Raw genomic sequence first — 288358 nt, 5'->3', positions numbered from 1 at the left:
GGTGATAGGCTGTTGAGATTAGGTCTGGATACTCAGGAAGCAGAGAAATTCTTGTCAGAAGTGGGAAATAAACTGGGATCCTCAGTCAGACACCATGAGGATGTGTGAACACCCGGAGGTAAAATGTACTGATGAAAGATGTTGCTCACAAACAGGTAGGCTATCTCCTGAGTACAGAGAAGTGCACAACTTGAAACAAAATTTGCCATCTTGTTTAAGTGGTCAACAACCATTAGAATAGTAGTGTGGCCTTGGGAAGGTGGCAATTCCACAATAAAATCCATCAAAATGATGGCCCAATGTCAAGGTGGCATAGGCAAGGACTGGAGGATATCCAGCAGTCTTGACCAAGCACCAAGGACACAGGACTCTACATAGGATGCAACACCACTGGGTTGCCAAAAGTTCTTGGGAACCATGTCTCAGGTTTTGGAATGGCCTAAGTGACCTGAAGGCAGAGTTGTAGGATTCTAAATCAAGTAGCCCATTCAGGCACATAGATACATCCCTTGTGATACAGGATCCCCTCCTGGAATGTGAAGCCTGTGAAAGTCTGATCCTGGTTGTGGTCCAAGGCTTGACAATTTGGATTGTAACTGAGAGCAGATGGAGGATAACAGGTCAGAGGCTATGGTGCCAGAAAGGAAGTTAGAGGGTTTGAGAATCTTGGATGTAGTCTTCTCACCAGGTTTGCAGTACTCATCCTTCTATGACAAGGCATCCTACTGCTGGTTCAGGTGCCTATCCGTTTTTCAGTATTGCACCTTTTTATGGTCTGTTGGGCTTTAGAACCTAGCACCTTTCAGAACATGGCACCATTTTTCAATGACTGCCTTGGTGCGCAGCAGCTCTTTGTCCAGGATGTCATAGTTTATCTCAGTAGGAGGGAGTTTTCATACATAAAAGGCACATGGGTGAAGCCAATCATTGGGAGCAGCCATTTGGGAAGAAGCTGCCCTGGTGCAAAGTTTGAAGCATCCACTCTACAGTAAATGGTCTAGCAGGGTCTAGATCAGTGTTTCCCAACCAGGGTTCCACAGACCATCGTCAGGAGTTCTGCGAGAAATTGTGACATAAATAAATAAAAATGTTGAAATACCGCAAACAATTCCAAATATCCCTCGAAATATTGTGGGAATTTTTGTTCAGCAATTGGCAATACTGGAGTAATCTTCATACGTTACCAACTACCTCTTTGTTTTGTTTTGGTAAGTTCATATCTAAGGTTATATTTAGTTGTATTGTGCCTGCCCTTCTGCTTCCCAGAATTCTCCGCATTTCTAGTCTTTTCTAGTGCATGTTACAGTTGTTCACTATTTTGTAGATTTGTAGTCTTTGTGCAGTTTTGTAACTAACGTTTTTACCGAAACTGGTTGTTTTCATGTATCTAAAATCTCACCTATGTAACAGTATTTTCATACGGCTGTCGAAAATAAAAAAAATTTGGAAGTATATGAAAAGAAGGTGTGTCAGTGAAGGAGAGGACAGTGAAAATGAATCAAAATGATCAGAGCCAAGTACGAGTGAAACAGGAAGAGAAGTGACTGATATTAAAAAAAATTCACCTTTACACTGACAGTTACTTGGCCATGGGTTTTACATGGACTGGAGACGACATATATATAACAGCTCTTTACAAATAAATTTTCTTGACAATAATTTAGCAGTAATTGAATTGAGCTCCCCTCTGTCAACTATTTGGTTCCTTGGGATATGAAAAATTATTTTAGGGATTCCTCCTTGGGAAAAAGGTTGGGAATCACTGGTCTAGATAGATAGAGATGGGAGCAGTAGTGTATTTCTGTTTCTAATTATCAAAGGCAGCCTATGCATCTAGAAACCATGAACACTGGGCTCTTTCTTAGCAAGGCAGTAAGAGGGCTGACCAAAGTAAAAAATCTCGGGATAAAATTGTCTATATAAATTAGCAAAACCCAAGAAGCATTGGATTCAGTGCCTCCCAATTTGTGATGGCTGCCACCTTGTGAGGGTCCCTTTCAAGTCCTTGGAGTGATATAGCCAAGAAATTCAAGGGTGTCACATTTCCCTGGCTTGGCATGTAAGGGATTCTGGCACATGCTGGTCATGAAGAGTGGGGTCTTTGGAGAAAATCAGAACATGATCAAGGTAGACAATGACGAAGTGGTCCAGCATGTCTCACAATACATTGCTCATCAAATTTTGACAGATGGCTCGATCATTGCATAAACTGAATGGCATGGTTAGATAGGCAGAGCAGCTGCATGGGTACTCAAGACGGTTTCCACTCATCTCCATCAAGCACACACACCAAGTCATAGCTCCCATGCTGCACTAACTTTGTGAAAATACAGGAGTTTGTTGATAAGGGAGCCTCTTTTAGGAGTTTGTTGATAAGGGAGCCATGATGAAGGCCCAATAGACAATGCATGGCTGCAAAGAGCCATTTTTCTTCTTGACAAAAACGTTTCAAGAGCCCACTGGGGGTGTTCATGGGCAGTTGAAACCCTTCTAAAGGTTGTCCTGCAATACAGGTGGAGAGCTCAAAGTCTGGGTTTGGAAAGGACATATATAAGATTGAATGGGATCTCAGCTCTAGGCTGGAGGCCAAATGGGCATTCATAAGCCCAATGTGGGAACAGGATGTTTGCCTTTCCCTTGTAAAAAATGTCAGCAAACTCATAGTATTTTGAGGGAACTTGGACCCAGCTGCCAGTGCTGCAAGGAGGACTTGGGGTTCTAATATTCTTGCTGTCAGGGGATTGGGATCTTCCAGCAGATGAAAACCCCAGAGTTCACGCGTCTGTTTCTCAGATCCTGGGAGACATGCTCACCAGCAATGATGGGAGTTAAAGCGTAGGTCCCCTTCCACCAATGAATGTGGGGGTCGTGGGTGGTAAGGCAGGACATACCTAAAAAAACAGGAGCATGAGCAGACTGGATTCATCCAAGGTGTAGGGTTTCCTGTTGCCCCCAATTGCTGATGATCCCTAGGTCTGCATCTCTCACATCTGACCTGAGCAGTGCAAAAGAATGAAATACTCAACAGACAGACATGCTCAGGGCTCAAAGCTTCTCTCAATGCAGAAGTTGTTCTGGCTTTCACTAAAGTTGGGATGATAAACTGAATTCGTTGAATCGTTACTGGCATGATCTGGCAAATTACAGGTCCTGAGGAGAGAAGGGACCCATCAATAGTCTTGAGCAGCTCTGAAAGGTCCTTGTGAATGATGGAAACCACATAGGTTGTAGCAAATTTTAAGTCCATAAAGTTACCCAACGCATCCAAGCTGACTAGAGTCTCTAGACGGAATTCAGAGCTGACCAGTGGTTGAATTAATAGAGGTACTAAGAGTTGTGTTGAAAACTGACTATGCTGACGGTAGCCCATGGGAACGATGGGGAAAAATGCCAGCTCTGCCTATATCCCCTCCTAAGGGCTAGGGACCTGGCATTTCCCGGCCCCAGTTCCACCCAAGTCTTTGCTAAAGACATCGAGGCAAAATGGCCAGACATAAGCCTAAAACCCAGTGTTGGTGCGTCTCTGAGTCAGAGACATGTTGGTGAATCTGGCTGGCTGCATGTCTAGGGTGTCAGGACGCGGAGCTCGGGGAATGGGAGCTTCCAGAAAATCAAGGTATACTCATAGTGCCATTCTATGACGTAATTGTTGATTCTGATGCATAATTCAACCAGATTGTCCAAACCACGTAGAGGCTCCACCTATGCCTGCAGACTCATTCTTAAATTTCCAATTTAGCCCACATTGAAAACAGTGGTTCTGTGCCGACTCACTGCACCCAGTATCAGAAGCCAAATAGGGAAGTTCAGCACATACTTGGTTATGAGCTGGCCTCCAGGAGGCCTGAAAGGTTGCCTTGGCAGTCTGCACATGGTTGAGGTGACCAAAGATGATGGACATAAGTTGAATTAATTTCTCTAATTGTTCCATGAAAGGGCTGGACCGTTCCAGGAGCAGGGAAGCCCAGGACAAGCCCTCCCTGGTCAACAAACTTAAGATGACCCTCCTTCCCCATGGCCTTGGGCTATGGGGAACAATCAAGTATGTAGGAGGAACAGAAGCCCACATTGTTTCAGGAACCCACAAAACTTGCCCCAATCTCCATCAAATTCATCAGGCAGAAGGATCTTTGGCTCCAGGAGAGGCAAAGTAGGAGGAGCCAGCAAAGCAACCTGCACCTGCAGGGCTGCATTCTGCAATTGCAGGGTGGTCACTTGCACCTGCAGCTTCTGGGTGGCATCTGCCAGTACTGGTGGTGCCTTAGTAGGGTCAATGCTGGCACCAAGAGCCCTTGGCCCCAATTTAAAGGCTTTCTCAATCTGTCAGCAGACCAGGATGGGACAGTCTACCCTACTGGCTGGAACAAGCACAGGCCTAGTGGGGGGCAGGCCCAGTGATCAGCGTCAGTATCAGACAAGGAAGGCTGAAGGCAGGGGCAGGGGAGAGGAAGGACTGGGTGCAAAGCAGGAACAACAGAAATGAGGTCATACAGGGGTAGGCACAGTGCCCAGTATGAGCCTTGAAAACCAGAGAGCTGCTGCTGATAGTTTAAGAGCCAGCCTGCTGCCTCTGCAGCCAATCAGTTACATGCTTAGTCAGGCAACCTGCTGCAGGCCAGCTACGTTGACGAGGCTGCCTGGAGGCTAGATCTGACACGATTCTTGACACAACCCCAAACTACTGAAAATGTGGGCAGTTTAGGGCTTGAACATGGAAGCCACGCCGGACGAATTTTGTGGACGCGGGCATGTGAACCTTTCACTGCATGTTAAAGCTAGACTGTCTCTGAACAAACAAGAATTTAGGGTCTTGCACTTTGGTGTGACAATGAAATGTGTCACAGCCCCTCACAAAGAGCTTCTCCAGCTTTTATTAGGCTGTGAATCACAGTACAAGAGAAAGATCCTCTCCCCAACATCGTAATGCTCTTTTGTTCTCAAAATGATTCATTTGGCCAACCACCTGGAAGATCTCTCTGATCTGCTGGTGCTGCATAGATCATAGTTTAAGAACCAGGGTGAACTTAATGAGACTCATGGATTCCATTTTCAGTCTTGATTTTGCAAACAGCCCTAAAACCCTCTAGAAACCTAAATAAACATAGGGGTTTACTGAAACCCATGCAGCCTGAAATGGATAAATTTCATGCAACTTTATTCTCAATGCAAATCCCTAACAATAGCACCTGAGATGGCTGCTTTATTTCTATGTTGTTTTTTAAAGGACAAAAGCAAAAGGCCATGTCCTACAGTCCTGAAATAGATGTGTCTGAGGGAGAAACCTGACAGGCCCTGATTGATAACCATGCTGGAGGGGGCTGCTACCGAATGCAGCAGCACCATAAGCCCGCTGCAGCTGAAAGGGTGCATGTGGTTTCTAGAGCAGTAGAAGGACAGGGCTAATTGACTGGGAAAGTTTAAGAGAGGTGGAATTAATGCAAAGAGCACAGAGCTCAGGTGTGCGATTCTATTACCAAGGGAAAGAACCATTCAGTTGGAATTGCAATCCATTTTCAGGTCAGAGCCTTTCCCAAAGTCACCGTGGCAGCCCAATGCATGTCCCTCCCCCTCTCACAGGCAGGACAGAGGAAGCTATCCACCCGTGCCAACTGCCCCTTCGTTTCATAGCAGAGATAACCCAGAGAAATTCACAAGAATTTGCTGATCAGCCTTCAACTTTGTGTAGTGGTTGCTTAGCAATGGGTAACCTTGAAGACATATCAGGAGACAGAAGAGCCAAAAAGTGTATTTTGTGGATAAGCTGGTTATGAAAACAAGACCAGTAAGTAAATAATGAGGGGGAGGGGGAAATCTATTTTCAGATCCACTCAGTGGAACAAATAGAGTCCTAGACCAGTTGCATTTGCAAGTTAACAAGACAAATTAAGAGCACAGAGAACACATTTCTTCTCGTCCACTAATTTTACACTGGTGTAACACTAATAATGTCAGTGGAGTTACTCTATATTTACACCAGCACTTGTGACAAGAATCAGGCCCATAAGCTTTGTTCTTGGCTTTTCTTTTCCTTTAAACTTAACTGTGCTGCAAAGGATGATAAGAAGGAGACAGAGTCAGTCATGAGCAATCTGACAAGGGTGATCTTATGCAGTGCTGTGAGGCCAATATTTTGAAACAAGGCACCCAAAAATATGTTCCTTTTAGCTGGAAGATAGATTTTGTGGCCCAGGCATGTTTTTGCCTACAGACTGAGAGTAGTAGGGCCTGGGAATCTATTCATTTGTTCCTCAATTTAATCAAATATGCTCCCTTTTAACCACAACCAAGGGAGTCAAGCAATATCACTGGGTAGACAGCTTAGTTTTAAATGGGCTTGCTGGGCATGTTTACATTTTGTTCCTAAAAAATATTTTGTGTTACATTCTGTTCTTATGCTAGTCTTTGATAGCTCTATCCTAGACTTTCATCCATTCAAGTCAAAGCAGAATCTGACCGACCAAACATATATATATTATCCCAGTGTTCAGTGTGTGCATTTTGAAATGTGGAGGCAAAGTGGGCCTGGATGCTTTCATTTTCAGGGAGGTTGTTTTTTTAAAAAAATGTGATATTTGGTGTGATCTGGTTCATTACAAAGGCAAAATATTTTCACCTCAGAAGCATCTGCCAAAGCATCATGGACACATTCTCTCTAGCATGGATATCTAGAGATAGCAATAAGCTCCACCACTGGCAGAATAGCCTTAACCCTTCATTTAACTGAAGCCCCTGCCAGCAAATCATTGGCCTACTACTAAAAACACAGCACTGGAAGGAAAAAAAATGTAGTTGCTAAACTCTTGGCTCTGCCATTGATTCACTATGTGACCTTGGGTAAGACACTTAATTTTCATGTGTCAGTTTCCCCATCTGTAGCATGGAGAAAATAATACCTCCCTGCCTCAGAAAGGAGTTGTGACATTTACTTCACAAAGGTTTGCGAAATGCTTTCTGATTCTGGGAGGGAAGTGTCAAATATTAATGTTCCATGTGACACACACTCTCACTAATCCCTTTTGTACCATACTGCCTGCAATACTCACTGTAGGATATGCACAGAGAAAAATTCAGCTGAGAAAACCTTAGTATAGCTGCTACCAGTTCAGTCTGAAGAAATCTCCCTTCGCTGTGCTAGTCCCAGTGGACACAGGGAGTCATATTAAAGAGACACAATAACTTACATATGTTCATATATAGAGAATAAACTCTGTTTAAAAATACCCCATTTTAGCAATGCCTCATTTAAACAGCTTGTCCTACATGGGAGCTACAAGCAATCAATACCTCTGAGAACAAAACAATACTGAAAACAAGGGTTTAAATGGCTTGTCCAAATCATCCAGAAGCAGAACTCAGGGACTCTTGCTTCCGGACTCATGCTCTAGACCAGGGGTGGTCAAATACCAGCCTGTGGACTGGATCTGTTCCGCCAGGGTTAGCTACTGGCGAGCCCTCACTACTATATTTACCTGCACCTCCACAGGTATGGGTAATCACAGCTCCTGTTAGCCATGGATCACTGTTCCCAGCCAATGGGAGCTGCAGAAAATAGGGTCCTGGTTCGCACCACTTCCTGCTGCTCCCATTGGCCAGGCACAGCAATCTGCCACAGCCAACAGGAGCAGTGATCAATGGTACCTGTGGAGATAAAGGTAAATATAGCGGTGACAGTCTACCCAGAACTAACCCTGATGAACTGTCACCATTTTATTGCCCACCCCTGCTCTAAACACTGAAGTTGCCTCATTGTGTACATTTAAGAAAAAACATAAAGTGAATCTTGCACTGTGATAAGGATCCAGCTGCAATATTGAAATCTTCTCCCACAACAAACAGTAACAAATCTTAGGTAACCCACCCTCCTGTTCCAGAATCCATTAAACCCTCCTCCTCACTCTGTCTGAGAGACCTGAAATAATCATTTTGTTTGGGGAAATAATTCAGGAAGACCATGTAAGCAAGCAGAGCCACAAACAACAAATAAGGGAGATATACATCCAGATAAAATATTTAAATCGTTAAAGGGTTGCTGCTCCCTGAAGGTTGGAAAAAAATGAAGAGAGTTAATTAAAAGCAATCTCCGCACAGTGCTGGGCCAGCCTGCCCAGATAAATCAACGACTAGGACAGCATCTGTAGAGGCCAAAGTAGTAAGGAAGCTGGGAACAGGAGGTAAGAAAGGTGAAAGAAGCAAAAACAGTTTAACTCAAACTACCAACAAAAATAAACTAGAGTGAATTACACAATGTCCGAGCTATTTCCCTTCAGAGAGAGAGGGGGTTTGAGTCTAATTTCATTAACACCTATTTCACAATGACACCCCAGTGACCTCAAAGAAGTTACTCCACATCAGTAGGAGACCAGAGAGATAAAGAGATGAGATCTCATTCTAAGGGTACGTCTAGACTACCGTGTTTTGTCGACGGAAGTTTTGTCGACAGATACTGTCGACAAAACTTCCGTCGACAAAGAGCGTCCAGACACATTGAGTTCTGTCGACAAAGCAAGCTGCTTTGTCGACAGAACTCCATAGTCTGGACGCAATGTTACAGGCAATAACACCTTCTGTCGACAGAGTTCTGTCGACAGAAGGCGTTATGCCTCGTAAAATGAGGTATACCAGTGTCGACAAAACTGCTGAGTTCTGTCGACGTTATGTCGACAGAACTCAGCAGTAGTGTAGACGCTGGTATAGTTTTGTCGACAAAAGTCCACTTTTGTCGACAAAACTAGGTAGTCTAGACACACCCTAACTGAGGTGTGGTATCTCCTTTATCAACACGATAGCCAAACACTATACAGAATTGTCAAGTTCCCCAGGTTGGCACATCCCAGGTAACCAAGAAATGAAAGGTGGAAGAGGGGTTGTTTGTCACCAGATATCAGGAAGCCACTGCAGAAATATCCCAGTAATGCCCAAAAGGCAGTCAAACCATTCCAGAACAGGGGGAGCTCATTCTGAAGTATCACCACCCTCATCTCACTCCTGACAGGTCTCACAAACTGGGCAGGCCCAAATATAAGAGGCACTGACCTGCTTATTTAAACTATGTTATTGATTTGTTGATGTTAAATATTAAACAAGTATATGTTAAGAAAATGACAAGTAAAAAGAAAACAGTAAGAAGCCCATGAAACTCAAGCCAGGAGTTTTCTAAACACCCTGGCTATGTCTAAACTAGCATGATTTTCTGCAAATGCTTTTAACGGAAAAGTTTTCCGTTAAAAGCATTTGTGGAAAAGAGCGTCTAGATTGGCACGGATGCTTTTCCGCAAAAGCACTTTTTGCGGAAAAGCGTCCATGCCAATCTAGACACACTTTTCCGCAAAAAAGCCCTGATCACCATTTTCGCAATTGGGGCTTTTTTGCACAAAACACATCTGAGCTGTCTACACTGGCCCTTTTGCGCAAAAGGGACTTTTGCCCGAACGGGTATAGCATAGTATTTCCGCAAGAAGCACTGATTTCAGACAGTAGGAAGTCAGTGTTCTTGCGGAAATTCAAGCAGCCAGTGTAGACGGCTGGCAAGTTTTTCCGCAAAAGCAGCTGCTTTTGTGGAAAAACTTGCCAGTCTAGACACAGCCCCTTGGTTTTAAGAAAACAAGCCATATGCAGTAAAGTTAAACATGTAGCTAAAATGGGCATACATTATTGCTGCCAATATTGCACACTGGTATATAATGTTGAACCAGTTATAATTTATTTGAAAACTACATAGTAAATCAGCTACAGATATTATTTGTTTTATTCACAGTCAAGAACAAAGGTGTTAAACAACAATGCAGCTTATGAGCCACTCATATTTCAAATCTCCCTTTTTAAGCGTTAGAAATCAAAAAGAGAGAACATAATCATAATAATAAAACAGACTTTATTCCTATCACTTACTAACCACTATTAGAAAGTAGTATTGAGGACAAAACAATTAAGCACAACAAATTCAGTTCTCCGTATCCTGGATTTCTTTCTTTGGGTCTGAGTTGTTCTCATAGGAAATGGACGTGATTATTTTGTTCTCCCAATTTGCATCTCCATATAGCTTTCCTGACAGCATGGTCCCATGAATACGTGACCAGAGTGGGATGCACAACACCTGGATCTAGTGTACCTGATCTACAGTGTGACCCTGGGCAAGCTGCCTTATTTTTCTGTGCTTCTGTTTCCCCTTCTAGCCCTTGTCTCTTATCCGTTTAGAATGCATTCTCTTCCGGGCAGGGCCTATCTTGTTATGGGTTTCAGTTCCTAGAACATTAGGGTCCCTATCTTGGTGAGACTTTTAGGTGACATTTAAATAATGATTTGATCATAGCTCCAATCAGCCTGGCCTTTTTAAAATATGGAAAAAAGACAAATTAGGCTTCCCCAGGCAGAAAGAAGTAGGGATGTTAAGTAGTCGACTGGCAGCAAGGGGCAGGAAGAGGAGGGGTACTTCAAAGTGGCAGCACCCCATGAAGCCTGGGGTCAGCTGGACACTCCAGCTGACCCCAGGCTCTGTGCGGTGCTACCCCTTTGAAATGCCATTGTGGCATTTCAAAGGGGCAGTGCCGCATGGAGCCCAGGATCAGCTGTGCAGCGCTGCTGCTTTGAAATGCTGAAATGGCGTTTCAAAGCAGCAGTGCCACGTGAAGCCTGGGGTCAACTGGGAAGTCCTAAAATGTAAAAATGCATTAACTATTCGATTAGAGAATTACACATTACTTAACATCCTTAGAAAGAAGCTGTAAATTAGCTGGGATTCACTTAACATAGTTAGATTTAACTTTTGTCAAGTATCATCATTTTTACATCCATTTATAAAGATAAACTGCATGAGAACAAGAAATCTGTATAAAATGGATGAGATAACTGAGTGTTGTTATATGTCTCCACTGCTGCATAGGCTACATCTACACTACTACTTATGTTGGTATAACATGTTGCTCAAGGGTGTGAATAAAACACTTCCCTGAACAAGATAAGATACACCAACATAAGCGTGAGTGTAGATGTGATGTCAGCACTATGTCAGCAGGAGAGCTTCTTCCATTTTAGCTACTGCTGCACATTGCGGGAGTGGATTAACTTTGTCAAGGAGAGCTCTCTCCCATCAGTATAGACTGGCTACACTAGAGATTTTACAGATGTGCCACTGTAAATTCACTAGTGTTGACATAGCCTTAGGGTGGGAATGTAGATATAATCTTGACAGCTTGTCTACCCAGAGAGTTATTTCATAATAATCATTCCAGATTAACTCCATGGGTGGATGCTTTTCTTTCAGAATAAGATTATCCACCAATGGAGATATACAGGCATAGTTAATCCATGTTGTATTTACACCCTCACTTATTCTGGATTAATTTTCATATGTAGATAAACTAATTTGTGCTGGATCAGTTTCCTCCAGGTATCTTCTTTCACAGGGTCTTGCAAACCATTTGGCCACACCATAAGAATATATGGTGTTAAACCCAGGCTTTGCACCTGGGGGTAAGGGGAGGGTGGGAAATGGACTTTCTATAGCTACTGCCCAGCAGAAAGAAAAATCAATGACTTGGGATTTGGCGGGTACACCCTGCTGATCACAGCTATCCAGTACAGAGGCATCAGTATCTCCTCCCTGAGGTGCTGTTGGTGTTCCAATCACTCCCTAAAAAAGCCTCCTCCAGACAGTGTTCCTGTGCCAGTAAAAGCTTCCATTTGGCTGCAACTCACTGACCACACCTGGTTCAGGCAGGTGGAGTGAAAATTGACCTCCTCCTGTTATCCTCTGACACAATGTTTTCCTCCACTATGAGGATATCTCCCAGCAGGCCTCAAGACACATTTTTCTTCCTTGAAGCATATGCTGGGAATCTGTGCTTAAAACACATTTCATCAGGAAATAAACCATTTTTTCTTAATCTACCTCTGATTGTAACAATTTTAGATTACTAAAGCTAAATGAGAAGTTGTTTGTATGCTTATTACATGTCACTCAGCTGAGACAGTGAAATTAGACTGATCTGTTTCCCTTTGTTAGTAGAATGACTTTCTGGTTCTTAATAGGTGGGTGCTCTTGGGTTTGGTTCACAAACTGCAAGGAAAAGTTTAAATCTGAGGAAGGAGAGGGAGAAGATCACTGGAAAGTTTTGTAAAAAGGAAGTTGCCTTATATTTTTTTCATATTCTTTTTGTAATATCCTAAATGTATAAAAAAATAAAACCTAAGTGTAGAGTATAAAGCAGTGGTCTCCAACCTTTTAAAGTATGAGATCACTTTCTGAATTTAAGTGCAATCCAGGATCTACCTCAAACCCAAATACCTTTGCCCCACCTTCTTCGTGCCCCTTCTCCAAGGCCCCACCCCTGCTCATTCCATCCTCCGTCCCTCCCCCATCCTTCCTCCCTTTCATCAGGCAGGGGCAGAGGGTTGGGGCGCAGTCTTTGGTCTTGGGCTAAGGGATTTAGAGTGTGAGAAGGGCTCTGAGCTGAGCCTGTGGCAGGAGTTGGGCTGTAGGAGAGGGAGTTCAGGCTCTGTAAGTGAGTTTGGATCTAGGGGGGCGCAGGGCTAGGGCAGGGACTTGGGGTGCAGGAGAGGGTATATGACTGGAACAGGGATTCAGGATTTAGGCTCCCGCTGAACACTGCTTACCATAGGTGGCTCCTGTGTGGTGGTGCAGTGGGGCTAAGGCAGGCTCACCCCTGCCCTGGCCCTGCATCACTCTCAAAAGCAGCCAGCAAATTCCATCCCAAGTCCTGTTGTACCCCCCCACCCCCATTCTGTGGAGATAGAATACAAGGTGGGAAAGGGTAGGAGATGCACAGCAGTGGAGAGAGGGGCAGCTGAAGTGTTGCACTTGATACCTTCTTGGCCAAACCAGTCAAGATCACCTGTCAGAGGCTCCAAGATCTACTGGTTGGTGATCACTGGTATAAAGTAAGTTGCCAGTGGTAAAACTGAAAGCCTGCATGTACATACAGGGCAAAATTCACCTCTGTATAACAGGCTAAAACATCACTAAAGTCCTATTTAAGTCTTCAAAATAACCCTTGAGGGTTGTATAGGCCTTGTGCTGATTCTCTGCACGCTGGCTAGTTTCACTCAGACAAGTCTTTTCAGATCAGAGGTTTCTCTCAGAAAGACCCTCCAAGCCCAAGGCAACTGCACATTCCGATATTCAGACACCACAATGATGAGCATGGAATAAGGATCAAATAGATTTATTAGGCAAATAGTCTTGAATGTCAGAACTGAACTAAAAAACCATGTCCCAGCAAATGGTGTGAGAAGGGGCAATCCGAAGGCAGTTTATTACCTGCTGAGAAAAGCCTGGGGCTATATCATTTCTGCCTTCCCTTGGGACAGCCAATTGTCATTAATTGCAGAGGGCAGATTTGCAAGATGGACAAAACGTTAATTTGAAAGCAGCCTCAGAATACAATGCTCACAGGATTTTAAGGCTGGGGGAGGGCCATACATTTTCAACACCACACATGAGGGATTAGATACAGTACTCTTGTGGCTAACTAGCGTTCAGAGTGAAGACAGAATGTCATTCTCCTTAGTCTCCTGGATCATCGTACAGGCCCTATTAAACTTTCATCTTTTAAGCCCATTTAACAGTTGTTGTGAATCTACTCCATTAAGCGCACCCTGAAAATGAACCCCTAACTGACATTCTCTCATGCCCAACAATGCAGGGCATTCACTCCTCTTAACAACTCTACCTGCCATATCACCCATTGTTTTCAAATGCAGGAACACCCAAAGTAACAGGCTTTAAAAACCCTTTTTCAGTGATGATTTCATGATGCCAGCTCCATCCATCCATCCAACCTGACAGACTGTGAAAGACTGGAAAGCCAGCAAAACAAATTACAAAAGCACTACAACAAGTAATCATGCACAAGTCACTCCTGCAACCAAATAAAATGCTGTAACTATATCATTTATCAGCTCTCCCACATTAACCCAGCATATCCTTGGGTTTTCATATCATGGTTGTTTTTTTTGTTTTTTTTGTTTATTCTCTAACCCACTTTGGTTTTATTCCCATGTTTCCTCATATACATTATAGCTACATTCATCTACCATTTTATCAGAAGGCCAGAGCTGTGGTATGGTAGAAAAGGTTTCAGTGATAACAGTTTTGGCCTGAAACACATCACACATAGGTTTGTTTCTGTTTTTAACTGACTTCAAGCACACTATGAAAGTCACACAAGACACTTAAAAGATTTTGATCGAGTGATTTTATGAACACAACCACCTTGTTAGCAAAATGCAGTTCTGCCTTCCTCCCTCAGTCCCATCCAAATCAACTTCACATCACATGTAAAAACAGAAACAGAAACTTACCATCCAACACTTGGATGGAAGGAGCCCTGTGTACTATACTGTCCATTTTAATATTTAAACCAACAACCAGATGGCTATGCAACAACATGCAAGAAACTGGTCCTCATCAGCACTGACTCATAATTTTGGGTTGATCCAAGGAATGACAATGGGATACCGAGCCCTTCAGTTCTCAGTCACCAGGGGTACATCTACACAGCAACATTATTTCAAAATAACTAGCGTTATTCCGAAATAACTTAGTCCACATCTACACAGCAGGCAGCTATTTCAAAATAATGTTGAAATGCTGTCAAGCTGGAGGACTTCTTGCTCTGACTACTGTAACTCTCATTGCACAAGGAGTAAGGAAAGTCAGAGAAAGAGTGCTCTATTTTGAAATAAGTGCTGTGTAGATGCTCCCTATTTTTAAATAAGCTACTTCGAAATAAGATACGCAATTGATGTAGCTCAGTGTGTGTCGCTTATTTTGAGTTAAGGCTTGCAGGGTAGATGCACCTTAGCTGAATTCAAACCAGAGTCCTAAGTGACCATATCTCTCTGTCATCCAAGAGCTGGTCTGTGGCCTATATGAAATACGTTTGAGATTCCAGATCAGTTCCTCAACAACAAGTCTTCCTATCATAAAATCCACTAAAACAATACCCTCAGCAAGTGAATGAATTATCCCCAATAATGGAAAATGTATAATCCTACTGGTGGGTTCTCTAGGTCTGGAGCAGGGTAGTAGAAGGGAAAGTTTGCACTGGCACTGCTATTCTGAGTCCATGCTATCTAAGGGTACGTCTACACAGCAGCATTATTTCGAAATAACTGATGTTATTCCGAAATAACACAGTGCGTGTCTACACTACAAGCCTTTACTTCAAAATAATGTTGAGCCGGAGGACTTCTTACTCTGATTCCTGGTAACCCTCATTTCACAAGGAGTAATGGAAGTTGAAGGAAGAGGAATGTTCTTCCTTCTTCTTCCTGCTATGTAGACAGCACCAAAAGCCGAATTAAGCTATTTCAACTTAAGCTACACAATTGACATAGCTCAAGTTGTGTAGCTTATTTGGGCTTTAGCACTGCTGTGTAAACTTACCCATATAGGAAATCATTTCTCTTTGGGAGATACAGTTTGAGAATTATAGTATGAGCAAATCCCAAGCAAAAAAGGCAGCAGCTCAGTTAACATATGCCCCAGTTAGTGTGTTCAACTGATAATTTAAAATAACAGTCAGCTGTTGGAGTAAAGATAGTAGAGAGAAAAAAATCGGCTGTTTCTGGATAAGATTTTTTCATTACAAGATGTTAATTACATTAAATACGTTATGGCACCATATGTACATCAAAATATGGAAAGAACACAAAGAAATTGAAGTTAAGTTTCCTGAGCTCTAACATGGACTTGCCATGTGAACTTGGGAAGATTCTCAAGCATTCTGTGCCTCGGTTTACCCATCTGTACAATGGAGATAATTGTTCACAGAGGTGTTGTGAGTTTGTTAATGTTTGTAAAGTACATTGAGATAGCTGGATGATATATTTAAGTGATTCAAAGTGTTATTCTGTGATATTTCTGCCTTCTGCACATCCACGTACCTCATATCTATTAAATTAAGAGATGTGGATTAAAAACAGAGAACAAGCTAGGAAAAGGGGGAAGGGGAATGTAGATAAAGACACACAACAGAAGGCTGCTTTTAAAAACCCAGAATTTAAAAACACATCACTATCCACTGATGGTTTCTGAATAGGACTGTTTTGTTGAGCCAGGACAATGTGTTTATCCAGACACCTGCTGCCTTCCTTTTATGATCTGATGAACTCAGACCTGCAATATTTCTGCTTGTAGCATCATGTTGGCAAACAACAAGGTGTTAAATAGCAGAAACAATGGGCAGTCATGTCAGGTTGATTGGCTCACAGAAGCAAGTAGGGGGCTGAGGAAGACAGAAGAGATGGGAGCATGTGAAGTGATCAAGCAAAGGAAAAAGGAGACCTAGACAGAGAAAGAGGCAATGGTAATGTAAAGAGGCACTGGTCATTAATAAGGGACCCACCCCTGAGCTATGCAATGTAATGTGTTTACACAAGATACTCAGGCGCACTGGAAAAATATTATTCCAGGAGAACTAGAATAGTATACACAGAGCAGCATATGTGTCTATGTAATTGAGCTAAAAGAATATTATACATACATAAATAAATAAAAATACATGGGGCAGTTCACAATACCTGAGCTAGTATTTCAATCTACAGTAGCTACATTGTCCCCCATCTCAGAGCAAAATCTTTGTGTGGCCAGTTTCTGTAGGGGGCGTCTGTCTTTTTTTTTTTTTTTTTTTTTAAGAGACACAATCAAAACGCAGACAGAGGAAATGCAAATGTCATTCAGCTCCCTTTCATTGTCAGGAAGGACACATGAGGATAAAACACTGTGCAAAGCATCCTTTCCCCCCTATTACGTGTCTTAATGCTTTTGCTTCTAATTTATCCTTTGCATAATTTATTTACATGTGTATTGTTTCCTGATCAGCAACTTGTAACAATAAATGGAAATTATAGAATGTTTTATTAAACAAGTTGTTCAAAAAAAAAAAGACAGATGGTGTCAGACAGCCAGTGACAGTCCTGTTTCCCCTACCCAGCAGTGGTACTTAAAAAGGCGCACAGAGAAAAGCAAACCCTGCACTTGAGGTCTATTGTTTCCTCTCTTCTCACCCCAGGGGGAGGGGGAGGAAAAGGGGGCTAATTATAACAGACCTGCTCCTGCTCCCATTGACTTCAGTAGGAACAGGGCCGAGCTTCAAAAGAATGTAACTACCCGTCCAAACTAGGCAGGATTTAGTACGTAAGGGAGAAGTAAATCACAGGTGTGAGTGTGTCATGTTCCACAATTAGAGAACGTACAAAGCTAACACAAAACAGAACAGTGTCGTTCGGTAAGGGACAGCCCACGCTGAAATCTCCTCCCGCCCCCGTCACTCCATGTGGAGTGACTCCTCATTTGCACCCGTGTCAGCCAGCGCAGAACCAGGTTTCCCTTCGCGCTCCACGCACCCGCCCCGCGCCCCGCCACGTGAGACTCCTCGGCTGCTTTTTAGGAAGCTCGCCTCCCACAACAAATGAATGATTCTGCCGAAAGAAAACCAGCCCCGACCTCCATTGTTAGGAATCCTAGTGCCGTCGTCACATCCAGACACAGGGCATGTCGCTCCACACCAAACGGACCCCTAGGACAATGCATTCCCTCACCAACCGAAGTTGGTCCAGTTAAAGATACCCTCGCTCGCTGTGTTATATGTGTAGAGAGACAAAGTATACCGGAGAGTTACTTACGGTGCTTTCAGGAAGTTACTCTGGCAATGATCTAACTCAGATTTATTTTTTAATTGAAACATTAAACTGATTTAAGCTGCAGAATGCGGGGGGAGGCGCGTTAAGAAGTTGTTCTCACTGGGACAACTATAACATATGGAATCTGATTGGTGGCACATTGTATACTCCACACATATTCACCGGGTTTTGTCTTTCTCCCCAAAAGACAGCTACTACTCCTATGCTAGCCCTGTTCTAAGGGCACTTCCCCCTTCTCGACCGATTTTTACCATTTGCTAAATGAAAGGCTATTTAATGGCAGACAAACGTTTGATGCCAAAATGGAGAAGGAGCGATGCAAATCTGACAGCTGTGCGTGTACCCCCTCCCGGCGTACAGCTCCCCTTCCTCCAGATTGCTGCACAGCACAGAGACAACCCCGCTGGAATCCCCGGGAAAAACCTCCAAGTGGTTTCCCAACTCCAATCGGAAAGTTTAATTGAAAAGACACAGCTCAGAGTCGGAATTACATCTCTACGACCTCAAACGGATAAAATACCCACGCAGTGTGACTGGGAAGTCCAAATGAAGTGTCTCCCCCAGGTACGCCGCTTTCTTGCATTGTGAGCGTCTTGTGTTATTAGCAAGCGCTGCCCCCTAGCACAGAAGTCATTTTTAAAAGGTTGAGACAGCCCCTTTTCTCCCCCACAGACGGTGCCAAATCCCCCTCTCCCTAATGCCTAGAGGGATTAACGGTGTGTGCTGCAGGCCACAAGGAAATGAGGGACCTGATCCAGAGAAAAATGCCTAGCTCCTGTGTGCCTCTCTTAAATCCGCCTTAATACAAGATCGGAGAACCCAGCATATTTCTAGAGCAGAGGCACCTGTCCCAATACTCTGCGCCTGTATCTCTCAGCAAACAGCTGGCCAGATTCGGCTTCTCATTTACATCCGGGCAGATTTCGGCGATCAGTGTGTCCAGCCCAAGATGGAAACACAATCAACTCTCGTTGCCACTTTCAAAAGAGAAAACCTCCCCTAGGCAACGAGCTCTCTAGACTTCCTGCCTAAAAAGCACCCAGCAGTGACCCCGAGTCATTCATTCCGCGCAAGTCCGGCTCTCCAGTCCTCGCACACAGACCGAAGTGTAATTGCAATGCCCCTGCTGCCCTGCTAGGAAACGAGCGGTGCAGCCCCTTCTGCTCCCGAGCCAGCAAACGCTGTGGCTGATTCTTTCCTCCTTTTCAACTCATCCCAACTCCTAGAAGCTTTGCAAAAGAAAACTCCGAACTGCTGTCGGAGCGCTGCAACACAGACAGTTCTGCTCCCGGCTTCCAGGACCGATCCCTCTCCCGTGGACACGGAGTTGGTGGCGGGGGGAGACAGCCCGGACAACAGGCTCAGGACTCTGTCAAGTGCAAGCCCCTCCTCAGGGGTCCTGCAGGACCTAGCCGTTTCCGAGATCCCCGCAGCCCCGAGAGCTGCCAGAAGCCCCGCTGCCATCCTCCCCTTCAGAGCTCCACTCTCCCTCCCTCTCGGCCAGCCAATTAATCACAATCCAAATGTAACAATTTCTTTTTGTTAATTTCAGTGCAAGACGCCCGTGTGTGTTGCACAAAAAGAGAGGAGCTCAGAAAGGCAAGAGGGAGGGAGGAGAGATCAGCTGGGAGGCTGGAGGCACCGGGCTCAGGCTGGCAGCAGCATCGGAAAGGCGCCTTTTTTCATATTTAAACCACGCGGAATATGTACATTTTTGATTCCTACTTACGCTTTCAGGGGGTTGTGAATGACAGTCGCCATTTTGCTACAATGTAACAGAATATTGTGTCTCAGAGTTCTAAAGGTTCGCTTAGGGGAAGCGGACAGCCAATCAGAAGACGGGATACCGGCCTGCCGCCCAATCCGGCGCTGGGGGCGGAGCCAGGGCTGTGCTAGTTATTAGGGGAGCTGTCAAAGCCCAGAGGTCACTCCCTTTCTGTGGAACTGGAAGAGAGCAGGTCTTAAAGGGGCAGTTACACTAGGGACTGTCACTACACCGAACTAGAGTGAGGGGGGCTAGGATGTGGAACAGAAGACTCTTTGGAGTTATCTGACTCTTTAATGTCAAGAAATCTAGAGAAAGGAATGAGGGTGAATACCTTGTCTTTGTGGATTGCTGTGCCTGCCTTTCATTTCCCAAATGGCATGTCCCCTTATTCATGTGCAAGGGTTGGATGCATGCCATTTCATCAGGAAAATAAACTACAGGTGTACTGACATTTGGTGCAGTAGATTCTTGAGCTTTATTATTCCCAATGTGTTTTCCTTTACCTGAAGCCACTTTCCCCTTTAGGCTTCTTGGAACTGCTAGTGCTTACAGTGACTCCAGGGCAGCACCCTCTCCCCCTCCCCTAGGAATTTCTCAATGTCAGTCATCCAGCTTCTGCAGCCAGTGCACTGGTTACATAATGCACAGTGGCCAAACTGCCTGCCTGCCTGTTCTCTGTTTTTCCCACAAAGCAACTTCTGAAGTGATTGTCCTGTCTAACATGTTGAGACCTGGGCCTCTGATCTTTCAACATGGAGAGAGGGAGGGGGGAGGATTTTAATCTACATTTCATATGACACTTACTTTCATGGTAGCAGAGTGACTTGGAGTCAAGAATCCTGGAACAGATACAGCTGTTAAATGCCCATTTCTGGGAGAGGCACTAACTCCAGGAAGTCAGAGTTTATCTTCGACTAATTAAAAAAGAGTATGCAAATGAATTAGCCTGCATGAGCTAAGACACTCAAGAAGTGGCTAATTCTGCTCTCATACCACTGTAAATCAGAAGGAACCTCACCACAATCAGTGAAGTTACACCAGTGTTGATCTAGCAGAAGGTAGATCACACTCAGATTTAAGCAGTTTCTTCTTGTCAGACATCAATGTAGGTTTTGCCTTACAACATTTCTGTACCTCTCAAAGGTCCCCCTTCTGTTTTCTTGCAGCTCCCGCCAAGGGGGCCTGAGGGTGTTAAGATGAGGGCAGGGGTGGCATGATTTGGCAATGGGTAGGAAGCCTATAGCTTGACCTACTAAGGCAAGATTAGGCACTCAATGTAGCCGAGAACTGTTTCCCCTTTGCACTGGCAGTCTCATTCCACTTTGCCCACATTAAATGAACAAGGCATCCCGAACTTTCTGTAATGCTTTTGAGGCACAATGTCCCTATATTATAGACAGGGAAACTGAGACACGGACTATTCAATAAATTGCCAGAAGTCATACAGAAAGTCATCAGCAGAGCTGGGTACAGATAAAAGCAAACTGCAATAGTCCTACCTTCTCTCCTCCAGCTCACAATACACAGTATCTCCTACATTTCAAGGCTGCAATAAAAGACACAGTTCAGCTCTTAGTGCCAGACATGCTTATGGCATAGACTCTTGGGCAGTGACCCATTCATTAAGCATATACAGCAAGAGGGCTTAACATCCAGGATCTGTTCTCAACTCTGACCATTTCAATTGTTTGGTACCTTTCCCTTTTCTGTTTTAATAACTAGAATGAAGAATCCCTTCAACAGAGGCTCCAAGTTGGTATGGAAACACTCCACCCCCAGAGTTTGAAAGTGACACCAGCAATACATGAAGGAGCAAGATCCAGTCTTTCTCCAGGAACACCCTCAGAGAGGCCTTTTAGGTGCCACCAGCTTTGACCCTGGCTGGGACCACCAGAGCAGCCTGCCTGCCACCCTCTACATGCCTCCGGCTCTGGCCCCATCCGGGGCCGATGGAAAGCTTCTGCCCTCCACATGGCCACAGCCCCAACCCCTAGCAGCAGGAACCCACCCACCTGCAGTCCCAACTCCCAGCAGGAGCAACCTTCCTGCTACGTGGTCCCCAGTGGTAGCCAGCCCCCAATGCAGCCCTGCCCTCCAGAGCATCTGCCCCCCCAATGCGACTCCGGGCGCAGGCCTGTCCCCTCCCCACCTGCCACACCGCCCCATGCCAGCCACCTTCCAGGTGCAATAGAAAGGTGAGTGTTGCAGCACAGCTCTGCAAAGGAGGTGGGCAGGCTTACAATTTTTTGTGCGCAGCCATTCACCTTAGAGGGAACACTGATCATGGTCCATTGCTTTCACTCATTCAGAACTTGGTAAGTTGGAAGTATGAATGTTTTGTGATATGTCTGGGTTTCAAAGGAGGTTTGAGACAGCAGCACTTCTGGAACAGAGGGCTGAATTAAGAATGGGGTCAAAGAGTCCAAAGCCCATTATAATAATGTTTAATATAATATTGGCCCAGAAGGCAATGGATATGACTTAGGAACCTCATGTCTGCCACTTCCCTCTTGGCCATAGAGAAAGTCAGCTGCTAACTGCAAATTGTTGGTAAATGCATATGTGACATAGTCCTTCAGAGAAATTAACAGGATAGTATGTTCAGGTACCTATGGCTTATGCTAGATAGCATCAGAATTGCTTAACTCTGTCATTGTCAGCAAGATAAAACCTTTCTCCTTTAGCTCAAAGTATAGGAGAAAATTGGTTCTATCTCCATTGTCACAGATTCTTACTGGCCATGAACTGTCACATAGAAAAGTCATAATCATCCCTAGGGGGCCATAGATTTGTTTATATAACATTTATATTTACATACTGATGGGTACCACATGCATGAAGGTGATAAACATGTGAGAAACTGCAGCATAATGATACATTTTATAACCATGGGATAAATTGCAAAACTATGTGAGTAAAGAACTTAGTGTCCCTTTCACTGCCTTGGTTGTACTGTGCTTCCTAGTCCACCTCTATGGAATTTATTGTAACATTCTCAGCCCCTGAGCAACTTCAGACAGCTCTTATTTGAATTAAAATGTCTCTCAACCTTTCCACCTTATTGTACCCTTTTCAGGAGTCTGATTTGTCCGCATATCCCCAAGTTTCACCTCAGTTAAAAACTATTTGCTTATAAAATCATACATAAAAATACAAAAAAGTCTTACAGCACTCTTTGACTGAAAAATTGCTGACTTTCTCTTTTTACCATATAATTATAAAATAAATCAATTGGGATATAAATATTGTACTTAAATTAGAGTGTATAGAGCACTATAAACAAGTCATTGTTGGTATGAAATTTTAGTTTGTATTGAGTTTGTTAGTACTTTTTACATAGCCTGTTGTAAAACTAGGCAAATATATAGCTGAATGAATGTATCCCCTGAAAGACCTTTGTCTGCGTACCCCTGAAAATCAATGAGGTATGCATAGCCCTGGCTGAAAAACAACAAGTTAAACAAAGCTACTCCAGAAATGTTTTGTCTTTCTCTTCCCAAAGGCTATGTCTAGACTGCAAGCCTCTTTCGAAAGAGGCTTTTTCGAAAGTATTTCGTATTACAATACGCAGATCGGAAAATCGATCCGCTTTTTCGAAAAAGAGCATCCTGACTGCTGGACGCTCTTTCGAAATTAAAAGCCACCTGGAACCGCTTCTGCCAGGGCATGGGGGCAGCATTTCCTTCCGGGTGCTGCTGCCTGCCCTTTGCAGAGACGCGTGGTTAAAGGGACGCCCCTGAACACCCGTTGCTCTGCTTCTGCAGCTGCCTTTGCTGTCCCTCTAGGAGGTAAGCAAGGCATTGCAGTGCTGGTTTGGAGTGCTCAGCTTCCTGGGACACCCCAGCAGGTTTTTTGTTTGGAGGTTTTTCTGTTTTAGACCCGTTTTTTTGGCATGGAGCCAGAGCTGCCCCTGGGCAGGCGATGGCCCCACGCCATCATACTACAAGTGTTGCTGCATCTGCATGACACAGTCATGAGGCTACTTCCCCATCTGGACCCAGACCAGAGGTACGAAGGGATTGTCCGTCATGTAGCCCCACTGCCCTTGCCTCCAAACTTCTTTGTGGACAGGCATTTTTGGAGGCTTGACACCAGCTCTGACTGGTGGGACCGGCTCGTTATACAGCTCTGGGATGACCAAGAGTGGCTACGCAACTTCCGGATGAGAAAGACCACTTTCCAAGAGCTGTGTACCTGGCTCGCCCCTGCTATGCAACGGCAAGACACCCACCTGCGGCCCGCTATCCCCGTGGAAAAGAGGGTCGCCATTGCCCTCTGGAAGCTGGCAACCCCTGACAGCTACCGCTCCGTGGGACACCAATTTGGAGTGGGCAGGTCTACTGTTGGATCCATCCTGATGGAGGTAAGTCATTGTCTGGGGACAGTCACAGTTTGGGGTGGGGGGAAGGGAGACTGTCAGGAAGGGCAAAGTGGAGTGTGAGGGAGCTCCTCCACTCACCCTGAATTGTTGGGAGGGGAGTTCTGAGGAGGGGATTCCCGGGGTGTTTGAGAGGGAAGGTGGGTGGTGGGTTCTCCTCCTAAGAGATAAGGCACCCCTTCTAACATTTTGTTGTCTGTCTCTTTCTGCAGGTGGTGAGGGCCATCAATTCGGAGCTGCTGAACAGGCTCGTCTATCTACCAGATCTGGACAGCGTCATGGCTGGCTTTGCTGCCCTTGGCTTCCCGAATTGTAGAGGAGCGCTCGATGGGACACACATTCCAATCCGTGCACCACCCCATCGAGCAGCCCAATTCATTAACAGAAAGGGCTACTTTTCTATGGTCCTCCAGGCCCTGGTCGACCATCGTGGCCAGTTTTCTGACATTTGTGGTGGGTGGTCAGGGCAGGCACATGATGCCCGCATCTTCAGGAACTTGTACCTCTACCGGAGGCTTCAGGCAGGAACATTTTTCCCGCATCACAACTTTGCGGTTGGGGATGTGCACATGCCGGTGTGCATAGTGGCTGATGCCGCCTACCCCCTGATGCCGTGGCTGATGAAGCCCTACACTGGCCACCTGGATGCGAGCAAGGAGCAGTTTAATGCTCACCTTAACCGGGCTCGCAACCAGGTGGAATGTGCGTTCGGACGTTTAAAAGGCAGATTCCGGTGCTTGCTCACACACCTAGACATGGAGGAGAGCAACATCCCTGAGGTGGTGGCCGCATGTTGCGTTCTCCATAACCTGGTGGAGAGGAAAGGGGAGGCCTTCCTACCAGGGTGGGGTACAGGTGCTGATGGTCAGGAGAGGCACTTTGCCCAGCCCCGGACAGCTGCCATCTGCCAGGCTCACTGGTCTGCTGTTTGCATACGGGAGGCCCTACGGGAGCAATTCTCAATTGGAGGTCACTGACTCTACTGAGGGGCTTCTGCCTGGGGACTGGGCTCTGGCCCAATAGAAGCTTCCCTCCACAACCCATCTCCTGACCCTGTTTGGAGAAATAATAAACACCGGGGTTTGTCTCAAAATAATAAGTTCTGTTTTATTTTTTTTTAAATATCAGTCACTGGAAAATAGTATAACTGTTGCAAACATAAAAAAGCTTTTGTTCATTTTTGATGTAGAAAATATACTTTCATGCCAAACTATGTACAATAAACATTTTGTTTAACACATTCCTTGTCATTTAACTGGGGTGATGGGGGTGCTTGAAACCTGGAGGGGGAAAGGGAATCAGGTTGCACGGTGCTTGCCTGATCTCAGTCTCCTGCTTGGGCCTCGTGTTCGGGGTCCACCATGGCCACGGGATCGGGTGGTGCACCTGTCGGTTGGCTGGATAACAGCAGGTAGGTGCTCTTGGGACTGGGAGGCCTGGGGGAGAGGAGGGCCAGGGGGAGAGAGGGGCTGGGGAACTGGGGGGGCTGGAGGAGAGGGAGGTCCAAGGGGGGAAAGGGATGCTGCTGTGGAAAGGGGGTTTGGTGGGGCGGGGTCATGGGGTGCTGGAGGAGCAGGACCAGGGACAGGAGCAGGCAAGCCGCAGACCTCCCTGAGAGTGGCACTCAGGGACGTGCGCTGCTGGACCAGCTCCTCCATCAGCCGGTCATGCCACCGATCTTCTGCTTCCACCCTCTCTCGCAGGATGGCGTTGAGCTCCTGCACGGCCTCCACATGCTGCCTCAGGATGTCCGCATACACACGCCTGTGTCTGCGGCTCCCATATCCCTGAGATGGAGGTGGGGCTGGGATGCTGCAGCCCTCTTGCACAGCTGGTCCGGCTGTGGAGGAAAAGAGGAAGACACAATCAGTCATAAAAAACTGGACTATGTAGTACTTAAAATACTAACAAGATGGTTTATTAGGGGATGAGCTTTCGTGGGCCAGACCCACTTCCTCAGATCAGAGTAACATGGCTATATTTCTATCACAATCAGTCATGTGTGCAACAGCTGTCCAAAAGGGCATGCCCTCTCCTTGAGACAGGGGAATCAGACATTCTGAAGGTAACACCATGTGTGACCTGGGCATCAGCCTGAGCATTACAGGTTTCCCTTGTGCATCACCCACTGTGCACCCACCTACCCCCCTCCCCTGGGTGTTATACAACCTCACTGCACTCACCTGCTGCTTCATCTCCAGCATCAGATGACACCTGGGAGGCCTCTGGGGTCTGTGTGACTGGCTCCAGGGTGAGGGTCGCCGTCTCCTCACTGTCCTCCTCTGGCACCATGTCCCCGTCTCCAGACTGCTCTGGGTCCTGCTCTGGCGCGTCCACCACAGGGTCTGCCAAGCCTGACTGAACGAGATGCCGTGGTGTGCGTGCTTCACCACCACCCAGGATCTGGTCCAGCTCAGTATAATAGAGGCAGGAGTGGGGGGCTGCCCCAGAACGGGAGCTATTCTCCCTGGCCTTCACATACCCTTGGCGCAGCTTCTTAACTTTGGAGCGCACCTGGTCCTGGATGCAGGGGTAGTGTCCTTTCTGGGCCAGGGCCTCTTCCATGAGGCCATAAATGTCCGCATTTCGCCACCTGCTTTTTAGGGCTTGTAAGGCCTCCTCCTCTCCCCAGAGCTCGAGAAGGGTCTTGAGCTCTGGCCCAGACCATGACGGTGCCCGGCGTTTGGAGCCCCTGGTTGGGTCCTCAGAAGGCTCTCTAGAAGGGCCAGGAGGGTCTTGGGGCTGGGACATGCTGCACTTAACCAGCCGTGTGCACTGGCTGCTTTGCTGCCACAAGTGGCTGTGAGGGTGCCTGTCCCTTTAACAAATGACTGCAGACAGAAACCAGAGACATGAAAAGCATGTCCCACATTGTCCACCAGGGCTTCTTCCTGGAGGCCATTATTTTTGAAAAAATGGCCTCCCCGCATCCACACTCACTTATTTTCGACGGATCTCCGTCGAAAAAGGCGTTCTTCCTCGTGCAATGAGGTTTACCGCCGTCGAAAGAAAAAGGCTACTTTTTTCGAAAAAACCCAGAGTCTGGACACAGCCAAAATGTAGAATTTCCTCCCACAAAGTCCTGCAAAGTTACAACTTTGTTTTCAGACCTATAGTGCATCCATCCCACAGATATGAGGACTGTATTGATCTATTTTGATCCTTCTTCTTCTGTGCACCACAAATTAAGTTTTAACCAAGCTGTGTTATATTTAATGTATTGGCCTGAGGAACAGGATAGGCAGCAGACAGTATTTCTCTATATAAAAGAAAATAAGCCCATTATCTCCTAGCCCTACTCTGCTAGAAGTTGGAGATTTAGGCCACTGGGGAGGGGAAAACCCAACACTTGCTCGAAGCAGCGGTGAGTCCTATGAGAATGTACTGTAAATGACTACATTTTTGAAGTATACGAAAGCTGGTTTAGGTCATCTTTAGAAGTTTAATGAGTCCCTGTGGACCCTAAACAAGTGGACTCATGAGTGCATTCCTGCGCTGCAGGCAATAAGCTCTTGGTGAAGCTTGGTAGGGAAGAAGTTAAAAATTTTTAAGGTATCTAGGCATTCCGCTGATCCTTAGGCCACTCAGGTACTAAGCCAATCCCAGCTTTTAATTTATACTAGCTGCGTTCAATCACAAAGGACCATTATAGCAACCAACCATCATCTGGGTATAAGTGAAAACCCATGATGCACCTTCTTTTCCCCTACCACGCCCCATATGCCAGAGGTAGCCAAATTGCTGCTGCACTATGGGGGCACTCGAGGTTTCTGCCCTGTGTAGCAGGGATCTCAGGGCTTCAACTCCACAGGAGATACCTCCTGGGGCTCAGGACTTCCCCAGAATGGGACTGAAGCCCTAGCAGGCACACCCTAAGGGGATGAAGCCCCAAGACCTCCCTTCCCACAGAGCTGGAGCCCTGAGTCTTAGCAGACACACCCTGCAGGGCTGACAACCTGAGCCCCACCTCCCTGCAGGGCAAATGCCCCTCATTCCACCAATCCACTGCAGGGCTGAAGCCCTGAACCCCAGCAAGTGCACCCCAGCTCACAAACTTCTGAAATTTAGAGGGTCAGTAAGTTTGGCCACCCCTGGTCAGAAGCAATGGCAATAGTCAGAAGCGTGGCATAGTGTAGGAGTAACTACAATAGCGTTACCACACCCAAGGATCTCTGTATGCAACTTGAAGGCAGTTTTACAGTACTGGAAAACTGGAGATTCTGGTTCATGGTAACTAAGGGTATGTCTACACTACAGCGCTAATTCAAACTAACTTAGTTCGAATTAGTTAATTCGAACTAAGCTAATTCGAACTAGCGCAGCTAGACTTAAAAACTAGTTCGAATTAGCGTTTTGCTAATTCGAACTAGCGCGTCCACACTGATTGGATGCAGGGGCGCATTTAAGAGCAACTGAAAGCGGTTCTGGCAAGGCATCAGGTCAGTAGTTGCTTTGTGTGGCTGCTGTCTGAGGCTATCTGAGGCTTGTGCTTAAAGGGACCCCCCTGGACAGCTGGTTCTCAGCTTTTCCTGCTTGCTTGCCAACCTCGCCGAGGGACAGCAAAGCGTTGATCTCTGCGCCCGTGTATGTCAGTGCTTCCCTTCGGGGATGCTGCCACAGGTGGCAACATGGAGCCAGAGCTCCCCCTGCACTTTCTGGTGCAGTTTCTGGACTTGCTGCTGCAAGCCTGCCAGCTATGGGTAGAGGCTGCCGTGCACCACCTGGTGCACGTTAGCTCCCTGCATCTCCGCCTGGCCACTCTGGGGCCATGGTGCAGATGCGGCGGCGCCCGGGCGCTGGCGTGCCCCGCCGCATCTGGTGTCTGGATACCAGCAGCGACTGACCGCATCGTCCTGGAGAGCTGGGGAGACCGACAGTGGACCCAGACCTTCAGAATGAAGAGGAACACCTTCCTGGAGCTCTGCGAGTGGCTCGCCCCTGCTCTGCACGGAAGGGACACTCGCATGAGGCCCGCCATCCCCCTCCAGAAGCGGGTGGCCATCGCCCTCTGGAAGCTCTCCATGCCGGACAGCTACCGACATTTGCAAATGGATTCCTTAATTATTTGCTTCATTAGCTTTCCAGAAATTAAACTGACTGGTCTGTAATTCCCCAGGTTGTCCTTATTTCTCTTTTTATAGATGGGCACTATATTTGCCCTTTTCCAGTCCTCTGGAATTTCTCCCATCTTCCATGACTTTTCAAAGATCATCATGAATGATTCAGATATCTCTTCAGTTAGCGCCTTCAATATTCTAGGATGCATTTCATTTGGTCCTGGTGACTTGAAGCCATCTAATTTGTCTAAGTAACGTTTAACTTGTTCTTTTCCTATTTTAGACTCTCATCCTACCTCATTTTCACTGACTTTCACTATATTAGACATCTAATCACCACCATCCTTGTTGATGAAAACTGAAACAAAGAAGTCATTAAGCACCTCTGCCATTTCCATTTTCCCCCTCTCATTGAGTAATGGCTCCACTCCAGGAGTGAGCAATCTTTGCCCTGAAGGCCATGTGAAAGGCCCTTGAGATATTTTGTTTACCTTTGCCTACGCTCTGGGGTCACCAGATTATGCTGGTTTCCATCCACATAGGGTTTTTTTCCTACTGGTATTACTGAAATGACACACAGTTAAAGTAAGGGCACATGAAGTCAGGTGTGTGCTGAATACACACAACTTTGAGAGCTGTGCATTCCCTCTGCATCCAAAGTGCTGCTACAGTTCAATCAGCACACCTCACAAATTCTAGGTATGCAAACACAGGTAGAAAAACTACCCTGAGAGGTATCTTGGTTATGACAATCTTATAGCCCACTGAGATAGAGGGCCACTTATGCAGCCCACTCACTAACGTGATTGCCCCTCATTACTTTGTCCTGGGTCTTTCTCTTGCTTGTAACATATTTGTAGAATTATTTTCTTGTTACCGTTGAAGTCTCTAGGTAGTTTGATCTCGTTTTGTGCCTTGGCCTTTCTAGTTGAGTCCCTTCATACTTGTGTTATTTGTTTATATTCATCCTTTCTAATTTCACCTACTTTCTATTTTTTAGGACTCTTATTTTTAGATCATTCAAGATCTCCTGATTAAGCCAGGGTGGCCTCTTGCCCTACTTCTTATCTTTCCTATGCAGTGGGATAGTTTGCTTTTTTGCCTGTAATAATGTATCTGAAAAACTGCCAACTCTCTTGAACTCTTTTACCTCTTAGACTGGCTTCTCAGATTACCTTACCTACCAACTCCCTGAGTTTGCTAAAGTTTGCTTTCTTGAAATTAATGGTCTTTATTTTGTTGTTTTCCCTCCTGCCATTCCTTAGAATCACTAATTCTATCATTTCATGATCACTTTCACCCAACCTGTCTTCCACATTCAAATTGTCAACCAGTTCCTCCAACTTTGTCAAAAATCAAACCCACAACAGCATCTCCCCTAGCAGCTTTCTCCACTTCTGAAATAAAAAATTGTCTCCAATACATTCTAAGAATGTGTTGGATAAGCTATGCTCTGTTGTGTTATTTCCCCAACAGATGCCTGGATAATTGAAGTCCCCCACTATTGCCAAGTCCTGTGCTTTGCATAATTTTGTTAGTTGTTTTTAAAAAGCCTCATCTACCTCTTCTTGCTGATTAGGTGGCCTGTAGTAGACTCCTAGCATGACATGCCCCTTGTTTTTTTACCCCTTTTATCCTTACCCAGAGATTTTAACAAGTCTGTCTCCTATGTCCATCTCAACCTCACTCCAAATGTATACATTTTTAATATGTAAGGCAACAGCTCCTCCTTTTTTCCATAGTCTGTCTTTCCTGAGCAAGCTGTAATCTTCTATACCAATATTCCAGTAATGTACATTTTCCCACCAAGTCTCTGTGATGCCACCTATTTCACAGTTATATTTATTTACTAGCATTTTGAGTTCCTCCTGCTTATTCTCCATACTTCTCGCACTAGTATACAGACAACTAAGATACTGATTTGATTTTACACACACACCCTGCAGTTCTGTCCTCTCTCTTTTATCTCTGCAATTATAGCCCATACTTCCTCCCATTTCTGACTCATCTAGGTCTCCATGTTTTTTACTTACCTGTGGGTTTTGGTCATCTGTCCCCTTTGAACCTAGTTTAAAGACAGTCTTTACCCAACTATGCTGATCACCTTCCTCGATAGGTGAACCCCATCTCTGCTTAACAGTCCTTCTTCCTGGAACAGTATCCCATGATCAAGAAAGCCAAAGCCCTCTGTGGACGAGTGGTGGGGTGCGATCACCACCTACCAGGTGGGCAGGGAGGCTCAGCGAACCCCTTCGTCCTCTAATCCCGGCCAAGATTCCCGGTTGTGCATCCCATACGTTGGGTGCAATCACCCCCTCCCTGCAGGGCAGGAGAGGGGGGTTCAGCGGACCCCATGTTTATACCCCGGTTTAGCGGGGGGGGGGCTTATGCCCCAAGTCTGGCCCCTCAGAGGGGCAATGACCTGGCCGGCCCTGTCGTCCGGCCACCGCACTCGCACATTTGCGTGCGTTCTGATTCTGGAGGGGGTTGGGTGCTCAAGGGGAATTGGGAGGGGGACCCAGGCCCGCCCTCTCTCCGGGTCCCAGCCCGGGGCCCTAAGAGCAGGGGCTCGCTATCGCCCCTGCACGGCAGATGGGGGGGTTTCCTCCCGTAACACATCTGCCCATGGTCGCCACATGGCCCCCACCCCAGGCTGCTTCTTCCCTTCCTCTGGCCCTCAGAGCACCCCTGACAGCCCCCAGCGCCTACCAGGAGTCTGCAGTCCAGGTCCGGGGTTGTTCCACAGGAGTCCCGTCGGCCCCGCCGTTCCCTCGGGTCTTGTCCCAGCCGGGTCGCTCTCTCCGCGGGCGGTGGGGTTTGTCCTGCTCGTTCTCTGCCCCTGGACTGGCTGTCCGCTAGCCGCGGGGGCCGTCCCAGGAGCCCCTGGGATGGGGACGGGCCGCCTGCCAGTTTTGGGCATGCACCCGGTCCATCCTGGGCCCTGGTCTTCTTCTACCTCCCTGGGAGGAGGTTGCCCCTTTCCTCTCTGCCAGCGGGCCTTTTTGAAATGACCCGCAGGTCCGGACGCGATCCGGAGGTCCCGCCCCTCTGGTGACATGGTGGCTTCCCCAGCCACATCTCAACTGTCACTCCCCGCAACAGCCTCTCCCCGAGACCTCCCGTGGAAGGGGCCGGCGGCCTCCCGCTGACGCAGGCGCAGCGGCAGGTTCTGGCCCCGCCGCCATTCTCTGGCGACCCCGCTTCTCTCCCGGCGGCCCTGGCCGTCCGGCGTGCGGGCCGTTGGTGGCCCATCACACCCTTCTGGTGACACCATCTTCACAACCAGGCATTCACCTCCACGATTCCTCCATCTCTGCCTGGGCCCTACCCTTGACCAGAGGGACAAGAAACACCACCTGCACTCCAAACTCTTTCATCATTAGCTGATCACATGTGAATGAAATTTTGGGGACCTAGTTACCTCTCACTAACATTGGTTTTATACCAGTGTGATTCCACTGATCAATTGTTATTTCTGATTTGTACTAGTGTCAGTGGAGAATCAAGATCAAAACACATTTTCTCATTTATTAACCCAAATTCAGTGCTCTATAATTCCCACTTAGAGTGAATGATGCTCCAGAATAGATGGGGGGCCACATCAAGATTTTAGTAAGTGGTCAAAGGCCACATTTTTTTAGGGAGGAGGTGTGGGGGTCTGGGACAGAGATTAGATGCAGAAGGGAGCTCAGGATAGGAGGTATGGGTCGGAGAGGGAGTTTGGGTGAGGGAGGGGATTGTGACCTAGGGCAGAAGATTGGGGTGCAGGGTCAAGGAGGCAGTATGGGTGCAGGAGTGGATTCTGGCCTGTAGTAAGGGTGTTGGATGGTGTGCAGAATGTGGAGGGAGTTGTGACCTGGAGGTGGGGAGTGCAGAGGGTTTGGGTGGTGACCTGGAGCAGGGATTTGGGGTGCAAGAGAGGATGGGGTGCCAGATGCAGGCTCTGTCCGGTAGGCACTTACATAGGTGGCTCCCAGCCAGAAGCCCAGTGGGACCCTCATGGAGCTGCGATAACTGGGCTGGGGGCAGGGGTAACATGCAAAGTCTCCCCTCTAAGGGGCCCAAGCTGCCTAGAGGCACCTGACCCCAGCAACTGGCTACTTTGAGATTTGGACTGCAGCAGGCAGGGAACCTGCCTGAGAGTCCTGACAGGGCAGGCCATGGGCCAGGTCCAAAAGCTTGTTCGGTCAGATGCATGCGGTAGGCCCTATCTTGCCTGTCCCTGCATTACTCAGAACCACCTAAATCAGCAGGGAGACTGTTTGAAAATGGAAATACTTTAAAAATATTTAGCATTATTAAGTAGGTAGGTAAGTAGGTGGTACTGGGAACATACAAATAAAAACTTACACTAACTGCATTAAAAGTTAAAAACGTGAAAAATAATGAACTCTAGGGTAAAACTCACATATAATGCATAAGACCCTCAGTAAACTTAGTGGCGATGGCAGGGTATGGGAAGCAGGTTGCTTTTTGTTTGTTTTTTATAAACTCTAGCTCTACCTATTACAAAGCCTAAGCACTCAGGTTCTATGAGGACAGCCTATGAAGGGCATGAAGTGGTGAAACCTGTCCTTTCCAATCAAGGCTAACGAGCAACATGTCCCCAAGCCCCCAGCAGAAACGCAGCTGTAGTTTCTCCATACCAGTTGCATGGGTGAGAGAGACGTTGCAGCCACTGGACTGATGACTCCTGTAACTACTCTTCTGACCCACAATTCAGACTTCTCAGCACTGATCTGAATGAGGCCAGTGCAGTGCTCCTTTTCGTGTAGTGTAAGGGATGCATGGACACCTGGACACCCTGTGTAGCCTGAATTCAAGACCTATACTTTTTGGTGGGTACTGTTCATTGTGGGTAACTTTCACCCTACAGGAATAGATTCATTATTGCCCCCCATTTTGAAGTTTTTAAGTTTTAATGCAGTTTGTTGAGGTTTTCACTTATACACTCCCCAGCAAAGTTGGGAACATAAACACAACCACTGAAAAGTAGAAACTGAAGTCAACTAGAAACTAAAGTGAAACTCACCTGCCAATTTAATTTTCCAGGCTGGAGAAAATGCAAAAGGCAAACTTTAAGATAAAAATGGCAACCAAGTTACTCAAACTAAAACATTACTTCAGCAGTAACATTCTAAGGAGTGATCAGCAGTACACAACTATATTTGTAAGATATGGATTTGATATGGATCATGCTTTGTATGGATGTAAGCTTGTAAACATGCTCCATGTATGGCATTTCTCAACGTTAGGTTCAGGTCTGTGTTTGCAAAAGCAGGGCCTCATGTCTACAGATATTCTGTAACTGATTTAGGATCTTAACCTCTTTTTATTTATTTAAAGCTCCACAGACATCTCATATGCACTGTTCCTTGTCAGTCCTCCTCCCCATTTTCTTTGATCTCCCCCAGTAGTTCAGTTCTCAAAGTAAAGAGAGAAAGATAGCAGAGTGTCAAAGTTCCAGACTCAACACTCTCTACAAACACATCACCCGGAATCTTATATAGTCAGCAAAATATGGGTAGCTGCAGAGTTGCACGGAAGAAGTATTATCATCACCAATGATTCATTCTATACAACTTTGAGTGACGTTCTCAAAAAGTGACCTGCAATCTTTTTGTTAAAAAGCAAAATACCCTTCACTGTAGCAACATGCATTACATGCCAGTAAGCTAGCAAGATTAATTCAACACGAGGGCTGATTGTAGTCTCACATAGTTGTATGCCATTATTACTCCACTGGTTCTCCAACTGAATTTCTCCTGATTTACACCCACCTTAGGAGCCTCAGACTCAGGTCCTCTTAGTTTAAAAATAGGTTGCTCCCATAAGAAAGTGCTGCAAAGTTCAGATCTGAATTCAGACCTGTCTGAAGTTTCCCAAAGTCTGGAGAGAGGAGGGATGTCTCAGATCTTTTGTTCTGATTCAAATCTACCTCCAATTTAATAATGTATTGAATGCCCCTCTTAGCCTGCCCACTGGTATATTCGGCACCCCCACTATAGTTTGAATGTTATGAATGATCAGTAGGAACATGTTTACAAATAAGACATGGAGAGAGTCACACTGGGGGAAATAAATTATTCTGAACTGCATTAAGAACACAGAAGCTTTCCAGTAGTAAATGCAGGGGTGTAGTACCACCAGATTATAATACTTCGTGCTTCCCATCTTCAGCATTAACTAATAAATGTTCATATCATCCCTCTGAGATAGGTAAACAAGACCCTATTTACAGCACATTTATATCCAAATCTGGGGACCACATTTGTTCTCTGACTGAGATATAAACATGATCAGAGTTGTAGTATAGATGGGGATTAACTGTGTCTCCATCCCCAGGAAAAAGATTTACACTGTCCAGGATCACCATTAGGTTCTGTCTTCCCTATAATTTGTAATTAGAGTGTAACAAAGTCATGGGATAAACATGAAGCAACCAGGTTTCCTGCCACCATTGCAGCTGGAAGGATTATATTTTTATCAGTAAATGTTGGTAAACACTGACAAAACTATTTCCACTGATAGTAATCAAAATTTACAGATAGGCAAAGTAAGAAAAATGCTTGTATTATTGTTCAATTTAAGGATACGTTCTTCGATATTTTGACATATGCTGTTGACAATTTCTATGTCAACAGTTACAAAGCTTTAACTTTTTGAATCTCACCACATACTGTCATTAAATAATTATCATCTTACCCTCTCCATGTCTGACCCCCCTAAATTCCCACAATTGTGAAAATGTAAATCAATGAAAATAAAAAAAATGCTTAGAAATAATCAATTATACAAATTAAGTCTCATTATAACTGTGATGGAGGTGGAGCTTGAGACACTGCCTATGTGGAGCTGTAACTCCTCCTAAATATGGTGGTGGCCCAAGAGTATTATAACATGACTTGTGTGTGCCTGTATCAACAGAAAAATACATTTCAGAACCATTTCAACTGTATGTTAACCCTGGTAGAGAGACAGGGAGGATGAGCTAATATATTTTATTGAACCAAATTCTATTGGTGAGAGAGACAAGCTTTCAAGCAACACCAAGCTCTTCTTCAGGTCAGGGAAAGAGCCATCCCATCCATAAGACAGTTTGCAGCCCCGCTATTTGGGGGGCCCTACATTGGCCACCTCAACCATCCTATGGATGGGCCTGATGTTGGACAGCAGCAGGTGTCGTACCCTGCTCCTCCCTCCCACCCACCACCCACACACACTCTTCATGGCAGAAGAAGCCAGAGTGGCCTGGCAGCCTGCTCTATTTCACCCCACCACCCTCCCCGGCCCACTGTGCACAGCTTCTCCGCAGCAGCAGGAAGCAGAATGCCCTAGCTCCAGGGTGTTCCACTTCATACCGCTGTAGAGAAGCAAGGTGCAGTGGGCTGGGAGGGCAGGGCAGAGCAAGCTGTTGGGCTACTTCGGGTCCCATTGCTGTAGTGAGTAGATGGGGAAGGAGCAACCACTGCTCCCACCCAGCCCCTAGTAACCCAGCTCCATGTCTTATGTTGCAGGGAGAAGGGGGAAGGGGCAGAGCAGCGATGGGAAGGGATGGAGTGGGGGGTAGGGGCGAGGTCTGGGGGGGCGTGCCCCACAAACTGGGGCATTGCAGGAAGTGTCCCAGACCTCTCTCCTGCCAAAGGACAGCCCTACGTTCAGTGTCACAGCAACATGCAAGGTGGGACAGACTATTTAGCATAAATAGAGAGCACTTCCTGCAAGAGACCTTTCAAGGGAGAGTGACCCCTTAACACCTCTGCAGTCATAGGACCCTAGGAAATATATTGGCCTCCTCTGTGGAGCACTTTGAGCTTTACTGCTGAAAAGCTCATAGCTGGGTATTATTCATTATTATTATTATTATTATTAAATTTTTAAATAAGTTCTTTAGCCCTTAGGTTTGTGAAGATAATTCTGAAACCTGGCCTACACTAAAACTTAGGTCAACATAGGCTTTCCCAGGGTGGAAAACCCACAGCCCTGAGTGCCGCAGTTATACCAACCTAACCCCCAGTGTAAACACAATTAGGTAAATATAAGACTGTGTCCATAAACCTATCACTACTCAGGGAGGTGGCTTCTCTGTTGTGCTAGAAAAAAAAAACTCTGTTACTGCAGCCTCCATCTGCAGAGTTATGATAGTGTAGCTACAGCACCACATGTAGCAATAATCCACCTAGCATAGACATGGTCTGAACATGCAAGCAGGTTTAAAAACAGCTCTCAGAAGTAAAAACGGACCCTTTTGTCTCAATGGGGTGTTCACTCTGAAATGAAATAAGCATCAACATCACTAACTCTGACACTGCTGATCACAGGATGTACGAAAGGAGAGTAATGATGAAGATGTTATGAAGACATGCTAAATCTGCTGAGGAGGATAATTCATTTAGCATCCATGAGTGGGAGGAAATAAGGGTGGTTGAAGCTTTGGGTCGTGGGCAGAGCTTGAGAAAGTACTTCTGCCTTTTTTTTTCCAGTCTGCTCTTTGTTTATCATCTTTTTTCTGTTAACACAAGCAAGGAAAAAAGCCATATTTTATCGTGTAGTATGTATAGGCCTGAAATATTACTCACCTCACTTTATGGTAGAGCTAGTCTAAATTTTTCCAAAAAACTGCTGAATCCCAAAACATGAACATTTATCAAAAACAAATGAAAAATGAAAAAGTGAGGGGAGGGATGGAGGACATCTGGACATTATTCATTTCTGTATTGCATTTTATTAGCAAGAAGGGGAGGAAGAGGGATTAGAACTTTATTTCCCAAAAAAATATATTCTGGAACATTTTAGGGTGAAGGGAGAAGAGTTTTGTCTCACATCCTGCAAAACTGAATCAACTTCTAGTCATTTTCTCAAACTTATTTTTTTTTATTATTTTTCAACCAGCTGTAAACAATTTAAATGTAAACATGGCCTGAGTTTGAGCCTGTCTAACATTAAGGAAATTTGCAGTGGTGTTGTTATCCCATTGCAAGCCCCTACTACAGACATGCTAGACTGGTGCAACATAGAATTTATCCTGGTAATTTATCAGGATAAGGCCACAGCTACATGACGGATTATAGTGGCCTACCTAGCTCCATAGCTACATCTGCATAAGCCCATTACGTAGTTGCAGCCTACTTCAATTGAAGGGGTTTTGGGCATGATCAGGACATTGCTGGAGGAACTCCACCTTCCTGAGCGATGATAGCTGATTTGACGGAAGCATTTTTCTGTCAACCTAATGGAATCTACACACCAGGGGTGAGGTTGGCATAGCCATGGTGCGCAGCAACAGAGCTATGTTGACCTAAGTTTTAAGTGCAGACCAGATATAAATTATATCAGTTTAAGTCACAGTTCTACAAAGCTTGATTTACGCCACAGGGGCTTGTACTTGTGGCTACCTTGCATAAATTTCCCTAACGAGACTGACAGTGTTAAAAGGAGTATAGGAACTCAGGTATTCCCAGCTGCCGGTTATTGCTTCACTTGGTTATACCAGGCTGCTTCAGTAGAAAAGAGCTGAAAAATATCTGTCAAAGATTATTACGAAACTCTGAGTGCAGAAGGTGGCTGATGGGACACTGCTTGCTGCAGGGCACAGTACTATTTCTGCTACTAACCATGTAGCTTGTGAGACTATGTGTACGACTCTACTGTAGAATCCTTGTGTGACTCCATGTAAAGGCTGCCAGGCAAGGGACCTAGTAGGCATTCAGACAGGGCTCTAGTCTCCTCTCACACTGCTTTTACATCAGCAAAATGTTGCCAACTTTAGCAGAGATACCAGTGCTCCTGATTTACACCAGCATCAATGAGAGGAGAATCAGGTGCTTATAATCCCAATACACAGATAGTAGCTGGGGTCTTATGAGACGAGACAGGCCCCAGTGGCTTGGGTCAAGATATTTACTGTACTGGTATGACTAAGAATCACATGTTCTTTCCTCTAGGACATTACATCATAAGAATCAGTAGTATCAATATCAAGTGTGAAACCCAAGTCCCAAAGAACTTACTCAAGCAAGACAGAAAGGACTTGTTATTAAACAATAGTTCAGGGTAAAGTGACGGTCCAAACTTGACCAAGATGGTGACACCATCTTCCCAACATTGCCACACACAAAAAGTACACCCTCTCCATCTTCTTAGGCCTTCAATGGCTGCTTTCTTCCTTTCCCATTTTGCTGAAGGACAGTGACAGCACAGGGGCAATTCAGCTACTATATTTGAAAGGGTGCATCAGCCAACTTCAAAATCAGAGAAAACACCACTAAATATTTCTGATTATATCTAGGAACTCCCAGGCTCTAAGTTCAGGGCCGTCAAAAGTTTTGGGTTCTTTGAGTGTAGGGAGTGTCAGGGGGCAAAATCTTGCCATTTGAAGGGGTGGGACCAGGGACTGGTCAAGTGCTAACCACTCTCTTGTAATAATCAAAGGTGGTAAAATAGGGTCAGAGAAGGGCAAAGGCATGCCCTGCCCATGCACAAAAGACCCTCTTCTCCCATCTGGTGGATAACAATAGCACTTAGGCACTGGGACTCACATGCATTAGAACACTTTAGATGTAAATAAAAAGATTTATGAAAACAATACTGTGACTGCTTCTGTGTAAGCTGGAGTGCTCCAAAAATAGTATATTTTATTACGTCATTTTCCTGAGGCAGATTCTCCCCTCCTTAAGGGTTTTATCATCCTCTCTGCAAAAGACCAACACTTGGAACCCAATGCTGCAGCTGCGATGTGTGCCATGCTTCTGGGAATTCTATGCACACTCTTCGAACATTTAGAAATGACAGCAACAAATCAAACTAAGCTGCATGCTTTGCTTCTCTTACTGGGCCTACAGTAGCTTCCCACTATCTCCTAAACTTCAGGTCATTCTTCTTGAAAACTTTTTTATTAATAGCCTTTTCCCTATGTAATATTAATCCCTTCAGGCAACCATGATCTCCCCTGGTTGCTCTCCCAGACAGAGGCATTGATCAAGTCCATTTTGAGAAGAGGGGGGAAGGATAACAAGAATCAGAAATACAGCCTGGGATTTGCTATACTTACATTGGCTGCAGGTGAAAGGCACTTGCTAATTAAGTCTGCACTAGAGTCAGACAAACAGCAGACACTCTAGTTCTATTTATACACTTGGAATAATTCAACAGCTAGCGCTTTTCCCGGGTAAATAAATGCCCAATGCCTGAAATGGATTCCAACTTCTGGGGCACTGAAGTTACACACCAACGGTCAGTATGTAAATTGCTATGCAAGAGCCATGCAGCTGTTTCCCTCAGTCACTCCTTCCTTACTTTTATAGGGCACGAGAATTCCACTGGTATTCCACATTCAAATGTAACCATGTTATATTCCAATGGATGCTGGCAGTATTCCGAACTGTGGTACTGGGGACACCCCCACCTGGCTTTTCACAGCTAGTACAGCATTCAGAATGCTAGTGCAATACAGGCAGTCCCCGGGTTACGTACAAGATAGGGACTGTAGGTTTGTTCTTAAGTTGAATCTGTATGTAAGTCGGAACTGGCATCCAGATTCAGCCGCTGAATCTGGACACCAGTTCTGACTTACATACAGATTCAACTTAAGAACCCCAGGCGTCCCCAAGTCAGCTGCTGCTGAAACTGATCAGCAGCTGATTCCAGGAAGCCTGGGGCAGAGCAACTCTGCCTCGGGCTTCCTGTAGTCAGCCGCTGGTCAGTTTCAGCAGCGGCTAACTTGGGGACGCCTGGGATAGAGCAGCTCGGGTGCTGCTGGGTTGGTCCAGTAGCGCGGCCGCTCCTTGGCGCTACTGGACCAACCCAGCAGCACCCCAGCTGCTCTGCCTCAGGCATTCTGATTCAGCCACTGCTGAAACTGATCAGCAGCGGCTGAATCAGGACTCCTGGGGCTGAGCAGCTGGGGTGCTGCCGGGTTGGTCCAGTAGTGCCAAGGAGCGGTGCTGCGGGACCAACCGGCAGCGCCCCACCTGCTCTACCACAGGCCCCGGGCTTTGCTCCACATCTCCCTGGTCTGCTGGGGGAGGCACTAGCTGCGTCCCCCCCCAGAAGACCAGGGAGACGCGGAGCAAAGCGGCGGAGGACCCGGGCCGGACCGTGGCGCTTCCAGATCAGCGCCGCGGTCCGGCCCGGGTCCTCCGCCGCTTTGCTCAGCGTCTCCCTGGTTTGCAGACCAGGGAGACGCTGAGCAAAGCAGCGGAGGACCCGGGGCAGACCCGCGGCGCTTCCAGATCAGCTTCCAGATCAGGTCGGGCCGGGTCCTGCGCGGCTTTGCTCCCTGTCTCCCTGGTCTGCTGGCTCCCACAACAGACCAGGGAGACGGGGAGCAGCTTTTCTCGCCCCGGAGGAGGCGGGCGGCGGGACCAGGCGTCCCGCCACTCGAGTCCTCCGGGGCGAGAAAATCCCTGTTCGTAACTGCAGATCCGACATAAGTCGGATCCGCGTAACTCGGGGACTACCTGTAGATGAGTATTGTGTGGAATCCTAAAACTGTACGAACTTTTCTATTGCACATGTACATTAATTCTGACCTGCACATCTGCACAAGCAGCAAAGTGTTGTTTTCATGCTCTGCAAGATCATAGAATCATAGAATAATAGGACTGGAAGGGACCTCAAGAGGTCATCGAGTCCAGCCCCCCGCCCTCAAGGCAGGACCAAGCTCCGTCTACACCATCCCTGACAGATGTCTATCCAACCTGTTCTTAAATATCTCCAGAGAGGGAGATTCCACCACCTCCTTTGGCAATTTATTCCAATATTTGACCACCCTGACAGTTAGGAATTTTTTCCTAATGTCCAATCTAAACCTCCCCTGCTGCACTTTAAGCCCATTACTCCTTGTCCTGTCCTCAGAAACCAAGAGGAACAAATTTTCTCCTTCCTCCTTGTGACACTCTTTTAGATATTTGAAAACCGCTATCATGATGGTGAAAAGCAAAAAAGTGACAGACTAATGGCCTAATAAGGAAACCACCATATTTGTAAATGATTTTCCTAAGGTCTTAATTTTACTTATAGATATTTCTAAGGCAAGTGGGAGGAACACAGGAATGACATTGTTTTCAAAAATAGAGTAGTCGGCAGGGCTATTCACTTGCTTAAAGTCGGGGACTTAAATGAGAAGAGGGGTGTTGAGCACCAGGCAAGGATAAGGCGAGACAGGACAGGAGAACGTTGCAGGAAGTGGTGGTATGCCCAGACAGCAGAACAGCTGGGATAGAGCATACTATAGCAGAGTTCGTTCTTCCATTCCATCCCTGAAAAAGGGTTATGATTTTAATAAAAAAATTCCACCGATGCAGTAAAATAAGATAGGAACCCATGACTAGGAGGAGACCTTCAAATATGGTCAATGTATATGTTTGATTGCTACAGATGGTTACTCACCATAAACTTAAGAGCCATGGCATCTCTCTGGGTCCACAGTGCCACCCCTAACTTTTCAAGTCATGCCGTTAAAGACCCCAAAGGAAGAGAGTCAGGCAAGTATGTGATTCTGATGAATACCGTTCATGGCACGAACTAAGGAGGAACATTTTTGTAAGGGAAGAGAGCAAAAATTGGTTAACTCAGGCTCCATGGGGATTCCATCCATAAAAAGCCTTCAAATACAAAATGGAACTACTTCATTCCATACAGAGATTTGTATTTCTTGCTTTTTAAAAGTCTTTGTTAACTCTTACTCTAAACATATTACTGGGAGCAGTTTTCAAACACACAAGGAAAAATATTTAAACTAAAGATGGGTCCAAGCCACAAAGTTTGGCTCTACATAAAGACCCAAAGGTTGGAAGTGTTTAGATCAGGGTTTGGGGTCAGTCCATTGGAGACATGGGAATCTACATGAAAGATCACATCTGAATCCTAATTTTTGTCTTCAGAATTTGTGGTGCTCAGATCTGTGTTTTAGTTCAGATCTATTCCCAATTTATCTTTAAACAGATAGTTGTTTCAAAACAGTAAAGAATTACGTATTACCAGACTGGTTTGTACATTTCAGTGATAATTTTGCAATATCACTGAGTATCATCTCTATTAGTATGCGAGTTTACAGAGATTGGGACTATCAGAGCTGAAGATAAAAGCCAAGATTTTCAAATTTAGAAGCTTCAAATTTGGCTTCTAATATTACTTAAGCAGCTAAATACTTTTGACCTCAGTGGAACCATGGGTGTTCAGCAAATTTAAGTGCCTAAATATGGATTTAAATAGCTAGTGTTAGGCTCCTAAACTTGAAAATTTAAGCTATAACAATTAAAAGAACAAAATTTTTGCAGACCAGATTCTGATACCAAGTAAACCTAGAAAAAGGGCTCAGTCCTGCAAGATGGTGATTTCTGGATTCAGTGGCAGGTTAGGGTGCTTAGCACCTCCCAGGATCAAACCTTAACTTGCACTGAACGCAACAGAGATATCTGCATTACAATGGTATTCATGTAGATGAATTTTTTTTTAAAACGCACTACTGGAGTGGAGTTTTCTATTTCAAGGCAGCTATCCATATGTATATTCCAAATTCACTCCTAGAGAAGGGGGCATGATGTACAGCCAATACTGAGAGCTAGGAAATCCTGATTTCAGGGGAATTACTGCAGATCTACATCAGTGCTCCTGAACACAGGACTTGGCCTATATATGATATTTCTACTGAAAAAACAAACTGATTAAACAAAGGCAGGACTTGCATGCATGAAGTTTTTCTGGGTCATTTTGTATATGAATTGGTTAATTTATTTGTTAGCTTCTCTGGATACACATATAATACATTGGTGTGTGGAGTTAGAAGTTAACATGGATTATAACCAGCAAATATCTGTGTCAGAATCTCTAATGCCATAGACACCCCAGTTTAATTTCATCTCTTGTCTTTACTGTTCCACATTACCAAATATCATCTCAGATCAATTATAACTTTCGTTTTAATTTCCTTGTCCTGATGTTAGCAAAGTGAAGAGGCAATAGTAACAACAGATTAAACAATCCTGGAACTGCACTCAGCAGATTAATCACGGCCTAACCTGATGCTTTATCTCCCCCTAGCGGTTCTTGAAAGGCATTTTGAGCAATGTAAAAATTGGAAATGGAAGAAATTTGTTTTTACCAGAAAACACCCCATGACTGAACAATGAAGTTTCTGACTACATCAGCCCTCACAAGCCTTCTGTGAAATGGAGGTGCTACAGTTTATGATACATGTCTGTCAGTCCACTTGACTAGATTCACTTATCCTTGGCATGTGTGAACAGCTCTTGTGGATAGTACTTTTCTCCACAGAGTAAGAAGTGAGTGTTAAGGGGGCAATGTGCCATCTTTTACAGGAGACTTTATTCAAAAGTGTTGACAGTCTAAATTCCCCCCCTGCAATTTCAATTAGCTACAGTATTCTTCACTTCCTCTAACTCATTGTGTAAACCGGAGCTGCTACACTCTAGCTCATGAAAGATAGAAGTGGAAGAAGTGATTCCAGTATTCATTTTTTTTTAATATGTAAGAAACAAACATACACAGGGATTATAGGTGGCACAGGCAGAGCTGCCTATAGTTTAAATTCCTTGACACCTATACAATCCTACTTTCCTTTGCTTAGAGCTTTGTCAAACTTAAGCCATTCTGGCTACCGTTCATTTCTCATGCAAGATGTATGCCTGAGGTTGATTTTTTTTTTAAGTTTCAGCAAAAATAGTTCAGTCATTTCCAATAACAAGACAGAGAAAAATCAGTTGGTTTCCCTCATAAAATACATTTTACAACCATTTTGTTGAGAAGCTCCAACTCCTTCATACTTTGCAGTTAGGGCTTGAAATTTAACAGAGGGGTTGCCCTGGGGTGAGAGGCAATACTTTTAATATTCTTGCTCTAAAAAACCTAATTTGGCTAAAATATAAGCCTTTGAAAAAGTGTCAGTTTGCATATGCTGAGTAGAGACTTGGTAGAGTCTGGCAGCTAACTCCTCCAAGAGGCCATGTGTAGTAGATATGGTCCTAGGGACTATGGGCTGAGCAAGACAATTTGTCCTCTCTCTTTTCCCAACAGTTAAAGGAACCAGAACTGAGAGCAGAGTGACTGTCTCTCCTGGACTCTTAGGCTTGGTCTACACTACAGCAGAAGGTCACATTAAGACATGAAACTCCAGATACGTTAATTACATAGCACGAGTTGATGTATCTTAAATTGAGTTTCTGTGCCGTCCACACAGCAACTCCTCAAGGGCAGCAGTAGTACTGGTGCCGACGGGGATGCTCTCTGAGCTCCATGTAGTGAGTTTTCACCAGACCCACTAAATCGAACCCGAGAAGCTTGACCGCAGCAGCGTTGACCTTCCACATAGTGAAGATGTGGCATTAGTGTTTACCCTGCTATCATCCAGGCAATGTGAAAGAGAGGAAAATACCACCTAGCTTTTATATGGCACTTTTCATATGTGATCATGTAATCAAAGACTATCAAAACAGCTGCACAAAAGGTTAGAATTAAGATAGCACAGAGAACCGTAACTTCTGAGTGCAAACTAAATGTTTTATCTTTCTTTTCTTAAAATATAATACTAGAAGAATTATCCAGTGTTGCAGCATCTCCTAACCCAATTAATTTTTGTTTTTTTTCATTTAAATCATTGCTTTGGGGTGGGGCTTGGGTGAGGGGTTCCCTATGCAGGCTGTCCCAGCCCACTCTCACCACAGCAGCATGGGGTCAGGTGAGAAGTGCCTTTCTCTGGCCACTGCAGCTCCAGTGGGCACAGCTGGGGAAGGTGCATGTCCCCTGTCTGGGGAAGGTCCATAATCATTTGCCCCCTGCACTCTCTAGTCAGAGTGAGGAATGCAGAAAACTGTGCACTTTCCGCTCTCTCCCTGATGAAGGGGGGCAGCCAGCAATGTTACCATGTGAACGGGGAGAAGCTTTGTCCCTCTGCCCTCCCTAAAGGGAAGAACACCCTCAGCCATCCCTTTTCACCTGCCTGGTGATTCTGTCGCTTTTATTTATGGTTTTATGAGAAGCAATCCCATTCTGGACACATCCCATTTTCCTGGTACAACCAAATTTTACCTTGCTTTAAGTTATGATAAGAAAAAGCTGCATATGGAATTTGGTGGCCCTAGCTCTTACTATTTAGGAGTTCTTGAACAGACAGACACATGGGCACATTGACAGACTCATGCACAGACAAACTCTGTCAAATACATAGCAGAAGATATATTGTACATATACACAGAATGTCATTTCATCACTGAAGTCAGGTTAGTAACCTGGGGACTACCTAAGCACTGTATCTAGAAGCATCCGCAGTTCTACTGCTAGGATACAAAACATTAAAAAGGCAGCTGATACCTATTTTGAAAAACATTCCGAACCAATTTTAGATTAACATTGCCTCTAGTTTTTGTTGAACATGGATTTCTTAAATTTCAAAAAATCCACCTTGAAGTATTTAAACACTCTTCAAAAGTTTAAACATCCCACTTCCCAAAAGGAGTAAGAAAGTGCAATTTGCCTCCCTATCCTTAGGCCATTATCATTGCTTCAGTCAAAGGAGACAAGTTTTAAACTCCCTCTTGAGACTTAAAGCTTGATGCAAATCTTAGTGAAGTCAACAGGTGGTGTCTTTCCAGTCTTTTCAGACCCTTCATTAATGTATCCCCGTGATGCCTTTGCCTCCTCACATCTCTGGCCAGCCTTGTCCCTGTTCTATCCAGCCTGGCAAAATGAGGGGAAGGGAGGGCTTGTACTGTTGTGACCCCCTTCCATACACCAAGCAGACTTTCTGACACTAGGAGCTGTGTTGTACCAGCTGGCAAAGTGGACTGAATTATTCAAAACAAATCTGAAACAGGCAAATGATATTTATTGTAGATCCTACACTTACAAAACTTTACACTGGCAACATTTGTGATTTTTTTTGAACCACTTGTGCCCTACTACTTTGTTAATTTGTTTGAAGTATATGGATCTATTCTACAGCATTCGATTTCCAAAAGAAACACCTGAATGAATTAGACTGACACTCTCATTGCAAGTTCCCAGTGGACAAGTTTTCAGCAAAACAGAATCCACTGTCCCACTGATTCTATTACATTCTTCAAGGATGCTGTAAGAGAGGCCCCAAGGTCTGGATAGACATTGGTGATTGAACTGTCACCTCATCCTTAAAAATGGCCTCCCTCGTTCCGAGTTGAGCCGTGTGGGAAGAACGAATGTTTGCAGGAGCTTGCGTGGCTTTACACACTCTGTGGTGATGCGATACGATGTGATTAAGGTGATAAGAACTTGAACTGAATGGAAATCTGGGCCAAAGCCTGTTCACCCATTTACATCAAAGTGACTTCTTGGGTAAGTAAGGAGGACGAGATATGTCCTCAAGTGGATACAGAAAGGGATGCATTGAATTTTTTTATTATTTAAATTATGGTTTTTTTTAAATAAACCAAGTTTAGTTTTAAACAAGTTTAATACAAAATATGGCAAGGCCTAAAATTATAATCTCTTAAAACATTTAAATGAAATAAATAAGCTGAATCCATGAGCTTCTATCAAAATCAAGTTAAAGACTGTTTTCCATAAAGAAAGAATCAGAGGGGGAAAACAACTAATTTGTGAGATCAAGCTTCATAAATACAGCTCAATAAGTCATGTACAGTATTAAGAATTTGTTTTGTTTAATAAAAATAATTTGAAGTTGTTATGTGTGTTTAAGTAAATTACAGTTATCATCCTAATGCACCTCGACATAAATGAGCAAAAAGTTAATTATCTACTAAGTAAGCAATATAATACACAAAATGTACAATTAATAAGACTCTGATTATACTAAGTTATATAATTGCTTAAATACATGTATATGTTTATAGCATTCCCATTCTAGGTAGCAAAAACATGTACCAAATCTAGTGTGAAGGCTCTATTTACTTGTAAATCAACATGTTTTTATGGTTATATCAATCAATAAGCGCATACTTCCCTTTAGAAAATAAAAGTACAAATGGAAAAATTTATTAAAATCTATTATTTAAAACAAGGTTTTCCACTTGATTTAATTTATGATCCATCCTGGGTAGATAGACTTGAACTATATGGCCAACCTGGGATTTGTGTACACCATCACAAGCCAATACCTTGAAACAAATCTACCTAGAACAAGCAATACTAAAATTAATCAAATGTAAAACATGAAAAACAAACCTTACAGCAAGCAGAGCTTTTACACCAAGAATGGAGAAATGCAAGAGACTCCATGAAGTCCTCTCTGCTCTTGATTTTATATAAAAGGTATTCAGATATTGTGCTTGACATTGTAATTTAACACTGGATATGTCTACACTGCCAAAAAAAACACACCAAAATCTGAGGTCCGACAGAAGCAGAAACATTCACACTGTTATTTTTAGCCACATTATAGAAACCCCAGCCAGTTGACAAGGTTCTGAGAATCACTTGACTTTTTGGGGACTTTTTGTGCACACTAGACCCAGCGTTACACCAAGCTCTACTATTGGTTTCAGGGGAGGCAGTATTAACTGTTGTATGTGTCACTACAAGGATGTATAGTCATGTTTAGGGTTACCAGATGATTTCAACAAAAATACCAGACACACTTGACATTACATCACAATCTACATTACATCTTATTTAGAAAATACCGCACATTTATATTTTCTCAATTTGTTTCCTGAACAGAAAGCTCAAATGCTGGACTGTCCGGTTCAAAACCGGACACCTGGCAACCCTACACATGTTGCCTAAAGGCTGGCCCCAAAGAGAGTAAGAGCTTGCTACTTACTGCGGACTATGTTTAGCTCAAGAGATAGAAGCCTCTGCTTTCTATTCTGAAGAGCATGGGTTCCCTCTCTGCTGCTGACCTGTCAGGAATTATGAAAGATCCACAGCATGGTACAACAGAAATGCAACTCTTTGCTAATGCTTGCTGAATGAATAGGTACAACAACCCTAAGTACAATACAGGGAAACATAAGAGATAAAAGGATGCTGTCAGCTTTGCCAGCCCTGAACAGACACCTTCTTTAAAAGTCGTAGACTACAAAGATCCAAGAGCAGGGCTTACTGAGCTGCTGTGAGCAGTCAGCCCCACTCTGCTATATCTGCAATAGGTGCCAGGCTTGGAAGAAGTGGTTACCACAGGAAAGTCCAGCATAGATGCATGCTGGCTGAGTGGGAGCACCAACCTCAAGCTCTCACTTCCGCAGAAAAGTCTGGCTGGAGTCAAGAATGACTAGAGAGACTGCTTCCTGCCATGGCCTCCCTCAGGAAAGGGAGGCTTGATGGTGGATAATTGTGTCAATTTGCTTTCTTGTTGCTGAGAAAGACTACTGCAGGTAGGGTCCTCCTTGAGTGGGGAAACAGCCAGATAAAAACCTTTGTCCTCTGCACCCACCCAAACAGGGACCATAAGCCCAGCAGCTATCCTATTAAAGATTAGTTTGAGTTTGCCCCCTACAAATTATTAGGGACAAATGTGTACTCTTGGTGCTCTCGTTTCAGGCTGTCTCTTCTCAAGTCTGGCTCATGTTAAAGCTTTCCTTCACAACCCAAAGGACTAAAACCTTAAGTTGCACAACAAAGAGAGAGAGCTTAAATTTTTTAACATTCAGTACCAGCCTCCAGAAAAAAAAACTACCTGCTCACCAAGCCATCATGCACTCACCCAATTCAATCCCCATTCTTGGGAAGATCCACTGATTTCAAGAGAGGTTTTTTTTTTTAACTGGTGAGCTCATTGCTGCCCTGATAGCCATATTTCCATAGTATTCTTCTATCCATGTCTTTTAACTGCTTCTCTTACTAAAGAGCACACACAGAATCATAGAACCCTAGGATTTGAAAGGATCACAAAGGTCATCTAGTCTAACCCCATTGCTAAAATGCAGGATTTGTTGTGTCTAAACATCCAAAACATGTTTAACATTAACTCTTAACCTAGCCCTGCATCCAGGTTAGAAGTACTTACATATATTGGTATGGACATGCTCCCATAAAAAGGCATTATTAATATAGAGAAGAATATCCTCTTTACGTGTAAAGCTGAGCTTCTGACTATGAAGGTTATTTTATTTTAAAGTCCTCTTTTCAGTCACAGATTAGTTAGGCTAAACTTTCTCATACTTGGTGCCAAGCCAAAAGGGCAGTGGTGCATGCAAGATTCTGAATAACACCAATTCAGAAGCTTCAATTTCACACATGCTGTCCTGAGGATAGTCCCACTATGGTCCACACCAGCACAGTGTCCACACCAGCAGAGTGTTCCACACTTTGGAGCAGTTTAGCAACTGCCCTACAAACAGCACTTCCAGATTTTAAACTGTACCCAGTCCATGCTGAAGAGGACATAGAGTTTAATCAGTGATGCATGATACTAATACAGTGCAAATATGGCCAATGAAGTCTAAAGTCTCAGTTCTTTAAGTTTAAGAGCTCTAGAAATGCAAAAAACACAAAAGCAAAAAAAACCTCCAAAACTTATTTTTAGTCAAAAATATATGTTCTCTTAGTGAATTTTAAAACACATTTGGGCTACTCGTTGGTTGTGAAGCTTCAGCATGTACAATATCTGATCTTAACCACATTTCTTCACTTATGAAATTAACTTAATTTGCTTTCAAAGAGAAAGCTGCTGCAAACTTTACTATAGAATGGCTAGCTACTGTGCATGATGTATGATGGGACATGCACTTCCCTTTTAACTGGAAAACAGTTATCTGATTAGTCTCATCTGCCAGGGATTCTGCATGACTTTACAGAAGATCTTTCAGAACTGCAGATCATGTTAGCTAGCTCAGTGTTTCTCAACCAGTGGCACGAGTACCTTTAGGGGTACCCGAGAGAAGTCTGAGAGGTATGTCAACACAACTGAAATTTGGAGAAAACTGAATTTTTGTTTTACGTTTTACAGCACTTTATTATTTTTGTACCTTTTATACCCACAAATTTCATTGCCCGCCCAGCTACGATTAGGTTGTTTAAACAAATGTGTTGCAATGGTAGAAAAAAAAATTGTGTCTGAAAACTGTAGGTACTGGGAGTACTTATAATTTTTTAAAGGGGGTACTTTATAAAAAAAAAGGTTGAGAAACACTGAGCTAGCTTACAGATTGCAGAAACACTGAGCTAGCTTACAGACTGCCCCCTGCACCCATTGAAAAGTTTTCTTTTAACTGTAGGTGAATAGCGACACTGTTCAACGCTATAGCCCTCTAACATCCTTGTCACCTAACCAGTAGTGTGAACATTTTTAAATTAATGGCATACCAAACAACAAGAGTGAGAAGAATACACCTGAAATATCAGAATCCACTTATACAACATGGACATCACAAAGCAGTCTCAATTAAAATACCAATAACTAAGTGCCTGAAGGCACGGCTGCACAGAGGTTTCTGGGAGTCTGGGCAAAATCTGAAACTGAGGCTATACCACTGGCAGACCAGGTGCAAGCTCATATCAAGACTCCTAGGTCTCAACTGAACATTAACAACTACATAGCTAGAGCCAGTTTGTCTCACTTGAGTATTAGTATTAAATAAATGGTAAATAGTATTACTATTATTAAAATTGGTATAATTAGAAAATGTGTTTAGACGTAATACAGGCAGTCCCCGACTTACGTCGGATCCGCAGTTACGAACGGGGCTGCCCCAGAGTACACGGACTGCGGGACCTCGCGGTCCTGCCGCCCGTGTACTCTGGGGCTTTCTCTGCGTCTCCCTGGTCTGCAGACCAGGAAGACGCAGAGCAAAGCCGTGGAGGGGCTCGGGCAGCCCAGGGGTGCCTGGGCTGCCCGAGCCCCCCCCCCCCCCGCCGTCCCCCTCCGCGGCTTTGCAAAGCCGTGGGGAAGCCGGCAGCGGAGCAGTCCAGGCGCGCCTGGGCTGCCTCTCTGCCCGAGCCCCCCCGCAGCTTTGCAAAGTCGCAGGGGGGCTCGGGCAGCGAGGCAGCCCAGGCGAGCCTGGACTGCTCCGCTGCCGGCTTCCCCGAGGCTTTGCAAAGCCGAGGGGGGGGCTCGGGCAGCGGGGCAGCCCAGGCGCGCCTGGACTGCTCCGCTGCCGGCTTCCCCGCGGCTTTGCAAAGCCGAGGGGGGGGCTCGGGCAGCGGGGCAGCCCAGGCGCGCCTGGGCTGCTCCGCTGCCGGCTTCCCCGAGGCTTTGCAAAGCCACGGGGGAAGCCGGCAGCGGGACAGCCCAGACACCCCGCGGCTGTCCCGCTGCCGGCGTCCTCAGAGGCTTTGCTCCCCAGGGAGACAGGGAGCAAAGCCACGGAGGACCCAGGTGGCGGGACCGCGGTGCGTTTCGGTCCGCCGCCCGTGTCTTCCTGGTCTGCTGGGGTGGGGGGGCGCAGCTAGTACCCCCTCCCCCCCAGCAGACTAGGCTTTTCTCCGGACGCCTGTGGCAGAGCAGCTGGGGTGCTGCCAGTTGGTCCCGCAGCGCTGCTCTGGGCGCTACTGGTCCAACCCAGCAGCACCCCAGCTGCTCTGGTCCTGATTCAGCCGCTGCTGGTCAGTTTCAGCAGCGGCTGAATCAGGACGCCTGGGGCAGAGCAGATGGGGTGCTGCTGGGTTGGTCCAGTAGTGCCGAGGAGCGGCGCTACTGGAGCAACCCAGCAGCACCCCAGCTGCTCTGCCCCAGGCGTCCTGATTTAGCCGCTGCTGAAACTGACCAGCGCTGACTACAGGAAGCCCGAGGCAGAGTTGCTCTGCCCCGGGCTTCCTGGAATCAGCTGCTGATCAGTTTCAGCAGCAGCTGACTTGGGGACGCTTGGGGTTCTTAAGTTGATTCTGTATGTAAGTCAGAACTGGCGGTCAGTTTCAGCAGCGGCTGAATCTGGACGCCAGTTCCGACTTACATACAGATTCAACTTAAGAACAAACCTACAGTCCCTATCTTGTACGTAACCCATGGACTGCCTGTACATGCTATTTGCACATGGTAGAGGCTTTAAAATAAAAAAAGGAATCAGAGCTAATTTGCTAAAAGATCACTCTTCTCTGGAAACCAAAATCAGCATAGAAATGAAAATCCTTAGAGTAATGTATATCTGTGGGAAAATATTCTGCAGTCCTTGTCAGTAAGTCTTGTTTAACAACTTAAATGAAATCACTTTTCCAAATAGTCACTCTCTCAGCTTGTTTAAAAGAGGGAATTTCCTTCAAACAGAATCATTTTCCATTAAATCTATTGGGTAGCATTTTGTTAGTTCAAACTTTTGAGATACTGCACCTGGCATTATTTGTTGTCAGGATCCAAAAAAGTAAAGACATGCTTTCAGATCTTCTTTCAATTTTATGTATAAGCAAATCTACAACAATGTAAAAAATATCAAGTTTGAACTTAATTTCTTATTTTTCTTGGCCACATAAAGTGGTCCTCTCTTTGGAATGTTTTCCTCTTTCCTTTTTTAAATCTGTTCAAGGCCTGGACCAGCTACTTCAAGTTTTGACTTGTCAAAAATCAAAAGCCAAGATTCTCAAAGGCCCTCCTTCCATGCACTAAGAAGTGATTTCATCAGCCTTGATTCTTCATCAAGTATAAGCTCAGAGTTTTGAAGTAAACTTCTTTTGTCTATTGTCTGTAGTATTTTAAAACAGAAACTGGCTAGTAAAATGTTAACTGTTTAGGTGACCAGCCCATTTTGTTGCATAAGTCTGCAGGCAAGCTGAGTTCTTCTTTCAATTTCACCATAGTTTGTAGAATTTCCTTGGCCTTTTCACTAGTAGTTTTACTGCTTTGATTCTTACACCCCACCACATCTGGAGCACCTGGAATGGAGCAGTCCTCTGACAGTCTGATTAGAGAGACAAATAAATTTGTATTTTTGCTTATTTCTACCAAAATATAAAGCCTTTAGTCTTATTCCCTCTGTGTGACACAGAACTGATGCAGCATAAAATGGACTTGTTTCTCATATTGTACTGGACTCACTTAATAAAACTCAGTATTAGTTTTATATAAGCTGGAGGGAGGGCTTTTGGTGGTGCAGCAAGACCTTCCATGCTTATGTGGAGTCTGTCACAATATTATATGTTTTTCCCCCCATTTTCATTGTTATAGTGTCTTTTGAATTCATATATATGTATATTTGGGTTGTACACAGTAGATGTGTTTCATCCAATTATCATATAGTTCTATGTGTTTGCTCTTTTGCCCACTGCCTGGGCAGCATTTGTGTGAAGGTACAGGGGAAAACTGGTTTAACTGTACTTGGGCTCATTCATTTAATTTTAAAAAGACTGGCAGAACTGGACCTGGCCACTAGCTGACAAATACTGCAGAGGGGGGAACAATCTTGTGAAAAGAGTGTGTTTTGTACTCTAGGCTTTTGCTTACAAGCCTAAGATAAGACTATAAAACTTACTGACAAACAAAGCAGATTCTTCTCCACACCACACCAATAATACCTCTGCACCTTTGGATGAAGGAGTTTAATTTCTTGCTAGACTGGCTTCCTCACAAATAAAGATTAATCCTTCACTTGATGTTTACTCACTGGAGCAGCTTTCTGAATTATGGGACCTGCAACAGCACATTCAAATAAATATTCAGATGCCATTAGTGAAATAACCATATAAGGTCACTAATATAAGTCACCATAGAGCAGGGTCTCAAATTCAGGTCCTGTAGGCTATTCCTGGCCAGAGTAGCATCACAATCTGGCACAGGAGTATCAGCAGCTCGCGGGAGTGGAGGGGGAGGATCTGATCCCATTCCCCAAGCCTCATCCCAGTAGTTATTAATGGTTCTCAATTCTGCTGGAAAGGTATAACAAGTGGGGTTCTGCAGGGGTCTGTTTTGGGACCGGCTCTGTTCAATATCTTCATCAATGATTTAGATATTGGCATAGAAAGTACACTTATTGGCTACGTCTACACTGGCCCCTTTTCCGGAAGGGGCATGTAAATTTCACCTATCGTAGTAGGGAAATCCGCGGGGGATTTAAATATCCCCCGCGGCATTTAAATAAAAATGTCCGCCGCTTTTTTCCGGCTTTTAAAAAAGCCGGAAAAGAGCGTCTACACTGGCCCCGATCCTCCGGAAAAAGCGCCCTTTTCCGGAGGCTCTTATTCCTACTTCAGTAGGAATAAGAGCCTCCGGAAAAGGGCGCTTTTTCCGGAGGATCGGGGCCAGTGTAGACGCTCTTTTCCGGCTTTTTTAAAAGCCGGAAAAAAGCGGCGGACATTTTTATTTAAATGCCGCGGGGGATATTTAAATCCCCCGCGGATTTCCCTACTACGACTCATGAAATTTACATGCCCCTTCCGGAAAAGGGGCCAGTGTAGACGAGCCCATTAAGTTTGCAGATGATACCAAGCTGGGAGGGGTTGCGACTGCTTTGGAGGATAGGGTCATAATTCAAAATGATCTGGAAAAATTGGAGAAATGATCTCAGGTAAACAGGATGAAGTTTAATAAAGACAAATGCAAAGTGCTCCATTTAGGAAGGAACAATCAATTTCACACATACAGAATGGGATGCTACTGTCTAGGAAGGAGTACGGCAGAATGGGATCTAGGGATTATAGTGGATCACAAGCTAAATATGAGTCAACAGTGTGATGCTGTTGCAAAAAAAGCAAACCTGATTCTGGGATGCATTAACAGGTGTGTTGTAAGCAAGACACGAGAAGTCATTCTTCTGCTCAACTCTGCACTGGTTAGGCCTTAGTTGGAGCATTGTGTCCAGTTCTGGGCACCGCATTCAAGAAAGATGTGGAGAAATTGGAGAGGGTCCAGAGAAGAGCAACAAGAACGATTAAAGGTCTACAGAATATGACCTATGAAGGAAGGCTGAAGGAATTGGGTTTGTTTAGTTTAGAAAAGAGAAGATTGAGGGGGGACATGATAGCAGTTTTCAGGTATCTAAAAGGGTGTCAGGAGGAGGAGGGAGAAAACTTGTTCTTCCTGGCCACTGAGGATAGAACAAGAAGCAATGGGCTTAAACTACAGCAAGGGAGATTTAGGTTGGACATTAGGAAAAAAGTTCCTAACTGTCAGGGTGGTCAAACACTGGAATAAATTGCCCAAGGAGGTTGTGGAATCTCCATCTGTAGAGATATTTAAGAGTAGGTTAGATAAATGTCTATCAGGGATGGTTTAGACAGTACTTGGTCCTGCCATGAGGACAGGGGACTGGACTCGATGACCTCTCGAGGTCCCATCCAGTCCTAGTATTCTATGATTCTATGATTCTTTCTGCCACCATTCTGCCTCTTCCCTCCATGGCATTCCATGCCCCAAGGGACAAAGCCTCAAAGATTAGTGGGGAGCCTGGTGCGGAGATTAGGGGACCCCTCATTCCTCACAGTGGTGGGAGCTTTAGAGAAATGGAATAAGTGTGCACATCAAGTGCACTGCACTTCCCCATGATGCCTGCCACCACAGGAGGGAGAGCAACTGCTTCTGCCATCTTACACTAGGCTCCTCCAGTAATCCCCAAGGCCATGTCCCACGGTGCCATGGCACGGAGAGAGCAGGGCTTGGGCAATGGAATTTTAAAACTGCTCTGGCTGGGGATGGATGGACTGCAGGCCATGCGTTTGAGATCCCTGTCATAGAAGAACAAACAATGGCCCACCTAGCTTGGCAGCTTGTCTCGTATAGTAAGCAAATCCAGGGGCTTCAGAAGAAAGCAAAAAAACCCTGAATTGTCATTATTGTATCACAGTGGAGACATTTCTTCCTGACTTCAACTAATGATCTGCTTTTGCTATGAAGGAGTGATAACCATACATATTTCATTCCTGATAGCACAACTGTAGAGGTAATTGCTATCCAGATACAAATAGCTAAATCTGGGGGCTAAGGCCCTGATCCATCAAAGAATTTAAGAATGAAATAACATTAAGAGACCAGAGTGGCTGCACTGAAATAAGTGGGATTACTCACATCATTACAATTATGCATCGATAGTGCTCCATGATAATAGAGCACCAAAAGATCTGTTGGAGTTTCCTTTCAACTCATTTATCATCATGGAAGGCAAATAAAAGGAGTTTCTATCCGGGGAAAGAGGGGGCTGGCTGAGTTGCTTGTTGAATGATTTCAGGGTTGCTAGGTTTTCATTATATTGTTATATTTCTGTGTAATTAATAATGGTGTTAGGGAGCCCAGAGCCTCAGCTAAGTCCTCTTTTTAATCATTATAAATCCAAATAAGCTTCCTCTGACCACATCTTTTTTATTTTCTTTCCTGGCTTCCCTTAGAATTTTATGCACACTGCTCAGTCTTCAGCATACCTCTGACCTCAGTGCCCCAGTCTTCAGCATACCTCTGACTCCCACACAAGCTTCTACTCCCCATTTTCCAGACTTCCCTCTGTCCTTTTTGCCCCTTGTGTTTTTCAGATCATATACTGAGAGCGAATTAATCTTTCATAGGGAAACAAAAACCAAAATAGAACAAGAGTAAAGTCCCCATAAGATAAACCAGTCCATTTCTCCTGTTCTATGCTGCATCAGTTCTGAGTCATAAAATGGCAACTGCCCAGACAAATAATTAGAAATTTAAAGGAGCAGTACAGAGAAACAAGTTTAACAATTAAGAAGCTCCTTCTGCTCCTGACTTTGTGTTTCCTTTCATGGTATCCTCATGCACTGGACAGTTTCCCAATGAATACTCAAATGCCCATTCTTCACATTCAGAAACCTGTTCTGTGAATCACATTGACCAATCTGTGTGGGTGCTGAGTTCTATTCTGGGTGAGAATATTTCAAAACAAAAAAATCCAAGAGAGATCAAATGTTGATTACTTTTGAAAATTCAAAATTAAATCTCTTTTAGGGACATTGTGTTGTGGGGAGGAAGGGGAGAACCACGCACAGGTTGCAAAACAGGTCAAAGGAAATTATGAAAAACATACTAAGTCACTTCTTCATTCGTGCACACTTTTAGAAATGTGGTTGCCATGCCTCATGAGAATTTAGTTACCGGGGTCCTTATTCTTCTCTATGGGCCATGCTCCCCAGACCTGCTGTCTCTCTTGATGCACAGAATGGAAGCATTGAACTATCTGGACTGCAACTCCCATGAAACCCCACTGTAGAATTTCACATTTTGGCTGAAGGATCTTTTTTTTCCCAATTTGTTTGGTTGATTTGGTTTTAGCTTTGTTTGTTTGTTTTCAGATTCCCACCAAAAAAAATAAATCTAAAGTTTTTAAAAAAATAAGCCAGCTCTACTTATCATTTTATAGGATTGATCCGCCCTGGTCCTGCATGGACACAATGGCTGCGTCTAGATTGGCATGATTTTCCGGAAATGCTTTTAATGGAAAAGTTTTCCGTTAAAAGCATTTTTGGAACAGAGCGTCTAGATTGGCACGGATGCTTTTCCGCAAAAGCACTTTTTGTGGAAAAGCGTCCGAGCCAATCTAGACGCGCTTTTCCGCAAAATAGCCCCGATTGCCATTTTCGCGATCGGGGCTTTTTTGCGGAAAACAAATCTGAGCTGTCTACACTGGCCCTTTTGCGCAAAAGCTTTGCACAAAAGGGACTTTTGCCTGAATGGGAGCAGAATAGTATTTCCACAAGAAGCACTGATTTCTTACAGTAGGAAGTCAGTGCTTTTGCGGAAATTCAAGCAGCCAGTGTAGACAGCTGGAAAGTTTTTCCAGAAAAGCGGCTGATTTTCTGGAAAAACTGGCCAGTCTAGACACAGCACATGAGACTCCAGACAGGCATAATGATTTGCCCGCATAGATCCACTTACAGAATGAGGGTCTTAAATGGTCAGCTCTTCAGGTCAGGAACACAACAGTCCTTTGTTTGAAACAGAGCATCTAGAGTGCTGCAGCACATAAATAATATCAGCCATTTGCCATCTCCGTTTTGTTGAACCTCTTTTCTCTTTTGTGATGGGAACTATTTATATATCAAGTATTCTAATATGATCTCTTATCCCCAAATAAAATACTACTCTTTTTTAAATTTCTCCTCATATGAACGTTCTCTTTGCACCCTAACCACACACATGCACAGTATATTGCACTGAATCTCTTGTTTTCTTTATCTCATGTGTCCTTTTGACCAGGGATGATAAAACCTTAATTCAGTATTCAAGGTGAGGATGCTCGACCAGTTGATATAATTGAACTATACCTTCCCCCCTCCCTGCTCTTATTCAGTTCCTTTATAAAATCAGGTATGTTTTGTAGAGAAAGCCAGTACATGGCTATTAGTCAATTTACACTCAGTTGTTACCTAGAAAGAAAAAATCAATTACAACTTGTCAGGTAATTAATACAGTTTATACCCCATGGTCTGGTAGCCTCTGGAAGCTCTTAGCCATTTCATAAGGCATACTCCATCTGTCATCCTCCGGATCCTCCACAAGGTCATAGCACACAGTATGCAATTTAGATCCTATAGTTATCTTAGCAATTCTTCTTTCCTGGGGACTTGGATATATTTTCAGTTCCTAATTAAAAATACTTTCTTGTGGGAAATGATAACCAACTCTAAGCCATTTTTAATAGCACTTACCTACTCTTAATTTCCATCCAATCAAATCCAAAGCCAAAAGATTTCTGGAACCTATATACCAGTAAGTTATGCAGCTACCAGTATTTTAAATATGAAAGATTGGGACTGTCTCAGAGTATGTCTACACTACAGCGTTATTTCAAAATATCTTATTTTGAAATAGTTAATTCAAAATAAGTTATTTCAAAGTAACACGTCTACACACAAAATGCATTTCAAAATAAGTATTTTGCTAGTTCGAAATAGCCTGTCCACACTGAGTGGACACTGATTCGGATTTAAGGCCGTCCGGAACCAAGTCAAGCAGGGCATCTGGTCAGGAGTGTCTGTGTGTGGCTGTTGCCTGAGGCTATCTGAGGCCTGTGCTTAAAGGGACACCCCACCCCCCAGGGCAGCCGGTTCTCAGGTGTCCCTGCTTGCTTGCCTGCCTCGATGAGGGACAGCAAAGCATTTGTGTCTTGGAGTGCACTGGTTGCCCTCACTCAGGACACCATAGCACTCTGCAACATGGAGCCAGAACTGCCCCTGGGCACTCTGGTGCGTCTCATGGACACGTTGCTATCAGCCTGACTGCACCTGCTGCAGGCTGCCATCCGGGAGGTCCATTGGGGGGCTGTCAGTATCCAGGAGGCCCTGCAGGAGAGCGTCCATGCTGAGGAACACTCAGAGCCTCCCTGGTCTGCCCCACTGGGGGCTTGTGCCTCATTCCTCCCTCACATCCTTTCACGTACCCCTCTCTAGCTCCCTTCCTAATGTCAAATAAAATACACATATTTTCAAAAATATAAGCTTTATTTAACAAAATGGGGTGGGGAATGAAACTACGGGGAGACTGGGGAAAGGAGGCGGGAGAGGGGAAGAGAGGGGTGGAAGATGGGAGGGGAAAAACTGGGAGGAGGGAGCTGGAAGGGGGAAGCAAGGGGAAGAAGGGGGAGGGGAAGCTCAGGGCTCAGGGGTGGGGGTCTAGCGGGCCAACTGTCTCCCAGCACAGCGGGTGCGGGGGATAGGGAGGAGGGTGTGTAGGTTGAGGAGGGAGAGGCGAGAGGGGCAGAAGGAGGGGGGGAGGAGCGGGAACTGGGGAGGCAGCAGGCACTGGAGCAGCACGAGGCAGCATGCTCTGCACCAGGGTCTGCAGGTGTTCATAGATGGCACAACCCTGGGTAAGCAGCTCCCGCCGGAACTCCCGGTCGTCCTGCACCCTGTGCTCCAAGGTGAGGTACAGGGCTCGCAGGGCCCCCAGGTGCTGCTGTCGGTACCCCTGCAGAGTTCAGGTGGACCTGCTGAGCCCTTGGGTGCGGGAGGATGTCCCGGGAGGGACAGTGCACCCTGCACACGCACCTGGTGCAGCTGTGGAGAAACAAGAGAAGTGGTCAGTACTCCCTGGGGTGAAGCCCAGCCCCCGTCTGCGAGCTGAGGATGACTGTGCCCTGCACCATCAGAGCCGATGTGCTTGCACAGAGGCCATGGTTGGAATGTCCAGCTATCCCCGGGAATGGGAGCTGCCCCGAGACCACACCCATACTCCTGTGCTATGTATAACGCGGCCGAAGTGGGGGGAGAGATGTCCCTTGCCTCTGTGTAGAGGGGGCTTGTGGAGGGAGGGCATCCTGCTGTGTCCCACCCCAGGATCAGGAGCATGTCATGTCTCTTCACACACAAATGTGGCTATCAGGCCACAGCCCACACGAGCACAGGTTGCTATGTGATCCGTGCTAAGCAAGGCCCACGTGCGCGGTACCTGGCTTCCTTCCCACACCCCCAGAAAGGGGACAGTGATGGCACTCACCAGGTGTGGCCTCCCCAGACAACCCTGGTGACTCCACTGCTGGGACTGCTCGGGGGTCCGGTCGTTGTGGCACCCTCCGTGGTGGCTCCTGCGGCTCCTCCTCCTCCGCGTCCTGGTCAGAGCCCTCCGCTCCCGGATCGGTGACCCCCCCTGGGTGGCACGGACCGTCTCGCCCCCTATGATGCGGTCCAGGACATCAAAATAGGGACAGGTGTCTGCCCCTGTTGGGGAGCTGCCCTGAGAAATTGAGCAGTCTATAGAGGCAACTCCCCACTCATGTTCCTCATGCCACACTAGATTTAAGCAACTGAGCAGCTGTTGTTTGGACTAGAAGCAGTCAGTGGATAACTTTTTTAAGGGTTTTGTTTTTAATAACCTCATCTATAAAAACATTCATTCATTGCTGGAGCACCTCCACGTGTCCAGATATGGCATAGAGGTTGTTTCCATCTATGGCATCCTCTGCCAATAGTCATTACATTACTGCAGTGGTCTCTCTTCCTGCAACTTGGCCTTCTAATGAGGCCTTCCTGGACAGGCTTGCGACCAGGAGCAGCTAACAGGGAGTTTGGAGAGGGAGTTCTCCAGGTAAAAGAGGAGTAAATACGGGACCCTTGTGGTAAGTGGCTGTCTGTCGTGTGTGTTTGTGTGTGGGGAGGTTATTTGCTGTGTGCTGAGCTTGTGTTTGTCTGTTTGGTTGGTTTGTTTGAAGGCGCTCCTAATAGGTTTGAAATCTAGATGCCTCTGTTAATTGGCTGAGCCTCAGTCAGAGGGAAGGGCTACCAGAGCTTCATAAGCCTGTGAGTCAGCGACGAGGGAGCTTGCAACAAGGAGCAGCTATCAGGGAGTTTGGAGAGGGAGTTTAGAGGGCACCAGTGACTTCTGACCTTCTTTAAACATAGCTTTTATAACCTATATTCTAGACATTTAATAAGAAGCCCAGTTTAGACTTAAACTTATTCATAAGAAAAATGGAGACAGAAGCCCAGCAGCAGAGTGGGGGCTATCCTGTTTATTGTGTCGAGTGTAACATGTATGATTACCTGCCCTATGGGCAGGTGGCGTATGTGTGCACCCGTTGAAAAAAGCTCCTGACTCTCAGAGACCGAGTTCGGGCTTTGGAGGCCAGGGTGGCTGAACTGGAGGAGCTAAGGGAGGTAGAGAGATACCCGGATGAGACTTTCCGGGACACTGTAGTACTGTCTCACCTCCAGTCTGAGAGCCCCAGTGCTCTTAAAGAGGATGAAAGTCTCAAGGGAACAGAGCATTCAATGGGAACAGAGGGAAACCATCCCGAAGTTGGGACCCTCCTTCCAGAGCATGTTGCAGTATCCTCTCGCTCTGAGGATACCTCTGAGGGGGAGGAAATGCCAGTTGTTAGGAAGAGGCAGGTGTTAGTAGTGGGTGATTCGATCATTAGAAACATAGCTAGTTGGGTTTGTGATGACCGGGAGAACCGTATGGTAACTTACCTGCCTGGTGCAAAGGTTGCAGATTTCTCGAGGCATTTAGATAGACTTATGTGTAGTGCTGGGGAGAAGCCGGTGGTCGTGGTACATGTAGGTACCAATGACGTAGGGAAGAGTAGGAGAGATGTCCTGGAGGCCATATTTAGGTTGCTAGGAAAGAGACTGAAATCCAGGACCTCTATGGTGGCGTTCTTGGAAATGCTTACAGTTCCATGCGCAGGGCCAGGTAGGCAGGCAGAGCTTCAGCGTCTCAATGTGTGGATGAGACGATGGTGTAGGGAAGAGGGGTTTGGCTTTATTATGAACTGAGGACTCTTTTGGGAGAGGGGAAGCCTATTAATGAAGGATGGGCTCCACCTGAACCAGGGTGGAACCAGACTGCTGGCACTAAACATTAAAAAGGCCATAGAGCAGTTTTTAAACTAAGAGATGGGGCAAAGCTGATTGGTGCGGAGATGCACATAAATCGGATGGAGACTTCTCTTAGAGAAGAATCCATTGATAGAGATTCTCTAAGCTGTAGTCAGAAAGGCTATGTCTAGACTGCAGGCTTCTTTCGAAAGATGCTCTTTCGAAAGCATCTTTCGAAAGATCGTGTCTAGACTGCACGCGGATCTTTCGAAAGAAAAATCCGCTTTTTCGAAAGAGAGCACCCAGCGAGTCTGGATGCTCTCTTTCGAAGACGGCCTCTTTACATTGAAGAACGCCTTCCTTCGAAAGAGGAACTTTCGAAGGAAGGCGTTCTTCCTCGTGAAACGAGGTTTACCGCCATCGAAAGAAAAGCCGCGTTCTTTCGAAATAATTTCGAAAGAACGCGGCTTGAGTCTGGACGCAGGGGAAGTTTTTTCGGGAAAAGGCTACTTTTCCCGAAAAAACCCCTGAGTCTGGACACGGCCAAAGAGAGGAGGGGAGAGGACAAACCATGGGCCAGAACAGACAAACAACCACATATAAAGGAATCCAATGCATCAGGGAAGGGCAGACAAATAAGCAGTGGCAAATTTTTAAAGTGCTTCTACACAAATGTAGAGTCTGACTAATAAGATGGGGGAACTAGAGTACCTCGTATTAAAGGAGGAGATTGACATAATAGGCATCACTGAAACCTGGTGGAATGAGGGAAATCTGTGGGACACAATCATACTGGGATATAAAATATATTGGAAGGATAGAGCAGGCCGGGTGGGTGGCGGAGTGACACTGTATGTGAAAGATAATGTAGAATCAAATGAAATAAAAATATTAAATGAATGAACATGTTCAATAGAATCGCTATGGATAGTAATTCCATACTCAAATAATAAGAAATTAGCAGTAGGGATATATTACCGACCACCTGACCAGGACAGCGATACTGACATTGAAATGCTGAGGGAGATTAGAGAGGCTACCAAAATAAAGAATGCTATAATAACAGGGGACTTTAATTATCCCCATATTGACTGGATACATGTCACCTCAGGAAGAGAAGCAGAGGTAAAATTTCTCAATGGCTTAAAGGACTGCTTCTTGGAGCAGCTGGTACAGGAACCCACAAGGGGAGAGGCAATTCTCGATTTAGTCCTGAGTGGAGTGCAGGATCAGGTCCAGGAGATAACTGTTACAGGACTGCTTGGGAATAGTGACCATAATATAATAATATTTAACATTCTTGTGGTGGGAAAAACACCAGCAGTCCAGCACTCTGGCATTTAATTTCAAAAAGGGGAATTACGCAAAAATGAGGAGGTTAGTTAACGGAAATTAAAAGGCACAATGACTAGAGCGAAATCCCTGCAAGCTGCATGGAAACTTTTTAAAGACACCATAACAGAGGCCCAACTTAAATGTATACCCCAAATTAAAAAACATAGCAAGAGACCTAAAAAAGTCACCGTGGCTTAACCACCATGTAAAGAAGCAGTGAGGGACAAAAAGGCATCTTTTAAGAAGTGGAAGTCAAATCCTAGTGAGATAAATAGAAAGGAACATAAACACTGTCAAATCAAGTGTAAAAATGTAATAAGAAAAGCCAAAAAAAATTTTGAGGAACAGCTAGCCAACAACTCAAAAAGAAATAAATGCTTTTTAAGTACATTAGAAGCAGGAAGCCTGCTAAAAAACCTGTGGGTCCCCTAGACGATTGAGATATAAAAGGAGCAATCAAGGACAATAAAGCCATTGCGGATAAACTAAATGATTTCATTGCTTCAGTCTTCACGGCTGAGGACGTTAGGGAGATTCCCAAATCTGCTCTGTCCTTTGTGGGTGACGAATCTGAGGAACTGTCCCAGATTGAAGTGTCATTAGAGGAGGTTTTGGAACAAATAGAAAAACTTAATGTTAGCAAATCTCCAGGACCGGATGGCATTCATCTAAGGGTTTTAAAAGAACTCAAATGGGAAATTGCTGAACTATTATCTGTGGTTTGTAACCACCTATCCTTTAAATCGGCTTCCGTACCTAATGACTGGAAGGCAGCCAACGTGACACCAATATTTAAAAAGGGCTCTAGAGGCGATCCTGGCAATTACAGACCGGTAAGTCTAACTTCACTACCGGGCAAATTAGTTGAAACAATAATAAAGAATAAAATTGTAAGGCATGTAGAAGAACATAATTTGTTGGACAAAAGTCAACATGGTTTCTGTAAAGGGAAATCCTTTCTTACTAATCTATTAGAGTTCTTTGAAGGGGTTAACAAACATGCGGACAAGGGGGATCCAGTAGATATAGTATACTTAGATTTTCAGAAAGCCTTTGACAAGGTCCCTCACCAAAGGCTCTTGTGTAAATTACATGGCCATGGGATAAGAGGGAAGGTCCTTTCTTGGATTGAGAACTGGTTAAAAGACAGGAAACAAAGGGTAGGAATAAATGGTAAATTTTCAGAATGGAGAGAGGTAACTAGTGGTGTCCCCCAAGGGTCAGTCCTGGGACCAATCCTTTTCAACTTATTCATAAATGATCTGGAGAAAGGGGTAAACAGTGAGGTGGTAAAGTTTGCAGATGATACCAAACTGTTTAGGATAGTCAAGACAGAAGCAGACTGTGAGGGACTCCAAAAAGATCTCACCAAACTGAGCGATTTGGCAACAAAATAGCAAATGAAATTTAATGTGGAAAAGTGTAAAGTAATGGGAAAAATAACCCCAACTATACGTACAGTATGATGGGGGCTAATTTGGCTATGACAAATCAGGAAAGAGATCTTGGAGTTATCGTTGATAGTTCTCTGAAAACTTCCACACAGTGGGCAGCGGCGGTCAAAAAGGCAAATAGGATGCTAGGAATTATTAAGAAAGGGATAGAAAATAAGACACAGAATATCTTACTGCCCCTGTATAAAACTATGGTTTGCCCACATCTTGAATACTGTGTACAGATGTGGTGGTCTCACCTCAAAAAAGATATTTTGGCCTTGGAAAGAGTTCAGAAAAGGGTAACTAAAATGATGAGGGGTTTGGAATGGGTCCCATATGAAGAGAGGTTAAAGCAACTGGGACTTTTCAGTTTAGAAAAGAGGAGACTGAAGGGGGATATGATCGAGGTACATAAAATCATGAGTGGTGTGGAGAGGGCAGATAAAGAAAAGTTCTTTATTAGTTCCCATAATAGAAGAACTAGAGGACACCAAATGAAATTAATGGGTAGCAGGTTTAAAATTAATAAAAGAAAGTTCTTCTTCACACAGCGTGTAGTCAACCTGTGGAACTCCTTGCCAGAGGAGGCTGTGAAGGCTAGGACTATAACAGAGTTTAAAGAGAAGCTAGATAATTTCATGGAGGTTAGGTTCATAAAAGGCTATTAGCCAGGGGATAGAAATGGTGTCCCTGGCCTCTGTTTGTCAGAGACTGGAGAAGAATGGCAGGAGACAAATTGCTTGATCATTGTCTTCGGTCCACCCTCTCTGGGGCACCTGGTATTGGCCACTGTCGGCAGACAGGCTACTGGGTTAGATGGACCTTTGGTCTGACCCAGTACGGCTGTTCTTATGTACAACAGAGAGCCCAAACTAGCTCCAATACAATGACTTTGCTCTTCCCTCTCTCTCTCTCTCTCTGGGATCTGTAGTCCTTTTTATCCAGGAGGCTTTACGCCACCTGCCTCAGTAGTTGGTAGGAGAAGTCAGGATCTACTTCTACTCTGGGTTCCATCCCAGAGACATTATAAGTAGGAGCTATGGTCTACTTCTTCTGACTCCTTACTGACTCCATAGGCCACTTCTTACTTCTTCCGTCTCATAGGGTATGTCTACACTAGCCACCCTAGTTCGAACTAGGGTGGCTAATGTAGTCATTCGAACTTGCAAATGAAGCCCGGGATTAAAATATCCAGGGCTTTATTTGCATGTTCCCAGGCGCTGCCATTTTTAAATGCCCGGTAGTTCGAACTAAAGCCCCTAATTCGGACTACTGTTACTCCTCATTACAGGAGTAGTAACGGTAGTCCGAATTAGGGGCTTTAGTTCAAACTACCTAGCCCGTGCCACGTGTAGCCATGGGCAGGGAGTCCGAACTACTGGGCATTTAAAAATGGTGGCGCCCGGGAACATGCAAATAAAGCCCGGGATATTTTAATCCCGGGCTTCATTTGCAAGTTCGAATGACTACATTAGCCACCCTAGTACAAACTAGGGTGGCTACTGTAGACATACCCATAGAGGGTAACTCTAGACTCCCTTTTGGCAGCCAACTTCCAGACTCTGTAACAAGGGCAGCAGGTTTTGTAGGCAAAGCAAGCCTCTGCATTCCCAAACAGCCTGACGTAACCCCACCCACCCTCCACACCTAGGACTCCTCCTGCGAGGCTGGGTCAAGGAGGTTGGGGGTCATGGTGCACACAAGACCCTCACACTATGTCCACAACATGCCTCCCATTCTCCCCATACTGGGAAGTGAGTCACTGTGGGTGTACTATGGGCTCTGAAAAGTAACAGAAAGGGCAGGACATCACAGGTGGAGGAGGCTGGGGACTTAGACTCCTCTAAGGCTCTATAACCCCTCAGCTCCACAGCAAGGCTTACCAGTTAAAACTGGCTGTCTGTCTCTCCCATAGGTGGTGCCAGGTATGTAATTTGATGTCTCAGGTCCACATTAATTCCTTTAGGGGAAGAGTTACGAAAGTAGGGGAGGGGAGAAAATGTGACATTCAATTACATGTAATTACATTTACATTTCAAAGTGGGTTTTCCTTGAATCTGCTTTTTTGTACCTACTGCTCTCATGTGTTTTAGACAAGGCATTTCAGAAGGCATAGAAGCCCTGAAAGTCTGCATAGCTTTCAGATCTCTGCTTTCTGCTCAGAGTCAATTCCTTTGTAAAAAAGGATTGCTTTTTTTTTTTTTTTTTAAATAGACTCAATAATTAGCCTTATAGGTTCTAGAGGAGCACGTGAATTTTTAGGCTCTATAGAAACATTCTGTCACTCCCAAATTTCTCAGTAGAAGCTGGGCTTCAGTGAGAAAATTTGCATTTCTTTCCCTCTACTTACCTGTTTCTCACAAAACTTTCATCAATTCCATCAGAGAACACTAATCTCATTTCAGATGTATTTATGTTACTGGAATCCACTGGAGTGCTTCAGGGAACAATATTCTGCATTTCTATCCAAGAATTTCTAGGTGCTTTACAAACATAGTTGAATGTAACCTCACAAAACCCTGATGATAGTATATTATCCCCATTTCACAGAGGTGGTGACTGAGTGAGAGGATACATGCACACAGCAGCATTATTTTGGAATAACTGCATTATACCAAAATAAAGTGTGCGTCTACACAGCAAGCCTTTATTTCAAAATAATGTCAAGCTGGAGGACTTCTTACTCCGACTCCTGTAACTCTCATTTCATGAAGAGTAAGTGAAGTCGAAGGGTGTTCTTCTTTAAATTTCCTGCTGAATAGACAGCGCCTAAAGTTGAGTTAAGCTATTTCAACTTAAGCTACACAATTCATGTAGCTGAAGTTGCGTAGCTTAATTCGACTTTAGGTCTGTTGTGTGGAAGTACCCTGAATGACTAGCGCAAGATAACATAACAAGACAGAAGAGCAGAGAATAGATCTTAATTCTCCCCCAAAAGCCTCAATTTATATTACTCATGCAATTAAATAAACTCCCAAGCGAGAAGGAATAAGACACACATACCTCACTTACACTGAAAGACTAAAATAACCTTTAGCATTAATAAACTGTATACAGTGTACAGATTTTGAGGGAATCCTTGCAGAACAAATTGTAACTTGAGACTGTAGGAGCTGATGTCTCCAGTAGGGATGTAATAATATAGTCAATTAACTGATTAACCGATAAGGAAAAGCTTATAGGTCAAGGCTATAGACTACACATATTTCTCTCCCTGCCAATAACCTTTTTAGCAGGCTGGCCAGCAGCTTGGCTCAGTCCTGGCTTACGATGGGTCCCAGACCTACCCCTGCTGCAGCTCTGCATTTAAAGTGTATTGGGAGCTGGGCAGGCAGACAGCCCAGCTCAGTCCTGGCTCATGCTGGGTCCAGAACCTACCCCGTTTCAGCTCTGCATTTCAAGTATATTGAGAGCCAGGCAGACAGGCGACCCAGCGCAGTTCTGGCTCGCACTGGGTCTGGGAGCTCAGAGCTCCCCCCGAGTCCCCTGACAGGAACTGCTGCCACACCACACTGCTGCCACCTCTTTCTCAGAAGTAGCAGCATAGGGCAACAGGCAGCCAGTCCGTGAGGGGAGCCAGTTTTTAAACTGGCTCCCCTCATGGACCAGCTCCCATCTGACATCCCACACTGCTGCCTCTGATACAGAGGCTGCTGGCCCTGCCCTCAGGGACTATAGAATAGTCCAGTGTTTCTCAACCAGTGGAGAAACAAATGTGTTACAATGATAGGAAAAAAATTGTGTCTGAAAACTATAGGTACTGGGGGTACTTATAATTTTTTTTTTAAAGGAGGTACTTTATAAATAAAGGTTGAGAAATACTGCAATAGTCCAATAAAATAACCAATAACATTTAATGAGGTTATTTGATTATTCAATTAACCGATATTTCACATCCCTAGTCTCCAGGGCCTAAGAACAATGTAGTATACTGCTATTATACCTGGCCTATACATGTGGGGGGAGGGGGTGAAGGGTGTAAACACACAAACCATGACCCCCCCCAAGTAAGCATGCTCCAGCCAACCATGGGAAGGCAGGAGCAGTGCACTGTCCAGTTCCCCACCCCTAGCCTTCCCCCAACTAGCCAAAGCATGTGGGAGGGAGGCTCAGGCGCCGCTCCTGCCTTCCCCTGATCAGCCAAAGCACACTTACTTGGGGGAAAATGGGGGAGCGCGTTTGCACCTTTGCAGTCCACATTTACCCCCCCCCCCGCAAAAAAAGCATTCCCCCCACAGAAATTCCTGTGTACAAGCCTGATAACAGACACACTGTTGGTCTTTAGCAGCAAGATTAACTGCTACTGAACAAGACAATCCAACAGGGATGACGGCATGTGCATGACAACTGGGTAGTTTTTGCCAATGTATATGTATATAGCTCATATAAGCTCTTAATACTTAGTTGCTAGGTCTTCTGATACACTCTGAGCTGCTCTCTTTCTTTATAAAGCAGGCAAACTATATCAATAGTGAGGCACTGTTTATTACATAGCACACTACTTATAAAGTTTAACATGCATTTAGTGTTTTTATACATATTATACTGTTCATAAATATTTACTATTGTGGCTCGCAGTCCCAGAAACATGAATATTCAGCACAAAAAAGTTAAACCATAGAAGTGAACTTGTTCAAATTGAGTTTTTCTTTTTTAATCGGGGTGGGGAAACTAAGGCGGGGGGGGGGGTGGAGTTCCCCACTTGCCTGAATCAGACCCCTGAGGCACTGCCCCAGCATCTGGGAGCCTGGGTTGGCACTCCAGCCCTGCCCCCACATCCTGCATAGACCCCTCGGGCAGACCTCTCACCCCCAGTCTGCTTCTACACCCACTATCCTGCCCAGACCACACATCCCCACTCTACCACCCTCCCAGACCCACCAACTCCCAATCCACTCCTGCACCCTCCCACCCAAACACTACATCCCAAACCTGCTTCCTTAGCAGCCCCGTCCCACCCACTAAACCCCTCATTTTTTGTCCCATCCCAGAGCTTTTAGGGGCCCACAAAATCTACTAGCCAACCCTCCCAAAGACACTGGTGTGCAAGGGGAACGTAGGAAGCGTCTTTTTGCTTCTGGTCAGGGGCCACAGTGGTGAGGTGTTGTGGGGCTTCTTAATTTTATTTTGCTTCTCCCCTGAGCGCAGCCGGGTCTGACCTGTCTCAGGATCAGCAGCCCTTGACGCAAAAAAGGTTTCCCGCCTATTTTAAATTAACCTTGCAACCTACTAAACACTCTGCTGTGCGTGCGCGAACAGGCGCTCAGTCAGGCTCGTAACAAGCTCGCATCCAAAGCCTGATCCTGACCCTTCTGGAAAGTCATTTTCCGGAGGCAGCCAGAGCGCAGACTCCTGGCGGCCTCGGCGACAAGCTGCCCCCGTGCGCTGTAACAGCTTCCCTGCGGCAGCGGCTCCAGGGTCCGTGTCGCGCCCACAGCTCCACTGTCCGGGCACCTCTGCCCGCAGCGCCCCGCAACCCTCAGGCCGTCACGTGACATGACCCCGCCTCCGCAAGCAATCACCTGAGGCCTGACCCTTCGCCCCCTCGGCTGCGTAAACTGTACGTCATGCGATAGACACCGTTAAGAACCAATCAGAAGCCTACAACTCGGGCCAGTTGAACCAGTGAGCGGGGTGGGGGCGGGCGCCGAGCTGAGGGCAGGAGGCGGGGCTATTTTCACGTGTGGCGACCGGGAGCGTCAGGCCCAGAGAGGTGGGTTTCTGACCGGGGAGGGCGGGAGTTAGCCCCGGGGTTAGCCCCTCCCTGTGCGAGCCTCGCTCCCGCAGGCCCTTGTCGGGCAGTAACCCCCGGGCAGGGGCAGGGCGTCGCCCCCTGGGGCTGTGGGGTGGAGAGTCTCATTTAAGCAGAAAGCAGGGACCTGGTCTTCAGCGGTCCCGCTGCGCACCGCATGATCGTGCAGAAGGGAGATTCTCAGGGGAAGGCTGATGACGTGCAGGGGTTTAAAAAGCTCTTCCAGGGGACTCTGCTCGGGCAGTCAACAGTGTATCCGGACTCGAGGCCATAGGGGAAGAGTGGGTAGTGATAACATCCTGGAGTGACCATGCTTAGAGCTCTGCAAATCCCCGGCTGCCTGCTTTGTATCCATGGGATCTGCATTCGCGGGTATGGATCCCCAGATCATTTTTACAGCTGTGGATGCCAATTTTGTATCCAGTGATAGAAATGTAGCCGTGTTAGTCTGGGGTAGTTGAAGCAAAATGCAGGACAATGTAGCACTTTAAAGACTAACAAGATGGTTTATTAGATGATGAGCTTTCGTGGGCCAGACCCACTTCCTCAGATCAAATAGTGGAAGAAAGTAGTCACAACCATATATACCAAAGGATACAATTAAAAAAAAAAATTTGTATCCATGCAGAGTTCTTGTCATCTTATAAGTGTTCATGCATCACGCAGCACAATGAGACACCGCTCCTGATTTGAACTTCTGGGTGTTATGTGTGTTGTTACTGTGATGTAAATGTTTGTAAACTATCCTTTAGTCTCTGTCATGCTGAGCAAAATACTAAAAAACAAAATTAATGTAGGTAACCAGAATTTATCATTAAAATACTTTGCCTATCCCAGGCATCCACAGATTGGTCAGGCAACAGCTAACTAAAACTCAGGCAATTAAGACTTGTTTTTAAAACTGGTATTTCTCCTTCCATTACTCTGATATTCTTTTAATTCCTCGCAGAAAGAGACCCAACACCAAAAAAGCACATGGTGTTATCTTAAGCAGTGCACCTGACTGACTGCAGTTTTTAGTTTCAGGGGAAAATATTACTGCTGCCATCATTCTGTCTCCATAGAGCCAAATTTAGCCCTGGTGAATGGTAGTAAGTGTATTTCCATTGATGTACAGTTGTTTACATCGGGCTTGAATTTGGCCCATAGGTATTCTAGATACCTGTGTATTCACACACAAATATACATAGAAAAAAGAGGGAAACATATATTAAGTCATTGTATCACTCTCCGGTGGCCAAATAAGGATTATTGCATACTATATAGTCCCCAGTATTTTTAGCCCAATCTCATTTTAAATGATTCAAGCTGTTGTTCTTTCTGTGTTCATCCTAAAATAAGTTTCTTCCTTCACTTTCTTCTCTTTAATTTTGATTGGTAGTGGATTAAGACAAATTTAAAATATGAGGAAAATTATGTATTAGGAGAATACCCTGTTTGTCGAACTCTTCCACACAATTGGATCTGAAATTGTGGTTGTGTATATATCTGTGTGCGTTAGTGACAGGAATGAAGAGGAACAATTGGAGAAGTAAAGAAAAGGAGACGTGGAGCAATCACAGACAAACCTATCATCCCAACCACCACAGAAGACGCAACCACTGTAGCTTTACTGAAAGGCAAGTGAACATATCTTAATACTTTATCTGTAGACTTGAAGGCAGTTGACAAAGGTAGTTTGGGGAAAGGACGGTTTTGAGGGTATTTTTGGAATGCCCTAATTTGATTTGTTTTGTTACTGTTTACTATAAAATAGGTAATTATTATTTCCCATGTTTTGCAGATTGAGATCTAGCCCATTTTTAGACTAAAAAGCAGTTTATATATTATACCTACCTTTGAGAGTCTTTCTGATAATTTTCTGTGGCCTTAATTTTTTTCTCCCATGATGATGAGAGGGAGTCAAATAAATAACAGAAGAAATTGACTAGGACTCTAATTCTGCAAACATTGTGGACTATTGATTTTTATTGGGCCTACTCACATGGAAAGGTATAAGCATGTTTAAATGTTCACAGGATTGAACCCTCACACTAACTATCTGGGGGAAACAGGTTAAAAAAGGGTTTCAGATTGAAGTGATTTTTTTTGTGTGTATTGATTGTTGTCCACTAAGTATCTAGCTCAATCCCACAGTAGAGACTGTGTGTTTTCTCCTGTTATTCCTGTTGGTCTTTTCCATAACATCATGAGGGCAGGGAGAGAGCAAATCACAAAAACTTACAAGAAAACTTGGGGTAGTTTTATTTTTAAAAAAACATTAAAAGTAGTTTCAGGTAAATTGACTAAATATTAAGATGATGGTGACATTTTAATGTTTATATAATACCTTGAAGATGAAAATGGAGAATTACTATTTTCACATTGTATGTTCATTCTGTGTACATATCCTGTTATATATAATGTGCTTAAAAGCTTTGCAACATTCTGCTTACCTAGGGAAAATGTTTTTAACAAAGCAAAATAGCTTTTTCATTAGAATAGTCTTCATGTGAACGGTGTGTGAGGAGACCTTGCATGCGGGCTAATAAATGTTCAAGACAGTTTTTCAAGCTGGATGTAACAGTGCAATATTATTGTTAGGTATGAACAAGGAGAACCATGGAACTCACTGAATGCAGGCACCAGCAACAGCAGATCCTCCTCCAATATATGTCATAGCTCTCCAGTGCCTGGTAAGGGACCATTGTATTCAGGGTCTAAATCAGCACCTAAACATTGCATGAAGCTGGAAGGTACTGTTGTAGTTTACTTTGCCTTGCTAATATCCATAGCCATCTGTGGCAGAGATCTTCTAAAAGTTATGTTATTGAAAAAGTTTAAGTAGACAAGGAAAATTTAACAATACAACATGCTCCTTGAATTGAAAGATCCTAGAGCTTTGGCTTCAGCCTGAGCCCAGAAATCTAGACAGCAATGAAACCGCCCTATAGCTGGAGCCTCACAAGCCCAGGTCATCTGGCACTGGCCAGCTGCAGGTTTTTCTTCACTATGTACGTGTACCCTCAGTGAGCCCAGCCCAGTCCACAATTGAAATGTGTCATGGATTATAGGTATTGAGGTATCTAAGCCTTAGATTTGGGAAATGTTATTAGAAAGGGATGTATGGGGAAAGGGATTCCTGGTTTTATATTTGGTCAGTCTTCGGTCGTCAGTTCTTGGGACATCCTAAAAAAAATTTTTGTCAGCCATGTGCCTTTTGTGACTCATTTATGTTAAAAAAAGAATGGACACATCTTTGTTCTGGAGCACTTTTTCCTTTGTTTCACCACTTCTGTTTCCTGAATGTAATCGCCATCACTTCTGGTTTCCCTCTCCATATCCTTGTAATGACATTTCCTCTGCAGACAGTAGGAGCATGGTCTGGCTTTTGCTGAGTTGGCCATGAAATCAATACCTCTCCCTATTTGAGACCTGCCAGTCTGGAAACAGAAATATCCAGTGTCCTTTTAAACTTAAATTCCCCAAGATGCCTGTCTCTTGGCTGCTCCTGTGAAATTGGATGAGGTCAAAGAGTAATAGAAAAGATTTGCTCTCAATCTGATTTTGCTTGGTATTTACCCTTTATAGAACTACCAGGATTTTACTATGACCCTGAAAAGAATCGCTATTTCCGCCTGCTCCCTGGACATAATAATTACAACCCTCTCACCAAAGAAAGCCTCCAGAACAAGGAGATGGAGTGCAAGAGACTGAAGCTCTTAGAAGAGGAAGAAAAGCAAAAGAAGGTGGGTTCTGTTTCTGAAATAGTTTCTAAACTTTATTATGCTCTGATCCACAACACCAGAATGGGCTACAGGTCATAAACCAGTCCAGTTTCAACTTTGGTATAATTAGCTCTAATGCTAGCTGTTCAAGGCCAAATATTTAAACATTTGTCCATACACCCCACAAAAATTGTGTTAAGATGGAGTTGTGGTTGAGACTACATAATCAGTAATTTAGGGTAAAATACATTGCAGGGATGTTGTAATTATTTCAAAACCAAGTATGATAAAGTCATGAAATTCACAGTTAAGGTTAAACTTAAAACCTTAACTTTGCCCTACTGTGAAGTCTTAAAACAGTTCATAGATAAAACCAGGTAAAATCTCGTGCCTATGCATTTGGAGTTTTTTTAAGGATTAAAAATCATTTTTCCAGTTGTAGAATTCTTTGTAGTAGACCATTGTGTCCTTCAGCATCTGCTGGAAAAAAGTGTATGAAGTATAATAAGACAAATTATAATTCCTGAACACTGATTCAAATGTAGCTCAAGGACAATATTTTAGTGAGTTATGCAAAATTTGATGGTTTTTTTGGTCTGTTACTGAGATTATAGGGCAAAAAAGAAAGACTGGCAGACTTTCTAAACTTGCTACACTTCTTAAAAAGCCAATTTTTAGTTTAATTTTAATTCTTCAACTGGTTAATTGTTAAGTTTTCAGAATAAAATGAATTCTCAGAGTAAATACTACCATTTTGAGCAAGGTGTCTCCTTTGCTATGGTGTCACACCAGTGCCTGCATTAAAAACGTGTCTCCATCAGTGGCCTAGTTTTCACAGGCACTGTGCACTTTAAGGTCCTATTAATCTCAATGAGAGCTGTAGGTGCTTAGCACCTCTGGAAGTTAGGCCACTAGTATAGATGGCCCCAATTTAATTAAAAAATCACTTTCATTCTTTGTTGAGACTACAAAATGGATTGTAAAAACCTGGCATAGTTTGCTTTGCACCAGCTCTGTCTACTATTGTGTCTTTTGCTTTCATGAACATTGGAAAATATTCAGCCCAGATGTAAAATGACAAATGGAAGAGCTTAGGCTATTGCAACATTAAGGTTATACACTTAACATAAAAAGGGAAATGTCAAAACTAAAGTTTCTATGGCAGTATTATGTGTCCATATTGTATTTCAGAGGTTTTTATTATTTAAGATAAGAACTTGAGATGTTATTTTGTACTGAAAATAGTTCATGGATTTCAAACCACAAGATGAAACAGTCATATAGAATTAAACACAAATTTGACAACTATGTGGAATTCAGTAGACTGAAGGGCATTCCATTAGTTTTGCATTTAGAAGGAGCCTGACACTATTCTGGACCTCAGGAAAAAATTTATCCACCGATAATTTATTTTCTTCCTCAGAGTGGGATATTTTGATTTTATTTTATTTTTTTTTTTGATGGGATGTGTTTTGTTTTCCTTTTTAAAAGCTGTTTTCCATACATAAGCTAAGGGATAAATGACTTTAATTTGTCCTTTTTAAATAGAAAACATCTAGAGCTGGGTTGAACTCATCACTTGTCTTACACAAGAGGCAATTAGGATTACTCAGTTCCACCAATTATTGCAGGTAAGATAATTTCATCTCCCTTTTTTACATTATTATGTGCGACTGCTAATGCATCTTTGCCATTCATCTGTAGCATACCCTGCTGTTCCTGTAAGGAACAAAGCTGGGGGAACATCGGTAATAAATCCAAAAAATGTATACTGCCTTTTAGATAAGATGTCCCTTTGTTTTCTGTGCAGGTTTTCCATTTACATTTTATACAGCACATGCCCATAGAATGGCTTAGCAAGTCCTTCTTAAAATGGAAAGAATTAAGATGCAAGAAAATATTTTTTGATCATCAGATTCTGAATAATTCTAGTGTGAAATTTTCCCTCGTTAACATAAATACATGCTGTCCTGCACTTTATATTCCCTTATATAAATTCATAAGATTTATCCTGTGTTGCTTGGGTCCTCAACTCAAATAAGTTTTGTTTTTCTTCATTTAAATAATTGTTCTGAGGTGGGGTTAGGATAAAGGGTTCAGTATGCAGACTGCCTTGGGGAGAGAGGACATCCCCTGTCCCCTCTCACTGCAACAATTTTGGGCCAGGTGAGAAGTGTCTATCCATGGCTGCTGCAGCAGGCACAGCCTGGGGAGGGGTGCATGTCCCCCAGCTAGGGGACAGAGAGACAGACAGACACACACAAACAGACAAACTCTCTGAAATGTATAGAAAGTAGCTGTCCCTTTCTTCACCCCTGCCTCATACTGGCCCAATGGAATTATAACTGTCTTGGTCCTCATCTCTGGCCCCTTGCTGCCCCTGTCCTCCCTGTGGTCATTCTGCAGTATAACTGTCCCTCCTCCCAGACCTCTCCCTTTCCATTTTATGAGAACCAGTCGAATTCCAGGCACATTTCATTGTCCTGGAACAACTAAACTCTGATCTTGCTTTAAGTTATGATAAGAGGAGGCTGCATACTAAATTTGATGGTCCTAGTTCTTACTGGATAGAGGAGTTCTTGAATAGATCACAGACAAATGAAGAGACAAATGCACATTTCTAAAATATACGGTAAGACTTTAATGGACTGAATCAATGTGAGATTTCTCTTTTCCTTCCATGGCTTCAGTGGTGCAACTGAGAGTATGTCAGCAGATGCCAGCAACCTGTCTTCTGCTGTTTAAGCTGTTTGGGAAATTACAGTGGTGGGATAAGGCTGATGTACCTACAGACAGAGGCTCCAAATATTATTTATTGGTGACATTGTCAGTGTTGGGATTTGAAGGTTGCTTGTGCCGTACATGGTAGGGCTGCATCCTGCCAGCTCTCTAGGCTGTTCACCCATTGTATAATCTGCAGAGATAAAGAAGCATCTCATTGCCTTTTTCCCAGAATTCTTTCATTGGCACTAAATACCAACATAGTTAAACATCTTTTCCTTTATAGATTGGTCCATGAATTAAAAGTGAACTGCATGAAGAGGAGGAAGGTAGAGATTCAGAGCCCAGATTCCTCAGTTACTGGAACCAACAATTTCAAACTAATAGTGGTATGTTATGTGCTCTTTATTTTTTAAGGCCTGAGGTTACTTGACTATAGTTATTTTCTTGAGAGCTCTGGGATTTGTAATGACCCTACATTTAGGTTATGTACACTGGGATGTGCTGTTTCTATAGAAGATTGCATTGGCAGCTTCTCCTACCATACAGAATGTTTTCCAGACTTGGGGGGGGGGGGGGCGCCTCTGGGGCCAGCTAAACATGACTATGGTTATCTTTTCCCTGGGACCATTCTTCTTTAAGCAGTCTGACTGACTGTTTTCCACTACTTTGGTGGAATGAATTAATCCTTGGATCAGATACTGCTTTCAGTTACCTACTATTTATATTGTGGTAGTGCCCAAAATCTTTTCAGGTTTCTAAAAGGGTGTCACAAGGAGGAGGGAGAAAAATTGTTCTTCCTAGCCTTTGAGGATGGAACAAGAAGCATTGGGCTTAAACTGCAGCAAGGGAGGTTTAGGTTGGACATTAGGAAAAAGTTCCTAACAGTAAGGGTGGTTAAACACTGGAATACATTACCTAGGGTGGTTGTGGAATATCCATCTCTGGAGATATTTAAGAGTAGGTTAGATAAATGTCTATCAGGGATGATCTAGACAGTACTGGGTCCTGCCATGAGGTCAGCGGACTGGATTCAGTGAACTCTCGAGGTCCCTTCCAGTCCCAGTATTCTATGATATGATTCTATGAAAACATGCTGGGTGCTTTCTTAACACCTAGCCTGAAAAACGTACAGTTTGCAAAGACAAAGCCAGGTGAAGAGTAGGAGGAAAGATAATGAAGATAAATGGCAAGTCTTCTGAGGAGGGAAGAGGAGACATAGGTGGGTAATAAGGAGTATAATAAAACAGGGAGGAGAAAGGGAAAGGATGAGCTTGATGGACTGAATGGGGGATAGAAGCAACAAGAAGGTCAAGTCTGCATTTAGAGCACAATTTTATAGTATAAAAAATCTGTGTAGATGTTAGGAGCGACGTTAGGAGCGATATCATCAGCCTCTGGATCTGAAAACTGCTGAGGCTTTGTTGGTTGGGAGAACTTCTGGTAACAGAGGCTACCTGGGAAGCTTGCCCACACTGAATTCTGGCCAGTGTTCCCTGTAAGCTTTGTGTTTTGTGAGAGATTCAAATGCATCCAAGTAATTAGCAGAATGCCCACAGCCAAAAGTGTTTCTATTGGTAGTGCACTTCCATGCATATCTTGGTGTACATAACAAAATGTATTCTACACGTGGATGGAAAAAAGTACTAGCTGTGTGGATGGGAGTGGGAAGAAGCAGGCTGAGAAGCACTGAACTATCCCTGGTGTGTGGCTGCTGCTATGGTCTGTGCTGTGGTGTGAAACAACTTTAGGGACAGGCATTTTGCACATGTAAGTTGACCTTTTCATGTAAGTGAAATCAGTTGAAACCAGTGGTGTTACTGAAAATTTCCACTGGTTCAGATGAGAGCAAAATCTGGAACTCAGGACCAGCACTTAAATTGCAAAAGCACCTATCTGATCCAGTTGGGGAAGGAGACTTTCAAATGACAGAAAAGTTTATATTTACACTGACTGCAAAATTCTTTATGCAGAGCCCCATTGGAGCCTGCACTTCAGAGGTGGGCAGTAAGACAGAGGCAGTTTACCAGAGTTAGCCCCTGGCGGGTTGATGCCACTTTATTTACCTGTATCTCCACAGGTACAGGAGCATGCAGCTCCCATTGGCCATGAATCGCTGTTCCAGGTGGCCGTGGACACCACTTCCTGCACCTCCCCTTGGCTGGGAATGGCAATCTGCAGCCAGTGGCAGCTGTAAATGCCCATACGTGTGGAGGCATAGGAAAATACAGCGGTGGCCTGCCAGTGGCTAATTCTGGCAAACCATGTACAGCCCACAGGCTGGTTATTGCCCATCACTACTGTACTTACTGATTATACTTCCTCATGACAGCAAGATCTGTCCACAATGCCATGCCAAAATTCAGCCAATAGGAAACAATGTTCATTATTGTCAGAGGTTGAAGTGGAAAATAGCATGCCTTAACTGTTTTTCTAGTGACTCTCTCTCTAGAATCCACACGGACACACATGTAGTATCTGTAGTCTGACATGCAATCAGGTGGCGGTGGAAAAGTACAAATAATGGATTTCTCATCATGGATCCTAAAGCCAAATCTAGTTTTATTGCCCCTAATGATGCACTTCTTTTGCAGGCAGACACAGCTTGTGAGCGAATATTCACTGTGAATGATGTAGAGCATGGGGGGTGTAAATATGGTATCATCAATCTCAGTGGCTTAGGGAAGGACTCGCTCACTGTGGAGATGTATGACAACCTGTACTTCACAAACCGCAAGGTACCATTCATCCCCTGATCCCTCAAATGGTCATAACATGAGATGTATAACTGGAAATGAAAGGGGGGAGGGGAAGGAGGCAGAGGGAAGAAAAGAATCCATCAAAAAGGGATTGGGTAAATGTAAACTCCACAGAGACTGGAGCTCTGATACTCCTGAGTTGCTTTTGGAGATCGGTGTTGCTAAACAGTCAGTCCAGCACCTTTCAGGAGCAGTGTATTTCCACAGAATTACTCTTGGCAGCACTTGAAAAGAGAGGCCCCCAGGGATTAAATTTACTGATTTTTGTTCTTAAGAAAGAAAAAAAAATGCCTCTCTTTTAGGAAGAACTTTTAGGACAAAATGCAACAACCTGAAGGTACCCAATTCCATGGAAAAAAACTCTTAGTTAAGAGATGTGGTGAATATTACCATCCAGGTTTGGGGAGACTTCTGTGAGTGTTAACCTTTTTCTGCTTTGTGCAAGTACTAGCAAGGGGCTGAAATACCTATATCTCTTTATTTGGCTAGTCATCACTAGTCATGTTCCAGGTTGTTGTTCTTGGCATTCTTCAGTATACTATGGGTGGGTGCTCACTTTTTCAGACTTATGTGAAGTGTTTTAAAATGTTCTCTTCTGAATTAAATAAGGGACAGCAAGTATTGTTCTGTCGTTTGTTTGTTTGTTTGTTTGTTTGTTTGTTTGTTTGTTTGTTTGTTTGTTTGTTTGTTTGTTTTAGGTGAATTCTGTGTGCTGGGCATCACTGACTCATCAAGATTCCCATGTTTTATATCCTTTTTAAAAAATAAAGAGCAAATTACTTCACAAAACAGAACATAAAAATGGCCATATTGGGTCATACCAAAGGTCTGTCTGGTCCAGTAACCTGTCTTCTGACAATAGCCAATGCCCGGTGCCCCAGAGGGAAAGAACAGAGCAAATAATCATCAAGTGATCTATCCCCTGTTGCCAATTCCCTGCTTCTGACAGACAGAGGTTTGAGACACCATCCCTGCCCATCCTGACAAATAGCCATTGATGGATCTATTCTCCAGGAACGTATCTACTTCTTTTTTGACCCCCTACTCTAAGGGTCTCATAACTTAACATTCAGAGATAACACAATGAATAAATTACATCAAATCACTTTTGGTCATAGAAAAGAAATAGCAGGAATGACAAAATAATGGGCTGGGGTAGAAAAACTCAGTGTTTTTCTTTTGCATACCCATCAGGGTGTATGGCAATGGAAAATGTCGTATTAGAGATTAGTGACAGAATGCTGCACCAAAGATGTATATCTGTACTGAAAGAGGCTGGGAGGAAGGAGCAGGAATTCTCACAAATGGAAGAATATGAAAGGAGCATGGAAGTGAGGTGGTGGGCAGGTAGATTGTGTACTGGAGTTCTAGCAAACGAGAGATGTAGGCAAGTGTAGGAGTCTGAAGATTCTTGAAAGGAAACACAAGGACTTAAAAAATCCAGCCAGTGGCAAGAAGCCAGTGGATAGAGTGCAGGAACAGAGTGTCATGGTCATTCTACAGGGAGAGGAAGGGGACTTTTCAGAGTCATGTTTCAGACCTGTCGTGCAGCAGGCCTGGCGTTTTCACTCTTCCCCATCTATCTGATCGTAATTTCATTACACTGATTTGGAAAAACAAGTCTAAATCCCGCCTATACCTGTTATTACCTCTAGAGGGCAATGAGATGTAACCCATTTTTTCCCCCCCACTGGAGAAGACAGACCCAAACTAGTTTGGAACAGGTTGTTTGTGTCTTCACTCTCCAAAGTTCCTAATGTACATTATATTATTTTGTGACTGGAAAGAGCAGGAAAGATTTTTTTATTCCTCCCACTCTCCTTCCATGTTGGATAATGTTAAATATTAACACTAGAATCATGGAATTGCAGATCTTGTCCTCTAATTCCTATAAGAGAAGAGGAATGAAAAAGTCGCCAGGGATGTGACGAGGCTTATCTCATTAGTGACTGTAAATCACCACTGTAAATGTCATCTGAGAGGCATTGCTAAAAGACAAAATAGTATGTGTGCCAATTTTTCAGACGCCTCTCCCCCTTTAGTAATTTTGTGCAGCATGTGTCACTTCTGGAAGAAATCTTGGTTTTCTTTAACAGCCTCCAGCAAGCTGTGCCTCATGGGGATTGCAGAAACTCCAGGCTGTGCCAGTCTGCTTCCAGCATCCTTATTCAGCAATTCTAACCCAGGTAGAATACTTTTCTGATTTGGTTAGAAGTTGTAGTCTGAACAGTGTCTAAATGAGGGATGATTTCTGAATTTGCATTCTCTGATAACTTTGAGTGGCTTTGTAAGGGTCACAAGAAATAATATTAACACTGTGTAATGAAGCCCACAAATGGATTTTGGTAGCTAATAATGACAGTTTGTGGTACTAGTTTACATTGAGTTGGTAATTGTGTAGAACTTGGCAGAAAACTTCTCCTCTGTAAAGTAAATATTTATTTGGAACTACAGGTTGGACCTGACCAGTTCCAAACAAGAGAATTTGCCAGATTCACCTATAAAGTAAATATTTATTTGGAACTATCGTGGGGACCTGACTAGACCCGGACCAGGGGAGGTCACCTGCCACTGGCCCCCAAGCCCATCATCCACTGCTGGCAGGCTGCCCCAGCAGGCAACCCTGCCTTGCCCTACGCCCCTAACCTGTCTGGGCTGCTTGTATAGCTACTGCTGGATCCGTGGGCGGCATAGGTTCCGGTTCGTGCCATGGGGCTCTGGTTTCATGCAGCCAGGGGAAACTGCGGGGCTCTGATCCTGGCCCTGTGCCACCTCTGCCCCAGTCCCATGCCACTGGGAGAAGCTGTGGGGCTCCAGCCCCAGCCCCCTGGGGGTTGCTGTGGGGACTCCAACCCCACGCCGCCACAGGGTTCCAGCCTCAGCCCTGCACTCTTGGGGGCTGCTGAAGGATGCTGCAGAGCCCTAGTCCCAGGCTGTACTCAGCCAGGCTGCTGACCCTGATGCCCAGCTCAACTGGCCCTCCTGCCCTTAGATTCCTGGCTCTTCAGGTCCAGGAGCAGCCATGGTCCTACTGGACCAGAGAGTGTGATTTTGGGGATACAACCAGTATTCCTATGTAAGTTATTGGTCTCCTTTATTATATAGAACCTGGATAGATAGAAATTTGAGCAGGTATTGGGAGTATTTGGTCTATCCAAATGGAGTGAAACCACAGTTGTTCTCTAGCATAATGACCTTTGCACACAGTGGTTCCATCAATAAACATGTGGACTACTTGAGATGGCAGTCCTCTTGTAGATCCTGCTGTTTTACTGATCTCCAACCCCCAGCTTATAGTAAGCACTGCACATAGTGCTCAGTCATATGAATATAAAAGAGAAAAAGTTCAAATAAATTGGCTTTAATCTGATGGATATAGCTATATTCCCTTATGTGATATTTGTGCTGTTCCTTTTTGTAAGGGTGGAATCTCCCTCATGTCCCCATTATGCTGCTCTCTCCAGGTCACTTGCTAGTGTCATTCTCTGACTTTGCTACACTTAATTTTTGTGTCTTGTGTAAGTTTGTCCATGGTCAAATTTATACCAGAGAAGTGTCTGATGAAGACAAGCATGTAAAGTAGTCTGATGGAGTGAAAATAGGTGTTATTTCCAGAAGCTTTTAAAAAACACAGTCACATAGTGCTAACAGGAAGGGTGCTATTTGAAGACTGCAGGATTCTTGATAGTATGACTAAGATAGTTGTAGGGATTGGTCCCCAGACTTCCCATAATGGAACATGTCCATGTCCTGTCCCCCAGTCATCGTCAGAAGGTTGGGCTGAGGCTAAAGCTGTGTCTGGGAACAGGGCTGCAGCTGGTGCCTGAGCTGGGCATAGAGGGGGCTGGGTAGTCCTCCCTCCCTAGCCCTGTGGGGGCTGAGCCAGGACCTAGTGTGCCCCACTGAATGCTCTTCCACACACACCCTTAGGAGGGGGTGTGCCCCATAATTTGTGAACCACTGTTCTAAGGTCTTTTGGAAATCACTGTCTTCAGATACATACTATACTTAAAGCAGGGGCTTTCAAACTCTGGGGCGCAGCTTATAAGGCAAGCTGCTAGCTTTCCGTGAGACACTTTGTTTACTTGTGCCTCACAGGTACAGGTGCTTGCAACTGCTGTTGGCCACGGATCACTGTTCCCAGGCAGTGGGAGCTATGGGAAGTGGTGCAAACCAGGACACCACTTCCCACAGCTCCCATTGGTCATGAGCTGAGATCATCCATACCTGTAGAGTTCTAGGTAAACGAAGTATATTGCAGCCAGCTAGTGGCTTGCCTTTACAAGCCACAATCCAGAAGTTTGAAAACCCCTGACCTAGGGTGTCATCTCTAACCCCAAGCTGAGAGCTTCGACTTAACAGACTTTAGTGTGAAGAAAATAAAAACTGCATACAGGCAGTCCCCGAGTTACGTACAAGATAGGGACTGTAGGTTTGTTCTTAAGTTGAATCTGTATGTAAGTCGGAACTGGCGTCAGCCGCTGCTGAAACTGATCAGTTTCAACCACGGCTGAATCTGGATGCCAGTTCTGACTTACATACAGATTCAACTTAAGAAACCCAGGTGTCCCCAAGTCAGCTGCTGCTGAAACTGATCAGCGGCTGATTCCAGGAAGCCTGGGGCAGAGCAACTCTGCCTCGGGCTTCCTGTAGTCAGCCGCTGGTCAGTTTCAGCAGCGACTGACTTGGGGACGCCTGGGGCAGAGCAGCTGGGGTGCTGCCGGGTTGGTCCGGAGCGGCGCTGCGGGACCAACCCGGCAGCCCCCAGCTGCTCTACCCCAGGGGTAGGCAAGAAAAGCCTGGTCTGCTGGGGGGGCACTAGCTGCACCCCCCCCCCCCCCAGCAGACCAGGGGGACAGGAGCAAAGCCTTGGAGCACGCCCACAGCGGGACAGCCCAGGCGCGCCCGGGCTGTCCCGCTGCAGGCGTGCTCCACGGCTTTGCTCCTGTCCCCCTGGTCTGCTGGGGGCTCCAGCAAAGCCGCTGGACCCCCCCCCCCCCAGCAGACCAGGGACACCAGAGCAAAGCAGCAGCAGACCAGGGGGACAGGAGCAAAGCCGCCCAGGTGGCGGGAGTCCCGCCGCCTGGGCGGCTTTGCTCCGGGGCAAACGAGCAAAGCCGCCCAGGCAGCGGGACTCCCGCCGCCTGGGCGGCTTTGCTCGGGTGTCCCTGGTGTGCTGGGGGGGTCCAGCGGCTTTGCTGGACCCCCCCAGCAGACCAGGGAGACCGGGAGAAGCTTTTCTCACCCCGGAGGACACGGGTGGCGACCCGCCGCCCGTGAGCTCCAGGGCGAGAAAAGCCCTGTTCGTAAGTGCGGATCCGACATAAGTCAGATCCGCGTAAGTCGGGGACTGCCTGTACTTAGGTACTGTCAGTGGCTTGGTTTTGAATTGGGTTGGGAACTGAGGAAACAATACAAATCTCATGTGTTGCTATATACTTAAACTATAGTCATTCAGCAGACAGGAGGGCAGTGTAGTATGTCCAAAGCTGTGTGAGTCCAAACAAGACCTTTTCCCTACCTCCCTATGAACATAATTTCAGTGCCTTATAAATTCTCAGTTGAGGGGCAAGGAGAGGCATAGGTAGATAGCCTTTGGCTGTTTGATTGAGGTGAAGTGGTGTCCTTGTTCCCATAAAGTTGTACTAAAAACACTGTGTAGACCCAGTTTTTATAAATCTTGAGAATGTGGGTGCATTGTGTAGCTATATCTTTCACTCTTCCCTCCCTTCCTCTGTAGTCATGCTGCAACTACAGAGTTGTTCTCATGGCAGTATTGTTTGGAAATCACTCCAGCATCAGGCAGAGCAATCTTCTGTTTCCGGAAGTACAGTGTGGGTAATAGCAGGACTACAATAAGGTGGCTTAGTGCACTTGAAGCAGAAACCCTGAATGTTGTAAGAGGCACAGAGGCCTGGTGAAATTTTCTAGAGGCCCGGTTCACTTGAAGCTTCCTCTCACATCTCCTTGTGGTGCATGGGGGCTTCACAGTTTGTCCCTGTTGCCTTAGGAGATCAGCCTGGAATGCTGTGCAGCTTCAAGATCTCCACTGCCTGGTCCTGTGCTTGGTGCCTGAACCCCCAAGCTGATAACTGTTTCAGCACAGGTAAGCAGGAGTGTGTTTGTGCTACTTATCAGAGGGAAGATCATCATGGCTTCCAAACTGTACTGCTCAAATGATGGTCATGTATTTTTCATCTTTCTCAGGTCTGATACGGCGAGTCCTTGTGACCAATGCAATGACTGGTCACCGACAAACATTTGGTACAAGCAGCGATGTACTGGCCCAACAGTTTGCCACCCAGGTAGAGAAGGAGAGATGGGTTTGATTTCTTAGAGAGACGTACGCATTGCTGATTTTTTGAGGGACCTGCCATCTTATACATACTGTGGCTACTTTGGTAGTGGCTTCAGTAGCTGTTCAGTGATAAAGTGGACAGTGTTGACAATGTGACTGAAAATGGAAAAGCAACAAAACTAAGCTATGCTGATTTCAAACTCCATTGGAAATGTGGGATGGATCAGGTGGGAATCAATTTTACTAAATAGAAAAAGATTAAAAAGAAATTGAAACTAATGCAGGGAATTATAATAAGGCTTTGTATTCATCGTGCCTGTTATCTGAGTATATGTGAGGTGCTTTAAGATGCTACATCTTAGTATTGTTCCCATTTTACAGATGAGGAAAGTAAGGCACCGAAAGATTAAATTACTTGCTCAGAGTCAAAGTTAATGGCAAAAGTGGAACTAAGATCTAGGACTCTCAACTCCCATTCCCCCTGATCTAACCACAAGATCAAGTTTCCATTGCTTTTTTATTGCTAAACACTGGAAAGCAGAATGAAAGACCTGAGTTGGCTGCAATGTTTTGCAACATGACTCTGCAATTCTGGTCTTTGCAAAACTCCATGTACAATTGTATTGTTCTGGCACTACAATGAAAGGGTGACTTTTTACTTGAACCTTTCCCTCAAAAGTAGTCACAAAAACTGACCTGCATGACCCTGTTAAATGTTACCAAACTCATTTCCCTGCATGTTTTGGTTCATCTAGACTCCAGTGCTATACAATGGCTGCCGTTCAGGGGAAGTTTTCAGCATTGATATTCGTCAGCGCAGCCGGAGGGGCCACAGCTGGAAAGCTGTTCGTCTCTTCCATGACTCAGCGGTCACTTCTGTTCACCTTCTCCAAGCAGAGTACTATCTTATGGCAGCAGACATGGCTGGAAAGGTAGCTTCTATTTATGGAAAGCTAGATACTGTCTCGTGTTATATTGGTCATTGCCAAGGTTCCACTCCAGGTCTGAAAGTGGATGCCGTTGTCTTAGTTACAAATGCTTTGCAGATGTCTGTATTCTCTGCTCTTTACTCCTGGTTTTGAGATGCTTGAGGTTTGGTTATGTCTACACCAGCACTTTTGTTGGTATAACTCGCGTTGCTCTGGAGAGTGAAAAACACGCCCCTCTGAACAATGTAAATTATACTAGCAGAAGCACCAGTGTGGACTGTGCTGTGTCAACAGGAGACGCTCTCCTGCCAGCTCATGAGCTGTGCTCATTGGGGCTGGTTTAATTATGTCAACTGGAGAGCTCTCCCCCATTGACACAGAGCAACCACAGGAGCAATCTTATAGCGGCTCAGCTGCATCGGTACAGCTGTGCAGATCTAAGCACCCTACTGTAGACATGCCCTTTTATCTTCTCCAACTGCTGTGTCCAAGTGGAGTCACTGGAAAGCCCCGTCACATTCCCACAAGAACTTGGAATTATACTGGGATTTCCTGACCCTGCTTGCTAGGCAATGAGTCTGTGCAACAAGCCTGAGGCAACTCCCTCTGAGCAACTCCACCAGAAATCCAGTGAGAAGGATATTTTGATAATGAATTACAGGAGAACAGGGGCATATAGAGAATAAAAGGAAAGGAGGATGTGGAGTTTATGGAAGAGGTAAAACAAGACAGGCAGAGAAGGCTGGTAAGGGGGGAGAAAGGCAGAACAATATAGAAGTTCCTTTTTTTCCTTTGGCTTCTAGCAAGTTGCCAGTGCAGCTTTTGGCGCCACAAAAGTTGTATTCCACTAGCTAGAACTTGGATTGTTCCCTAGCGAAGGAATAATAATGCTTAGCTCTTCTAATTCAGGTCAACATAGGTACGGTACTCAGAAGTGTGAAAAAGTCACACTCCAAACACCATAATCCCTGGTATAGACTACGGGTGTAAGCAACCAGTCAACTATCCAATAAGCATAAGCTTATCGGATAGTCGAGTAGTGACTTGACTAGTTGCTTCCCATCTCCCCAAACCCCGCTGCCTTTATCAGTCAATTAGTTGATTAAACACAATTTAACATCCCTAGTATAGACACAGCTTGCTTGACAGAAGAATTCTTCCATCAACAAAGCTACTCATGCTCTAGAGATGGAGTTTTTACAGCAGTGGAAAACTCCCTTCCATTGTTGTAGTCTTCATCTATGCTTCATGGTTACAGCAGCATAGATAGGTGTGGTATAGATTTGTTGTTGTAGTGATCCTAGTGTAGGCATGGCCTAATCAATTACTGCTCACCACAGCCTCATGAGTTAAGTAAATAAGCAGTGTGATCTCTTTTGTACAGATGGGGAAACAGAGACAGGGTGGTGGGGTGAATGAGTGACTTGCCCAAGGCCACCCAACTAGTTTGTGGCAGAGCAAAACTAAAACTCAGTCCTTTGCTTAATCCACTAGACAAGTTGCCTGCATTAAAACAAATGGAACGAGACTTTCTATAAGTGTTTTTTCACAGCCAGTATCCTAAACCAGTGCTCCAAATAATGGTGTCCCCTTGTGTCTATGTGGTAATTTCAAAACGTAAAGAATTCACTTGGGAGTTTGTAAAACTTTAGGCTCCTACTCCTTTCTCTCCCTATCACTACAACAACTGTCAAAAATTTCTCTGCTTCACTAAAATGTTCTTTCTTCTATTACCATTTCAACTTGCAGATAAAGCTATGGGACCTTAGAGCAATGAAGTGTGTGAAACAGTACGAAGGCCATCATAATGAATATGCTACTCTCCCTCTGCACGTAAATGAGGAGGAAGGGCTTGTTACAGCAGGTGTGTCTGCTTTTCCATAGTGCGTGTATGTTTTGGTTCTCTTCAATTAGGTATGTGAGGTATTTGTGGATAGGCTATTGGAAATTATGCTGGCATTCATTCCTTTCTGGCTTTGGGAACAGCATAATAAACCACAGGTGTGCAACTCAAAACAAAAATTATTTGGGTGCATGTTAATTGAGGGATGGCCCTCTGAGTTTCAAAAGATATACACTCCAGCCAGTAGGATTTCTCAGTGCAGAAGTTAGGACAAACATTGGAAGACAGAATAGGAGAGAGTGAGTGGCAAGCTTCTGATTTAGAAGTGTAGGAAAACAGTGCTAAACCTCTTCCTGGGCCCATAAAAAGGGTAACTATGTTACGTAAAAGGATAGAGGTCCTGGAAAGTTGTATTAAAGAACAGGAGTATATTGGGTCTTTTCTTTGATACCCACAGAAGACAGTAGGATGAAGGGGAATGTGATGGGATGTATACCCCAAACAGGTTCTATAGCGATTAATGAGGGCCTGCAAATTCAGTTAAGATACTTGTCAGCCACCTGCAAGAGAGAGAGCCAGGCTTAATTGATAATGAAGCCCCACTGAAGAAGGGCTGGGTTGTGATTATAATGCCAGGACCGTTAGTAGCAGAAAAGGGGTGCAGGAAGAGAGCCAGCAGTCGCTCTTTGTGGGATAGAAGAGATAGGAAGCAATATAGGAAGGCAGCAAAGAGTTTCAGGGAGTAGACTTGGCTGCCAGCTTACGGGGTCCATGGGTTTGAGCCCAGAGGAGAGGGAGGGCCTGGTTCCCCTGCCAGACAACAAGAAAGGTAGGGTGAAACCAACCATAGTATGGGGAGCAAGAATAACGGAGCCCGGAGACAGATGGAAGACTACGATAAGGTGATTGGACTACAGTTTGGTTGTATTCTGTCACCCTAAAAGGGACAGACATAAATATTGTGATCTGGCCAGAGAACTAAGTTACAGGAAGAGATAGGCCCTCTGTTGCCAAAGTGGTGTTAGCTCAGGGTGCCAAACAAAAGCTGATACATCCTGCCTGGCCTCTGGGAGGTACTGCTGCAGTGAGGGGAACCCCTTTACAGGGGGTTACAGAAACAACAAACTATTCCTGAATTTATATGGTTTTTTTTTTCTTGAAGTCTCCATATGCAGCACAATTATGGTAAGAGCTTTTCTTCATTGATTGATAATACAGAACCTAATGATGGGGATACTGTTTTGTATAGTTACGTACAAAGCTCTGTGTTGCCTGATTTTTGCAATATTGCCTACAGTTATTTTTATCCATCTCACCCTATGTAGAGTAATATATTTGAATCACGTTTTTTAGATTCTTTTAGAGATCAGGTGGAGATGGCAACAGTTCTTTATCCTATAGGTCAGAATTTTTCAAAGCCGGTTATGATCATTTACAGGAAGCATTTCCTTGTCCTGATTTGCAGTGCTTTTCTCTCCACAGTTGGTCAAGATTGCTACACAAGAATATGGAGTCTTCAAGATGCCCATCTACTCAGAACTATCCCTTCTCCATACCCATCCTCCAGGGACTCCATCCCCAGTGTGGTGTTCTCTTCAAGACTCGGAGGCAGCCGAGGAGTCCCTGGCCTGCTCATGGCAGTGAAGCAGGATCTCTACCACTTCTCCTACAACTCAGATAATCCATGTTGTCCCCAGACCAGGGATATGGATCCTCCAGCCCTCCTGGGTGACTCAGGAGAGAGCTGTTAGGTGTGGTCTCTTATTGTTGCCATTGCATTGATTCCAGTTGTGGTGCTGCCCTAACTGCTCTGTCTGTGGAGTTTTGGACTTTGCCTAGCAGGTTCAGCGACATTCTACTGTCATTGCTGTGTATCTACTAAGCAGTTGTAAATAAAAGTGGTACAATGACAAACTACTCATGCAGATGCTGTTTGTTTGTTTGTTTTAAATTCAGCTGAGAGTTTGGAAGGAAGGATCTTTTGTGGGGTCTGGCTTTCACTTAGTAGCTGAAACTCATTGGTAAAAGTTACACAGAAAAGCTAACTCTCCAATAATGAAGCTTCAGGGGGTAGCCGAGTTAGTCTGTACAGAAAAAACAACAAATGGTCTGGTAGCACTTTATAGACTAACAAAATTTGTAGATGATATCATGAGCTTTCGTGGGCACAGCCTACTTCTTCAGCTGACCGGTCATCTGAAGAAGTGGGCTGTGCCCACGAAAGCTCATGATACCATCTACATGTTTTGTTAGTCTATAAAGTGGTACCAGACCATTTGTTGTTTTCTCTAATAATGGGGAGAAATGAAAAGGGAATGAAAGGAGATGGTCTGGACAAGCTAGAGAAAGTCTGAGATAAACAGGATGAATTTGAATAAGGACAAATGCAAAGTACTCCATCTAGGAAGGAACAATTAATTTTCATACACATAAAGTGGGAAGTGATTGTCTAGGAAGGTGTACTGCTGAAAGAGATTTAGGGATAATAGTGGACCACAAGTTAAACATGAGTCAACAGTGTGACACTGTTAGTAGGCAGGGGGAAGCAAACATGATTCTGGGATTAACAGGAATGCTGTAAGCAAGACACAAGAAGTCATTATTCTGCTCTACTCTGCACTGATTAGGCCTCAGTTGGAGTATTGTGTCCAGTTCTGGGTGCCACATGTCAGGAAAGATGTGGAGAAACTGGAGAAGGTCCAGAGAAGAAAGACAAAAATTATCAAAGGTCTAGAAAACATGAACTATGAGGGAAGACTGAAAGAATTGGGTTTGTTTAGTGTAAAAAAGAGAAGAACGAGGGAGTACATGATAGCAGTTTTTAAATCTAAAAGGGTGCTACAAGAAGGAGGGAGGAAAAATTGTTCTCCTTGGCCTCTGAGGATAGGACAAGAAGCAATGAGCTTAAATTGCAACGAGGGAGGTTTAGGTTGAAAAACTTCCTAACTTTCAGGGTGGGTAAACACTGGAATAAATTGCCTAGGGGCATTGTGGAATCTCCATCACTGGAAATATTTAAGAGCAGGTCAGACAGACACCTGTCAGGGATGATCTAGATTCTAGACCGTGGTTGGTCCTGCTGTGGGGGCAGGGAACTGGACTTGACCTCTTGAGGTCCCTTCCAGTTCTATAATTCTATGAGAGCGCCCTAGACAGATTAGGAGGTATGGCTGGTCTCTATTACCTGGTAGAAAGTCAGGCTTCCAGGACCACAAGCAGACCATAGAGATACCCTGTACTCTCATGTTTAATATAAAGTGTTCCCTTCATTTCATAGGGCTCCACACTTACTGCTATTTGGTGTAGAATCTTTCTAGGCCTACTCACTTTGCCTCTCTGGGCACCTTTTTCTGATACTCTTTGTATTTTTCAATCCAACATTCTGTCCCCTCTTTTCTCTGCTGCTGGATCTTTGTCTTCAACTTTCTATTCCACACCAACATTTATTGCTGAAACACAAAACTCTTTCCCTGCTAGAACAGTGGTACATTACATGAATGAGTGCTTCCTTTACTGGAAAAAGTCACTCCGCAAGAGTTGTGTGCAGACAAATGTCAGTGAATAAATATACACAATGACATCCACCCTGTCTTTCCTCTTTGTAAAGTTTTTGCACACAGACTGAACATTTCTCAAAATAATTTCACTGAACATATACCTAGCTACTTCCTTCAGTTACTTGGCCTACTTGTGTTTGCGCATTGAGAATATTTGCAGTTTTGCAATTGATGCTGTGTTTGGTTACATAACTCTGCAGTACAATTTCCTTATATATATAATTAATAGTCTTAATAGCTGTATTGGCTAGTTACATGGGTCATCTAATCAGGAAACAGAAATATGACTGTGTAACCAGCTTGATCCAAAGGGTGACTTATTGTCTAAAATTCAGTTGGGAATTGGTGTTTGGAGTATTTGAAATTTTAAAATGCCTTTTGTATAACCTCTCTCAGGTACAGCCTTTTCTACCCATCCACACAAATACAACTCTTATCCAGACGAAAACATTCTTCTCTCTGGCCTTGAACAAACCAGTCCTGCCCCTCATATCTATTCAGAATGCTGCTTTAGATATTCTTTTCCTAGTCTATTGCTTTGACCCTGTCACTTTTCTTTTTGGATCCCTCCACTGGCTCCTCCTCTATTGCATTCAGTTTTATATAGATGCAGAGATAGCATCAAATATAATAAGCTGCTTGTCTTCACTTTCAAAGCCTTCACTGTCTATCCCCACATTACTGATTATCTCTCCTTTGCTGTCAAGCTGTTGGTGCTTAAGTCTGATTGGCCCATCATGCCAGTCTCAGTTGTCCACTTGTTAACTTTTCAAACAGGCACTGTCATGTGTTTCCTTTCGTACATGGGAGGGGTGCTCTGTAAATAGCCACAAAACTACTTCATGAGACTCTTTCAAACTCTCCTTTACTATGATGCTTGCAAAAAAATGGACAGTAGTTATGCTGCTGGGATCCTGAGACCACAGCCTAGCATGCTGGCCAATATTGTGTGTCTGTTTTCTTGTGCTGCTTTGTCTGTTTCTGTGCATTCTCTCTTTGTCTTGTACTGTAGTTAAATTGTAAGCTCTTAGGGGGCAGTTGTTTTTGTGCTATGTGTTTGTACAGCACCTAGTCCAGTGTGGCCCAAGACTGGGGCTTCTATGTTCTACAGTCATGTTAATAAATCAGTGTTCTCTCCAGTCCAGTCTATTCTTTCTCCAGCTAAAATTAAACCCACTGTTCTGCATTTAACCTTTTTGATGGCTTGGCTACTGCTATCCTCTGTTTTCAAGCTCCTGTAGCTGGGCCCTTCATTCCTCTATCTGCCTCCTCAATGCTTCAAGAGGTCACCCTGCTCCTCTACCTTCCTGTACAAACAGCAATGGCTCCAGCTGCTCCCTCCCTTCCAGCAGTTATTTGCTCTCTGCCTCCCTATACTTTCCAAAGAAAGCCCAACTTGTTTTGAGCTGGCTGCTATCCAAAGTCAGTGTATGGATATGCTGATGGACAACCAAGAATAGTGAGTGGGCTACGTGGTGGACAGCCTGCAGCCCATACAGCCTCTCTCTGCTTCCTTCCCCCCCCCCATACCTCTTGGGTATTGGGGCACTAGAGCCCCACACTTCCAGCTTCTCCCCCGCTCTGCCCGCACTTTCAGAGTACTATGAATCTTCTGTTTTGCACTTTGTCCTTGCTCCTCCTCCTGCCTCCTAGAGCTTGAATGCTGCAAACATCTGATTCAGCGTATTCATGGCACTCCAAAAGTGCTGGGAGGGAGGGGGGAAGAAGTAAGAAGTGCGGGGTCCAGTGTCCAAGTGCATGAGAAGCACTTGGGGGAGTGGGGCAGACAGGGGCCGCAGGTGGAACCCCAGTAGGCTAGCAGGTTGCCCACCACTGTACTAGCAGCACCAGCACAGCCTTTCCCAGAAAGTGAGGGGAAGAAGTTGAGCCTAGTCAAGGGGCAGGCCATAGCCAGACTGTTGGTGGTTGTGACTGTTACCCCTGGGGCCTGGATAACACTCAAATATGGCCTGATAGTGCAACGCCAGTCAAAAGAAAACAGATCCACCCCCTCCCTCAGGGTCTATCACCTGTGAATTAGGCCGATAAAGGAAAACAGACTCCAAGTAAAGGTGAAAGCAAAAAGAAATTGTATTGGGGGTTTTATACAATATTAAGGGAAAAGCAGGGGAGAAACCTGATGCAAAGAAGTAACCTTTAACAAAACAGTGGAAGTGAACAGTAAAACCCTTAATGTCCCAACTGGACTGTGTGAAAATAATTGGTAGGTTCTACCCCAAATACAAATGGTTACTTTCCCCTTCTAAGAGCCCTCAGGGAGGAATGCTGGGGAGTCCCTTGCTGGTGGTACAGGAACCCTGAAGAGGATGGCAGGCAGATGACACCTGTGTAGATGGAAGAGCGTGGACAGGTGCCTCTTCTATTCCTCTGACTGGCTTGCAGCTGGATCAGATCCCTTGGTGGTCTCAGGAGAGAGCTGACAACCTGCGCAAACACTGCCACTCAGATGCACAGCATCCCCCATGGGCTGCGTCTGGACTTATAAAACCTTCAGGGCGGGAAACCCCTGAGGTGATTTTTACCACGTGATCCCTCAGTGGGGACCAGTTCTGAGGTAACCAAGAAAAGGTGGGAAATTCCGGTCTGTGCCAGTTCTTGTTTACCACTCTGAGGTGGAGGGCCCCTCCCTGTCCTGAGGTCACCTGGTATACAGACTCCATGTTGTTTTTCACAAACAGACTAGAAATACCATTCAACATCAAATAAACATACACATTTGTATAATTAACATATATACATAATTGATCACCATCATCAAAAGGTCAGCCTACAGAATCAAGCAGAAATTCTGAGAAGAGCCCCTCTAGGTTTACTGATGTAAAGAACTTTACAGATACCCAATTGTCCTCAGGGTTATAGTTTCAGTTCTGCCGAGAATGAGTCCATCTTTGTAGTGACACATTAGCATGTGTGCCATGAGGTACTGAAATCAACAAACAATGCTTCTCTGTGCCCTGAGTGAGATTTCTCTTTTATCACTGAGCTCCTTAAGTCAGACTGGGAACACTAAAATATGACAGCTCCAAAACTAAAAGCTACCGAAATGGCAAGGTGTGTATTGCTCCTATTCAGTGCAACTGTCTGCTCTAATCGCTCTCCCTGGCTGTTTTCACTCCCTGCATGCAACCACAGAGTCTTATAGAGAGAAGTCCTGGCTGCAGGAAAGCCAATGGTAAAACTCTCATGAACATTAGTGTCCCTATTCATTTCTATGAACTGTAGGCCCAGTCCTGTAACATCTGAGTGTCCCCATCTTTTGCTGAAAAATGTGTGCCTTACGACTGAAACCAACATGGCTGCGTCTAGACCGGCTTGATTTTGCGGAAATACTTTTAACGGAAAAGTTTTTCTGTTAAAAGTATTTCCGCAAAAGAGCGTCTAGATTGGCACGGATGCTTTTGTGCAAAAAGTGCTTTTGCGCAAAAGCATCAGTGCCAATCTAGACGCGCTTTTGCACAAGAAAGCTCCGATGGCCATTTTAGCCATTGGGCTTTCTTGCGCAAAAAATTAAGATGCCTGTCTACACTGGCCCTCTTGCATAAGTATTCTTGCACAAGAGGACTTATTCCTGAGCGGGAGCATGAAAGTATTTGTGCAAGAAGCACTGATTTTGTACATTACAAAGTCAGTGCTCTTGTGCAAATTCAAGCAGCCAGTGTAGACAGCTGGCAAGTTTTTGCACAAAAGCAATTGCTTTTGCGCAAAATCTTGCCAATCTAGACACACCCCATCAGTTTAAGCTTCCTATCATTGCACATTAGTTCATTGCGCCACATTTAGGTCTTGCAAAGTAAGGAAAGTTGCAGGGTCTAGTCTGAATACCACTATTTAAATATTTGCTAATGAAAGTGAATGTTTTAAAAATAAAATCATAACATCACCCTTTGAGTAAATGGCATTTTTCTTTAGTAGTGGTGAGTGTTATTTCATGCTGAGTCCTGCAAACACTTGGGGTGTGTCTAGACTACATGCCTCCGTCGATGGAGGCATCTAGATTAGACAGATAGGCAAAGGGAAATGAAGCCGCGATTTAAATAATCGCGGCTTCATTTAAATTTACATGGCTGCCGCACTGAGCTGACAAACAGCTGATCAGCTGTTTGTCGGCTCCGCGCGCTAGTCTGGACGCGCCGCGCCGACCTGAAAGCCTTTTATCGACATCCCCCTTATGCCTCGTAGGATGAGATTTACAGGGGATGTCGATAAAAGGCTTTCATTTCGACAGGGGAGCGTCCAGACTAGTGCCCAGAGCCGACAAACAGCTGATCAGCTGTTTGTCAGCTCAGCTCGGCAGCCATGTAAATTTAAATGAAGCCGCGATTAAAATAATCGCGGCTTCATTTCCCTTTTTCGAATACACAAATCTACATGCCTCCGTCGACGGAGGCATGTAGTTTAGACGTACCCTTGTGTATGTGCAGTACTTCTAGTACATGGGGAGTTGAAATCAACAAGTCTACACTCATGCCTAATGTTAAGCATCTATATCAGTGCTTGCAGGATCTGGACCTATCTGCTAAAAGCACAAAGAACTTTCTCGAGACTGCCTTTTCCAGCCATAGATTTCAAAACACTTCACAAAATGATTTTCCTCATGTAACAGAAAGGTTGTTCAGAGGGTGGGCATGTCAGTGAGAGGCAGTCTGACATAGAGCTCAGGTCTCCCGACTTTCTGTGTTCCAGCCTGTAGACCACAGCTGTCCCATGCTATCTGTCACTGTTCCATCATCATGGTAACGATTAACAATTGAGAAGTTTTTCTGATAGCAACCCTCTAGATATTACTGCTTCCCAGTAAGAAATCCAGTCTGCTCTGATTCCAGAACACCCATTTGAAAGTTTTAGAAATCAGGTTTCAAAGCCCCCAAAAGGAAAGTTCTACAATTAAAAATGGAGAGGACTTTGTTAACTTGAGTGAAACTCTCATTTCTAAAGGAAGCTGAATTCTACAGGCCCAGCTTTGCAACAGCAGAGTTTTCTTTTTGAAACATTTTAATGTAATATGTAATCTATATTAATTAATGACAATGTAATTAAATGCAGTGATCATATGATTTATTACATATATACTATTAATTACGCTATATACTTGGATTTTTGTAAGGGAATTGTGCAAATGGATAGTAGTCATTTTAACAGAGGGTAGAAGTAGAAAAAACTAAATACACTTCATTGCTTTGTTGCTTAATCTTGCTTATTTGGCAGCTGCCATGTTGATTTACATTAACTTCCTGTCACACTGAATTGTTGATTTTCAAGGCTTGATTACAGTAATTTCCCTATGTTCTGGGATTGTCAGGATCTCTCAGCTGAAGTCTTTTCATGGTGAAGAACACGAATAGCTCCAAAACGCAGTTATCTGTCTTAAGCATGGCTATTTGGGAAGATCATAATTTGTATATGTATACATGCTATGATTCCCTCTCACTCTGTAATATAAGTTCAGATTGTTTTGCTGTTCCTGAAAAATGTAAAATGGAAACTAACAGTCTATTTGATTCTGGCAACGGCAGGAAAGCAAGACTCCTCCCCTTCAGTATTTTTAATGAAAAAAAATACAATTGGCATCGCCCTTCTCTAGCCTATAATGTAAATCATGGATTCTTGAGGTTTTTGGATTATGATCTGAGGTCTTTATTAACCCAGCAGGTGATGGTGAGTCTATTTTAGGAGTGGATGGATTCTCAGGTTCTGTGGCTTGAAATGTGCAGGAGATTAGACCAGATGATCATGATGGTCCTGTCTGCCCTTAAAGGCTGAGGCTATGTCTAGACTATGAGGCTGTGTCTACACTGGCACCCTTTTCCGTAAAAGGGATGCTAATGAGACCAGTCGGAACTTTTAAGTAGGAATAAGGGATCTTCCGGAAAAGGGCTTATTTTCCGCAAGATTCCATCTAGACTGGCACTTTTCTCCAGCAAAACCCCGAGCCGGAAAAAAGCGGCAGCCATGTTCATGCAAATGCCGCGGGGGATATTTAAATCCCCCACCACATTTGCAATTCCAAAGTGTCTCATTAGCATCCCTTTTACAGAAAAGGGTGCCAGTGTAGACACAGCCTGAGGGTTTTCTGGGATATCCAGAAAAACTCCACCACATCCAGGGAACACGTCTGCTCTTCCGCTTTTTTTTGCAGAAGAGCAGTCACACTCTTTTGGAAGCCCTGTCTTCCTCCTCCCACAAGGAAGAAGGGCTCTTCCGAAAGAGAGTATTTTTCCAAAATTTGGCCTAGTGTAGACCAAAAGCCTCTTCCGAAAAAACTATTGGAAAAAGGTAAGCAAATTGTGGCGCGCAATTTGCATACCTTTTTCCAATAAAGCCCTGTAGTCTAGTCATAGCCTGAAGCTACAAGACGTGCCTTTTGGATTGCTCTTGGATTCCTGACTCTGGATCTGACCCATGTCTCTGAATCCTGTTCTTTGATTGCCACTGCTCTAACTCTAGGCATGATTGCCCAAGCTAGGAGTCTAAGGGGGGTTGTTTTGAGAGGTGGTGGTGTACCAACAGAAAAAATCCTTATGTGTATTGTAGGCTGCATCTCTGGAGTGTAGATCCACCCTCAGCTTTCATGGAAAAAGTGCTTCAGGTCCTCAGTTTTGCAGAGAAAAGGCTGAAAACATGATCAGGATGAGTCCTCAAGTCTCAAAAAGCAAAGGCACATAAAAAGACCCAAAATGAATTACTTGTTTATTTATCTTTAAACTCATTATTTTAAGACAGTCTCGTGATTTTTTATTTGGCTACTGATGCCTGAGGTTGGCTGTGAAGAATTTTGCTTTACTGTAGAATCTATTGGAGGCTAAGTTTCATTTTTGCTATTCCAGGAAATTGAGGAGGAGGTAGCAGCCAGCAGGAGACTACAGAGTTAGTAGAAGGTTATGTAAATTCTCCCTGAAACAAGTGGCATGTAGACACAATATGTTTTGTTCCTGGGTAAGTAACAGATTTCTTTGTTCAAAGAAGTATATGGTCAATGCAAGGAGTGCTGAAGTTTGAGACATATACCATGCATCTGGGTCTTTCCTGGACATGATCTCCTTTTTGGTCCTCCAATCTCCATCCAGACATATGAAAAACTTCCCTGACACTCTACAACCATTTCCATGGAAGTTGTGGGGAAGGATCTCCTGAGAACTACTGTCCGTGTTGGACTTTGGGGTTGTAGAGGAATCCCCTAGTACAGTGTTTCTCCAACTGAAGGTCCCTCCTCAAAAGGGGGAGGCAAGGCAAGTGCAGGAAGGTCTCTAGTAGAGTTAATATGTGTTTGGGTTTTCCTGGCCATGACCTCTTCTTTAGTCCTCCCATCTCTGTCCAGGTGGACTTTGGAAATATGAACAAATATCCATGATTTTTCTTTGCCTTCGGAGCTGAGTGGCTAGAGTGGCAGCTGCTCTCAGCCACCCAGCCTAGCAATCATTGCCATGGTCAGCAGCAGCTCAGAAGGATGAGTAGCAATACCATAGCATGTTACACTTCTTTCTGTGCTACTGCTGGTAGTAGCCTTGACTTCAAAGCTGAGCTCCCACTCTCTCTGGCCACCTAGCTCGGAAGGTAGAAATGCTGTCATCCAAGCGGGGCAGCTCGATGAAGAAGAGAGAGTTACTCACCTTGTGCAGTAACGTCTGTTCTTCGAGATGTGTGTGCCCATGGGTGCTCCACATCCCACCCTCCTCCCTGCTTCAAAGTTATATTTCTATATTTTTCAGATGCTTCCGGTTGGGAGGAAACTGACTAGCCGGACTGCGCTCAGCTGAGAGGCGTGAAACAGCGGTCACACATGCGCGGTCCGGTGAGGGGGGGCTACTGCTACTGCAGATCCTCCGGTTTGCGGCACCGGGATGAGCCCAGCACCTCGAGTGGAGCACCCATGGGGACACACATCTCAAAGAACAGACCTTACTGCACAAGGTGAGTAACTCTCTCTTACTTTGAAATAATAAGTGGAGCATCCACATGACCAACCCCATTATTTCAAAATAATGGGCTGATTATTTCAAAATCTTTACTCCTGCTTTCCTCAGGCAATAACACTATTTCTATTTTGTTATTTCAGGAGTTATTTCAATTTTAGTTTTTCAAAATAATTTTCTAGTACAGATATGCCCTAGGTGGGCTTTGTTTTGAGAGGTAGTGGTGTTATGCCAATTGAAAAACTCCTTGGCTACGTCTACACTGGCATGATTTTCCGGAAATGCTTTTAACGGAAAACTTTTCCGTTAAAAGCATTTTTGGAAAAGCACATCTAGATTGGCAGGATGCTTTTCCGCAAAAGCACTTTTTGCGGAAAAGCGTCCGTGGCCAATCTAGACGCGCTTTTCCGCAAAAAAGCCCCGATCGCCATTTTCGCAATCAGGGCTTTTTTACGGAAAACAAATCTGGGCTGTCTACACTGGCCCTTTTGCGCAAAAGTTTTTCGGAAAAAGACTTTTGCCCCAACGGGAGCAGCATAGTATTTCCGCAAAAGCACTGACAATCTTAAATGAGATCGTCAGTGCTTTTGCGGAAATTCAAGCGGCCAGTGTAGACAGCTGGCAAGTTTTTCCGCAAAAGCAGATGATTTTGCGGAAAAAGTGGCCAGTCTAGACACAGCCAAAATGTGTGGGTAGGCTGCATCTAAGCTAGGGGTTATGCTGTCATAGCTATGTCAGCATAGGTACTGAAGTGTAGATGCCACCATCCACTTTTCTGGAAAAAGCAGGCAGGGAAAGGATGATGTAGTGGAGAAGAGTAGGTTGCTGGGCCACTCCAGATCCCACTGCCATGATGAGTTGGGGGATGACTCCTGCTGCCACGCCACACCAGACCCTCCCCCTGTAATCTCCCAGGCCACCTTGGCATCCATCCATAGGACTGTTGAGGCTGCCGCCATGGGGCCACCCAAACCATGGAGCCTGGTGTTACTACAGGAGCTGCTTTACTGTGTGTGGTGCATAGTTGCTGGCATAGGTGCTAGAACTAGAGGTGCCGGGGGTGCAATAGCATCCCTTGGCTTTAAGTGCCTCCTGGGCCATAGCTCATCATGACAGAACAGAAGAGTCCTTACAGTCCAGTTCTCTCTGGGTGCAATCATAAAATAACTTTTCTTCTCCAACAGGAAACATAAGGTGATCCTACATCCTTTTGGCCAGGATAGTCACTTTTTTAAGACATCCTGACTTTTTTGGCCCATTTGCACGAAACAGCTTCATCAAAAAGTGGGGGCATAAAGGAACATGCTGTGGGGGGGAAGTGGCAATGCCAGCCCCACATAGGTGGGGAGGTAGGGCTTGGGTAGAGGGCCAGCCCCCACAGGGAAACAGGGGTCAGACCAGTGACTTGTACCAACCCCTCACTATGGGGAAGGCTTGCACCAGCCCCATGCTATAGGAGGGACTCAGGCTCACCCCTGAGAGGGCAAAGAGGGGAGAAAGGAAAAGAGAAAAAGTAAATAATGATGGGCTAAAATGTTTAAAACATGCAAAAAAGACTATTAGGTAAGAGAATCACAAGGCTGGTATTGTCTCCTGGTCCTGCTCCATCACCCTTCAGATGCATGTTTGTCTGCTTAGTACCTTCCCCAGGCAGCAAAGCCAGGCTGCTGCATTACATCTTCATGTAATAATTGATGCTTTTAATCATTTTTGGTGCACCTGCTGTAACTTTGTTCTAGTTACTCTTAGCGTCCTGAGCCTTAGCAGCAGCACTTTGTCATCAATGGCTGTAGCCTTGCTCAAACGGATAAGCAAGTTAGGTACTTTTTGTGAAAATTACTCTACACACACACACACACACACACACACACACTCTCTCTCTCTCTCTCTCTCTCTCTCACACACACACTCTCTCTCTCTCTCTCTCTCTCTCTCTCTCTCTCTCTCTCTTCCCCCCCCTCCCCCCGGCCATTGCGGTAGACATTTTTCATTTTCTTCTTCCAATGAAAAAATTTCAAATCTAATTCCTCACCTTACTTTCACTTTGTCTTTAGGGGAAAAAAAGTAAAATAAGAGGAAAAAGGGATTTTTCCCTCATCAAAATGAAAAGAAACAACAACCCCTTTTTGTCAAATGAAAGACTCTAAGCCACAGTCCCCTTTTAATTTATTGGCAGGCAAGGACAAATCTATTGCTATCAAAGGCACAGATCTTGAAAGGTGTTTAGATGCCTAACTCTTATTGAAATCAGTGGGAATTAAGGCACCTAAGCATCTTTGAGGATTCTGGGCCAAATTGCTTCCCACAGAGGCTTACCTCCAAGTACTAGCACACAGCTATACTAGCTGGTGTTACAGTCACTAATGGGACAACCTGTGGCTTCACACATGAAAAAGGGAAGATGTCCAACAGACAAAACTGAGAGGCCAGCACTTAAACTCTAGCATGCTGGCTAGAGATAAGGGAACTACATTAAAAGAGCCACAGTTTGCTGTATGGCCAAGTGGGAAACCCAAAAGCTTTCATATTGTTAGTAACTTGAAAATTAGTCAATGTATCATGAAAGTTGGATTAGCCTCTCCCCCAGAGCTTCATGGGTGATTACTAGTTGTTGCAGCAGGGCATAGCAGATCTCTGTATCAAGGAATAACATTAAAAAACAAACACACACATAATAATTTTGAGACCATGGTCAGGGGAGGGATTGTCTTGCTTTTCCAGACTGCAGACAAATTAAAAATGATTAAATTGGAGAAAATATAATTACAGTCCACATAGAGAGAGTGAAAGGGTGAGGTTATAGCAGGAAAAGAACAAACCAGGAGAGTCAAAGACAGAGGTTCCTTTTATTTCACATCCTGCTAGATGCTTTTCTTGACAGAACCCTGCTCTTCCACCCTCTGGTTGTCTAGGTGGCAGTAGTCTACAGTCACCATGTTGCTTCTGAATTTGGTCCAAAGATTTCGCAGTGTGAAGCCATCTGAAATTGAACAAATTTATAGTAGCCAATTGGAGAGGAAAATACCTCTTATCTATTCAGTGAAGCATATACCACTTTACATGTAATTGATACAGCCAGCTGTGTCAATTACATATAATTTATTTGAATTAAATCTGAGGAAAGAACAAAATTATCTAAATTTCCTTTTCCTGAAATCTGAGCTGTACCCTGTATAAAGAATTATTTTTACACTTGGGCAAACAGTCAGGCATATGTGCATGTCAATTCACAATTCTTATTTTAATTTTTTTTGCCACATTTGTTAGAAAAGATGTACAGATTTCTTGATCCACTGTGAATCAACATCAATTTGCTGGCAAAAAAGATACTATCAAACAAACTACTTTGTTCTATACATCAAAAGAGTATGTTCTCTTCCACGTCTTAGACAGACTGAAATTAAAAATTTTGCCAAGGTAAGTGTTCACTGCAGCCACTGAAACATTACCATTACAGTGAACAGTGCAGGATGATGCAAAAGCCAAACTCCCATCTTGATTTACAAGATTGTGACTCCCGAATAAGTAATCTACAAAACCCATAAGCTGATCTTTTTTAAATATGCTGAAAATGACATTTTTCATTTAACAGGGCAATATGGGTATAGTATCATGAGCTTTGGTGGGCACAACCCACTTCTTCAAATCTGAAGAAGTGGTTTATGCCCATGAAAGCTCATGATACTTTGTTTATTGTTAGTCCCTAAGGTGCTACAGGACCACTCATTTGTTTAAGTTAGGACACATCTACACTAGGAAATTATTTTGAAATAGTTATTTTGGGAGTTATTTCAAAATAAGTTATTTCAAAATAGCATGTTCACTCTACAGGGAAGCCTCGAAATTAGTCTGAGGCAGGCTCCTTTAATGTGGACGTGCTACTTTAACTTAGAGCCCCAGGAAGCATTTGGGAGTAATTACTTTGAATCACTCTGGGAAGTAGTTATTGCCAAATAGTAGCGGTGGAGCGTCCACACTACCGCTATTTCAAAGTAAGCATTATTCCTCATGGAAAGCAGTTATTTTAAAATAACCAGCACCTTATTTTGAAATAACGGGCTTGGTAGTGTGGATGCTACACTTGTTATTTTGAAATAAGTGTAGATCAGAGCTCACAGACTAACACGGTACTCTTGTGAGGGCAATATGGGTTTGCTCTTAACCCTGTGGTGTTTCATTCCTCAATATCAATAATGTTTTCCTTATCTCCTAAGTTAATTCCATTCAACTACTAGACCTCTTCTGGTTTTATTAATGAAACCACTAATGCCTCAGGGATAGAAATTTGGAAATCTCAACTCCTGCTAGGCTTAGTTAACACACACATTCTAGGCATATTTATCTCCTTGTAGTACCTGATCCAACTCCCATTTAAGTGAATATGGATCTTTTTATTGACTTTGGTAGGAAATGAAAAAGGCTCTGAACCAACAGCTTGTGCTGAGCCTTCTAAGAACACTTGGCTTTCTCACGAGAACTGTATTTCAACATAAGAGCGAGACTCTGACTTTGACTAATTTTGGAACAAGGAAGGGTCTAAAGGAAAATACTGACTACACTCTATTCTCCCCACACTCATGATACCTGATGCTGTAAGACTTCGGAGAGGGGCAGGCCTATAGTGGACAGCTTTGAATAGTGCTCTTTAACCTGTGTGGGCTACAGTATTTTTCCCCACAGGAGACTTTTGTAACCTGAGAATGTTTTTAAATTTTATCCTTCTATCCAAAACACTCTCATTGGATACTACGTAAGACAGTAACTTAGGCCTGGTCTCTCTGGGTATGTCTACACAGCAAAGTTATTTCGAAATAACAGCCCTTATTTCGAAATAACTTTATTAGCGTCTACACAGCCAAACTGTTATTTTAAAATTAATTTGAAATAGCGGAGTGCTTATTTCGAATTTGGTAAACCTCATCCTACAAGGAATAACGCCAAATTCGAAATAGCTATTTCAAAATAAGTGCCATGTAGACACTTATTTAGACATAGGGGGCCTCCAGCCTTCCCAGGGTGCCCTAGTGGCCACTCCAGCCTCAACCAAGAATATTTATCTCCCTCCCTTCCTCCCTCCCTCTCCGGAGCCCTTAAAGGGTAGACTGGCCACAGTGTCTGTGCCAGCTCCAAGCCTGTCAGCCCAGAGCCAGCAGTCACTGGCCCGACCCAGTGGCCCCAAAACATAAGCCAGCAAGCCTCTGGCAGCCAGCCCTCCACTGCTCCCCAGGAACAGTCTGCCAGCTCCCAGGAGCCTGCCAGGGCCTGGAGAAGGCGGGCACCTTCCTGGTCCAGGGTGGAGATCATGGACCTTATTCAGGTTTGGGAGGGATGCCCCCAACGCCCATGATCTCCGCACTAGACAGAGGAATGTGGCCTTCTATGGCAGGATAGCTGCCAGCCTGGCCACCAAAGGCCACATGCGAACCCAGGAGTAGGTTTGCATGCCTATCAAGTTGGTCTGGCGAGACCCCCAACCCTGAGCTTCCCCTCGCTTCCCCCTCCCATCTCTCACCCTCTCTTCTCCCCTCTCTCACCTCCTTTCCTCAGTTTCACCAGAGTTTCATTACCTCCCTTCTCCCTCAGTTTTGTTAAATAAAGAAAGTTTGTGTTCATGAAAATGCGTGTATTTTATTTGACATCAGGAAGGGGAGTTACGGAGGGGTAAGTGGAAGGACGGGAGGGAGGAATGAGGCACAATCCCCCAGTGGGGCAGGCCAGGGAGGCTCTAAGTGCTCCTCAGGGTGGAAGCTCTCCCGCAGGGCCTCCTGGATACTGACAGCCCCCCATGGACCTCCTGGATGGCAGCCTGCAGAAAGTGTAGCCAGGCTCATAGCAACACGTCCAAGAGAAGCACCAGAGTGCCCAGGGGCAGCTCTGGCTCCATGTTGCAGAGTGCTGTCGTGTCCCAAGTGAGGGCAACCAGAGCACACAGACACAAAATGTTTTGCTGTCCCTCATGGAGGTAGGCAAGCAAGCAGGGAAAGCTGAGAACCGGCCGTCCGGGGGGGTCCCTTTAAGCACAGGCTTCAGACAGCCTCAGGCAGAAGCCACACAAAGTAACTCTTGACCTGATGCTCTGCCGGACCTGGTTCCGGCCGGCCTTAAATGCAATTCAGCGTCCGCTCAGTGTGGATGCACTATTTCGAAATAGCTAAACACTATTTCGAAATGCATTTTGTGTGTAGACGTGTTATTTCGAAATAATTTATTTCAAATTAACTATTTTGAAATAAGATATTTCAAAATAACGCTGTAGTGTAGACATACCCGCTGGGAAGATGCACCAGTATAACCTAAGATGTGAATTTAAACTGATCTAGTTAAATTGATGTGAACCATGATGTAGACATTCTTATTCTAGGATTGGTTTATTTCACATTAGTTAAATGGTTTAGGGACAGGTTTAAATTAAAACTGAAACAAGCCACTTAAACTGAAATAAAGAGAGTTCATATGGGAGGTCAAATTGTTTGAAAAGTGATGTAAGTTAAACCACAGCAACTTGCTTGTGTAGACCAGGCCTTAGCTGAGTTTCTTACCTTTCCTGTTACTTTATTTAGGGTTACCTGTTGCCTTTCTCTTGATTTTACTGATGCTCAGATCCATTTCCCCCTTTCTCTCCCTGGTCATTATCCAGCAGCATTGACATCAACCCCCTTTCAGGTAAGCACAACAAAAGTGTTCTTGCTTTGCTGACAGGATCTCAGCACAGTCCAAACATCCCAAAGCATAAGAGCTGTCAGTCGGGACTGGACTCCATGTCCCAACAGACACTCGGATACCATAGCAATGTGTGTGCTAGAAATTCATATATTGCACTTTGTCTTAAATGGACTGGGGCAGTCCATCTGTCTGTGGCAGGCCAGAGTTCTGACAAGTCAATGGCATTGAGACACTGAAGTGAAGACTTTATAGAAGGAATGTCATGGTTGATTTCTCTTTGTGCATAAACATGTTAGTAAAGCTACATGCATGGAGACCACAGGGGGCATGGCCTTCAAACCAACAACAAATCTTAATTGTATTCTCCACCACTTATTTAAAAATAAACAGCTCAAAGTGCAGAACTATGCTGTAAAATGTCTTTTCTAAAACAGGACCGTTACCCATCCTATCCCCACCACCTTCAAAGTGACTGCTGGCTTATGATAGCCTTCAATTACAAAATGCAAGTCTGTCTCTGGTAAGTATAACCAGCAGGGAAGGTTTCCTACAACACATTCCATTTCAGCTTTGGCGTGCCATGAAGTCTGGGAATAGCTGCCTGGTGCAGTCTCTTTGCAAACAGGTTTCTTGGGTGTGAGAGCAAGAACTATTAGTTACAAGGACAAAGTCAGCACACCTGTTCAGAAGGTCTAGTCTTTTATAGCAGTTAATTTAATAATATAGTCCTAAAATAGGAAGCCAATCATTGAGCTACACAAGGGCACGTTTAACAGGTAGGACTAATCAGTTTCAGGGTATCATGTCAAACTCCAGCCACTACACCTGGAGACAAGTCTCCATGGGAGCATCCCTCGTCTACAGAAGCGAAAAATTCAGTTCATGATGTTCTCTTATTTCTTGTCCAAAATCCACAGAAAAGGAGCATATCAGTTGAGCTCAGTGGTTTGCTCATTGCTGATAATTTTAGTGGTTCAATGAAGACCTTTATGGAAGGGTAAAGTCCAGGAAGTGCCCCTTACTAAGAACTGGGAAGAGATTCCTGTTTTCCAGCTTGATCTGTAGACTTGGTTGGTTAGTTGTGATTGTTTTGTTTTGTTTTTTAAGAAAGATCACAGTCAATTCTGTGCCATTTCTATGCAGTCATCTGCAAGATAATCCATGGCACTATGGATTTGGGGACCCTATAAAACTTTAGTAAGCCTAGCAAACACTAGACTGCAGATCATGTGATCTTCCAGAAAGCTGGCACCTGCTTCATTCTGGTCACAAGCCTCTTAGTTTGGTCTCATAAATAACAGCTCATAAAGCATTATAGTCCTCTGGAAAGAAATCCAAGCACATTGTAATGTGGTCAAAAAGTGTGAGGTCCTCCTACTTTGTGATCTTGTGTTGAGGTGGAAATAGCTGTTACCACAGATGACCTAGCATTTTTCACATCATTTGCTTTCCTTTCAACAACTTTAGCTTGGTCTCTGCCATGTACTAGGTTCTCCTCTACTTGCCTGCACTGCAGTCGCATGACCTGCCAGACTAGCATTTGTGACCGCAATTAAAATGGATTGCACAAACACTTCAGTGCCAGGAGGTGGAGCGTACAGAGGCAAGACTCTTTCCATTATCAGATGCAATTCATGAATCAAGGCTCTTGGGAGGAGCCTTGGACCCTCCTGGCAGCAAAGAGTCCAAACCTTTACAATAGGACCTTGTGATGAGCAAAATGCTTCAAGAGAAGAATTAGAAGGCACTGCAGTGGCTATGAATTTGACCCAGTACAGCAGGGAGTAGCTGCATCTCTTATTGAAACTAGAAATATTAAAAACTTCACTAGCCAGCTGCATCCTTAATATACTAGATTATGTAGATATATTTAAACTGGAATAAAATGCAGTGGATTTTGGGTTGCTCATTTACAGGCGAGCTTCCCACTTCCCCAATCACCTTGCAATTAAAACATGAAGGTCCAGTTTACTCACTCGAGTTCATGTCCCAGCATTCTAAGATGAGTAGAACATGAGAGCAGGCCAGACATCAGAAACATGCACTCTGGCTGCAAAAGGTGAAAGGGAGACCAAATATTTTCTAACCCTGAGAACCTAAGGAATTGTGAAGGATCTGGACAGGAAGCTGGGGTTAAAGATCACCGGGTTTCTTATTGCAATTAAAACAGACTCGCACTGGATGATCCCATCCACGGGAAGGGACCGCTCGGCGCTCATTTGAACATTCATCACAGAATCCCTGGCCACAGGCTCGACAGTGGTGTTTAGAGAGCTTGATGTTGAACTCCTTCTGGCAGTTGTGGCACTGCAGGATTTCGTGATCCGGCACCCAGTAAGCAGGTCTAGCAGCATCTTTCACGAGCCCTATAAATGATTAGGAAAAACCACCGCAATTAGAATAGCTCCTGTTTGTCTTAAGGAAGAGGAGGGGGAAGGACCCAAGCATTTACCAGCCACACCTGTACCTTATCCAGACAGCTCATTATAGAAATTGTTAAGATCTACCCACAGAACACTTCATTGTAGCAGACATCCACTACTAGTTCAGGCTATTCCAGGTTTTTCATATTCTGCCCCTACGCAATTCAGTGGCGTTGTTTTTAATGTGTATCTTATCACCATTAGACCATTGTTTAATAAAAAATAGTTACAGTTGGTTTGGTAGCCCTAGAGAATGAACTCCTCTATTTATCCACACAATAGATTCAACATGCAGCGCAAGCTTCCCCTCCACACTCAGACCTGACCAAGCTAGAGGCCAGAAAGCAGGTCAGTCTCCAAATCTCACTCAATCCTAGACCTTTTTGCTGAGTGCGCTACCCAGGATACCAATTCATGGCATGTGATGTGGATTCCTGTCTAATAGTAACCGGATTCAGAACTCCAGTTCATATCAGTCACCAAATAGTGACCAGTGGCTTATGGCACTTGGTCACTACTGATCTTGGGAGGGTTTGAACCAGTGACCTAAACAAGAATATTCCTGCATTAAATCTTATTCAGCCTGGTGTACCAAATTAAGTAGATCTAATAAATCTCTGGGAGCGATACAGCCCACTGTCATGGGCTTCTTGTAGTTTGCATTGTAGAAGTAAGGCAGCTATTATTCTTAACCCCTAGTCTTGGCTTCACAAGAGAACAGACTGATCGACTATCCCAGAATTACTGGAATGATCCCACAATCAAGCTATTATGCCAAGATGAGATTCTGGGCCTGGAAAAAAGCACAGTCCCACTTTGCTAATCTTTTGCCATTCTTTACCATCTAGGGTAAGTGGAGTTAGACATCTCCTTCTGCCATCAGTAATTCAGGGAACATTTACTTTCTCTGCCTTGTCGTCCCTCCATTGTGATTCAGCTTGGTGGCCACAACAATGCATCCCTCACTTTTTCAGGTATGTGTACAATAGTAGCAACAACAACACCAGGCAGCTTCATTCTTGCTTCTATTTTATTAGAAAAGAAGAGGCCTGCCAATCTAATTAAATTCCAGACAGAGCAATGGAGAGAAGATTTGTTCAGTGGTTGATGCAATTCATCACACTTTACTGCTGTCTACCTCCTGTGAGGGGTTGGCCACCAAGACAAACAGCAATTCAGCTATGGAATTTAAACCATTTAAACCACATGGCTGAAGCACATGGGCTGGTACCCAGAGCACTAAGAACCAGCATGCTGTCACTGTACTAAGTTCTGCATTAAGGCCCATTTACTGGATGTTTAAATGTCTTGGTCCTGATTTGCAAAAATGCTGAGCACCCATAGCGCCAAATTATATTAACTGGAGCTGCAGACATTCAGAGCCTCTGAAAAACCTGACCGAATACATCATAGTTGGCCATGGTGCATTCTTTTACTTAGAAAAGTTATCTGTCTTCAAGTCATCAGGGCCTGATGAAATGCATCCTAGAATACTCAAGGAGCTGATAGAGGCAGTATCTGAGCCTTTAGCTATCATCTTTGAAAAGTCATGGAAGTTGGGAGAGATTCCAGAAGACTATACAAGGGCAAATATAGTGCCCATCTATATAAATAAGAACAACCCAGGAAACTACAGATCAGTCAGTTTAACTTCTGTGCCAGGGAAGATAATGGAGCAAGTAATTAAGGAATTCATCAGAAAACATCTGGAAGATAATAAGGTGATAGGTAACAGCCAGCATGGATTTGTAAAGAACAAATCATGTCAAACCAATCTGACAGCTTTCTTTGATAGGATAACAAGTTTTGTGGAAAAGGGAGAAGTGGTGCACATTGTATACCTAGACTTTAATAAAGCATTTGACACGGGCTCGTGTGACCTTATTATCAATAAACTAGGGAAATACAACCAAGATGGGGTTACTATAAGTGGGGGAGGGTGCATAACTGGCCTGATAACCATCATAGCATAATTATTAATGGTTCACAGTCATGCTGGAAGGGCATAACAAGTGGGTTCTGCAGGGGTCTATTTTGAAACTGGTTCTGTTCAATATCTTCATCAATAATTTAGATACTGGCATAGAGAGTACACTTATTAAGTTTCCAAATGATACCAAGGTGGGAGGGGTTGCAACTGCTTTGGAGGATAGGGTCATAATTCAAAATGATCTGGACAAACTGGTGAAATGGTCTGAGGTAAATAGGATGAAGTTTAATAAGGACAAATGCAAAGTACTTCATTTAGGAAAGAGCAATCCATGTCTCACATACAGAATGGGAAGCGACTGTCTAGGAAGGAGTACTGCAGAAAAGGATCATGGGGACATAGTGGACCATAAGCTAAATATGAGTCAACAGTGTGACACTGTTGCACAAAAGGCAAACATGATTCTGAGATGCATTAACAGGTGTGTTGTGAGCAAGACACGAGAAGTCATTTTTCCACTCTACTCTGCACTAATTAGGCTTCAGAATATTGTGTACCATTCTGGGTACCACATTTCAAGAAAGATGTGGAGAAATTAGAGAAGGTCCAGAGAAGAGCAACAAAAATGATTAAAGGTCTAGAAAACATGAGCTCTGAGGGAAGACTGAAAGGACTGGGCTTGCTTACTTTAGAAAAGAGAAGACTGAGAGGGGACATGATCATGGTTGTCAAGTATCTAAAAGGATGTTACAAGGAGGAGGGAGAAAAATTGTTCTCCTTTGCCTCTGATGATAGGACAAGAAGCAATGGGCTTAAATTGAAGCAAGGGAGGTTTAGGTTGAACATTAGGAAAAACTTCCTTACTGTCAGGGTGGTTAAACGCTGGAATAAATTGCCTAGGGAGGTTGTGGAATCTCCATCACTGGAGAGATTAAAGAGCAGGTTGGATAGACATCTGTCAGAGATGATCTAGACAGTGCTTGGTCCTGCCGTGAGAGCTGGGGACTGGACTTGATGACGTCTCAAGGTCCCTTCCAGTTTTAGTATTCTATGATTCTATGTTTTTTTAAATACAGCCTAGGAAACTCAGTCCGGCAGACCACTGTAGTAAATCTACTGGCGTATCAAGAAGAAGTGATACTCAGAACTCAAGGATCTGCAATGCTGCATTGCTAAGAGAATAGAGAGGAAACAAGGAGAGAGCTTGGCAGGCCCTAAGGCTCAGGAGCAGAAGGGGGACCCTTTACCCATATTGGGGATAAGAAGTGTCACTGTGCCATGCCAGCTCATTTCAAGCACTGAAGTGTAATGAACAGCTCTGACATATGTGACCAAAATGTTCCCAGACTGAAAACCAATTGGAAGCAAAGAGCGCTCACCTAGTGGGATATCTATGGCAGTCACCACAGCTCCAAGAGTGTTCTGCACAGCCTCGCCGACCTTCCTGGCAATCAGCGTCCCACCTTCCTCCTCTGTCTGTGCCTCAGGCACATCTGCAAGACAGAAGAATTACAGCTCAAAACCAAGGCACAATTCCTGCCAACTCTCAGTTAATTCATATGATCAGAGAAGCTAATGTTAAGCCAAGATACCTTGCTTATTTGCAGCACCCATAATGTAGGTCTGGGGCTCTCTGGCATCCCAGCGCAGCCAACCACCACCACTCAGCCTTTATTTCACACCCACCCTGCCTTCCCTTAGGAAATTTGTATGACTTTCACTATTACACTTTTCCTCCAGCCACATGGGACAAGACACAGTCTGCTAAGACCAGTGCAGAGGGATGCTGTCTCCCCACCAGCAGGAGATGTTGTTGCCTTCTGCGATATTGGGATAAAGTCCAATTTAGAAATAATTCCTTCAAGGGATCAGATTTTTCACTCATTTCCTATGAATGGTATTTGCAATAGAAAAAAAGGTTGCTCTGAGTTCATCTGCTTCCCCTCCCCCACAGAAGTATTCACAACATGACTTCAAATCATGCTCTGAGGTGATGTATATCTATACCCCTTATGAGGACATCAGTTGGCAGGTTGGATCAGTATATGGGCCAGCTTCACAAACTATCCTGAAATGGGGCTTTCAATAGAAAGAAGTCAGTGAGAAGATTTCAGACACAATATATGTTTCATGCTAACAGGAAGGTGGAGAATTTCCCTATATTCCAAGAATTAGCAGAGTCAGGTCAGGATTACCTAACTGGATGCCCCTGCTATCATAGCAGTCGTCACACACTCTCACTGGTGCCGGACCCCAGCCCCGCTCTGGGACGGGGCGGGTCTTGGAAGAGCAGCCATCACAGAAACCCTCCCCGCAGGCCCGGCAGTGATGTTTAGTATCATTCTCTTTAAAGGATGTGCCACACTTGTTGCAATTCTGAACAAAACAAAACAGAACAAGAAACTGTTAGTTTGATTTTCCTAATTATCTCAGATGAGGAAAGAGTCAGAGAGTTGGATCACAAGATGGCATAGATTGGGGCACCTGTAAAAGTGACTGGATCCTGCATGAATGGGGAAAGTATTGCAAGTCTCACAATTAACAGATCTCCACTTCCACTGTAGAGACTTTCTGATGTCTTTCAATGAAGAGTCTCGGGCAGAGACACCACCTGAGGTGGTGCCAGCACTGTCCTCCTGGCTCCAGGGCTTCATACCCAAAGTAGGGGCCCATGGGAAGGCAAGCATGCTGTGGTTGGGTTAGCAGCATTGCCACAGATCCTGTGGTTACAGTCGTGAATGGTTAAAACTATGCTTTCTTCGGTGCCTACATGACTTGCTGTTGATCTGTGGCCCCCTGAAGGTTTTGGAAAACAAAGATGGTCATTTCTATTTTAGCCATCTACCCAATTTCTTTTATATGCTTTCACAAAAGAACTGGGAGTCTTTTTCTAATTGAACTGCCAAATATTCATCTCCAGCTTCATACTTTGTACAAATTACAAAAGTGAGAATGCACAAATGGGAGGCTAAGAGATTCAAAGTTGAAGTCCATGTTTAAGAGCAAGAATGCAGGAGCCAGCATTTTTATTAATAGTACTGATGGTGGGAATGGGTCAAACTTGAAGAAGCAGGAAGAGTCAGTGGAAAAATAAGGGGACAAAATTACATATTCAAGGAAAAAGGGATGGACAAGGCATCTGGTATTATCGCTCTCAGGCTGTGCCAAGAACATGAACAGCAGAAGGCAGTACCTCTAACTCTGAAGAGCTGCAGGAAGTAGGTGAGATTCAGTTTGCAATCCATAGGAGATGGGGAACCTGAAATCTATCCAATTGTATTTTAACGGTCACTTTGTTGTTTTATTATATGGATAATGTGTGGAGGAAGAGTACATCAAAAGCAAATGGAGGAGGTTCCCTCAACAGCATAAAAATACAGCAGCAGCTACATACCAGGATTTGAGAGTTGGGTCTCCAGTAGGCTGGGGCAATCTGGTCCGTCAGCCAAGACGTCACAGCTTTTGTGGGTCCCAGGCTGAGCTCAGACACAGACTGTGCCATGAAATTCATTCCATCCAACAGGCGCTGAGCTGCATTATTGTTGTCTTTCAGGAATCCATCTGTCTATACCCCAATGAATATTTACATGAAAATGGAAAAACAGAGAAGGAAACCTGAGCATGTGCTTCTTGCACCAAACGACTGTCCATTGCTGCTGTTAAGCTAGAGAGCAACACCTTGAAGGATCACATTCCTATCTTTTTGAGAGGGGGGGGGGGAGAGTCTTAATGGTTCAAACACTCACACTAAGAGTCTGTATGTTGATAAGGTCAACTTGAACCTTCAGTCTTCAGAAGACAGGCTGAGCACTGTTCAGTTTACTGTATGCAAGACTTTCAGAGGGACCTTAAAAAAAACGGTCCTGGCCTCTCTAATGTGGATATTGAATAACCCATGGAACTTTCTGCTAGAGGAGGAAGTTTGCTCAAATGTCCCTTGCTCCCACTGCTGTTCAGCATGCTGTGCAGCAGGTGGCTGGGTTTACAGTGGGGATGTGTATAAGAAGCATTTTGGGATTATTCTATATTTTTATTAATCAGAGATAGGAAAGAATTGTTAGGTTTTTTAGCTCATCTCCTAGATACCACTGCAAGATGGTGTTGTATCCAATCCAGTTTTTATGTCCCCACACACAAAACTTGACTGCCTCTTGCTCTGAGGATGCCTATCCTGGAAAGTGGCTCCATATGTAAGCAGGAGAGGCATCTGCTATAGCAAGAGTCAGTCCATTTTTTTGCAATGTTATGCAAAGAAACCACACACACCTCAAAAGCACCCCAACAACAAGACTTACTCCAGGCCAGACGTGCTCGATTTCTGTCCTCACCACTGTGTCCACAGGATCTTGGTTCCCGAACCAGTACTGTCGGCTGCGGTACACCACTCCACAGTTGGGGCACTCAATCACATACCTGCAGTAAAGAACAAGGAGAGCTAGTTATCTAGCAAGGGCAGGAGGCCCAAAGAAATTGGCAGAGGGAAGAGGCTGCCTGCCCCTGCACTCACCCTGACCAGGCGTACTTGGCAAGGCCCATCCAAGGGGAATCAGTGGAAGCAGATGTTTTTGGCACCACGCTGACCTCCTTGCCACGTTCATAACAAGCCTGGAACAGGAGTGTTTGATTAGAATCATGTTTTGGCATCCCCAACATCAAGTCTCGTGTGTCTGTTGGATCGCAAGTAAGTTTAAAGGCTTTATTTGGTGTGTGTTTATGGAGATTATTTGCTCGAGGGGCCTTGTGATGGATCCCATTATTGATAATGGAATTTTTGTGCATTATTCCCAAATGATGTCATTTGCCTAAACAACAATAAAAATATGGCTCTGTATGAAGTAACCCCCAGGCTCCTCCACCTGATCTTTGAGTTACACGCACACCAAAAAAGAAATCAACATTAGGGACGGATGGAAGGAAATACAGAGAGCAATTAAAGGGCTTATACATTCAGGCTATGTCTAGACTGGCCACAAATTCCGGAAAAGGGATGCAAATCAGGTAAATCAGCATAGGGAAATCCGCGGGGGATTTAAATATCCCCCGCGGATTTAAATAAACATGTCTGCCGCTTTATTTCCGGCTTGGGGAAAAGCCGGAAAAAAAAAGCGTCTAGACTGGCACGATCCTCCGGAATAAAGCCCTTTTCTGGAGGATCTCTTTCAAGTAGGAATACGAGATCCTCCGGAAAAGGGCTTTATTCCGGAGGATCGCGCCAGTCTAGATGCTTTTTTTCTGGCTTTTCCCCAAGCTGGAAATAAAGCGGTGGACATGTTTATTTAAATCCGCGGGGGATATTTAAATTCCTCGCGGATTTCCCTATGCTGACTTACCTGATTTGCATCCCTTTTCCGGAATTTGTGGCCAGTCTAGACGTAGCCTCAGTGTAGTGGGAGTGAAAGGCAACATCTAATGCTTAACCTGTCCTGGGAGTTGGCACCAGAGCACCCTTGGTGATTCAGCCAGCAAAATATGCAAGCACTGTGACTGGCAAGCCAGCAAACAGAACAATTACCAACATACTGTTATGGATCAACAAAAATATTGTTGCTAAGTCAAAGCCAAAAGGCTGTTCTCATGAGTCTTCAACAGAGAAGAGGAGCGAGACCACAGACACATGTGCGTAGTTTTCCTCATTCCCAAGGTGTGGGTTCCCCTCTTCTCCCTCTGCACGTACTGGTTCCCATCCCTAGGGTTCTGCCTACCTTGCAGGTATAGACTCTGTTATCATACTGGTGGGAGTATCTGCAGCGGCTCTTGGCTTCATGAGGAGCTCCTTCTTTTGCATGGTTCATGCTGTTCTTACAGCCACACCTGGAGTTCAGGAGCAAGCAGTGAGCAAGCCAGAGAGTCACTGATACAGGACAGATCTCAGTAAAAGGTCAGCGAAACTGCCAGAACTAAAGTTAGGTTTTATTTAACATATTAGATTTGTATAGTCCCTTTAATCCCACAGCACTTTAGAAGCCGTACATCCAACAATGACTTCACAGGCCATTGAAATGCAGCCATCATGGAGTCGGGGACAGTAGCGGTTTCAGAGTAATAGTATACAGCAATTTAATACGGGAAGTGAATACTGGATCCAATGGAAGCTACGCAAGAAATCTAGAAGATGGAACTAACCAAGTTTGGAATTGGGCCAAGACATTAGAGCTAACATCCCAATTCTTATAACAGGAGTCTCAAATTCTTGGCCTGTGGCCCATCTCCAGCCAGAGCAGATACCCAGGCGTCCTTGCAGGCAGGAGGTGAGGGGAGAACTGTCTGTTCCCATTCCCCAAACAATGCCCCTTCCCACCATCACCCTGCTCTTTCCCCCCATGGTACCGCATCCTTCAGAGATTACCAGGGGGTCAGGGTTCTTTCCCCACAAGGCCCCCCCAGATTCGCCATGATAGCAGGAGCTGAGGGGAAGCGGACCGGCACTGTGGCAAGTGCACGGGTGCCCAACCGCTACTGCTGCCCTGCACCAGACCACCCCAATAATCCCCAAAGCCACATCTCTCAGGGATGATATGATGGTGGGAAGGACTGGGAACGAACAGCCCTATCTGCCCCCCAGGACGCCTGAGCCAGACTGTGCAACTGCTCCAGCCAGGGTGGCCCGTTGGCTGGGAGTTTGAGAACCCTGTCTTACAAATAACGCAAGAGAATTTTTAATGATTATGAAAGACTAGAAACCTAAGTGTTACATCTTATTTAATAGACAGACCTTCCAGCAGCCCTATCCTCCATAGCATCATGCTGATACTAGGGATGTAAGCAATTACTTGACTACCCAATAAGCACATTCTTATCAGGTATTCAAACAATGATTCAACTAGTCACTTCCACCCCCCTCCCCTTGCTCCCTCTTTCAGAGAGAGGCAGCAACGGGGTGGGGAGTAGGAGCCAGTGTTGGGGGGGAGCTAGCTTAAAAGCCAGTTCCCCTCTGCACTGTCTCTGCGGGGGGACAGGGAGGCAGAGGCGTAGCAGGGGGACTGGGTGCAAGCAGGGAATCAGCTGATTCCCAACTCATGCCCAGTCCCAGATTCTGCACCTCTGCCTTTTAAATGTATTAAGAGCTTGGTGGCTCTTATGTTAGCTCCTGGTGAAATTCCATCAACTACTCAATTAGCTAATTAACTGCAATTTAACATCCCTAACTGATACAGCACAGTACAGACTCAGAGGGATGACTACCATCCACTGAATTACCAGCACCAATTCCCACTCTACCTTGACTTTACTTAGCCAAGACTTGCAATCAAGTTCTGATGCGTCTGACCAGTTATGCAAAATCTTGTCAGCATCCGTGGGAGTGGCTGCTAGTTACAGGCCAGAATTCACAGTCGAAGGCTGGGTGGATGCATGTTTTGGTGATGTTTATGTAACAAAAATAATGAAGTCTCACGTGGCAATTATTTTTTACTTCAAGGGATTCTTGTAGACCACTCATTTCACACACTGCCCTTGTAGAGAACTGCACGATTCTGAGTCCACACGCTTATGAACACTAGTTGGGAAAAGATGTTCGCAAAAAGAGATGACATCAGTACTTGACTTGCGAGATTGCAGATTCTGCAATAGTAGGTTTCCACTGCAGTTTTGACAGGAGGAGTTTTCGATGGCCACTCAGCCCCAAGCACTCTCATGGAAAAATAATAATGAACTTTATTACCACAAATAATGAGGTCCATTATTACTTTTCCACAATTTTCCATGTCTTGTCTGAAACTCAGCCGCAATTTTGACACACATCCCACAGTTTAAGTAGGGCCTTACGTCAAATCTTGAAAACAAGATCATATTGTCTAGCTGGAGCATAGAGACAGCAGCCGCCACAACACACATTGAACTGCTTTTCAGGGAATTCAAATAGATTCTGATGTCAGGGAAACATGCAAACTCTATATTCAAACTATACCACACTGATGTCACCACTAGATACTTATGATGTGTCTCTGCAGTACTTGTGACCTCATTATGACCATGCATTCTAATGCTGCAGATCTGGACAGTACTGCCTGCTACAGGGAGGAGGGTGTGTTTCTTACCCACAGCTGAAGCATACAGAAGAGCAGGTGAAATATTCATCAGGAAAGAAGGAGCTGTGAGCCATTTGGTCATCAGGGATCTCACCACTGAACCGGTCGCTCAATGCCTGTCAGACCCAGTGAGAGAAATTGCTGAGGAATTCAGAGCAACAAGGACATTGATTCACAAGGACAGTCATAGCCTTCTGGAAAGGTAAGCATCTCTACAGATATCCTGGGAGACTTATCATGAGTTCCTCTCCAGGAGTGCACCAGTTGGGCTCTGTAGTTAACAAATCATAGCTCACTGACCAGGAAACTATATAGCAGGGGTCCCCAACGCGGTGCCCGCGGGCGCCATGGCGCCCGCCGGGGGATTTCTGTGTGCCCGCTGAAACATCTGGGCTGGCCCCGCCCCCGGCACGCAGTGCCGGCCCCAGGGCACCTGTGTGGTGCCGGCCTGGGGTGCCTGGCTCGTGGGCGGCCCCGGGCGCACGGCCCATGCGCAGTGCCAGCTTGGGGTGCATTGCCGGCCCCTGCCCCGGGCACGCGGAACATGCGCAGTGCCAACCCCGGGCGCATGGCTCGTGGGTGGCCCCACCCCCGGGTGCGCGGCGCATGCATGGCCCCGCCCCCGTGTGCCCAGCACGTGAGTGGCTCTGCCCCCAGGTGCCCGGCAGCCACGCAACGTTGGGGACCACTGCTATATAGATATGAGCTACAAAGGAAAAATATATCTCCTCTCTCTTTCTTCTAATCCAGACCAAACAAGATCAACAATCTTGCACATGGCAGGGAGATGGATAGGAAGATCTCAAGGTTTTTTTTCCATCTCTGACTTCCATGATAAAGTAGACGGGGTTGGAAGAAAAAGGCTACATAATCACACAGAAATAGCTGGATAAGAAGGAGTATTCCATAGCTAAAGATATTTGCTCCTGCATACTCAACATACCATGCAAGGTTGGAGCCAAATGTCTTACAATTAACTAGCATTAATTAATAAGCCATTGGGAATCATATAGCTAACAGCCTGCAAAACTTTATTTTTAGTTAATTTAGTGGTGGTGAAATAGTGCAAGTTTCCCTCATGGGGCCATGTCAAAATTCCTCATTCCTAGGACCCACATATGAAGTGAAAAGGGAGCTCAGTCTCCATGGTCCATTCAGTCCTTAACTTTTGAAGCTCAGACTGCAAACAAGCTTGATAATTAGGACCAGTTGTGATGGCAGCATGTCTCCACTGGAACCTGGACTGAGACCAAACACATTTCACACAACCCACTAAATGGCTTTCAAATGCTAATGCCTTTGATGGTTACTGAGGTGAGCTGGATGTTCACTGGCAACCCTATAGAATCAATGTGGCAATAGCCCTTAAATACATGAGAAAAACAAACCACCACAGCACACATAGTGGGGGGATGGTAAAGAGGTTGATATTCTTCTCTTCAAAAGAAATTGCTTTTCTTCTTTCACTAAAAACAGCAATAAAGCAAAATAACAGACTCTGCCCACACCTCTTCCCAATTATTTACTCGGAATTATATACCGCCCCCGTGAAGCTATATTCCAAACCTTCACTGGTCTCAAAGGTCACATATTTATCTAGAGAAGAAAGGAAAGGAAATACTTTCTCTTGTAGGGAAACTGAGGTAAACATTTGCTGCAAATCTATGTCTAAGCCTAGAAACTAGATCTGAATCTCAGTCACCCTGGCAACAAATGGATCTCTCCATTGTACTAAAAATCATTTAACTGTCTCTCTCTTGGGCATTTATAATGTGCTCATCACTGCTAACAGTGAGCGTCGGGGTCCAAACCTAGTTCTTATGCCTGTATTGCAAAGTATTTAAAAAGCTACATTAAATACTTTAAAGAGGAAGAATAATGTTATTTTAAAATTTTATTTGTACAGGTTTTTTTTTTTATCATGAAGCCTGAACTAAACATCACCTCCAATAGGCAACTCTATTTATATAAGTTTTTCCTGGAAAGCCCATCACATTAATAGTGAAGAGCTGAACAAATGAGCTAAATATCATGCTACTACTTCAAGAAGTATCACAGCCTCTAATACAATACTGTTTGGCTTTTATGTATGTATCAATCTCTGCTTCATGATGCATTTTGGAAAAGATAAGTACCACAGTGTAAATCTGTCCACTAGCTTTGGTAAAGTAAGTCTTTCAAGGGATGTTATGATGGTCAAAAGTACTGTATAACTGAACTTAAAAGAATCAGGACAAGATACTGGGCTCAATGAACCATTATGCCAACCCAGTATGGCCATTCCTATGTTCGTACGCTAAATGCTTCGTATTGCTACTCCAGGGTAGGAGGGACAAGTTAAATTGTTCCTCCTTACCTAAGCTCCCTTTAGCCTCTTTCTGCCATCCTGGTATTCCTTTGGTTTATGGAACTGCAAGCTCATCAAAAAACTAGCAAAAAAAAGTCTCAGCTTGCCATTATCCTGGATTCATCTCAGGCTTCAGGCCATAACATAGCATGGAGACAGCACTTGTTTCTCTGGTGTATGATCACCTCCTGTCCATAGACATTAGAAGTACACCCATATTCATCTTGCTCTAACCTCTCTGTGGCATTTGATGCAGCCAATCACTAAATAGTCCTAGTTCAAGTCCAAAAAGCTGCAGGGGTCAACAACCACCAATATTTCAAGCCCTTCTCCAACTGAAGCTAAATGGTTGCCACTGGCAATGGTTCCTTCCTTTCCTATATTATTCAACATCAATAGCAGGTGTGGGGAGTTCCCCACTGCTGGAGGGCAGCTCTGAGTCTTGCAGGCTGGATCAAGGCAAATTGCCAGCCACACCCAGCCCACGGGCGTTTGCAGGCTCCAGCTCTGTCTCTCCAATTAGCCAGGATTCCCAGTCAATGGGATTGATGGGGATGGAGTCTGCAAGCCAGTGCAGAGCTACAAGGAGCCATCTATGCACCCCCAAAAGCAGTGCCAGGTAGATGCCCCCATTCCCTGCCCCTTCACCTTACTCCTCCCTCCAAACCCTCCCACCCCAGCCCACTCCTGCACTCTCCCTCCTGCCCTCCACCCCAACTCTAGCCCACTTATCAATTAGGTGCCACGTCTGTGAGGGGTTTTGTTTGTTTTGGGTTTTTTTTTTGCACTTCTTGTGGCCCCGGGCTGATATTTCCCCACCCCTGATCTATAGGAAGCCAGACTGTAATGCCAGCACCATTAGGACTGTGCACAGCTTTATGTCAAATATAAACAGTACTGGCTTCCAGCTTTCCAAATGCTTAGCTGAAATCAGTACCTGGATGAAGAGCAAAAGTCTGAACCCAAAGAAGAAATGAGGCAATGATGGTAAGGAGAGAGAAGAGCTCTGAAGGACTTGTTATGGAGGTGATATCTCCCTCAGTTGTGAACATCTGCTCCAAATTGTTCAGTCAGACCACAGCCTTGGGCTGCTTGAAGCTACTGGATGGCCAAACAACTATGGGACTCACTCCCTCAGGAAAGAATAGTAGCCACAGCAATAACCATTTTCAGGACCAAATGGAAAACTGTTTTCTTTAACTTGCGGAGGGGGAGCCAAGTCTGTCATGAGCAGACATACATATAAAATAATCATGCTCTTGCCCCTACATTGAGAGAGAGTGACTGTTATTCTTAAATACTTAGGAAGCTCAGAGATATTGTGGTAATAACGACATAAGGATACTAGGGAGGTCTTCAGCCTGTCTCTTCCACCTTTCAGCTCCTTTTCATCAGCCCTCAAGTATGCTATTGTATCTCTAACCCCAACAATCCCTTCTTTGATCTCCCTTGCTTCTCCAGCTACTGCCACATCTCCCTCCTTCCCTTTGCCTCCCAGCTCCTTGAGAATACTGTCTGCAGCCAGTGCCTTTACTACCTCACCTCTCACATCCCCTGCAATCAGAACACAGGAACAGCCATACTGGGAGCAGGCCAACTCTTCATCCAGCCCAGTATCCTGCCTTCTGATAGCAGTCAATGCTACGTGCCCCAGAGGAAATGAACTGAACAGGCAATCGGTGAGTGAGCTATTCCCTGTTGTCCGTTCCCAGCTTCGGACAACCAGAGGTTAGGGACGCCCAGAACATAGCCTTGTGTTCCTGACCATCTTAGCTAATAGCCACTAACGGACCTACCCTTCATGAACTTTTCTTTTTTGAACCATGCTATCATTTTGGTCTTCACAGCATCCCCTGGCAACAAGTTCCACAGGCTAACCGTGCACTGTGTGAAGTACTTCCTTTTGTTTGTTTTAAACCTGCTGCCTATTAATTTCATTGGATGATCCCTGGTTCTTGTGTTATGTGAAGGAATAAAAGAAAAGCTCACGTCCTTATTCACTTTTTCCACACCATTTAGGATTTTAAAGAACACTTTAATATCTCCCTCTTAGTCATCTCTTTTCAAGTCGAATTCCATTTCTATTGTTATCATTGCACTGATGCTAGAATTAAGAAAGTTACTAAAAACTTCATCCTGGACAGCTCTATGGGCATCTTTATAAATACCTTCCATGAAAAAATTATCACTTGCAATACAGTTTATCACTCTTTCCTCCCCCAGTCAGCTTCCTCACAGGTGTGGGTTAGAGATTTTGCTTTTCTAATTCTCCTTTAACCTTTCCACCTGATTTTTCAAAGGGTCTCCATCAGTTCTTCTTTACTTCCTTCCCTCTCCTGCTGTCTTCCCCCAGGAGAGATCCATCCAGTCCATTCAACTGTTACAGGAGTATATGAGATACTGAAGACTTGCCTTTTCTCCAGATATCTGCAATTCTACATTAGAGCTTTTTGTGGAACATTATTAAGTACATGATACTTGGGAATGGTGCTACAGACATGAAAAAGAACCCTCCGTGCCTCTCCCCAACTGTAAGGAAGCCACACACTCTGCAGCAAATGACTTACTTTCAGTGCTTTGAAGATAACCCCAGGCTGTCGAGGGGAACGAGTGGTATTGTTCTCCAGCTGGTGCTCCACAGCTCTCCTAAGTCCCGAGAAGTCCGTGGGGGGGTTATAAGTCCTTGTTCCCTTGTAGTGGATTGAGCTGAAGGCTTCGGGGAAGCGGCTCAGTTTCCGAAAACGATCCTGGATGAGTTTTTCAGGCGCCTCAGAGGGGTGATCTACACCCATGCAAAAGCAGTAGCAGGTGTATTAACAACTGCTGGTTTAGCATAATACTATTTGACAATCAGGCAGTGCTTTAACAATGTGAAGTGCTATACAATACTCACATTCCTAATTACTCCTTACCACCCTTCTGTGCTGCAGATACACAAGTATTCCCCATTCTACACACAGGCAAAGCAAAACATTTTGAAAAATGGTCTCTAATTTTGGATATAGTGTTAGCTCCTACAACTGACATGCAGAGATGCTGAGAACAGCTCTAACTAAATAGGAGGAATTGTGGGTGGTGAGCATCTCTGAAAATCTGGGCTTATTGGTCCTAAAATGGGCATTCAAAATTAGAGGCCAGTTTGGAATATCTGGCACTAAATGAACAAACTTTAAGATACAGTGTGTTAGAGGTCAGCAGTTCCTGGCTCCAAGCCATTTGGCCTCACTATAACAGTGCCGTTATTCACATCACTCCTTATATGTGTATTCTACATGCAGACCCTATGGCGGGAAAAGGAATGTCTATATCTTCCTTCCCCTAATAACAGGGTACATAAAAATCAATGATTTTTTTTAAATTAAAGATGGATTTTTTAATTTAATTTGGATTTTTTAGTTTATTTAAATCATCAATAAAATACTAAGTTTCTCATTTAAAAACAAGAGTTACAATTAAATTTCATCACAAATATGCCACACCTACATTTACAGTCTCATAAAATGATTAAATGGCTCTAGTCTATCCAGCCAAACTATTAGTTCTTTCTTCTTGAAGGTTCTGGGCTTCCAGTTTCTTTTTCTCAGCAGACTAAAAGGTAACAGGCACAAAAATAGATACAGGCTGGATGGTGTTGTTTTTGTTCTGTGCTTATGTGATGGTGGACCTTGGCCAAGCACGGCAGAGGAGTTAGTTATGACATTGTCTTAAAGACAGAGAGACAGTATATAGTGGGGGGGGGAACCTTTTTTGGGTCAGGCCACTGACTCAGAAAAATCAGCAGGGGGTCGCACACAACTAAAAACCAAAAAAAACAAAACAAACCCTCACTGATGTGACCCCTGACTGAGAAAGACACTCCCTATATTCCCCTGGCATACCAGAGCCTAGAGGGGCCAGGCTAGGAGATTATGTGTGCTCCAACTGCAAGATGAGACTGGGTTGGGGGCTGAAGCACCAGCACAGGCTCCCCAATACTGGGGTGGGAGGGGAGTCCAAAGACAGATCCAGGCAAGCCGGGGGCCACATCCAGTCCCCGGGCCTGCGGTTCTCCATCCTTGATATATAGGAAAGAACAGAGGCAACAAAGAAAGGAACAGTGAAGTGGACAGAAAAGAAAAAGAAAAAGGGAAGACATTGTTCAGCGCACACACAGCCTCCTATATTCCAGAAAAACTGTCATGAATTCTGAGGGCCCAGAGAGACCCTGTCTGGGAATATTTTGTAAAAATTAGTTCTCCGGGTTAAAAAAGAAAACAAAATCATGTCAAGTGTAAGCAGTGCAAGAAGATGATGCAGGGCTTAGTTGCAAGAATGAAACATTGTAAGGAAAATTGCTTATTGGAAGAAAATGAGGTAGAAGAAGATGTGGATATGGCTGAGTGGATCAACTAGTAGGGTACGTCTAGACTACATGCCTCTGTTGCCAGAGGCATGTAGATTAGGCTACCAGACATAGGAAAATGAAGCGGCGATTTAAATAATCGCCGCTTCATTTAAATTTACATGGCTGCCGCGCTGAGCTGATCAGCTGTTTGTCGGCTCAGCGCGATAGTCTGGACGCGCGGGTGGCGACATCAAAGGTATTTGTCGACCACCCAGGTATACCTCATCCCAGCTGTTTGTCAGCTCAGCGCGACAGCCATGTAAATTTAAATGAAGCAGCGATTATTTAAATCGCCGCTTCATTTTACTATGTCTGGTAGCCTAATCTACATGCCTCTGGCGACAGAGGCATGTAGTCTAGACGTACCCGTAGTTAGTAACTTAAATAATTCACTTTGCGGTGCATCATTCTTGAAGACTCTCTCTATGCCCTTTACTATAAGTGTTTTAACAAGTAAATTCCCAAGCTGTTTGCTGCACTGGATATTTCTAGAAAAAAAGTTTAGCTTAGCTAATATTTATGGCTTGTTTAATTAGTGAACTGGGTTTAGAATCTGTCACTCAAGTATGCAGTAGAGAAAGCTGCAGTGAGAGAAATCTAGGAGTTGCCTGAATGTCATTTTCTTATTTTCTATTACATAATACATGTCCCTTATTTTGGGGCATCATGGTCACAGACCATGATGGTGATGCCACAAGTCTATTCCCTATTTTACTTCAGCATAACTCAGTTTTTCCAAGGGAACCCCATTCTATACTTGTTTTCTCAAAAAAGTGGAAGTGTCAGTCAGTTCAATGGGGCTTATTCCAAAATTAAGTGCATTCAAAGCATAGTCAATCTTAGCTTTTTTGGTAACTTGATTTAAATCAATGATTTTTTTGCGGGGATGATTTAAATTGCCTTGACTTAAATCAATCCACCCTGCCTAGAAAACACAGCAACATAGAGTTAGCCATTTCAAGTCACACTAACAGCCTGCCAACTCCTGGAGCCTGTTTCCAACAATGGTATAAAGTATATGCTTGACAGGAAAGCAAATCCCAACCCTTAAAAAAAAAAAAAAAATCACATCTCAACATCAAGCTGAACTACTGTGTTTTGCTCCATATGAGGGGGGAGGGGGAGAGAGATTCCTTTCTGGCTTCCACAGAAATCAGCTGATGCTCTGAAGTATGTGTTTTTACTACTTTGCCTTTGTGCTAAGGATGTAAACGACTACTCAAGTAGCCGACTACCCGATAGGCCTAAGCTTATCGACTACTTGACTTCTTGCTCCTCCCCACTTGTTGCCTCTGTATCTGAGGCAGCAAAGGGGATAGGGAAGTAGAAGTCAGTGCTGGGGAGAGCCAGCCTAAAATCCAATTCCCCCCAGCACAATATCTGCAGTGCTGGGGAGGGCAGGGGGAGGAGGCACGGAGGCAGAACCACAGTGGTCCCAGAGCTGGCATGATCCTCACACCGGCACCGGGAACCACCCACGCTATGACTCTGTCTTTTAAATGTAGTAAGAGCCACCTGGCTCTTACTACATGTATAAGGCAGAGCCAGAACTGCTGAGTCCTGGCTCACACCGGGTCCTGGACTTACCCCCTCTGCGGCTCTGAAGTTTAAATGCAGTAGGAGCAAGGCTGCCAGCGCACCCGGCTCCTACTACATTTAAACTGCAGAGCTGCAGCGGGGCCCCTTTGTTAACCAATCGTGTACGCGATACAAATTGTATCGCATACACGATTAGTCAGTTACCCGCCTCTTGACATCCTCACTTTATGCATAAAACTACAACTGTCATTACTGGTTATAAAATTAATCAGCTACAGCATTTGACTCAGACTCCCTGAGGCAGCAAATTCCAGCAGCTAATTACATGCTGTGTGAAATCCTGGTTCTTTATTTGTTCTACATTTACAAAAGTGAGAAGGTGGTGCCATTTTTACATTGCCACTTTGTTATTCTGAAAAATAACTTTAGGGAGGTGCTTTACTTAGTTCCATGGCTTTTCTATTTGCTGAGTGCCTTGTGGTCAGCAAACACCCAGACTGAAGAAGCCAGCAACAATACTGTGGGCCTGCAGGGAGTTGTTGTGATCTTGCACAGTAGGGCACTTCTGGATGCACATAAGCAAAGCTAAACCTCATCTGCACTGATGTAACAGATGCATTGACCCAGGCTCCCCCTCAAGATATTAGAGCATGGTAGGGGTGGGCAAAGCCAACACAGGGGTTAGCAAACACTATGATAGAGTAAGTGAATTCTTGGTCCCTTTCAAGTCAATCACAAAATGCCCAGACTTCAATGGAGCTAGGATTTCTCCCACAGATGTGTAAACAAATCATATGTCTCTGGCATGCAAAGATCCCAGGTAAAATGCTGAAGAAGGAAATGGAGATGGGGTGAGAAATGAAAGCATAGTGGTGCTCATACCCTGTAGTGCATGGTGGGAAACCCTACCAGCAATATTGCATATTTTGAGCAACAACCACAGGAAGAAGCAGGGCCAACGCACCAGCTATCACACTCTGAAGTCTGTGTTTCTCAGAATTCATGCCTGCCTTAGGAACGGCACCAATCCCCAGAAATGCCAAAGGGAGAGTTCAGGTTTAAAAACAAGTCCGCTTCATACTTCTTACCCATTTAGTTCTGTAGCATGATGTATTTTCATTTATTTTTGTGATAGGACCCTGTGCATCCCCGTTATATTATTAGGGCCCCTCCACACACTCACTGTCCTATGTTGAGGAGGATCACAGGAGACTCTCGTTAGGACTAATCAGTGTTGATCCTTAACTGGCTAACTGAGTTGCTACTCTGATGTAAATCCCTCATACCACCATTAGAACATAGCATACTACCTCTACAGATCCTATGCCAGCCTGAAAAGAGAGCCAGACCAGGACCCTAATCCAGGTCTTCCACATGGCAGCCCAATTAAGATAACACTTAGCTATATTTTGATTTACTGTCTCTTTCTCTCTACTCACCGGAGCCCAGTAGCTTGGTGTATACAGTCTCATGGAAGATAATGACTGCAGGACCCAGAGTGGACAAGGGAACATCCAAGCCACAGCGGGCCGTGGTTGCCTTCAGCTCCTTAGTGAAATGTTTCAGGTAGGCCTCTGAAGCATCCCCAAGGAATTTGAAGAGATCATTGTGGAGTCTGTCAGCACGAGTACGATAAATGACAAGGTCAGAGATGGCCAGCACCTTCAGAAGCAGCCGTGTTCTCTGGCTCACATTCACTGTGGCCCCTAGCAGACCTTCTGTGTCAATTACCACCACTTTGTGGACAGGGTCATAGGCGGCCCATACACCGACTGTGCAGGATTCTTGGGCTGGAGATGTCTTAAAGACCTCACGGCCATAGAAGAAAGTATGATTAAGGGTGTGCGACTTGCCATCCCCAGTGTTCCCAAAGATGGACACCACCTTCAGGTGTTGGTCAGGTTTGCAGTCCAGTTTCTTAATAAAGTCATCTTCATTCATCACCTTTCAAAATAAGAAAATTACAGCATTTTAGATGGGAAACTAGAAAATACTACACAAAAAGCAGAGCTGGCTTCAGAGCTCACAGGGTTTGCAAGGATGAGCAACTTCCATTTAGGTCTTTTATAAACTTTACAAACATACGAGTCCCAGGTAAAATTTTCAAAAGCACCAAAGTGTCAAAAGCACTTAAATCCCATTGACTTTGAATGGGACCCAGGCTTGAATGTCATGTAGATGCACTTGTTCTCCATCATCAGTGGCCAAACAACAGTTCCTCCATATCCTATCCCCTATCTCCTTATTGCCCCTCCTCTGAGCAATTCATTTTATGGGTTAAGTAGGGAGAAAAAAAAGATTTAAAATCCAGATGTCTCAACTGAATTAAAGTAATTAAGCAGGTTTTTAGAACTGCAAGACAGACTAGGGATGTTACATATCAGTTAATTGAATAGTCAAATAACCTCATGAATTCTTATTGGTTAGTTGACTATTTTATAGTCCCCGGGGGCAGGGCTGGCAGCCAGTGTGCTTCCGGACTCACTCCCAAGGAACAGCATGAGGTGCCAGGTGGGAGCTAGTCTGCGAGAGGAGCCAATTTAAAAACCAGCTTGCGGACTGGCTACCTGTTGCCCCATGCTGCTGCCTCTGTATCAGAGGCTGCAGCGCAGGATGGAAGTAGCCCCCATCTAGGGGTTTCTGAGGTCCCGGACCTGGCATGACCCAGACTACCCAGCCCTCCCAGTGCTTAATACACTTTAAATGCAGAGCCATAGCAGGAGTAGGTCCCAGACCCTTCACAAGCCAGGACTGAGCTGGGCTGCTGAGGGGGGGGGGGGGGGGCGAAATGCGTGTAGTCTATAGCATTAATCTGTAAGCATTTGCTTTTCGGATAATTGGTTAATGGACTATTACATCCCTAAAACAGACCTGATATTCCACCTTATAATATACTTGATAAACCCTTTATTTTTTTTAAACCACAAACGTTTTTAAAACAAAACAAAGCACACAACACCTGCCCTTCAGAACATCTGGTTTCTTAGGATGGGATAAGTCAGACTTGTCATACTATTTTATGGCACATTGCAAGACACTTCTGTTCAGATTGTTCAGCAATGGGGCCCACATAAAACAAATGATGAGATAGACAAGGCAGGCTCACCTGAAGCCCTTATTTCAACTGCAGAATAACTGTGCTTTAGAGTTCAAAGTTTTTGTCCTACTCAGGGTGGTTATGGTACTTTGCCATGTGAGTTCACATGGGGACAGGGCATCCTTCCTTCGACAGGTGTTTGCTCAAGACAAGTCGGGTCACAAGAAGAGCAAAATAAAAACACTTACTGAAAGGGATTAAATTCAGTTCATTCCCCTTGATTCTTCCCATGGAGTTCCCTTCAAGAACAAAGAGCACAGACTTTTACTGGCCAATTTCTGGAGGCCTGAGCAATTTCCCAGGAAAAGGGGTAGAAAATATGTCTTTTTCTTTCACAAGTGTGTCCCAAAACTTCCCTCCTCTCCCTTGCAAGCCAGTAGAGGTGGAACATCTCTGAATACAAGATCCACAGAGGTCAGGAGGAGGCAGTCAATGGCTTCTTTGAATAGGTTTATTCTTAGATCACTGATTCAAGTTCTTAAGCCCCACCCTGCTATCATGAAATCTGTGGGCAAGATTAGACTGGACACTAAAATAAAGAGAGTCTGTGTTCCAGGGAAAGACTTGAAGCAGTATTCAAGATGGAGAAATTATAGCCTATGGGGCTAGGGTAGTTACTCACTGGTTTAAAACAGGTAATCTCACAACATAAGGGAAAGAAGGAAACCACCCAGAAGGACTTCTCCTTTTCATTCCTCCCCCATTTTATTGAGTTATCAGGCTTTCCAGGGACAGAGTACATAGAACCAAGGTACAGCCAATTTTTAGCTGGCGACGGGAATTTGCCTGTTTTTGTCAGCTGTGTGTTTAAGGCACAGCTTCAAATGCTCAAATATATTATGACTGATTAAGCCAATTGCCTCTGTAAGGCTTAATGGAGAAGTCTATCCCTTTAAAAGCATTATCTATTATATTTCTTATCCAGACCTGGTTTGAGGATGCCAGTCTTTAAAGTAGGGATGTTAATTAATGTTTAAAATGTTAACTGGTTCAATGCTCGGTTTAACTCAGTGGTCCCCAACCATTTGGGGTTGCCGGGCGCCAGGGGGCGTGGCCGTTCGCCCGCCGGGCGCCCGGGGGGAGCGGGGCCCCCCCATAGCCGCATTCCGGGGGCCGGCGCTCTCCCCTCAAGCGCTGCGCGCCCGGGGCCGGGGCTCTCTCCCCCCCCCCTCCCAAGTGCCACGCGCCTGGCGCTCTTTCCCCCCTCCCTCCCCCAAGCGCCACGCGCCCGGAGCCGGCACTAGCGCTTCCTCCCCCCCCCAAGCGCCGCGCGCCCGGGGCCAGCGCTGGCGCTGGCGCTCTCTCCCCCCATGCGCCGCGAGGGGTGAATCCGCGGCGCCCCCGGGGCCGGCGCTCACCGTGCGCCACGCGCCCGGGGCCGGCTCCGGCACCGCGCATGCGCCACGTGCCTGGGGCCAGGCCAGCCCTGAGCACTTGGCGGGCGCAGACAAATGCGGGCACCGTGTTGAGGACCACGGGTTTAACTGGTTAACCTCGGAGCAACTCCTTCCCCATCTGCAATGTGATGGGCTACGGCTGTAGAAGGGGCTGCTCCACCCCTGCCCCACTGCAGCTAGCAGGGGCTGCTCTAGTCCCAACCCCACTCCCGGCCCTGCCACAGCCTCGGGTGGTGGCGGCTGCTCCAGCTGCAGGCTGAGGGGGGCTGTTTCTAGCTCCATCCCTGCCCCCAGCCCCTCTGCAGCCAAGGGCAGAGTCCAGCCAGTCAGGCTGGTTAACTGGTTACCTGGTAAGCAGGCAGATAAGTCACCTGCTTACTGGGTAACCAGGTAACCTCTTTCATTGCTACTTTAAAGAAAAAATAATCTGTCCTTAACCCTCCTCCCTTGTGCTCCAGAAGCCAGCATTAAATACAGAGCCCAACTGTTACAGCCTTTGCACTCTCTGGGAGGCCAGGTGGACAACAGCTTTGTTCAAATAATTGTGTAACTCTTGGGTAGGCAACCACATGAGGATATATTTAGCGACTTTGGTTACATGGGGTAAAGATGTTGAGTGTAAGGTTATCTGTATGGGAGAATGTCAGCAATGCTGGCAGCATAAAGGGACTAGAGGAGGTGGCCAATTCCATACAGAATTCCCAACAACAGATTTGCAAGTCATTAGAGGCCTAATCCTGGAGCAGGCCCTCATTAGACAGGGGCAGGGAGATCTAGCACAGGGCTGGGCAAGATGCGGCCCAGGGGCCAGATCCAGCCCTTCTAACACTTTGATTCAGCCTGCAGACAGCATCTGGCCACTTTCTATTTATATCTTGCTGCCCATGCCACTGCATGTCCAGGTGGTAGCTCAGGCAGCAGGATCCTATTTAAATGGCTCATGGCTCCCAGTTGCGACCCTACCCCAGCAGGGCTTGGAGCTGCAAGCCTTTTAAATAGCTGCAGCAATCCCAGGCGGTTACCATGCAACACCGTAGCAGCAGAGCCAGAAGCCACAAGCCCTTTGCTGTGTTTTTAATTCCAAGCCCCTGCCCCACACAATTCTGGGGGAAGCTTGTCCCCCCCCCTGCCCCTTCCACCTCAGGCCCCTCCCCTTCCGGAGGTGGAGGCAGCTTGTGACCACATACCAAAATTCATGAAGTGGTCTCCCTGGGAAAATGAATGCCCACCCCTGCTCTAACACCTCTTTTGTTACAAATTAAGCTCTGGGCAAGGGTATTAATGAGATATGAATCTGCATAGTATCAGTGTTACAGTTCAGCACATACGCTTCTAAAAAGTCACCATGGCAGAGACCTGAACACTGAATTGCTTCACCTGTTTCCAATGCACTGAATATCCTTGATAAATATAGCTGTGTGAAATCCAGCCACAGTAACTAACTGGCTTACCAATTTCCCCTCCCAGATGTGGTCCCTTTAGGCCAGCCAGCAACAGTTGCTCATACCGTCAGCAATGAAAATCTAGAACTCAAATGTTTGCTTGCTTTTTTGGGGAGGGGATATAGGGAGACCCTAAATATGCACAGATCTGAAAGGGTGTGCAACAGCATCTCCTAGTGTTGATGCCAAGGCCTGGGTGGTGACAGCCCAACTAACACAAACACAGCTGTGGAAATTTCTCTTACAGCCTAAGACCACACCTATAAAGTCACAAAATAAAACCATATCCATAAATGACACACTAACCGCTGATTTTAGAGCAAGAACTACACAAACTTGTCTAAAAAGACTGTCCTTTTTAGCCCCTAGTCTCCATGCCCATATATCTTTTTCTTCCTTTTTTCTATTCCTTATGCCATTTCTAACATTGGAGATTCATTTACAGCTTTATTATACTTAGAGATCATAACTAAAACAGACTTCCTTCTACCTCTAATAAAAAGAGATTTTACCTTATTCCCAATTCACAGGTTATAACCATGTTTAGCCTTATTTTCTGTATAGTTATTTCACTATTTGGATTTGTGTTAATAATTGCCATATACTTACATACAAGCCCCTCTTTAATGTGCACTTTTGATTATATCCCCTGTGTGCATTAAGGGATTCTGAATGCAGAACTTTCAACACCAAAAGCATGAAACTCTACCACTACAGTTAAGGGGATCACTTTTGTAGCTAGTAGGAGTAGCAGATTCTTATTCTTCTGTGTGGACCAGCCACGAGGCAGGAACAGAAACCCACAGTGCTTATGTGCTTCATATTTGATTCACCTGTCACTTGTAGAGGGCATTATATACTCAGAAATGTAAACACCTAATCAAATAAAATGAGACTTGAGCAATAATAAAAAGCAAAACCATCAAGAATGTAAGAGAACTTTTAGCAAAACTCTTGACCATGAAAAACAGACTGTCAAAAAAACTTGAAAGTTAACTTGTTTGGAAGTTAAGTATGTTGTTTTGAACGGTTACCCAATAAAGGGCTTGATCTAAACCCCATTGAAGTCAACATGTATCTTTCCACAGATTTGTGGGCCATATAAAGAGACAGAGAATCAGGGAAAACATAAAAAGATAGATCAAGATCCTAAAATAAACCTCATGTCCATGAATTTCTTGGAACTGATCCCATTCATTAACTACACAACACAGTTCATGTAAAAAACCCATAAATGAAAACTCTCTCTATAACTTGCACCCAAACAACCTACAGGCAAAACACAGTGATTACCACGTCTAAATTAATCTTATCCATTTTTCACAGAATTTTCTCCTCTAAGAACTGTGCACAGGATCTTTTGTGTCTTACTCTTATTCATGCAAAGTCTACCTTTCGATACAGCCATACACAATGCACTAACTCAACAATGCTTCACATGATACTCGGGTAGCGTTGTATTATTAGTCTTGAACTGAAGTTTTGAATTATACTAGTTTGAATTGTATTGGCTGTTGTATTTTAAAATACTACTCTTTGATTGGGTTCATTTTGGCAGGGCATATCTGATGACTAAAACTGAAAAATGTTTCAGTCTGTAGTTTTAGATGCCAAATGTACAAGTAATCAAATATATCATTTAACAGACTCATTTCACAAGCAATATACCACAGCATCCCCCAATATACAACCAGTGCAACACTTAAAGAGTAAGGCTTTTTTTTATTTAGAAATCAATGAAAAAATAAATGAAAAGATCCCCGGAAGTGGGTTCAAATGCATGTCATATGTTTTAATTTTCAAACATCTGCAATAAACCAATGTTTAAACAAAAATAGCAAAAAATTAATTTCAAAAGGACTTTTTTCATTCTGAAAATCAGTTTTTGAAATTATGCGACACAAATCATTCTGATCCTACACGTCTAAAAATCCAATTTAAAAATAGTAATCCTTCAAAAACTCAAACTGTTCTCTCTTTCAACTAAAGTCAGAGTGCAAGAGAGTCAAATTAAGCTTTATAATGGAAAAGCAGTTGTTTTAACTGTGTGCTCTCAAGTGGCACCTTCATAACATACAGCACTGAACTTCTGAAATGCAGCAGGAAGGCACTTTTAGGTAGCGAATCTCAAAATGGGTTAGCATTTAAATCAAAGAAGTTGGAAATTGAAGATTTCTCCGTCAATCTCTCCCAATGCAACCTGGCTCCCTATGATTAGGACCCTACCAAATTCACTGCCATGAAAAACACATCATGAACCGTGAAATCAGGTGTCCCTCACGAAATCTGGTCATGTACTTTTACCATATACTATACAGCTTTCAAGGGGGGGGGACCAGAGTTTTTCAAAATGGGGGTACTGACTCAAAAGAAGATTATTGTAGGAGGGTTATGGTCTTGCCATCCTTACTTCTGCACTGTCTTCAGAGCTGGGTGGCTGAAGAACAATGGCTGCTGGCCAGGCACCCAGCTCTGAAGACAGCACTCTGCCAGAAGCAGCGCAGAAATAGGAGTGGCAATACCATACCGTGCCACTCCTATTTCTGCACTGCCCCTTTCAGAGTTGTCTCAGGACCCCTACAGTTACAACACTGAAATTTCAGATTTAAATATCTGAAATAATGAAATTTAAAATTTTTAAAATCCTATGACTGAAATTGACCAAATTAGACAGTGAATTTGATAGGGTCCTACCTATGACACTAGTGTTTTATCCAGTTCTGTTTTCAATTATTCAAGCTAAGAGGCTCTATCCAGGTCTGGATTGAAGTTGAGGCACCTCAGACTCATGCTTAACATGCCAGCTGCTGAAAACAGATTAAATCCGAATCTCAGCTTTCTTTGGGGAAAAATCCAAATTCTAGCCCATATGGTTGTGAATTAATGTCTGAAAATATGAACTGTGCATAGCAGATGGAATAATATCTGCCTGGATCTGCAAATTGTAAGAATAACTCTGAAAGGTATGAGCTGCTCCATGCATCTCAGTGCTTTGGGGAGCCCCACCAGCACCACACCCCAAAGGAAACTGTGCCATGAGGAAAGCCCATTTACCCACCAACCCTGATGCACCTCAGCTGCTGGGACAGTTACTGGGTGCCCCATGCTGCAGCCCTTACACCTCCAAAAGGGGATTCTTGTTAGTATCCTTGCTTCTCCCCTCCAAAGTCCCTACTGTTACTCCAGGGGAAAGGGACACTCTAGGAGGATAGGGAGTTTGCCATGCCACTGCTAGTCAGATTCAGGACCATGGAATATGATGAGGCCACAGTGGGACTCTATCTTATGGTGCAGGTAGGAACTCAAATTGCCTTCATTCAACCCTGTTTCCAACAATCTTTTCCATCTTTCAAAGGCCTCAAGGACCAGAGATTCCATTCTAAGCAGGCAGTGTGACAAGTGGTCCAGAAGGTTCAAATCTGAGCATTAAGTGTAAAAGGTAATCTACAGATTTGATTTCCTATATTTCTTCTTTCTTGCCATGAGATTTTGGCTGATGTGGAAAGACTTTCCAAAACAGTTATGTAAAGTCATTAATTTAGGAGTAAGAAATACTTGATTTTATTATTAAAACCTAATTTTTCATAGGTAATTAGCTCCTGATCCTGCAAAACACTTCTGCATATATTGAATTTTATAGCACCCTGAATAGTCTCATAGCCTTCATCAGAACTAATAAAGTTATGTAACTATGGGCATAAGTGTTCATAGGATCAATGCCTTATACCAGGAGTGGGGAACCTAAGGCTTGCCTGGCTCTGACCTCTGAGGCTTAGGGCCTTCCCCAGCATTGGAGAGCCAGTCCTGGCACTGCAGGCCCCCTCCCCACCGCCTGCATGCAGTCCCGGGCCCGCGACTGATTTTTCTGTGGGTCATTGGCCCCCAATGCAAAAAAGGTCCCCCAACCCTGCCTTATACCTTTATAAGCTATAATTCTGAGAGACTCGGTCCAGGCAGTGGGAGGGGAAGGGAACAAAAGAGGCTTTAAATCAACTTTGTGCTTCTAGAATTCTAAATGCGGGCCCCCCACAGCTGCCTATGTCATAGCTTACTCCTATCATGTCCCTTTCCAGCATTAACTGCTTGTTCTAGGGGCTGCAAGAAGTTACATACGATTGTTTCACTTGGGAGTTACAATTATTTCAGCCCCTTTGCACTGTGGGTATTCCCTAAGGGGAGGCCATTGTGCCTTCCTTTTGCCTGTGGAATGGTGTAAAGGGGCCATAGTAGAGAGAGAGAGAGAATCGGGACCATTTTTATCCTTAGCATGAAAATTCTCCATGTTGGAAGCAACATCTTCGTATGTATTTGTATAGCTCCTAGTACAATGTGATCCTGATTGGCATGTCTGAGCATTACCGCAACATCAGTGTTAAAATAACACTGCTATTGAAAGGCACAAGCAATCCATACCTGGAACATGGAACTGTTGGGCGCTTGCACATAAAAAGCAAGAAGACAGGAGTGACAAACCCTTTAAAAATATATAAATTTGGGGCGAGCAATGGAGACTGTGAATCCAATTTCTAAGGTCTTGAAGCAGTCCAGGCACTTAGTGGAAAAAATCCTGTAAAGAGGCCCCAGTACCCTGCCACAGCCCCGGAAGAGGACAGTGATTGGGAACGGAGCAATTACCAAGGGAATACTGTATCCATGAGGGGAAGCTGGGTGATATGAAACAGCAAATGAGCTTTCTAACTTCTGAAACCAATGTATATAGCCTGCTAACTGATCCACTAAGTCAGGGGTGGGCAATAATTTTTTGCCAGGGGCCACTTCAGAAATTTTTGAACTAGCCTTGGTCTGCATCGGGAGGGGCAGGGCCAGGATACTTCCCTGCTTCCCAACCTCCAGACCATAATTGGTCTGGGGTGGGGGAGCACCTTTGCTGCCCCCCCACCCCACCCTCGAGTTTCCCGTAGGCGCCCATGCCCCTGGTGGTGGGAGGAGACTTTGGCCTGGGGGCAGAAAGGGGAGTGCACTATCAGGGCATGGAGGACGAGAGGCGCACACAAAGTCTCCTCCTGCACCGCCAGGAGCACGTGGTACTTCTAAGCACCGAAAGCTTCTTTCAGGGCTGAGGAAACTTCACATGCTCCCCTACCCCAGGCCCTGATTGGCCTGGGGGTGCGGCAGGGCCTTCACAGGCCAGATCAACCCAGTTGGCGGGCTGGATCCAGCCTGAGGAGGCCCTTTTTCCCCACCTTGGCACTTGGTGGAATACTCTTTTTTACTTTTGTGCAAATCTGAGAACTAGGGTTGCCAGGTGTCCAGTTTTGAACCGGACAGTCCAGTATTTGAGCTTTCTGTTTGGGAAACAAATAGAGAAAATATAAATGTCTGGTATTTTCTAAATAAGATGTAATGTAGATTGTGATAGAATGTCCACTGTGTCCGGTATTTCTGTTGAAGCCATCTGGCAACCCTACTGAGAACAATGAACGCTTCCTCTGCTCTGAGAACTCCAACTGGGTTATTTATTTTTTAGAACAGCTGACAAGAATGGAACAGGAAAGTTAATAATACTTTGTACTCATAGGATAGAGTTGTAGCCATGCTAGTCTGGTGTAGCTGAAACATCTTGTTAGTCTTTAAAGTACTACATAGTTCTGTCTTTTGTTTGTATTCATAGGGAGAGGCATGAGGATCTCGTGCAAAAAATAAAAACCCCATCCACATTGCTTGTTTTCGCACAAAAATCTCTTGCACAAAAAACAGCTTGAATAAATTGTGCAAATGAAGCACGGTAATATGCTAATCCGTGCTTCATTTGCATAGGCACGGCTGGCAAAGCCGGCAGTGTAGACGTAGCCATAGTGTTCGGAGTCCTTCTCAGACATTAATTTTGCCCTCCCACTATGCTACAAGGAAAGTAGGTGTTATCACCCCCATTTTACAAATAGGGACAGGGAGATACAGGCAAGTGAAGTGACTTGTCCAATGGACAGTAAGTCAGTAGCAAAGCCAGGAATCACATCTAGCAGTCGTGACTCCTAAGACATCTTTTCTAACTACTAGACAATACTCCCTCTATTCTAACAAAGTTTATTTCATTGTGACACAGAAGGACCTTATGCAAGGCCCTTTTATGAGGTTGTATTCAAAGAATATTTTCTACATGCTGTCTCAGACACTCTCTTAATCTACTCATCCAGTAGCTCAATGGGAAAGTGTGAAATTGGATAGGGAGTAGGGCATCAGTGGGAGGCACTGAGCTCCAAGGGCTGCTCCTGTACTTGCCTCTGAAAGTATGTCTACACAGCAAAGTAAGCTTAAAGTTAGTCAAACTCAAGTCAGCTGATCCATGTCAGGGAATCCTAGATTTGAGTACGTAGGCTGCATTTTAACCTTAGGGTAAGAATTTTCTCACCCATACTCAAATCTAGACCTCCTGCATCCAAATTGCAGTGCAGACATAGTCAAAGTAACCCAGTCCCAGCCTAATGCACCCCTTCCTATTTTAACAGTCTAGCCAAAACAAAGCTATTGCACTGTCCACCCTTTGTCCTGTGATGGTTGCTATTGATGGGACACAAGTGTCCACAAGGAGAAGAGAAACTATGTAATTAACTCCTCCCATGCCCATGACAGTAGAATGGACTCCATCTAATATGAGAAGTGGGCTCTTCACCTCTAGGTTAAGTCACATTGGCAGGGAAATGACCATGAGCACCTGTTCTGAGGATAATTAGGACATCATGCTCCAGCATGATAGTAAAATGAAACTTGCAAATTTTAATTTTTAAAATGGGTTGTTCCACAGTGGTATTTTTAGATGTGGGGGGAGGAGTACCTGTTTGTTTTGAAGTTTGACATGAAATGTAGATGTCAGAGGAAAAAACCCCATTTACCTACCCACCTCCTTAGCCTGGCCTCTGCCAGCTTCAGAGCAGTTGTGTGGACACCCAGACTAAGTCTACACTATAGCCTTTTTTCAGAAAAAAGCTATGCAAATTTTACCTCTGGTATCTCAGAAAAACCCTGCAGTCTAGATGTACCCACAGGGGGCTAACTGGATTTACATTGCTGTGTAGACATACCTCGACTGGCACCTGCTGGAACAGATGAGTACAGCAGTGGAAAAGGCCAAGAAAAATTGGATATGAGAAGAAAACGGGTGAGGAAACTACCACTCTGCCCTCTCTGGTTTCTCTTCAAGCCTCTATTTTGTCTGCCTGTTTTCTGTTCCCCCGGAACCATATAAAGAACTCTCTGGTAAGCACACGGAAGCCACCAGCATAGCTGCCAATAATCTTAGTTTAGCTAGGTTTTGAAAAACAATCCTAGGACTGAGGGACAAGCAACTGTAATATGGCCTGTGGTAAGCTTTTCAGAGCGGTGACTAGATCAGCAAGAGGGCAGAAGGCTGACCACAGAGTGGTGAGTGGCAGGAAGCAGGAAAGGGAACCTGAACTCTCATTGCAGGGAAGAAGAAGCCAATTGCCTGGGGCAGGGAGTGGGAGGGAGAGGAAGCAGAACAAGCAAGCGATAGGAAGAAAAGTGATGATATAATGCTTTCCAAGGATTATTTTCCATACCAGCCACAAGTCAGGCTGTGGTCCACTAGCAGGATTGTGTATTTTGCTGTGTTTTCCATGACTCCTCACACTACTAAGAACATGTCTCCAAAATGCTCATAGATCCGGGAGGTGGAATCTGCTTTATAAGGGCACTGTACCTGTCTATAGCTACCATCCTTCACATTGAACAGAAAGCTAACCAAGAGTGGGAGAAGGGAACTGGAAAAGCAGTAGGAGAGAGATGAGGAAGTGTGGGAGAGGGAATGTTAGGGCCTCAGAACTGAGCAGGGTGGATAAAAATCAATTATTTTTAAATCAGATTTTTTTAGTTAATAAAATACTAGATTTTTCACTTAAAAGCAATAGATGATACCAAATTGATCAAAATAGTTAAGACCAAAGCAGACTGTGAAGAGCTTCAAAAAGATCTCACCAAACTAAGTGATTGGGCAACAAAATGGCAAATAAAATTTAATGTTGATAAATGTAAAGTAATGCACATTGGAAAAAATAATCCCAAATATACGTACAATATGATGGGGACTAATTTAGCTACAACTACTCAAGTGAGAGATCTTGGAGTCATTCTGGATAATTCTCTGAAAACATCCACTGTGCAGCGGCAGTCAAAAAAGCAAACAATGTTAGGAATCATTTAAAAAAAAAAAAAAAAAGGGATAGAGAAAAAGAGAGAAAGGATCTCAATGCTTCTATATAAAACTATTGTACACTCATATTTTGAATACTGCATATAGATGTGGTCACCTCATCTATATATATATATATATATATATATATATTGGCATTGGAAAAGGTTCAGAAAAAGACAACAAATATTATTGGGGTTTGGAACAGGTCCTATGTGAAGAGAGATTAAAGACACTTGGACTTTCAGCTTAGAAAAGAGGAGACTAAGGGGGGATATGATAGAGGTCTATAAAATCATGACTGGAGTAGAAAAAGTGATTAAGGAAAAGTTATTTACTTATTCCCACAATATAAGAAGTAGGGGTCACCAAATGAAATTAATAGGCAGCAGGTTTAAAACAAACAAAAGGAAGTTTTTCTTCACTCAGTGCACAGTCAACCTGTGGAACTCCTTGCCAGAAGATGTGGTCAAGGCTAGGGTTAAAAAAAGAGCAAGATAGATTCATGGAGGTTAGGTCCATCAATGGCTATTAGCTAGGATAGGTAGGAATGGTGTCCCTAGCCTCTATTTCTCTGGAGGTGGGTGAAGGGGAGGGATCACGAGAAGATTACCTATTGTGTTCCCTTCCTCTGAGGCATCTGATATTGTCCACTGTTGGCAGACAGGATACTGGGTTGGACAAACCATTGGTCTGAACCAGTATGGCCATTCTTATGTTAGATGACAATTAAATCTTATCACAAACATGCTACACTTACAATCTCATAAGGATAAATTAATGATTCTAGTCTGTCCAGCCTAACTATCAGCACTTGCTTCTTGAAAGTTTGGGGTTTTCAATTTCTCTCAGTAAACTAACGTGCAAAGATAGAAACAGGCTGGATAGGATAGTTTTTGTTCTGTGCTTAGGTGGAGGACCTGAGCCAAGCACAGCAGAGTTTGACAAGACATTGTCTAAACCAGGGATGTTATATTGCAGTTATCTGACTAATCATGTAGTCGATACAGTTTGTATCGACTACACGATTAGTCGATAAGGACTGCTCTGCAGATCCACAGTGGGGGTAGCTCCAGGAACCAGCTTGAGCCAGAACTGAGCAGTCCCAACTCATGCTGGTTCTGAGAACCACCCGTGCAGTGGCTATGCGTTTTAAATGTAGTAAGAGCCACTGGGCTTTTACTATGTTTAAAATGCAGAGGCACAGCATCCTGGACCAGTGCAAGCCAAGACTACTTGGTCCCAGCTCACGCCAAATCCTGGCCCCTGCTTGCGGTGACCAGTCCTGCCTGCTGCGAACACAGGTTGCACCAGCATCAGTCCCTGCGCGTGGGCAGCCCAAGCTGCCGCGGACAGGGGCTGCTGCTAGAGCAGCCTCTGCCCACAGCAAGTCTCGGCCCGCCATGGGAAGCAGCCTCCCCTATTCACAGCAGCCTCCCCTATTCTCCCCTCCATTAGAGGCAGCGGGAGATGAGGGAGACAGATGGCACAGCAAAGCCAGTGCTGGGGGAAAACAGTTTTTAAGCCAGCTCCCCCCAGCACTGGCTCCTGTTCTCCCCCCATTTACGGCCTCTCATAGACGCAGTGGGGGCGGAGAGGGAGAAGAGCAAGTAGTCGATACTCCAGTCGACTACCCAATAAGCTTATGCTTAGTGGACTGGAAAGAAAAAAAAGACATTATTCAGCACACATGGCTTCCTATATTCCTCTTATACTTTTGCCATAAAAAAACTGTCATGGCTTCTAGGTATCAGAGGGTTTGTCTACACTAGGAGATTAGGTCAAATTAAGATACGCAACTTCAGCTACATTAATTGCATAGCTGAAGTCGAGGTACCTTAATTCAACTTTTGGCATTGTCCGTACTGCAGGAAGTAGAAGGGAGAACACTCTCCCTTTGACTTCCCTTACTCCTCGTGGAAGCAGGACTACTGACATCAACTGGAGTGCCTCTCTCCATTCAAATTAGCATGTCTTCACTAGACCCACGAATTTGAACCCCGGAAGGTCGACAGTGGCAGCTTCGATCTTCTCTATAGTGTAGACATACTAAGAGAGACCTTATCTAGGAATATTTTGAAGAAATTAATTCCCTCAGTAAAAAAGAAAAATGTGTCAAGTGTAAGCAGTGCAAGAAGGAGATGCAGGGCTTAGCTGCAAGAATGAAACATCATAAGGAAAATTGCTTATTGGGACAAAATGCTGTGGATGAAGATATGAAGATGCCTGAAAAACAATGTGGGTCAACTTTGCAGTGCATCATTATTCAAGATGCTCTGTGCCTTTTAGTATAAGTGTGATTTAACAAGTAAATTCCCAAACTATTTGCTCCATTGGATAGTGCTAGAAAGTTTGGCTTAACTAATACTTACGGCTCGTTTTATTAGATTCTAAACCTAGTTAACGATCACCCAAGTATGCAGCACTAAAAGCTGCAATAAGAGAAATCTAGAGTTGCCAGTTGCCACCAAGTGCCATTCTCTTATTTTATATTACATATTATAATATACAGGCCATCCTTGCTCTAAGTCCAAGATGTGTTCCAAAAACCTTGGATTTATAGCAAAACTGAGGAGAAAGACAGTCCCCACATTCCCCTCGCACACTAGAAACTAGTGGGACCCAGCCTAGTAAATATTCATAGAACACTACAACTGGAAGGGACCTTGAGAGGTCATTGAGTGCAGTTCCCTACCCTCTTGGCAGGACCAAGCATCGTCTAGTCCATCTCTGATAGATATTTATCTAACCTGCTCTTAAATATCTCTAGAAAAGGAGATTCCACAACCTTCCTAGGCAATTTATTTCAGTGTTTAACTACCCTGACAGGTAGAAAGTTTTTCCTAATGTCCAACCTAAACCTCCCTTGCTGCAGTTTAAGCCCATTGCTTCTTGTCCAATCATCAGAGGCCAAAGAGAACAATTTTTCTCCGTCTTCCTTGTGACACCTTTTTAGATACTTGGAAACCCCTCTCAGTCTTCTCCTTTTTAAACTAAACAAACCCAATTTTTTTAGTCTTCCCTCAGAGCTCATGTTCTCTAGAGCTTTAATCATTCTTGTTGCTCTTCTCTGGACTGTCTCCAGTCTCCAAGCTCATGTTCTCTAGAGCTTTAATCATTCTTGTTGCTCTTCTCTGGACTGTCTCCAGTTTCCATATCTTTCTTGAAATGTGGTGCCCAGAACTGGACACAATACTCCAACTGAGGCCTAATCAGCACAGAGTAGAGCAGAAGAATGATTTCTCGTGTCTTGCTCACAACACACCTGTTAATGCATCTCAGAATCATGTTTGCTTTTTTTGCAATCGTGTCACACTATTGACTCATATTTATCTTGTGGTCCACTACAACCCCATGATCCCTTTCTGCAGTACTCCTTTCTAGACAATTGCTTCCCATTCTGATTGTTCCTTCCTAAGTGGAGTACTTTGCATTTGTCCTTATTAAACTTCATCCTATTTACCTCAGATCATTTCACCAGTTTGTCCAGATCATTTTGAATTATGACCCTATCCTCCAAAGCAGTTGCAACCCATTCCAGCTTGGTATCATCAGCAAACTTAGTAATCATACTCTCTATGCCAATATCTAAATTGTTGATGAAGATATTGAACAGAACGGGTCCCAAAACAGCCCCTGCGAAATACCTTGTTATGGCCTTCCAGCATGACTAACCATTATAACTAGTCTCTGAGAATGGTTATCCAGCCAGTTTTGCACCCACCTTATAGCAGCCCCATCTAAGTTGTATTTGCCTAGTTTATTTTGTGTGCTCCCATACCGTGGTGGGGCAGCAGGAGGGTGGGAGTGCCAGTATGGGCTCCCCACTACTGGTGGGGAGCATTGAGCCTCGGGGGCCAGATCCAGGCACATTGGGAGCTGCCTCTGGCCCCCAGGCCTGAGGTTCCCCACCCTTGCTGTAGGGATTACAGAGAAACCCAAGAAAGGGGCTGAATTAAGGAGGTGGAAAAGACTGTTCTGTTAACAACATGAGGAAAACTCTTAAATTGGAAAGGGAGAGGTTGGGTGCTGTGGTAGTTTCAGCTGAGAGAATCAACAATAAGAGGACTCTCCTTTCTCCATTTAAGATTGTGGTTTTCAGGAACCTGGGCCTATGTAATTTGCTGCAAGAAGCTTTCTTCCTCTCTTTGTTGAGAAACTCTAGCAACAAAGCTTTTTTCATTGCCACACTTTGACTAAATATAAGAGGCCTAGCTGTGTCTTATGACTACTGCTCTAGGTGCATAAATCAGTTAACGCAGGCAGTAGAAGGCAAAATGACTTGATCAATAGAGCCCGGCAAATCCATGTACAGTATATGAATGTGGATGGATACGGATGTCCACAGCTAATTTTTGCTGATATGAATGCGCATACACATTTTTTATCTAGAACCCTGCAAATTTGAAGATACCTAAAGACATCCACAGATGTCAATGCAAATATTAAAAAAAACAAGCTGCAAATGCAGATAAAAATTGTATATCTGTGCAGGGTTCTAATAATCAAACATCTCCACAATCAGCTAGAGCCCAGGACACCCACTGCTGTTGTAGCAGTGGAGGTGGATGGGAGCCCTGAGCCCCTTTGAACCACCAGACTCTGGAGTAACTGCCACCTTTGCCTCCTTTCCTATTGGCAGGCATGTTCTCAAGGTAGGCATGTAAGAAAATCCCTGAGCACTATGTCTCTTTGGCAGAGGATGCTAATTTAGCATCACGAGCAGATTATCCCAATTTCATCATTACTGCTGTTTTACAAGTCAAGTGTCCAAAGATTACCCTTGAAGAATTTTTTAGTCTAACAGAACTATCCAGAAGTGTGGTTAACACAGAAACTAAGGCCTTGTCCATAGTACCAAGTTTTGTCTCAAAAACTGTTTTTTGGCAATGACACATCGAGAGTGTACACACTGCAATGCTACTTTTGTCAGGAAAAAATGCCAGTTTCCATGACAAAAAACTTCCAACCCTTGGAGTACTTTGTTAACCATAAAGGGAGGGGAAAAGAGCCAGTGTAAACTCTGCCGTTTGTTTCGTTGACAGAACTGTCTTCCGCCAGTATCCTACAGTGCCTGCCTTGATCCTTCTGGCTCAGTGTTTTGATCTCTGCTGTTCTGCAGGCATGTGCCGCTCCCTTTTCAAAGCTTCAGGGAAATAATCGGACAGCTGAGTGTGTTGTTCCTATAGGGAACAAACAGCAAAGCATGGGAATACTCCAGTTGTGCTCTGCACTAGTAACACAGTGGCATACAGATTGCTGCTCCCAAGGGGGGGGGGGGGGGAGAGACTGATGTGCTGCTTTGACATTCCTCAGCACAGAGAGCTCACTCATGATGCTGCTCAGGGGAAGTTGAGGAGGTTGTGGGAGAACTCAGAAGGAATCCCAACATGGGCAACGATCAGCTCCGCCTTCCCACCACACTGCACTGTGGGATATGTACCCACAGTGCTTTTGCTCATAGCGAATGGTGACTCCTGTAGACATGATCTGTCAGCAGAGCAAGTAAGCGTGAATACCCTCTAGCGATTTTTGTTTTGTTGATTTTTGGGTGTCAACATAACTTTTGGCAACTAAACTTGGTAATGTAGACAAGGACAAAGATGCCTTATCTGTTCAGAAGCCACTATAGTTCTTACCTGTATCTCTTCTGTTTCATCCACCAGAAGGAAACTTGCAACCTTCTCTGTCATCTTCTTCCTCTTGGTCTCTTCATCCATCCCTTCTTCCTCTTCCTCTTGGGGTTTGCTACCATGGTACATGGTAATTGTGTGTTTCCTTTTGTTTCCCCCAGTGTGTGTCCTCTTCTGACACTCCATGCACAGGTTTGTTTTGCACATCTGGCACCTCATTGCTGCCCTCTGCCTGGATCCTGTGGTATTACTGTGCATTATATTCCCATTGGCACCCTTGCAGTTGTCGCAGTAAGGGACATGGCCAGGTCTTATTCGGGTCCGTTCATGGTTTCGCAGCCTTTCCTGTCTGTGCAACTCCTCTTCACAGCGCTGGCATTGCAGGCTTCCACACTCATCGCATTCAAAGACTGCTTCATCAGTCCCACTACAAACATAGCTTTCCTGACACATGAGTGCTGTGTTCAGTCCCTTCTCCACCAATGGAGCATGAGCACTCATTTTCAGCTTTTTTTTTTTTTTTAAGTCGTATGTATCTGAATTTTTTTTAATGGAAATGTACACAGATTTTCAAGAGCTTCCAGTTGTAAAATTTGTGTCCACAAGGACAAAAAACTGAAAAAAAATACAGAGGATTCTTAACTTTATAAACAATGTAGCAAATGCTGAAAAGATTTGTACCAGCCTGAACAATGATTCCCTCTCTCCGCACTTACCCCTCCCCCCCAAAAAAAGCTTAAAGTCCAGATGAAACTTTCTGTCTCTAAAACAACAGTATACAGGTTCGTTGTTTCAACTGCTGACCTACAGAGTTTTCCACTTAATTTGAAGCTGTAATTTCAGCAGTGTAGAGAAATAAGACTGGAGTATTTCAATAGACAGGTTCAAATGTTTCCCTGGAACCCCTAGAACTGAGAGAGAGAAAAAAAAAAGATTTGTTTTAATTAGTAACATATGACAAGAAAAAAAATGAGATAACATTAGAAATGCACAGTGCAGAGCATTGTATCCCTAGACATTTCTCACTCCAAAGTTAAGCTCCTCCCTCAGAGTTTGCAAAACTCCAGGGACTTTCCTGATCTGCTTTCCCAGACAAAAAATTAAACTTGTACGCTCATCCCTGCAATGCTGGATACAAAATCTGTGTTATTGTAACCATGCTAATGTTTGTGTCCCTCACACACACAGTATTTCCAAAATTTTACCACCAAAACAAATAACTGCTACAAAACACATTGCCGATCAACTACTCTTTGTCAGAACACATTTATTTACAGTTGCCACCCCACACAGAATGCTTCCCATGACTAAGTCAGCTAATCTGTCATTTAACAGGTCTTTCAAAAAAACTTTTTAAAAATAGAAGCTGACGACATTTGTGGCTTGATTCTTCGCTTACCTTATTTTTTCTTTAACATTTTAAACGCTTGTTTAAAGCAATAATTTATTAGCAATATAATAAGGCAGGAGATAGCTGACAAGGAATGTTAGACTGCAGTCATACACTGTTTACACTTGTGTTCTGATTACTCCATATACAGACTCTGCCTGGAGCTAAAAACAAACGTTTTCAGTAGCCACTTCATATTTTCTTTAAACGATTTTACATGTATTAAATAACAGAAGTATCGGCTGATTGCTTGCTTTATGCTTTCATCAATCACCTACCTTACACCCGACTAAACCACATTTTGTCATTTGATACACTAGCTTTTAAAAACAGCACTATTTCCTTCTGTTACACCATACACAACACTATCATCCGGCAGACGGGTTTGCGAGGGGGATGGGATATACTGTGACTTGGAACAAAGAAGCCACCCCCCCCCCCCCCCCAAAATAAGGGACTTCACGACCCACTCTATTGTTTACAAAACAGCAGGCACCTTACTCCTCCTCTTCCTCCAGCCAGTACTTGGTGACTAAGGGGGGTCAAGTTCCAGCCGCCTCTTCCTCCTCCTTTCAGCAACCAGGGGGGGAGTCTGCTCCGCTCCTTCTTTCCCACCACGTAGAGGTAGGGGGCCCGGGATGGCTGTCAGCCCCGCCAGGCGGGGTGCCTGTGCGAGTCCCTTGCTCCTCGCCTCCGTCTCCCCTTGTTGTCAGTGGAGATCAGCTGATCGCAGGAACTTCAGGCTGATTTTCTCGCCGCGAAGGCAGGAAGGAGCGGAGGCGCCCAGGCACGCCGGGACTTGTAGTGCTGGCAGCCCGCGCCCGCGTGCCTGGGGAGCCGCGGGCGGACTGCAGGTCCCAGCGTGAGCGCCGCCAAAGGAGACGCTGCCGGCGCGCGTGGGCGGCCGGGAGTTGTAGTTCCCAAGGTCGGCTCCGCGCCGCCCGCAGAACGTGGCCGGGGTGGTGACTTGGGGAGGAGAGAGGTTGTGCCGAAGCTGTGCTTTATGTCAGGGACCGTGGCTGTTTCGCCTTCACCCCGTTCTCACACTAATAGCAACCCCCCTTCCGTTAGGCCTCAGGTGGAGTATTGTGTCCAGGTCTAGGGCCACATGTCAAGAAAGATGTGGAGAAACTGCGGAAGGTCCAAAGAAGAGCCACAAAAATGATTACAAGTCTAGAAGACATGACCTATGATATGAGTTCACGCTGACCATATGTCCTGAATTTTTTGGGACTGTCCGATTTTAAATACTCTGTCCCAGTGTCTCCATCTAGGGTTGCCAGGTGTCTGGTTTTGAACCAGACAGTCCATTATTTGAGCTGCCTGTTTGGGAAACAAATTGAGAAAATATAAATTTCCAGTATTTTCTAAATAAGATGTAATGTAGATTGTGATGGAATGTCCACTGTGTCCGGTATTTCTGTTGAAACCATCTGGCAACCCTATCTCCATCACGTAGTGAAATGTCCCGGAAAGCCCCGCCAGCTTGTGGGAAGAAGTGACCAAGTCCGTACACTGCATTGTGTCTTGTGTGGCGCAGCACAGCAGCAAAAGTATCCTCCCTTCTTCCCTCCCTTTCCTCCCACAGAGCACATGGGCGGCGCCATTGGAACTTTGCAGGTGGGGGCACGTGGTTTCTGGCCACTCCCCCACGCACTACCCCACCACCTCACACCGCACAGCTCCCTACCTCCCCCACAGGACTGTCTCTGTCACATGGGGCCCCTGCGCTGCCCGTGCAGTCTCCTTCATGTGTGCAAGTGGCAGCTAGTTCTTGTTACAGCAGCCGCTGCTGACCCGGGGGGTGAGAGAGGGGTAAGGTAGCTGGGTCCAAGGCAAATGGCACTGAGCAGCTGTTCCAGGACCTTGGCACTTTTGAATTGCCACCTGAGCCCCAGCAGAGGCCGCACGGAACCCGGGTGGGGACGTTCAGCCTTGGTGCCCCCATGCATTGCCACTCTCTCTCCCCCTGCCCTTCCTCACCCATCACGAGCCGAGTCTGGCGGGGAAGGTTGAACATTCTATACACACACACACACACACACACACAAACCCTCCCTCCCTGCAGGAAGCCCGACCTGGTGCTGCAGCCTTGTGGCTGCACTGGGATCCCTGCTGCTTGGAGGGGTGTGGGGGGGGGGGGCTGAGTACCCTCCCCTTTCCTATCCCATTGGGGAAATGACAGCGTGATGTCTGGAGGCTTTCTCCACTGCAAGGGGGTCTGAAGCTAGATGAGCATCCCTCCTCATGCCCGTACCCTACAACCAAATCCCCCTCACTCCCCCTGCCAAGACCCCACACCCACAGCTTGCTCTGACATCCTCCCATGTTCCTGCTGCACACATACATACCCACGCCCGTCAGATTCTGTACCCTCCCTTGATCCTCCATGCTTCCTCCTGGCCAGACACCCTGCCTCAAGCCCCTCCTGGCCAGACACCATCAGAGGCGGTGGGCTAGGATAGGGGAAGCTGCTGCAAAGCAGCCTCTGCCCGTGGTGAGTCAAGGCTCACTGTGGGCAGAGGCTGCTCAGGCAGCAGTCCCTGTCTGCGGGTGTCCTAACAGGGAGCTTGGCCCCTCGCAGACAGGCTGCCGCCGCCAAGCAGCTCCTATTCATAGTGGTCTGGGATGTCTGCTGTGAACAGGGGCTGCTGGACTCAGCACGAGCTGGGACTGAGCAGTCCCAGCTTTTGCTGGTCACTGCGCCTCTACATTTTAAATGTAGCAAGAGTCCAGTGGCTCTTATTACATTTAAAATGCAGAGCTGCAGCACGGGTGACTTCTGGAGCCAGCATGAGCCAGGACTGCTGAGTCCCAGCTCCAGACAACTCCCGAAGCTACCAGGCCAGCCCACAACATTTTGGCACCTGAGGCAGGGAGCTCAAATGATGCCCCCATTCCCCCATGGTTGGGCCAAAACTTTGAAAGGTCTCAATTCTGCTTTCTTCCTGTTCTTCTCTAGAGCAGAAAGAATAAATATGCACCAGCAGCAGACACAATTTTCTACACTCTGGGTTCTAGTAGCACCCACCCACAGTCTGGCACCTGAGGCAGCCACCTCAGTTCACCTCATGGTAAGGCCAGTCCTGGAAGCTACCCCCACTGCAGCTATGCAAAGCGGCACTTATCAACGAATCGTGTAATTGATACAAATTATATTGGCTATGTGATTAGCCTGATAACTGCAGTTTAACATCCTTACATTGAACTGCAGTCTTCTCTGTCCCTTCCATTTGCCCTGTGGGGCTGGAGCACCAGAGGAGAGAGATGTCTCAGTTGGGAGCCAGGTTAGTGACGGTTGGGGTTTTTGGAGGAGTTTTTTTGCTTCTCACTTGTGTAGTCCCCAACTGATTTTTCTGTGGGTCAGTGGCCCCCAACCCAAAAAAGGTTCCCCACCCATGCCATAAATAAAGAAAACATGCTAACCTTTTGAGTTGGACATAATTAATGTTTTACTTTATTTAAAATGAAGTTTGATAAACTAACACGAGAAAGTTACAACACTTAATCTATGTAATAATTTAAATTAAACCATTCTCCCTAGCTGCAACACTAGCAAAGAGGCTCGGGCTTAATTATGTAATTAACCCTGAGTTTCCATTTGCAACTGGTGGTCTGTGGAAAGGTTTACATTGAGCCAGGTGGGTCACAAGCCAAAAAGTTTGAGAACTACTGAAACAGAGGCACCCTGGACCTCTTCCTCCAAGTTAATGCAATGCAAGTTGGATTAATGCAATTGCAGAATAGTTTCATGGCGGGGGAGTCCTATGGGGCCCAAACCCATCCCTATTAGTAATGGACAATGGAAGGAGTTTTTTTGGGGGGGTCACACAACACCTTTTACTTCTGGTCACGTGTCCATCTTGACCCCAGAAGTAATACTTGATGTGACAGGTTGGCAGGGCCTAAGGGATTGGGGGTGTGACTGATGAGGCCGGGGGTGTGGCTAACATCCCAATTTTGATTCAGAAAATATGGTCACCATACCTATGAGTGAAGACTGGAAGAATTGAGTTTATTTAGTTTAGAAAATAAAAGAGTGAGAGGGGACATGATAGTAATTTTCAAGAATCTAAAAAGGTGTTAAGAGCAGGTTGGATAGACATCTATCAGGGATGATCTAGATGGTGCTTGGTCCTGCTGTGAGGGCATGGAACTGGACTTGATGATCCCTTCCAGTTCTAGTATTCTATGATTCTTGTAACCAATCACTGAAAGAGCCCCCCTCCTTTTCCCAGGTTGGGTTACCTCAGTTTTCACATGGGAGTTTCACTCAGAAGTCTGTGTGTTGCTGGGCTTTTCACTAGCCCCTAAGATCTGGGTGATTCTCACTGCTGCCATCAGAGGTGGGCACTGTACTTACCTTCAGGACCTTCACTGATGACTCAGTAACATACAAAAAGTCTTGCTTTCCCTCTCTAGCAGCAAAATTGGAGTGGATAAAATGGCACTAGTTCAGCTCCCACACTATCTCTGATGGCAGGTCCAGAGATGGAGAATACTGGCAGCTTGCCCAGCCTTATTTCCATTTCCAGGCAGGGTTGCCAGGTGTCTGGTATTCCCTTGGACAGTCTGGTATTTGCAGGCTCCGTCCAGTAAAAAAACCAAGAAATACTGGATATGTGAAATATCCAGTATTTTGTGTTTCCCTCGGACAAAAGCCTGGTGGGGACAATTTTTCCCTGCTGCATCTGAGTGGGGGTGGGGAAGTGAGGAGTGCAGCAGAGTTGTAGTGAAGGGAGGCAGGAGGGGGCACTTGCTGGGTGCCACACTAAGGGAGTGCTGGGCTGGGGTGGGAGCGGAGCGCATGCTGCTCTGGCCCACATGACCAGCAGAGACCTGGGAGGTGGCCACGTGATGCCTCCCTCAACACCAGCTGAGGCCAACCCGTAGCTGTTGGCCCCCAAAAGTGCAGCTCACGAAGTCACTCCTGCGCCCTCCTCAATGGCCCCCACCCGCCACTGGCTCCACTGGTTCCGGTTTCCCTGTGCTTAAAACCCCACCCCTTTTTTTTTCCTTGACAGAATTTTTTCCTGTTTTTTTTTTTTTTTGCGGGGGGAGGGAGGATGTTTAGTATTTTTGGTTAAACCATCTGGCAACCCTATTTCCAGGACAGCGAAGGAAAGAAATGAATGGCTCGTTTTCCACCACCATCTCAGTATCTTGAGCATTTGCAAATAATTTGGCCCTTACCTGTAGAAGCTGGAGAGGGTGTTCTAGATTTGATTTTGACAAATCAGGAGGAACTGGTGGAGAATTTGAAAGTGGAAGAGATCTTGGGTGAAATCATTAAATGGTAGAGTTCATTATTTTAATGGATACCAATTTATATCTTGATATCCATGGGTATAAATCTGTATTGCACAGGCTCTAAAGATAGGACATTTGACAAGAGATCTCCTTGGCTTAACCAGGATAGCTCCAGTTATCTGAAACTCAAAAAGGATATGTCTAGATTACATGCCTCTGCCGACAGAGGCATGTAAAATAGGCTACCTGACATAGTCACTGAAGTGGGGATTTAAATATCCCCGGTTTCATTAAAATAAAAATGGCCACCGCACTGTGCCGGCTCAGCTGATCGTTGGCACAGTGCGCGAGTCAAGACGTGGATTGGTCGACAAGGGAAGCCTTTGTCGACCGCTCCTGTAAACTTCGTTTCATGAGGCATAAGGGAACGGTCGACAAAGGTGTCCCTTGTCGACTGTTCCGCATCTTGACTCGTGCGCTGTGCCGACGATCAACTGAGCCGTCAGTGCGGCAGCCGTTTTTATTTTAATGAAGCCGGGGATATTTAAATCCCTGCTTCACTGACTATGTCAGGTAGCCTATTTTACATGCCTCCGTCGGCAGAGGCATGTAGTCTAGACATACCCAAAGAGTGTAACAAAAAATGGAAACCAGGACAAATTACAAAGGAAGAATATATATTAAAAAAACCCACACAAGTGTGATGGGGAAAATTAGAATGACCAAGGCACAAAACTAGATTAAACTAGCTTGAGACATAAAGGTAATAAATATTCTACAAATATATTAGAAACAAGAGGAAGACTAAGGACTGTTACTCAGGGTATGTCTAGACTACAGAGCTTTTCTGGGATACCTCTGATATCTCAGAAAAACTCTGCTGTGTCCAAGGAACGCATCTGCTTTTCCAAAAATGTTTTTGGAAAAGCAAACATGTTTTTTCAGCATCCCCGTAAACCTCGTTTTATGAGGAAGAAGGGATGTTCTGAAAGAAGGGTTTTTTCTGACATTTAGCCCTGTGTAGACAGGCCAAATGTTGGAAAAGCCTCTTTCGGAAGAAAAGCGGAATTTGCGTATCTTTTTTCAACTTTTCTTTGTAGTTTAGACATAGCCTCAGGGTTCTTGCAGCTCAAAGCTCTTGGTAACTTTACTCTCTGCAAGGTAGTGTAATGAAATAAATCAAAGGAGACATAGATGTCCAACTGATAGATGGTTGGCACAGATTGGACAACACAAGAATGCTTTCACTTACAGCTAAACTTTACTTAGTCTTTTTCTTTTGCTATATTCTAAAAATTCAGTTAAATTCCTCGACACTGAGGGAAGCCAACACAAATTTATCCAACTCAAGATCCACTCAACTCAAATCCATAAGACAATCACCTGCAAATTCAATCATGTGAAGCATGGGTAAAGCATGAAGCAGAAAGTGGTGTGCTCACTAAAATGCACAATTCTACGTATATAAAGATCAAAAAAAGAAAGAACACACTAACATGTAAGATAATGAAGAAAAACAGGAGTGAAGTCACTATACAACTAAGTTGCTAGACCAAGGGTGGCGATAATTTTTGAAGTGGTTGCAGGCTGCTCCAGAAAGGGTAGGGCCTCGGGCGGATGGGCTTCCATAGAGAAATACTTTTTTAAAAAACCAAACAAACCTTATTTCCCTTTTTCCTGCTCTTGTTATGTGGCTTTTCATTCATGCTTCTGGCCATATTCCAGTTTTTTTTTTCATAATCCAAATATTCTTGAAGGAGTAGGGTCTCCAAATATAAAAATCCTCCATATTGGATTATCAAACTTCTACCTGTCCTGATTAAGCTAGTTCCGGTCAGAATACTGATTTTTGTAAATTGCCGAACTTCTTGAAAAGTATGTGTAGCTATGAAAAACCATTTTCAAATATCATAGTTAAAAACGTGTTTTAAATATTAATTTCTGTTGTTTTAATAGTCTCTTAGAAGACTGAAAAGAAGTAATTACAAAAAGCAGTGCAGATAATAGGGCTGTCCTTCGGATTTATGAGGCTCTATGCAATACTATTAAACAGGTATGCCTATGCCAGATGGCAGCCAGGTACGTGTGTGTGTGTGTTTGTGATTTTTTTAGAGATGTGGTTTTATAATCTTCATCAACACACTAATGAAATGCCTTTAAAACTAATTTTAAACTAAGGTCCTGTTGACTAACACAAAAAAACTGCCAGTATATTCTTGGGGCTGGCAAATGCCTGTTAAAAGGCTTCATTACCACTTTAATGGCTTTTTCTCAGATTAAATGTTCTGTTAACAGAGCTGACAGGCTTTTTCACTTTTAAGTAAACTAGATTCTCTCCAGAAGAAGCAGAGCCACAGAACAGGGTTAGGAAGAGACCAGTGGGTGAACATTAAGATCCTGTGGTGCCCCAAATTTTCTGGTACCCAAACAACTGCATATTCTGCATATGGATAAGGATGGCCCTGGCAGATAAACCAATGTTAAATAATATTTTACTTATTGCTTATATCGTAAGATATACAGTAATGCAAAATTTAGACTGAGTGAAACTTACAACTTGCAACAAACTTCCCTTGCAACAAACCCCGTTGCCAGCTTTGTCCACATATTCATTCTGCTGATACCATTATTGGACCTAACCAAGTGAGTTATAAGATCAAGAACACATATTCCTGCGCATCCAGAAATATAATCTATGCTATCATGTGCCGAAAGTGTCCATCTGCTATGTACATTGGACAAACATCTCAGACACTTCGCCAAAGGATTAATGCCCACAAAACAGATATCAGACAAGATCACAAAGAAAAAACAGTTTCTTGCCATTTTAACCAGAAAGGACACTCTCTCAATGACTTAAGAGAGTCCTGCATTCTGCTACAAAGACCTTTTACATCTGCACTTGAAAGGGAATCCTCTGAACTGTCATTCATGTTAAAATTTGACACTCTCCAACAAGGAATGAACAAACACTCAAACTATCTTACCCATTACCAAGATAGCTTTCCCAATTATCACCTCTAATACCATTAACTCACAAACATCCCACTCTCCCCACCTCTAATATCATCAATTCACAGACACTTACCTTCCTCCCCCCCCCCCCCCCCCGCATCCCCGTCCTGTTCCGAAATGTGATTTGTCCTTTTCATATGTGTTCATTTTTTTAATTGTATCCTTTGGTATATATGGTTGTGACTATTTTCTTCCACTATTTGATCTGAGGAAGTGGGTCTGGCCCACGAAAGCTCATCATCTAATAAACCATCTTGTTAGTCTTTAAAGTGCTACATTGTCCTGCATTTTGCTGAAACTTACAGTGAAAGAGGAATTCTGCAAGGCTTGCCAGCATGAACAGCAAGGAGAGTGTGAAATGGCTGGAGCACATTTCTACCTCTGCACTTACCTCCTTCATAATCTAGGACACCCCATTTCTCTTTCTACTTAAATGGTTTTATTTTGTAAAAAGATGATAATATTTCTCTATGTTTTAAGTGTAAGGTTTAGTTATGAATGTTCAGTGATATATGCACGTGTTCAGGAAGGTATTATAAATGTACAAGGATTATTTCACCCATTTTACAAATTGGGAAATGGAGGCATCTAAATCCCTTAATTAAATTAAATTACATTAAATGTAGATAGAAAAGCATTGTTGTGGAGGAAAAGAAGAAGAATACCACTGGGTGTGAGAGAGCTGTGCAGCTAAGGTTGAATAGGAATGAGGTTAAATTAAAATTAGGAAGATTCTTCTCTTTCTGGATTTCCCAGGCTCTGTGGCTGTGTCTAGACTGCATCCCTTTTTCGTAAAAGGGATGCAATTAGACATATCGCAATTACAAATGAAGCGGGGATTTAAATCTCCCCCGTTTCATTATCATAAAAATGGCTGCCGCTTTTTTACGGCTTGGAGCTTTGCCGGAAAAAAGCGCCAGTCTAGACGCGGATCTTTCGGAAAATAAAGCCTTTTCCGAAAGATCCCTTATCCCTCTTAAAATGATCCCTTATCTTAAAATGAGGGAGAAGGGATCTTTCGGAAAAGGCTTTATTTTCCGAAAGATCCGCGTCTAGACTGGCGCTTTTTTCCGGCAAAGCTCCGAGCCGGAAAAAAGCAGCAGCCATTTTTATGATAATGAAGCGGGGGAGATTTAAATCCCCGCTTCATTTGCAATTGCGATATGTCTAATTTGCATCCCTTTTACAAAAAAGGGATGCAGTCTAGACACAGCCTGTATCTGTAGAACCCCCATTGTCTTCCCAAGACCCTTTTCACTCAGGGAAGTATTGGAAAGAAATTCGTCAGGCTGAACTTTGCGACAATTCCTTCTGTCCCCTTCCTTGAAAATCAATGCATAGGCTATATTTGAAGAAAATAGGCGTAAATAGTTAATGATGGTTGTAAATAATAGTTTAAAATATGTGTGAGAGAGCACAATCTATCTTTTGATAGATTCGCAGGCTGCAGCTTAGAAAAAACATAAGGGTTCATTTATACTTCACCACTGTAACAAAGACTTTCCTTTAACTCAAGGATTTTGGGCTAAGCATATGAGTTCTAGTGTTGACTTTAAATTTGGAGAATGTTACTTTGCATATTGCAGAAACAACTTTAATTTTGCACTCTGTATAACTGTCTTCACTATACAACAGATATTACTTATAACAATCAACTTCAAAAATGGAATTAGAAAATCAATACATTCTGCAGGAAAGCTAACTCTCTTTTCTCTGATAACTAAGTAATGTACTAGGCTGGGTTGGGCAAAGTATTCTGAGGCCTACAACTAGTAAACATGAAATGGACAGGGATAAACTGAATATGTGATTGGCATCTGGAAAGTGGCGTTTCTGACTTACAAAGAAAGGGTGAATAGCCAATACAGGCAGTCCCCGAGTTACGCGGATCTGACTTATGTCGGATCCGCAGTTACGAATGGGATTTGCTCCGCGTCTTCCTGGTCTGCTGGAAACCAGCAGACCAGGGAGACGGGGAGCAAAGCCTCTGAGGATGCCGGCAGCGGGACAGCCGCGTCGCGTCTGGGCTGTCCGCTGCCCGCGTGCTCCGCGGCTTTGCTCCACGTCCGCGGTATGTGAGATAATATTTATATAATAGGGAGTAATAGGTGAGCAGGTGAATGTGGGAAAGAAGCATCGTACATGAACTTTATTAGTGGACAACTGGTGTGATTTCTTGATCAGAGAGACTAGTCAGGATGGGGGAGGGTGGCGTATGAGGCCTAAATATTTAGGGTAAAGAGCAATACATAGATGTTTATACCAAATAAAGAATGGGTGAACTGGTGTCTGTGTCAAAGTACCAAAATACCATGGATTTCTTAATAAGGTTCAAAATAAGGAACAATTAAAATTGTCTTGTGAATTATTAGTACATCTAGAAGTGGTATTGTGAATTTCAATTTTAATTTTTTTCAGCAAGATTGTAGCCTCAAAAGGAGTAAGCAAAGAGCTATGATCTGAGAACATGAGATAGGAGCCAGGAATTTTAAGTGTTTTAATACTGCCTTTCATCTTCAGTTTTCCTATCTGTAAAAATGAAGATAAAATTTGTCTGCCTCACAGGTCTATAGTGTGAATATATTAATGTTCATAACACATATTCATGACTAAACTGCTAGATACTATATATATTTGTATTTCTTAGTAAGGCTGCAAGTCTATCAGGGAGGTCATGGAAGACACAAATTCTGACTTTCCAGGACTTCCAAGTCTTCTGCAATTTGGGCAACCCCTGGGTTAGCCACGCTGGCTGCTAGGGCAGTTTTGGGCAATCATGCCACCACTCCTGAACAGTGAGAATCTTGGGCCTCCCCCCCTGATCCTCACAGCTGTAGCAGAGGTCTTGGACCATGTACCACTGACTCTCCTAGCAGTCTGCCCCAGAGCATCCAAGCTTTAGACAAGGATAGATAGTACAAATCAAATAATTTTTGTTTACTGCCCATGACCCGTCCATGACTTTTATTAAAAATACCCATGATTAAAATATGACCTCATTTTTAGTTATGGGGAAGTATAAATGGTAGTTACTGTGTAGAGAAATAACTGTTGCTAATTGATGTATTACGCTATTTAAGTTAACAGCTAATAATAAAGAAATTTCTAAAAGAGTTGGGCATTCATAAAATAGTGTACTACTGCTCAGTCTTGTATCATGCACATCTGTAATTCCCTTTGCTAATAATTTATACAAATTTCATAGAAATAGCTTAAAGGGAAATGGTGCACTAGATTGATGTTTTCACTGGCCATCTGGCTGCTGAGGAGTATGCATGAAACAAGTTGGACGACTCAGTTTGGTATCTAATAGCTGAATGTTCCAACTTGCTGACACACTTGACAATCTTCTTAGCAGAAGACAAGGAGTAAATGTGCTATAGCAACTACAATATTGTCTCAGCTTCTATAAAGCAGGCCAACAAAAACTGGCAGGCTCTCTATAAAGGCTACTGCTCTTCTAGAACATCTGGCTACTTTTTCCAGCATTGTAACAAAATATATTAAATAGATTTCTTCACAGGACAGCAACTTAACCCCAAGCATTGCTCTTTTAATTACTTGTCTCTGTGATAGATTCTATCTCATACTCTCCTGAAAATTGTCTTGGACCCTCCCTTCTCACTATTGCAGCATAGGATAAACTGACCAATACAGGGTAGTTATATATTTGTAGCATAAGCACACTGCTGTTTTTGACTTGAGGTAATTAGCTATTGTATATACAAGGCTTGCTGTGAACACTGCCCCCCCTGAAAGTAGTTGGAGTGGATTGGTCCCCATCTTTAGGCCCTGATCTTGCAATGACTTGTGCTTATCTCTCGCTATACATAAAAAAGTGTTTCCTGACAGATGACAGAATGATGTCATCACATCATCAGTGTCTGCAGAGTGACAAGGGGAACCGGTGTCCATGGCTTGGGGCAGGACGGGAACATTTTGCTGCTGTGGCTGGGGTGATTTCCTCCCCTCCCCCAGGAGCAAGGCCAGGGCTGGACATGAGCGTTGGGGGCAGTATCCCAGGGGTTCCAATGGGTGGGAGTCCCAGCCCAGCCATTCTCCTGGCCCCACCTCAGGGGCGTCCTGGGCTCCCCCCGGCACTTGGCTCCCCTGCAGGGGGTGGCAGCGGCTCCTCACTGCACTCTGGGCTCCCCAGGGCCCTGGTGGGAAGAGGCTCCAGCTTCCTGCTCTGCCACCTCCTGCCCTGACTCCTGGGTCCCACTGGTGGGCAGTGATGCCTTGGTGGGTTCGGCCGCAGAGTGCTCAGCAATCTCTGCTTCTCCCCCATCCCTGCTGCTTTCCATCTAGCCATCTCTGGCCATGCTTCTGCTTCCGGTCCTGAGCACTGCCACTCTGCGACCCAATGGGGCAGGTGGGGGCCGCTGGCTCAGAGGCTGGCAGTGGCCGCTGGCCGAGGGGAGGTGGCGGTTCCCCATTGGCTCGTGGAGTGGCAGGGCCCAGGACCTGGAAGCAGGGCTGGAGGCAGCTGGATGGGAAGTAGCAGGGATGGGAGAGCAGCTTCCCCACCCGCTTACCCAATGAGCTGCCTCCACAAGGCCAACATCTCCTGCCAGGCATAGCACTGGCCCTGTATGGCTCTTTTCGCTGAGCTCGGGGAGAGCTGAGGGCAGCCCCATCCTGCTGCCTTTTCATGATGTGGGGGGGTTGGCGCATGTAGCGGCCAGAGGAGAGTTGGCAAGTGTAGCAAGCAGGGGTGTAGACCCCTAGAATTTATGTATTGTGAATATAATTCATGAAAAGCTTAATAAAGAAACGGTGAGGTAAAGTTAAAACTTTTTTTGTTCTATGTGACATGAGCTGAATGATCGAAAAACAGATTCTCAAACTTTTACTGTGGCCCATCGTCTACAAGGCGATCTGTCGCCTGCCTTTCACGCTCAAGGGGACTTCCTCGTTCCACCGGCCATGCCATGGTACCTGGTAACACAGTCATTGCCCATGGGGGCAAACAGTCTGGGGCGGGGTATCCTCTAAAAGCCCTTTCCCAGCTGGCGGGGGTCAGGGGCGCCAGTGGCACCGGGCTGGGCCCCACCAGCCGCGTGTGGAACACCAGTGTCCCCGGGCCGCTCACAGCGCGGGGCAGCGCCTGGGCTGGCAGGCAGCGGGAACCGTCCCCCGGATGCTTTTGTGCTCGGCTGGTGAGACGCCAGCAGCTCCTCACCCCCCTCGCCACTTGACCTCAAGATGGCGACTCCAGCAAGGGTCACGTAAGTGGCTACAGCTCTTGGCTGCCCCCAGCAAACATGGCGTCGGCTGGGGACTCGCCCTTCCTCTCCCTGCGCCTTTCTAGCCGTCACCACTCTATGGCAGGCGCGTGTGGGTCTCTGTGCGTATAGCGTGGACGTTCTGTCAGAACTCTGAGCCTCCCTCTGTGGTCGGGCGGCGCGGTGCATGCCGGGCCTTTGGCGGAAAGGGCGGCTCACGTGACCCCCAGCGCAGCACGGCGGCGCGCCTGGCTCTGTGCGGTGTGTTCGCGGCCTAGAGGCCTCTAAGCCCGGCGGCGGCGGTGAGCGGGACAGGCCTTCCCCATCCGCGGCCGGCGTGTGCAGGAGAGGCCGCGGCGGCGCTCCGGACGCGGCTCCTGCCCCTCAAGGAAGGAGGGTGAGTCCCGGCGGCGCGGGGGAGAGAAGCCGCCATCGGCCCCCAGCCCGCCCGCGGGGAGGAGACGCGACGCGATCCCTGCCCGGGGCCCCTCCCCCCGGCTTGCGCGGGGAAATCCCGCTCCCCACCCGGGGGAGACTCTGCCCCGCCTCCGCTGGGGAGCACGAGGGGTTGCCTAGAGCGCGGGGTGGGGGCGAGGTTCCGGTGTCTTCGCAGCCCCCCAGCGAGCGGAGAGTCTGTGTCCTGGGGAGGCGGATACACCGTCGCTGAGGGTGGGGGACCACCTGCCATCTCCTCGCGTGGAAGCGCGGAGCGTTCCCCTCAGCCATGGAGGAGAAGCAGGGGAGTTTCTTCGTTCCCCCCTTCCACTGCCGGCCGCGGCAATGGCGCCCCGCCCGCCCCGTCTTAAAAGCTGGCATCCCTTCCTGGCCCAGTGTAGACCGAGTGGTGTTAGCTAACACGTGTCAGATAAGCCCACTTAACACTGGCCAAAATCTGGTATTTAGGTGGCCGTGGATAGCTCTAGGATTGACCAAAACTAGCTAATTTGCTTATAAACTCTGTTGGTTTGGGGAAAATGTATCATGTGTGAAAATATTTTAACTAACTGATGTGAAATGGGACTTTTGTCAAAGACAATAATTGATGGTCTAAAGTATTTTATTTGGTTTGATAAGCAGAACTTTCAACCTGACTCTAGAGGCGGTTGAGTGTTTTAAGTGTTAGTAAACACCTTTTTAAACAACACTTATTTTCCCAGATATGTCTAGACAGGCTCTGAGGTGAGAACTTTCTCTTTTAGAGGGGAATAGCTTTCCCTTTTTAGTTAAAAATGAGATGTCGCTAACAGCTTCCTCAATGCATATATATACTTTCTGCCTATATCGCTTTGTGAGGTGAAGATAAGCCACCTCTGCCAGTGCAGCACAATAAATGTGGAAGCTGAAGTTCTAGGCTCAGTCAGTCAATGAGAGATGCCCAAAACATGCCTTGTATTTTGTTATGGGGGCTTCAGCAGTTCCTTTGCACATAGGATGTTTTAGCCCTAGCCACACAAGAAATATGTTGTTGAGGAATCCTCCTCCTCCTCCCATTCTTGGTATGGGAGCATAAGCAGCCTCCTCATTGACAGAGGAGCTTTGCGTGGGCATAAGTTGAAGGTTCAGGCACTAAACATTGAAGTGTGGTGACAAGCTTGCAGTGAGGGATGGAACATGGAAGAAGAGTGATGGGAAGGAACACATACAAGATAAAAATTGGCATGGAAAATCTACACTTCTGAAGTATGCAGTTGTATTGAGGGAAATTCCAATGTAGGTAGCCCTGTGTTTATGGGGACGGTTTCTCCTGTGGACATACCTCCTTCCTCAAAGAGATGGAGCTCTTGTGCTGACATTAAAAGCGCTCCCTTTGTTCTATGTAGTGTCTTCATTAAGAACTATAGCGGTTCAGCTGCAAGTTTAGACAAGTACTCCATTTGTGTCTGTTTCTAGATCTGCTCTGAGACAGTTAAGCAGACATTTTGGTAGTTCAGAAATAGTTTTAATTTCAACTATTGGTTTATACATCTACTGATTTATATTTTGTATTTGTATGCAGTTATTGTGTGTGTTAGGGATGTTAGCATGTAGTTGGTTACATGAATAACCAAAACCTTAGGCTTATTGGTTAACCTAATGACTACATGCCTCCCCTTGCTGCCTCTGTATCAGAGGCAACAAGGGTTGGGGGCAGGTAGGAGCTGGTGCCTGTAAGCCAGCTTCCTGTACGTGATGGTTCCCGCAGAGCTGCCTGCACTCTCCACTGACTCCTATAGAGACAGCAGTATGGGGGAGAGAAGGTGGGAGCTGACCAGTGTGGGGAGCCAGCTTTTAAGTCAGCACTTTGTGTGTGCTGACTTCTGTGGAGCCACCTGCTCCCTCCCGCAGAGGTAGCAGGGAGGGGACCTCTCACCTGCTCCCTCTCCCCCACACACTGCTGCCTCTCTGGGAGAGGGGAGGGGAGACAGGCCACTCCACAGAAGCTGGCACTCTCAGAGAGTTGGCTTAAAAGCTGGCTTCCTGAATGTGTTGGCTCCCACCTGCAACTCCCCCTCACTCTCCTGCCTTTGTGGGAGTGAGGCAGGGAGCTCCACAGAGTTGGCAAGTATGGAGATCTGGCTTCTGCGGAACCACTTTTCCTCTCTCTTGTGCCACTGCCTATTTATCAGAGGCAGCAGGGTTGGGGGCAGGTGGAAACCACTGCTTGTGGGAAGCTGGCTTAAATGCCAGCATCTCACAGAGCACCAGCTCTCGCCTGCCCTTTCCTCTGTGTGTAAACATATAACCACTTTTAAAAAATCCAGCTGTTAACACATTTACACAAATATACAATAGTTAACATTCCTGGTGTGTGTTACTGTAAACATGAGATACGCGTGTTGCTGTACAAATGAGATGTTAGAAACAGAACAAACTTGGGTCAAGATACAAGTTTTGAAGTTGTGGAGATATTTACTAGAAATCATTATTTGGTTTTGTAGAAAAATGTTGAGGGACTAGATAAGGAATATTGTTTGACTTTTGAGCTTGATTTTTTTTGTATACCGAGAATATGGTAACAGAACCTAAGAATGATAACAAATTGTAGTTTTAGCTGTTTAAAATTCCTTACAATTCTATAAGGAGGATTGTGTTAACCTAATTTAGACCTTGCCTCTTTATACATTGGACTCAGTGGCAAGACAGATGAGGGATATGATGTACAGTTTAAAAAGTTAACTGTGATCCTGTGGTGTGGGGCTGTTTCAGCCCAGCTAGTATCTCTGCTACTCATTCCTCCCCCTCCCCCTTGCTCCTTCTATATCAGTGAGCCCAATAAGGACATAATTATCTGTTAGGTTAACCTTTTACATTCCTAAATTAGACTGGAACTATTTTCTCATAATCTGTGCTGTTAGGGGAAATGAAAAATGTAGAAGTTTTTTGAGGACAATTTATAAAGGTGCATCTATTTATTCTTTGGTGGTGGTGCTGTTTAGGACTAGACCAGTGAAGGGTTACCTAGGCTATTGAGTGGGCCACATGAGTGGCCCTTCATCTCAGTGGATTGATTGCAAGAAGATCTCCCAGGAGAGAGTAGTTTTGGTGATTGAACTAGCATGCCTAGAATTCTAGGGTGTCAATTGAACTGTAGCAGCACTTTGACTGGATGCAAAAGAGAGCGCATGCCTCAGTTAGGCTACGTCTACACTGGCATGATTTTCCGAAAATGCTTTTAACGGAAAAGTTTTCCGTTAAAAGAATTTTCGGAAAAATCACATCTAGATTGGCAGGATGCTTTTCCGCAAAAGCACTTTTTGCGGAAAAGCGTCCGTGGCCAATCTAGGCACGGTTTTCCGCAAAAAAACCCAGATCGCCATTTTCGTGATCAGGGCTTTTTTGCGGAAAACAGTACTATGCTGTCTACAATTGGCCCTTTTGCACAAAAGTCTTTCGGAAAAAGACTTTTGCCCGAACGAGAGCAGCATAGTATTTCTGGAAAAGCACTGATGATTTTACATAAGATCATCAGTGCTTTTCCGGAAATTCAAGCGGCCAGTGTAGACAACTGACAAGTTTTTCCCCCAAATCACATGATTTTGCGGAAAAACTTGCCAGTCTAGACACAGCCTCAGTGTTTTGTGCTCTCAGCACTCATCTCACTTCATGTGCCCTTGCTTTGCATATGTGTCACTTTAGTAATACTGTTAGCAAAGAACTATGCAGATGGAAGCCAGCAGAATCTTGACAACCCTGTGCATAGGCAGTGGTAAACAGAATGTCTCATGGGCCATAGAACCCCATGGACTGCATGTGGTCCACAGGTTCCACATCACTGGATTAGGCTCATGTATTGCCAGAATTGTATAAAGTTTTTTGCTCTAGGAGTTTTGCTTGTTTTGGAATGCATTTAAAATGCTGATGTGGTGAAAAGACTGCACATTTTTAATGAAATACAAGTTAACATAATATTCAAATCACACTCAGAATATTTGTAACATACTTTTAACCTGAGCAATTCTGAGAGATAATTTACAAGCTTCACCAGAATAATTCTGCAAACATCTGTATATCAAATTAGACTTTGAGAAAAGCATTCCGCGCTGAAGTCCTGACCAAAAACCCTATTGAGGTAAGTTTTAATATATTTCCATGTGGATTGGATTTTGCCTAAGACTCTTGAACAAACCAAACTTAAATTTCTAGATAGCTGTTTTTGAAAGAGAAGAATTTTCATTATTTTTTGGTTTAGCAAAAGTGAATTGTACAAACAGCATTCCCTTATTCCAGAAACTGCTTCATTTTCCTTATGTTTTGCCAAATATGTATCTCCTTGCTGCTAGGGATGTTAAAATGCATTTATTTAGGTAAACATGTAATCACTGAAAATTTTATTATTTACACACCGGGGTCGGGACAGCTCCTAAAAAGCCATTTGTACTGGCTCCCAGCTCCCCTGCATTGCTGCCTCTGTATTAGGGATGTGACTAATTGACTATCTGATAAGCAAAAGCTTCTGATATAGTCGAGACACTAGCTGACTAGTCACTTCCTCCTTCCTGCTGCCTCTATCAGAAACAGGTAGCAAGGGGGGGGGGGGGGAGAGGAGAGGGTGCTGGGGGAGCCAGTTTAATAGCCGGTTCCCCCTAGCCCCAGCTCCAGCTCTGAGGGAGGGGCAGAAGCATAGGTGGCATTTCAATCTTCAGAATGTACAAGAGCCCCTGCTGGGACTCTTGTACATTTCAAAGACAGAACACCATGCTGCACTTCCGCTTTTGAAAGGTAGCAACAGCCTGGTGGGCTCTTGTTACATTTCAGAGCCGAAGTGCTCATATTGAGTAATAGATGGAAATTCCATCAATTATTCTGTTAGTTGATTAATCTGATTTTAACATCCCTACTCTGTATTGGAGGCAGCAGCAGGTGGGCGGTGGCTGCTTGTGAGCACTGGCTCCTGCCTATTTCCCCCCCCCTCCCAATGCTGCTGCCTCCGATAAAGAGGCAGTGGGGGAGGGGGAAGCCAGTATGCAGGGGAAGCCAGCTTTTTAGGATGGGGTTGCAGTCAGCGGGGGATGGTACAATATTAAAACAAATTGAAAAATGTTCTGGGGAGTAATGCTATCTACTAGTGTCAAAAGTTATCATCAGGGTGGCTGCTACTATGGGGAAGTTTAGTTGCCAATTTAAGGCATTCAAGGACATCTTTAATTTCTTATTAATTACATTACTGATTATAGCAATGAGAAACTAATGATCTACTTAGCCCTTTGTCTGCCATTATTAAAAATATATTCTATATAAAAGTTGTTAAATCTCCGAGTAATTGAAATTTTAGTTTCTTTAACCATAGGTTTTGAACATGGATCATGTGTGTCACATTCTTGCTGATGTGCTGGAACCATGATGCAATGGAAATGCTTTGTAATGAGACAATAGTATAGACTAGGGATGTAAACGTATGGTTGACTATATGATTAACCGATAAGCCTAGGATTAATGGTTAATCTAGCTGACTACTCACTAAGGATGTTGAGGCAGGTAATTGACTAATCGTGTGGTTGACACAATTTGTATCAACTGCACGATTAGTTGATAAGGGAAGGAGCTCTATCCCGGCTCGCACTGGTCCAGAACCTACCCCTTCTGCAGTTTAAATGTTGTAGGAGCTGGGCTGCGTGCTACAGAGCTGCAGCAGGGGTAGGTCCTGGATTGATGTGAGTCAGGACAGAGCCGGGAGAACTGTGGCTCTGCATTTTAAATGTGATAAGAGCTAGGCGGCTCTTACTATATTTTATATGCAGAACAGGAGTGGTCCAAGACAGGTGCGAGCCGGGACTGAGCCAGGCTTGCTCAGTTCCGGCTCACTGGGGAGAGGCAGGCGGCACCGCAGATCTGGTGCTAGGGGGGGAACTAGTTTTTAAGCCAGCTTCCTCTCCTCTCCCCCCCCCCCCCCCCCCAGCATCGGCTCCTGTTTCCTGCTTCCTTCTTGCTGCCTCTGTATCAGAGGCAGCAAGGTGGGGGGGAAATGAGTAGTAGGGATACTACTCTTTTCACCCCCTCCCCCAAGGACCAGCTCTGCAGTGCTGTCTTCCGGGTGCTGGGGGGGGAAGGGGGCTGCCATGAAGCGCAAACTGCTGAAAACTTCACTAATTATATGGGTACACATGGAGTGGAGGGAGCTGGTGTGCTGTTTTAAAACAGCTGGCAATTCCCTGTAGGTGCTGCAGCGGGAGGAGACTTCATGTGCTCCCCCCATCCTCTGGCCAATCAGAATCTGTTGGCAGGGGAGCCCAAGATGTATCCTGGCCCCACACCTTCTGGGGCAACCTGGGGCTGCTTCAGAAATTTATAAAATAGCACCATTTTAAAAATTATTGCCCATCCCTGGTGTACACTGTTAATCTTCATGTTTATAGCCAGACTCCCTGTACGCGCAGCAGCTAGAGAGAGCCGCTGGCTGTTTTAAAACAGCCAGTGGTTCTCTTTGGTGCCACACGCCCCTAGCGGCGGGAGGAGACTTTGCATGCTCCCCCCATCCCCAGGTCTCAATTGCCCTGGGAGCAGGGGAGTGGCAAGGCAGCTGTGGGCTGGATCCACTGGCTTGGCTGGATCTGGCCCACAGAGGCTGTCTTGCCCATCTCTGCTATACACGGTTACACTTTTACACCTCTAGTTTCGATGCTCGTATCATTCTGTATTGGCCTCTGATTTGTGGGTGACCAATAAACTTGAACCACCATGGCCCTTCTGACTGCTGGAAGGGAGAAGGAGCAAATGCCCTGTTCTCTGCCTCATCGAAGAGTTTCCTAATTGTTGTTGGAGAAATCCTGCTCCTTAATTCCTTCTTTGGTTATTCCTCTAATCCCCCACCCCATAAACCTAAAACACTGAAAACAACTTTCTGGCTTGTACAAGGTTCTTCTCTCCACTACCTTTTTGCAGAGAATAGCATCAGTACCTGCTGTTGCTCTTCAGAGCTCTCATTAATGGCCAGAAAATGAAAGTGATATCTTTTTCAATTTCACTTTTCCAAGGGAATTTTACAGAACAAGAGAAAAACACATCTCCTATTTCCTTTATCTTCATTTTGCTGTTGCATGTGAAAGCTGTGGATAGCAGAGGTACTGGAGCTCTCTAAACAGCCAGGACTATATAATGAAATTGAATCACATTAGTAAGGTCTTTTCGAGGCTAGTTTATATTGGTGATTTTTTTCAAGCCATATGTAGATAGCAACTGTTTGCATGCTTCCCCTACCCCTAGGTCTTGATTGCCCTGGGGGCAGAGGAGTGGCAAGGCAGCTGTGGGCTGGATCCACTGGCTTGGCTGGATCTGGCCCAGAGAGGCTGTCTTGCCCATCTCGGCTGTACACGGTTACACTTTCCGTGGCACACTCCATGAGGCAGTCGGAGGTGTGCCGCAGAGAACAACAGAGTTCAAAATGGCCACCCTTAAAGAGAGAGGCAACTTTTTTCCTCAATAGCTTCCCCCCTCCCTTTTTTTTCCTCCCAACAACTTTTCCCTGGCCTCCCCGCTTTTCTTTTTTTTCCCCAACATGGTGTTCCTCTTAAAAAAAATAAAAATAAAAATAAAAAAAAAATTGTTTGGTGTTCCTTGGTCTTAAAAAGTTTAAGAAACACTGCTGTAGACCTAGACTAGAAAGGTTATAAGTCTTGTCTTCCTCACCAATCTTGTAGGTGAAAGTTTATTCCATTGAATGCTATGTTTTACTTTGATTTTGAACAAAAACAAAGCTTAGTCTGTGTGTACCTTTAAGCCTCTAGCTCGTTGGGAACACTAATTCTTTCCTGCCATCTTTCCCAAAATCTGTCCTTGTGTATCTACATGTGGAAGAGTCCTTTTGTTCTGATCTCCCCATTTCTGGAACTTTGTGAAATACTTGCTTGGAGAAGCGGGGGTGGCACAGGCAATTCTTTTGTAGGAGGCCACTTCACAAATTTCTGAAGGGGCAGGGCCAGGAGACGTCTCCTGTTCCCTCGGACCGTGATTGGCCTGGGATCGGGGAAGCATGTGAAGGTCTTCTCCCCCCCCCCCCCCCCCCCACCTTTCCAGCACCCAGAGAGAATCAGCAGCTGTTTTAAAACACTGTCCATTCCCTCTAGGTGCTACAATGGAAGGAGACCTCATATACTCCTCTTGCTCCCAGGCCGACCAAAGCTTGGGGTGGGTGGAGCACACACAGTCTCTTGTCCCTTTCCCCTGCCAGATTTGCGCAGCACCTAGAGAGAACTGCCAGCTGTTTTTTAAAACAGACAGTGGTTCCCTCTGATGCCTCATGCCCCTGGTGGAGGGAGGAGACTTCGCATGCTCCCTCTGCTCCCAGGCCAGTCAGGACCTGGGGGCAGGGGAGTGTGCAAAGTCTTTTGCCTCCTGTCCCTGCCTTGCCAGGGGCACGCAGTGGCTAGAGAGAACTGCTGGCTGTCTTAAAACCGCTGGCAGTTTCCTCTGATGTCACACATTCCCTTGTCCTCAGGTCTCAATTAGTTTGGGGGTGAGGGAGCAGCATGGTGGCTGTCTGGCCCACAGAGGCTCCTTTGCCCACCCTTGGCTTGGTGAGATGCATTTGGCTTATGATTAGGAAAGTACACAACCAAAATACCTAGGTGGACAAGGGAATCTCAGACTTCCACTCCAGAAATCTGATTTTTAGTAGAATTTCAGCTGATAGGCAGAATTTTACACTATGGTGTTCTAAGTGAAGTGTAGGCAGCAGTAGAGTTTTAGAATCTCTAAGCTTAATAATGGAAGGGAAGTGAGATAACCATAGAAGTATGCTTGAAAATTAGAACAGTAGAAAAGTTTGTCTATTATGCTGTGTAAGTATAGCTTAGGTCTCGTGGATATGGGAATTCTTCTTGTTGTGAGCTCAAGAGTAACACCACCAAATATGCTTGGACTTGTGCCCATGGGTGGACACATGCTTATTTTCAGAGTCTGGAAGAACTACAGAAATAATCTTGGTCTTGAATTCTAGTACCACATATAACGCCTTCCTCTAGACCCTGAGGTCTCTGCATCTGTTATCATAGTGGGATAGTGGTATTAGCTTTTTGTACTAACATTGCAGCATTAGCATGTTTCCTGCCTGCTCCCATGTATAGGAGATACTCTTAGTCTCAATGGCTCTCATTTCCTACTCCAACATGTGTGGTAAATATAATTTTCTGTTTTCTCATAAATTTAGCTCACGGACCATCCACATGCAGACATGTTTCCTGCTCATTCTGATTCCTGCACTAGGGATGCACCTTCCGACCCCAAATTCTCTCTAATCAACTCTTGTTAACCAAAATCAATTTGTAAAACTGGACAAAAAAACCCATACCAGCACAATTGGAACTGACTCAGGGATAGTGACTGAGTCTGGCATTCCAACTTAATGGTGGTATATTCCTTAAGAATAAATATAGGCTCATGGTAGGGTATTTGCATGGTAATAATTACTGATGCATTAATGTATGAGACTATGTGCATATTATCTGCTTGAGTAATGCTGGTGAACATATGGTGTGTTTTTGTTTTTTGTTTTTAACACCAGTTTGGTCTGTAAAGGCAAGATATGTAATCTAGATTTACTTTTTAGATAACAATTCACAGCTATTACTACACTACATTAAGATGATACTGAAAATGAGTATATATATGTGTCTATTCTGTTTTGATCGGTCTGTACACTTTCAAACTAAGTGGTCTCTTATAAGTGTATATATGGATAGTGACTGTTTTAATAGTGAATGTGTTTTAGAACGTTCTTTATTATGTGTAGGTAGCATAGTGACTCTTTAGCTCATCAGTTACCTGCCAAGTTGAACCTGCAGACGTAGAAGCCAGAAAGCTAAAAATAGACTGGAGAGGTCTCTGCATGCATATCAACTGTCTGTTTTGAAGATAGGCATTTTCCTGGTGTCTATCCCATTAATAGAAATTGTTTTCAGCAAAGAGTGTCTGGAAATTGTGATTCTGACCCTTGATGACTTGAGTCACAAACATGTAATACGTTGACACTTCATCTGTGCAGGAGAACTAGTTGGTTTATTGCAAAAATTTTATTACGAAATTATTTTTTATTTTAGATATTGGAAAAGTAACTCTTGAAGTATATTGTATTTTCTCTGAGCTTGTTCTGCACAAACCATTTGTGTTTCAACTGTCTAATTTTAGATTCTTATAAAAGAAGTCTTTCTCTACTGGTGCGGTATGGCTCAGTTGGAGAAGTTTGCATTTCCTATATGCAGTCCCTAAAAGGATAAGAATCAGAGTTATTGTGATGGTTGTCATTTTACTCTTCAAATAGCTATTGTTTTGAGGCTGATCTTCTTTTCCCCCTCTAGATTGCTGCTGCAAGAATGTCTTTTCCACCTCACTTAAATCGCCCTCCTATGGGAATCCCAACGCTACCACCTGGGATTCCGCCTCCACAGTTTCCTGGTTTTCCTCCACCTGTACCTCCTGGTAAGTCATGTTAGCAACTAGAACCAACATGGAACCTTGTGAATTTTTCCTTTAAATCTTTTGTATTCACTCTTGAGTTTAATTGCTTACCTACATACTAAGGTTGAAGACCTATTTTATCCATAGAGATCTTCAGTATGAATAAGCTTCTTACTGTTATGATGCATGGTTTTAATTTCTGGTCAGTAAAACTATAAAGTGAATATAGCTCAGTTTCTGTGTCTAGCTACTCCTCATCCTCTGTTGAGATTGGCTCCTAACACAGTTTATTTTTGGTGGTGGATTTTGAGACACCTGTCTGACAACTGATCGTAGCTTCCAACTTTTTTCAAATAGGCCACCATAACACCCTTTGGATGGTAAACACAATGGAAGGCACTTGGGTATCTTGGAGATGTGTGCTAGGAAAATATATAGCAGCAACTTTTGGCAGCCGCTGTTCTGTTTTGGACTTGAACCTGTAGCATAGGTGAAGACTATAGCCCATTAGCAGTCTCTTGGCCATGGTTTTAATTTGCATACTGAGGATATTTCCTTGTTGTTTATATTACAGTACTGCTGAGAGGCCCAAAACAAGATGTGGTCTTTTTAGGCTAAGCATTGTGTGAAGACATGGCTTATAACTTAAGATCTATTCCAATTTACAAAACACAGATTTTATTTTAATCTTGGTGTCAAATCTAAATATTTCATATGAAGATTAGCAACTTCGGGGACCATGAAATCCCCTAACATATTATAAGTTATGCATGGGCCATCCTCGTTGTTAGGGATATTAGATAGCATGTAATTGAACAGTTGTGTAACTGCATCAAATATTATCAGTTACATGACTATTTGATAATCTCCATGGACAAGGCCAGGATGCTCATTCCCATTCCTCGAATATAGAAGCAGCAGCATGGGGCGGCAACAGCCCCGTCCGCAGGAAACCCGAGCTCCCTGCGGACAGGGGCTTCTGTTGCACAGCAGTCTCTGTCAGTGGTATGCTCAATCTCGCCGGGGACAGAGGCTGCTCTCTGGGATGCTAGAGCAGTCTCTCTCCACAGGGAGTTGTGCTGTCCATGGCAGCCTCCTCTACCTCCCCACACAGACACACATGTTGCTGCCTCTGAGAGGCAACAGTGTGGGAGGAGGGGTAGGCAGGTCTGCAGAGCTGGCATATGCAGAGAGTCACTTAAAGCCTGCTCCCTGTGCATATTGGCTCCTGCCTTTTTCCTCCCCCCGCACCTCGCTGCTGCGCCTCTATCAGAGGCAGCAGAGTGGGGGGGGGGGCACCAGTTCCTGCCTCTCCCTGCCCCTCCCGGCCTCTGATACAGAGGCAGCAAGGGTGTGTGTAGTCGACAGGATTAATTAATAAGCCCAGACTTACCGATCAATCGTGTAGTCTACACGTTGGTTATAGTTGTAGTAAGATGAAGGCCTAAAACATAAGCCAGTGCAGCACAGGCCTGGTCTGAGGCCTAGCTAACAATGGACAAAGCATGGCTAACATTAGGCAAAGCTAAGCTGTGAGCAGGGGGCAGGCCCCAACTCACAGAACTTGGCACAAACAGGGCTGAGAGTGCAAAACACTAATTGGTAATAGGCCAAGGTGCAGAATAATAATTGGTACTGGTCATAAGTGGAAAGCACATAATATCACTAGCTTATTAAAAAGACCTTAGTACCCACTCCTCACAGATACAGACTCAGGTTCAGGAAAGGGTCTAAAATGACAGCATAATGGATAGAGAATCTAATCAAACCGTGAGGTACAGGGTGATGGGTGGTATCTAAGTAGTTTCAGAGGGTAACCTGACAACATCAGAGAGTGACAACCTTATATGTCAGCAGTGGTGTATATAAGCTGTATATGTCAGTGTATATAAGGTGTTGTCTTGTGGGGGACAGTCTTTGGATGATCTAGGAGGCAGTGGAAGTTTCCCACAGACTGGACATTCCATTGTGGCAAGTACATATGCGTAGTGGTTCAGTAGAGTCTACTGACAACTATTACTGTACTTCGCTTTACAATAAACCTGGCCTGGCACCTTCGATCCTTATCTGGTTTGTGGTCTTTGGGGGCTCTCTTGGAGTCTGCTGTGGAGACTAAGTACACAAGTCTACACCGCACATATCACTGAGCACACACGCAAGCAGCCTTCTGGTTATCGTCATCAAAAGAGCCAGAGACCTGTGAGGACACCTCGGCAGTAAATCCTGACCACCTCCCTGAAGAACTACAATAGTGTAGTATATCGTGGGTTTAAAGTTCTCAGTGACCTGCGGGAGTAGGTGGGGGGTTGGGAGAAGGCAGGGAAGCAATCATTATAGATTTAATCCATGACATGTTTTGTTTTCAGTTTTTGTTTAGAAACTTAACATTTGTTAAGTAATTAATTACATTAAAAGGACACTAAGGGTGCAAACTTAAGCAGACAAATTAAGAAATATTTGAATTAGTTATCCATGCAGCCCTAATTTGGCCTCCTTGTACATATGCATTATACAGGCTTTAATTACATGACCACATACCTTTTTCCCTACTGTACAGGCAGTCCCCAAGTTACGCGGGTCCGACTTATGTCGGATCCGCAGTTACGAACGGGGTTTGCTCCGCGTCTCCCTGGTCTGCGGCACGTCTGGGCTGTCCCGCTGCCCCTGTGCTCAGCAGCTGGGGCGCTGCCGGTTGGTCCCGTAGCGCCGCTCTGGGTGCTACTGGACCAACCCGGCAGCACCCCAGCTGCTCTGCCCCAGGCGTCCTGATTCAGCAACTGCTGGTCAGTTTCAGCAGCGGCTGAATCAGGACGCCTGGGGCAGAGCAGCTTGGGTGCTGCCGGGTTGGTCCAGTAGCGCCGAGGAGCGGCGCTACTGGAGCAACCCAGCAGCACCCAAGCTGCTCTGCTCCAGACGTCCCCAAGTCAGCCGCTGCTGAAACTGACCAGTGTTGACTACAGGAAGCCCGAGGCAGAGTTGCTCTGCCCCGGGCTTCCTGGAATCAGCCGCTGATCAGTTTCAGCAGCAGCTGACTTGGGGATGCCTGGGGTTCTTAAGTTGAATCTGTAAGAACTGGCATCCAGATTCAGCCTGTTGAAACTGATCAGCGGCTGATTCCAGGAAGCCCCGGGGCAGAGTAACTCTGCCTTGGGCTTCCTGTAGTCAGCCGCTGGTCAGTTTCAGCAGCGGCTGAATGTGGATGCCAGTTCCGACTTACATACAGATTCAACTTAAGAACAAACCTACAGTCCCTATCTTGTACGTAACCTGGGGACTGCCTGTACTTCTGACTCATTGAGTGCATAGGACTGATGTGGGAATGAATCAAGTTTGTGTAAGGAATGAGATTTTTATCTAAGGCCTCATTTGTTGGAGAAGTTAGAATGTGTGTAGTGAATGAAGCAGGGAACTTCAGGAAGAGAGAGAATGGTCTTGTGGTTCAAAGGTGGTGGTGGTGTAATAAATTTATATTCATTATACAACAAAGAATATCCTATAAATGTCCATGAGGAAATTTAATTCTGTATTCATCAAGATTTGCATGTTGTGCATTATGCATTGTGTTGCATGGTATAGTGAGAATAAATAGAAATGATAGGAAAATGTTAAAGCTATTTCTACTGTGAGTGCAATGTTTTGAATTTGTTCTCTGATTTACAACCAGTGTTGTTACTTTTTTCTTGGCATACATTGATAGGTGATTTGTCACAGATGTATTGTGTCTGTCTTATTCTAGTGTGTGGAGGTAATATTTATATATATGCTCTCTGTCTCCCTCAGGGACCCCTATGATTCCTGTACCAATGGGCATTATGGCTCCTGCTCCAACTGTAAGTACCGTACTGGAAGTAGTGATAAAGTAATGTGCACAAAACTTGCTTTATTGATTGAAAACATTCTTCATTTGTAACTTGCCACCCATTCAGTAACAACATTCATAACCATGAATGGAAAAGCTTGGCGATAAAGGATTTATCTGGAATTGCTAACAACAATGAATTGAAATTTTGTTTGTAAATAGAACATTCTACTTTTTATTTATATCTCAAATGAAATAATTTAGAGATGGCCTTGTGATAATACTCTTGCACTGCTGTGCGAAACACTGGAGTTGACTGGTCTCTTGCTTGCCAGATCAATACACCTTTAGGGGGTCTTGAGGTGTTTTGTAGCCCATGTTGATGTATGCATCACCCAACACTGCTTCCAAGTAAGAGTCAGTGCTGACAAGTTTCTGACCAAGTTCTGACAAGTCATCTTTGGCTACAGTACTGTGGGAGGGAAAAGGATGCTCAGGATTTAGGGAGCCCTTGAGGAGAAAACTATTTTCAGTGGTTTGATCTGTACGTGCCAAGAAGAAGCCATGTGTAGGGTTGTTTTCTGAATATAAAAATCTGAATTTGTTCTAGGTATTAAATCCATTTCCTGGTGGTGGTTTCCATATAAACACATGCAAACAGTTATTCTTCTAAATCCTTCTTTATAAAATGATTGGAAGATGTGCACACGCAAATGTACTTTACCTATCTACATATACTCCAGTTCCCAACCCATTTCTTTTGCATATTCAAGGAAAAGAGGTTATGATAGAGGAGTATGGATTGATAAACTAAAACATTAGTTTGTGCGCAGTCTGGAAGTATTAGGCATTGTATTTCTATTTTTTTTAGCCACAATTAATCTTCTGTTTACTGTCACAAGTGTGAAGATTCTGTTTCTCATAAGATGCTAAGATGTGCCAGTATATCAAAAGATGGCAGGCTCTCCGTTCATTTCTGGAGCAAATGCTGAGTTAAAGATAACTCTTAACGTCTTTTCCAAAAGCGAGGTCTTTGCACAAATGTACCTATTTCTGCTTTGCATCTCCAGCAATGATTTTAAAATAAGCTTCATTCTTTTGACTCGTAAGCAAATATCTGTATTCTGCGTAGGATCTTAAAACTACTGTCATGTTGTATTGGCTTTCAATTACCTTGCTATGCTGTAAACTTAGTAGTGAAACAGCTCCGTATCCCCAACTGTACCTGTTTTCCTGGTAAGTTATAAAATAGATACACGCGTCTTCTTTTTCCTCCATAGGTCTTAGTTCCTACCACAGTGTCCATGGTTGGAAAACACTTGGGAGCCAGGAAAGATCACCCAGGGCTAAAGAATAAAGAAAATGATGAAAACAGTGGTCCCACTACCACTGTCTTTGTGGGCAACATTTCCGAGAAGGCATCAGACATGCTTATAAGACAACTCCTAGCTGTAAGTGTGTTGGTTGGTTTGTTAGACTTTATCTTCAGTGGGTGTGTAATGTAAATATTCTGACATCATTTAAAGGAGTCTAGTAAAGTTAGTGGGATTAATTCACAAGCAGTGAAGTTGGGAACTGATGGTGCAGTAATGAATATGTTAATTAGCCTTGTGTGGAAGCCAAATAATCACTTTGACCAGAATAGCTTTCCTTCAATTAGTACCAAATAGGAATATAGAAGATTTTTAGTAAAATTAAGCTTTGCTGTTTTATTCACAAAATGGTATACAGGCAGTCCCCGGGTTACATACAAGATAGGGACTGTAGGTTTGTTCTTAAGTTGAATTTGTATGTAAGTCGGAACTGGTACATATTGTAGGGGAAACTCTAGCCAAACATTTCTCCAGAGCTCAGTTTTATTCTCCCACACCTCACTTCCCTCAGTCCTTTATTCTCAAACTGAGGTGTCTGCTGAGAAAAGCTGCTCCGCATCTCCCTGGTCTGCTGGGGGGGGAGGGGGCGCTAGCTTCGCGTCTCCCTGGTCTGCTGGGGGGAAAAGCAGCTAGTGCATGGTTGCCTCACCCCGTTTGTAAGTAGGGATCCGATGTAAGTCGGATCCATGTAACCTGGGGACTGCCTGTATATATTTTTTGTGTGTACAGCTATTTAAGATGTACTAAATAGTAACGTTCCTTTCTTAATTTTGCCTTCAAGAAATGTGGCTTGGTTTTGAGTTGGAAGAGAGTGCAGGGGGCATCTGGAAAACTTCAAGGTAAGTGTTGCCTTTTGACATACATAACCAGATTTATTTATTTTGATTATCAGGCAGTTTTTAAACATATACAGGTTGGTCTTTCCTGGTTCAGCATCCTTGAGACCTGACTGTTCCCAGATGAGAGATTTTACCAGATCGGGGAGGTCATTTCTGACTCTCCTGCTGTTGGCCCCACCCGCTGTTGTCTGCACTTGGACAGCCCAACTGGGATGCGCACTGGGCTTCCTACCCACCCCCACAGTCGTCCGTCCGTCCGTGTCCCACCCCCCCCCCCCATGTACAGTGTAGCTGGGCCACGCAGTGACCTTCCTAGCTCCCCCAACACAGCCCAACTGAGCTGCATGCCAGGCTCCCAACCATCCTGCAGCCCAACAGAGCTGCGTGCTGGGCTTCCAAGTTCCCAGCTGCCCCTTCTCCAGGGCAGTGCAGCAATTTCCCAGCCACCTGGGCAACCCAGCTGGACTGCCCTACTCCTCCGCACTGAGCCGTGCTCCCCAAGCCATCTTACCCCCTGCAGCGTGCTGGGACTCTCTGATCCTGGAACATCCATGGGTCCTGTAGGACCCATGGATGTTGCTGGACCAGAGAGTTACAGTTTTTAGAGTTGTAACCTCTACTGACAAATTATTATAACTTTAAAAGTGAGTAGTCCTGTGGCACCTTAAAGGGTAACACGCTCTCTCTCTTTCTCTATTTATTTTTATATTTATAAATATAAATCAATTTATATTTATTTGTAGTCTTTAAGGTGCCACAGGACTACTCACTTTTAAAGTTACAGACTAGTATGGCCCTCCGACGCTATTCTAACTTTAATATTTTTGCATTTAAATTGAGTCACATATTGCAATTTTTCCTGTGAAATCTTTATACTGATGGAATCAGTGTTTTCCATAATAGAAATAAAGAAGGGAACAGAGAAAAATCAAGAAATATAAAAAAGGAACAGGTCCTTTTTATATAATTTTATAATTATTTCAGAATAATGCAGTGTGTGACTTTTGTTTTGGGTTTTTTTGGCAAATTTGCAGAGTACATATTTTCCCTTTCATGATGAATATTTCTGGAATATTTTTTAAAATGTTTGGGAACGCTCAATGTGGAAGGTCTTTAATGATACATAACAGGGACAATGTGTGAGTGGAGGCACATGACCCCCCTAAAAGCCATGGATGGGAGGGGTAAGGAGCCAGAGCTTCTAGGTGGTCTGGGGGCTAGCTGGGGTGGGGTCTGGTGCCCACAGAAAGGGTCAGGCCACGCCCCACAATCACTGGCAGTGGTGGGGGGTAGCATGGCGATGGGGCTTTGCGCTCACTTGTGGGAAGACTCTTCTGCCCCTCCCCCACTCACCAGCAGGAAGCAGAGCAACATGGCTGGAAATCACAGGAAGCACTGTGAGCTAGGGCCATGTCGCTTCACACTCCCCTGCCTCTGCTGCCAGTGCCAGGTCCTCACTAGTTCCACAGGCCACATTTCCCGGAGCACAGGGTTTGGAGGAATGGGTGGGGCCTGAGGCAGAGGAAGCATTGTCCTACCCCTTTACCATGGTATGGGTGGTGCAGAGAGGAGCCATGTGGCTGGTTGGGAGCCGGGCACCTCCCCATGTCCTTCATCATCAGTCACTCCAATCCGTAAGGAAAAAGTTGATAGATGTTTATCTGAAGTCATTTTTTAAAAAATTTTCATCAACCTCTAGCTTTTGGGTTTTGTGAGTACAAAGAACCAGAATCCACACTACGAGCACTGAGACTGCTACACGATCTCCAGATTGGAGAGAAGAAGCTACTCGTTAAAGTTGATGCCAAGACAAAAGCTCAGCTAGATGAATGGAAAGCAAAGAAAAGGGCTTCCAATGGGGTAGGTATGCAATATGTGATCTGCACTAAGAAAGAAGGGGGGAGACTGCGCTATGTAATAATTAAATAGGGCTAGAAGCCACTGCTCTTGATTTCTATTCCTGTTTCAGCTCAGTCCATGACTTTGGCTAGATCGTGCCTCCTAAATCTCATTTGAAAGTTGGTAGGATTTAAAAGCCTAATTTACGTAAGCTTTTATGAATATTTTACCCTTAGGGATTGTCTGTGCATAAATGTGCCTATTTAACCAATGGAAACACCTGTATGGACACACTTCAATCTATTTAAATCTGTTTTTCATTTTAGCTTACCTTTATACATTTACTGAAGTATACTAGACCAATATAAAAGAGGCTTAAATTGACTTAAGGGGGGGTCCACAAGAAACATTTTAATAAATCTGTTCAAAATCATATCTTTAAAATTAATGCATCACTATGTATCAGCCAGGCCTGCATCTCTGATTCTTAGTTTATATCCATTCTAAAGAGGAATAATACATATTACACTGTACCTTACTGTTCTGAAGCTTAATGGTTGATTAGAGATTTGCAACCTCTTTTAAAAAGACCTATAGAAATGTATTGTTACAAAATCTATGAACTGGTGGATGGAGTTTCTCTTGCATCCTTCCACTCATGCAGATTGGAAAAGTAAACTTATTTCTGTGCTGTGGTAAAGCAGTGAATAGGTCACAAGTAGGTGTAACATTAAGTATGTTGGGTATTTTTTCTATTCTTAACTTTAGGGAACATTTGTTGGGAGTCAGACCAGTTTCACTGTCCATCTAATTCATTTTGAATGTTCTGGTTTTAATTTATTTGTCTTTCTGAGGTAGTTTGTAATGGATTAATTGAGCCAACTTCATCATGGGTGTAATTTGCTTGAAACTAGTAGATGTACCAAAAATTAGTGCAGCCCAATTTTGCTTGATGCTTCTCTCAGCAAGGGTAACAGAACATGTTTCTTCATTTAAAACACGTGCACTTTTCCTCTAATTGCCCTAAGAGGAAAGACATAACAACCAATGAGCACTTCCTTCTTGAAGCAACAATTATTCATAGTTCTAGTTGGCCAAAGTAAATTTTCAATTTAATTTTATAAACAGGGCTCACCGAACCGCGGCAAGCCCCGCTTGCCAGCTGCGCTGTCCGGCGATCTGCACATGCGCAGATCGCCCGAACCTGGCTCTTCTGGGTTGCAATCTACTCGCCATGGGAGAGTAGATTATCTATAAACAGGGCTTGACAAATAATACAATGAACACAAAGCTAATAAATTTTTACAATCAGCACTTTGTAGTCTCTCACAAAGATATAAGAAGTGTGCTAGAAATATGAATATTTTTGTCCAGTCAGAGTCATGGCATAAAGATAACTTCACATTTTGAATACAATTCAACTGTCTGTCTTTTGTGTATGGGGGTCACAAAACTATTGCTCAGAACAGCAAAGTGCTAACCAGGTGGAAATCTATATGGCAAAAGTATTCTAGTGGCTAACCTATATTAAGGGTGGAAAGTTTGACTTGATCACCCACTCTGGTCATAGCTTCCTTTTCCCTTTCTGGCAACAGTTACAATCCCAGTCATAAAACACAGAAATTATAAGAAACCTTAACTATGCTGCAGCTATAGGACGTGAACAGGAAGGATTTCACTTTGTGAATTTCTGTCTTTTTCATGTAGCAAGACAGAGATAGCTGTGACATTGTGAAACTTTTTGATGGTGATAAATTTAATCATTAATATAGTGAAAATTCTTACCTATTGAGATCCCTCTGCACCCGGATTGCATACAGTTTTGACTGACATCTTTCCAATCATGCAGACAAATCAGACCATGTTACGTTCTCATTGGTGGTTGAAAGAAATGTGAATTGCTGAGAAATATATTGATCTAAGAAGTTATGAAATACCATGTCCATTGAAACGCTAATAAGAATTGTAGTAAATGGATTTAAAGTTTAGCAAAGTGCTTGCAGTTCCTTTATATTAAGCCTTTAATGCCTGCCTTGGCATGCAAGGGATACTCTCAGATCAAAAGTTGCAGTGCTCTAGTCAGAATTTGTTTATCTATTGTTTGTATTTATGTACATTGCAACACTTACTTTCTAATATGAGAGAAACTAAGCAACACTTTAATCTAATTAGCTCCTCTTCATGATCACCTCATCTCCCTGGACCTGTTCAGCTCCACTCCCTGTCGCTGCTTTCTAGCTCTTTTCAGTCTGGTCTTTATTGGCCTGGCAGCCTCTTCATTTCCAGCTGAACCCTTCCACCCCCCTCATTCTTAGCTGCTGCTCCATCAGACCTTTCCCTCCCTCTTACCCCATCACCTATTGCTTGATGGGACACCCAGCTGGATTCTCAGGTGAGATTCCTTTTTGTTTAAAAAAAAAAAAAATGTTTGGGCTGGGGAGGGGGCTAATAAGTGGACAATAGATTTTTTTTTTTTTTTTTATTCAAAACATTTTTCATACACTTCTATATAATGTTGATGCAAAGAGATTCTTTCCTAGAGTTTCCCTCTGTCCTGGAAGGAAAATGAGACGTAAGTCTATAATCAGCAAAAAGAAAACCTCTTGTATGGCAGGGATATTTTATTTCTAGAAATGTTACTTTAAAGTAGCGCTTTCTCCACAGTTTATTGCTTTAAATTTAATTAGAAAAGGCAGACCATTTTTATTGTGTGAGTCTAGTGTGGTTCCAAGGAAAAAAATAGACGTAAGCTTTTGAAGTGGTCTACAGTTCCTGATGGAGAGAGATTAGAAACTATGGTAGATGAACATTAGGGCCACAGCTATTGATACTCCATTTTTTTTCCCTCTAATTCTTCCTCTGCCTTGACCTTGATCTGTCCATCATTTTTATCACAATCCTTCAGTTGCAGTCTACAGCCATTCCTGGAATATTGTCCTTCTCTAGCGCTGCTAGTGCGAGGAGATCTGAGCAATATGATGCTGTTGAGAGCTGCTCTTAAATTTTGGTAAACACAATAGAGGCACTAACAGGATTATAAAAAATGAACATTTGGGACAAAATTCTTCCTCTCATATGGGGTGGAGCATAGTGTGACAGTTTGCTGATTTCTCTAAATTTGCCACTTTCCCTAGAACTCCAGACCAGAGTCTACAAATGATGATGATGAAGCACTGGATGAGGAAACAAAGAGAAGAGATCAGTTAATTAAAGGGGCCATTGAAGTATTAATACGAGAATATTCCAGCGAGCTCAATGCCCCTTCCCAGGAATCTGACTCTCACCCCAGGAAGAAGAAAAAGGAAAAGAAGGAGGACGTATGTGTTTTGATTTTGGACAAAACAGATTTTTCTTCAACTCACCTTATATAATGGCCAAACCTTGTGCAAATACTTTAACCCAAAACTTCTGATGAGAAAACAAATCGACAAGCATTGATGTCAGCAGCAGTTTCATGTATTAAATTGAAATCTAGTCAGTTGTAGATGCCATCCCCTCTGGATGGCTTTCAGGGTCTGAGCACCTAGTCTCTTTGGAACTACAGGTTTGAATCTTGGCAGGTTTGATGCAGTCTTTCATCCCTCTGAGGTAGATATGTTCAACTTAGTGCAGTTTGTGTGTCTATAGGTCTTTCAGATGAGACCTTAAAAACAAGGTCCTGCCTGTTCTATGTTGACACTTAAAGATCCCAGAATACTTTGTGTAAGTGTAGTGGGTTGCTCTGGTGTCCTTTGCCAAAAATTCCTCTTCTCACCACTGTTTGATGGCATGCCATGAGTCAGCTGGTTGTTGCTACTTTACACCCTAGAAGTGGCTACATTTCAGTGGTGGTATGTGTGTATAGTTTTGAAATATTTTGGGATCCTTCAGGGATAAAAGGCATGTTTTATAATTTTATTATTTTTACTATAAAACTGCTATTATAAAAATGTTTTAGTGTGGATGTGTTTGACCAGCTGACTTTCCTATATTTTGTGACACAAGAAAAATCTAATGTTTGGCAGAAACGTTCTAGTGCAAACCTCCTCTATGGGTGATCTTTTTAGTTTACTAAAATAAATTCTGGAGAAGAGGGAAAACCAAGAATTGACAATTAGAAAACTAAGACTTTTTTTGCATCCGAGTCTCTAACTATGTGAAAATGGGCTCAACACCTCCATCCAGTGTTGCAAGAAATCAGAATCTAGTTGGACTGAGATTGCTTTCCCCACTTAAATCTACTGTATAATGCCCATTGCAAGACAATAATGCAGCTTCAGCTGCTGGTGGGAGTGTAAAAGAGTGGTGCAAGAGCAACACTTCTCCCTCTAGAAGTGAGTATATCACCCCCATCTCAGTCTTAGTCTAAAACAACCTGAGGAATAGGAATCCTGAGTTGGAACTTAGTTTTCCTTCCTCACCCTTTCTTTGGGACAAGACATTTTGCATGAGAATCTAAGAATGAAGTCATTGTCTAATGCTGTGGTCTGTATTTTATACATACAGAAAGGACTGTAAAATGTTTATTGTGCTGTAGCTACTTATGGCCATGGATAATGAAAGATGACTACACTATTCACATTGCCATGCCACCATAATCTTGCAAGAGCTGAGTGCTAAGTGTACTTTTTGGGACTCTGCTAGCTCAGCATGATCCAGTTTCAGACCAATCTGTGCTAGCAGAATAGATTAATATGTTCTGCCAAAGACATAGTGGCAGTTGGGTTAAAATTGTACTTTGCCTTCTCTCTCTGAGACAGTCTTGGAGGCTTCCATCTTTGGCCTGTGGAGGTGCAGGTGGGAGCAGGGAGATGATTCTAGCTCCTCATTCTTTTGGCTTTTGAAGAGGGAGAGAGAAGAACTGGTGGGTGGGTGGTGTAAGGAAGGGAAGATGGGGCAGATGACATGTGGGGAAAAAAATGGCTTGTTCTGGGGCTTCTGTCCCCCCTGAAGGGAGTGGGAAGAAAACTGCTGATGTTAGCAGCTGAGTCCTTCACTAGTTCCACTGAATGAAGGAATGATGGATGATATGGGGAAGATGAGGGTTGTGTGGGAGGAATTGCAAGTGAGTGAAATCTGGTTTTGAATTTCAAGCACGGGGGAACCTCGCTAATTCGCACTAAGTACCAGGAGACCCATTGCAGATTACTAAATTTTGCGAATTAGCGAGTAAATAAACATGATTTATGCACCACAATATAGCTATCATTTATTTTGACAAGTGTAGTTTAGTCTTATTTGATTACCTTATAGTGTACTAATGTCCTGTAGTACACTTTGTAATTCTGTGATGTCTCATAATGAGACCTCACTACAACATCTAGTAAATCTTTGCCAAGAATAATCAGTTAAGGGAGAATTAGCGAGGTTCTCCTGTAATTTTGTTGAGTCAAAAAAATAAAATCACAGCAATACAATATTGCTTATAGTACAAACATACAAAACATTGTTTTTCAGAGTAGTTTGCAATCTATTTTTAAAAAAAAAAATCTCCGTGGATTTTTCCGCAGATTTTCCGCAGATTTCCAGTGGCCCCACTGATACCTTATCCACTCATCACCAAGGTTCGTTTACATTGTAGGCTTTGACAATGACTATGTTTACTGCTAGTTGCCAGATTTGTGACTCTTGTCCATCTGATTTTTCACTCATTAACATCAGACTGTCAGGTTTGGTATTGCAGAAGGGATATATTTATCTCTTACAAGACTGGTACAAAACTTCTAACCTTGAACTTTTCTCTTGTTTTTCTGTGTATGTACAGATGACTCTTAATGCTTTTCCTCCTGTTCCCCCTTGTTTTTTAGGAGGATATAAATGCTATAGAAATGGAGGAAGACAAAAGAGACCTGATATCAAGAGAGATCAGTAAATTCAGAGACACACACAAGGTAGTATTCTTGTTTTTGCACTTGATAAAAATTAGGCTTTTACAGAATCCAACCCCCCCCCCCCATCCCACTTTTATAAAATTTGCCAATACATTACAATATCACTTTAAAATACTGTTTATAATAGGTGTAATATAGATTGAACTATTTAAAAACCAGCAAAAGACACATACTATGTTAAGTGGCCCTTGGCATTTGTAAGACTTAGTTGCTATTGATTGATTGCTTTGCAGTCTTCTCACTTAAACATGAAAAGACACAACTTAAGTTTCTACACATACCTTAGGTTAGATATATTTATAACTAAAGACTAAACAGGCTGCAATGTAAGACATACACTTGAGTGTGTTTCTGTAGACAGTTGTAACTTAATCCAAGGAAACGTTTTATGGAGAGCTGAAACTTAATTTTAAATTTAAGACTTTATTTTAATAGTTCTAAGTTGAGTGGGGGAAAATTAAAAATAGGTCAGTGGTTACCAGAATTACCAAAATTTAGATGCATGGAAGAATTGTAAATTCCCATAAAGCTAATCTATTCATTGACCCCCACCATTATGATAGAGATCATATGGTGACTAATGCAAGATGAAACTCTCAGCTTGGAAAGTAACATGGAATAGGATGTAAGTATGAGCTTCTGTTTTTTATTATATTTATGGATGCCCCCTCAGAAAAATATGCAAAGGGGTAACTGGCTTGGAAATGTTTGTGCACACCAAATCCCACTTTAGGGTTCCCAGCTACAGAAGTTTCTGTTAATGTCAATACATCTATGAATGTTTCTGGTTTGGAAAGTGGTACTAAATGGATAGTGAAATGCAATCTATGCATGTCATATATTTCAATGTTTAGCTTATAAGATGGTATTAATTTTCCCCAGCAAGATTGTAGTTGGTCCATGACTTAAATATTAACAAATGTTCACATTTTGAGCAAACGCTTTTTTTGAAGTTGATATTGATGAAAAGGTTGAAGGTGCTATGAGGTGAAGTGTAGCCCTGTTATTCAGCTTTACATCATGCCGTTGTTGGGTGGTACTTTTTCATGCAGCTTTATCATAGTAAAGCAAAACAAACATTGCTGGCAATGTAAATACTGCATTTTCCTCTCTACTCAATTTGGGGATGAAAGCCTAAAGAGAAGAATTCCAGAAGAGATCTTCTGGTGAATTGCCATAATTAAATGTGAAACTGGTCAATGGTGAGACATAGCAAAGTTGTTCCAGGCCCTATGAAGTCACTGGTACAAAATACAAACAAATCACATGGTTTAAAAAAATTAAAATATGCTTCATTGTTTTAGAAGCTGTCAGGCGTTTTACTGCCTTTGATCTATTTTATTGGGAGGGATATTTTGGATTTCTTAACTTTAAAATCAAGTTTAATTATAATTAAAGTGGCCATTGCATATATTGGGTGGAATGATATAAAAAGGCTGTTTAATCTATAGCAGCTGGCTAGTGAGCACAGTGAACCTTTGCATGTTTTTATATCAGTTTATAAAACAATAACCACAGACTGTCAGGGTATCAGCATTGCAGGGGGCGTCCATTTACAGCACGGACGAGTCTGAAGAGAGCTCAAGGTAAGATTTATGATTCTTTTACCTGTCCTTTTCTGTTCATTACTTCATATATCTGTGATGCTTTTTTCATCCCATTACCCCTTCAGACTTGTTCACACTTGTAGCAGTTGATTAGATGAGGTCTTGATTTGAAATAGATAGGCCAATTCATTCTTTATTGGATTTTTAAGGAATCCAATTTTTAAAATGTCAGACCAAATATAAAAGATATCCAAGACACAATTTTTGCTATGAACAAAGTATTTGAAAGAAAATCCAGGAACTCAGCCAAAGAAATTTCTATTGGAACATCTAAAATAACCTGTAAGTATCAACTACTTCAGTATATAAACTTTTCTTTAAAAGTATATGAAATTGAGGTAAGTTTCATTTTTAAAGTTGACATAGCATAGATTAACATCTTAGCATACTGGTTTTACATTTTAAGCATTCTATAAAATAATTTCACTTAGAAACTAAGTTTTCAGCCTTGTATTTTGTAGAATTTTTGTGTTTCATATTATTTTCCTGCCACTTTAAATCCCTTTTTCCTTTTGTGATTTCAATGTATCCAACACTACCTTGCCTATATTTCACTATCAATGCAGTGTGGTATGGTGGCTGGATATATTGATCTCTTGTGAATTAGCTTTATTTCTGTAACCCTTTGTCAGTTCTCTGGTCCATGGGCATATGACAGAAGAATATTTACCAGGTAAGATTGCTTTTTAAAGTTGTCTTAAATGCTTTGTTTAAAGAAAGAGAAAAAAAGAAAGAAAATGCACATTTTATTGTTTCAGTTTTTTAATTTCATTTCAGTGGTGGTAAACCTGGATCCAAAGGGGATAAAACCTGTTTTTTCTGCTCTGTGTGTGTGTGTAAAAAAACAAAAAACCCAACCATATGGGGTTCTGGCATCTGTCAGGCTGGCAAACTTGGTCTGTCTTTGTTTGGTATTTTTGTGAACCGTGTACTTGCTCTTCCTCCCAGAAACATAGCTTATAGGCAAAGTTAATCCAGTGTTGGCGGTCCATGTCCTAGCACAGCATCTGTAAGTTAACATACAACAATTGCTTCCAAGGATGGATTTATCATTCTATTGATGTATTTTCTATTGTCTTATAGGAGTTCTCATCATAGATACTGTTGTTTTTAAATGGAAAATTTGCAACTGTATACAATTGTATTAAAACTGTAGCAGATAACCCTTTAAATTCTATATTTCAAATGAGTGATTTCCAACATTTTTTAATCTTTCCATCTTGTGGGGGTGGAATTGAGGCTTCTATTAATCAGAATTCACTTTTTACCAGTGAACAGCTAAAGCTCTTTAGGAAGGGCTGAGGGAAAGGGGTCCAGCTCCCTGCTCACTGTTGAAGCATGTACACCAGTGCGCAAATAGACAAGTTTCTTTACCCCAAGTTTTCAGATAGGGTTGATTTGGTCTGCCAAGACCAGAGGGGAAAACAACTCTGTCCCAATGAGCATCAGTTGAATTCTATTTGTCCATCTGAGCAGAATGAATATTATCAGCTAAAAGTTCATTTTGTTTCTGCCCAAGTGGTTCATTAAACCTATTGAGTCTCTGGCTCTTCTGTGAACCATGATTGAGAGTGCACCATGAATGTGTGGCTCAGTCATACAACAGTTCAAGGCCAGCCCTACCCTGCCATCTGAGGTTGGATATTGCTGGTCTATACTTTTTGCACGATATCTAGTCTTGTGATTGCTACATTTTGATTTCATACTTATGAGCTCAAAACAAACTATTTAATACAATAAATGTGAAATCACTGGCGGTTTTGGTATATCCATTACCTGCCTTGTGTGTTGTGCCGCGATTATCAGATTCCTACAACTATGGAATTAACTGTGAAAGTTCTTTTGTTGGTTTCTAGAAACTGGAGGAGGAAAAAGGCAAAAAAGAGAAAGAGAGACAGGAAATTGAAAAAGAACGGAGAGAAAGAGAGAGGGAACGGGAGCGTGAACGAGAGAGGAGGGAGCGCGAAAGAGAGAGGGAACGGGAGCGTGAACGAGAAAAGGAGAAGGAACGGGAGCGTGAACGAGAACGGGATAGGGATCGTGACCGAACTAAAGACAGAGACAGAGATCGGGATCGAGACCGTGACAGAGACCGTGAAAGGAGCTCAGACCGCAACAAGGATCGAAGCAGATCAAGGTAAATAAAAGTGTGTCTTACTGACATAGCCCCAGCAAGAAGAAGAGTTCTTCTTACACATGTGAATGTTGTTCAATATCAGTTTTTTTTTTCTTTCAGTTAAAGATCTCTTGCAATCCTAAGTAAAACTAATAACTTTAAAAGGTCTGTGTTAAATGGGAAAATTTCATTTTGCACATCAAAAGTACACACAGCATCTGAAAATCCTTACAAAAGTTGAAGCCTTATTGCTCAACCTGTCATTCTAGCTAATTGCCACTATGAATACAGCTAACCTGCAAGGAAACTCGTGGCTGAACATGGAGACGCACAGTCCGCATTCAGGTTGTGAGCCAAATAGAAAGTGGGGAGAGGCTGTTTCAAGGAGGTGTACATATATTCGCCTCGGTAGTTCGTGTCTGGACCTTAAATTTAAGGGACTGACTAAATGCTTTTGTGGAGGTAGAGCTAGATGGAGGTGTTGTGGAATGTCAGAACTGGTATGCTCACAGGGCACTAGAAATTTTAAAATGTAAAAAAGAACCTCTCAATAGGTGGTGGTAGCATTTTTTAAATTAATTTAAGATTGAAGCTTTGTACATGAGGGTTTTCAGGCCAGCAGTAAACGTATTTTTGGTGTTCTAAAAAAATAGAGCGTAGACAGCATTCATAACTAAACCAGTTGTCCATTTTGCCTCCCCCCACACTTCTTTTTTTAATGGAAAGATCATCTTTCTGTACCATGCACCTACCCTTGCTTTCTTATTGCCTTTTTTCTCCATAATAGGATTGAGACTCACCACCAAGGCACCTCCTGCTGGTCACCTCGGGAATTATCTTAGTGATCAGCAGGGTGCCCCCTTCTGGCCAGTGTCTTTCTGGTCATGTCTCTGCAGTCTCCCCATGCTCTGCTTTGGATCTGTGTGGCTCCCAGGATCCACAGCATCTTCTTCAGCATCTGCCTCTGGCCTCCCCCTTCTGGGGGTGTCAGCAATCCGCAGTCTTGCGGCTGCCACTGTGGCCAACTGCATCCTGAGTCTAGCCCCTCATCTCAGGGCAAGCCACAGTCTATAAAGGCCACTCCTCAGTGTGACTAGATGCAGTATAAGGGGGAAGGAGGGAATCCAGGCCCAGCCACTACTTTGGGTCCCAGCCCAAGGACTCTATGGCTACAGCCTTATTTTGCTCTGCTTTGTTCCCCTCTAACTGCCTCCTGTTTCCTGCACCACTCCCACTGTGACCCTTGTACCTTTCTGACCCTTGTATAAAGGCCTCCAAGCTGGAGTCTCTGTCCCGCTCCCCTGAGCCTGCCCAGCACGGCTCCCTCTAAAGTGCTTGTGGGCCAGGACCCAACTGCCCTTAGCTCTCCTGAGCAGATGCTTGTAACCAGGGCTGCCCCAACAAGCTGCTGTCCAATTAGCCAGGGCTCTGCATAGGCTCCTCCAGCCTGCTTTAACCCCTTCAGGCCAGAGTGGGGCAGCCACCCCACTACACAACACTACAGTTGTGCGGAATGAATTTTCCTATGTGTAAACACATAGCAAAATTCATGTGGTGGAGCTGGAGCTGAGGGCTTTGGAGTGTGGGAAGAGTATTGGGCCTAAAACAGAGAATTGGAGTGTGTGTGGGGGGGAGGGGGGTTTAGGCTCTGGAGTGGGGCCAGAGCTGAGAGGTTTGAGATGCAGGCTGCCCTGGGGCTACAGTGGGAGAGAGAAATCTCTCTCTCTCTCTCTCTCTCTCTCCCCTTTCCCCCCCCCCCCCCCCCCAGCAAATCTGGGGTTGATGGAGAGGCATCTGTCCGCTCTGTAACTTTAACGCTGTGCATTGCTTAGTCTTTCATACAGACTGGGTTTGAGGGTTACTTTTCCCTAACCAGTTGCATTTCACCCACCAAAGAATGCATATGCCTCTTCATGCACAGAATCTGTCCTCCATCATGAAGGTGTCCCTTTTCTCTCTCTGGAATAGTCTTGCTGCAAGGTGATTATCTCCTGAAGGATAAGGGAGATTTTTATATAGAAGTACTAATTTCTGAATTATACCAATACACAAATAAATATATATTAACTTTTCTCCAGCAAGACCTGCTTCCTCTTTTTCACCAGGATTTACCTGACATATCTCTATTCCGGGTAGCCTGAAGAATGAGAAAATGAGCTTGCAGTTCAAACTGAGATCCCTGCAAGTAGCACAAACCTCAAGAATTAGTTAAACTGTAAAATGATGGCCTGAAAAATAAAGGGGACTAATAGTTAGGGAATGTGTATGTGGAAAACTAGTAGAGAACATTGATCTTTGGGCCTTAAATTCTAGCTACAACCATGTGTACTTAGTTCAAGTATTTATGGGAAGCTTAAAAAAAGATAGATTTACATAATCAATCAACAGAATTCCAACAAAAACCAATCGCTATATTTTAATTATTTTGTACAATAATGAGCAGGGCTCGCCGAACCACAGTGAGCCCTGCTCGCCAGCCGCACTGTCTGGCGATCTGCGCACGTGCAGATCACCCAAACCCGACTCTTCCAGGTTACAATCTCCTTGCCACGGGCGAGTAGATTGTATTATTTGTCGAGCCCTGATAATGAGGAATAACTCCACAGAAGGTATCAATGCAGTATTAAGTGCGTTGCATCAAATATTTGTTTGTGTTTGGTAGAGGAGATAAACTGGTTGTATGCTTAATTGTTTTGACTCTTGTCCTTAGAGAGAAAAGCAGAGACAGAGAACGTGAAAGGGAACGTGAGCGTGAAAGGGAAAGGGAACGGGAGAGAGAACGAGAGCGGGAAAGGGAACGGGAGAGAGAACGGGAACGGGAGCGAGAAAAGGACAAGAAAAGAGACCGCGAAGAGGATGAAGAAGATGCCTATGAACGCCGAAAGCTGGAAAGGAAACTACGTGAGAAGGAGGCTGCTTACCAAGAGGTAATTTGAAAGAGACTTTTTAAACCATTCAAGTTACTTGTGAAAGTCACTTCTGAGGTGCAAGTGACTTTTTAATCATCTTTTTCTTGGTGATTCTTATACAACAGTCCATTTTTTTCTATATTTAACCATTTGGTGCTGGATGACAAGAGTCAGAATACAATGTTATTCAAAACAAAGTTAGTTTGGGAGGTGTTTCTGGCCTAGTTATTCCAAGGTCAAACTATAAGAAGCAAATTTGTATGTCTTGACCTAGTTATTTCTAAATATTTGGAAAATGGTTTTGTTTTTAGTTTTAAATGTTCTTGAGAATGGAGAGTATTTTGTATCTTTTTTTTGTTTTTTTTGCAGCGTCTTAAAAACTGGGAGATCAGAGAACGGAAGAAAACTAGAGAATATGAAAAAGAATCTGAGAGGGAAGAGGAAAGACGAAGGGAAATGGTAAGATTCATTTTTGCAATTGGTTTAAAATATTTTTCCTGTGTGAATTAGAACTGAGGCAAATTCTGTAATCATCATCACATAAAAGAATACTATGAAATGTACTGTAATGTATTGTCCTGCTTACATCAACAGAATGCATGGATTTTTGTGTACAATAGCTTAAAGTTAACTAGCCACATAACTGATGGATGGCTCTTAGAATGAAAAGCAGAAGTGTTAGGTAAGAGATCCTGGAAAAATAAAGCTTGGTTGCCTGGATCTAGCAGAAGTAAAACAAGGAGAGAGGTAGGCAGATGCAGAATACTCTAGTTTTCTTAGAGGATTACACCTACTGTATGAAATCCACTTGAACCTCCTTAATCTGGCAACCTTCGGAAATAGGCTATGGGGGATTATGGAATTTTCTGGAATATGGGTGTTGCCATAATGAAGGGTAAACAAAGTTTATTACTAAAGCAGCATTTTGTATATACAAACCATTAAATAGTACAGTACATGTGTAACAGTCAAAGATAAATACTTAATGCTTTGTATTTAAGCTGCTGGGTCTGGGAGGCAGTGCTGGACCGAGCCGTACTTGGGCCCTGGGCAGCGGGCGTGCAGCACATGTGTGGCCCCACCCCCAGGCGCGCAGCACCCCTTACCACTTCAATCAGGCCACCCCCCCATAGGTCAGCACCCTGGGCAGCTAGCTCCCCCTCCCCCCCCTCCCCCCACACACACCTTAATCCGGCCCTGCTGGGAGGGACGAAGGGTGCGGGAGCACACTGGGAGTGCTGGGTCGGGGAGGGAGGGTGCGTGAGGGGGATGGGGATGCAAGGGCTGGGCATAAAGGGACTGGGGGCAGGGCGCTTACCTGGATCCCTGACTCTGTAAACCCTTCCCCCTCCCCCCACTGCTCCTGTTGGCTACAGTTCACAGCTAATGGAAGTGGCAGGGAAAAAGCCTACAGACCGGTGTCTTCACTGTGCTGCCATTCTCTCAGATAGTCGGGAGGGAAAGTGGCAGTGCACAGAGCCATTTCCTCCTCATTTTACCAGGCAGATCCTACAGGTCAGTTCCCTCTGCAGTTTGCCTGGATCTGTCCTGCGAGACTTGGGACTTCCCTCCCCTCGCAGCAGGGAGCCAGTGCTGGAGCTCAACCAACCATACCTATCAAGTTTTCTGTGTAAACTTAATCTGTTTTCTGAGGTATAGTACATTGGTCCGATCTAGTCTACTGGATGTACTCGTGGTATGTCTGGCATGTTCAGATTCTGCAGAATCTGAGGTGGTTTTTTTTAAAGGTTCTAGTCCTCTGCCTCATTATGGAGCATGCATAAGCAAAATGCTACAAAACACTGTAAAGGAGTATTCCTATTTAAAATGAGTGATTAGAATTATTTCTGTTGATTAGATTTTGATACCCAAAGTTTAAATATCAAGATTAAATGGAACTGACAATGGCTATTTAAACTGATAATTTCAAATCCATAAAAAAACTGACTTGTAAAGAGTTTATTTCTTATTTAGGACACAATAATATTGAGCATATAAAAAAGTCAAGATGTTAGATCATGTGAATTTCAGTGCTTGCCAGTGAGAGACATTTATCTTACCAGTCAAAGATGGACGAACATTAGTGAGTTGTGCCACTCCTATATCGGAGGAGGGGGTTGAAGCCACTCCAAAAGCTCTCCATCAGTATCCAAAAGCTTAACCCAGGGACAATGAAATTGGGTGTATTTTGTCTGAGAGGAAGGAGTAGAAAACCTTTACATTAATGGTGGTTTCTCTATCTGCAGGCAAAAGAAGCCAAACGGCTAAAGGAATTTTTAGAAGATTATGATGATGACAGAGACGATCCAAAATATTATAGGTATGCTTGAGTAAGCAGCCAAGCTGGATAATCTGATCCATCAAGCTATTTAATAAAGTTGTCATGGTTACTGGTAGGAAAATCAGAGGCATGAATGTACAGGGAACTTGGCATTCAAATACTATTGTGATAGGCATCATAAGTACTTTCATTACATCCTGGAGTCAATACATTGAAAATCTGAGGGAACTGGACAGCAGTTCACTGCTACTCATTGATTCATGGAGCATCCTCTCCTTCCCTCTGTTGAGGGGAGAGGGTGCTACATTAAGGGAAGGCAGAACAAAAAATCAAAGTAATGCCAAAAATGGGGGTAAAGAAGGGAAGAGTAGATCTCCTCTATATGAAGTTATTTCTCTGCTCTTTATGCTAGGGCTGTGAATTATATTCAGATAAATGTTACGTCAGGATGGTGAGAATACCCAGTAGTGATGTATTAAAATGGGGAGGGAGTCTTATTAAGTACAGATTTATGACGATCTGTAGAATAGTTGTTCTTTTCTTAACTGAAGAAATGATCCCACTGAAACTAACTTTTTCATTCAGGATTTCTGAAAGAGCACTTGTCTCTTCATATCTCATTATCTGCTGAACATAAGGCTGATTCTTTGGAGTTGTGTTGTAGAGAATGGGAGTTGACATTTTAGCATCTGCCATCAAGAGCATAGAGGGCTCAAGGTGCATTATACGTCTTGTGGTTTTACGTAATGGAAAAATGAATGCAAGCGGTTGTTACATGTCTTAGAAGATTTTCATTAGATGGTTACATTTTAAGCATAAAGTTTGTATTTTCTTTAGGGGTAGTGCTCTTCAAAAGAGATTGCGAGACAGGGAAAAAGAGATGGAAGGAGATGAACGAGATAGGAAGAGAGAGAAAGAAGAGCTGGAAGAAATCAGACAGCGCCTTCTGGCAGAAGGACATCCAGATCCAGACGCAGAACTCCAGAGGGTAAGCTGCAACTTGTATGACCACGGAAAATGCATAGGTATATTTGTAGTATTAGGCATAGTTAAATGTTTGAGAACATATTTTAAAAATTAAATGTTTATAACTAATCTGGTAATGTTTGTTTGTCCAAATGTAGATATGGAAAACTTTTTGGGGGGAGGGGGGGAGTTCTGGTCTTTGTATAAACACCATGAAATTGTTAATCTGGATTACTTTTTAAAAAAAAATCCAGATGCAATTGAGTTTAAAAGCTTATTTGGATTTATCAGGATTATCCTTTTATGAAGACAATAGTAGGGTTTGTGAGAGTTTTAGTTCTTAGTACCACATTATGCAACAGTCACTTTGTGAGGTAGAAGGCAGGACATTTAAGTAGGATTTCTATGAGAATCTTCCCAAATAGCACAACTTGGTTTTGAGATTTTTTTTTTACCTGAGCTAATTCACTTTATTACTGTAGATGGAACAAGAGGCTGAAAGGCGCAGACAGCCACAAATCAAACAGGAGCCAGAGTCTGAGGAAGAGGAGGAGGAAAAGCCAGAAAAAGAAGAAAAAAGGGAAGAACCAGAGGAAGAGGAAGAGGAACCGGAACAAAAGCCTTGCCTTAAACCTACCCTACGACCTATTAGCTCTGCTCCCTCTGTTTCATCTGCTAGTGGAAATGCAACCCCTAACACTCCTGGTGACGAATCTCCCTGTGGCATCATCATACCTCATGAAAACTCACCTGACCAGCAACAGCCAGAGGAACATAGACCGAAAATAGGACTTAGCCTCAAACTGGGCAAGTTGCCATTTCATTTCAATATTTCTTGAGAAAAAATTTCTGGAGAGAAAAGAAACATAGGAAGTTGAGAAGCAATTCAGTTTTCTAAATTATAAAATAGATTTGGGAGCAAAATTGATCAAATTGAATGCTAAATTGCCAGTACCTAGGATGCTTTTACTGCTCACAGATATATTAAGATTTTAACTGATTTGTCTAAAATCTGGGAAGAAGAAAACAGATTTTTGTATAAGTGAACAGTTTCTGAAAGAGTGCTCTGCTAGTGAGCTGTGGTTTAATACTTTGTACTTAAAACATCTTTTGTCAAATGACTTGCATATATCATACCAAAAGCCCATTGAAATCTGTCCATTAACTTCAGTAGCCTCTGGCCCTATGCGCTTTACAAATATTTATTCAGAACGCCTTTTTCAAAGACCAGAAAAATAAGGGATTGAGAGGCTGGCTTTCTCAGAACACCACAGTAAACTGATGACAAAATTTGGAATAGAACAAGTCTTTGATTCCTTATTTCCTCTGCTCTGAGCATTGGAGATCAATGTTTATATCCCTGTTCCTTAATTAGGAGTGTGAATTTTACTATGAAAACAGACAAAACTACTTTCATTTGCAAATTACAGATATTTTATTATTCTCTCCTGCCTTTTTTTGTAGGTGCCTGCAATAGTCCAAACCAGCCCAATGCTGTGAAGAGGAAGAAGCTCCCTGTGGACAGTGTTTTCAATAAATTTGAGGATGAAGATAGTGATGATGTGCCCCGGAAAAGGAAATTGGTCCCCTTGGATTATGGTGAAGAAGATAAAGGCTCCTCCAAGGGCAGTGTCAATACAGAAGAAAAGCGCAAACATATTAAGAGTCTTATTGAGAAAATCCCCACAGCGAAACCAGAGCTCTTTGCTTATCCTCTTGATTGGTCTATTGTGGATTCAGTGAGTGACTGTTTCTTCAATTTAAAAAAAGTTACTTTTATTGGAAAGCATAATCTACCAAGTGATGTATCATGGTATACACTAAAGACAAAGCATTTGTCACTCTGGAGTCAGATCAATAGCACTGACTCAAATCAAACATGACAGCTGATGCTGTACTTCATGTCCATAGATAGCATCTACCGTGCAACATACCTGATTATTTTCACTCCTGGGCTTCTCTCTAGCTGATTATAAAAATTGTATAGTGGTTTTATAATGGGAACAAAAGTCCACGGAAATTTAGTGTAGACCATGAAACTTTTGACCTAAACTGTAGGTGAGAATTAGGGACACTTATTTACTGTTACCAGGTCCCTGAGGAGTAGCTTTCAGCACCTAACAAGTTCTGTTAGGAAATAGAACTTTTAAAATACAATTGGTCTGTATTTCAGTGTTGGGAAGGTATTAATTAATATATTGATCTGACATTGTAGAAGGTTGTATCTTTCACTTGCTATATGTATATTAGGTCCCCTGCATCACTGTTAATAATTGGCTTCTGGGTAGTCCTGATGGGCAGTTAGAATGGTGCTAATAATCTGGCATAAATGGTATTTTCTTTCCTTTTCAGACATTAATGGAACGTCGAATTAGACCTTGGATCAACAAGAAAATAATAGAATATATTGGTGAAGAAGAAGCCACACTAGTTGACTTTGTTTGCTCAAAGGTTAATTAATATTTTTCCTCTGAATGACTTTCTAAACATCTGGGTTTTGTTTCCAGTTTAAAGAGAGACCGTGACTGGAGAAAAGCTATTTAAAAGTGCCACCAGTTTATGTTGATCAGCAGTAAGCAGCGAACAGAGAATTAGTGCGTGCATCTATTTATAAGATAGCTCCAATAGTCTCAGTACAGGCAGTCCCCGGGTTACGTACAAGATAGGGACTGTAGGTTTGTTCTTAAGTTGAATTTGTACATAAATCGGAACTGGTACATATTGTACCCCAGGTGTCCCCGATTCAGCCGCTGCTGAAACTGACCAGCGGCTGACTACAGGAAGCCCGAGGCAGAGCTGCTTTGCCCCGGGCTTCCTGGAATCAGCCGCTGATCAGTTTCAGCAGCAGCTGACTTGGAGACACCTGGGGTAGAGCAGCGCCCCAGCTGCTCTGTCCAGGCGTCCAGATTCAGCCGCTGTTTAAACTGACCGGCAGCGGCTGAATCGGACATGCCTGGGGCAGAGCAAGCTGGAGTGCTGCTGCGTTGGTCTGGTAGCACCGACCCTTGGTGCAGCGGGACCAACCTGGCAGCACCCCATCTGCTCTACCCCAGGCGTCGGTGAGAAAAGCCTGGTCTGCTGGGGGGAGGGGGGATGGAAGGGGGGGGGGGGAACGCACTAGCTGCGCCCCCCCCCCCCCCCCCCCAGACCAGGGAGACATGGAACGGCTTTTCTCGCCGCGGAGGATGCGGGCGGCATTTCCGCCGCCCGCGTCCTCCGTGGCGAGAAAAGCCGTTCCGCGTCTCCCTGGTCTGGGGGGGGGAAGGGGGCGTTAGCTCCACGTCTCCCTGGTCTGCTGGGGGGAAGCGCCCCGCACTAGTTGCGCCCCTCCTCCCCCCGATTGTAACTAGGGGTCCGACTTACGTAGGATTGACGTAACCCGGGGACTTACTGTATGTATATACCTATGGTACTTTGCAATCTGCTGCACACTTAAATACATTTCTGTTGAGAGACCCTCCAGGGCAGCAGATGAGATTTTATTAATTCAAAAGAAATTATGAAATTTAAATAGGAAAATGAATAATAATCCATATGTTATCCCTGTTCAACTTCATGTTAATTTTACCTTGCCAGATAGGTCTTAATTTTTAGTCTGTATTGAAAAATCTAGTCTGTATTGAAAAATCCATCACTATTAGAAGCTCTTAGAAGTGAGAGGTTTTGCTTTCAGTTCAGAAATTAGACTTTTGGCACCTGAGAAAAATGTGGGAAACACTTTGGAAGGGTTGGATAAGTATGGTAAGTGGATCTAAAATGAATGTATTTTAAATATTTAACCATGGTAATATTGGTATTTACATAATTAGATTTCAAAGTTAATAGCTTGATTAAATGAATGTGGCAGTTGACACTTGTAACAGCTTTGAAACGGACTGTTTGCAGATTCAGGCAGAGACCATTGGATGGATTTTAGATGTAGCTCATTTTTAAAAAAAAAAATTTCTTCACAGCCATAGGGCTGGGCACTTTTATTTAAAAAAAAAAAAAAGTAGATGCAGTCTTTAAGGATTTTTTTATAACTAGTAGAAAAACAGTGGGTTGCTTGGTGTAGCAAATACAAATTTATGCTAGTTTTTTGGAGATCTTTAATGAGGACAGTTCTTTAGTTCTCAGTACTCTGTGTTCCAGGAGTTAGTGTGTGGTTCAGAAGTTAGCGTCGTGGGCCTGGGACTTAGAGCAGAGTTCAAACCTTGACTTCTTGTGAAAGGTGCTCAGTTCTAGCTAGCCACACACTCATATCCCCATTCCTGTTGCCACCAGCCCAGCAGAAGTTTAGTCATTAATGGCTATTAGCTATGATGGTTAGGAAAAGTGTCCTAGCCTCTGTTTGTCAGATGCTAGGAATGAGTTAAGGTAGGATTGCTTGCTGCTCATTCCCTCTGAGGGCACCTAGCCACTGTTGGGAAGACAGAATACTAGGCTAGATAGACCTTTGGCATAACCCAGTGTGGTCATTCTTATGTTCTTAATATGTAGACTGACAACTATTTGTTTTTCAGGTTATGGCTCATAGTTCGCCCCAGAGCATATTGGATGATGTTGCTATGGTAAGCTGAAATTGAGTATCAATTCTCTCCCCCCCCCCCAGCCCCCGTCATGCTTCCCCCTGCCCACTCATGCCTCTCACTTCAGATGGATTGGTTTTATTGCCTCTTATGTGTTATGTGGAAGCTAATAATTACAAATTCAGAATTTCTAACTGAATTCTGTTGAATCTCTGCCGATATTCATCTGTTATGGCCTTTTCCTCTGTAGCATTTTGAGTATAGCAATTGACTGCAAACTTAGGATGAAGCACAGGTGCTTACAATATGGTAGCATTATGCAGTGTGTATTTTATGACTGTTATGAACTTTCTTAATCGGGGTAGTGTAGTGTGACTGTTCAGAAGAAAACTGGAAATGGATGTACATTTCCAAAATAGTCATCTTCCAGATTTTATGTACAGGCAGTCCCCGGGTTACGTACAAGATAGGGACTGTAGGTTTGTTCTTAAGTTGAATCTGTATGTAAGTCGGAACTGGCATCCAGATTCAGCCGCTGCTGAAACTGATCAGTTTCAACAGCGGCTGAATCTGGACACCAGTTCCACTTACATACAGATTCAACTTAAGAACCCCAGGCGTCCCCAAGTCAGCTGCTGCTGAAACTGATCAGCAGCTGATTCCAGGAAGCCCAGGGCAGAGCAACTCTGCCTCGGGCTTCCTGTAGTCAGCCGCTGGTCAGTTTCAGCAGCTGCTGACTTGGGGACGCCTGGGGCAGAGCAGCTTGGGTGCTGCCGGGTTGGTCCAGTAGCGCCAAGGAGCGGTGCTGCAGGACCAACCGGCAGTGCCCCACCTGCTCTACCACAGGCCCCCGGCTTTGCTCCACGTCTCCCTGGTCTGCTGGGGGGGCACTAGCTGCGTGTGTCCCCCCCCCCCAGCAGACCAGGGAGACGCTGAGCAAAGCCACGGAGGACCCGGGCCGGACCCGCTGGAAGCACCGTGGGTCTGGCCCGGGTCCTCCGCCGCTGCAGACCAGGGAGACGCTGAGCAAAGCGGCGGAGGACCCGGGGCCGGACCCGCGGCCGCTTCCAGATCAGCTGGAAGCGGCCGCGGGTCCGGCCCCGGGTCCTCCGCCGCTTTGCTCAGCGTCTCCCTGGTCTGCTGGCTCCCCCAGCAGACCAGGGAGATGGGGAGCAGCTTTTCTTGCCCCGGAGGAGGCGGGCGGCGGGACCAGGCGTCCCGCCGCTCCAGTCCTCCAGGGCGAGAAATTCCTGTTCGTAACGGCGGATCCGACATAAGTCGGATCCGCGTAACTCGGGGACTGCCTGTATATCAGATCAGTCTTCAGTGGACTGGCTCTACAGCCTCGTTTTTATGATTGACGTGTACAATCTAAAACTGCAAATTTCTTTTGTAAAATTAAAGAGATGGGTTTTGTTTTTGTGGAAAATGCATAGTTTTTACCTGTGTAGATTCTAGATGGGTAAACTGTTAAATATATACAGAACATGAGAAAAATGATCATTGGAGGATAAAGAAGGTGGGTCACATCTGAAGGCTCATCTTAGTTTGGGATTTTGAAGTCACACATGAAATTCCCCATCCAAAACTTCCTGTTACAATTCAGCTACATTACAGAGATGGGAGAGTCAAATACAACCGCAAGCTTCAGTTTGTGTTGTTACAATGCCCTCTTTACCTGTGTTCCTCTAACTTTTTTTATATCCATGTGCAGAATGAATTTTGCGTGCACCAGTATGGAGTGAGGCGCGACACGTTACCTCCATATCATTTATGTAACAAAATTCATTCTGCATATGGACTGTCTGTGGCAGTATAGGCCTGAGGAATTGAGGGCTCAAGTTTGGGGGATGAGGGCTCTGGCTGAAGGTTGAAGGGATGGGGATGAGGAGTTTGGGGTGCAGAAGTGGGCTTAGAACTGGAGCAAAGAGTTGAGGTGCAGGAGTGAAGAGTGTGACTGGGGATGCAGGATCTGGGATGAATCTGGAGTTGAGGGGTTTTGGGTAGGGATGTAAGCGACAAGTCAACTACCTGATAAGCCTGGGCTTATTGGGTAGTCGAGTCACTACTCAGCTACTTGCTTTCCCTCCCACCCCCTTGCTGCCTCTATATGAGGCAGCAAGGGGCTGGGGGGGAGGGAGGAGCCAGTGCTGCGAGGAAAAGGCTTTGTAGTGTGGGGAGGCAGAAGGACCAGGTCCCGGACCTACCCTTGCTGCAGCTCTGCATTTTAAATGTCAGGTGGCTCTTACTACATTTAAAATGCAGAGTTGCAGCAGTCGGGGACTTGGTGGGATCTGGGACTGCTCAGTCCTGGCTCCTGCCAGGTCTAGGACCTACCCCAGCTGCAGCTCTGCGATTTAAATGCATTAGGAGCTGGGCCTAACTTTATAACTACATTTATTTTGTTTCCCAGATGTTTCTTTCTTACGAACATCACCAAAGTAAAGTCTTTCTGTTAAGTTTAACTGTAGCATCACTAATTGGAAATTCAGTGTAACCTAATATATTTTTCCCCCACCTGTAGGTACTAGATGAAGAAGCTGAAGTTTTTATAGTCAAAATGTGGAGGCTATTGATATATGAAACAGAAGCCAAGAAAATCGGTCTAGTGAAGTAAAGCATTCTTCTTGCTTTTAGGGTTCCATTTGTTTTTGTTTTTTTTGTTTTCCTTTTCCATCATTCAAGAACTTTGATTTTCCTGTCCTCGGAGACCCTTGTGAGACCTGTATTTTTTTTTATGTAGAAAATGTGAAAAAATTTTGTCCTCCTATCTGTTGAGGCCACTCTGCCCCCCTTGGTTATGGGGGCAGTTACACAAATCCTGCATTGGTTCTCTTTATTATTCACCAGGTACAATTACTGGTATGTTTTATAAGATGCAGCTACTGTACAAGTCTCTGGTGATCTTGTTTTGCAGATCTGTTCCTTGTAAATATTAAAAAGACTCCCTGGTTTTGCAAAACATTTGCACTTAATGTGGAACTATATCATACAGACCAAGAGAATTGATTTTACTGAAAGTGTATCATCCTCTTCTCTCTCCCCTCCCCTTTTTTATTTAAAGAATGATCAGAATAGAATTGAAATTAGAATTGTAAACATAGAGTAAGTGGATGGAGCCTCTTTCTTGGCTTTCACTATATATCTATGTGCATGCTTGCAACTGTTGATTTGTTCCCCTCATCTAGCTTAGGGAGAGGAGTGGCCTTAAAACTTTTTGTTGTGTGTGAACCTTCAGGAAAATGCTGTTTTGCCAATGAACAATTCCTTGTAAAACTGGCCAGAATCCCTTCTGCAGATATTCCATCTTCCTCTGAAGGAAATGCAGGTTGCAGGATACTTCTTATTCTTCGTTAGTTATGAGGCGGACAGGACTTCAGTGAGCACTAATACATTTTTTTACCTAGGATGTCTTGTGCACCATTTCATTTTAGTCCTTCCTTGTTAGCCCTACCTACCTCCAAAAATAATCTGACTGATTTTTAAGAAATTACTTTTAAAACACTTTTTAGAATTTAGAAGAGAATATGCCAGTTTAGGACACTCTGGGAAAGAAAAGGTCGAAGCATATAATTAACCATAACAGTTTATAAAACTAAGTCATCCTTTTTTCAAACAATGTGGAAGTCTGTTTTTATGTATGCTATCAAACCAGCCCTGGTTTTGTTTTCCTTCACTTTTTGTACTGTAAGCAGTCTGTATTGTCAATGAAAGAGGGTGATATTTTCCTGCCTTGTCTGTATGGGATTTTTATAAACAAGCTGATGTGCTATAAATGAGATGTACTGTACACTGCATTTTTTTATCTCATACCCAGGTAGAAAGACACTGATGATATGCTATGAGCCATCTTGATTGCAGGATGAACATTTTCCAAGGAGCAAAACTCTCTCAAACATTTTTAATTTTTAAACACAATTCTTAATAGCAAACAAATTAAGTACAGCTGTTCAAGTATCTGTGTAATTGTATTTAACTGAAGGATACAGATTGACCTGTTTAGAAAGCATAACTGTGACCTTGAGTTATTTGATTCTTGCATCTTAAGAGGACATTTGAAAACACTGTTCTTAACAAATGGGATCGTGTAAAGGTTCCGTCATGTAAATATTTCAAATATTAAAAATGTATATATTTGATTTGGGGGCTCAGATTATTTTGGAGTTTTACACAGCATGCCATTTTATTTAACATGTCTATTCCAGGTAAGGAACCAAAACAAATGTCCACAGAGGCTTTTCCCCCTTCGAAATGGGTATAACTGAAGCATCCAAATGCAGATACAGTCCTAACTTGCCATGTGATCTGATTTTTTTTTTTTTTTTTTTTTTTTATGTTGTGGGTTAGTTTGGGTTTGGAGTCTTTTGCACCCACACACTCAAGCCTCCTCTATGGTAATTTTTGCTCAGCCTATATGATTGCTGCTTGATATTACCCTAATGATACCCTTTCCCCCTCCTCTACTTTCTTTGAGGGCTTTTCCAGATGCTGATGAAATCTGAAGATATAAACTCTAGGATGGGAGTGAAGAGAGGGGGGGAGCTGGATGAACCTAAAAATTCAAGACCTTATTTGTTCCCTCTAATAGTCTTCACATCTCTGCCCTAAGAGTACTGTAGCAGAGTGAGTTGAACAGGGCTTTTAATGCCAAGCAAATGTCACTGTGAAACAAGTATTTTGGTCAAACTTCCTAGCAGGTTATGAAACTGAAGCTATATCTCTGTGTAGCAGAACATACTCATCTAGTAGGGTTGCTCTACTTACCCGCGTATTACATTGTTCATGAATTTGGTGAATTCTTGTGCACCTATTTCCTAGACAAGTTGAGCTGAATGGAAAGTCTGGGTGGGAAAGACTGGTAAAATTTAAATTTGTTAAGCAAATATGGATTAACTGAGTAAATAGTATTTAGAAGTACATAAATTATTGCATTAGGGGTTTATTTGGAAATTGGTTCTAAGGAAATTGAGAATTTATCACTCACTTACGGATGTTGTTAGTGAGTGCATAAAATCAGATATCTGTGGATTCATAACTGATTTTTTTTCCCCTTCCAGAATGCAGCACTGACTATAAAGTTTTTATACTAGTGTTGCCTGTTTTTTGGTGAGCATGTTACTTAATAATAATTACTGTGGTTTATCATTGAGGCGATAGTTTTACTGACCTGTTTTTCATTCACGTAGAGAAGAACTGTTCTTATTATTGTGAATATACAAAGATTATCATCCTCTAGGATATTATTCTCCGGTTATGGTTGTTTATATATGTATGTCTTTTCCCACTGGATTTGCATAAACATTTATTAAAACTATCACTTAGTATTTGAAAAATTATAATTCTGATGTTGCTAGGCTTTTTAAATCTCAAAACATTAAATGGTATTGACATCATTAGATACAGAGAAGGAAGCTAGAATAGATTTCAGAATAGAGTAATTAGTAGAGCACACTTAATATAGAGTGTCTCAAGTATATTTTTCTTTCAAAGCACAGGAACAGGGTTTCAAATTGCAGTTACAAGAGTTGCTACATTGATTGTGTAATCTATTTTGAGACGAGATGGTTGAGGATAATCTTTTATTGGATTTCTGTTGATGAGACAAGCCTTTGAGTTTACTCTGAGCTCTTCATCACCTCGCTCACCTTCTCTCTCTCATATCTTGGAATCAGCAGGGCTATAAGAACAATGTGTATGCTATTCTGATGGACCGCATGCTTTCTCTGGCCACTCTAAATATTTTATTCTCTGAATATGTGGACACTTGGGCTGTGTCTAGACTGGCCAGTTTCTCCGGAAAATCAGCCACTTTTCTGGAAAATCTTGCCAGCTGTCTACACTGGCTGCTTGAATTTCCACAAAAGCACTGACTATCTTATGTAAGTTTGTCAGTGTTCTTGCAGAAATACTATGCTGCTCCTGTTCGGGCAAAAGTCCTTTTGCGCAAAACTTTTGCACAAAAGGGCCAGTGTAGACAGCCCAGATTTGTTTTCCGCTAAAAAGCCCCGGTCGCGAAAATGGCGATCGGGGCTTTTTTGCGGAAAAGCACATCTAGATTGGCACGGACACTTTTCCGCAAAAAGTGCTTTTGCGGAAAAACGTCCGTGCCAATCTAGACACTTTGTTTTGAAAATGCTTTTAATGGAAAACTTTTCCATTGAAAGCATTTCTGGAAAATCATGCTAGTCTAGACGTAGCCCTGGGCTTGTTTGAATATATACTATAGACATGTCAGTACAGTGAAGAAGATTAACAATATACATTCATGAGATCTTTTGGTTAACTGTGCCATAAACTGTTACAGAAGTGTGGTGTGGTGTGCAATAGCAGCATTTCAAGTACTTTCTGAATGTTCTAGGGGGAAGCTATATAAGAGAGCCCAGCACCCTCTATCACCTCAGTTCCTTCCAAGTGCTGCACTGGACAGAAGTTCTTAGTATAGTTTTTAGTACTAAGATAGTTTTAAGTAAAGAGAGTTCATAAAGTTCGTTCTATCATGGAACAGCAACAGCAGCTGGGTTTCACAAGATGTGCTTCATGTTCAGCTGTCTTCCTGGCATTGGATGAACTCATTAAGTGTCTGAGAAAAAGGCTATTCTCCTTTTTGGATGTTCTGCTTAGAAGATTTTCACATCCCAAGCATGCAAGGATTGGCAAAACAGATTACCACAACAGCTATTTCTTTAAGAAGCTCTTGCTACTATTTTGTCTTGTTCTGAAGGTTCATGGGATCCAAAGACCAAGAGCTGTGTTTTGGCTCTTAACTTCCCTATAGAAAGGCTAATTTGTGTTAAGGGTTCTAAGTTGATGCTGGCTCTTGATCCTTTGATTAAAGCGATCAAGATGTGAAGGCACCATTGGTAGAAAACAGCTGACTGCCTGCTAAGGAATCGGGCTATTTTGATTCCAACTGTACTGATTCTGAAAAAGCTGAACGTGAAGGTGGCCAATGTTATCAGTGCCATTTCCTACTCGTCAAACTTATTGGATCCACCCAATTCTGACACAACCTCTGTGCTTCTGACTTTGCAACCCAAATGAGTTATGGGTTCCACTTCAATGTCCAGAGTTGTGGAGCTGAGTATTCTTTGCTTTGGTACTCTCTGGGCTTATGGTACCAGTTACACCCTCCACCCCTGTTCCAGGACCATCCTCTGTTCCAAAGAGGATATTAACAGTGGTGCACCTTGTTTTGTCTGAGAGGTGCTTGAATCTGATTTATGGGAAGTTCTTGATGAAGAAGAAAGTCTTCAGATCTGCCATCTGTTTCTTCACCTGAAAAAAAGACTAAATTTCCTCTGCTTTTCTCCTTTCTCCAGATCCATCTATGCCACCACCTCCTAAGACTCTTATGGGATCTCTAGAGAGATCTTTATTGCCTTTTTCTCTCTCTTCACCCTGTCATTCCATTGCTGTCCCTGCTGAGGTCCATAATGAATCCAAGGTTGGATCCTACTTAAGAGAACAGGAGGAAGCATTAAGAAACCCGATTCATCCTGAGGTATGACTCATGATCCTTTTGTTCTTTGTGTGTGGGGGGGAGGATCTCAGCTACTGGAGAGACTGGCGGCTCTGGCCTTCATGGGTCTGGCTCAGCCACAAGAATTTTTGCATCACCTTCCTAATTGATGGAGAGAAGATGGTATTTCATTCAATAAGCATCCTGCTAACAGTCCTCGGATCCAGTTCTTTTGAGCCCATTGGCAGCTGATACCTTTTCTAATGAGGATAAGGAGATAGCATCTCTCTGAGCAGGAACAAATAGATATTGACTTTTAACCTGATTTGTCACCATGAGCATGTAGGTGTAGCTTCTGCTTTCTCCTCTTCTGAGGATGCTCAAAAATTCCACATTGAACCTACCTGTTGTGGCTGTGGAAGAAATCTGACATGTGCGACAGTGCACCACCAACTAGAAACAGAATACCTAGTTGTGGGTCCTGTGCTAATCAACTGGTCAACATTTGAACCTCTACTGGAATGGCCGCACAAGTGAACAGCTTACAGGGAACACTGAGGCTTACTGTCTTTGGATAGTCTCTTGCTGTGTCTGGTTAAGTCCTGCCTCCCATCAGCCTATTTCCAGGATAGCGGACACAATATCAGATTGGGTCTGAAGGATTTTCTTTCTTTCATACACATCTTGTGCCATAGTTGTGTGTGCTGCCAGTAACAGGTCTGGCAGAGCTAAGCACTTATTTAAAGAGGAGAAAAATGGGTGCACTTAAGAGTTAATTACCAGGTAGTGATGACCAGTTACCAGTTCCACTTGGGGAAAGCTTGGCTTTTTGTCCAAAATTTGCCAGATGATAAAACACTGGCATAATACTATTTTTGTAGGACAGAACATAGGGTAGAATGTCCTGAGTATCTTTGGATATTTCAGACTCTTCCACCAGAGCACTTGAGTCCTACTTAGTTTCGTGTTTTTTGTGCTGCAAACACTAGAGTTAAGGTGGAAGGTCATCCCCTGTGAAAAGCAGATATTTTCAGAATAAGACTGACAAATTGGTGAAACTAAAGGTAATTAGATCCATTGCTTATTCTCTGGGTCTTTAATCCAGATTCAAGGGATATTTTATTCCTTTTTGAGATTGGAACAATATTACCCCAAGTGTCTTCCCTCCCCCCCTTCAAATTTCAGAGATCAGTAACAGCAATCCCTAGCTTAACTTCAAAACCAGCATAAAAACAGGTCTTTCAGATCCAGACTGATGAAACATTTGCTCTTTTCTTTGTTTTCATTGAATACCAAGCTACAGACCAGGCCTGTGCTAGGAGGCAAGTTGAACTAAGATGTGCAACTCCAGCTACATAAATAGCGTAGCTGAAGTTGCTGTTCCCTAGTTCAACTTACTATGTTAGCCCCGCTGTGGGGGTTTGATGGGAGAAACACTCCTGTTGACTTGCCTTACTCCTTGCAATCCGGTGGAGTGCCAGAAATGACGAGTGCAGTCAAAGATCTATTGAACAGATCTTTACTAGATCTCCCGGTAAGTGTAGACAGGATTTCAGATTCCATGTGAGAATCATGGACCAATCTGAGTAGCCAGTCCCCTTTCATTTGGGAACAGGCTAGTCCAATTCATCAGCAATTGAAGGCTGATTACATTCAACTTACAGGTGCTATAAATTATTAATAGACACTCTCATTCAGTTTATAAGTCTGTCCCCTTCCAGTCCCCCCCACTCCTTTTCAGGGAACATGCCCAGGAGGCTTTTCTAAGCACAGAACTACATATGCTGCTTCAGGTAGCAGCTGTGAAAGTGGTTCCAAATATCTGTAGGGTCAAAGGTTCTATTCAAAATACTTCCTTGTGCAGAGAAAAAAGTGGGTGCATGTTCAATTTTCTTAAATCTAAAATTGGAAAGATACATCTGAAAGTTTCAGTGTTAACCGTGGCCTCTCTAATTTTCTTGTTTGCATTTATAAAATGCTTATTTTCACATCTGACATTGACATTGAAATTACCCGCATTTGACGGGGTGCAATTTCCAGTACCAGCATGCACGTTTGGCCTGTTCACTGGGACCATAGTGCCAAGTGTCTTTTTAAAAGTGCTTTTCTGTAGTAACACCACACATGAGAACTGAATATTTTTCTTTACCAATATTATAGGTTGCCAAAAGCTGCCACAAGCACGTATCTGTGATGTCACATTAACTGTGTCCTTTTCAGCTGTTAGTCTATTTCTAAAAGTAAAAAAGAGAAACCTCTGTTCAACTCAGAATTCTTTTTATGGGTTCTATAAATAGGTTCTCCATAGCAGGGAAAACTTTTCTTTCAGAGGACAATTTTCTAAAAATAGAGCAAGTGGTTTTGCTAATTTCAGCCTGCCAATCCTGGGAAGTGGTTCTCTTCCTGGATTTCTTAGGTTTAATAGTAGCTACAACTTAACTCAGTTTGCTCATCTGAGAATAAAACTGCAACATTAGATATCTCAAATCTATCCATCCTAGTTGGACAGTCTTAAAAATGCCACTGTGGTTCAGGATGTTCTAAAGTCACCATAGGCAGTAAATGGAGAGACCAAATGTTCCTAGAGGCCACCTATTCAATTCCACTTAGCTTATTGATGGTTTTTGCAGCAGGTACATTAACAGTGGATGGGGTAGCCCGTTGTTGTCAGTTGACAATCTGAGATCACTGTGTTTCTCAAGAACAGATCTTGCAATAGATCATTCTATTTGAAATTAACAGCTGTTCATTTGCCCTCATAGTCTTCCTGCTTTGTATGAAAGGAAAGGTGGTTCATTTAATGACAGACAGTTCAATTGCTGTATTTTACATGAACAACCATAGAGGTTTCTAATTTTTCTAGTTATATGCCAAAGAGGTCAAATTATGAAGCAGATGCATTATTCATGAGATCTATCAGGGATCAGGAAAGAGGTGAACAGTGAGCTGGCAAAATTTCCAAATGATACAAAATTACTTGAGATAGTGAAGTCCCAAGTACACTGCGAAGAGCTTCAAAAAAATCTCTCAACACTGGATGAGATGGCATTCCATGTTGAAAATGCAAAGTAATGCACATTGGAAAACATAATAAGCGTCCGTGCCAATCTAGACGCGGTTTTGCACAGGAAAGCCCTGATCGCCATTTTCGCCATCGAGGCTTTTTTGCACAAAACAGGTTTTAGCTGTCTACACTGGCCCTCTTGTGCAAAAACATTTCCGGAAAAGGGCTCTTGCCCGAATGGGAACTTCAAAGCATTTGCGCAAGAAGCACTAATTTCGGACAGTAGAACGTCAGTGCTTTTGCGCAAAATCAAGCAGCCAGTGTAGACAGCTGGCAAGTTTTTGCGCAAAAGCAGGTGCTTTTGCTCAAAAACTTGCCAATCTAGACGCAGCCTAGGGGCCAAGGAGACTAATGATGCTAACTAGCTCTGCCCCACCCTTTTCAAGAGTTCTTTCTTACCCTGTCATTCATCTCCCAAAACTACCACAACCTCCACTTCCTCAGATAGCAGGACAGGTCTGGCAACCATTTCCATGGATGCCACCCATTCCACTTCCTACCACTTGGCTAGGGTAGGACCCATGGGCCCTCTATAGAATTCAGCTGTCTACTCCTTTGCAAACAATGGCTCCTCAAAGGCAAGAACCTCCCCTCCCAGGCCTATTCATTGACATCTCAATAGGACACATAGGACTTGGACAATATACAAGAGAATGACACCAAGCCTCCTACGCACCTGTTGTCATGGTCACCGGATGAGACTATCATGCTCCTACTACTTACTATAGGAGACTGTTTTAAATTGTTCCAAAGCCTCTTCAAAAGGGTGGCAGATTAATTGGACAGCTCTCTGAGTTACCTGAAACAGAGCACAAATTGATATCCTTCAGGCCTCCCCTTCTTCAAAGATAGTCTTCCAATAAATGAGGCCATCATGGACCCTACCAAGGTAAACTGGCAAACCCTTGCATCCATTCCACCACCTAAGTGGGCAAATCAAAAGTATTGTGTGTTGGCCAAAGGAACTGCGTTCCTCTTTTACAATCGTTCCTCTAGTCGTAGATGCAGTACATCATAGGGCCAAGCAGACCCAGTTCAAAATAACTCCCTATGGCCATGTCTACACTAAGAAGGTATTTCAAAATTACATTCAACTTAACTCCTAATTTTAACAAATTCAAACTACCATATCCAGACTATGGAGAAGCTGTGAAATTAGTCCGAGGCAGGTTCTATTAATGTGGCTCACTTAGATCCCCAGGAAGCACTGGGGAGTAATTAGTTTGAATTAGTCCGAGGAGTAATTATTTCAAAATAGCGGCATGCATACAACAACTGGGCTGTGTCTAGACTGGCATGATTTTCCGGAAATGCTTTTAACGGAAAAGTTTTCTGTTAAAAGCATTTTTGGAACAGAGCGTCTAGATTGGCACGGACGCTTTTCCGCAAAAGCACTTTTTGCGGAAAAGCGTCCGTGCCAATCTAGACGCACTTTTCCGCAAAAAAAACCCCGATCGCCATTTTCGCGATCAGGGCTTTTTTGCGGAAAACAAATCTGAGCTGTCTACACTGCCCCTTTTGCGCAAAAGGACTTTTGCCCGAACGGGAGCAGAATAGTATTTCCGCAAGAAGCACTGATTTCTTACAGTAGGAAGTCAGTGCTTTTGCGGAAATTCAAGCGGCCAATGTAGATAGCTGGCAAGTTTTTCCGGAAAAGTGGCTGATTTTCCGGAAAAACTGGCCAGTCTAGACACAGCCCTGGAGTTTATTGGTGCTATCCTAGGCTGTGTCTACACTGCACCCCTTTTCTGGAAAAGGGATGGAGATGAGACAAGTCGGAATTGCAAACGAAGCGGGGGATTTAAATATCCCCTGCTTCATTTGTATAAACATGGCTGCCGCTTTTTTCCAGCTCGGGGCTTTGCCAGAAAAAACCGCCAGTCTGGACGGGGATCTTTTGGAAAATAAAGCCTTTTCCGAAAGGTCCCTTATTCCTGATTTTAAGAGAAATAAGGGACCTTTTGGAAAAGGCTTTATTTTCCAAAAGATCCCCGTCTAGACTGGTGCTTTTTTCCGGCTCCCTGGAATGGTGTTTATAGCCACAAAACCTGTGTACCAGGGTACAGTTCCAACATACAACACTTACCCTTTAACTCACAACAGATATACATCTGAAGTGCTGGGGAGGGGTGTCATGTCTCAACAACCACACCAGATGACTGCCTCACAAGACATCAGCTCCCATCAGTGTGCTCAAGTTCCATGCTGTCAGACAAGATTGTGAGTGTTTCCTCCCGCAGTATCCACAGCAGATTGATTAAGATACTTATGGACAACACAGCATGTATGTTTATGTAAACCACCAGGGAGAAGCATGATCATATGACCTAGGTGTAGAAGCTATCAACCTATGGCAATGGTGCATAAAGCATCAAATAGAAATTTCAGCCACCTACTTACTGGGACATCAAAATATGATAGCAGACCACCTAAGCAAACATTTTCACCGCAACTGTGAGAGGGAGATTGACCTGCAGGTCATCCAATATGTATTCTAGGCCTGGGGCTATCCAGAAATAAACTTATTCACAGGTCAACATAATTCAAAATGTCCCAAATATTGCTCCAGAGCCGGATTGGGAATGATCTCCGAGGGAGATACCCTTCTCATCAAGTGGGACCTATCCCCTGATGTATGCTTTTCCTCCGATCCCATTAGTCAGCTGGGTCCTTCAAAAAAAAAATCATACAGGACAGGGCATAAGTAATATTAATTGCACCAGTATGGCCAAGAAAGATGTGGTATCCTTACCTGAATCAACTAACTATGGTACCTTCCCTTCAGCTCTCTCACAATCCTCGTCTTCTTACCCAAGATGGGAGGCGAATCTGCCACCCCGAGATTTCGCTTCTTCACCTCAAGGCCTGGTTGCTGAAGGGCTAGCTTCTCCCAACAAGTAAAACAAATCATCTTTAACAGTTGTCCAGCACAAGATATATTTACTCCTAAAAATGCATTACATTCACACCTTGTGGAATCTCAATCCATCTCTCCACATTCTGCACCACATTATAAGATTCTGGACTATTTGCTGTCTTTCAAAACAGAGCCTGGCTAACACCTCGTTCAAAGTAACACCTAGCCACAATCTCAGGCAAACATAATAGGATAGACAGTCATATGGTGTTTGCACACCTAACAACAAAATGATTTCTTAAAGAACTGAATAAGATCTTCCCTCCAATAAAATAATCAGCACCAGTATGGGATCTCAACCTTGTCCTTAGGACCCTCACAGGGGAACCCTTCAAACCCATGGCCACTTGCTCATTATTACATCTGCCAATGAAAGCTGCCTTACTCATCATGGCCAGGAGGGTCAGTGGCCTTTCTGGCGGATCCTGCTTATACTAAGACCACACCCAAAATTCTTCCCCAGGGTCCTATCTTCCTTCCATCTTAACCAACTTCATAATTGCTTGTCTTCTATCTAAAACATTCAGATTCCAACAGTGCTTGTCTCTGTATCCTTTGACATATGGAGAGCACTGGCATTTTACCTACAAAGGATAAAACCTTCTAGAAAATCTCCTAGAGTTATCTCTGTAGCAGAAAGTTATGTCAAACCGTATCTAATCAGAGACCATCAAAATGGATTTAATCATGCATCCACCTTTACTACTCAAGTATTCCTGCACTGAGCAAAATATGAATGCACTCTACTAGGGCAAAGATTGCCTCTATAGCATTCCTAACAATATTCCAATTTCAGACATATGCAAAGCAGCCACATGGGCTTCGATACACAGAATCTAAACATTATGCTATAGACAAATATTCCAAACAGGGGACACAATTTGGCACAACTGTACTCTCTAATGTACAGAGCCTCCACCACCCCTCCTTCCAGACCAGGAAGTTACTGCTCTATAGTCATCTACAGTGAAACACCCATAGGGACACTCCTTGAAGAGGCGGTTACTCACCTGTGCAATAACTGACATTCTCCAAGATGGCTGTTCCTGTGGGTGTGCCACAATCCTCTTTGCTTCAGAGTCTGATATATTTCTCCGCAGTAGAACAGAGACGGAGGGATAGTTGACGACGTGCGTTGGTTACCACTTGCACCACAACACACTTGTCACTCCCCGGGGAACTGCTGCAGTAAATATCCGATTATAAGCGCAGGGTGCTGAAACACCTACAGTGGAGCACCCAAAGAGACAACCATCTCTAAGAATGTCAGTTACTGCACAGGTGAGTTACCACCTCTTATTTACTCAGAACACAAAAACTCATAGGGCAGCAGGTTGAAAACAAAGTAGTACTTCTCGTAACACAGTGTCAATATCCTATAGCAGAGTTTCACAGATTGTGAAGGCCAAGAGTACAACAGGGGGGTAAAAAAAAAACCCTTAGTTAAGTTCATGGAGGATAAATCCATCAATGGCTATTAGCCAAGAGGAGCAGAGATAGCATCCCTAACCCATTCCCATATTCTGGTAAACAGAGGCAACAGGATAAATCACTTGATGATTACCTGTACTGTTTATTTCCTCTGGGAGCACCTAGCGTTGGCTACTGTCAGAGGACAGGATGCTGAGCTAGATGGACCTTTAGACTGACCCAGTATGGCCATTCTTTAATGCTCTTATGAGCAATGTGCCTAGCAGATTATCTCAGCAGGAACAGTTCAGATTTATAGGTGGTCCTTGAAGGATCAAGTAGCATAAGAAATCTTATTCTGTTGGGGTTGGCTTGATGTAGATCCGTTTGCTACAAGGATCAGCAAAAAGTGTCCTCTTTTGTGTTCGAGAGGGGAGGAATAGCCCATCTCAAATGCCTGTCTTTTGTGCTGGGGAAGTGGTCTTTGGTATGTTCTACCCCACTCCTTCAATTATTTTGGCTGATGGTCTATCACTGATTCTATCATTGTTAGATAACCTGTTCGTAAATTTTTCTGTCTTTTAACATGTAAATTTTCCTCTGGGTGATACGTTATGCTTATAAGAAGCACACAGGATCTTTTCCAGGGAAGAAGGCAATACATTTATTGAGTACAATGCAAGAATCAGCATATGCATTTAGATAACTAAATTAAATTAAGGCTCAGGCCAACTTAGGGTCCATTTAGGCTGGATGTGAGTGGTGCGGAGCTAGGTTCTGTCGGCAGTGATCTAATGCTCCAAGGCTGCTTGGCAGGAGAACCCTGGCAAAGCAGTGTTTCTTACCATGGCAAAGCGGTGTTTCTTAAACTGTGTACCGCGGCACACTGGTGTGCCATGAGGCAGTCGGAGGTGTGCCACAGAGAACAACAGAATTCAAAATGGCCACCCGTAAAGGGGCAGGTGACCTTTCTCAACTTTCCCCTGACCCCCTTTTTTTTTTCCCCTCAATAGCTGTCCCTGTGACGCTTCTCTCCCCCCACTCCTTTTTGGGTGGGTCAACAAAAAAAATTCTTGGTGTTCCTCGTTCTTAAAAAGTTTAAGAAACACTGATGGCAAAGCAACTCATTTTTATAGTACTTTGTCCCCATTCAGGTCTATGGGTTTTGCACAATCATGTTGTTTTCAATTACTTAATCAGTGTTTAATTGTCTAATTTTGGTATCTCTTGGTTAACAGTGGAAGGAAGAAAGGTGGTAGACAGTGCAGTGTCCTCTTAAGTAGGCTTGCCCTGAGAACATTTCGAAATGCTAATGGGAAGAAAAAGCAGTGAACATGTTCTAAGGGGGACCTCTTGGAGAAGGATCTACTACAGGGCTACTCAAGTTTGGAAGCCCCAGGGGCCACAATGATATTCACAGCACATGGCAAGGGCTGCAACTTAAGTGTGGTTGCATATATATGCAAATAGCTTCTTTCACACTGGTAGTCATGAATACAAAGATTAAGGCAAGACTACACAACACACAGGCTCCATTTCATAGAATCATAGAATACTAGGACTGGAAGGCATTAATTTCAAGAGTTATGCCATGGATGAATTTGACCCTCTCCCCATTTTACAGATGCAGAAAATACTTAACTTTCACACTTAACTTTGTATACCGGTGTCACAAAGATAAATTAATACTTTCTATTTTGGTGCAGCTATCAACTAACTGTAGGTGGCATAATTTTGGACCATGTAATTGATACCTGAGGTGAAATCCTGGCTTTATTGAAATGAGTGGGAATTTTACTATTGACTTCAGTGGGGCTAGGATTTCAGCTTAGTGTTAAGGAGCAGGATCTGTCAAATGGGACAAACTATGACTTAACAGGCAGACTTGGTAAAGCTGTCAATATAAATAAATGCTAAGGGGTCCTTACTACCTAGGAATCTAATTGTCAATAACATGAGAACATAAGAGTGGTCATACTGGGTCAGACCAAAAGTCCACCTAGCCCATTATCCTCTCTTCTGACAATGGCCAATGCCAGGTGCCCCAAACAGAATGAACAAACCAGATACATAAAGTGATCCATCCCATTGCACATTCCCAGCTTCTGGCAAACAGTGGCTATGTACACCATCCCTGCTAATAACCATTGATGGACCTATCCTCCATGAATGTATCTAGTTCTCTTTTGAACCCTATTATAGTTTTGGCCTTCACAACATCCTCTTACATAGAATTTCATAAAACTATAGTTCTAGATTTTAAAGAATCTCATTTATTTTATCTAATATATAAAGGAGAATGTTTGTTTGTGCACTAATAACTTGAGCACTATAAGAGCTACCTCAACCAAACTTTGCATGGGGTAACCTTTCCTCCAGGTTTTAAGGAACTTTTGGCAGTGCAGGGAGAAGCAGCTTCCCGGGAGAAGCGGCAGGGACAGTCACTCACTGAGGCTGGTGGCAGAGGCGCGAGGGGAGGGGTGGCACTCTGAGCGGCAGCTGCCTCACTTGCCTCTACCAGGCCATTCCACTGCAGAGGCATGTCCAGGGCAGGAGAGCTCCCTCCTCCCTTCTGCCCGTGATGTCACTCGGCCACAGCCCCTCCCCTCGGGCAGCGACCAAGGGATGCTGAACGGCAGGTTGGAGCTCGTGGCTGCCGCTAAGGGGCGGTTGCAGGTGCAATGGGGCAAGCCCAGTGGGGAGGTGGCGGCGACGGTGCTGGGAGTGGCCTAGGGTCCGGTGCAGCTTCCTGGTCGCGTGGCGGGGAGCCCGGCACCTGCTCGCTGCGGCCTGCAGGAGAGGGGAGCCCCCGGCACAGCCCCATGGTGCAGCAAGTAGCGGGGTGAAAGTTTCGAGGCGGGTGTTGGGGTCGTTGCCCCCTGCAGCTCTGGGCACGAGCTGAGCCACCCCACCCGCCCTTCACACGGGGCACCCCTGCCCTAGGTCCCGTGCTCGTGCCCTCCCCTCACACAGAGCACCCCTGGCAGGACCCCACAGCCAGGTAACTCCAGCTAGTAGGCTATATAGTCATCTCAAATAGGGTTTTGGCATTTTGAAAATGAACTCAGGATCATCCTTGAAATAGAATAGATAAGGTAAGATATTCCATTTTGAACCAGAATTTGCCTCCATTATGGCTGCATTATTGTACTCTGACAGGCTTACTGACTTTATATGAAGTGTGTTGTGAGCAAGACACGAGAAGTCATTCTTCCACTCTACTCTGCACTGGTTAGACCTCAATTGGAGTATTGTGTCCAGTTCTGGGCACCGCATTTCAAGAAAGATGTGGAGAAATTGGAGAGGGTCCAGAGAAGAGCAACAAGAATGATTAAAAGTCTAGAGAATATGACCTATGAGGGAAGGCTGAAGGAATTGGGTTTGTTTAGTTTAGAAAAGAGAAGATTGGGAGGGGACATGATAGCAGTTTTCAGATTTCTAAAAGGGTGTCATAATGAGGAGGAAGAAAACTTGTTTATCTTGGCCTCTGGGGATAGAACAAGAAGCAATGGGCTTAAACTGCAGCAAGGGAGGCTTAGGTTGGACATTAGGAAAAAGTTCCTAACTGTTAGGGTAGTCAAACACTGGAATAAATTGTCCAGGGAGGTTGTGGAATATCTCTGGAGATATTTAAGAGTAGGTTAGATAAATGTCTATCAGGGATGGTCTAGACAGTATTTGGTCCTGCCATGAGGGCAGGGGACTGGACTCGATGACCTCTAGAGGTCCCTTCCAGTCCTGGTATTCTATGATTCTTTCATTTATAATATTGATTTAAAAAAACAAATCTTGAAAAAAACATTCATATCTCTCAATTTGGGAAATATAGGGCAATGGCTCCCTGTTCTTGAAGCATTCCCCTTCTCTAATCCTCCATCCACCTAGTAATTGATCAAAAGGGGACAAACTCAATACTACTGATGTACAACAGAAAGATAAAAACACAATTGTGCAGTATGCCATCTGTTTTTATGGGTTATTTAAAGGCAGGAGGAAGTCTATATCCTATGACATACTAACTACCAAACACCTTTTTTGTACGCTGAGTACCCCACTGAATCACAACCTACCTTCTCCTTTGAGGAGAAGCTTATATCCAGAATCTCCTCACTTGAACATTGCAAACAGATGCAGCTACCATGGCTAAACACAAAAGCCTTACTTCAGGCCTGCAAAAACATTAAAGAACCAAAAGCAGCTTACTGGAGATGAAAATGTTCATATTAACTCAGTAAAACTGCAATGCCAAGAAAATTCTATTTGATAGCTAGATTCACCTGGCAGAGTAACACCTCAAAGTTTTAGATAAAATAGCTAACTAACTTTGGCAGAGTGCCCACTTCATCCATTTCGTTCACTCAGCTTCTTCCTACAGTTCTAAGATCTACTCCATCTCTTGGTGATTGCAGGATTGTTGCTTATAGTAAGTGTTTTGTTTACTTCAGTTGTGAATATCTAAAAAAGGCTTCCCAGTTCTCTTGGAGATTTTTCTAGTCTGATGTTCAAGGCTTTCCATTTTTATCAGTTGCATTTTTATGCCCTCGTTTTTTAACCACAGCCTGAGCCTACTTTCATCTAAAGAAAGCTTTATCTCTTTTGTTTTGGCAGCTCCTTTTATACTACAGTGTAACTAGAGCAGGGTCCTAACATTTGAGTGACTTGAGCCTGTATCCTATGACCAGTTTGGGTGGGAAGGCTTAGGCTATGTCTATACAGCATGGAATAACATGTTTTTTTGAAATAACATAGTTCGTGTGGAAATGATGTCAAGATGGAGCAATTCTTACTCCAACTCCTATAACCCTCATTTTATGAGTAAGGGAAGTAGAAGGAAGAGTGCTCTAACTTGGACTTCCTGCTTTGTAGACAGTGCCAAAACCTGAAATAAGCTATTTTGACTTAAGCTACGCAATTGACATAGCTCAAGTTGCATAGCTTATTTCAGCTTTAGCCCTGCTGTGTAGATGGGATCACAGAGGGCACACATCTTTATGGTAAGTAGACCAGAAATTGACACACGTGAAGCTGGGATATAGTCTATTTGCTGACTGCAGCAGCCTCTCATTTTCTGTTACATTTGGATTTGTGCTAAGAAAAAAATCATGCATATGTCTTAACTTACCAGCTGCTTTTCTTTTGCTATGCTACTTTAATATGCTTAATGTCTGACGTGATCCTGAGTGATTTCATGGTGAGAAATTTCTCTATGTTGTGGGAGGCTTCTCGCTTTCCTTTTCATCCTGCTCTAGACTTTATTTTTAGAATGTTTCAAGATCAAGATCTTCGAAGACTCTTTACAGCAGTATTTTTACTGTGCAGCCAGTAAATGACTAACCTCCTCCGTACTACCATGGGGTAGTAGGTTTATGCTTTCTGTAAAATTGTGAATAAGCCATGACTATTGAAAAACTGAAGTTGTAACTTTTCAGTAAGTAGGCTGCTACCCAAAATTTTTAGCATAACAACTCTTGAAGGCCAGGTTATTCCTGGCATTTTTAAGTAATATCTAAAGTTGTTTGGTGGGTGACTATCCGTATAGGGAGAGATGCCTGTTTGAGGAAAAGATCCAACTAGTTTACAGTGGAGAAAAAAGCAAATATCAGAGCAGAGCCTCTTCCAACCCTAATACCTTTTTCTAAGGTGCGATATCGCGGAGCTTTCTGATCGCGTAGGTGCAGTTCGCGGCTGATTGATCATCCGACACAGAGTTTGCTCAATCTTCCCCTATTCTCTCTTTCTCTCCTCCCGCCCCCCAGCTTCGGGCGGGGCGGAGGTCCAAGGGGTGCGCACTGGCCCTGGAGGGAAAACGCGGGTTCTGCCGCTGCGCCCTGGACCCAGCACCTGGGATCGCTGCAACTGCAACGCGCACAGGCGCGAGCGAACCTGTCACTCAAACACGGCGCCCAACGTCCGAGCCTTTTGCCCTCTGGCTGCCGGGCCCAGCGTGCTCCGCGGCGCCCCTGCACGTTACTGCAGCTGGGCAGGGCTGGGGGTGGGTTACCCGAGCAACTGGACGAGACGGAAATGAGATCACGGGGTGGGGCGGGGCTTGGGCCGGAAGTAATTGGGACCGGACACGCTCGGGGAACCAAGTAGCTAGCGGCGGTGAGTGGCGGGCGGAGGGGACCGTGCTCTGGGGGGCACCCATAGTCTCGGGTGAGTCCCGGCGGGGGCGGCTTCAGCCTCTGTGGCAGCGGCGCTGCGCTCTTCCCGAGCCCAGACTGGGGCGCCTTGTACGGGCCCGTCCGCCCCTCTGCGAGCCTCCGGCAGCCGCTGAGCCCGCAGGCCTAGGGAGGGGCAGGTGCCTGGGCGGCCCCTGCTTGTGTCCGGGGCGGCGGGGCCGATGGGAGGCTCATGGCTGAGAAAGCGGCTCTTCCTTCCCCCACACCTGAGTTGATGGCGATTGTGCTCCCCGAGCCCCAGTCCTGACCCCGACAGAGCTCCTCCTCCGTGCCGGGCGCTGCCCGGGAGCGGGACAAAAAGATATTTGCCTCAAAGGGCGTTACGGGGTTGCTGGTGGGCTGGTTGGAGCCTTTGGTGCTGTGCACCCCCCTCCACATCCTGTATCCAGAGCTTAACGGTGACATCTTTAACCCGCACCAAATATTTTCTCACATGAATCACCAAAGGAAAAAAAAAGCTTTAGTGACAGTCACAGATATAGGAAGGGTCACACTTGATGTGCGGAATCACATGTATCTATTTTTAACTTCTTTTGACATCAGCGAAAGGGTTCTTCAGGGCAGCAGCTGCTTGAAGTTTCATCTAACCTACTGTAAGGTCCTCCCACCTTTTCAACATCTGACTTGAGACTGGAGTGATGTTTTTAATTCATTAATAAGAGAGACGAGCATTTAAGCCATTCTAGTTTTGTGGGATAATAGTGTGGTTGATGGAAGGTTGGAGTTATATTTGCTCTTGAAACAAACCTTAGAATTGTGTGGTAAGAAGTGAAGATTTTTGTGAAAACTGCCTAGTACCCCAGTGGTAGTCAATTCTGATAGGGAGAGGCGGTTCCTTCGAGCAAACTTCTTGTGAAGTCGTTGGAAACAGAATTTGTCCTGAAGAAGAGTGTAGCAGGAATTCTTGCACTCTTTTTTGATCTATGGCTTTACATTGCACTGGTCATTAGCATATTTAGGATATGTATTTTAATTTTACAGCTGTTTTTATTCGTTGTCTTATTGGTCAACACTGGTTTTATTTGTACTCAACGTGAAGAGATCCAGGTCTTCTCAGTACCTGGAAGACCTGAGTTCTGTGCTTGCCTCTGATTCTGAGGAGTGCTGCAGAGGCAGATCTACAGGTTTTTCAAGAAAGGAGTGTCTTAATTATTGTTGGGATTTTGAATATTTCTGATAACAAGGTGACTTCTAAATACTGCACCTCTCAGATGCTACTTTATGATTACATTCTTGTTTTCATAGAAATGAGGACATCCATCTCAGTCTGTCTGTCTACCTCTTCTAAATCAACAGTTCACCAAGCAGTGATGTGTCGTTTTCAGCCCTGCCATTGCTTCCACAGCATTGCTAGATATATATCTACAACTTCAAGAAATAAGAAAAAGTCTTAAGAATATAACCAAATGCATATTGCATTGCTCTTTAGAGGGATGACTTAACATCTGTGTAGGATACATGTAGTGGCAGATACTTCAAAGTGGAGTAAAGAGGATCACAGTGAAGTGGATATACAAGAAACTAAACTACAGCATTGTACAGACTGAGATTTAGGGAGGAGAGAAACTGGGTGACTTGTTTAATGTATCATAGGGTTAGGAATCCAATTAATTCTGCCACAGCTAGTGTTATGCTAGGGCAGACAGTGGGAGTTACTAAAGCATATCAAACATTCACTGTTTTCTAAGTGACAATAGCCAATTCAATCCTGCAAGTTCCTTCATTGTGAATAATGGGAGAAGAGAGAGTATTGACCACATCTTGACTATCCACTAATCTTACCACAAGCACTGAAACTTCTAGGAATGCTGGTGATAGCTGCTGCTGGTGATGACATTGGTCACAATCCGTTGTCAGACTGCTACTAATTGTAATACTCTAACTTCTAGATCAGCGGTTCCCAATTGCTGGGCCACGGCCTGCTGCCAGGCCACAGCAGTTCTAGGGGCTGGGGTTAGGGTATACTGCTCTCGCCGCGGCTGTTGGGAGAGACGTGGCGGGAGGGCCGCGCAGAGCAGGGAAGCGCTCTTCTGTGGTTGGGAAGAGACCCTGCGCAATGTGGCCCTCCTGCTGCACAGGGAGGCGTTCTTCCATATTTGGAGGAGACCCTACCCCTGCCCAGTGCTGGTTGGCTAAGAGGTGGGGCAGGACATGCCTCTCCCAACAGCTGTGATGGGAGGGGAGGTGCTGGTGTTGTACCCCAGCCCCCAGAGTCTCTACCATGCAGGCATCAGTGCAGGGCTAGGTGAGGGGGGTGGGGCAGGCACTGGGGGCTCCAGGAGTGGGGCTAGTGCTGGGGGGCTCTGGAAGCTATACGGGGAGGGCTGGCACTGTGGTGCTCTGAGGATGGGGCTGATATTGGGGACTGGCCTGGAGGGTCTCAGGGGAGTTTGGGTGCAGTGGAGCTTTGGAAACAGGTGGTGGGGGGCTCTAAGAGGTAAGGAACTGGCACTGAGGTGTTTAGGATGGGGCGCTGGCACTGGGGGGCTCTGAGTGCAGGGGGGGGTCCATGGGACTCTGGGCCCTACTTATTTTCAGTTTGAATTTGGCTAGTTTTAACTTCCAGCTATTGGATTATGTTTTACCTTTCAGTGCTAGATTGAAGAACCCATTATTAAATATTTTTTCCCCACATAGGTACTTGAGGGCTGTGATCAGGTTGCCCTTAAGCTGCCTTTTTGTTAGATTGAGCTGCTTGAGTTTATCCTGGTATATCATGTTTTCTAATCCTTCAGTTCATCTCATGGATCTTATCTGTACCTTCTCCAGTTCATCAACATCCTTGAATTGTGGGCACCAGAACTGAACTCAGTATTGTTTGAGTGCTTGCTCATGTCCATTTAACATAGGTGTGCTTGGTCGCTCTGTGCACTGGTGCTGGAAGATTTTCCCTCCTCAGTACCCGTAGAGGTAGGCTTTGACGCCCTACAGAGTGGTGCACACAGAGTGTGTGATATAGAGTGCTGCCAGCCACCTCCACCCAATTCCTTCTTGCTATCAGTGACTATGCTTGGAACTTCACTGCTACAGTGCTTGCTGTCTTGTCTTGATCACTTGTAAATCAGTTTTTCCTTTAGTTGATAATAGAGCTTTAGAAACACAAGTTGTCCTGTAGCACCTTATATATAGTATCATGAGCTTTCGGGGCAAAACCCACTTCTTCAGATGAGCAGAGAGGAGAGAAAAGGGGTGCTCCCACAATTTATAACAGAAAAAGAAGGGCATTGGGTTCGGGGGGTGTACCTTTCAATTATAGTGCCATGTTAATGAGGCTAATTGAATGGGCTGGAAGTGTCCCATACTTCGCTTTTGATGTCAATTGGGTGTTGAATGTAAGGAAAGCAGGTTTTATAATGGCCCATCTATTTCAGGTCTTTGTTCAATTCATGAGAGTGTCAAATTTGCATGAGTTGAATTCTGCACACTCTGTAGTTAGCTAATGAAATTCCTTTGTAGAAGGATGGCTACTTTTAAATCCATTAATGAGTGCCCACATAAGTTAAAATGTTCCCCTACAAGTTTCTGAGTATTGCCATTTCTGATATTTGACTTGTCCATTTATCCTTTGTTTTAGAGCAGTGGTCACCAACCAGTAGATCGGGATCTATGGTAGATCTTGGAGCCTCTGACAGGTGATCCTGACTGGCTTGGCCAAGAGGCTATCAAGCACAGCACTTCATTTGCCCCTCCCACCACTGCTGCACACCTCCTGCCCTGGGCCTTGGAGCTGCTTCCCCCTCTCCTGGAAGCCTCCTGCTTGCAGTGTAGCGCAGGAGAAAGAGCAGAGAGTCGCTGATATCAGGGTGCCCCCTCTTCCACCCTGTATCCTATCTCCAAAAACTCGGCGGGGGGGGGGGGGGGGAATGTACAACAGGTCTTGGGATGCAGGAGGTTTGTTGGCTACTTTTGGGAGTGGTGCAGGGCCAAGTCAGGGTGAGCTTGTCTTAGCCCCATTGCACCACCACCCAGGAGCCACCTGAGGTAATCAGTGTCCAGATGGAGCCAGCTCTGAACCCCTGCCCTAGTCATGAACCCCCTCTTGCACCGCAAGCTGTTGCCCTTGCCCTGAGCCCCCTGGACCTAAACTCCCTTACGGAGCCTGTACTCTGAACCCCTTCCTGCACCCTAACTCCCTGCCCAGGGCTCAGCTCAGAGCCCCCTCACATTCCAAATCCCTTAGCCCAAGACCAAAGCCTGTGCCCCAACCCTCTGCCCCTGCCTGGTGAAAGGGAGGGAGAATGGGGGAGGCAGGAAGGGAGGGCAGAGGGAGAAGTGGCACAAAGGAGGCAGGGCAAGGGTATTTGGGTTTGAGAGAGATTTTACATTGTATTTAAATTCAAAAAGTAATCTTGTGATTAAAGGTTGGAGACCACTGTCTTAGAGACTGTCTGGTTTGGACAATACACGTGGCTGAGGGACATTGCTAATTAGAAGTTCCTTTGAGACATTAGCCCCAGGACGGGGCATGCCCTGCTTCTATCTACCCTGCTTTAAGTCCTGTTAGTTGCCTCAGGCCTATGCCTGTTAGTGACCCACAGAATAAGGCTATGTCTACACTGCAGGCTTCTTGCACAAAAGGTCTTGCGCAAGAGTGTGTCTGCACTGCCATGTGCTTTTGTGCAAGAGTGTCCATGGCGGTATAGAGGCTCTCTTGCGCAAGAAAGCTCTGATGGCCATTTTAACCATAGGGGTTTCTTGCGCAAGAAACCTCTGTTGCCTGTCCACACTGCCTTCTTGCACAAGAAGCCCTCTTTTCTGATGCTTTACTGTAAATTTAGTTGCTCAAGTACACGTGTGCAGTGTAGACGCTCCGCAAGTTTTTGCGCAAGAACCGCCGTGCTTGCACAAAAAGCCTTGAGTGTAGACGTAGCTCAAGTGTCTTCAGTGTTTAGGACCTGTTGTTGAGCTAATAGCTTCTGGCACTGATGCCTGCCTGAAAAGGGGTGTTCCTTCTGACACCTCAGACACTGAGTGGCACACCTACGGAGGTATGGTGTGACGTAATGGGGGGTACCTTGCTGGTTGCTATGCTGGGCAGTGGGCTGTGGGTGACCTCTGCTGTCTGTAGCACGGCCCAGCAGGGAAGGGGATGAGTCATTATGCAAGGGGGCTCCAAACCTGTCCGACCAGTTATCTCCCAGGGAGTGGAACAATGGAAAGAAGGCGGAGTGGAGCCCTGGCTGGGAGGCAGGGCTGGAGGAGAGTGGTAGTTTCTGTCTGGGAAGCAAGGGAGAAGGAGCTAGGGAGGGGGCTGGGATTGTAGGGCCCAGCCGCCCTCCATCTCAAGGGGGGGCACTGAGGCCTCCTAGCCCCAGTTCCTGTAACCAGATTACATCTGTGCTGTGCTGTATCCTGGAGAAGCAATAAACTCCCTCTATTCTACTGGCTGGTGGAGTCTGTTCGTGCCAGTACGGGGGTGCAGGAGGTGGGGGACCTCGACGTGCCGTCACACATGAGGAACCCCCATGAGTTCCATAGACCCCATTGGGTAGGCCACAGGGCCAGAGAACACATGAGCTGCTGTGGTCCCATTTGCAGTGCGTCAGGAGTAAATGGTGCCAAGGCTTGTGCTGTTGGCAGGGACATATTATTGACAGGTGCCACATTTTCAAATCTTTTAGGCTGCAGTTAAAGGCTTCTTTTTGAAATCAGCTCCAGCTCAAGACCAGCATTCTGACTCAGCACTGACTACAGGTGCTTCTGTGCACAATGCGCCACCAGTGCCAAGAGGTACACGGCACCATTCCCTATTCTCGGCCTCAACTAAGGACCAAGAATCCTCAGAGGGGCAGATCGCTGGGTCCATATGAAGACAAACCCAAGTAGATGGTTAATACGGCACTGACTCAAGTGGTGCGGTCGACCTCCATGGCTGTTCTGGAATGTGGTAGTCCAGACTGTTCCCCACCACCAACTCCAGGCAGCCCACCAGAGGCTCTTCAGGCAGCCTGAGAGATCCTATTCATGTTGTTGCTGCCAAAGCCTGCCATAGTTGAGCCCTGGCAGAAGGGGAAGACCATGCTGGGACCCCTCAATCTCCTCTCAGGTAGGTTCTTCTTCCAAAGAAACTTTCCATCATGTGCCCTCTTTTACTAGTAAACAAGGGACCGGTAGTCTGATGCAGACCTCTTGATTCATGGGCTCCGACAGATCGAGGGGGGCTTGCTGGCAACGGGGTACATACCTGAGGACGCACATATCTGCCACCATGTTAGGCATTCCCAAGGATGTTGCTCACCACTCTCCCCTTGTGCTTCCAGGGACAGATCTCTGGTCTGCTGGCCCCATCCCTTTGCTTGCTGATCACTGCACCTTCCGCCTCAGAATGCACCTTGAGAGAGCGCAGGCGTCGCATCTGGTTCCATTCTGCTTCACAATACAGCACCAGTCCAGCACCACTCAGTGCCCAGGACCTGGCACAGATCTCCAGGCCCCCGTTGTCTCTGAGGAGCCAGTCTCAACACTCATCCGTGGCCTCATATTGTTCCAACAGGAGCCCGCTGTTCTAGGAATGTAAGCTGATTGACTAGTTGACTGTCCAGTAAGCAAAAGTTTCAGCTAGTCGACACGCTATTCGATTAGTCACTTCTCCCCCCTCCCTCCCCGCCCTTACTACCTGTATCAGAAAGAGGCAGGAAGGGGAGAGGAAAGAGGAGGAGCTGCTGGGGGAAGCCAGCTTAAAAGCTAGTTCCCCTCAGCTCCAGCTCCGAGGAGCCCGCTGGGGCTCTTGTACATTTCAAAGTGGAAGCGCTGTGTGAAGCTTGGGGCCAATGGAGGACTCAAAGCTCTATGCCGCATTTCAATTTTTGAAATGTAACAGCTGGGTGGACTCTTGCTACATTTCAAAGTGGAACACCCTTATCGACTAATTAAATAGTCAGTGGAAATTCCATCGACTGTTTAAACACCCCTATTCAGGACCATCCTGGTCACCGGACAAATGTCCTCTTAGAGAGTCTTGCATCATGGTCTGTTTCGCTGCCACCAGCACAAACCCTGGCACTGTTTCCTCCTGTGACACCGTAAACTGGCCCACAGTAGTTCATGTGGCTTCTGGCCTACCTAATGGGGTCCATGGAATCCATGGGCGTTCCCCATGCATCTGCAGGTGCCCCACTCAGTCACCATCGTGTAAGAAGGACCACCAGCCTACCTTCCCAAACAGCAAAGAGACTCTTTGCTCTACAAGTCTGTCTATCGAGGAAGACCTGGAGCACCCTCTGACACTCCTGATGTCCGAGGAAGGACCATCCGCCCAGACGCCATTCCCTGCCTACTCTTTGAATTTACATTAGCATAACTATGCCTATATAAGGGACCTACCGGCAAAGCAGACAAGGAAGCCGGGTAGAGACAAGTCTCCCCATAAAGACCTTACAGTGACACAGCTGTACCGCTGCATCTGCACTGATTTAAGATCTCCTGGATAGCTGCTATCTGCATAATTAAACTAAGGCTATAAAAGACTAGTCGACTATCCGATGAGCATTTGCTTATTGGATAGTATTTTGACTAGTCGACAAGTCGATATTCCCCACCCCCTTTGCTGCCTCTATCAGACAGAGGCAGCAAAGGTAGGGGAGGGAAGGGGTACTTCAAAGTGGCAGAGTTGCACAGTGACGCTGCTGCTTTGAAACCCCCAGGCAGCTTTTCAGAGGTGCAGCAGTTGCACCTTTAAAATGCCGCCTGTGCGCCTTTCAAATGGGCAGCTGTGGAGCCCAGGATCAGCTGCGTGGTGGGCTGCCTCTTTAAAACGCCGCCTTTGCGATGATTCAGAGGGGCAGCTGTGGAGCCCAGGATCAGCTGAGGGCTACCTGCAGCATTTCCCTGGAACCACATGGAACCCAGAGTCAGCTGGGGACTCCCTAGCTGCTGCTTCAGGTAGTGTGCCCGTGGGTGCTTCACTGTAGGTGTCAGGCTTGTCACTGTAGGTGTCAGGCGCCGCAGGTCAGAGATTCATTAGCCGTGGTTTAGCCAGACCGTGCATGCACGACGACATCGCCGCGTACACTTTCTTGCCGTTTCTGAGGCTGCACATGGTCCGGTTCTCGCCAGTTCCTTCTAACCATTCACAATCATAGGAGGAGTGAATTGTTTCTCCTCACCCTGACTGAAAAAATTTAGAATTAGTTAGCAATAATTAGTTTTTAGTCTTATTTAGTTATTTAGTTTTTAGATATAGCTTCACTTGTGAACGTTTAAAAAAAACTTTTTTTCTTTCTGTATATATAGTTCTACCTAGATAATCTGTACATAGTTATGCTACTTAAAAAAAAAAGCCAGATTCCCCCGGTTTCAAGAAGTTCTCTACATGCCGCAACGCGATGCCAGCCTCCAACAGCCATGCCAGCTGCATCAAATGCTTGGGCGAGGGTCACATCCCTCAGAAATGCCCACACTGCTCAAAGCTGACTGTGCGCACGAGATGGGACTGTGAAATGTGCCTGAAAATGTTATTGTTCAGCAAGGTACTACAACCTGCTGAAAGAGACTCAACTGTGAGCCCTACGACTGCAGGAAGGCCGCCAGCCCATAGGCTTAGCATGGCTGAGAAGCCGGGCACATCCAGCTTCTTCTAACACCCAGGCTCATACACACAAAACGAGCCATACGGTGTCCGAGCCGAGCCCAGTCTCACATAGAGAGGCGGCACAGGTGACACCAATAGCGCCTAGAGCCGATTCGGCACCTGTGCCGGGCAAACAAAGGTCAGCAGCACCGACGAAATTGGCACCAAAGGTACACAGGACAGCACTGACTCTGGCACCGAGGTCACTGTCCCCAGCTCCGTGCCCAAGCCCTTCAGCATCTTCGGGTTCTACGGCCAGTACAACGGTGCCAAGTCATGTGGCACCAACCCACATGGCACCGAGTCATTCGGCGCCTGTTCACACAGCACCAAGCGCGTTGGCACCAAGTCAGGTGGCGCTGTCCTCAGCAGCGCCATCTCCAGTGGTGCCTCCCTCTACACAAGTGCTGCACCGTCTGGCACTGTCACCGACCTCAAGAGGACAGCCTGTACCGATACCTCAGATACGGCTTTCTCCTCAAAGGTGGAAGGCTACCCATAAGTCTAGGAGAGTAACAACACCATCTCCTAGTCCAGAACCAGCGGTATTTTCTCCGCAACCTTCTTCATCACCTTCACTGATGGCAGTCCCTATGCAATGGGAAGACCGCCCTAGTCCAGACCAGAGTTGTTCGCCACGGTATTCCTCATCTCCGCAATGCTATCACAGGCGGCCACACTCGCCAACATACCATAGAGGAAGATCTCGCTTCCCAAGGTCACCTACAAGATCCTCCTACACTGGATACCACCACACCGCATACTATTCTCCTCCTCACCATGGACATGACAGATATCATAGCCACATGGGATTACTATTTCCATCAATACTCATATAGCCACTTCCACTCATCTTCTCTACACTGTCACTGAGGGCACTCACAGTACCATCAGGTTACTGTCACCGCCGCAATCATCCACAAGGCCTCCAACCCCCTCAGGGGATGCACATCCAACAGAACAGCAACCGGAGCAGCAGGAAACTCTCTCGGAACATGCTCAACCACACACACGGTCCCCAACGGACCAGTCTTCTTCATCCCCGGATGATGCAGTTTTTTCTGGAGATTCTTCCCCAGTTGATGACATCAGACAATTCCATGACCTCTTTAAGAGGGTGGCAGAATCTCAGGAAATACAACTAGAGGAGGTGCAACAAAAACAGCATCAACTACTTAAGAACCTTCACAGAAAAGCAAACTTGCTTTGCCCTTGGACGAAGCAATATTGGAAATTGCAGATGACATCTGGTAGACCCCAGCTTCCATCCAAGCAACACATTAAAGGTCGGATAAAAAGTATTTTATCCCCTCCAAAGGGATGGAATTTCTATACATGCATCTACAACCAAATTCCTAGGTGGTCGATGCCGCTCAGCAACGATCAAAGACCCCCTCAATATAAAAACACCACATCAGACAAGGAGGCCAAGCGTTTAGATCTTTTTGGAAGAAAAGTATACTTATCTGCTACGCTAACTTTACAAATGGCGAACTACTCAGCACATCTCTCCAACCACAACTTTGATAATTATGCAAAGTTGGTGACACTTCTCCAACATCTGCCAGAAGAAAAACGTCAGCTTTTGAAATCGGTGGTACAAGAAGGTTATATGGCCTCGAACAGCATTGCAAATTTTGTTAGATATTGCGGGCACAGTGGTCTGTACCACCACCACATCAGTGGCAATGTGGCGTTCCTCTTGGCTTCAGATGGCATCCGTACCGAGAGATCTACACACAAAGGTTAGAGGACCCACCATTTGATAGGCAGAGTCTGTTTGCGGCTAACACTGACCAATTGCTGCATTCTGGAAAAGACTCCAGGACAACACTCAGGACTCTTGGCACGTACACGCCACCGTACCACCGAAAACGATACATGCCCTATTACAGACAGCGGCCTACTCCCTATGCTAATCCTAGGTTCAGACAATATTGACCCCAACAAAGAGGGAAACCTCGACAACAAAGACAATACCCACAATCGAACAGGGTGCCCATCCAGCACAATAATAGACAGTTTGACGTTATAGTCAAGGGACTACAGACCATCCCCCTAACACATCAATCAGAAATACATCAATATTTCACCATTGCTTACGGCCCTTCCAACAAGGGTGGTTTGCCATCACCGCCAACTGCTGGATCTGGGAATTGATAACTTCAGGTTACACTATACCCCTTCTCTCTCTGCCACCCACCTTTCCCCGGCCCTTTTCAGGGACCCATCTCACGAGACTCTCCTCATGCAGGAGGCTCTTCGTCTTCTCAATATTGGCGCAGTAGAGAGTGAGCCAGAACAATTCCATGGCAGGGGATTGCCTGTTATATAGCACTGTAAATCCCCGTACTCGCTCTCAGGGAAGGTGGATCACGTGGGTGACTGAATACAAATATACTAGCGCCACATCAGACAAACTCATGAGCTTGTTTAGCATTTGTTTATTATTATCCTTCCTTACTTGTGGTCTACTTTTTCAACTTCATATATAATCTGTAAGGAATTCCGCAAAATAATTTTGAATTTAAAAGGATTCCATGGCCAAATAAAATCGGGAAACACTGCTTTAGATGGACTTACCTCTTACATTAGTAGAACAGGCTGGAGCCATTAAAGCTGATCACTCTGGCATTGTCTCTTAATGACCATTAAGTGGTAGTCATTATTACAAAGGGCTTCCTCTCTTTCCTGTAGTGGATAGGCTCTGCTACTCAAATCGAACTCTAGGGAGAAATATAAATTTCCATGTATGATAGGGAAATATTTAGCTAATGGGGGATCCAGATGCTATATTGTTTATTAAACTGAACCCCCAAATTTAACACTTGATATTTGTCTAAAACTTGTACTAAATTATTTTGCTGTTTTCTCGCTTCCTGCCTCTAGTACGGGGTGGGCAATAATTTTTGCTTGGGGGGGTATTTAATATATTTTGATATGTGGTCACAGGCAGGCTCCAGTCTCCTGAAGGGGTGGCTGATGGTGCGGAAGGGGGGAAAGCGGGGGACTGGCCTCCCTCTAGAGTTGTCTGGGGCCAGTCTTGGAAGTAAAAGCACATCAAAGGGCTTGTGGCTACTGGTGCCACTGCTACCGTGTTGCCTATCAGCCCCCCACTTGTAACCACTACCAAGGCAGATTTGAACCTGGGACCTCGGGAGCTGACTCTAGGAGCCTCTACCCTCTGAGCTAAAAGGTAGAGGTCTCTTGATCTTAACTGTTGCAGTGGTCTAGGTGCCACTTGCAGTACTCAGTAACCACACTAACTGTGTGGGTTACACCTGCAGCCAACTAAAAGGCATGCGACTCCAGCCCCTGCCAGAGTAGCACCAGGAGCCATGAGCCATTTAAATAGGATCTTGCTGCCTGAGTAAGTGCCTGGAAAAATTGGTAGCACAGGCAGCAAGATATAAATAGAAAGTAGCCAGATGCAGTCTGTGGGCCAGATCAAAGTGTTAAGCATTCTGTATCCAGCCCCCAGGCCTCATCTTGCCCAGCCCTGCTCTAGTACATAGCTGTTGGATGAGGATGGGGAGATGTTTATTCATATGTTTTTTTAATGATTTTTACATTAGCTCTTGCATAGATTTTAAATAATAACTAGTGCTGCTACACGTGGCACAGTTGAGTACATTTGCTCAAGTGTTATGAGTAGAGGGTATGAATATGCTTTTCTACTTGAAGGTCTGCTGAAAGCTTTTTGTGCTTAGTAATTTAATGGAAGTATTGTTTTGTGTATCTCCAGGCACCTGGCAGAATATTAAAGTTACTAAATGCTACACATCAAACTTTAGTTTTTCAAATGTCAAGATTTAAAACTATAAACTTGTATCAGGAAGCTGAGAGATCTCCAGCGTGAAGACGAGTGAGCCAAGAGTGAAGAATCCTACATCTGTTTTACCATTAATTTAACTGGGATATGGTGTGTGGTGAAAGAAAGTTATAGGAGGATGTTCTACAGTCTAAGAAAAATATACATATATATCATTTACATAGTAAACAGATGTGCTTCCATAATTGCTCAAAGTGGGATAAAGACTTTATCTTCTTTCTCAGTGATTTATAGAATCCTAGACTTGACTGATTCTTTGTGTTTACCCTCATGACTGACTAACTTTTCTGATAATTATTTTTATTTTTCTGCTGGGAAGTCCACCTTGAGCAGGGTTTCATGAAAATGTAACCTGGTTGTACATTACCAAAGAGAAGAAGGGAAAATTATTATCCTTGGTCAACATAATTATGAAATATTTTTTAAAAAGAATCTGTGTTACAATAGAATTCTAACACATCTGCTTTTCCTTGCAGTGTCTCAAGAAGAAAGATCTGTTTTGTGTAGCAATAATTGGCTTCCACAGAGCTGTCCCAATGACAGAATTATCAGCACACCTACCTCAATTCCAGCATGGACAGCTGACAGAAAACTTCTCTGACAACCACCTGAGCAATACTGTGAGTAGCAAATTACCTCCTCAAGCAGTCAGCTTGGAAGATAATAAGGTGATAAGTAACAGTTGAGTTGGATTTCTCAAGAAAATGTGTCAAACCAACCTTTCTTTGACAAGGTAACAAGTCTTGTGGATGGTGATGAAGAGGTAGATGTGGTATATCTCGACTTTAGTAAGGCTTTTGATACTATCTTGCATGACAGTCTCATAAATAAACTAGGGAAATACAACCTAGATCAGGAATGGACAAGAGGATGCCAGCAGGCTGGATGCGGCCTGCCAAGCCACCAGATCTGGCCCACTGCTGCCTCACTGGGACCCTTAAGCACTGTGCAGCATCAGCCACATTAAACATGTGCTCTGTCCCACTCCTCAGCAAAATCTCTCAGCTTTCATTGGCCAGTTTTTGACCAATAGCAGCTGAGATATTTTGCAGGCGGCAGGGGCAGCCAATGAAGCCTCCTTCACCCTGTCTGGAGCAGAGCTATGTAGAGCACCATGCGACTGCAGCCTTCAGGTTCCCGTGGGGCTGCTGACTGGCAGCTGCTTAGGTAAGTGTCTCCCAGCCAGAACCTGTCTCTGGCACCCCTACCTTTTTCCCCCCAACTACCTGCCCCAAGCCAACATCCAAACCCTCTGCACTCAGGTTACAACTCCCTCTTAGAGCCCCTCCCTCAGGCCAGAATCCTCTCCTGCACCCATACTGCTCCCTTCTGGACTCTGCACCCAAAGCTTCTGCCCCAGATCACAAACCCCTCCTTCACCCAAACTCCCTCTCAGACTCTACACCCCCTCCTGCATCCAGTCTCCTACCCCAAGCTCCCTTCTGCACCTAACTTCTGTCCCAGATCCCAAACCTTCTCGGAAGAAATGTGGCCCTTGACTACTTGCCAAAATCTTGGAATGGTCCCCCATTAAAAATTATTGCCCACCCCTACCTAGACAGGGTACATAACTGGTTGGAAAACTGTTCCCTGAGAATACTTATCAGTGTTTCCCAGTGAAGCAGAAAAGGCTTCTCAAGTGGAGGGTGTGGTCAGTCCTGGGTCTGATTCTAGTTCTGTTCTATATCTTCGTCAGTGACTTAGATAATGGTAGGGAAAGTACACTCGTAAAGTTTTCAGATGGTACTGGGGGGGTGAGGAGGTGATGAGTTGCAAATGCTTTGAAGGTGGCAGGGGGCTGCTCCAGCCCCTTCCAGTTAACCGATAAGCCTCAGCCCTTAAGAGGCTACCAGTTAACCTTTTGGATCCCTACATTGGCCCATAATCATATATGGAAATTAATAAATTTGTAACCCAATCTTTTACCAGAGGAGAGCACACTTTTAATCTGTAAACTTTGTTTTAAGAGAAAGTTTATCTGATATTCCAGGGCCTTTTCTGTTGGTTCAGGATCATTACTCTCGGTTTTCTATTAACTAGTTTACAGGGTAGATATCAAAGTTATTATTTGTCTGATATTACTCGTTCCCCTCCAAGTACATAGCTCATAACTGTGATGTGCCAGTAATATGAGACTTGTTCTGACTTGAGCTTCTGAGCTGTTAGTTAAACCATGACTGAGAAAAGTGAGGAATCTGTACCTTTGCTATCTCTACAGCAAGAATCTGTGGCCTATGTTCTGTTTAATGTTAACCAGGTAGGATTTGCACTTTGTTCCTTTAAGCAGAAAGTAATAAGATACCGATTTGCTTGTATGTACATTACATGTTTGTTCAAATACTTAGAAGGGCAAAGATTGTTTTAATATGTTAATGATTTGACTTTATACTTCCTCTGAAATTTCCTACTGCACTTATGGTTCACATACTAATTAAAAGTAGTTCTCTTTTCTGATACTGCTTGTATTTTCTTTGAATGTGACATTGATTGCAGCACTTTGGGTTTTTTTTTTTTTTGGCAAATAATGGGCTTGGTGAGCATATCCTTGTTTCTAGACTATCCAGGGAGTAAACTACACATACAGAAATTTCTTTTTATTTTCCTGAGTGTTTGTTTCCATTTAAATTGTGATCCTATAGTCAGCATGGTTTTCTCTTTGGCTGCTTCATTGCGTTTTCTGAGAGCTGCAGGTTTTCGTTTTTGTCTTTTAACTCTGTTTAAGGGTGCATACGTTCAGCCAGGAATGATATTATGAGGAAATGATGAAAAAGTGAAACACAATCCACAAGAATCAGGATCCCTAAATTGTAGACCTTAACTAATCTCAGTGTGCTTCCCCATATGTCTGCACTGCAGCTGGAAGATGTTTGGCTGGGTATTATGTATACTTGTTAGCTTTGCTTAAGCTACTATGCTAAAAATAAAAGTGCTGCTGCTCACAGCCCCTCTCCTGGGGAGTGGGAGCCACGTGGCAATTTTTCATTCATCTGGCAATTGACTGGGCGTAGGGATGTAAAGGACTTGTCGACTAGTCATCCCTCTCCCCTCTTGCTCCCTCTATCAGATAGAGGCAGCAAGGGGGAGGGAAGAAGTCAGGAGTACTTAAAAGCGGCAGCGCCACATGGAGCCTGGGGTCAGCTGCTCCATGCTGCGCTGCCGCGGGGAGCCCAGCTTCAGGCTTATCACGGCATTTCAAAGCAGCAGCGCTGTGTGAAGCCGGGGGTCAGCTGGGGATTGACCCTGGGCTCTATGCGGCGTGCCAGCTTTGAAATGTACAAGAGTCCCCAATGGGGGCTCTTGTGCATTTCAAAGAGGAAGTGCAACATGGAGTCTGGGGCCAGGGCGAATCCCCTACTGACCCGAGACTCCATCCGACTCTTCTGCTTTCGAAGCGGAAGCGCTCATGTGGAGCCCAGAGTCAGCAAGACTTCCAGCTGGCCCTGGGCTCCACACAGTGTTCCAACTTTGAAATGCACAGTGGGGGCTCTTGTACATTTCAGAGGCAGAATGTGGAAGTGCTTATCAACTAGTCGAGTAGTCAATAGAAATTCCATCAACTACTTGACTAGTAAATTCATTGCTACTCAACTGGATCTTCACCTAACTGGACCTTCACCATCAATTTCTAAAGATTCAAGCATAAAAAATGTGTAGCCCATTTGATTACAAATGTAACATTGTAAATGTGAACGGAATGTAATCTGATGCAGAACATTGTTGCAGAAACCATTCTGCTTACTCTCCCACAACCCCTAGAAAAACACACACAGTTCTTTTGCAGCAACCAGTAATTTAAGGGAGGAAGAGCGCTCCTTTTCACTTCCAGCATCTTGAGTAGAGTGAACTTCAAACTTACCAGAAAACAAGTCAGCCCCTCTCCTCGCCCCCTCCCCCAAGGGCTCAGCATCATCACCTTTACAGAAATTTGGTGTCAATTGGAGGGGAAAAATGATTTACCAAAAAAAAAAAAGATTAATTTTAACTTATTTTAGTGTTCTAATTGTTAGTAGAATTTTAGATTTTGCATACAGATCTTTTGGTTAAGAAGATTCATACTTTAAATACTCATCTACATTGGGAGGGCAGAGTCCAGAAGCCTCAATAACATTATCATGAGAACACCACAAATACAAAACTGATGACCAAATATCCTGTGCTGTATTTCCAATCAACACCCCTTTCTGATATCAACTTTCATAAGCCAAGATGGCTATAATGCTGCTTCCAAACCATACTCCTTTATCAGTGGTTACTGACTAAAATCATTTGGAATTTGTGCTTTTAGCTTGTTGTTTAGCTGCTTTTGAAAATTGCACGCTTAGGTGCTTAAGTGCAGATTTAGGTGGCTATTCAGCAGCTTGAGAGGTCAGACCTAGGACTACATTTAACAGGAGAGTATGTGGGTCATGCTGATGTGGATTCCATCCTGGTACTTCATATCTAACAAGTGTCAAATTTTTCAGTTCTGCCTCCTATACATCACTGTAAGCTGCCCTTTTCAGCTAGTGCTCTACTGTCAAGAAGCGGAATAACCAGGAAGAGTCCTCTCCTTTTGGGCCATATAAGAGGCTTTCTGTCCCTTAGCTTGTACCCGTTCTGCTCCCATTTTGTGCATCAGTATAGAGCTAAGGGTGTAAAGCAAGGGTTGGGAGGCAGAAATATAAATACCCCTTATGAAATAAACTGTAAAGAGACTTCTCAGCTCGAGGGAAGGAAGGGAAGGAATGGAAGCAAAATCAGCCCTTGTCACATAGAGGTGAAGTGGCTATTAGGGATGTAAAATCCCGTTTAATTAGTTAACCTGTTAAAATATAACATTTAACTGGTTAACTGCTTTAAATAGAGGTGGGCGGGGGGGCTGGACCGGCCCCCTGCTGTGGGCGGGAGCTGCTCCAGGTGGGCAGGAGCGGCCCTGTGGTGTGGCGTGGCGTGGTGGGTCCGGCTAGCCTGGAGCGGCCTATTGCCTGTGCTGCCAAGTAACCATACCTGGTAAGCATCATCCAGTAGGGCTATGGAGGCATAGCAACACAGGCGTCTTTCATCTCAGTTGTAAGGCCTTAGAAGCCAGCTGAAAAGTGTAAAGAAAAAATCATGGAAAAAACAAGCAGGTGCCAAAATTCACTACTTCAAACTCTGCTGTTTGCTGTGTTCCAAGCAGTAAATTCTTTCTGTCAGGGAATGTTGTGTCTCTTGTCCATAGAGCACCTACCTGTATTGAGGCTATATAATTAACAATTGAAATATTCTATAATTAAGATAATTTTGAATTCAATAATTGATTCTTCATAATTGAAAGGTCTATCTCTTACATTATTAATGGAGACATACCCACTGAATTCAGAAAATGATGGGTAACCAGTGTTGCTGATTTTTAGGGTCAAGAAACGGCTAGAATGAATAGTGGATGTGTCGTCCATATACATTTGTGTTATACTGAATATTTATTCCAAAGGACTGATTGTTCTACAGCTATACAAAGAAAAATTAGACATGTTGGTAAAAACTGATGGACACAGGCAATTAAATGTTTGGACTATCTTTGAATAAAGGTTCAAGCAAAAAAGCGACATATCATACCAAATTATGTATATCGATCATTCTACTGATGAACCAGGCAATTTCTATTCAGAAGCATATTGCTGAATTCTAAATGGGTAAGACCCAACAAGAAAGAGAAAAGAATAGTTTGCCTCAGTTTTCATATTTGATATATTCTTCCAAAATGTATCATTATAAATATTAAAAATCAGGATCAGGAAATGTATTCCTGTTTTTCAAGGGACATGTTAATATTTTTCTCCAATATTAGAGAAAAGGGATTATCAAATTGGAAACTGATAATCTAAACTATATCTCTTTTGTGAGGATAAAAAAATCCATGCACTCACTCAAGTTCATTCATCATGAGAATTGAGTTTTTAATTTAAATTTTAAAAATACCCTTTTTAATTTAAAAATGACAAGTGTCCGAGATTTTTATTACTATTCATGCATCAGTTTTTCTTACTTAAAATACTGTACAACTGTGGGAAAGCCATACCAGACCAATTTGTAGAGTTTCTTTCCAGCTTTAATAATGGTATTATGTACTGTAATGAGTGTAAACAGCATAGAGACTGGTTTTGGAATATTTTTTGTTGCTTTCATGCAACTAATGTCATAAATGTCACATTGCCAGTGCCACCATCTTCAGTAATAGTGTAAGAAATTACAATTGATGCATTGGGCTAACATCTACTTTCAGAGCATTCCTTGACAGTATCTCCATCCAAGGACAAACAATGGGCTCTTTAAATTGAAATTACACAAATTATGTAGAAAACAAATCCATGCTATTAGGCAAAAGCAACATCAATGTCAACAATTTGTGTTGTTTTGGAATTAAATGCTTTATATGCTTACATTCTATCCACAGTTCTCATGCAGTATATGGTAAACAGTGTTCCCTGTAAGCAATGCTATTGTGTGGCCATTTGGCTTTTCAAATGCTCCTAAGCTGATTATCAGAGTGCGTGCACGTAGGTTTTTTGTTTCTACTGGTGGTATACATTTACACATGTCTTGGTCCACATAAAAATTTAGCCCATGCATGGATGGAAAAGATTATAGGGAACATTGATTGTAAATGCTGTTGTTTAGGTCCTTGCTGCTGAAGCAATATGACAGTAAATAGTAAAGTGTGCATTTCCCACTCCACAGCCTCCTTGCCTTAGCATATAGAATATGGCAGACAGATGCTTACAGAAATGGAATTTCTTATCTTGCAGAATGACAACAGTGAGAGGCGGCGCCATGATAATTGTGAACGAAGGCGTAATGACAACCCCGAATCAGAGACTAACGGGCAACCACAGAATAGCACGCAGCAAGTGGTGGAACAGGAGGAAGAAGATGAGGAGTTGACTTTGAAATATGGGGCAAAGCATGTGATTATGCTTTTTGTACCTGTCACACTTTGCATGGTGGTAGTTGTTGCAACCATCAAGTCAGTCAGCTTTTATACACGAAAAGATGGACAGCTGTATGTATCCTTTTTTATTATTGTTTGGGTCTACTGAAGATCCTTTTCTTTACTCTGTGTCTGCACACCTTCAAGTACTTATGTTATCCACTGACCTTTTCTGTAGCCCAAGCCCAGCCCTATTTTCAGCTATGTTCCCAGCTCCTGTCACCCTGGAGACTCATCCAGACTGGTTTCTCCTACCAGGCCAAGCCAATTTTTCTTGTACTGGTGTAAGTTAAAGGACTTACAAAGAGGAACTTCAGGTTTCACCACTAGAGCTTTGTCAATAATTTCATCTCTCCCCCGTAGGAGTACCTCTAAAGATCATTTGTTTTCCTTTACTTCAATCTGAATCCTGACCTTTCACTTATTAATATTTTGTGCCTTTCTGTGAGGTTTACATGGTATGGACTCAATTCAGAGCACCATACATGAAAGTTGCATTCCGTTAAAAATTAAAGCTTTATTAGAGAAGGAAAAATGAGAATTTTATGAACATCCATATGTATGTAGGGTTTGAGGTTTGCTTATGTTGCTTGTGGACAAAGAAATAAGTTCATTAGTAAGAGCTGCCCAGAAATGTCCAATAGAATGTTTCACTTTCAACAGATCTGCATTTTCCAGTGGAAAAATATTTTGTGGACATGTTGAATGTAACAAAAAATCATTTTGTGTGGGAGAGGGGGACTGACAACTTTTTGATAATGGCAAAACGTATTTGGTTTGTGGCTTCAAAATGTGTATTATATGTTAAAATCAGAACAAAACATTATGTGATCTAAAATTACTGTTTTCAATTTCATTAGGTTAGGAAGTCTTGCTATTTTGTGTGTTTGGAACAGATTTTTTTTATTAACTCTAGGAATTTCCCATGGAACAGAAAATCTAATTCCTGCTCTGTTCTTTTCATGTTTATGTTTGTGTTGTGTTTTATTGAATATCCACTAGATGGTGTGTGCACAAAGGCCAAACTATACTTAGTGTGACCTAATTTACATTTACTTGCATGCTATAAAAATAGTTTTTAAATTTGGGTTGCTCTCTTACTAAGCAGAAAATAACTGTCCTTTTTGTAACCTTGATTTGAGAGATAAGTGCTGAGACTTCAAAAGGGAAATTGGCTTTACATATCTACGTATTGATCGTGGGCTTTTATCTAGACAACATTTATGTGGTGTATAGATTGGAATTTCATTTCCCTTTTTTTTTTTTTTTTTGGTCTGTATTGTAGTATCTACACTCCATTCACTGAAGATACAGAGACTGTGGGACAGAGAGCCCTGAACTCTATTCTCAATGCTACCATCATGATCAGTGTCATAATTGTTATGACCATACTCCTGGTTGTGCTTTACAAATACAGGTGCTATAAGGTGAGCACATATACCCCTATTGCTAATTAATTATGCTAATGTTTTATTATTCATTTAAATGCACTCTCATGAAAAGAGCAATCATGTGTAACTAAACTAGCAGCACCAGTTGCAGAGGTTCCCTGCTTTAGTTTTTGGAGGAGAATGGGCCAGGTAGTACGTAGTCTTGCATGGAATAAAAGTGCACAAGGCATTACCAATAATAAAATGCACTTCAAGAGACATTTTTTGGAGGGTGACAGTATGTCACCTGCAATCAGGGCTCAAAAAATACATAATACTATTGTTAATGAGAGCTCAAACTTAGTCTAGATGAGGGTCACATTAACTTGCTATAACCTAGAGTCTCCATATGTCAAAGCTCTATGTTATGCTTGTAGGTATGGGCTACATTTGGCCCGGTGATCGTGCTTTTTTCCTTTAATCGTCAGTAAAGAGGATGTGGAATAACAAAATGACATACTGTCTTTTAGTCAAACCCTTGAGTATATGTGAATTTGCTGTCAAATTCACTCCTTGCCACAACATTTAGTTTCAACTTCTGTGATTTTTGGGGAGGAGTTGCTAACTTGCAGTGACGCTGTAAAAAATAGTCTTTTGAAAATGTTGCCACATTTTGATAGAGGCAATGGCATCTGCTTGATCCTGCAGACACTCTGGAGCAAGTTTTATGAGGTGTTCATTTTCCTATTTGTTAGAATGGCTCACTTAACTCAAAAAACCTAACCGATAGTTTAAAAGTTATTTACATTATTTCACTGTTGGTCATTTTAGTAGAAACAGCCAACTGTTGTGCTTAAACCCACAATCCCAAACTGTCTCTTGGGTCTCCCCAAATGTCAAAAGCCTCACTTGCACTTACCAAGCTGCCAAACCCACTAGCTTCCCCTTAGCCACTTCCACAGTGTAGTTATGCCCTATAATTACAAACATCACTAGCATATCATAAAGTAAATTTATAAACTGCATAAAACTGAAAAAATAAATACTGGAGCTTTGGCAGTGATAGTATCTATTTTCATATTTGTTTTATGAAAAATGTTGAATTTTTCAATGTAAATGACGCTAACACAATATCTCCAGCCTTCTGCACCAAAGTGCTGCAAAATCCAGGAAACCAGTTGCTGAACATAAATCTAGTTTTCTGCTGAGTATGTAGAGAATCATTGTTAGTCTACTTTTCAATGAACAGAAACAAATTTCTAACAAAGCAATATTTGACATCCCAAATGGTGGCGATATGCTTATCTGCTTTGGTCATCTGTAGTGCCTTTTATTGAGGCATTATGTCTGAAAAAACACCTTTGAGGTAGGGAAATTATCCCAATTTTCCAAATGGAAAAATTGAAGGCCAAATGTGAAGTGTCTTGCATGAGGTTACGGAACAAGTCCTGATTTCAGATCCTGACTCACAACCAGAAAACATCTCTTCTCAGCTTGTCTAAGTCGCTGCTTTTTTTTTCATTCACTTTTATTTTTACCTTAATTCCCCCATATTTTACTCTGTTAAAGCAAATTCTTTACTGACAGAGCTCCAGATTTAATTCCCTGTATTTTGCAAACCTTGGCAATTCACTTTTATTCAGGTTTTAACAGGCAGGCTGACTCTGTAGCAACAAATCAGTTAGTGTAGGAGCTGTTGTCAGGTGAGACATGGGAATGTTTTTAATCAGAAGTCAAGAAACTTGCCATGACATGTTATGAAATATGTTGGATAACAATTGTCTGTCCCATAAAATGTGTTGAGAAACTTCTGAGAAAAGGACAGGTGGTTTTGAAAGCCTTATAATGTGGAGGGGGGAAGAGGAGGGAACAAATAACTGGTGTGGAAAGTATTCTGATTCACCTAACTGTTTCAGGTAGGTGGTTCAGTGAGGCTACTCACAGTAGTTACTGCAACATTTATACATGTACTTATTAGGGTCTTAGAGCAGTGGCTTTCAACCTTTCCAGATTACAGAATCCCCTTCAGGAGTCTGATTTGTTTTGTGTACCCTCAAGTTTCACCTCCTCACTTAAAAACTATTTGCTTACAAAATCAAACATAAAAATACAAGAGTGTCACAGCATACTATTACTGAAAAATTGAATAGGGTTCTCATTTTTGCTACATATTTTGTAAAGTAAATTAATTGTAATATAAATATTGTACTTGTATTTTAGTATATAGTATAGAACAGTATAAATGAGTCGTATGCAATTTTATTTTGTACTGACCTTGCTAGAGCTTTTTATGTAGTCTGTTGTAAAGCTAGGCAAATATCTAGGTGAGTTGATGTACTACTTGTGTACCTCTTGTTGAGAACCACTGCCTTAGAGTAATGCACTGTTTGGCATTTGTTAAGTAGAACAGACCAGCTCTTTTGCTAGAACAGAACATCAGTATTCAGGCACACTACCTCCTGGTCTCCTCTCTTCCTAGGCACTGGGACAGTTTTCTTTGGGGTTTTCTTATTTCTAATTTCTTTCTTTATTTTTAACATATCCTGTCCATCGAAGTTTTTAACAATAAAATCCACTCTTCTGTTCTGTCAGAATGTATATGTAGCCATATGCATTATTTGTAAAGCTGTTTCTCTTTCATTTTCCTGTTGACCCCAAACTTCAAAATTCTTCCCTTTGTTACAGTGGTGACAGAAATTTGACATCTTCCCTGCCAATAGCATTAAAAACAGAATGCTTAATGCCAAAGAAAAGCTCCACAGGTTTTATTTTTTGAGAAGACTCTCTGATAAAGAGACCTACCTGTGAGGTCACTCAGGCTTGCCAGTGAATCCTGAGGTTTTATTTAGATGCATGGTAAAGAATGGTTCAAAGGAAAAAAACAAAAGTGGAAGCAATGCTGCAGAGGATTCTGAACACATTTATGAAAAATATATTTGAAACTTGACTCTCTTTTGTTAGAAGGTTGTTGATGTTTCACTGATATTTATTCTACGTACATGAAACAGAAATAATCTTTGAGGTTACACATTACATTTCATAATTTTTTTTATTGTTTTAAAAGTTTAAAGTCCAATATAAACTCCTCACAAAGATGTAAATATGGAAAAAAACATTGCAATTCAGAAAGATCAAGTTTTCTTGCATGTATAGTTATTTTTAGCAGTAAATTCTGTTCTGAATCTGGCTTTAGCACAGGTAGGATTTCTTACGCCATTTTATACCCAGTTCAAGCAAGTACTATAAATTACTTCTGACTTCTTTGTCTGCAAAGAAATTTAAACTAGATGTGGGGTCCATGTCTTACTTTGTATGTGAGGTTCCTTGTCTACAGAATAAAATATTTCTTTTTTTAACTTATTTCATATCTCATTGCACCTCAAAGGTTCTCCTCTTAAGGCCAGAATTTACCTAAAGTCTTTAGCAAGTTGGAGTTTTTTATTTTCTTACCGTTCTAGGAATCTGTTTTTCTGAAGAGACTGTTTCCCTCCTTCATTCATGTTTGAAAGATCTCTTCTATTTCTTTTTCCCTAGGTTTTGGATGATTTGCTACCAGTTTGATATGGCATTTCAGAACTTTGTTTTTTGTAATCAGGTACTTAGGAAATCTAGCATTTTGTCGTCTTGAAGCCTGTCCATTCAGATATGATCATAGTTATAGGGCTTTCCAAATTCTCTTCAAACTTTGTTTTTAGTCTGGGACATGAGTATGAAGGGCTTGTCCCTAAGTTATGTTTACTCTTTAAAACAAGGTTCGTTTTTTTTGTTTGTTTTGTTTTTTTTGTTAAATACATGTAGGTTTTGCTAGGCTTCAGTCTCAACACACTGTTGTCTTATTGATATACATGGTGACCTATTTTACTATCTAATTGTGTGATGTGTATAGATCAGTGGTTTTAAAACTTTTCTTTTCTCGTGACCCAGTTGAAGAAAATTGTGATGCCTGTGACCCAGCATAATTATATTGTTTGATTAGAGTGCAGGCTCCAGGGTGGGGCCACAGGGATAAGGGGTTGAGGGTAGAGTAGGTGAAGGCTTTGGGGTGGGGCGGTAGGTTACAGGGGTATAAGCTCTGTCTGCGGTTGCAGGCTATGGGATAGAACTGGGGATGAGGAGTTTGGGGTACAGGAGGTGTTTCTGGGTTTGAGTGCTCATGGCTGGGACCAGGAGATTGTTGGGGCAGAGGCTTACCTCTGGTGGCTCCCACTCAGTGTTGCAGTGGGATGAAAAGGATGACTTCCTGCCTGTCCTGGCATAGTGGACCACACTGCATCCTGGAAGTGGCCATCAATAAGTCCAGCTCCACAGGCGGCTCCCACCCCAACCTCTGGCTTCACATTTTCATTGGCCGGTTCCTGGTTTGTCACACGGTATTGTCAAGCAAAAATGGATGGAGCTCAATTTGGGCTTGGTTTGAAATAGGATTGTCTTAATTATTTGGCTAGTTTTGCTTTTTTAACTTGAGAGTTGGCTACTCATCTCCACCTAGGAGCTGTACCTGCTGCTGACCGCTTCAAAGGTGCAGCACAGTTTGCAGTGCCAGGACAGGCAGGAAGCTGGCTGTAGCACCCCTACTGGTCATCTTGTCACCCTACAGCAAGGCGACCCAGTCCCTGACTTTCTGCAACCCAGAACTGGGTCACGACCCATACTTTGAAAATCAATGGTATAGTTCACTCAGGTTAGGTGTGTTTTATTCTATACAAAGGGCAAATGCTAACGCTGTTTACTTTCCTTCATTCATTCATTCATTCATTCATTCATTCATTCATTCATTCATTCATTCATTCCTTACATGACTTTGCACTTGTACACCACCCTTTTATTCAAGGATCCCAAAGCAATTTTCAATGGATGGGTTATGTAGTGTCACCATTTTAAAAATGGGTAACTCGGGCACAGAGGTCAAGGGACTAGCCAAAATCAATGTATCAGCACAGAGTAAGGTATGGAGCCGAAGACTTCTGAATCTCATTCCCCTGCTCTAACCACCAGGTATTAATATTGGCCTCTTAGAGAGGCTGGATGGGGTCATGTATAAATGATATTCTGAACAATGGCTCAGATATTGCTATATCCTGCTTATGAATCTGAAACTTGTAAGATTTGAAATGGAGATCTTTATTGATATCTCTCTCTCTTTTAGGTGATCCATGGGTGGCTTATAATTTCTTCTCTATTGCTGCTTTTCTTTTTCTCATTCATCTACTTGGGGTAAGTCTACAAGAGTTTCAATTTCTGTCTCTTTACCATAAGCATGTGTAAACAATTGCCCATATTCCACTGTGGTAATTGGTATGGGTCAGCCATGCAAAGAGTGTTTATTTGGGAACAATCTAAAGACTTGTTCCACTGAAAGGATTCAGCTCTGCATGGAAAAACACACTTTGGTTTATATCTAATGGAAGTTATGCACTTGCATCTACAACTAATAGACTCCTGTTTCTAGGGTTTGTGCTTGCTCTGTAAGCCATATCCTGAAGCAGCACATCAGCATCTCATCACGAATGACCATTTAACAGTATTCTGTATCATCAGCAAGCTCAAGCACTGATTTTTCTCAGGCTAGAGGAAGTTACCAATGACTTGGAAAGTACCCTGTAGTACTGGGGAAAGTACCAAGGTAGTTTTTTCCATAATCATTTAAACTTCCTAAATATAATTATTTCACAGAATATTTTGTTCTCTTAATTTAAAAAAAAAATCAGTTTATTAGTTCCCAGGACAATCTCTGAGAAGCTGAAGCATGCATGCTACAGCCAGTTTCCCTTGCGTATTTGACAAAGTGGTACCATGTGTCTAATTAACATTCCAGCAAGCTAGCATTCATTTGTACGCCAGGATTTTGTTTTGTTTTGTGTTAATTTATTTATAAAATGGAGGATCATAGGTTAGTCAAGATCCTTCGCATTTGCTGGCAGCTTTTTGATATATGACTGAGAAGGAAATGAGAAAGTCAAAGGAAGACTGTACTGCAGAAAACTGAACAGTAAATCTGAAATAGTTCAAATGAAATACTCCATGTAAAACTACCTTTTCCTCAAAAAGCTAACCTTTTCTTTGAGTTGTCAGATCTAATTGTGATGTAATAAAAGAGCAGCTTTGTTTGTCACAACATTGAGCATAAAGTTTTAAAATCTGATGCTAAAGTTTGCCACCTGTGTTTTTCCCCTTTGCTTTAGGAAAACAGACGACTGTTTTCTTTATCTAATCTCTTTTTCTTAAATGTTTCAGTGAGGTTTTTAAAACCTATAATGTTGCCATGGATTACATTACCCTCGCGCTTATGATCTGGAACTTTGGCGTGGTGGGAATGATCTGCATTCACTGGAAAGGCCCACTCCGGCTCCAGCAAGCATATCTCATTATGATCAGTGCTCTCATGGCCCTGGTGTTCATTAAATACCTTCCTGAATGGACTGCATGGCTTATCCTCGCGGTAATTTCAGTTTATGGTAAGACCGTAAAACATGATATCAACTATGTCGATGGCACTCTGTCTTTCTCCTTTCACTTCTTCCTTCTGTTTGATCAGACATAAAGCCCAGAGTCTAAACACAGTCAGGACAAAGGTTTTGCTAAAATGTCTTACTCAAATTCCAGGGACCAGATTGTGTTCCCTTACATCTGACCCATGGGTAAGAATTTGAATTGATTTTAAAACACAGAAGTGAATTGTAATTGCAGATGGATACCTAGTCTGAAATTCCCTGATAGTGGTAAAGATGAGGGTCTGGGTTTTTTTTCCCATATTTGTAGGAATATAGGATTAATCAGACTTGAGCAGCCCTTTGTCCATGTTAGGCCAACATTGTCCTTAGGTACCTCATGCCTCAGAGGAAGGTGAAAATGCCCCTTTTACACACAGTGCTAGATAGTTGATCCAAACTATAAATGAGGTGAGGAGAGTCTTCCTTGGCCTTCTCAGGTCAAATGCTTATTAAGTTCCTCTATCTCATCTTGTGTGAACTCAAGTATTAGCAGTTATAAGATTTTATGTATTTCACTTTAAACTACATAAGTTGTGTAGACAGGACTGTGCCATCCATGTCAAATATATTCCATAACAATAACAAACAGCAGCAATTCCTGCCTGACACAAAATAGGCAATTATATTATTAATAATAATAATTATTATTATTAATAATCCCCACCCCTCATGTTCCCAAAGGAAACCCCACCCTTGGCATCATAGCCTTCCCTAACTGCTAGTGCAAGGAAGATAGTCTTCACAGTGTGACTTGAAGGTCACAACATTTGGGCTATTTTCAACCCAGTAAGGGTGAATTCCAAGATTAAGGAGTTGCATACTGACAGCCCCATAAGCAGATCCCCATCTCATATGGTGAGGGAGCTCCAGCTTGTGTGCCTTGGTTGACTGCAGCTACTGTTCTGCTTATGCATATGGAGCACTGCTGTTGTGCTCCCAGCAGTGTAGTGCTTTTAGCAAGTAGGCTGCTGCATTCCACATTGCTTATGGCTTCAGATGGATTTAAGATTTCACTCCGGTAGAGGGCATTGCAGGAGGCTAAATGTCAGGTGACAGAGCAAGGTTAGAATCCAAAAGAAAAAGCTGCAAACACCTGATTAGCCACAAATGGCTGGGAGGGAGGAAAGCAGTGTGGATCTAATAATAATCTATATGCAACTGAGACACAAACCTGACTCTGAAATTGCAATACTTCAGTAACAAATGAAGGGGACCCATAATTGAGATGTGGGAGGTTGATCTTCCTCAGGCTACATCTACATGTAGCACTACGTGTGTGATTCTTTGCTCCCGTACACATACTTTTTCTATCTCTGAGAGCGCGCTAAAATTAGTATAGCAGTAGTGGTAACATGGCTTAGCCATGCCAAATATCTATCCACAGGGTTTAGATGGGTGTGTATTAAGCATAGCTTAGCCTTGTTACTGCTGCGCTTACTACAACGTCTGTGTTACTAGTTATACTAATGCTAGCTCCCATTGAGCTAGCACAAAGATGTGAGTCACGTCTTTTGCTTATAGTGTAGTCATAGCCTCACTGAGAATCTCCTATTTCTTCCCCAACTTGCCATTACTAGTCATTCTTTTAAAAATCCGGCGGTAGTATTTTGCTCTTGGCTAATTTCCTGTTTTAACTACAGCCAGTACCAGAGGCGTGGGAAGGAATGAACAGAAAAGGATTCATGATCTCTCTCTTCTTGTCCAGTCTGATCTAGCAGTTTGTGGTCACCCAGAGCAGAGGATTGCATCCCTGACCGTTTTGGCCAATAGCCACTGATGAACCTATATTTCATGAACTTATCTAGCCATTGTTTTTATTACCCAGTTATACTTTTGTCCTTCACATCTTCTAACAATGAGTTCCAAAGGGTTAGTGCAGTGTGTGAAGAAGTACTTCCTTACATTTGTTTTTAGAACTACTACCTGTTCATTTCATTGGGTGCCCTGGTTCTTGCGTAATGTGAATGGATAAATAAGACTTCCTTATTCACTTTATCCACACCATTCATGATTTTTAGACCTCTGTCATATCCACCCCTATTCATCTCTTTGATAAACTGAATAGTTTTTATTTGAATAGTCCTCCTTTAATCTCTTCTCTAATGAGTGGTATGCAATAGCTTTCATATTTGTTGTTGCCCTTCTCTATTTCCAATGCACATGGTGGTGGTTGTTTGTGGTGTGTGTGTGGTTTTGGTTTTGGTTTGTTTGTTTTTGCTTTTGTAATCAGAATGCACAGAGCATTCAATGCATCCAGGCATCTGTATTCATCCATAGATTTATATGATGATCAGTAGGGTATTTTAGGGTCGTCTTATTGATCCCTTTGCTAATGCTTCCTAATGTTCTGTTAGCTTTTTTTACGGCCAGTGCACGGTGTCAGAGAACTATCCACAATGATGCCAAGATCTTTCTTGAGTGGTAACAGCTAATTTACACTTCATCGTTTTGAGTGCATAAGTGTGACTGTTTTCCATTGTACATTACTTACTGTTAGCAACGCTGAATTTTATCTGCCATTTTTGTTGCTCAGTCACCCAGATTAGTTAGATCCCTTTGTAGTTCTTTTCCGGCAGCTTGAGATTTAACTATCTATAGTAGTTAATGAACTGCAAATTTTGCCACATCAGTTTGCCTTTTTTCCAGATCATATATGAATATGTTGGACAGCACTTGTCCCAACACAGATCCTTGGGTGATCCTAGGTTTATATCTTTCCATTGTGAAACTTATGATTTTTTCCTACCCTTTGTTTTCTCTTTTAACCAGTTACTTATCGTAGTGATGGCCTTCCCTCTTATCCCATGACTACTTAGTTTGCTTAAGAGCAGTTTGTGAGGGACCTTATCAAAGGTTTTTAGGTAAGCTGAATCACTCTTGTCCTCATAAGTTTGGCTCCCTAAGATAATTCTAATATTTTGGTGAGACATGATTTTCCTTTGTAGAAGCTGTGTTGACTGTTCCCCAACATAACATATATTAATCTATGTATCTGATAATTTATGTTCTTTATAGTAGCTTCAACGATTGCCCTGATGCTGAAGTTAGGCTTAATGGTATGTAATTGCCAGGATCACCTCTGGAGTCTTTTTTTTAAAAATGAATATATTCCATTAACTATGCTCCAGTCTTCTGGTACAGAAGTCGATATAAGTGATAGGTTGCATGCCTCTAGTAGTAGTTCTGCAGTTTTATATTAGAGTTCTTTCAGAACACCATCTGATTCTGGTCACTTTTTACTATTTATCAGGTTTTTTTCCTAAACCACCCCTATTGACATCTTAAACTAGCACAGTTACCGTATATACTCGAGTATAAGCCGGCCCGAATATAAGCCGAGGCACCTAATTTTACCCCAAAGAACTGGGAAAAAATATTGACTCGAGTATAAGCCTAGGGTAGGAAATGAGGCAGCTACTGGTAAATGTAAAAAATGAAGATAGATACCAATAAAATCTCGGTATCTATCAGAGACGCTCGGACACTCGGCCCAACCAGCTCAGCCCCCCCCGCCCCCGCCCCGCAGCCCCCACGTTCCGGCCCCCTTGCCTGCCAACGAGCCCCCTCTAAACGAGCCAGCGGGGGGGGGGGGGGGACTGTGAGAGACCAGAGCCGGGCATCGATGGGCCAATGAGCCAGCGGGGGGAGCGGGTGCCGGTGCTGGCTGGATTTTACCACGGGAGGGGAGGGCAGGGGGAGCAGGGAGCAGCGGCTGGTCCCGAGCTCAGCTGTTCCCAAGCTCAGCGCTGCACCCGAGCGTCATGGCGAACGGCCCCAAACGCCCTTCCTCCCACGCGGCAAGGGCCCATGGTGCCGGGCAGGCAGGGGCTGGGGGGCCAGGAGGGCAGGGGCTGGGGGGCCGAGGGGGCAGGGGCTTGGGGGGACAAGAGGACAGGGGGGCCGGGAGGGCCAGGAGGGCAGGGGCTTGGGGGGACAAGAGGACAGGGGGGCCGGGAGGGCCAGGAGGGCAGGGGCTGGGGGGGACGAGGAGACGGGCTGGGGGGGACAAGGGGACAGGGGGGCTGAGAGGGTCAGGAGGGCAGGGGCTGGGGGGCCAGAGCTCCGGGCTCACGCGTCTAGACCCGGCCGGCGGCAGAGACGCGCTGAGCCCGCCCGCGAGCAGGAGGCTGACTCGAGTATAAGCCGAGGGGGGCATTTTTCAGCACAAAAACTGTGCTGAAAAACTCGGCTTATACTCGAGTATATACGGTACTCAGTATTGTCACCTAAAACTAACGACTTGGGTATGGGACTCTTCCTCACATCCTCTATAATAAAGAAGGTTGTGCTCTATAATGGCCTTCTCTTCATTAAGTGGTGCTTTAGCACCTCGATGGACAAGTGGCTGAACTGAATTCTTTGAGGGGTGTTGTTTCTGCTGCACTTGGAAAAAAAATTGCTATAAGTTTTCTTTTCTTTTGGGTAGCTGCTGTTCATATTTTATTTTTGGCCTCCATAATTTTATTTTTACACTTGGCTTCTGTTTCCAGCAGGATTTGTCTTCCAGTATTTGAAGCAGAGTTGGGGAACCTAAGGGCTGGGGACCAGATGTGGCCCCTGGCTTTCCTGGATCTGGCCCCTGAAGCTCAGGGCTCCCCCCCAACATTGTGGGGGAAAGGAGCTCCAGCCTCCCCTCCCACTCCACCATGGGGTTGGAGCACACAATCTACTAGCCTAGGCCCACCTAGGCTCTGGTGTGCGAGGGGAATGTGGGGAATGTCTTTCTCCTCAGTTGGGGGCCACGTCAGTGAGGGTTTGGGGGGGATTTTTGCTTCTCACTTGTGTGCGACCTCTGACCCACTCCTGGTTTAAAGCAGGGCTGCTCAACACATGGGCCACATGTGGTCTGCTTCCCCTTTGTTTGCGGCCTGCAGTGTGGTTTGGGTTTACTTGGGGCTCAACATGCAGCCTGCACATGGGATCCTTTGAACATGGCGAGGCTTCTCTCAGGCAGGGTGAGCACTGAAAGACACAAGCAAACAGGTTGGCAGGAACAGACGGGTACACGGTGTCAACATTTCTAGCCCCCTCAAGGGAGGAGGGGCCAGGAATGTCACGGCATTGTGGGAAGTGCTTTGTATTCACATTGGAAAAAATAATCCCAACTATATATACAATATGATGGGGACTAGTTTGGCTACAACCACTCAGAGAAAGATCTTGGAATCATTGTGGATAGTTCTTTGAAAACATCCACTCAGTGTGCAGAGGCAATCAAAAAAGCAAATAGAATGTTAGGAGTCATTAAAAAAGGATAGAGAATAAGACAGAAAATATCTTATTGCCTCTATATAAAACTATGATATGCCTACATCTTGAGTACTGTGTACGGATGTGGTCGCCTCATCTCATAAAAGATATATTGGCATTGGAAAAGATTCAGAAAAGGGCAACAAAAATGATTAGGGGTTTGGAATGGGTCGTATATGAAGAGAGATAAAAAAGACTTGGACTTTTCAGCTTAGAAAAGAGGAGACTAAAGGGGGATATGATAGAAGTCTATAAAATCATGACTGGTATGGAAAATGTGAATTAAATAAAAGTTATTTATGTAGTCCCACAATAAAAGAACTAGGGGTCACCAAATGAAATTAATAGGCAGCAGGTTTAAAACAAACAAAAGGAAGTTTTTCTTCACTTAGCGCACAGTCATCCTGTGGAACTTTTTGCCAGAGGATGCGGTTAAGGCTAGAACTTTAACAGGGTTCAAAAAAAAGCTAGATAGATTTGTGGAGGTTAGGCTATTAGCCAGGATGGGTAGGAATGGTGTCCTTAGCCTTGTTTCTCTGGAGGTGGATGACAAGGGACGGATCTGGTATTGGCCACTGTTGGCGGACTGGATACTGGGTTGGATGGTCCTTTGGTCTGACCCAGTATGGCCTGAGGATGTTAAAATGCGGTTAATTGACTAGTCGAGTAGTCTATAGGCACTTCCACATTCCTCCCGCTGGGGCTTTTGTACATTTCAAAGGAGGAACGCGGAACTCCGCGTACAGCCCGGGGCCCGTGGGAAGTCCCGCTGACTCCAGGCTGCACACGGGTGTCTGCTTTGACATGCACAGGAGATTCCAGTGGGAGCTTTTGTGCACTCCGAAGCCATGGAGTCCCCCGCTAACTCCAGGCTACGTGCTATGCTGCATGCTGCTAGAAGCCTGGGGATCAGCTGAGGTCTCTCCAGCTAACCCCAGGTTCCACACAGTACTTCCCTGGAACCCACCTGCTTCTAGGGAAGTGCCGCGCAGAGCCCGGGATTCAGCTGGGGAATCCCCAGCTGACCCCAGGCTCCACTGATGCCCCTTTGAAATGTGTGGAGGCAGTGTTTTAAAGGGGCAGCTGCCTCACAGCTGATCCATGGATCAGCTGTGCAGCAGCTGCCCCTTTGATAAGGTCCTCCCCTCCTTTGTTGCCTCTGTCTCCTAGAGGCGGCAGGGGGGCAGAATCAACTAGTCAAAAGATTATCCAATAAGTAAATGCTTATCTGATAGTTGACTAGTCTTTAACATCTCTAGTATGGCCGTTCTTATGCTCGGCAGTGTGAAATAAGCTATTTGCATATATTTGTGTGTGTGTGTGTGTGTGTGTGTGTATATATATATATATATATATATATATATATATATATATATATATATATATATATATAGTTGCATGTATGTGCAACCGCATTTAAGTTGCAGCCCTCAGCATGTGCTGTGAGTATCATTGTGGCCTTTGGGCTTCCAAAGTTGAGTAGCTCTGGTTTAAAGGATGCCTCTAACCACTTTGCTTTTTAGACATGGTGACTTTTTTTGGTTGTCTTTCCTGTTTTTTTATTATTTGTTTTTTTATTTAGTTTGAGTCTGTTCCAGTGTTTTTCAATGGTTTCCATGCTGTCTGCAGGCATTTTACTCTTATGACTGTTCCTTTTAATTTTTGTTTATTTAGCTTACTCATTTTTGTGTCGTTCCCCTTTTTGAAGTTAAAAGGTACCGTGATGAGTTTCTTGATTTTTTTGTTTTTTTGGTTTTTGTTTGTTTTCCCCTTCTCCCCCAGTGATGTTGTTAACTTCAGTTACATTATGATGGCAGTTAATGAGGAGTTCTGCTGTATTCCCCTCTTAGGTCAGATCCTGTGTTCTACTTAAGACTAAATCAAGAATTATGTCTTCCCTTGAGGGTTTTAGGACTAGCTGCTCGAAAAAGCAGTTATTAATGGTGTCCACAGATTTTATATCTGCATCCCGTCCTGTCCTGAGGTGACATGTTCCCAGTCAGTACGGGAACAGTTGAAATCCCTCTATTATTATTATTATTATTTATTATTGGGTTTTCTTATTTATGTAACCTCTCTAATCTCCCTGAGCATTTACAGTGCCCATCATCCTGATATTCCCATTTCTATATTATGACCCTTTTTATTGGTAATTATGTATGGTTAAATGAGTACTTTTGATTTTATATTTATTTTTACTTTTCATTCATTGTTCAAAGTACAAGAACCAGAGGACTTGATTAAAAAAAAGGAGGTTGCTTATATTTCATTATGCTGCTCGTCATTTTGAGTACCTCATTCAAATCCTTGCTAACACTCCGTTTTCAAGTTAAACAACCCTGGGATTATTAGGTTTTTTTTCAATCTCTTCCTATATAAATATTCATAGTTTCTCTTGTTCAGGTGGGAACAGGCAGATTGACAGCCTGTGTGAGACTAGCACATTCTATAAAATATCCTGTAAGCTACATTTATCTATTCTCTTAAGTTGAACTGTTATCTTAGAGAACCAAAATGACCTTATAAAATGTGCTTGCACAAAGCTTTTGTTGATTTTTCATATCTAATGATTATGTTGATTTTGCATTGCCTCATAGACCTCTCTTTATTTAGGGTTAGACTTCTGTAAAGAAAAGCTACTGGTAATATACTCTTGAATTTTAAGGCGCTGAATCTCGCAGTTGCATAGCTTTGTATTTGAGAATAATTTTATATTTTTGACTTACGGGTCTTATTTAGCAACAATATTTTTACACTAGCTTGTCTCTTAACAGCTAATTAGTACATGGAACTAGATTGTTTAATGCTATAGAACAACAGTGGCAGTTTGAGCTTTTGTTATAGACCGGTCTCCATATATACTGCAATTATACAGCTGCATTGTAATTATGACCATCTGGGGTTTCAAAGAGAGTCTTCTAAATATGAACCAAACATGACCCAGGCAGACTTTTACTTACTTTTGTAAATAGCCAAGAGTAGTTGTATAGAGAACTGTAATTTTTAAAAATAGTAAGTGCATCTTCCCTACCCTAAAGAACTTGTAACTGTAGATATGGCAAGTTATGGGTAACAAACAGTAAGGAATATGGAACAAGAAGACAAATTACAAATGGATACTTGGTTTATGTGCACTTTTTTGAGTTCTGGTTCAGATGGGTATTCACCATGGGTCCACGTGCTCCATGAACCCATGAATAGAAACTTGTGAATAGGAGTGTCCATTAGTCTGTGCCAGCACATTGTTTTCTTGTGCTTCAAAATGAGGGCACAAGGGGCAGAGCAGACTGACAGTCTCGCCAGTTCCTTTGTGCCACCTGTAGTTTAGGACAGAAACTTTTGTGCCATTAGCCATCTGGCTTCTGCTCTAGCGTTGATAATAGTTCTAGTTATTTTACTAATTAGTGCTTTTTAGATTGTATTTTGGTGGGAACTGGAAGAGTTTCCTCACTTTTATTCCCTGCTTCCCATCCAAGGTGCTTATGCCCAACGTCCTAGGCTTCAAGCCTTACCTTGCCCACCATTGAGTGTTCCTGATAAGCAATCAGCTGCCTCAAGAAATCTCACATCCTACTGAAGTGTGAGATCTGCCATACACTCTTACTTTCTACTATTTGTACTAGGCAGTCCTGGGAGTTCAGATTCCACAAGCACGTGATGGAGTTCTCCATGAGTCCTTTATCAGACCCATGCCCTTCCCACTTGCCACAGCATTGACCAGCATCTCCAATCAGTGCCTCTCCAGCACTGATGGGTCCCTCCAGCAGGTCTGAGATGTCAAAAGGAAGCATGAACATGATAGAGAAAGGTTATGTGAAGATGGACAAGTAGTCTCATAAGCCCTTGAAGTTGACATCAAGCCTTCCCCCCTCCCTTTTCACCCTTTTGGGACTGAATGAAACTCCATTCTCTGGGATAGATGGACCTGGAGCTCACACGGAGCAAGGGCTTGTGCTAATGGACCAGGAGCTTCCACAGTTCTGAAACAGAACTCAAAAGTATGTAAGGCCAGTAAAGAGTACTCAGCTTTGCACCAGTGGAATCACACCAACAACTGTGCCCAAGCCTTCCATGTCTTCAGATCAGGATTCCAAGAAGCTGCATCTATTTGACAAAAAATGCTTTTCCTTTGCTATCCTACTCTTCCATACTGCAATCTGCTTGGCGTCTGTATTGGAATACAACTTTCTCATGCCACTACAAAAAATCTCCCATTCAAGGGTAACAGCTTATTCAGTAAAGGAACTATGACAAATCACTCCACTCACTGTCCCTTGGAAAAGTACATCCCAGCCCCTCTCAGAAAATATTCTGAACTTCCATACACAGACAGCAGCCAGTGCCATACCACTCTGCCACCAAAAGGCCTGTGAGCCACCGAGAGAGCACCAAAAGGTGTACAATGAAGCAGATCCTGCTCCACCACCACAGTTCCCTCTCCAGACTCAACCCTTCTGACAGGGACAATCAGGATCAATCAACCAGTCCTCCCCCAACCCTTTTGGAGGCGATCTAGCCTATTTTCTTCCAATGTGGCACTGTTTAACTTTGGACGCATTGTCTTAGACAACATCTGCATGGGATACACCAGCGGATCTCAAACTTTTTGGGCTCTGGAGCCCTTTACATGTGTACAAATTTATGAGGCCCCCCCAGCATAATTGTATGTGTTGTACCTATCGATATTTACAGTTTGTCAACCTCGTGGAGCCCCTGGAGATGTCTCATGGAACCCTGAGGCTCTGCGGAGCACAGTTTGAGAAACACTGGGATATACCATTGAATTATTGTCTACCCCTTCTTCAACGTGTGCATTCTCCAGCCTTCTTCAGGGATTCCTCTTGTAAGGCATTCCCCAAACCGGTATTGGACTCTCTAATCCAACTAGAAACAATAGAATCGGTACCACCTCAACACAAAGGGAAAGGCTTTTACTTCAAATACGTCTTCATCCCCAAGAAGTGGGACTGGAGACCTATCCTGGACCTCAGACAGTTTTTTATATATGTTCATCACTCAGAGTTCAGGTCGATTACCCTGGTTGCTGTAATCTCCTCTTTGAACTAGAGCAACTGGTTTTAAGGACACTTGTTTTCACACAGAAATCTGCCAAGTACTCAAGAAATACCTGCATTTCATGGTGGACTCAAAGCATCTCTAGTACAAAGCAGTTTTGGGCTTTCATCAGCTCCAAGAGTTTTTACAAAGGTCATGACAGTAGTGTCACTATATATATGCAACCAGCTGCAGCATATGTTTCCCTGTCAAGATGAATGACTGTAACAAAGTGGTAACATTTTGTAATATTGTGAAGCTTATTTATGCCTCAGTTTCCTCTGTGGCATTGATATCCAATGATCTCCAGCTACATGTTAATTAGTGTATTGACATTCTTTCTTAACTTATTGAAATTTCTAGAATTTGAATTTATCGGAATTTGCAACAATTTCCAGTTTCTTGGAGAAACCATGGAGTCTTGCCGTACAGTTTGTTTAGCTTGCCACAGAATACAAGCATCCTTACTCCTAAAATCCTTTAGTGTGAGTAGAGCTCTTTTCCCTGTGGACCTCAGAGGTGTGTCCCGATGACTGGAGCCAGCAGAGATGGCCAGTGGTTATGGCACTGTTCTGGTACTAAATGTTCCATTCCCTGCTCAGCCACAGAGTTTCTGGATGAGCATGTGCATGTCACTCACCATCTGTATGCCTAAGTTCTCAGTCTTTGAAACAGGGATAGTAGCATTGCCCTGCTTCGTAGACATGTTGTGGGGAAAACCACATTAAACAAGCATTTATTCACTTCTGTGGTGAGCTTAGGTAAGTACCTAAAATGAATAGAGAGCAACAGACTCCTGGAAACATGCAAAGACCAAGGAGAACCAGGCTTTTACACACCTGTTAAATATGGAAAACTTATGTGATATGCCAAAGTCCCATATTTCTGACCAGTCAGTTTCTCACCACCTACAGTGGGGCATGCACTGGCATCTCTGTATACCTGATCTTCAGGCTGTAAATGTGGCAGTAGACTTGAGGAATGTAGGGAGTGGGGAAGAGGGATTGAAGAGCAGTGGCTCCCTGCCACATAATTTAGATATAATAAATTATCAACTATATTTACATCAGATAATCTATATCCACAGAACTTGTATCTTAACATTGACAACTGGACTGGTGCAAACTCACTAACCAAGTTTAGATTCCAGGTAGTATCCTGGAGGGTAGCCTATTACCAAATTCTGCAGCCACTCTCTCACAATTTTTTTTTTTTTTTTAAAGAAGTCAAGCCCTTATAATACTGCTGTTCAGGATCTTTTCTATGTGCTTTCTCTTGCAGATCTAGTTGCTGTCCTATGTCCTAAAGGCCCTCTTCGTATGTTGGTTGAAACAGCTCAAGAGAGAAATGAAACACTCTTCCCAGCGCTTGTTTACTCCTGTAAGTATCTTTTATTAAGGTTTTTAGATTTCTAATCTCCTGCCTGACCTTGAATAAAAGAGATGTAATCATACCCTTGACTTCCTTTCCTTTAATATGCTCTGTTGCATGTGCAGCTGGAGATCACAGTTCATTTCCTTAGGTCTTAATTCTTGGTTTGCTGTTGGCTCAGAACCCTGGAACCTGTTTCTTATCAGATATCCCAAGATAAAAACAGCACATGTTTTATTTTTAAATGAAAATGGAAAAAATAGTAAAGGATCCTGGTGTGGCCAAAACAGTGTCAGTAGAATGTAAATCAACCATGCTTAGGATAGGTTTTGATTCTATTTAGAAATATTTGTCCATTTGCAGGACTTGAACAGTCCCCTCGCCACAGGGAATGTAGATGCTTGTGTGGAGACTCTATATACAATGAATTCCTGCAAGCAGTAGATTTTCTTCAGACTTTTTAGAAGTATATTTCTAGCTTATAGTTGAGAGGAATAACCTGCTAAGAATGGTCTTGCTATTTTGTTTTGTGTGTGTGTGTCTGCCTCTGGTGTTGCTCAGTTTCAGCTGAAATTATTTGTGATTTTTGACACATTTGCAGACTAATTTTAACAAAAAAAACTTCTTTAAGGTAGATTCACAAAGTCTCTGGGGGACGGAGGGGTGCCCATTTTGTAACTTTTAGATCAAAGTTTAAAGCGCTCACCTAATACACGAGACTCCTGTGTTCAGTCTAGGGATGTGAAAGACTAGTCGACTGTCTGATAAGTAAAAGCCAATTGGCCGTTTCCTCCCCTCCCCCCCTTCTCCTTGCTGCATCTATCAGAAAGAAGCAGCAGGTGGAGGTGGGAGGCGAGGAGGAGTGGCTTCAGAGCAGCAGCTCTGTGTGGAGCCAGGGACTCCCCGCTGACCCCGGGTTCTGCATGGCGCTGCTGCTTTGAAACACCACGTGGAGCTGGCGCCAGCTGGGGACTCCAGCTGACCTCAGCTCCACATGGTGGCGCCGCTTTGAAATGCCGTGAGGAACCCCATGCAGCATTTCAAAGCAGCTACTCTGCATGGAGCCCAGGGTCAGCTGGGGACTCCCCCGCTGACCCCTGGCTCCACGCGGTGCTGCTGCTTTAAAACGCTGCAGCGATCAAGGGGCTAGTGGAGGACTCAATCATTCCCGCACTGGCCCAGTGCTCCCTGCATCACTTTCACCTTAGTGTAGCAACAACTGTAGGGTACTTCAAAGGAAAGTCGATGAAAATTGCATTGATTATTCAATTAGTCCGTTGTTCTAAATTTAACATCCCTAGTTCAGTCCCTCCCCCAGCCTGGGAACAGGAATTGGGATTTGAACTTGGGTCTTTTCTTCTCTCCTATCTAACTACCATAGGTTGTTACATTCTGGGATATTTTGGTGTGGTCTTTCTCAGTCTCCTGTTAAAACAGTTCCACCTTTTATAAATAATTATGCCTTTGAGCAATCATTTGAACTTGGATTTCCCATGTCCCAGGTGAGTCCCCAAACCACTGACACATAGAGTGATTCATTGTTTCTCTGTATGTTGCAATAACTACAGGCAGTCCCCGCGTTACGTACAAGATAGGGACTGTAGGTTTGTTCTTAAGTTGAATCTGTATGTAAGTCGGAACTGGCGTCCAGATTCAGCCGCTGCTGAAACTGATCAGTTTCAACAGCGGCTGAATCTGGACGCCAGTTCTGACGTACACACAGATTCAACTTAAAAACCCCAGGCATCACCAAGTCAGCTGCTGCTGAAACTGATCAGCGGCTGATTCCAGGAAGCCCAGGGCTGACTTGGGGACGCCTGGGGCAGAGCAGCTGGGGTGCTGCTGGGTTGGTCCAGTAGCGCCGCCGCTCCTCGGCGCTACTGGACCAACCCAGCAGCTCCCAAGCTGCTCTGCCCCAGGCGTCCTGATTCAGCCGCTGCTGAAACTGACCAGCAGTGGCTGAATCAGGACGCCTGGGGCAGAGCAGCTGGGGTGCTGCCGGGTTGGTCCAGTGGCGCCCAGAGCGGCGCTACGGGACCAACTGGCAGCGCCCCAGCTGCTGTACCACAGGTGTCCGGAGCAAAGCCGCAGAGCACGGGGACAGTGGGACAGCCCAGACGCGCCGTGGCTGTCCTGCTGCCCTCAGGCTCCGCAGCTTTGCTCTGCTTTGCTCCCCGTCTCCCTGGTCTGCAGACCAGGGGGACGGGGAGCAAAGCGGCGGAACACGCGGGCAGCGGACAGCCCAGACGCATCTGGGTTGTCCGCTGCCCACGTGCTCTGCCGCTTTGCTTCCTCTCCCTGGTCTGCTGGAGACCAGGGAGACGGCCCCGTTCGTAACTATGGATCCGACATAAGTCGGATCCGCATAACTCGGGGACTGCCTGTATTCAAATATTTTGTATAAAGTGGGACAGCTTCAACAGGAGAGAAGCCTTTCCCAGGATATCCTCTAATCTGGGCACTCTCCTGGGAGCATGGAAAGAGTCAAGATCAAGTCCCCACTCCATAGTAAGCAAATGGGGGAATTGAATCCCAGACCCACACACATTGTGTGAGAGTCCTAATCACTGAGCTATAAGTTACATGGTTGGGACCACAGTCTCTTCTGGCAGTTTTGTGAATCTGGCATTTAAAAATGCCCGGAAACAAACTTTTTGGGTTGAAATTCACCAGCATTTTCCCAAATTTTTAGATTTGCCTCAAGTAGAACCAAAGGGATCCATTATTCACCCAGCTCCACTAAACAACAGAAATGTAAAACTAGCACAAATCTGGTCACCTTTCACTGCTGCTCTTCACCAGCCTGGAAGCAGCTGTGAAATTGCAAAGAATCAACAAATTTTAGTTTGCAGCTGCTCAGAAAATCTCTGATTTGAAAAAGGAGGAGGAACAGAAACTAAAATGGCAGATGAAGGTGAAGTGCCTGGGACATCCACCTGCAGCAGCTAAGAATCTCTGCAAGTGTGGGAAGAGTTATTTCTCCCAGCAACCATATTTTAAACTGAAACTGATTTAAAAAAAAACCAACAAAACACAGCACCATAGTGGGATCCACCGTAGTAATAGCTTCCTCTCTCTCACCAGCAGCTGGGGCTGAGGCTAGACTTCCTACTGGAGAATTACACCAGTGGGGATTCCTGCTTACCTTGCCTATTGATCTATGGTTCATGGGAGCATATAGAACTTTTTAAGCACTGTTCAGTCATACTGGATACATTCAGATTATCTGGTCAAATCATTTACCCAGTCAGCTTTCTTGTTGTGTTGAAATATGTAAGATTCCGAACAATTAGGGGAGGCCCTGTGCTCTTGTGGAATTCCAGAGAGTCAGGAGTTGTCTTTTCCTAGTTCTGACATTAACTCTCTCTGGTCCTGGGCAGGTCATTTAATTTCTCTATTCCTCGGTTGTCTTATATAAAATGGGGCTGACACCTATCTTGAAGGGATGTTGTGAGGTGTTTTGTTTTGTTTTTGGGAAAAGAATGGTTTGAGACCATCTGAAAGGCTCTACAGCAGGCAAGCTATAACTACTTGGACAATTGAATGGAAGACAGTAGTTGTTAAAGGAGAACTGCATGTTTGTATCCAAGATTTAAAAAAAAAAAAGACCATTATTAAAGATCAGTGTGTTAAATGCTGGCTTGAAGTGCATGATAAATGCAGTTTATTACCTGGATATTGCCGTCCCAAATATAGAAAGGGGAGGGGTAGATGTGGTGATGTGCAACTCATCTGACACAGTGTTATCTGGAAACCTGACCTGCTAGATTATCCATCAATGACATTTTCCTTTTGTACTAGTTTTGGGATACTGTGATGTCCTGAAAACCTAGAAAATGTCATGTTAATTCAGAAAACACTTTATTAAAATGTCAGGCACAGTAGAAATGTTTAAAATTAACTGCTTAGGAGAGAAGAGGGTGGTGGAGTTAAGGAGAGCAGGGATTGATTTACCTGTCACTAGCCTAGCTCTCTTGTACTGGTAATATCCATCCAGAGCTGTCTCAGCCCTTATCTGTGTTCAAGGAGTGGAAATTAGAGCTGGGAAATAGCAAAGTTGAACTAAAAATAAAAATTTAAATTTAATTGTAAAAGACTAGAAGAATTGACCAGCCTTTTAAAAAGAAAAATAATTTCTATAGGTTTAGTTATCCGCACTACTGTGCAAACTTATGCCACTTCAATATCCATATAATTGGCCATTATACTGTACTTCCGATGAAAATGTGATTGCGTCTGTATAGGAGAATCATCAGTTCAGTTTTTCAATGTGTACTCTTAACAGTAAATTTTCTCCAAGGCAGCTGCAACTTGACTATTATTTTTGTGACATTATGACCTGTCTGTATCCAGTCAGATCTAGAAAATATATTGTAGCTGAAACAGATACTTGTCCCAACTATTAGTAAGCCTTTAATTATTTTAAAAGGAAGTAAAACTGCCTGTGACAGAAGATATTTGTAGCAAAAAAGTAGTAGAGAAATGATAGCCCAGTGCTGATAACAAATATTACAGGTCGGACCTCCCTTGTCCAGCACCCTCAGGACCTGAATGGTTCTGAACAAAAGAGTTTGCCGGATAAGGGGAGGTCAAGGCTCCACACTCAGCTGTAGGCACGGCTGCTGTGTGGGGCTGTGCTCCCTGCCACGCCAGCCCCAAACGGGGGAAGGCCCTGCTGCCTCCAGCCTCAGTAGAGGATGTATCCACCCACCTCACCCCCAGCCCTGTCCTGGGCTTCGCAACCAGCTAACTCTAACCCCGTCTAGGGCTGCGCTCCCCACTGTACCAGCCCCAGCTGGGGCTGTGCTCCTGGCTGCTGGTGCCGCTACCTCCAGCCCTGGCTAGAGCTGTGCTCCTTGCTGCCAGTCCTGGCCAGGACATTGCTCTCTACCGTGCCACCCTGCTGGAGTTGGATTGCCCTCCACCAGCCCAGCCTGGGCTGTGCTGCTGAATCTGGCCAGCCAGAGCTTTCTGGTCCAACAATATTCGTGGTCCTGCCGGAACAGAGAGTCCTGGATATTAGCGGTTCAAATCAACCTGTAGCACAGTTTGTCCTATGACATGTTTACCAGTGTGTTTTCTTTAATAGCAACGATGATATGGCTGGTGAATATGGCTGAGGAAGACCCAGAAGCCCAACGGAAAGCTCCCAAAAGTTCTGCTTATGATAAACAAGGTGAGGGTTTCTTTTGCATGCATGTTATCTTATTTGTAAAACATCTCCATGAAGAACTGTGTCCCTGCTTCCAATGGAGCTTTTTAAAGACACTTGTATGGATAGAGCAACAAATGGTCCTCCACTCAGAGTGAAATCCTCTCTAGAAATAATCTGTCTTGGCTGCAAATCATGTTTGTTTAATTTGCAATTAGTATCCTTGCAGCTATTCATGATTATGGAACTTGGGTTTCTATTTAAGAGACTTGTCTCAATGAGTACTGACTGAGCTCAGTTTAGTGCAGAGGATAGTTGTGAAAAGGCAAAATCCATGTGCAAGGAAAGTCAAAGTTTATAAAATGAGATTTTTAAAGACCAGAACCATGTTGAAGGGGCAGAATTTGATCAGATTTCCTGGTAATCCATCCAAAGATATTTCTCTGATTCGGAGTGGTTCAGTTTTCTTCCCTTCCCTAATGGTTCCTAGCCAGTGAGCATGTGGTGTAAAGCTATTGTCTCATTGGAGAGATGCAGAGACATTCTGCTTGACAACACATCCTCATGTTGTCATATCAGATCATGATATGTGGTGACATTTTACTGTAACATCACATTACATCAACACAACTAACTCACTTTAACTGGTTAAAAGATAGGAAACAAAGGTTAGAAATAAATTATCAATTTTCACAGTAAATAGGATGGTTCCCCCTTCTTTTCAACATGTATATAAATGATCTAGAAAAGAGGGTAGATTGTGATGTGGCTACATTTGCAGGCAGTACAAACTTAAAGTAGTTAAGTCCAAAACTGATTGAGAAGAGTTACAAAGAGATTGCACAAAACTGGGTGACTGGGCAACAAAAATAGCAGATGAAATTCACTGATAAGTGCAAAATAAGGCACATTGGAAAATGTAATACCATCTATATGTACAAAACGATGGGGTCTAAGGAGCTATTACCACTTAAGAAAAGGATATTAGAGTCCTTGTGGTGAGTTCTCTAGAAATATCAGCTCAATGTGCAGTGGCAGTCAAAAAAGCAAACACAAAGTTTGCGACCGTTAGAAAAGGGATAGATAGGACAGAAAATATCGTAATGCAACTTATAAATCCATGATATGACACCATACTTTAAATACTGCCTGCCATTCAGGTCACTATCTCAATAAAATCCATTAAATTGGCAAAAATACAGAGAAGGGCAACAAAATTATTAGCTTCCATATGAGGAGAAAAAGACTGGAACTTTTCCATTTAGAAAAGAGACAATTGAGCATGGACATGATAGAGGTCTATGAAAACCATGAATGTTGTGGAGAAAGTGAATGACAGTGTTAATTGCTCCTTCAGTTAGCTCAAGAACCAGGGTCCACCCAATGAAATTAGTAGGCAGTGATTCTAAAACTAACATAAGGAAGTCTTCATCACATCACATAAAGTCAACATTTGGATTTTGTTGTTAGAGGATGTTATGAAGACCAAAAATAGAACTGGGCTCAATAAAAAATTAGGCAGGATAGGTCTATCAGTGGCTATTTCCCAAGATTGTCAGGTATGCAAAACTGTGCTCTGGGCATCCCTAAACCTCTCACCACCAGAAGATGGGACTAGATCACTTGATAAATTGCCCCATTCTGTTTTTACCATCTGGCATTGGCCACTATCAAAAGACAGGATACTGGTCTAGATGGACCACTGGTCTGCCCCACTATAGCCATTCTTGTGTTATGCTAAAAGAGGTCCTTAGAACATCCCTGACAGGTGTTTTGTTTTAAAAACAGGTTAGATAACCTCCAGTGATAGGCATCTTGTAATCTCCCTTGGAAGCCTATTCTAGAGCTTAACCTAAAATCTGCATTAAATCCATCAGGGGACATGGAGAACAATTGACCACAGTCCTCTTCAAACATGTTAAGAGCTTTTACTAAGATTCTTATCAGGTCCCTTTCCTCAGTCTCCTTTTCTCTGGACTAAACATACCCTATTCATTTCAACCTTTCTTCATAGATCAGTTTTTCTAAACTTTTTTTTTTCATTTTTGCTGCTCTCTTCTGGACTCTCTCTAATTTGTCCACATCTTTCCTAAAATGTGGCACCTAAACTTGGACATAGTACTCCAGCTGAGGTCTCACAGGGGCTGGCTACAGGGGGACAGTTACCTTTCATGTCTTACTGTATTAACTAGAGTGTCATACGTTTATGGTAACCAGATGTCCCATTTTTAAAGGGGCCATTCTGTATTTAAACCCTCCTGCAGCTGACCCTATTTTTTTTAGAACAAATGGGACAATTGTCCATTTTTTTCTGTCTCTTCCCTCCCATCAGTATTGGTGAGTCCTACTGCTGGCCGAATCCTTGCTCACAGCTGCCTATCCACCATCAGTCAGTCAGGAGCGTCCAATGGCTGACGATGGGGGTGAGTGCGTAAGGCTGCTGGTTGGGCAAAGCTGCAGCATGTGAGGCCAAACACTCCCCCCGTTGGTCCATCAGTGAAGTCCCTGCTGTGAGCCAGCTTGTTCTCCCCATTTCATAGTCCTCTCCCTGCTGTGCCCGTTCATCCCTCTCCAGCCCCGCTGTTCCTCCATATGCCATCCCCAGCCCCTCAACATGCATCCCACTCTTGGTGTTGTGTGCGAAACCAGCCCCAGGTTGGATCCTTCAGCTCATCAAAAGCCTGGCTGGCAGGCTCCTTCCTCCCTGCATTACCCCTGCCTGGGCTGGCATCCGTGGAAAGCTCAAGAGCCTCTGGCCCAGGATGTTGGCCAGAAGGAACAAAGCTCTGCATGTGCCAAAGCCCTCACTAGTGCTGGCATGGGGAAGCCAGCTAAAGTGTGGAGTGGCAGGAAGGAAGCTATTTCTAGCCTGTTTGTGCCCTAACTCTGCAGGTCCCTGAGCAGGGCGCTTAGCACCCTGTAATAAGGTGCGACTCACTGCTGCTGTCTCCTGCTGGTCACTTGGGAATTAGCTCAGCTCTTTCCTGAGCGCCCCCTTCTGACCAGTGTTGCACTGCTGTTACCTACTTGTTAATGGCTTCATCACCTTACATTAGGACCCATAGAATCATAGAATCATAGAATAATAGGACTGGAAGGGACCTCGAGAGGTCATCGAGTCCAGCCCCCCGCCCTCAAGGCAGGATCAAGCTCCGTCTACACCATCCCTGACAGATGTCTATCTAACCTGTTCTTAAATATCTCCAGAGAGGGAGATTCCACCACCTCCCTTGGCAATTTATTCCAATATTTGACCACCCTGACAGTTAGGAATTTTTTCCTAATGTCCAATCTAAACCTCCCCTGCTGCACTTTAAGCCCATTACTCCTTGTCCTGTCCTCAGAAACCAAGAGGAACAAATTTTCGCCTTCCTCCTTGTGACACCCTTTTAGATATTTGAAAACCGCTATCATGTCCCCCCTTAATCTTCTTTTTTCCAAACTAAACAAGCCCAGTTCATGAAGCCTGGCTTCATAGGTCATGTTCTCTAAACCTTTAATCATTCTTGTCGCTCTTCTCTGTACCCTTTCCAATTTCTCCACATCTTTCTTGAAATGTGGCGCCCAGAACTGGACACAGTACTCCAGCTGAGGCCTAACTAGTGCAGAATAGAGCGGCAGAATGACTTCACGAGTTTTGCTTACAACACACCTGTTGATACAACCTAGAATCATATTTGCTTTTTTTGCAACAGCATCACACTGTTGACTCATATTCAACTTGTGGTCCACTATGACCCCTAGATCCCTTTCCGCCATGCTCCTTCCTAGACTGTCGCTTCCCATCTTGTATGTATGGAACTGATTGTTCCTTCCTAAGTGGAGCACTCTGCATTTCTCCTTATTAAACCTCATCCTGTTTACCTCTGACCATTTCTCTAACTTGCTAAGGTCATTTTGAATTATGTCCCTATCCTCCAAAGAAGTTGCAATCCCACCCAGTTTGGTATCATCTGCAAACTTAATAAGAGTACTCTCTATCCCAATATGTACATCATTGATGAAGATATTGAATAGTACGGGTCCCAAAACAGACCCTTGAGGAACTCCACTTGTTATCCCTTTCCAGCAGGATTTAGAACCGTTAACAACAACTCTCTGACTACGGTTATCCAGCCAATTATGCACCCACCTTATCGTGGCCCTATCTAAGTTATATTTGCCTAGTTTATCAATAAGAATATCATGCGAGACCGTATCAAATGCCTTACTAAAGTCTAGGTATATGACATCCACCGCTTCTCCCTTATCCACAAGGCTCGTTATCTTTTCAAAGAAAGCTATCAGATTAGTTTGGCATGACTTGTTCTTCACAAACCCATGCTGGCTATTCCCTATCACTTTATTACTTTCCAAGTGTTTGCATACGATTTCCTTAATTACCTGCTCCATTATCTTCCCTGGGACAGACGTTAAACTGACCGGTCTATAATTTCCTGGGTTGTTCTTATTCCCCTTTTTATAGATGGGCACAATATTTGCCCTTTTCCAGTCTTCTGGAATCTCCCCTGTCTGCCATGATTTTTCAAAGATCATAGCTAAAGGCTCAGATACCTCCTCTATCAGCTCCTTGAGTATCCTGGGATGCATTTCATCAGGACCTGGTGACTTGCTGACATCTAACTTTCCTAAGTGATTTTTAACTTGTTCTTTGTGTATCCTATCTTCTAAACTTACCCTCTCTCTGCTTGTATTCACTACGTTAGGCACACCTCCAGACTTCTCGGTGAAGACCGAAACAAAGAAGTCATTGAGCATCTCCGCCATTTCCAAGTTCCCTGTTACTGCTTCTCCCTCCTCGCTAAGCAGTGGGCCTACCCTGTCCTTGGTCTTCCTCTTGCTTTTAATGTATTTATAAAAGGTCTTCTTGTTTCCCTTTATGCCTGTAGCTAGTTTGATCTCATTTTGTGCCTTTGCCTTTCTAATCTTGCCCCTGCATTCCCGTGTTGCTTGCCTATATTCATCCTTTGTTAGTTGTCCTAGTTTCCATTTTTTATATGACTCCTTTTTTATTTTGAGATCATGCAAGATCTCCTTGTTAAGCCAAGCTGGTCTTTTGCCATATTTTCTATCTTTCCTACACAGCGGAATTGTTTGCTTTTGGGCCCTTAACAACGTCCCTTTGAAATACTTCCAACTCTCCTCAGTTGTTTTTCCCTTCAGTCTTGCTTCCCATGGGACCTTACCTACAAGTTCTCTGAGCTTATCAAAATCTGCCTTCCTGAAATCCATAACCTCAATTGTGGTGGTCTCCCTTCTACCTTTCCTTAAGATCATGAACTCTATTATTTCGTGATCACTGTCCCCTATACTGTCTTCCACTTTCAAGTTCTCAACTAGTTCCTCCCTATTTGTTAAAACCAAATCCAGAACAGCTTCTCCTCTGGTAGCTTTTTCAACCTTCTGAAACAGAAAGTTGTCTCCAATGCAGTCCAGAAACATGTCCCTCGCCAGTGTGTGGCACCCTTCCCTCAGGATACTGCTCTGCTGCAATGCCCCCCACACTCTGGGGTCCTCCCAACTCCCTATAACCACCTTGCCTCAGTGACCTGACTGATAAGTAGTCATCTAGCCTCTTACCTCAGGGGCAAACTGCAGTCTGAAAGGGCCACTCATCATAGGCAAAGGCATGTGGACCTTCTTCTTTCTCTTGCCCTGGCTGCCTCCCTGCAACCCAAGTACTCCTCAGACTCCTGTTGCTGGGCCTTGGCCTGGGATCGTTCAGGCTGGAGCATCCCTGCTCATCTGGACTTTCCCCAGTGCTGCTCTGTCCATAGTATCTATTCTAACAAGCAGCTAGGTCCTTCTCCCTCCAGAGCTGGAGCATGTGTCCCCAACTTAGGCAGCCATCTCTTTTATACAGCCCTTCTGGGTTCTGATTGGCTACCACAAGCCCACTCTTGATTGGCTCTTAGCCACAGCCCTCTCCCAGGGCTATTTTAACTTTTTTGTATTTTGGATCTGGGTGACCTCCCTGCTACATTCCCTCTTCACATGCTGTCCCTCACCCCATCCTCTAGGTGCACACCTCTGTTGAGCCACCTCTCTGGCCAGGTTCACTAAAGCCTCTACAGCCTGGTTTCCTGGGACCTAGTGCTCAATGCATCCTAAGGGCTTAACCCCTTCCTACCTATACTGTAACCAGGGAAGAGGAGATGGCTGGGTTATGGTGGTGGCCAGCAGCATCCTGGAAGTGTTAGCTGCCTTTCTACACTTTGTGGGCAGGAAGAGACAAGGTGCTTCTAGCCATGGGGCTATGGGAAGGAAGAGATGGTCTCTGGGAACAGGTTATCCCTGCTTTCTTCCACCTTCACCCCCATTCACCTGGAAGCAGCTCTCATCTCTTCCCTCCCACATAGTGCTTAAAGGCTGCTGCTGGCCACATTCTAATGTGAAACCTTACAGAAATCCAGGGGAGCCTGTGACCCTGTGTGCCCCCATATGTTGTTTTGAGAAGATGTTGCACCAGGTATCAGGTGAGATGGGCCCGTCCCAGGGGCCCAGCCAGACATAAGAACATAAAAATGGTCATACTGGGTCAGACCAAAGGTCCATCTAGCCCAATATCCTGTCTGCGAACAGTGGCCAATGGCAGATGCCCAGAGGGAGGGAATACAACAGGTAATCCTCACGTGATCCCTCCCCTGTCATCCATTTCCAGACAGAGGCCAGGGACACCATTCCTACCCATCCTGGCTAATAGCCATTGATGGACTTAACCTCCACGAATCTATCTAGCTCTTTTTGGAACCCTGTTAAAGTTCTAGTCTTTACCACATCCTTTGGCAAGGAGTTCCACAGTACGTTTCAAAGGGGCAGCTCAGTAGGAGCCTGGGATCAGCTGGAGTTCCCAGCGGACCCCGGGCAGCACTATCCCTTTGAAATGCTGCCACTGTGTTTCAAAAGGGCAGCGCAGCATATCCTGGGATCAGCTGGGGACTCCAGCTGATCCCTGGCTCCCACAGCACTGCCCCTTTGAAACGCCAATGCAGCATTTCAGAGAGGCAGTGCACATGATTAATTGTGATTAATTTTTTAATTGCTTGACAGCCCCACTTAAAAGATAAGATGGTAAAAAAAAAAAAAGACATCAGCTACTTAGTATTTCTTTTTATGAGGGGCTCAGTCAACTTGATGTTAATTTGAACATTTCTACTGCATAGTTCTGATTGCCATTGAACTCGCTTCAATATGAGTAATTTTACCAGGTGTCCTGTATTCAGCATAGAGAAATATGGCCATCCTACATATGTATGAAAGATGCTTTTGAAATAAGTTTTATATTATTGTTTTCTTTCCTTGAGCTGCAGAGAATCAGACTCAGAATGAAGATGCTGACACCGATGATGGAGGCTTCAATCAGGAATGGGAACAACAAAGGGATAACAGAATAGGACCCCTTGACTCAACTCCTGAATCCCGGGCTGTTGTTCAGGCTCTTCCTAGTAACTCCCAAGATAGTGAGGACCCTGAAGAGAGTAAGTATCTTTCCAAGACGGACTAAATGTAAATTTGGTTTTTAGTCAGCTAATGTGATTATTCATGCATATGTTATTTACAAAGTACACTGGATCGCAAGGACAGGCTGAAAAATCCCCAATGATTAGGACATGTTGACCCACCTGAAGACTTCACAGGACTGGATAGATCTCCATTTAGTTATCTAATCATTTTTGCTGGAGATGCTCTTAATCACACAACTCACAATTTGGGAACTCTGTTAGCTCCTAGTCTGCTTAAATAATCATGTAGCAGTACTTACCTGAATGACTTTCTGCCATCTGCTTAGAATCATAGAATAGAATCTTAGAGCTGGAAAAGACCTCAGAAGGTCATCAAGTCCAGCCCCTGCTCTAGGCAGGACCAATCCCAACTAAATCAACCCAGTCAGAGCTTTGTCAAGCCGAGACTTCAACACCTCTAGGGATGGAGACTCCACTACTTCCCTAGTTAACCCATTCCAGTGCTTCACCACTCTCCTAGTGAAATATCCAACCTGGACCTCTCCCACCGCAACTTGAGACCATTGCTCCTTGTTCTGCCATCTGTCACCACTGAGAACAGCCTTTCTCCATCCTCCTTGGAAGCTCCCTTCAGGAAGTTGAAGGCTGCTATCAAATCCTCCCTCACTCTTCGCTTTTCCAGACTAAACAGACCCAATTCCATCAGCCGCTCCTCATAGGTCATATGCTCCAGCCCCATAATCATTTTGGTTGCCCTCCGCTGGACCCTCTCCAATGCATCCACATCCTTTTTGTAGTGGGCGGCCCAGAACTGGACACAATACTCCAGATGTGGCCTCACCAGAGCCGAATAAAGGGGAATAATGACATCTCTGGATCTGCTGGCAATGCTCCTCTTAGTACAACCTAATATGCCATTAGCCTTCTTGGCTACAAGGGCACACTGTTGACTCATATCCAGCTTCTCATCCACTGTAACCCCCAGGTCCTTTTCTGCAGAACTATTACTTAGCTGGTTGGTCCCCAGCCTGTAACAATTCTTGGGATTCTTCTGTCCCAAGTGCAGGAGTCTGCACTTGTCCTTGTTGAACCTCATCAGATTTCTTGTGGCCCAATCCTCCAATTTGTCTAAGTCACTCTGGACCCTATCTCTGCCCTCAAGCGTATCTACCTCTCCCCCTAGCTTAGTGTCATCCGCAAACTTGCTGAGAGTACAATCCATCCCCTCATCCAGGTCATTAATAAAGATATTGAACAAAACCAGTCCTAGAACCGAACCTCGGGGCACTCCGCTAGAAACCGACCGCCATCCTGACATCGAGCCGTTGATCACTACACGCTGGGCCCGGCCTTCTAGCCAGCTTTCTATCCATCCTACCATCCATTTATCCAATCCACATTCCCTTAACTTGCTGGCAAGAATATTATGGAAGACTGTATCAAAAGCCTTGCTAAAGTCAAGGTATATCACATCCACTGACTTTTCCATGTCCACAGAGTCTGTAACCTCATAATAGAAGCTAATCGGATTGGTCAGGCATGACTTGCCCTTTGTGAATCCATGCTGACTATTCCTAATCACTTTCCTCTCTTCTAAGTGCCTCAAAATGGATTCCTTAAGGATCCCTTCCATGATTTTTCCAGGAACCGAGGTAAGACTGACTGGCCTATAGTTCCCTGGATCGTCCGTCTTCCCTTTTTTGAAGATGGGCACTACATTTGCCTTTTTCCAATCATCCCGGGATCTCTCCCGATCTCCACAACTTTTCAAAGATAATGGCCAAGGGCTCCTCAATGACATTTGCCACTTCCTTGGTACCCTCTGATGCATTCTGCTTATGGTCAGAGATTGTCACTTATGTCAGTGCAGACTTTGTGACTGCAATCCATGCCTTTGTCACCTCAAAATTAGAATATAGCAGCATTCTCTATGCAAAGCAACATGTTAAGTATAATTTAAAAACAAAGTTTACTTCAAGATGTTGTAGCTTGCTTGTTTTGGTTTGGGGTTTTTTCCCCTGTAACAGACAGTGTATTAAATGTGGTGTCTCGCTGTGAACACATAACCTCAGTAGTCAGGGATCTGCACAGGCAGGCTTTTCATTTCTAGGTGAAATCTAAGGTGGTGTTAGACTGTAGAGCACTAAGCATTTTCAGGCCTGCCTGTCTGGCAGACATCTCTCCTCATGTGTTCCTGCCATAGCTGTAATCAGTGAAGGCACTTGATAACCGAGATCTTTGACATTCAGAGTGAACTCACATCCTCTGTCTTTTCTAGAGATTTGGGAGGATACTTAGGGGCACAGAGATCTTCGGAGTGGGGTGACATGTATTTATTCTAACTACCAATATAAAACCAGCTGTGTTGGTAGACAGTTATGGTTTCCTGACTTGATTGTAATTTATAATTGTTAGCTCCTAGAGATGGGAGTCTTTTTCTCCCTGCCTCTGTGGGTATTTTAAATAAAGAAAATGCTAAATTGTTCCAAGGCATGTGTCTTTCTCCCTGTATTTCTACTATCAGTAGTTCTGATAGCATTTTTACAATGCTGCTGATCATGCTTGTCAGCCAGCAATTATTTGTTAGATGTCTGTTGGAAAATTCACGTGTTGTGGCAGTAGCATTATAGCCATTGTACTGATCACTGAGCCTTTTTAATACAGTGTAACTGTGTTTTAATGTTTAAAATCGTTCTCTTGGCAAGAGAGCATTCTCAACATGCCCCATTTCATCAAGTTACTGTTCAACAATTGTATGTGACTTGAGGGAGAATTGTTTTAGCATCCAGGGATCACTGTGCAGAGCAAGCAGTGATAGTCTTACTGCAAGCCACTAGTTTTGCGTTTTTAAGATTGAGTAGGGATGTTATACAGGTATTTTTTTAATATCACTTAGCTAATAAAGGTAAGTGAACAAATTCTGTACTGGATACATCAAGTAAGGTTCCCTTAAAATTTAGCATTTTTCTCTGGAATATGGATTATTAATCACTGTAATCAGTGATAAATAACTGTAAGGCATCAATTTCCTTCTACAGTTGCATCTTGAAAGCCATCTAGAACTGAGATCAGGACAACTGTTAGTCCTAACTCTCTGCATAAAGCTTTTATGTTCAAATACCTCATTTTCCATTAAATTAGAGCTTCCCACTATGATGAGAAATTGAATTTTGAATAGTGGCTGCAATTCTGGTTTTTTTAGTTCTTCAGAACTTGCTTTTCAAAATGATTTTTTAGTTTTAACAATGAACCTTTGCCCCCAGAAGTTAAAATAAATGTTAATACTCTTGGAGCCAGGTAACCTTGTAGCATTGGAATGTGTTTGCCATGCAGTGTTTCACTTCGCATCCAGCTTGGTATCTTCGATGACAGGTCTGCCTTAATTTGACAGTGATTCATATCTACTAGAGTAGAATAATGTGATGGGTGACTTCTAAAAATAACAACCTGTCTCTCTTTAAAGGCAGACTGAGCTAGGTTTAGATTAGCACCTCAACATGTGAAAGTCTGGCCTTTAGAAGTATGGGAAATGGTACTTGAGAATGAGATGTTGGAGTTGGGCCAGGAGACACTATTGTGTGTGTACACATTCAAAAAGCTCCAAAATGTAAAAGTTCTTACAGGATAAAGAGGAACAAAAAGAGTTGGTCCAAAGCAGTGAACATGATCCTGAATGAATTTTGGAAACACATAATGGTTTAGTCTTTGGGGAGACAACACTGATCAAATCGGAGTAACTTGAGAGGTGGTACTGAGGGATTGCAGGGAGATAAGAAGTATAAGGTACTGCTGTTTTCCTGTAGTGATGCAAATTGGCTTTGCCTGGTTTAAGACTAGCTATTTTATGCTTTTTCTTTTGTTTTAATCTCTTCTTCCCTCCCTCGGCCAGTAATCTTGATTTACTATAAACCTTGTGGTTGTGTGTGTGTGTGTGTCTGTCTGTCTCTCTCTCTCTCTCTCTCTCTCTCTCTCTCAAGTTGTTAGCACCTTAGAAGTGTAAGAGATAGTAAAAAAAGGATTTCTGGAGTCTGTCCTCCATGGGACTGTTAGTCTGTAACTGTAATAACAAGCAGTCTTGCGGCACCAGATTAACAAATTTATTAGATCATGAGCTTTTGTGGGTAAAACCTGCTTCATCAGATGAGTTGGAGTGGAAACTACAGAATCCGGGATATACAAAACAGCAAAAGAAGTTCCCTGTCAATTGTAGGACCAGTATTAATGAAGCTTATTAAGTCACCCTGACTTAGCTTCATTAACACTGGTCCTACAGTTGACAGGGCACACATGAGGTGCATGCTGATTGCACAAAACATTGTAAGAGCCATGCACTCCCTCTGCTTTATGCTACTTTTGCCAGTAATTTAACTCGCCCCTAATAATGCATCACTTTGTGTTGAAAAGGCATGATAAAGGAGAATCAAGTGCAATGTACTTAATCTTATTTGTGGGGTCATGGTTAATGCATGTGCTCTGTGTCAATCTTGCATCCCACTAATAATGGAGGGCCACTCATGCAGCCCACTCACTAGCCTTAGTGGCTTATCACCGGTGTAGATAATCCACTGGTCAATCTATCCAGGTAGAGGCTACGTTAACTTAGCTGCAGTTACACATGAGGGGTTAGGTCGTCCTTACTACATTGTTCAAAAGTTTCAGAGGGGAAGCCAGGTTAGTCTGTAACTGCACATCCACTAATGTGATCTATGCCATCAAATGCAAGCAATGCCCCACTTCCATCTGTAGTGGTCAAACTGGACAGTCTCTACTGGAAAGAAATTAATGGACACAAATCTGATATCCATAAAGGTAATACACAGAAACCTGTTGGAGAACACTTTAACCTGCCTGGGCATTCATTAATGGGTCTCCAAGCCACCCTGTTGTTTCAGGCCAGTTCCACAAGCCAAATACACAGGGAAGGGTTGGAACTTAACTTCATTCACAACTTTAATTCTTATGCGAATGGAATGAACCGAGACATTCTTGCATGCTACCTTCCACATCCTAATGACTTAACCAATCAACCAAACAATGGAAGCGTTAATTGTTCTTATCAGCCTCTTGTAACTACATGAACAATCTACTCACTATCTCTTTTTTTTTCCTTTTCTTTTTTTCCCCCTTCTTTTGTGCTCTCCCCCTCCCCCCCTCCCCCTTCCCTTATCTATTCTTGGGTCTGGACTTCTAATACTCCAGTCATCTGAAGAAGTGGGTTGTGCCCTCAAAAGCTCATGATGCCATCTACATGTTTTGTTAGTCTTTAAGGTGCTACTAGACTATTCATTGTTTTTACATTCTTCCTAACTATATTAGACAGGATGCAGACTTTTTCACAGCCCTGAGCAACATCGCTAAGATGATCTAATTTTTAAATGTAGTTTAGGGATGTGAAATCCCATTTAATTAGTTAACCAGTTAATCATTATGTTTAACTGGTTAAACAGGGGTGGGCTGGAGTGCTGCTGCTTACAGTGCGCTGCACTGGGCTCGGCCCACCACGGACAGGGGATGCTCCAGCCTCCACTGGTTAACCATAACCAGTAAGCATCTCATCCCTAGTGTTTATCTAGGCTGAAAATACATGTGAATAGTTAAAATATAGGTACTCCTTTGAGTTCAGAAGGGAGCTGTTGAGGATCTCTCTAGAAAAACCCAATAATTATAACAGTGTTGGAATGTCAAACTAATTCTCAAGTGAGGGCTAAGGTATACTTTAACCTGGGGTCTGTGGATCAAAGAAACAAAACTTACTAGGTGAGGAGCATATTTTCCAGTCTCCCATGGCTGTAGAGTGTCTGTTTAGCTAAGTTAATTCTGACTTTCCCTTGTCTGAAAAGTAACATAAGGCTGAAATGGTTGGAGTAGACATCAGTGGCAAGAAAAACATGGTGAGAACAGGACAACTCCTCCCATAAACCTGGTGTTGCAGGGCTTGATGGCAATCATGTGACCCTGAGGGAAAAATATGGAGAGGGAAGAAGGGGACAAAGATGGGAGAAGAGAGAAGCGGGGTAAGAAGAGCCCTAGGTTTCCCTCCCCCAGTGCAGAAAACGGTCTTTTTCTCATCCGGGGTAGCAGAGCTCTGGGGCCCTTACCTCTAGGGCAGGATGAACAGGTAAATTTGAGGGACAAGGAGAGCTTAGAAGCAGTCAGGGGCTTATGGCAGAAGATAGAGAGGCAGCTGCCATAGCACGAGAAGGAATGGTGAGGTGAAGGGGTCTGGAGCTTCCTTGCATATGGCCAGTCAGGCATAAGTTCACTCTTTGGCTTTTCCTCTTTAGCAGGTACCCACTTGGTCTCTAGTTATTCCTTGATACTTGCAGGTCGAGCCTGGAGCTGCATTGCACTGATAAGATGAAGGAAGCTGCAGGCTAGATGAGCACATCCAACGGCTTGATCTGGCCCTCCAGACAGGTGTTTGATGGCCTTGATGTAGAGGCTTTGAAAAAGCTATGGCACATTTTGAGCCTTATTTAGTACAGGAAATCATATTTACTTCTGTATACAGAAGTGTTAATTGAATATTGTGTCCCAGAAGTACTTGCTGAGGTGGTAATTGCCATAAAATCGAACTCATGCACTTTTGAAGGATCCTTATATTGCAGAATCACAAGCATTCATTTAATCGGAAAGATGCACCATAATTACACCACGAGCCTTTCAAAACTATCATAAGTATTCTGTAGGAGACAGAAGAGGTCACTGGAATGTTTCTGTATGTTGTTTTGTTCACTGGAAGATATGTAAGTAAAAACTGCAAAATAACAAGTGACTTATCTGCCCCAGTAGTCAGGGTAGTAGCAATAATCTTTTGGCAAAAGGTTGCTGTAAAATGAAATAAATGAAAGTGGCTTAGCTCTATAAAAAAAATATAACCGGAACATCCAGACTTTCTCAGTTCAGAGTCATGCTGGCTAGCTATTACGAGACTGAAAACCTTCTCAACTGTACATAAAGTGGAGCAAATGGCATCAGTCTTCCTTTTTACTCCAGAGATACTAGATATAACCCCTGCTGGTATCAAAATGACATACTCTGTTGGGACCTGCAGTTTTTGCTAGCCTTACCTCTGTATGAAAGGTGAAATCAGATACAGGCTACATTGTAGAATTCTGTGGATGGCATTTTGGCTATCTCCTCTTTCCCAGAACATTCCGTTTTTGAGTATTCTGATAGAGATAGTCATGCAGATAAGTTCCTCTTTCCTTGTTGCTTTAAAACAGCCTCTGTAAAATTGTGCTTCTCGTTGATTCCCAGCCTCCCCTCCTGTTTTGATTATTTGCTAAACTTAATTCAAAATGGAGTTGTGTATAAACATTTTTTTCTTATGTTTGATTTGATGTTAGTCTGTTTATAACTTAGTAGAATGGGATGTGCTGGCAAACGGCAAATTCATGTGTATTGGAGACTGCAACAGCTTGGCAGTAGGGAGGGTCAAGGAGAATCTGCTAATTGCTTTTGGTTGTCTTATTGGTTCCTTGAATTATTCTGTCAGATACGTGTAACAGAAATTGGTGGAAGGAGTTTTGGGTCTTCACCTAATCTTTCCTTATTTTTACCATTGCAGGGGGAGTAAAACTTGGTTTGGGAGATTTCATTTTCTACAGTGTTCTGGTTGGCAAGGCCTCAGCCACAGCAAGTGGAGACTGGAACACAACGTTAGCCTGTTTTGTAGCCATACTAATTGTAAGTATAATGTAATGTAGTGGTGGTATTTCAGTACGTTCCTCGGTGACCAAGGGGGCTTCTGTTTGTATATTTTCCTTTGGGATTTTGCATATTGGTTACTTAAGTGTCCGATCTTGCCGTCATCCACTTAAATTACCAGTTTTGTTATGGATTTCAATTGGGGGCAGCATCTGTCACTTAAGCTTCAGTTCGGTATAGTACTTAAGTGCATGTTTATGTCTCATTGATTTCAGTGGGCCCTTACGTATATGTTTCAGTGCTTTGAGTGAACATAAGAACAGCTATACTGGGTCAGACCAAAGGTCCATCTAGCCCAGTATCCTGTCTTCTGACAGTGGCCAATGCCAGATGCCCCACAGGGAATAAACAGAACAGGGAATCATCAAATGATCCCTCTGTTGTCATCCATTTCCAGCCTCTGACAAACATTCCTACCCATTAGTGGACTCATTAGTGAGTTACTTTATCAGTGTTAATCCTGACATTAATAGCACTCATTTTGGAAAGGAAAAAAATGCAACTATCAACTCTTTTGTCAGCTTTTAAGCTTGATATGTTCTATATGTATTTTTTGTAAATATGATATGTATGTGCTTATAATATGTATTGTATTTTTGCTGGCTTGAGTTTTACCTTAACTTCTCCCTTTCCTTCTTTCCAGGGTCTGTGCCTTACTCTACTGCTTCTTGCCATCTTTAAGAAGGCATTACCAGCTCTTCCAATCTCCATAACCTTTGGGCTCGTTTTCTACTTTGCCACAGATAACTTAGTGCAGCCCTTTATGGACCAGCTAGCATTTCATCAGTTTTATATATAACGCATTTGAAGTTGATATTCTATGGACATTTATAATGACTCTAGAAAATCTGGGAGGAAAAAAGGATTTTTTCCTTGGTCCTCACGTGACTGTGAAGTTCAGTACTCAAGATTTCTGGCCTGAATCATTGCAACTTCCTCCCATGTTTTCCTGAGACTACCGCACTGGGTATTCTATGTAAAAAGGGTTTTTCTCAAAGGATGGACTACCATTATGTCATAAGCAATTTCTGAATGATAGACGTGTAATGAGGACCATCTGTGTCAAAGTTGCTAATGTTTCTACCAGCAACATGAGCCCTCGGTACAGGTTGATGTTTTCCCAACACTGAAGGCCCTGAGGACTGCCATGAGTTTAAAGAAAGGAAGGTAGCAAAGTTCTGTCGGATTTGACTTGAAAACCATTTGAAGGGAATCAATCCAGTACAAATCATTAAAGCAATGTTTTTCACCAGTTGAGTCCTGACCTCACTTTGGGTCATTAGGTAAGGGCCAGGTATTATAGCAATGGGACCGATGGAGAAAGGATAGTCTCTCCTAAAGAGAGTTCCATCCCTTAATAGCCTCTGTGCCTAAGTGTGCTTGATTTTTGATAAGTCTAAAAGCTTATTTTCACATTGGATCAAGATCCTGTACTCTAATTTACTCTTTGCATTCTCAAGCACAGAGAGTGCATACTGTACTACCACTGCTCATTTCTCATATAGCTACCAAGACTTGGACTGGATAGTTTGGAACAAGTCAATCATGAGGCCCTAACATGCATCCTTGTAAAAGGTTGGAGGACTAATGCTCAAAAAAATTCTTTATTAAAATGACATGACAGTTTCTGGATTTATTTTGTCATCTTGCTAATCTTTGCTAGAATAACATCAATTTAAACCTCACTTTTAGATGGCAATTTGCCACACTGGACTGCATTGCTCTAAGTTCCCGTTCTCCCACACAGAGTCTTTGGGTATATGTAACAGACATTTGCAGCAGCATCTCCCAAGCATACCAGGAATTTAGCCTTATATTGCCAGGTGTAGAGAAATGGAGGGATATTTTTAGTAGCATTCTTGTTTCCATTAAGCATGTCTCTCCGGAAACATGTAGTTGAAAGGATCTGGACTATAGCAAATTAAAATGAGGGGCAGTGTTTTTCCTATGTAACATTGTTAACTTCTCTATTAAGCTTTAGTATTAGCTTCTCATGCTTATTGCAACTTGACACCTACAGCTGAGTGATTTATTTTATGTAGTGCATTGATAAATGATATTCATTAGCCAAATAAGTTGTCATTTAGTGTTTCCTGGGAATAAAAAGTATTGTTCTTTTTTTCACCATTATAATCGGGTGTGATGAAATATAGATAATAGGTGTCTGGAGAAAAATTTATACTAAGCTTAGTAACCCCACCTTAATTTGTTTTATTCTTTATTTAAATCTACCATTATGTTTCATGGACGTTTTATAGAATGGAACATTTTGGGAAGGACACGATTGGAGAAAAACATTCTGTGCAAGCAAAAAAGCCTGGTTTTGGTGCAGCAGAGCTCAGTGAAGCATAGAATGGAAAGGTTTGGCTGTTGATGGCATTGCAGCTTATGTTAATTTAATATTTAACAAGATACCTAATGGACAAAACTAGTGTAAATGGTGATCTGAAGCAACCTTTTTTCTTTTCCAGAAAGAGATCAACTTCAGTAAACATGGAGTTAGTAATAGGACTGAGACTTCATGCTTATTCTTAAGTTGGTTTTTGATTAGTGGGTAATATGTGAAGGCTTTGCATTTGTGTTTTATACCACAAAGACTTTAACTTCCTCAACTTTTTATGATTTTGGTAACTGCTGTGTATTGCCCAGTGTGACTTACTAGCCACAGAATGTTGCCATCTGGAAATCAGGGCAGTTACATCAAATAATTTGCATCCACTCTACTCACCTGAAAGTACCTGCATTCTTGGTTGTGGCTGCATTTCCTCTTGGATTCGTTATGGATAGCATTAATAAAACAAGCATGTCTTGGTACTTCATTCTGGCTGTCTAGGTCAGAACTGCCTGTGTAATTGTAAAGACTTGTTCACTGTCCCAGATATTACGTGAGTGGAATGTCATTTAAAATGTTTTTTTTTAATACGAAGTTTTCTGCTGTTAGAGCATTCTTTCCTGTTACTACTTGATCCTTGCATCAGCATTAATCTCTGAGAATTGCAGCTGTGTTTTTGGTTGGGAATTCTAATTATTGCTTGTGCTTTATAGAGAAAAGATCGCCAAAAGTTGGTACCACTATCCTTTGTTTGTACATCTGAGCAAAGTCTCAGTTAAGAGTTATTTGTAAAATGCAGTGGTCATCTTTTGTTTGAAATAGTCACTGCCGGAATTCTGATCCCCTAAACGGCTGATCCAAAGCCTGTTGAAATAAATAGGAGCCTTTTCATTTACTTCAGTGGGCACTGGATTTGGTCCTTGAACAGTTCAAATCTTCAAAACGTTTAAATTGCCAGTCTTCCACTGCCATCCTGGAGTTTTAATTTCTAGCCCTGTTACAGAAGGTTGTGGTGGAGATTATACACCTATGATAACATTGAGCCTTGAGTACACTTGCTAAAACCAGTAGATGCAAACATAAGATTGAAACTCTTTTCTGGATTTGCTCTTTTGCACTGAAATACGGTAACACATGCCGAATATGATCTTTGTGGTGCTAGACCACTTCAATATGTGGTTTAGAAGGGTTACATAAGAACAGTGTTCATTCTGCATTTCCTGGAATTTGGGAGTTTAATGCACAAGCATTGTTCATAATTTCTCTACTAGCCTTCCAGAAAAATAGAAATCTAATTTATGATATAGGATTATTTCCATCTGGTCTACTTGGTATAATCAGAGATTTCTGATGTATTTTATAGCTCTTTGGGGGAATTATTGATTCCTATATTAATACACTATTGATGATTTAATTTTTATTGCTATCCCAGTAGATGTGGGTCTTTCTCTTCTGTGTTCCAAACATGTCTATCACATTTGGTTAACCAGTAATTGTTGTGGCTTTAAGACAAAATTTCTGTCATTGTTGATAGCTTCGCTACCTTTCAAACTTTCATAAGTAATTAGTCTCTCTTAATGGCTACTCGTCTGCAAAATTTCATAAACTAGAACATCAACTTGTAGGAGTGCTTAAAATATCTGCTTAAATGTATACCATGTTTTCTTCCTCGTTCTTGTATTTAGTCCAGAACAGACACTTATAACAGATTTTTGTAAATAGGGAATTACTTACATGGCTATCTTGAATGCTGCTACCATAAATAACTGGAAGCTCCTTCTGATGGTAGTTATCTGCATTCAGATGTAACCAATGTGGGGTGAGTTTGGAGGTATAGTCGCTTGTGTAGAGCACCATGTTCAGATTGTCTTAGGAGCAAATCCTGATTTTAAGCCAAATATTCAAGGGCTGCACTCTGCTGAAAATGGCTAACTCCTTGAGGTAAAAAGCAAACCATGCATTTATTTAGACTCTCTGGTACTGTACATGGCAATTGCTCTGACCTTACCATAGTGAGGGAGAATTATCCTAAAGTACATTTGAGAGGAATTTCAGGACAGATGATGCAGTGTTAGGAAACTTCTCAAAAAAGTGGGGGGGGGGGGAGGTGTTTTGACACATGCTGTTGAGGTCAGTATAAGGAAGATTGTGGAACATGTCTTTGTTATGGTAATACCTTGTTTTACATTTTAAGTTTGGTCATTGGGAATACTGGAATATGAACTAGAATTGGATTATTTTACACTCAAGCATTTGCTATTTTCTTTTTTTACAGACACTGGTTTGTACATAATCTGATTTGAATGTGAATAAGTTTTTTAAACACCTTTCCAATTCTTTATAAGATACAGTTTTGATAGATTATTGCAAATTTTCCTTTATTTGTCTAATCATTAAAATAAAGACTGCATGGATCCTAACTTTGCTGATTGTCATGATTTCAATATGATTATATAAAACATTAAACTTGTTTTGGAGGCTTAAATACTGCAGTTTTTAGCTTCAGTATTTAAAGAACAAGAATTTTGTCTTAAAGAGGTGTTTTAAAAGCCTCTCGTTTCCCACAGGAATAATGTCTTCAAACTAGATTTCTATTGAAGCACATTTTAAAGCTTGCTTTCACATTAATTTAGATAAATTGTCAAAACCAATTATAGGAACCCCCATGAGACATAATTAAGGCATGCAATAAGCTATATAAAATAATATTGAAATTCAGGATGTTTGATGTGGCAAAAATAATCGTAGCTGAGAAACATTTTATGTAGGTCACTCAGAAAGAAACCACCTCACAAATAGCATCTAAATGTGCAACACTGATTACTAATTTCACAGCTGGAAGAGTGGGGAAAAAAATCTTACACTCCTCAAACATTTCAGTTTTATTCCTATAAATAAATTTGAGTAGTGCAAATGTAAGTCAATTTAGCCATTGTTGTATGGAAACAGAGGTTTCCTTTAATGAGATTTGTCCTGTTTCTCTCAAAATAGAGAATGTAGATTAATATAGAACAAATTAAGAACAGAACTCAGCAAATATTTGATGATTGAATTTAGCTGTGTTGTTGTATTGACCACCAGCAGCTTAAGACTTTTTTTTTCCAAATATAGCTGTTCTGTAGATTGTTTGTTGGCATGGGTTTCATTGGAATTCTCACAGCAGCCACTTGGCCTACAGCAGGAGTCTCAAAGTCAAGGCCTGCAGGCCATCTGTGGCCCGAGCAGTTCCATAATCTGGCCTGTACATGATTGTTGGCATGTGAGTTCCTGCAGCCATGGGGGGGGGGGGGGGACAGGGTCCATACCCATCCCCCAAGTCCAGCCTCTGCTCTGCCCCATCTCTTCCCACCCTTCTCTGCCCTCTGGCCCCACTACATCCATTCCTTGAAGCCCCATCCCCGTTAGGGGGTCTAGTATGGAGTGGCAGCAAGGGCTCCCCTGGACGAACCATGGCTGCAGGGAAGCAGAGCAATGTCCAGTCATTCCACCATAGCAGCAGGAAGAGCACCCAGCCCCAGTGCAGGCTGGCTTGGAAGATGGCCACGGAGTCGATTGGGCTTCCATGTAGCTCCAATTCCCCGCAGCTCCTGCTGCTGCAGTGAGTGGGGGGAGGGGAGGACAACCCCTGCAGTTGGTTCCCCTGGGTATGGGGGACCATATTG

At 44.0% G+C, this 288358-nt stretch overlaps 5 protein-coding genes and 2 long non-coding RNA genes across 22 annotated transcripts in view; 3 read left to right on the top strand and 4 right to left on the bottom strand.

The window, feature by feature from the left end:
* DPF3 (double PHD fingers 3) overlaps positions 1 to 19459 on the bottom strand; it is a 229148-nt gene extending 209689 nt beyond the window's left edge. For all 3 annotated transcript variants that reach the window (XM_006130318.5, XM_075927282.2, XM_075927281.2), the window contains exon 1: positions 19394 to 19459. In XM_006130318.5, coding sequence (XP_006130380.1) covers positions 19394 to 19425 — 32 coding nt within the window. In that variant the 5' untranslated portion in view covers positions 19426 to 19459. The remainder of the gene's footprint in view (positions 1 to 19393) is intronic.
* Positions 19460 to 60135: 40676 nt separating this feature from the next.
* Positions 60136 to 71263, bottom strand: LOC142829138 (uncharacterized). Its single transcript, XR_012903463.2, has 4 exons — positions 70949 to 71263; positions 67602 to 67678; positions 61128 to 61303; positions 60136 to 60688 (listed from the first exon to the last, which is right to left on the bottom strand). It is a non-coding gene; the product is annotated as an uncharacterized LOC142829138 (long non-coding RNA).
* A 127-nt stretch (positions 71264 to 71390) lies between these two features.
* On the top strand, positions 71391 to 91644 carry DCAF4 (DDB1 and CUL4 associated factor 4). 2 transcript variants are annotated; one of them, XM_075927280.2, is made up of 14 exons: positions 71391 to 71431; positions 72972 to 73089; positions 74054 to 74145; positions 75041 to 75198; positions 76726 to 76808; positions 78185 to 78287; positions 80493 to 80636; positions 81356 to 81405; positions 82764 to 82843; positions 86668 to 86763; positions 86865 to 86962; positions 87711 to 87887; positions 89634 to 89748; positions 91210 to 91644. In XM_075927280.2, the coding sequence occupies exons 2-14, from the start codon at positions 72980 to 72982 to the stop codon at positions 91476 to 91478; spliced, it is 1575 nt and encodes a 524-aa protein (XP_075783395.2). In that variant the 5' UTR covers positions 71391 to 71431; positions 72972 to 72979; the 3' UTR covers positions 91479 to 91644. The 2 variants fall into 2 exon arrangements, with proteins under 2 accessions (XP_075783395.2, XP_075783394.2); XM_075927279.2 differs by lacking the exon at positions 71391 to 71431 and adding an exon at positions 71455 to 71842.
* A 16920-nt stretch (positions 91645 to 108564) lies between these two features.
* On the bottom strand, positions 108565 to 150420 carry ZFYVE1 (zinc finger FYVE-type containing 1). Of its 5 annotated transcripts, none has more exons than XM_025187489.3 (12): positions 150151 to 150420; positions 148271 to 149175; positions 129968 to 130472; positions 125173 to 125387; positions 120268 to 120374; positions 117934 to 118042; positions 116739 to 116836; positions 116527 to 116644; positions 115626 to 115796; positions 114427 to 114607; positions 113611 to 113724; positions 108565 to 110244 (listed from the first exon to the last, which is right to left on the bottom strand). In XM_025187489.3, exons 2-12 carry the CDS (start codon positions 148763 to 148765, stop codon positions 110012 to 110014), a joined length of 2346 nt encoding a protein of 781 aa, XP_025043274.1. In that variant the 5' UTR covers positions 148766 to 149175; positions 150151 to 150420; the 3' UTR covers positions 108565 to 110011. The 5 variants fall into 5 exon arrangements, with proteins under 5 accessions (XP_025043274.1, XP_075783390.1, XP_025043276.1 ...); XM_075927275.2 differs by having other exon boundaries at positions 148271 to 148879; XM_025187491.3 differs by having other exon boundaries at positions 150156 to 150420.
* RBM25 (RNA binding motif protein 25) lies at positions 137816 to 206259 on the top strand. 3 transcript variants are annotated; one of them, XM_075927272.2, is made up of 19 exons: positions 137816 to 137903; positions 173914 to 174034; positions 177794 to 177843; positions 179093 to 179263; positions 179967 to 180024; positions 181724 to 181884; positions 184998 to 185180; positions 187353 to 187406; positions 187650 to 187733; positions 191197 to 191477; positions 194167 to 194383; positions 194735 to 194824; positions 196612 to 196685; positions 197484 to 197634; positions 198095 to 198419; positions 199077 to 199351; positions 199965 to 200063; positions 202115 to 202162; positions 204645 to 206259. In XM_075927272.2, exons 2-19 carry the CDS (start codon positions 173929 to 173931, stop codon positions 204735 to 204737), a joined length of 2520 nt encoding a protein of 839 aa, XP_075783387.1. In that variant the 5' UTR covers positions 137816 to 137903; positions 173914 to 173928; the 3' UTR covers positions 204738 to 206259. The 3 variants fall into 3 exon arrangements, with proteins under 3 accessions (XP_075783387.1, XP_075783386.1, XP_075783389.1); XM_075927271.2 differs by lacking the exon at positions 137816 to 137903 and adding an exon at positions 163336 to 163541; XM_075927274.2 differs by lacking the exons at positions 137816 to 137903; positions 187353 to 187406 and adding an exon at positions 163336 to 163541.
* LOC102445085 (uncharacterized) lies at positions 190123 to 222736 on the bottom strand. Of its 2 annotated transcripts, XR_016349664.1 has the most exons (8): positions 222600 to 222736; positions 216571 to 216785; positions 215396 to 215527; positions 213320 to 213442; positions 211729 to 211813; positions 198363 to 198461; positions 193348 to 193447; positions 190123 to 190347 (listed from the first exon to the last, which is right to left on the bottom strand). It is a non-coding gene; the product is annotated as an uncharacterized LOC102445085 (long non-coding RNA). The 2 variants fall into 2 exon arrangements; XR_016349663.1 differs by lacking the exon at positions 211729 to 211813.
* A 205-nt stretch (positions 222737 to 222941) lies between these two features.
* Positions 222942 to 287116, top strand: PSEN1 (presenilin 1). Of its 6 annotated transcripts, XM_014576285.4 has the most exons (12): positions 228561 to 229198; positions 229413 to 229665; positions 236030 to 236173; positions 242321 to 242574; positions 243788 to 243929; positions 249019 to 249086; positions 250107 to 250327; positions 261950 to 262048; positions 267129 to 267215; positions 274496 to 274669; positions 282225 to 282343; positions 283008 to 287116. In XM_014576285.4, exons 3-12 carry the CDS (start codon positions 236090 to 236092, stop codon positions 283161 to 283163), a joined length of 1404 nt encoding a protein of 467 aa, XP_014431771.2. In that variant the 5' UTR covers positions 228561 to 229198; positions 229413 to 229665; positions 236030 to 236089; the 3' UTR covers positions 283164 to 287116. The 6 variants fall into 6 exon arrangements, with proteins under 6 accessions (XP_014431773.2, XP_014431769.2, XP_014431770.2 ...); XM_014576287.4 differs by lacking the exons at positions 228561 to 229198; positions 229413 to 229665 and adding an exon at positions 222942 to 223075 and having other exon boundaries at positions 274502 to 274669; XM_014576283.4 differs by lacking the exons at positions 228561 to 229198; positions 229413 to 229665 and adding an exon at positions 222942 to 223075.
* The last annotated feature ends 1242 nt before the right edge of the window (positions 287117 to 288358 follow it).

Source organism: Pelodiscus sinensis, chromosome 5, assembly GCF_052426305.1.
Source record: "Pelodiscus sinensis isolate ZL-2025 chromosome 5, ASM5242630v1, whole genome shotgun sequence".
Taxonomy (NCBI): domain Eukaryota; kingdom Metazoa; phylum Chordata; order Testudines; family Trionychidae; genus Pelodiscus; species Pelodiscus sinensis.
Note: the sequence above shows the minus strand (reverse complement) of the source record. Positions and strands in the feature narration are given on the sequence as shown.

Coding starts and splice junctions, on each gene's coding strand:
- RBM25 (XM_075927272.2), top strand. CDS start 173,929: ATGTCTTTTCCACCTCACTTAAATCGCCCTCCTATGGGAATCCCAACG. Junction 191,478..194,166: donor AAGGATCGAAGCAGATCAAG/GTAAATAAAAGT, acceptor TCTTGTCCTTAG/AGAGAAAAGCAGAGACAGAG. Junction 199,352..199,964: donor ATTGGTCTATTGTGGATTCA/GTGAGTGACTGT, acceptor TTTCCTTTTCAG/ACATTAATGGAACGTCGAAT.
- DCAF4 (XM_075927279.2), top strand. Junction 82,844..86,667: donor ATTCAGCAATTCTAACCCAG/GTAGAATACTTT, acceptor CTGTTGCCTTAG/GAGATCAGCCTGGAATGCTG. Junction 89,749..91,209: donor GGAAGGGCTTGTTACAGCAG/GTGTGTCTGCTT, acceptor TTCTCTCCACAG/TTGGTCAAGATTGCTACACA.
- PSEN1 (XM_014576283.4), top strand. CDS start 236,090: ATGACAGAATTATCAGCACACCTACCTCAATTCCAGCATGGACAGCTG. Junction 249,087..250,106: donor TTCTCATTCATCTACTTGGG/GTAAGTCTACAA, acceptor TAAATGTTTCAG/TGAGGTTTTTAAAACCTATA. Junction 267,216..274,495: donor TTCTGCTTATGATAAACAAG/GTGAGGGTTTCT, acceptor TCTTTCCTTGAG/CTGCAGAGAATCAGACTCAG.
- ZFYVE1 (XM_025187489.3), bottom strand. CDS start 148,765: ATGAGTGCTCATGCTCCATTGGTGGAGAAGGGACTGAACACAGCACTC. Junction 116,645..116,738: donor GCCAAGTACGCCTGGTCAGG/GTGAGTGCAGGG, acceptor TCTTTACTGCAG/GTATGTGATTGAGTGCCCCA. Junction 113,725..114,426: donor TAGCAGGGGCATCCAGTTAG/GTAATCCTGACC, acceptor TCTGTCTTGCAG/ATGTGCCTGAGGCACAGACA.